Below are 266,251 nucleotides of genomic sequence, written 5' to 3' on the forward strand. Positions count from 1 at the left end.
CTCGTCCCGACACGCTTCGCTTTCCGCGATCTTTGCGAGCTTAAACATTTCTTTAACCTGTCTTCTTAGAAGACTCAGCTCATTGCTCCACCATGGCGGCTTCGCTTTTCCTCTGAATCTTCTTAGAGGGCAAGCTTTGTTATACGCAGTCATAAGAGTCCTTGTTAGGAATTCATTCGACTCCTCCAGTTCCTCTACATTAGCAACCTCTTTGGGTTGTCCCAGTTTTGTTTCTACATGTTTCTGGAATTTAGTCCAGTTCGTTGACCTAGGGTTTCTAAAGGTTCCTCACTTCTCTACCCTCTTTAGGGGGATGTTGAAGCTGATATACGCATGGTCGGAGAAGGATGGTCTATCAAGAACCATCCAATCATACCTTGATATATCACGCTCGGAGCTCAATGTAATATCCAGAACATTGCTGGATGTTGGACCAATGTATGTAGGGACATTTCTCCTGTTGGCTATCTGCAAATTGGTTTGCAGGATGTAACAAAACAGAGATTCGCCTTTCTCGTTCGTATCTGCTCTTCCCCACGTATTGTGGTGCGCATCTGCGCTTATGACCAACCGGCCTTTGCGCCCTTCCTCCTGTACTAGCTTTTTGCACTCGATCGGTGGGACCTCCGCAGCATGGGCCATGTAGCAGGACGCCAGGATAAATGCCTGCTTATTCTTTTGCTCAACGGCCACCGCTACGAGATCCTCAGTGGTGTAATTAGGCAGCATATATGAATGCAGATGTTTCCTTACCATTACTACAGCTCGCACCCGTCCTTCCGTTTGCGCGTAGTAAACGCCAAACCCGCGCGCGCTAAGTCCAGAAAACTTTCCTCCCGATGAGAGCCACGGCTCCTGGATCAGCGCCACGTCGAACGAACCCTCCTCAAGGGTTAGGAGGAGTTCGCTCGACGCCACTTTACTGTGTTGGAGGTTTATCTGTAGGACTCGCAGCACCATTGGGCTGTTTGTCCCCCTCCAGCACCTTCGTCTTGACGTCGTCGTCCTCCCCTTGCCCTTTTGGTTTAGAGTATTCGAGGCCCCCTTCAGCCTCTCGTGACTGTTGTGCAGGGTGTTCCTCTGTGCGAGTCACAGCACAATTTAGCGGTTGGTCCTCTTCTAGCACGTTCATGGTGACGTCGGGGACCTCCACCTGTCTTTTTTCCCTTAGGCTTTTGAGGTCCTTTTCGACTTCGCCCACCTCTAGCGTGTTAGGGTTTTTATCCTCGGGACTTCTTTTCTTGAGTCGCATGTAAATTTTGCCAGTGCCAAAGGACATTTTACCAAGCTGCGTGTACAAAACATCCTCCGCCTGATTGTTTATTTGGACAATGTAGAACTGGCCATCCTCGGCAGGCCGAGATACAGTAAGTACCTTCCAATCCTGTGTCGGTATGTTCGGATTCTGATTCTGCAGAAGTCGCAGTGTATCCTCCGACTTCATCACGCATGGTATCCATACCTTAACTTTTGGTACCGTGGGGATTTGCGCTTTATCCACCACCTCAAACCGCGCGTTCGTGCCTTGCCTTTGGAGGTTTGGAACCACTTCCTCCAGCCACTGCAAGCTCGCGATGTTGTCGCACGCTATCATCTTCACACCGTTATACCATCCCCCCGAATCAAAGGTTGGAAGGGGCTTACTTGGTTGTTCCCGCATCATCTTAAGCATTAAGCTAATAAGCTCCCTTTCCACAGATCTCCACTTTTCAGTAGTCATTTGTCCGAAAGGACTGCTACGATCAACCAGCGCCCCAGTCAGTGAATGCTTTGCCACATCACTCATCTTCTCGGGAAAAGCAGGAGTCTTAGGGTTATCTCCCTTTGGCACCTCCGAGAAAGCCGGAGTCTTAGCGTTAACTCCCTTTAGCGCCTCTGAGAAAGCCGGAGTCTTATCGCTATCTCCCTTTGGCTTATCTCCTACTTCCTTAATTGGAACATCCCTCTGACTCGCAGCTTTCGAGGTAGTTGCTACCTCGCTATTGGAGCCCATATGTCTTACAGCTTTGAGCCTACTTGTCTTGTCTATGCGACTGCCCTGCCTCGCGGCTCTAGGACTGGGTCCTTTCTGCCTCTTGAAAGCAGGCTTGTCGCCTTCCGCCGAACGTTGCCTCTTCATTCTGCCATTCGACGCTTCTTCCTCCTCGTACCGGTTGCAGAACCGAGGGTTTCTCGCAGCAAACCTTTTGAACTGCCTTCGACCTACTTCTACCGCTTCATGGGCCCATTCCAAGCGCTCGATCTCCACTTCTGTTGGGTCGACCACTGCTCCCAAGCGTTGAACAATTCTTAGTGCTGCACGGTACTGCGAGAGAGCTCTTTTACTTCCTCTGCTCCGTACCCTTCGTATGAGGCGAAACGGCGTAGATGTCAGTCCTAACCAGCTCCGTCTCATAGTCGGGCGCTATGGAGTTCGGCTAAGCCCTCACACCAACGACAAGGTGCCTACTCTAGTGAGGGATCTTGGCCTGTAACTATGTAATGGAATTTTTGAGCTTAATTTTCACCGGTTTCTAGAAGTCTGATTAATGTGAAACTTTGTATACGTATCAAGGACCGATGATAATGCGTTAATGTGTTGGTGTGGTGACATAAGGTCAACGGCCATAAGGTAAATTGGCCTTATTACCACTTTAAATGGCCATAAGTTTGATTGAAACTTTGCACACGTATCAAGGCTCGATGACAATGCATTAATGTGATGGTGTGGTGACATAAGGTCAGCGGCCATAAGGTCAATTGACCTTATTACCACTTTGAATGGCCACAATTTTGATTGAAACTTTGCACACGTATCAAGGCTCGATGACAATGCAATAATGTGATGGTGGGGTCACATAAGGTTAACGGACATAAGGTCAATTGAACTTGTGACCACCCCAAATGGCCATAGATTTGAAACCTTGCACATAATGCGAAAAACGCATTCCTTTATTAATGATACAAGTGGATGCATGGCACATCTACGAAAGAGCATACTGGAGCCCTTTTTAACACGTTTTTATTAGCTTGGCCTGTATCTATCTATGTATCTATGTATCCATGTATGTATGAAACGGACTCTATAGTGGAGGCGAGAGCCCCGGTAATGCAGAGCTCCAAACTCCGTTGCGACTTTTGAAGCATTTTAAGATAAGTACTTTTAGCTAGTGCAGGCCACCAGACCAAGGCACCATAAGGAAGAATCGGGCACACAATGGCTGTGTAAATCCACCTTAGGGGAGAAACCCCAGGAGGTGCCAATTGCCATCGTGCAGGTGAACAGCTCTGCTGCTGCCTTCTTGTATCGCTCCACTATATGGTCACTCCATTATAGCTTCCTATCCAGAATGACTCCCAAATAATTGACTTGATCGCTAAACGCTAAGAACGTTTCCCCAATTGTTGGCGGTATAAGATTTGGTACTTTGTACCTCCTCGTGAAGATGACAAGCTCGGTTTTATCCGGGTTGACTTCCAAACCTGTGGCGGGTTGTACTCCTGCAGCAGCTCCAGGATGTAAGCTGGGACCGTTGGCGTCAGTGGAACCCAGGCTCTAGCCCTTGGTCGTGAGGGGATATCACGCGCCTTCACTACCTTGAGGCGCGCGCCTGGATATACCATCCCTATCAGCGTGACGGCGGCCCTATAGAGGTTTACCGACCTGGCGTCGTCACAGGTAATTAGCTTGACATTGCCCTGGAACCACCCTGCATCGGTGTAAGATGGCGGTGGAACAGGGATGTCTTTCTTAACCTTAACGTCCACCGTAGCGATCGCGGCCTCGATCCACGTCCACTGGTGTTTCGGAATCCTGCCATCTTCGCTGCTCTCGTCTATAATGCCAATGATCTTCCGACCCTTGGCAATTTCGGCGAAAGACCGCGTCCAGTCTCCCTGCGTCTTGGCCCTTTTCAGTGCCGTGGGCTTGGATTCATCCATGGACCGCTGGCGTTTCGAGGTTTCATCACTCTCGACTAAAACTTTTAAAATTACTTCAACTAAAAAATTAACAAGTAAGGAAGGCTAAGTTCGGGTGTAACCGAACATTATATACTCAGTTGAGAGCTATGGAGACAAAATAAGGAAAATCACCATGTAGGAAAATGAACCTAGGGTAACCCTGGAATGTGGTTGTATGACATGTGTATCAAATGGAAGGTATTAAAGAGTATTTTAAGAGAGAGTAGGCCATAGTTCTATGGATGGACGCCATTTAGGGATATCGCCATAAAGGTGGACCAGGGCTGACTCTAGAATGTGTTTGTACGATATGGGTATCAAATGAAAGGTGTTACTGAGCATTTTAAGAGGGAGTGGGCATTAGGTCTATAGGTGGACGCCTTTTCGAGATATCGCCATTAGGGTGGGCCAGGGGTGACTCTAGAATGTTTGTACGATATGGGTATCAAACGAAAGGTGTTACTGAGCATTTTAAGAGAAAGTGGGCATTAGGTCTATAGGTGGGCGCCTTTTCGAGATATCGCCATTAGGGTGGGCCAGGGTGACTCTAGAATGTGTTTGTACGATATGGGTATCAAATGAAAGGTGGTAATGAGTATTTTAAAAGGGAGTAATCCTCAGTTATATAGGTGGACGCCTTTTCGAGATATCGCCATAAAGGTTGACCAAGGGTGACTCTAGAATGTTTGTACGATATGGGTATCAAACGAAAGGTGTTACTGAGCATTTTAAGAGGGAGTGGGCATTAGGTCTATAGGTGCACGCCTTTTCGAGATATCGCCATTAGGGTGGACCAGGGTTGACTCTAGAATGTGTTTGTACGATATGGATATCAAATTAAAGGTATTGATGAGGGTTTTAAAAGCGAGTGGCCCTTAGATGTATATGTGAAGGCGTTCTCGCGATATCGACCAAATGTGGATCAGGTGATCCAGAAAATCATCTGTCGGGTACTGCTAATTTATTTATATATTCAATAACACTAACAGTATTCCTGCCAAGATTCCAAGGGCTGTTGATTTCGCCTTGTAGAACTTTTTCAGTTTCTTCTACTTAATATGGTAGGTGTCACACCCATTTTACAAAGTTTTTTCCAAAGTTATATTTTGCGTCAATAAACCAATCCAGTTACCATGTTTCATCCCTTTTTTCGTATTTGGTATAGAATTATGGCATTTTTTTAATTTTTCGTAATTTTCGATATCGATAAAGTGGGTGTGGTTATGGTCGGATTTCGGCCATTTTTTATACCAAGATAAAGTGATTTCAGATAAGTACGTGGGCTAAGTTTAGTAAAGATATATCGGTTTTTGCTCAAGTTATTGTGTTAACGGCCGATCGGAAGGACAGACGGTGGACTGTGTATAAAAACTGGGCGTGGCTTCCACCGATTTCGCCATTTTCACAGAGAACAGTTAACGTCATAGAATCTATGCTCCTACCAAATTTCAAAAGGATTGGTAAATTTTTGTTCGACTTATGGCATTAAAAGTATTCTAGACACACTAAATGAAAATGGGCGGAGCCACGCCCATTTTGAAATTTTCTTTTATTTTTGTATTTTGTTGCATCATATCATTACTGGAGTTGAATTTTGACTTAATTTACTTATATACAGTAAAGATATTAAATTTTTTGTTAAAATTTGAATTTAAAAAAAATTTTTTTTAAAAAGTGGGCGTGTTCTTCATCCAATTTTGCTAGTTTTTATTTAACACATATATAGTAATAGTAGTAACGTTCCTGCCAAATTTCATCATGATATCTTCAACGACTGCCAAATTACAGCTTGCAAAACTTTTAAATTACCTTCTTGTAAAAGTGGGCGGTGCCACGCCCATTGTCCAAAATCTTACTAATTTTCTATTCTGCGTCATAACGTCAACCCATCTACCAAGTTTCATCGCTTTAACCGCCTTTGGCAATGAATTATCGCATTTTTTCGGTTTTTCGAAATTTTCGATATCGAAAAAGTGGGCGTGGTTATAGTCCAATATCGTTCATTTTAAATAGCGATCTGAGATGAGTGCTCAGGAACCTACATACCAAATTTCATCAAGATACCTCAAAATTTACTCAAGTTATCGTGTTAACGGACGGACGGACGGACGGACGGACGGACATGGCTCAATCAAATTTTTTCTGGATCCTGATTATTTTGATATATGGAAGTCTATATCTATCTCGATTCCTTTATATATGTACAACCAACCGTTATCCAATCAAACTTAATATACTCTGTGAGCTCTGCTCAACTGAGTATAAAAATAAATAATAGTTTAAAAAAACTAAAAAACACGCTTTTATAGCTAACCGAACTAAAAAATAGAAAATAATTTTCAATTAAAAAGAGTTTATATAACAGTAGTAGAAGGTCAAACAACCATTTATAGTTAATCACCTCAAAAAAATATAATCAAATTTAAGTTATTAACCGAATAATTTAATTCACAGTAAAAAGCGTGGGGTGCTTGATATTGAATGTTACAATCATTCGATTGGCAACTATCTGAGAGGAAAGATATGAAATGTAGTCAAATGCACCCCACGCTTTTTAATCTTGTGTTGCTGTAGAAGGTCCTGCTACTGTTATATAAACTCTTTTTAATTGAAAGTTATTTTCTATTTTTTAGTTCGGTTAGCTATAAAAGCGTGTTTTTTAGTTTTTTTTAAACTATTATTTAGTTTTTACACTGTGTTTGAGGGCCACGCCCACTTCACAGTTTTTTTCAAGCTTGCTGGTAACAAAGAATTCAACCACGATATACAGTCAAATGAAATTGATATAATGGAGCAAAGTTCGAAAGTTAGAAAATTTTTGAAAATGGGTGTGGCACCTCCACTTTTTTAGTAAATCTCTCTTATTCATATACATTGAAAATCAATGAGGTAAATCCTCGCCTAATTAATAACAATAAACAATTTTGGTAAATTCTATGTCTTCTGTGGGCTCACAGAGGCACATACTAGGAAAGCCATAAGTAACTGGGAAGCAAAACACTTCAGACAACACTGGATTGAATGCCCAGGGCAAAGACAGACCAATTCGCTTATGCCCCCAGCAACGAGAGTATTAGCCCACTCATTAATCTAAGCGGAGGTAAATTATGAACTCTGCGTACTTTACGGCACACTGTAGTCTACGATATCACCTAAGTAATTTAAATCTATCCGACAATCTCTCACTTCTGTGAGCTGGAGGATGAAACGCCGGTTCTGCGTATACATAGCTCTGTTAAGGCAGAGAAACTCCCGCCTAGGTAGCGCGTCTCTTATTTCCTTCGCGATATGAACCAAAAAGCTTGAAGGAGTGCCTAAATGCATTAAAAGTAGAGTTGTCACGAATATTCGGCAACTATTCGGTATTCGGCCTATTCGGCCACTTTTTTTGCTATTCGGTATTCGGCCGATTACCATATCATGTAAAAAAGACACGTTATATTACTCAAAATTATGTACTTATTTCGAAATTACAACACTTTAGTATTTAAAATTGATCAGTGGTAAGTTATGTTAGACATTTTTGGGGAGTAAACGATTATGCTTTTCATCGTAAATTTTACTAGCATCAGAAAATAAGGTCTCACTATACACGCTACTTCCAGGAGAAGAAAGATAAACTTTAGCAAACTTTTAAACTTTGCCACAGCATTCTTCTCCACGTCCTCCTCATCATTAGCATTTTGCATATTATCTGTAGCGACTTCCTCAAAGCAGTTCCAGAAACTGTCGTGTATTTCAGTAGTCCTATCATTTTCATTCAGGCTTCTTTTCTTACGAATTGGAGAAGAATCGTCATCGGTACTATTTTCAGAGCTTCTAGAAGAATTTTTTGTTTTGCTCTTTTTGCTTGAACCAATCTTAGGAAACACGGTTTGAAGCGAGGATCCAGAAAAGCAGCAACCAGATATTTGTTTTTTTCATCGAAGCTGAATCGCCTTTCAAACTCGCCTTGCAGTGAAGATCTCATTGTTACTAAATTTGGTACTTTCTCAGCTGTCTCTGCTTTCCCCAGATATTTTAATAAATTTACTGCATGTGGAATCACTTCAGAGATGCAACAGATACCTGAGCTCGTTATTTTTGTAATCTCTTCGAATGGTTTGAGGAGTTCGATACATTGTTCCAATAGTTCCCATTGTCAGATTTATTAAAGTTTCATGATCTGTTAGGTACAAGCAGGAAAACAGGTGTCCACTTGTCTTAATCCAGCTAACGCGCCCCGACAAGCATGTATTTCGTGCCGAATATTCGGCGCTTCGGCCGACAGCGTTGCCGAATATTCGGTATTTGGTATTCGGCCAATTCACTATTCGTGGCATCTCTAATTAAAAGCCTCCACATACAGTAGAAGGTTGAGATGACAAGCACAAATAATAGATCTAAATAAAGGTTGCAGTTCATCGATGCTAATAATAATAAAATAATAAAAAAAAGCTCATTGTATTCCTATAAATATAACAAAGAAACCAATCCTTTTAACCACCAACAAAAAAAAAAGCCTTGAGCCAAAGCTAACATACAAACTGTGTACTGTGCAAACAATAAACTATGCAAGGAAGTCAATTGGGACACGTTGCATAATAAAAAAGACATAGCCTTTACTGAATGTGCTTGTTACGGTTCAGACTTCGGAGGAGTGCGGGTTCGAATCACTCTCCTGTGAGAAAAGGCTCTGAAGATATTTACAAAGTAGAACAGCGAAACCTGTCACCTTGTCCGTCCTGATGCGACGTTTTTTAAATCTTTCCCAAATTATTAATAAATTATCCACGAATTCTCACAATATTTGATTAGAGTATTGTTTTTACAACAATAACTGTTTATGAAAAAAAAGAGGCGGAAACATTTTGAAATCACGCTTACTTCTTATACCCAGTCTTCCATCTGTCTTTCCATATCGAAAGTTTCGAGATATGAAAAAACTGGGACAATACATTAACAAGTAATGATAAAGTGTGTGGGTGAAGCCGTGTGTAAAAGTCTACGAAAGTGGGGAAAGCTTCTGATCGCCATTCACCTGAGAAAGGCCAGAGCGATTCTTTTGCATGCGGTTCAAGCAGCTCACTACTTCCGGTCGCCTGCGGCCAAGTATCCTCTGGGTAGCCATTTAGTGGTGAGCTAATGTGAGAAAGCGACAACCTGGCTAGGCCACTCTGATATAATCTTTTTAAGGGATATCCAGGGGATCTTTCATCAGCAGCGTCTGTCCACAACGAGGTGCGGCTGCAAGCGGGCGTCTGTCTTGGATCAAGCGGCTAGCTATATAAACGTGCCATTAATATTTTCACCTCCGCTCAGCGGGTTGTGCGCTGGGCTTGGAACTCGCCACGTCAAACCACACTCCAATGTAAAGAACCATCAAGCCTCGGATAAAAAGAAACGCTCCTATTGATGACGACCATGGTAAACGTTTGAAGGACAATGAATTGAGGGCATGCAACTGGAACGTCCGCTCCCTGAATGGGATTGGCGCAGGTGCCCGGCTAGTTGATGTCCTCATCAAAGCAAAATCTGACATCACCGCCGTCACGAAATGCGTTGGACGAAGGAAGGTAGAAGGAAGATAAAGAAGTGTGACATCTATTAGAGTGGCCATACAAATAAGCGCAGTTTCGGCGTTGGATTCGTGGTGGGAGAGAGACTTTGTCGCCAAGTACTGGCGTTGACGCCTGTGAAGGAACGTCTCGCCGCTATCCCAATAAAATCAAAATTTTTTAATATATCATTCATCTGCGCCCATGCACCAACAGAGTTGAAAGACGATGAGGAGGTGAAAGACGTTTTTTATGAACAATTAGAAGGGACATACGAGCGCTTCCCACGCCATAATATAAAAGTCGTGCTTGGCGACTTTAACGCCAGGGTGGGCAAAGAAGGTGTAAAACATAAATGTCCCATCTGCCAATTTGTAAGGAAAATCAAAAGTGAGCAAGACGCAAATTTGAAGAGACGTTCGGCCTAAATATTCATGGAGATAAATCGCGCCAAGCATTAATTATTATTATTTTTCTATTTTATTTTTTATGGTTAATGCGTCAAGCACTATCAGTTAAACAAATAAATAGCTTTTATTCTACCGAAATAACAAATACAAGGTTTTTGTGTTTATTCTAGCAAAATGAAATTAGTGCGTATATTCTATTATTTTTCAAAGGAAAATTTAATTGTGCTTCATTGTTCGTTTCTATATTTGTACAGCTGAATTGTGGTATTAACTTCACATAGGTTAAGTGATACGTGTACAATATGACCGTATTTTTTCCCCAGCAGGTCAGGGGGTCAGAATATATCCGCGGTAGGTATGTCAGGGGGGCTGTGTAGCGCAACCCTTCAGGTTGCCAGCGCAATATATAGCTTCTCCAAATCCAATAGTCAGACCCACATAACCGCGGCGAATCCTGTTTCACTAACATACGAGGCTCGGGCGACCCCAAGCTCCTCATGGAACTTGGGGGTGGGGAGGGAGGGATGGCTGGAAAGTTTAATGTGGCCACATAAATCGTTCCCGAGATGGTCGGGATAGCACCTTAATGGTGCAGTGTTACCGTAGCGTACCGGATATATATCCGGCAAAGGACCATCACATCGATAACCCTCCCCAAAGCCTTCGGGGATAACAACAACATGACCGTATTTTTAACCATTTCAGGCATATGCGACACAGGTGTCCCAAAAATATTTCCTTGTACAGCAAGCAGGCCGTCAATATTTTACTAGTTTTTTCGTTATAAGTTACTTAATCTTATCAGAATGTATACATCCGAACCGATTTTCATTAAATTTAAATAATGTTTATTTCTGTGTATTTCTACTACGAAAAGCTTTTCGGTTAAAATTCCCTACAGTCGGAAAGTTCAGCCTACACAATGAAACTTCTCCTAATGGACTGAGGCTGATTGACTTTGCCGGTGCTCGAAAAATTGTCATACCCAGCACGAGGTTCATGCATAAGAAGATACATCAAGCTACATGGCTGTCCCCCGAACGAAATACTCGCAATCAGATCAATCACGTTGTGATAGACGGACGGCATGCCTCCAGTATTTTAGATGTGCGCACGATCCGAGCACCTAACATCGACTCGGACCATTATCTCGTCGCAGCCAAAATGCCCATCAGCCTCTGCGGGGCTAAAACCAAGGAACAAAAAACACAAGGAAATCTAGACGTTGAAAGGCTGCACTCGCAACAGACTGCCAATGATTTCGCAACTCGACTCCCACACCTGCTCTCTGAGAGCTCAACTCAACCTGAAGGAGCAGTTGGAGCATATCTCCAAAGCACTTCGTACTGCCGCCGAGGAAAATATTGGTTACCGGCGGCCACGGAAAAACAACTCGTATGATGAAGAATATCGCGTTGCAGCCGAAAGAAAAGACGATGCCTACAGGGCTACGTTAAAAGCGAGTGCAACAAGAGGTGTGTGTGAATGCTATCTCGAGTTAAAAAGGGAAGCGTGACGCCTTTTCAGGAAGAAAAAAGCAAAGACAGAAAGGCGTGAGTGCGAGGATATTGAGCTGCTAGCCACCAATAACGCCCGAAAATTTTACAAAAAAATTCGGCGACAGACGGAAGGTTTTAAGACCGGGGCAAACTCCTGTAAGAACGAAAACGGCGACCTTGTAACTGATGTCCAGAAAATACTTAGATTATGGATGGACCACTTCTCTGCTCTCCTAAATGGAGGCATCGATTTACCGCACAGGGATGACGCACCCGATCCCGCAATCGATGATGATGGAATGAATGTCCCCCACCCGATTATGACGAAGTTAGAATAGCAATAACCAGATTGAAAAACAACAAGTCCGCGGGCGCTGATGGATTGCCTGCGGAGCTATTCAAATACGGCGGCGAGGAGTTGGTAAGGCGCATGCATCACCTTCTTCGAAAAATATGGGCGGACGAGTGCATGCCCCACCATTGGAATCTAAGTGCTCATTGCCCAGTCCACAAGAAGGGGATACTACAAACTCCAACATCTATCGCGGAATCAGCCTTCTTAATATAGCATATAAGGTCCTGTTAAGTGTATTGTGCAAAAGAGTGAAGCACACCGTGAATCGGCTGATTGGACCTTATCAGTGCGGCTTCAGGCCTGGTAAATCTACGATCGACCAGATTTTCACAATGCGTCAAATCTTGGAAAAAACCCGCGAAAAAAGAATCGACACACATCACCTCTTCGTCGATTTTAAAGCCGCATTCGACAGCACGAAAAGGAGCTGCCTATATGCCGCTATGTCTGAATTTGGTTTACCCGCAAAACGTATACGGCTGTGCAAAATGACATTTTGACTACGAATTGAGCAACACCATCAAGCTGTTCGAAACTAAAAGAAGATTCAGGCAGGGTGACCCCCTATCGTGCGATTTCTTTAACTTGATGCTGGAGAAAATTATACTAGCTGCAGAACTTAACCGCTCTGGAACAATATTCTATAAAAGCGTGCAATTACTGGCATATGCGTATGACATTGATGTCATCGGCCTAAACACTCTTGCCAATATATGCTACTTTGGACTAGGTAGGCAACTGAAAAGTAAAGTCCTCTCCCGGCAAACGAAAATCATACTCTACAAGTCACTTATCGTTCCCGTCCTGCTGTATGTTCATGGACCATGACAACATCAGATGAAGCGGCTCTGGGAGTGTTCGAGAGAAAAGTTCTTCGAAAGATTTATGGACCTCTATGCGTTGGCGATGGCGAGTACCGAAGAAGATTTAACATTGCCATGGTTTGCGAATGAAAGATGACGCTCCGGCCAAGAAATTGTTTCTATCGGAACCCGCCTATGGAATCAGAGGTAGAGCGCGGCCCCCACTACGTTGGAAGGACCAGTTGGAAAACGATTTGAACTCCCAATTTGTGCCGGTTGGCAGAGAGAAGGAGTGACTGGCGCGCCTTGTTGGACGGCCATAACCGTTTAAACCGTTAAGCGCCAATTAAGTAAGTAAAAGCTCTCAGTGAAAACCCATCTGCCTTGCAGATGCCTTTCGGTGTCGACATAAAACATGTAGGTCCCGTCCGGCCAATTTGTAGGGAAAATCAAGAGGAGCACGACGCAAATTGGAAAAGAAGCTCGGCCTTATATATCTTCGGAGATTATCGCGCCTTACATTTATTTTTTTTTATAAGCAAGTAAGATTAAGTGCGTGAAACATTTTGGGTGGATTAAATTCTTTGCGTAAAGTTCAAAAGAAACATTTTTAAAATGGATTTACAAGCTTTGCGAGTGTGTTATTACTGTGGCTTGAAGCTTATGTTGTGAAGGTTTTCGAACAATCCCATATTTTTTTGTATCTTTCGTTTAATCCCTTCTACGTTAGGGTATATCGCTTTATCTTGGTTTTCATCAGGTCAAAATGAATGCAATCAAAATCTGTCTGAAGCTGACACGCTGTTCAATTGGAGTCAAAAGGGTTTCTCATGCCACATTACTGACTCAAAGTCGATAAAGCAGTACGGGTCAAACACCACGCTAAAAATTTGTGTTCATGTATTTCCCTTTGTTTGGCAAACGAAAACAATTCCAATAAACTACCAACACGTTGACAAATGAAGCTTGAATGCCAAATTTGCAACACCGTTGGGCCATTGCCGTTTTCACTTAGTCGCTCTTAAGACGCAATAATTTTTGTTGCTGAAACTCCTTACTTGACTAATAGGGGCTGACGACGAAAGCGGACAGGCACCAAGTTGCTTATGCTGGGCGACTTGCTTTGTGCTGTCTTTCTTCTGTTGTCAAATTCTGGTTTTTTTATACCCAGCTGTACTTGTACACAGGGTATTATAACTTTGATTGGATAACGGCTGGTTGTACAGGTATAAAGGAACCGAGATAGATATAGACTTCCATATATCAAAATCATCAGAATTGAAAAAAATTTTATTGAGCCATGTCCGTCCGTCCGTCCGTTCGCCTGTCCGTTAACACGATAAATTGAGTAAATATTGAGATATCTTCACCAAATTTGGTACACGAGCATATCTAGCCCCAGAATAGATTGGTATTGAAAATGAGCGAAATCGGAAGATAACCTGCCCAATTTTTATATATATAACATTTTGGAAAACACAAAAAACCTGATTATTTAGTAAATAATACACCTGGCACCGCCCACTTGCGATATAATCAATTTAACAAATATTATTAATCATATATCAAAAATTGTTAAACCTATCGTAACAAAATTCGGCAAAGAGGCTGGCTTTACTATAAGGAGTGCTTTTAAGAAAAATTAACGAAATCGATTAAGGACCACGCCCACTTTTATGTAAGAGATTTTTAAAAGGTTCGTGGACGAATAAAATAAGCTATATATTTGCAAAAAAGAGCTTTATAGCAATGGTATTTCATTTCCCAAGTGGATTTATAACAATAAATAGGAAAAACTTCAAATTTAAAAAAATTAGCGAGGCACCGCCCCTGTTATGATTAAGCAACTTTCTATGTTTCGGGAGCCATAACTCGAAGAAAAATTACTTCAGAATAGAACCATATGTAAATGTATTATTGCGCAGCCTTGTAACACTATTAAGCACACAAAACAAACAACAACAGCATTTTAAGTGTACAGCTAGGTATGTAATGTTCGGTTTCACACGAACTTAGACTTCCTTACTTGTTTACACTGTTTTTGTACACAGCTGAGCAGAGCTCACAGAGTATATTAACTTTGTTCGCATAACGGTAATCCGTAACGGCATAAACTAATCGAGATAGAGATAGAGTTCTATATATCAAAATGATCTGGGTGAAAAAAGAAATTCATTTAGCCATGTCCGTCCGTCCGTAAACACGATAACTTGAGTAAACTTTGAGGTATCTTGATAAAATTTGGTACGTAGGTTCCTGGGTGCTCATCTCAGATCGCTATTTAAAACGAACGAAATCGGACTATAACCACGCCCACTTTTTCGATATCGAAAATTTCGAAAAACCGAAAAAGTGCGATAATTCATTATCAAAGACGGATAGAGCGATGGAACTTGGTGGGTGGATTGACCTTATGACAGCAAAATAGAAAATTAGTAAAATTTTGGACATTGGGTGTGGCACCGGCCACTTTTAAAAGAAGGTTATTTAAATATTTTGCGAGCTGTAATTTGGCAGTCGTTGAAGATATCATGATGAAATTTGGCAGGAACGTTACTCCTATCACTATATGTATGCTTAATAAAAATTAGCAAAATCGGAGAACGGCCACGCCCACTTTAAAAAAAAATTTTTTTTAAGTCAAATTTTAACAAAAAATTTTATATCTTTACAGTATATACATAAGTAAATTATGTCAACATTCAACTCCAGTAATGATATGGTGCAACAAAATACAAAAATAAAACAAAATTTGAAAATGGTCGTAGCTCCGCCCTTTTCCCTTTAATTAGTCTAGAACACTTTTAAGGCCATAAGTCGAACAAAAAATTTCCAATCCTTGTGAAATTTGGTAGGTGCATAGATTCTATGACGGTAACTATTTTCTGTGACAATGAACCAAATCGGTTGAAGCCACGCTCAGTTTTATACACAGTCGACCGTCTGTCCTTCCGCTCGGTCGTTAACACGATAACTTGAGCAAAAATCGATATATCTTAACTAAACTTAGTTCACGTACTTATCTGAACTCACTTTCTCTTGATATAAAAAATGGCCGAAATCCGACTGTGACCACGCCCACTTTTTCGATATCGAAAATTACGAAAAATGAAACAAATGCCATAATTCTGTACCAAATATGAAAAAAGAGATGAAACATGGTAATTGGATTGGTTTACTGACGCAAAATATAACTTTAGAAAAAACTTTGTAAAATGAGTGTGGCACCTACCATATGAAGTAGAAGAAAATGAAAAAGTTCTGCAGGGCGAAATCAAAAGCCCTTGGAATCATGGCAGGAATACTGTTTGTGGTATCGAATATATAAATAAATTAGCGGTACCCGACTGATGACGTTCTGGGTCACCCTGGTCCACATTTTGGTCGATATCTCGAAAATGCCTTCACATGTACAACTAAGGGCCACTCCCTTTTAAAACCCTCATTAATACCTTTAATTTGATACACATATCGTACAACACACATTCCTGAAATTGCGTCCACCTATAGAACTATGGCGCACTCCCCTTTAAAAAAAACTCTTTAACAATTTCCATTTGAAACCCATGTCATACAAACACATTCCAGGGTTACCCCAGGTTCATTTTGCTAAATGGTCATTTTCCCTTATTTTGTCTCCAAAGCTCACAGCTGAGTATGTAATGTTCGGTTACACCCGAACTTAACCTTCCTTACTTGTTATTGAAGAAAGTTATTTTGATTTGAAACACATATTTTTAAAGTTTTAATCAAGGAGATTCCATACAAGGTGATGGCAAAGCGAATTCAAACAATTAGCCGTGCAGAAGAACGTCAAGTCAAAACAAAATTTTCATTGATTTCGATTAACTGACATATTGTTGTACAAGGCGTTGCATGGAAAATAATCATGAAGAAACAACCAGCTGTTGGGATAACAACATCTGGTACTGAATTCGCCTTGGTTTTAATTGATAGGTATTTCCAATGATTCACAACAATTTTCCAAATTTTAAATAAATAAAACAACTTTTTAGAATGAGATGAAATGAAATGTCAGACTGTTGCTTAAAAAGAGTCGCCGTGCGTAAATATGATAAGCATCTGTAAATGAGAATGTGCCGATAATCAGCAAGCAATGTAATTATCGCTTTTGACGTTGTATGACAAGTCGTTTTTATTGATTTGACCAAAATTGTCCAAGCGAAAACCAAGCTATAGGTTGTTATAACGTGGATTTAGTCATTTGCAAAGGATTTGATGTTGGGAATAGATGAGAATTTCTGCAGGTTAAATGCCACTTTATTTATTTTTCAAGAAATACTTCTTTGTTTACTTTTGAACAGGTGAAAAATATTTTAAAAACAATTTTTTTTTTGTTCAAATAAATAGGTGATTAATTGTCAAACCTCATAAGTGAAACCTTAATTAATGTGCTTTGTTTGCTTTGTATAAACAAATGGCAAAAACTAGAAAAATAATACCTTAAAAATAACAAAATATTTCCCAATGAACCCATGGCAAAAGAACGTTTTAAGGTCAGTGAGTAAAGTTGAAAGGGTTTTGGAATATTCTTTAATTTTTTTGTATCCTTGCACTGATCCCTTTCATGTGTATAACTAAATCCTTTACTGTACGAATGAATTAGGTACATTAACTAAACAAACGTAAGCCCTAGATACTAAGGCATTGAGAACCGGGAATTCCCATGCCTTCACAGCCTTCTTTAGATGTTACACAACTCAATAATAGATACCCAAATAGATCTTTAAACTTCACTTCACTCATAAGGAACTGCATTATCGTTTTTTTTATTGCACCTTCGCTGACAACGCACATTCGCATGTGTAACCCGGAAACTTTCATTATTTCGTCGCTGATCCACAAATGGGATTTGCGTCTTGTCATTGCAATAGTGCCTATGCATTAGACTGGGTCGATTTATTAACCAATATCGCGCCATCGATTTTTCGATAGGACTTGGGCTAAGGAAAGCAAGTTCCACTACGCCTGAGAAATTATATTTTTGGGCCGGAAAGGTTATACATATGAAATTTTTTTTAGTAAGTTTAGTTAGAAAAAACCCTTAAAAATCAAAGTCGAAAAAAAGTCAAAAAATGAAATTTCGCAGGGTCGAAAATTATTTTTTTGGGTATGTGTAGTGGAACTTTTTCCTGAGAACAAATCCTATCGAAAGATCGATGGCGCGATATCGGTTAACTTTCGTCCATACAAATCGACCCAACCTAATTAAATAAAATAAGAAAAGTATTATTTTTTATCAAATAAAAATGTTTTCCGTGTTAAATTCGCTGAAAATTTCCTGAAAATTGAAATGAAAACAAAACAAAAACAATAAAAAGCATTGAAAAACAAATCAAAACAAACATATCTAATGCTTGTTTTTATTAGGTCAAAATGACTGACATCAAAACTGCAGCTTGACTGAAGCCCCCATTACTGATACTTAGCATAGACTTGACTTGACTTGGCGTAAACTTGGCAACTTAGCCACGATTATACTCCACTTGGCGCATAAAATCTTGCATCACAATCAGCGTTGAAATTTTTTTTTAAATAAATGTCAATTTGTATGACAAAATGTCAAAATGAAATGGAAACAAACAAATGGCATCTCAAAATGTAAACGTCACTTAGAACTTACATAGAAAATCAAAATTCAACAGACTTCTAAGTCAAGTTAAGTTTTGTGTAATCAGTAACATGCAATGTTCATTTAACAGAACTGTAAGTGACAGTTCGCAAGCCAAGTCAAATCTATGCTAAGTATCAGTAATGGAGCCTTAACCCTGTGATCAGTTGGGGTCAAAGCCGTTTCATTCTGACACATTACTAACTCAAAGTCGATAAAGAAGTTCATGGTCAAAATCCATGCTAAAATTTTGTGTTCATTTATTTCACAATATATTTCATTATTTTCCGTTGTTTTACACGCTGTGTCATTATATGATGATGGGACGCCAGTCGGCAAACGAAAACAAAATGCCAACATGTTAGCAAATGAAATTTTAATGGTAAATGGGCAATTGTCGTTTTCATTTATTGTTAAACTTAGTCGTCACTTTGTAGTCAAAATCGACGGCACACCATTTGACGTTGTATAAAAAACAGTTTTTTTATATGAGTTAATCGGGGATTGCCCGTATTGCTTTAAATGTATGAACATTTATTTCAAGCAATTTTTAATTTTATAATTTATTTAATAATTTGGGAAAAATTTAAACAACGTGACATCAGGACGGACAAGGCGACAGCTGTTTCGATTATACCTTGTAAATCTCTTCAAAGCCTTTTCTCCCGGGGGTGGGAGTCGAACCCGCACTCCTACGGTAGTTGAAATGGTTAGAAACGCATTCAGCTACGTCATGCCTTAGTTGTTGTAAAGTTTTTCCCAATTGCCTATTTTTCGCATATATTATCATCCACACATTCCATACGTCGTATGTAGTTATGTGTTGAAGTTATGCATGTTTGTAAGGCGGTTTCATAGAAACATGGTTTTATTGCTGTTTTTGTTCTGTTTATAGAACTACAACGAACTAACAAATGTTGTCTCTTTTATATGAATTAATCGGGGATTGCCCGTATTGCTTTAAATGTATGAACATTTATTTCAAGCAATTTTTAATTTTATAATTTCTAACCATTTCAACTATCGTAGGAGTGCGGATTCGACTCCCCCTCCCGGGAGAAAAGGCTTTGAAGAGATTTACAAGGTATAATCGAAACAACTGTCGCCTTGTCCGTCCTGATGTCACGTTGTTTAAATTTTTCCCAAATTATTAAATAAATTATAAAACTAAAAATTGCTTGAAATAAATGTTCATACATTTAAAGCAATACGGACAATCCCCGATTAATTCATATAAAAGAGACAACATTTGGTTAGTTCGTTGTAGTTCTATAAACAGAACAAAAACAGCAATAAAACCAAGTTTCTATGAAACCGCCTTACAAACATGCCTAACTTAAACACATAACTTCATACGACGTATGGAATGTGTGGAAGATAATATATGCGAAAAAAAGGCAATTGGGAAAAACTTTACAACAACTAAGGCATGACGTAGCTGAATGCGTTTCTAACCATTTCAACTATCGTAGGACTGCGGGTTCGACTCCCACTCCCGGGAGAAAAGGCTTTGAAGAGATTTACAAGGTATAATCGAAACAGCTGTCGCCTTGTACGTCCTGATGTCACGTTGTTTAAATTTTTCCCAAATTATTAAATAAATTATAAAATTAAAAATTGCTTGAAATAAATGTTCATACATTTAAAGCAATACGGGCAATCCCCGATTAATTCATATAAAAGAGACAACATTTGGTTAGTTCGTTGTTGTTCTATAAACAGAACAAAAACAGCAATAAAACCAAGTTTCTATGAAACCGCCTTACAAACATGCATAACTTAAACACATAACTTCATACGACGTATGGAATGTGTGGAAGATAATATATGCGAAAAAAAGGCAATTGGGAAAAACTTTACAACAACTAAGGCATGACGTAGCTGAATGCATTTCTAATCATTTCAACTATCGTAGGAGTGCGGGTTCGACTCCCACTCCCGGGAGAAAAGGCTTTGAAGAGATTTACAAGGTATAATCGAAACAGCTGTCGCCTTGTCCGTCCTGATGTCACGTTGTTTAAATTTTTCCCAAATTATTAAATAAATTATAAAATGAAGAATTGCTTGAAATAAATGTTCATATATTTAAAGCAATACGGGCAATCCCCGATTAATTCATATAAAAGAGACAACATTTGGTTAGTTCGTTGTAGTTCTATAAACAGAACAAAACAGCAATAAAACCAAGTTTCTATGAAACCACCTTACAAACATGCATAACTTCAACACATAACTACATACGACGTATGGAATGTGTGGAAGATAATATATGCGAAAAAAGGCAATTGGGAAACACTTTACAACAACTAAGGCATGACGTAGCTGAATGCGTTTCTAACCATTTCAACTATCGTAGGAGTGCGGGTTCGACTCCCACTCCCGGGAGAAAAGGCTTTGAAGATATTTACAAGGTATAATCGAAACAGCTGTCGCCTTGTCCGTCCTGATGTCACGTTGTTTAAATTTTTCCCAAATTATTAAATAAATTATAAAATTAAAAATTGCTTGAAATAAATGTTCATACATTTAAAGCAATACGGGCAATCCCCAATTAATTCATATAAAAGAGACAACATTTGGTTAGTTCGTTGTAGTTCTATAAACAGAACAAAAACAGCAATAAAACCAAGTTTCTATGAAACCGCCTTACAAACATGCATAACTTCAACACATAACTACATACAACGTATGGAATGTGTGGAAGATAATATATGCGAAAAAAAGGCAATTGGGAAAAATTTTACAACAACTAAGGCATGACGTAGCTGAATGCGTTTCTAACCATTTCAGCTATCAAAGGAGTGCGGGTTCGACTCCCTCTCTCGGGAGAAAAGGCTTTGAAGAGATTTACAAGGTATAATCGAAACAGCTGTCGCCTTGTCCGTACTGATGTCACGTTGTTTAAATTTTTCCCAAATTATTAAATAAAAACAGTTTTTGCTTGACATTACAGTATTTGCCAAATTCAGTTGCATGTGGGAAAAGCGAACTCACTTAAACTTGTCACTGCCTTCACTTCATTGATTTCATCATGGCTTGCCTTTTAAAAAAATCACTTTACATATGGGATATCCCAAATCCGTATTTTCTTTTTCATTTTATTAGTTAGCGTGCACTTACTTTAACAGAACATAGGGTTGTTGATTTACGAATCACACAATCATACTTCTTGTTACTACAGCACTTATTTAGCGTCGCTATCAAATCGCTTCTAGAAAGGGGACCCGGGAAAGATTTATTCGAACAAATTCTAGTCACGGTTTGATTTGCCTGAAATTGGGTATTTAGGTATCTCTTACCCTAGATTACTATTTACAAGAATATTTTCTGGAAAACGGACCAGGGACTGACTGAGAGTAGAAGAAGTACTCCGACTGGGACTTGGGCTTTGACTTGGGCTGGGACTTTTGGGCTGGGATTGTAACTGGAACGAGGACTAGGAATAAGGGATGGAGAAAGAAAGGGACTAGATAGAGAAAAGAGTGACGAAGAAAGACACTGGGAAAGAGATGAAGCTGGACGCATATAGAGCAAAAATTACGGAGAAGAAACAGAAGGGCAGGGTGACTCCTCCAATAAAAGGTCAAGAAAAAGGGGGAGGGAGAGTTAGAGATAAAAACTTCTTAAAACTTAAGTAGATAGATCAAAGTTAGGGCTGAACAAGGTCTGCCGGGTCTGCTTATATTTATAGATAAAAGAGATGTAAATAAATTTTTTCACTTTTTGGAACTTTTTATATTCTGCTTACTGGGCTCACTTTCAATATATGCAAAAAAGATTAAGAATGTGATAAATTAAACAACACGTGTCTCTTAAAGGCAAATAATTTATTTTTGAAGCTTATAATTGCCTTTTCATAGCACTTTAAGAAAACCAACCTAAAAATTGTGTGCTATTGAATCATAAAAATCAATAAGTTTTAGAACAAAAATGAATACCCAGCAGAAAATGAAGAGCGGGACACTTAGTATTCACACTTGTACCAATAGCGCTTAGGTTCGAGCTAGGTATATATATTTTAATAAATTAATCAAAGTCTGCGACTATTTCAAAACCACCTGCCACTGAATTAGTTAAAGACGCGTTCAAAAGGCAAGATCATTGTATACCTTTTTAAAGCGTTCCTAATTGGTGTCTTAGGTGGTTCTGAAATAATCGTAAACTTTTATTAATTAATTTAAATCCGTATTGGTCAGACTTCAGCATTGTTGATACAAGTGTGGCTACCTACTCTCCCGATATGCATCCGATTAGCACCAGTTTGAAGGTAGTCATTAAGGGCCGTTTTAGCATCTCCAGCTAAGGTAGATCTTATCTGGAGGATACCTACTTACCAGATAGATTAATTTGACACTTATGTTTTCACGTACACAGGGTGACCAACCAAGGGTTGAATCTATGATAGGGAAATTTTTTATTTATGGTAAAACTATTAAGGTGGATGATAAACAGTCCATTTCTGCTTGGCGAGGTGATGTTTAATGTCCCTTTTAGGTCCTCTCGGTATTTCCAACCGCTATATTTAAATACATGTAGATCGAATTTTCAAATGCATTAACCTCTTCGTTGTCTGTGTCAAGATTTCAATAATCACTGCAATAATATTGATACTTGCGACACACTTTACAGTATAAAAAAATATATAATCACTGCCTTGAACTCATAACTGTTTCAAAATCACATGTTAAACTAAATATGTTACCTGCTCCAGTTACTTTGGGCGGGTGGCTTGGAATCACGTCCTTTCCAACCTCCCACACATCGCAGCCCTACTCATTGTGTGTTAAATATACATCAGCTGCTCGAAATCACGTCCATTCTGACAGCACTAATAATCAATAGTTACTTTGGGCGGGTGGCTTGGAATCACGTCCTTTCCAACCTCCCACACATCGCAGCCCTACTATTGTGTGTTAAATATACATCAGCTGCTCGAAATCGCGTCCATTCCGACAGCACTGATAATCAATTCCGTTGCTCGCATTACAGTCCATCCCGACAACTGATTCAATAATATATGTATATACATATTTTATAATATAATTTTGCTCACTATGTATGCTTGTTAATTTTACACTGTAATCCGCATTTATATTCATTCATTCATTCATATTTAGTCTGATTAATTGTAAAATTTGTAGACTAACAAATAAATAAATAAATAAAAACATCTTTTGTGAATACACTAAAATTGGCCAAACAGCTTACTTTTTAACACGCTTTAGCTTGGCTTGTAACTATGTAACGGAATCTTTGAGCTTAATTTTCACCGGTTTCTGGAACTCTGATTGATGTGAAACTTTGCATACGTATCAAGGACGGATGACAATGCATTAATGTGATGGTGTGGTGACATAAGGTCAACGGCCATAAGGCCAATTGGTCTTATTACCACTTTAAATGGCCATAAGTTTGATTGAAACTTTGCACACGTATCAAGGCTCGATCACAATGCATTAATATGATGGTGTGGTGACATAAGGCCAACGGCCATAAGGTCAATTGGCCTTATTACCACTTTGAATGGCCATAAGTTTGATTAAAATTTTGCACACGTATCAAGGCTCGATAACAATGCATTAATGTGATGGTGTGGTGACATAAGGTCCACGGCCATAAGGTCAATTGACCTTATTACCACTTTGAATGGCCATAAGTTTGATTGAAACTTTGCACACGTATCAAGGCTCGATGACAATGCAATAATGTGATGGTGGGGTCACATAAGGTTAACGGACATAAGGTCAATTGAACTTATGACCACCCCAAATGGCCATAGATTTGAAACCTTGCACATAATGCTAAAAACGCATTCCTTTATTAATGATAGAAGTGGATGCATGGCACATCTAAGAAAGAGCATACTGGAACCCTTTTTAACACGGTTTTATTAGCTTGGCCTGTATCTATGTATCCATGTATGCATGTAACGGAATCTGGAGTGGAGCCAAGAGCCCCGGTAATGCAGAGCTCCAAACTCCGTTGCACCTTTTGAAGCATTTTAAGGTAGGTACTTTTAGCTAGTGCAGACCACCAGACCAAGCCACCACAAAGAAGAATCGGGCACACAATGGCTGTGTAAATCCAGTAGGTCACCTTAGGGGAGAATCCCCAGGAGGTGCCAATTGCCCTCTTGCAGGTGAACAGCTCTGCTGCTGCCTTCTTGGATCGCTCCACTATATGGTCACTCCATAATAGCTTCCTATCCAGAATGACTCCCAAATACTTGACTTGATCGCTAAACGCTAAGAACGTACCCCCAATTCTTGGCGGTGTAAGATTTGGTACTTTGTACCTCCTCGTGAAGAGGACAAGCTCGGTTTTATCCAGGTTGAATTCCAAACCTGTGGTGGGTTGTACTCCTGGAGCAGCTCCAGGACGTCAGCTGGGTCCGTTGGCGTCACCGGAACCCAGGCTCTAGCCCTTGGCGCCTTCACTACCATGAGGTGTGCGCCTGGATATACCACCCCTACCAGCGTGACGGCGGCCCTATAGAGGCTTACCGACCTGGCGTCGTCACAGGAAATTAGCTTGACATTGCCCTGGAACCACCCTGCATCGGTGTAAGATGGCGGTGGACCAGGGTTGCCTTTCTTAACCATAGCGGCCACCATAGCGATCGCGGCCTCGATCCACTTCCACTGTTGTTTCGGGATCCTGCCATCTTCGCTGCTCTCGTATATAATGCCAATGATCTGCCGACCCTTGGCAATTTCGGCGAAAGACCGCGTCCAGCCTCCCTGCGTCTTGGACCTTTTCGGTGCCGTGGGCTTAGATTCATCCATGGACCGCTGGCGTTTCGAGGTTTCATCACTTTCGACTTAAACTTTTAAAATTACTTGAACTAAAAAATTAAAAATAAATAATAGTTTGAAAAACACGCTTTTATAGCTAACCGAACAAAAAAATAGAAAATAATTTTCAATTAAAAAGAGTTTATATAACAGTAGTAGAAGGTCAAACAATCATTTATAGTTAATCACCTCAAAATAAAGTTATAATAAAATTTAAAATATTAACAGAATAATTTAGTTCACAGTAAAAAGCGTGGGATGCTTGATATTGAATGTTACAATCATTCTATTGGCAACTATCTGAGAGGAAAGATATGAAATGTAGTCAAATGCACCCCACTCTTTTTATACTCAGTTGAGCAGAGCTCGCAGAGTATATTAACTTTGATTGGATAACGGTTGGTTGTACAGGTATAAAGGAATCAAGATAGATATAGACTTCCATATATCAAAATCATCAGGATCGAAAAAAAAATTTGAGCCATGTCCGTCCATCCGTCTGTCCGTTAACGCGATAACTTAAGTAAATTTTGAGGTATCTTGATGAAATTTGGTATGTAGGTTCCTGAGCACTCATCTCAGATCACTGTTTAAAATGAACAATATCGGACTATAACCACGCCCACTTTTTCGATATCGAAAATTTCGAAAAACCCAAAAAGTGCGATAATTCATTACCAAAGACGGATAAAGCGATGAAACATAGTAGGTGAGTTGAACTGATGACGCTGAATAGAAAATTAGTAAAATTTTGGACAAGGGGCGTTGCACCGCCCACTTTTAAAAGAAGGTAATTTAAAAGTTTTGCAAGCTGTAATTTGGCAGTCGTTGAAGGTATCATGATGATATTGCAGGAACGTTTCTCCTATTACTATATGTATGCTTAAAAAAAATTTGCAAAATCGGAGAACGACCACGCCCACTTAAAAAAAAATTTTTTTTTTAAGTCTAATTTTAACAAAAAATTTAATATCTTTACAGTATATAAGTAAATTATGTCAATATTCAACTCCATTAATGATATGGTGCAACAAAATGCAAAAATAAAAGAAAATTGCAAAATGGGTGTGGCTCCGCCCTGGGACAATAACTTATGTCTGTGAAAAAGGGCGACATCGGCTGATGCCACGCCCAGTTTTTATACACAGTCGACCGTCTGTCCTTCCGCTCGGCCGTTAACACGATAACTTGAGCAAAAATCGATATATATTTACTAAACTCAGTTCACGTACTTATCTGAACTCACTTTGTATTGGTATAAAAAATGGCCGAAATCCGACTATGACCACGCCCACTTTTTCGGTATCGAAAATGGGTGTGACACCTACCATATTAAGTAGAATTAATGAAAAAGTTCTGCAGGGCGAAATAAAAAACCCTTGAAATCTTGGCAGGAATACTGTTCGTGCTATTATATATATAAATAAATTAGCGGTATCCAACAGATGATGTTCTGGGTCACCCTAGTCCACATTTTGGTCGATATCTGGAAAATACCTTCACATATACAACTACCACCACTCCCTTTTAAAAGCCTCATTAATACCTTTAATTTGATACCCATATCGTACAAACCCATTCTAGAGTCACCCCTGGTCCACCTTAATGGCGATATATCGAAAAGGCGTCTACCTATAGAACTAAACCCCACGCCCTTTTAAAATACTCATTAACACCTTTCATTTGATACCCGTATCGTACAAACAAAGTCTAGAGTCACCCCTGGTCCACCTTTATGGCGATATATCGAAAAGGCGACCACCTATACAACTACCACCACTCCCTTTTAAAACCTCATTAATACCTTTAATTTGATACCCATTTCGTACAAACACATTCTAGAGTCACCCCTGGTCCACCTTTATGGCGATATCTCGAAAAGGCGTCCACCTATAGAACTAAGACCCACGCCCTTTTAAAATACTCATTAACACCTTTAATTTGATACCCATATCGTACAAACGCATTCTAGGATCAACCCTGGTCCACCTTTATGCCGATATCCCGAAAAGGCGACCACCTATACAACTACCACCACTCCCTTTTAAAACCCTCATTAATACCTTTAACTTGATACCCATATCGTACAAACACATTCTAGTCACCCCTGGTCCACCTTTATGGCGAATTCTCGAAAAGACGTCCACCTATAGAACTAAGCCACACGCCCTTTTAAAATACTCATTAACAACTTTCGTTTGATACCCATATTGTACAAACGCATTCTAGAGTCACCCCTGGTCCACCTTTATGCCGATATCTCGAAAAGGGTGCCCCCATAAATTCAGAAAACAAAAATTCAGAAACACACTTTTTCAGAAAACATTAGTCAGAACCCTTTTTTCAGAAAGACAAAATTCTGAAGTCAAAACTCAGAAGTCAATTTTCAGAAATCATTATTCAGAAGTCAAGTTTCAGAAGTCAAATTTCAGAAGTCAAATTTAAGAAGTCAAATTTCAGAAGTCAAAATTCAGAAGTCAAAATTCAGAAAGTAATCAGAATACAGAAAAAACATTAAATATTTATCAAAATTCAGAAACGTTTATTTATTTGGAAGGTATTATGTATAAAGAAAAAGTAGTACAATCTAAAATTTTAAATTGTGTGCAATGGCAAGCATGTAATTAATTAAATCATTTTCGCGTTCATCTTTTTCAAATGAATTTACAATATTAAACAAACGCTGGTCGAAGTCTTTATATTTTTTCTTGCGTTTTCGATATGGCTCACCTCCAGCTGGAAATTGCTGTGGTTTTGTTTCTGTTATTGTTTATTTTATTTATGAAATTAAATATATTAGGGTGTGTCCCAAATGCATTTCGAATGGCGTTGTGCCACCCTTCGATAGTATTATTTGTTCGGGCTTCACCCAATTTGGTGATATTATACATATTCCATAATTCGATGGGATATAACGACTTCTTCCGACGTTGCTGTGTTCCAGGAAGTGGCAATCCAATATAAGTTACCTCGAAATAATTTAATAAGTTTTGTATTTCGGAATTGTATTCCTTATCGTCGTTATCCACATAAAATTCCAGTTCAGATATCAATCCGAATGCATCGATCACCATTTCCTCTAGAACAAATGCAAATGCTAGTAAATATTTTAAGTTCATCGCAAAAATTGAACAATTTGTATAACTCGTTTGCAGCCCTATTGATTGGATATGTCTCCAAATATTTTTGAAAAAGTGGAAAAAACATCCATGAACCAATGCTTCGGGAAACGAGTTTTTTACTGAATTAATTGCCGCCTTCTCGAAATCCAACATCACATATTTAGGTTTAAATAAGTTTCCTTGTTCTAATAAAGTCTTCATTATGATATTATATGTTTCTTGTTTTTTGTTACATGCTAGTACATATACCAAGGGGACTATTAAACCATTTAAACATCCTGCAAATAATAGAGATTTTCAATAGAATCGAGAACTTTATTCAAATATATACATATAAATGAAACACTTGCCATGCAATGTGTATAATTGGGAAAAAGTGGAGGAACAACAGAAAATGTGCCGTCCATATGAATCGAGGAGCAACTTGCTAAAAATTTAAAATTTTCTTCTGTGGAAAAAATGATTAGCCTTTGATCATTTGGCCAACTATCATATAGCAAAAATTGTTTTCCATCTATTATTTTGATAAACTCATTTTCAAGAACGAGTTCTTTGAGATTATTAGGATTTTTCGGAACGAAATTTAAAGCACGTGTTCGCCTGACGGTGCGCATCATTTGATCGACTGAAGGGAGAATCGGTCTAACAGCTGTATTTGCATTTGATATAATCTGTTCTACAATATCTCTCGAGGTACTACACTCTTCCGCAGCCTTCCGTTTTAAGTCTTTTGCCAATCGATAACATTCCACTTTCCTAGCATCTGGTGCATGTAAATGTATGCCTGTTATCTTCATGTTGTCATTATTTTCACCTGGTTCCACGTTGTTATATCGAATTAATCTCGCACCACAATTCGATTCACGTTTTTTACTAAAACATATTCACGAAAGTGAAAAAACTTCAAATTTTGTGAATTAGAATTAAGTTCTTACTTGCTACAGAAAAAATAATCTGTTTCATTATATGACCTATCGAATGTATATTCAAATCCATCTAAGAAAATTTTAGGATGTTTGTTCTTATGACTTATAATGCTGTCCATTCTGATAATACGTGTTAACTAATTTTAAATCACATTGATATGAATTCGAGCTCGTAGTAAAGAAATATCGTAATGGTTCGATTATGAGAAATATACACAACAATAATTGTTCTCGAAAACTGTAAAACAGAGTAGGTGAGAGTTATTCGAAGACGAATTAAAAAAAAATCTATTAAGCTTTGCCCTCGTCTTCTCCACGCCCAATAGCTTGTGTATCAAAGCGCATATATTTACAAAGTCACCTGTTTTAGTAGTGACAATAGCCGCTTTTTTTTTGCTAGAGGAAATAAAACGCTAGGTATATTAGCGAATTGCATAGAAAGCAACAAAACAAAGTAAGCTAGTTCAGTTGGCTAAGCGGTTTGGTTGAGTGTCTAAAACGTACTGTTCCAGAAGTAGAAATGTCAAAGCAGCTAAAAAAACGTACCAATTAGTTGATAAACTTCCACCTTTAGGGTTCCGCTATGATGAGACTGTTTACCTAGTTGAAGCGTTTTTTCAAGCTCGTTTGCAAAAAAAAGCAATTCATGTTTTATGCCAGCGTACATTTGTATTCACATACGTACAATAACGAATGGAAAGCAATGGTAAACAAAATTTATGCACTGATCAAATTAAGCACTGGGGGGAGTGCAGACTAAAATCAAGTAAATGCTTACATACATTCTTACGTATGAATGGAAGAATGTATATCCATATGGGTATGAAAAATTACAATAACACGAAAAAGTGATGATAAAAAATAAAAATGGATTAGTAGTTTATACTGAAATTCATATAAGATGAATTTCGTATCAAAGGCTGAAAAAAACGTACATTTTGAACCCGACACCCTCAGAATTTGATGAAATTTTGCATGGGGTTACATCTTACCCACCCAAACACAACCTCATTTTTAGAAATTGCATTTTCGAAAAATTGTGGGCGTGGCAAGGTATCGAAATACCGAAAATATTAGAAAAATGACGATAATAGGTACTTTTAAAGTGTGATTACTACGGAATGGCTTTACCGATTTCAAAGATCTTCATACCATTAGAAAGGTATTGAAATAAGCTTTCAAAAAAATACACTGTAAAAACTTTTTAGTACACTGGAAAAAAAATTTTTTTTAATAAAATTTAAAACTGAAAAAACACTTCAAAGATCAAGCGATTTTGAAAAATTAAATTTTATTTTAGAAAGGTCTATTTAATATATATAACATATCTGAAAACTAAAATGGGGTTTTTTTTTTTTTTTAAATTTATTTAAGTAAATGCATCTCTTGGTTACTTTCTCATATTTGGATATCACGCGTAAATTAATCAACCAATTTGAAAAATTTTTATACCGTTAGAAAGGTATTAAAATCACCTTTGAAAACATATACTGTAAAGATTTTATATTACACTGAAAGAAAAAAAATTTTTTAATTTTTTTCTACATTTTTTTTTTTCAAACTGGGAAAACACTTCAAAGACCAAGCGATTTAAAAAAATTTTTTTTAGAAAGGTCGATTTAATATAAAATCTAGAATGGTGTTTTTTTTCTTTTAAAAAAATTTATAAGTAAAACCATCTCTTGTTAACTTTATTTTATTTTGCTATTATTGTGTGACAAAAAAGGTACCTAGATATACTTTGGAAGTTATACAGATACAGATACTATGACTAAGTATTCTAATAGATTCGAACAAGAATCGTATTATCAAATTTTTCAGACACGCACAATAAATAGACATACACTTAATAAAGTAATTTTTTTTTTTTATTTATTTAGATTTAATATACAACTTTGCGCAGCTCATACTGCTGACTTTCGGAATATTTGCTTACTTTTAGTGATGTCTCATCTAAAGGTACAAAATAATGGAAGCTTTGAGTTCCCGTAATAGTTTTGGCATTTTTGTATCTTGAAATTAGCTCTTCTTTTGTTTTGTTGTATTCATCAGCGTCTGCGTAAGCAACTTCTATGGAGGTGTTATACGTTTGTGAAGCCCAATGATAAAGGTCCTTCGCTGAATTTGATTTTTATTTGCCATGCTATAATTCCGAGCGCCTCTTTTTAATGTCCCACCTATACCATCACATGCAGATTTTCCATGGCTAGTTGCGTAAAAGTGCCACTCAGCGAATATTTCGAAATCAATTTTATGATGACATAAATTAATTAAGTTGTATTTGTTTTTGTACTGTGCTCCTGCACCATCTGACACGTAGATAATTTTCGTAATTGAATTGCTTATATTAGTCTTAACAAAATTAATCATTTTTGAAATATATAGATGAGCATAGCAGTTCATGGATATTACAATCGGATATTATGGCAAAGGTTCTATGAATTAAATTATCGTTATCTTTGTAATAAATAATATATATAATAATATAGTAATATTATAATAATATATATATATAATATAGTAAGCTGGGTCGATTTATTAACCTATATCGCGCCATCCATTTTTCGATAGGTTTTGAGCTCAGGAAAAAAAGTTCTACTACGCATACCCAAAAAAACATATATATAATAATCATATGTTGCTAATAGAAAATGCCCGCAATGTGTTTTGAATTCGAAATCAAAACAAGACAGCCTATAAAATTTTTGTGATTGTAGTAGCGTAAGTGTGACAAGACAAAATTCAAATTTAGGTACATTCGATTATTGAATACAAAAACAAAAACGTTTAAACAGCAATATATCGGCACTCTGATGTTTGGGAATGTACCTATCCTGTTGTAGCAATATAGGAGTATTACATATATGCTGAAAATGTATCAAAAATGAAAAACCAAACATTTGAGTAATCAGAAGGCAGAAAGACTTAAACTTAAAATTTGGAAAATAACCAGACGGCTGAAAAAAAAAATTCAGAAGTTAAACTTCAGAAGTCAAAATTCAGGAAGTAATCAGACAGCAAAAAAACATAAAATTTTGCGCAAAATTTAATGTTTTTTTGCTGTCTGATTAGTTTCTGAATTTTGACTTCTGAAATTTGACTTCTGAAATTTGACTTCTGAAAATTGACTTCTGCAATTATGATTTCTGAATTTTTGTTTCTGAGTTTTGACTTCTGAATTTTATTGTACAAACGCATTCTAGAGTCACCCCTGGTCCACCTTTATGGCGGTATCTCGAAAAGGCGTCCACTTATAGAACTAAGGCCTACTCCCTTTTAAAATGTTCATTAACCCCTTTCACTTGATACCCATATCGTACAAACAAATTCTAGGGTCACCCCTGGTCCACCTTTATGGTGATATCTCGAAACGGCGTCCACCTATGGAACTAAGGATCACTCCCTTTTAAAATACTCATTAACACCTTTCATTTGATACATATGTCATACAAACACATTCCAGGATTACCCTTGGTTCATTTTCCTACATGGTTATTTTCCCTTATGTTGTCACCATAGCTCTCAACTGAGTATGTAATGTTCGGTTACACCCGAACTCAACCTTCCTTACTTGTTAATCTTGTGTTGTTGTAGAAGGTCCTGCTACTGTTATATAAACTCTTTTTAATTGAAAATTATTTTCTATTTTTTAGTTCGGTTAGCTATAAAAGCGTGCTTTTTAGTTTTTTAAACTATTATTTAGTTTTTACACTGTGTTTGAGGGCCACGCCCATTTCACAGTTTTTTTCAAGCTTGCTGGTAACAAAGAATTCAACTAAGATATACAGTCAAATGAAATTGATATAATGGAGCGAAGTTAGAAAATGTTTGAAAATGGGTGTGGCACCGCCACTTTTTTAGTAAATCTCCCTTATTCATATACCTTGAAAATCAATGAGGTAAATCCTCGCCTAATTAATATCAATAAACAATTTTGGTAAATTCTATGTCTATGGTCTAGAGCCCTTTTGTGGGCTCACAGAGGCACATACTAGGAAAGCCATAAGTAACTGGGAATCAAAACAATTCAGACAACACTGGATTGAATGCCCAGGGCAAAGACAGACCAATTCGTTTATGCCCCCAGCAATGAAAGTATCAGCCCACTCATTAATCTAAGGTGAGAGAACTCTCACTGGGTACTTTACGAGACACTGTAGTCTACGATATCACCTAAGTAAGTTAAATCTATCCGACACACAAATACGTCACTTTTGTGAGCTGGAGGATGAAACGCTGTTAAGGCAGAGAAACTCCCGCCTAGGTAGCGCGTCTCTTATTTCCTTCGCGATTTGAACAAAAAACCTGAAGAAGTACTTAAATACATTAAAAGCCTCCACATACAGTGAAGGTTGAGAGGCCAAGCACAAATAATAGATCTAAATAAAGGTTGCAGTTCATCGAGGCCTAATAATAATAAAATAATAAAAAAAAAAGCTCTTTGTATTCCCATAACTATAACAAAGAAACCTGTCCTTTGAACCACCAACAAAAAAATGCCTTGAGCCAAAGCTAACATACAAAGTGTGTACAGAATAAACTATGCAAGGAAGGCAATTGGGACACGTTGCATAACAAAAAAGACATAGCCCTTACTGAATGTGCTTCTAACGATTCAGACTTCGGAGGAGTGTTGGTTCGAATCACTCTCCCGTGAGAAAAGGCTCTGAAGATATTTACAAAGTATAATAGAAAAACCTGTCACATTGTCCGTCCTGATGCGACGTTTTTTAATTCTTTCCCAAATTATTAATATATTATCCACGAATTCTCACAATATTTCAGGGATGCACCTTAACGTTAAGCTAATCGTTTATCAAAAAATTTCCACCGTTTCCGTTGAAACACTTCGAAATATTATCGATAAAGAAATTATCAAGATAAATTGTATCTCGTTTTTAACCGAAACGAAAAGCTTTCGTTAACGTTAAAAACGTTAACAAAAACGTGATACTTTATGTTTGAATTGTGCTGGCAATGCTATAGCCATGGTGAAGCCGTAAGGTGGCAACAACGAGCGCACATACACACACAAACTCTATGTAATTTGTTTGTGTAATTCGTTGGTGGTAATGTCAAAAATACTCTGAGAAATGTTTGTACTGTCAAAATTCATGAGAAAAGTTGCAATCAGCTTGGATAATGCTTTCACCTTTAATGACTCCGCCATCAATCAGCTTTGCCAGCATAGTTTGAAATTAATAATCAACATAAACGATTTGATTTCGTTTTGATATGGCAGAAAACGAAACGAAATCATTTCGTTAATTTGACGATCTTAACGTTAATAAACGAAACGAAATGACTTCGTTTCGTTTATTAACGTTGATTATCGTAACGAAATGATATCGTTTCGTTGGTTAAGCATGCCTGCAATATTTGATGAGAGCATTGTTTTTAAAACAATAACTGTTTATGGAAAAAATAGGCGGAAACAATTTGAAATCACGCTTACTTCTTATACCCAGCCTTCCATCTGTCTTTCCATATCGAAAGTTTCGAGATATAAAAAACTGGGACAATACATTAACAAGGACTGATAAAGTGCGTGGATGGAGCCGTGTGTAAAAGGCCACGAAAGTGGGCAAAACAAAACTTCTGATCGCCATTCACCTGGAAATAGCCAGAGCGATTCTTTTGCATGCTGTGCAAGCAGCTTACTACTTCCGGTCGCCTGCGGCTAAATATCCCCTGGGTAGCCACTAATGTGAGAATGTGAAAACCTGGCTAGGCCACTCAGACATAACCGGTTTAAGGGCTAGCAGGGTGCAGATGCCCGGTTGGTTGATGCCCTTGCCAAAGCAAAATCTGGCATCACCGCCATCCAATAAATGCCTTGGACGAAGCAAGGAAGAAGGAATCTAAAAAATTGTGACATCTAAAATTTTCTCTTAATTGAAAAACCTTATTTCTAAAAATTTGATGTGCTTTGCCCGGGGTGTGAAGCCAGGGCATACGGTGGGGTAGGCGCAGCATGCTCCCATCACGCCACGGTGGCCGCCTTTGGACTAGGTAGGCAATTGAAAAGTAAAGTACTCTCTCGGCAAAAGAAAATCATACTCTACAAGTCATCTATCGTTCCCGTCCTGCTATATGGTGCAGAAACATGGACCATGACAACATCAGATGAAGCGGCTCTGGGAGTGTTCGAGAGAAAAGTTCTTCGAAAGATTTATGGACCTGTACGCATTGGCGATGGCGAGTGCCGAAGAATATTTAACGATAAGTTGTACGAGCTATACGCAGACATTAACTTAGTCCAGCGAATTGAAACGCAGCGGCTGCGCTGGCTAGGCCATGCTATGCGAATGAAAGATGACCTTCCAGCCAAGAAAGTGTTTCTATCGGCATATTTTGATGGGGGATTTGACATTTGTCGGAATCGACCGGATCGGACCACTATAGCATATACCACCCATACAACCGATTGTTCAATAAGAGGGTTTTCGCCATTTCTGCCCCATTTCTGCCTCATTTTAACAGCTAGCAACATCATATATATACATATATACACGCATATGCCTATGCGAGAGTCTATAAACTACAAATAGGTATACATATATGTAGCTCAATTACTAGGGTAAAAAAGTAGAACATTCTACAAGGAGAAACATCTGGAATATCCCAACGATGCAGAAAAGAACATAAAAGCGGCAAAAGCGGAGTAGTCTGACTTGAGTTTGATTTAAAACACGATAACAGTTGTGAAGTATAAGTGTTATTCAAAGTAGTCTAATAAAGACCGTTTTGCATAATTAAATATTTGATTTATTTATTCGACAATTTAGCGATACGAACGTAAGAAGCAAGTTGAAAATAATCGGCGTAATAGTAAAATCGTTACAATTGGTGTTACAATTCCTGTTGAATAAATTCCGAAGATTGCGAATACATCTTGGACATGGCAAGGTTAAGTGAATTAAGGATCCATCAACTGAAAAAGGAGTTGGAGAACCGTGGATTGAATACAACCGGCAATAAGGTCGAACTTCAAGTACGGCTACGAGAGGTAATGGAGTCGGAGGGAATTAATGTGGACGATGATGTCTTTCATCCTGATGGCGAGGAGACAACAACAAAAATTGAGGAGAAAACCGAAACATCGCAGACAGTTACGAGCACAGACTTGAACATGATTTTGGCGGCAATATCTGCTCAAACATCGACAGTGTCATCTCAACTGGCAGAACAGAAGACATATATGTCATCTCAACTGCAGGAACAGAAGACATATATGACATCACAAATGTCATCTCAACTAGAATCACAGGAGACACGCATAACATCACAGATTGAAGCTCAAGCAACGCGTATTTCAGAAATGTCGACACAGATTACATCGAAGATTGAAGCACAAGAAACACGTATAACAGAAATTTCATCACAAATATCCACAAATATGGCATCTCAACTGGAAGAACAGAAGACATATATGATATCTCAGTTGGCTCAGCAGTTGAAAGCGCAAGAGGATCGCATATCATCGCAGTTGGAGGGTTTTAGTGAACGACAAGATAAAATGGAGGCTGAGATGGATGCTTTGAAAGATCGGATTCAGGAGTTACAATTGAACCGTCCAATCACTTCAGCATCTACTCTGAAGGTAAAATCACCAACGCTTGATGGTTCTGTTCCTTTCCAGGTATTTAAGCTTCAATTTGAGAAGACGTCAGCAGCGAACAACTGGAATACCGAAGATAAAGTTGCAACATTGTTCGTGGCTTTAAAAGGACCAGCTGCTGAAATCCTACAGACCATCCCAGAGTACGAACGTAACAGTTACGAATCATTGATGGCTGCTGTAGAACGAAGATACGGAAGCGAACACAGGAAACAGATCTACCAAATAGAATTGCAAAACCGCTACCAAAAAGCTAACGAGACTTTGCAGGAGTTTGCTTCGGACATTGAAAGATTGGCTCATCTTGCAAATGCGGATGCACCCGTGGAATAAACGGAAAGAATGAAGATTCAGAGCTTTATAAATGGCATACGGGACGTCGAAACGAAGCGAGCCACATACGCGGACCCAAAGCAAACATTTTTCTGAAACGGTATCCCATGCATTGACTCAGGAAACGGCGTCACTATTGAGTAAACCAGCATACAAAGCTCATCGTGTGGAAGTAGAAAGGCCAGAGTGGGTAGATACAATTTTGGAAGTTTTGAAGGGATCACAACAGAAAAATGCCGGAGTTATGAAATGTTTCAAGTGCGGTAACCCAGGTCACATTGCACGTCATTGCAGTAGCAATTCCAATAGTTCCAACAATGTGGGTGGCCGTAAACGCAGAGCTGAAGGAGATAAGCAAATCTCCAAGTATACTCAATCGTTAAACTAAAGCCAGTCATCCGCAAGGGGCGACAGCTGGCTTCACCAATTGAATGCCCCATAATCTCTATCTCGCAAATCGGAAGAAGGTCAAACAATCTTACTGTAGGAGGACATGTGGATGGCAAGGAACATTTACTGGCTGTAGATGCCGGTGCATCTCATTCCATTATTCGAGCGGATTTAGTCAACAGGAAGATAAGACCATTGCATGGAGCAAGATTGCGTACTGGAGAAGACACCACTGTCCTAGGAGAAGTAGTATGTGAAGTCGCAATTGGGAACATCACGGCAGTATACAATTTTATAGTGGTGGAGATTGTTGATGAAATCATAATCGGAGTGGACTTCTTAATCGACCAAGGCATTAAGATCGATATGCAAAGAAAGATGATGCGATATAAGAACATGGATGTGCCACTTAATTTCGGCTACGAGAGAGGCTACAGCAGGAAACGAGTGATGGTGGAAGAGAATCAGCAAATACCACCAAAATCAGAAGCAGTCATCTGGGCAAAGTTTGATGGAGATTGTGGGACAAACAAATTGTGGGTTGTCGAAGCAGCAAACAAATCAACACCGAATGTTCTTGTAGGAAAAACCCTGGCTATGACATAACAAGGTGGACGTATTCCGATAAGAGTACTCAACGAGTTCAATTCACCAATCAAACTTACCAAACGAGCTACATTGGGAAGATGTCAAGAGGCTGATGTAATTATTAACTGTGAGCAGCTCCAGGAGCACGTTCCAACCAGCAACAATGATCTTTCAAATGACATCATGGCATGGACGGAGGGGCTAGAGGAAGATTATCAGAGTAAAGCAAAACAACTGCTCCTAAACTGCGTGAATATATTTGACCAGGATGGCTCCAAACCAGGCCGCACCAAAGTTGTGAAACATCAAATTGACACTGGAGATGCGAGGCTGATCCGTCAAGCTCCTCGTAGTGTTCCACTTGCGAAGCGGGAAGTTTTAAGTCAAATCGTGCAAGAAATGAGGGACAGCGGCGTCATCGAACCATCAGCTCGACCATGGAGCTCACCCGTGGTATTTGTGAAGAAGAAGGCTGGAAAAATGAGGTTTTGCGTGGACTATCGCAAGTTGAACGACGTTACGAAGAAGGACAGCTACCCATTGCCAAGAATTGACGATACTCTGGACTCTCTATCTGGTACGAAATGGTTTTCCACACTGGACTTGAAAAGCGGCTACTGGCAAGTGGAGGTGAAGGAGGAAGACAAAGAGAAAACAGCCTTCAGTGTTGGTGATGGTCTTTGGCAATTTACATTGATGCCTTTTGGACTTTGTAATGCACCAGCTACTTTCGAGAGACTCATGGATCAGGTATTGAAAGACTACATTGGAAAACTGCTTGGTGTACCTGGACGACATCATCGTGTTGGGCAAGAACTTTTATGAACATCTTAAAAACTTAGAGGAAGTTTTCCAGAGAATAGCTGGCGCTGGTCTGAAACTAAGTCCCAAAAAGTGTTCGCTGTTTAAAAAGGAAGTAAATTATTTGGGTCACAAGGTAACGACAGAGGGCATCTGTACTGCTAATGAAAAAATAGAAGCTGTAAACGATTGGCCAAGACCACAGAACTTGCATGAATTAAGAAGTTTCCTTGGGCTGTGCACATATTACCGCCGAATTGTACCAAACTTTTCCAGCGTAGCCCATAGCCTTCACGAGCTTACAAGAAAAAATAAAGCTTTTCAGTGGAAAAATGAGCAAGAAGTGGCTTTCCAAACATTGAAAGAGCGATTGTGCACTGCCCTATGTTGGCATATCCGATTCCAGGAGCAACGTTTATTCTAGATACCGATGCGAGTGGATATGCTATAGGAGGCGTTTTATCACAACTGGTCGATGGACAGGAGAAGGTAGTTGCATATTACAGCCGATCAATTGGGAAACCAGAGGAACTATTGCGTTACACGGAGAGAACTATTAGCATTGGTAGAGTGCATTAAACATTTTCATAAATACCTCTACGGGCAGCGATTCCGCGCCAGGACAGATCACGCAGCGTTGTAATGGCTCCTGCAGTTCCGTAACCCAGAAGGTCAATTAGCACGGTGGATCGAACGACTACAAAGCTATGACTTTTCCATTGAGCATCGAAAAGGTAGTACCCATGGAAATGCTGATGCAATGTCACGAAGACCATGTAGTTTGGAATGTAAACACTGTTCAAAAGCTGAGGCTAAGGAAGACATTATAGATGTTCGGCTTATGACTATGACGTGTTCGGATGACTGGGACATGGAACAGCTAAGGAAGTGTCAGCTAGAAGATTCAGATCTGTCCCATGTTATGCACGGGCTCGAACGAAATGAGAGACCGAATAAAGAGGAGATGTCAGCAGAAAGGTCCTATTGTGAAGTCATATTGGGCCCAGTGGAATAGTTTACAATTGATATCCGGTTGCCTGTATCGAATATGGGAGAGTGAGGACGGCCAGTGCAAGAAGAAACTGATAGTTGTTCCCAGGAAAACGATTCCTGACGTTCTCAACGAGCTACATAATGGTCCAAGTGGAGGTCATCTGGGAATCACGAAAACGCTCGAGAAGATTAAACAGAGATTCTATAAGGGTTGGTTGCCGTCAGTCGGTCACTGAGTGGATTGCCAACTGCGAGGTTTGCAGCAGAGCCAAAGGGCCCAGAACACGAAGTCATGGCCAGATGAAGCAATATAACTCAGGTGCACCGTTTGAAAGGATTTCTTTAGATGTCGCGGGTCCATTTCCTACTAGCAACAGCGGAAACAAATACGTATTGGTGGTTATGGATTATTTTAGCAAATGGCCAGAGGTATACCCAATCCCAAATCAAGAAGCGGAAACAATTGCAGTCTTGGTTGTAAATAATTGGGTTGCAAGGTATGGTGTACCAATGGAATTACATTTTGACCAAGGCAGGAATTTTGAATCAGCTGTGTTCCAAGAAATGTGTAAAATACTGGGCATTCGAAAAACACGGACAGCTGCATTGCATCCTTAGTCCGATGGTATGGTGGAACGATTCAATAGAACCTTGGAGGAGCACTTAAGGAAAGTAGTCGACAAGTACCATAAAGAGTGGGATACGCACATACAATTATTTTTGATGGCTTACCGATCGGCAGTGCATGAGACAACGGGCCAAACCCCCGCAAAAGTAATTTTTGGTAATGTCCTTCGACTGCCAGCCGATTTGGAGTTGGGATTAATGCCGATGCGGAGAGAAATGCCAAGAAATCCACTGGTGTCTTGGAAGAAGAGATGAGAGAAATACACGATCTTGTAAGACAACGGACAAAGATTATGAGTGACAAGATGAAAGCCAGATACGATAAAGCACTTAATTCGGAAGGTTTTCAGGAAGGCGATTTGGTGCTGTTATATAACCCACAACGGAAGAAAGGTTTGTCCTCGAAATAGCAGTGTAATTGGGAAGGCCCATACAAAATTTTAAAGCGATGTAGTTTACCGCATACAAACCATCGGCAAACCACGAACCGAAATGAAAGTGGTTCATTTGGAGAGGCTAGCAACGTTTAGATCAGGAGATTTGTCTGATCGGGACGATCCGACTTAGGTGGAGGGCAGTGTCACGAATATTAGAATCACTAAGTGATACTCACATCACATCGCTAGGATGATTCTAAGCAGTATGTGCGTAAATAAATAAATCATTATGTACACATTACGACAAGCAACACTTACATACAAATTAAAGTTTATGTTGGGTTAATTGAGTTTTTAAAAAACTCTTGCATTTTATTTCAATGCTGCTCAAAAACTGACTAAGCTTTACATTTTACTCTTATTTATAACTTACAAATAGTTTACAATAGGAATATTGAATAGGATGTTTATCTTAATACGATACCTTAGTAATTTTACTCCTGGCATTGCATCAGCTGGCTAACGCAATGTCAGTATGTGGGAATGGAATGTTACAACAGATTCCGTAAATAAATCAAATAGCAATGTTTAAACAATTTGTTTATATTTGCCACCTGATTTGAGTGGAGTCATGTTCCTTAACTTACACGCAGCGGGGAAATACACATAAACACATTAATCGTCGTTTACCCACATGCATCATACATCAACAGTCAAAGTATTACTCACATATATACACGCATATGCCTATGTGAGAGTCTATAAACTACAAATAGGTATACATATATGTAGCTCAATTACTAGGGTAAACAAGTAGAACATTCTACAAGGAGAAACATCTGGAATATCCCAACCATGCAGAAAAGAGTATAAAAGCGGCAAAAGCGGAGTAGTCTGACTTGAGTTTGATTTAAAACACGATAACAGTTGTGAAGTATAAGTGTTATTCAAAGTAGTCTAATAAGGCCGTTTTGCATAATTAAATATTTGATTTATTTATTCCACAATTTAGCGATACGAACGTAAGAAGCAAGTTGAAAATAATCGGCGTTACAGTAAAATCGTTACAATATACATATATCCCATACAACCGACTGTTCCGGTAAGAGGATTTTCATCATTTTTGTCGAAATCGATTTTCAGTCCGATTAAGACGATTTTTTCAGACAACCGTCTATGCCGAATACGTAAGCTTGTGGTAGCTGTTAAAATTTGCTAGCTGTTAAAATGAGGCAGAAATAGCGCAGAAATGGCAAAAGCCCTCTTATTGAACAATCGGTTGTATGGGAGGTATATGCTATAGTGGTCCGATCCGGCCAATTCCGACAAATGTCAAATTCCCCATCAAAATATGCCTGCTTACCAAATTTCATCAAGATATCTCAAAAATTGAGGGACTTGTTTGCGTTCAAACAAACAGACAGACGGACAGACGGACATGGCTAAATCAACTCAGCTCGCTCCCTGATCATTTTGGTATACTTATTGGTGGGTCTAACGGAAACATATATATAAACAAGTAAGGAAGGTTAAGTTCGGGTGTAACCGAACATTACATACTCAGTTGAGAGCTATGGTGACAACATAAGGGAAAATAACCATGTAGGAAAATGAACCGAGGGAAACCCTGGAATGTGTTTGTATGACATGTGTATCAAATGAAAGGCATTAAATAGTATTTTATGAGGGAGTGGGCCATAGTTCTATAGGTGGACGCCATTTAGGGATATAGCCATAAAGGTGGATCAGGGTTGACCCTAGAATGCGTTTGTACGATATGGGTATCAAATGAAAGGTATTAATGAGTATTTTAAAAGGGCGTGGACCTAAGTTCTATAGATGGACGCCTTTTCGAGATATCGCCGTAAAGATGGACCAGGGGTGACTATAGAATGCGTTTGCACAATATGGGCATCAAACGAAAGGTGTTAATGAGTATTTTAAAAGGGAGTGGGCCTTAGTTCTATAGGTGGACGCCGTTTCGAGATATCGTCATAAAGGTGGACCAGGGGTGACTCTAGAATGCGTTTGTACGATATGGGTATCAAATGAAAGGTGTTAATGAGTATTTTAAAAGGGAGTAATCCTTAGTTCCATAGGTGGACGCCGTTTCGAGATATCGCCATAAAGGTGGACCAGGGGTGACCCTAGAATTTGTTTGTACAATATGGGCATCAAACGAATGGTGTTAATGAGTATTTTAAAAGGGAGTGGGCCTTAGTTCTATAGGTGGTCGCCTCTTCGAAATATCGCCATAAATGTGGACCAGGGGTGACTCTAGAATGCGTTTGTACGATATGGATATCAAATTAAAGGTATTAATGAGTATTTTAAAAGGGAGTAATCCTTAGTTCCATAGGTGGACGCCGTTTCGAGATATCGCCATAAAGGTGGACCAGGGGTGACCCTAGAATTTGTTTGTACGATATGGGTATCAAAAGAAAGGTGTTAATGAGTATTTTAAAAGGGAGTAATCCTTAGTTCCATAGGTGGACGCCGTTTCGAGATATCGCCATAAAGGTGGACCAGGGGTGACCCTAGAATTTGTTTGTACAATATGGGTATCAAAAGAAAGGTGTTAATGAGTATTTTAAAAGGGTGTGGGGCTTAGTTCTATAGGTGGACACCTTTTCGGAATATCGCCACAAAGGTGGACCAGGGGTGACTCTAGAATGTGTTTGTACGATATGGGTATCAAATTAAAGGTATTAATGAGGGTTTTAAAAGGGAGTGGTGGTTGTTGTATAGGTGGTCGCATTTTCGAGATATCGCCATAAAGGTGGACCAGGGGTGACCCTAGAATTGGTTGTACAATATGGGCATCAAAAGAAAGGTGATAATGAGTATTTTAAAAGGGAGTATTCCTTAGTTCCATAGGTGGACGCCGTTTCGAGATATCGCCATAAAGGTGGACCAGGGGTGACCCTAGAATTTGTTTGTACAATATGGGTATCAAAAGAAAGGTGTTAATGAGTATTTTAAAAGGGTGTAGGGCTTAGTTCTATAGGTGGACGCCTTTTCGAGATCGAGGACCAGGGGTGACTCTAGAATGAGTTTGTACGATTTGGGTATCAAATTAAAGGTATTAATGAGAGTTTTAAAAGGGAGTGGTGGTAGTTGTATATGTGAAGGCGTTTTCCAGATATCGACCAAAATGTGGACTAGGGTGACCCAGAACATTATCGGTTGGATACCGCTAATTTATTTATATATGTAATACCTGGCAAGATTTTAAGGGTGTTGTATTTCGCCCTGCAGAACTTTTTCATTTTCTTCTACTTAATATGGTAGGTGTCACAACCATTTTATAAAGTTTTTCTAAAGTTATATTTCGCGTCAATAAAACAATCCAATTACCTTACCATGTTTCATCCCTTTTTTCGTATTTGGTATAGAATTATGGCATTTTTTTCATTTTTCGCAATTTTCGATATCGAAAAAGTGGGCGTGGTCATAGTCGGATTTCGTTCATTTTTCATACCAAGGTAAAGTGGGTTCAGATAAGTACGTGAACTGAGTTTAGTAAAGATATATCGATTTTTGCTCAAGTTATCGTGTTAACGGCCATGCGGAAGGACAGACGGACGACTGTGTATAAAAGCTGGGCGTGGCATCAACCGATTTCGCCCATTTTCACAGAAAACAGTTAGCGCCATAAAATCTATGCCCCTACCAAATTTCAAAAGGATTGGTTAATTTTTGTTCGATTTATGGCATTAAAAGTATCCTAGACAAATTAAAAGAAAAAGGGCGGAGCCACGCCCATTTTTAAATTTTCTTTTATTTTTGTATTTTGTTGCACCATATCATTACTGGAGTCGAATCTTGACATAATTTACTTATATACTGTAAAGATATTAAATTTTTTGTTAAAATTTTTCTTTAAAAAAATTTTTTTTTTAAAAGTGGGCGTGGTCCTTCTCCTATTTTGCTAATTTTTATTAAGCGTACATGCAGTAATAAGAGTAACGTTCCTGCCAAATTTCATCATGATATCTTCAACGACTGCCAAATTACAGCTTGCAAAATTTTTAAATTACCTTCTTTAAAAAGTGGGCGGTGCCACGCCCATTGTCCAAAATTTTACTAATTTTATATTTTGCGTCATAAGTTCAACTCATCTTCCAAGTTTCGTCGCTTTATCGGTCTTTTGTAATGAATTATCGCACTTTTTCGGTTTTTCGAAATTTTCGATATCGAAAAAGTGGGCGTGGTTATAGTCCGATATCGTTCATTTTAAATAGCGATCTGAGATGAGTGCTCAGGAACCTACATACCAAATTTCATCAAGATACCTCAAAATTTACTCAAGTTATCGTGTTAACGGACGGACGGACGGACGGACGGACGGACGGACGGACGGATGGACGGACATGGCTCAATCAAATTTTTTTTTCGATCCTGATTATTTTGATATATGGAAGTCTATATCTATCTCGATTCCTTTATATATGTACAACCAACCGTTATCCAATCAAACTTAATATACTCTGTGAGCTCTGCTCAACTGAGTATAAAAATGATATGGAGCAATGAAAATGAAAAAAATCGATTTCGACCAAAACAAGTCCCAAAAACCAAAAAAACAAAAAATATATATATTTTTTAAAACTGTTAATGCCAACGTTTTTATCGCATAATTTTAAGTGGGATAGGAACTATGAGACAAATTCGTTTTCATCAGCAACACTTTTGCACGTTTCTGAAGAAACTCTTAAAAAAAAAAAAACAGGCAAAAAAAATAAATTTTTTCACCAAAACACTCCTCAAAATCAAAAAAAATATATTTTTTTTTTTCAAAAATCTGTTATCGCCAAAGTTTTTATCGGACAATTTTGAGTCGGACAGGGTATACATGAAAATTTTTTAGTAGGTCATGAAAAAAACCTTAAAAATCAAAGAAAAAAAAGTCAAATAAATAATAGTTTAAAAAAAGTAAAAAACACGCTTTTATAGTAAACCGAACTAAAAAATAGAAAATAGTTTTCAATTAAAAAGAATTTATATAACAGTAGTAGAAGGTCAAACAATCGTTTATAATTAATCACCTCAAAATAAAATTATAATAAAATTTAAGTTATTAACAGAATAATTTAATTCAGAGTAAAAAGCGTGGGGTGCATTTGACTACATTTCATATCTTTCCTCTCAGATAGTTGCCAATAGAATGATTGTAACATTCAATATCAAGCACCCCACGCTTTTTACTGTGAATTTAATTATTCTGTTAATAAATTAAATTTTATTATAATTTTATTTTGAGGAGGTTAAGTATAAACGATTGTTTGACCTTTTACTACTGTTATATAAACTCTTTTTAATTGAAAACTATTTTCTATTTTTTAGTTCGGTTTACTATAAAAGCGTGTTTTTTAGTTTTTTTAAACTATTATTTATTTTTAATTTTTTAGTTCAAGTAATTTTAAAAGTTTTAGTCGAGAGTGATGAAACCTCGAAACGCCAGCGGTCCATGGATAAATCCAACCCCACGGCACCGAAAAGGGCCAAGACGCAGGGAGGCTGGACGCGGTATTTCGCCGAAATTGCCAAGGGTCGGCAGATCATTGGCATTATAGACGAGAGCAGCGACGATGGCAGGATCCCGAAACAACAGTGGAAGTGGATCGAGGCCGCGCTCGCTACGGTGGCCGTTAAGGTTAAGAAAGACAACCCTGGCCCACCGCCATCTTACACTGATGCAGGGTGGTTCCAGGGCAATGTCAAGTTAATTGCCTGTGACGACGCCAGGTCGGTAAACCTCTATAGGGCCGCCGTCACACTGATAGGGGTGGTATATCCGGGCGCGCGCCTGGGTTCCAGTGACGCCAGCAGATCCAGCTGACAACCTGGAGCTGCTCCAGGAGTAAAACCCTCCACAGTTTTGGAAGTCAACCGGGATAAAACCGAGCTTGTTTTCTTCACGAAGAGGTACAAAGTACCAAATCTTACACCGCCAAGAATTGGGGGTACGTTCTTAGCGTTTAGCGATCAAGTCAAGTATTTGGGAGTCATTCTGGATAGGAAGCTATTATGGAGTGACCATAGAGTGGAGCGATCCAAGAAGGCAGCAGCAGAGCTGTTCACCTGCAAAATGGCAATTGGCACGTCCTGGGTATTCTCTCCTAAGGCGACCTACTGGATTTACACAGCCATTGTGGCCCGATTCTTCCTTATGGTGCCTTGGTCTAGTGGCCTGCACTAGCTAAAAGTACCTATCTTAAAATGCTTCAAAAGTTGCAACGGAGTTTGGAGCTCTGCATTACCAGGGCTCTCGGCTCCACTACAGAGTCCGTTACATACATACATGGATACATAGATACATAGATAGATACAGGCCAAGCTAATAAAAGCGTGTTAAAAAGGGCTCCAGTATGCTCTTTCGTAGATGTGCCATGCATCCACTTCTATCATTAATAAAGGAATGCGTTTTTCGCATTATGTACAAGGTTTCAAATCTATGGCCATTTGGGGTGGTCATAAGTTCAATTGACCTTATGTCCGTTAACCTTATGTGACCCCACCATCACATTATTGCATTGTCATCGAGCCTTGATACGTGTGCAAAGTTTCAATCAAACTTATGGCCATTCAAAGTGGTAATAAGGCCAATTGATCTTATGGCCGTTGACTTTATGTCACCACACCATCACATTAATGCATTGTCATCGAGCCTTGATACGTGTGCAAAGTTTCAATCAAATTCATGCCCATTCAAAGTGGTAATAAGGCCAATTGACTTTCTGGCCGTTGACCTTATGTCACCACACCATCACATTAATGCATTGTCATCGGTCCTTGTTACGTACGCAAAGTTTCAAATTAATCAGACTTCTATAAACCGGTGAAAATTAAGCTCAAAGATTCCGTTACATAGATACAGGCCAAGCTAATAAAAGCGTGTTAAAAACGCAAATTTTGCGACTCGAAAATTATTTGTTTGCATATATGTAATACTCCTATATTGCTACAAAAGGCTAGGTACATTCCCAAACATCAGAGTGCCGATATAATATTATGTATTGCTTTTTAAAGGTTTTTGTTTTTATATTGAATAATCGAATGTACCTAAATTAAAATTTTTTCTTGTCACACTTATGCTGCTAAAACACAAAAATTTTATAGGCTGTCTTGTTTTGATTTCGAATTCAAAACACATTGCGAGCATTTTCTATTAGCAACATAGGAGTATTACATATATGTTTTTTTGGGTATGCGTAGTAGAACTTTTTTTCATGAGCTCAAAACCTATCGAAAAATCGATGGCGCGATATAGGTTAACAAATCGACCCAGCTTACTATATAACATTTCGGAAAACACAAAAACCTGATTATTTAGTAAATAATACACTTAAGCCCCCATTACTGATACTTAGTATAGACTTGACTTGACTTGGCGTAAACTTGGCAACTTAGCCACGATTATACTGCACTTGGCGCATAAAATCTGGCATCATAATCAGCGTTGAAATTTATTTTTAAATAAATGTCAATTTGTATGACAAAATGTCAAAATGAAATGGAATCAAACAAATGGCATCTCAAAATGTAAACGTCGCTTAGAACTTACATAGAAAATCAAAATTCAACAGACTTCTAAGTAAAGTTAAGTTTTGAGTAATCAGTAACATGCAATGTTCATTTAACAGAACTGTAAGTGACAGTTCGCAAGCCAAGTCAAGTCTATGCTAAGTATCAGTAATGGAGCCTTAAGAATGTTGAAATTTGACGTGTGGACTGATATTGAGACTCGATAAAAATTTGAAAAAATTTTTTAAAATATGATAGAATCAATTTTACAAATATTATTAATCATAAATCAAAAATCGTTAAACCTATCGTAACAAAATTCGGCAAAGAGGCTGGCGTTACTATAAGGAATGCTTTAAAGAAAAATTTACGAAATCGTTTAAGGACCACGCCCACTTTTATGTAAGAGATCGTGGACGAATAATATAAGCTATATCTTTGCAAAGAAGAGCTTTATATCAATGGTATTTCATTTCCGAAGAGGTTTTATAACAATAAATAGGAAAAACTTCAAATTTAAAGAATGGGCGTGGCACCGCGCCTTTTATGACTAAGCAATTTGCTATGTTTCGGGAGCCATAACTCGAAGAAAAATTAGTTTAGAATAGAACTATAGTATATGTATTATTGCGCAGCCTTGTAACACTATTAAGCACACAAAACAAACAACAACAGCATTTCAAGTGTACAGCTGGGTATGTAATGTTCGGTTTCACCCGAACTTAGACTTTCTTACTTGTTTAAACTGTTTTTATTGAAGAATTTTATTTTGATTTGAAACACAAATTTTTAAAGTTTTAATCAAGGCGATTCCATAAAAGGTGATGGCAAAGCGAATTCAAACAATCAGAACGTCAAAACAAAATTTTCATTGATTTCGATTAATTAACATATTGTTGTACAAGGCGTTGCATGGCAAATAATCATGAAGAAGCAACCAGCTGTTGAGATAACAACATCTGGTACTGAATTCGCCTTGGTTTTAATTGATAGGTATTTCCAATGATTCACAACAATTTTTCAAATTTTAAATAAATAAAACAACTTTTTAGAATGAGATGAAATGAAATGTCAGACTGTTGCTTAAAAAGAGTCGCCGTGCGTAAATATGATAAGCATCTCTAAAAGACAATTTGCCGATAATCAGCAAGCAATGTAATTATCGCTTTTGACGTTGTATGACAAGTCGTTTTTATTGATTTGACCAAAATTGTCCAAGCGAAAACCAAGCTATAGATTGTTATAACGTGGATTTAGTCATTTGCAAAGGATTTGATGTTGGGAATAGATGAGAATTTCTGCTGGTTAAATGCCACTTTATTTATTTTTCATGAAATACTTCTTTGTTTACTTTTGAACAGGTGAAAAATATCTTAAAAACAATTTTTTTTTTGTTCGAATAAATAGGTGATTAATTGTCAAACATCATAATTGAAACCTTAATTAATGTGCTTTGTTTGTTTGTATAAACAAATGGCAAAAACTAGAAAAATAATAACTTAAAAATAACAAAATGTTTCCCAATGAACCCATAGCAAAAAATCGTTCTGCGGTCAGTGACTAAAGTTGAAAGGATTTTGGAACATTCTTTAATTTGTTTGTATCCTTGCACTGATCCCTTTCATGTTTATAACTAAATCCTTTACTGTACGAATGCATTAGGTATAATAAGTACACAAATGTAAGCCCTAGATACTTAGGCATTGAGAACCAAGAATTCCCATGCCTTCACAGCCTTCTTTAGATGTTACACAACTCAATGATAGATACCCAAATAGATCTTTAAACTTCACTTCACTCATAAGGAACTGCATTATATTTTTTTTTATTGCACCTTCGCTGACAACGCACATTCGTATGTGTAACCCGCAAACTTTCATTATTTCGTCGCTGATCCACAAATGGGATTTGCGTCTTGTCATTGCAATAGTGCCTATGCATGAGACTGGGTCGATTTATTAACCGATATCGCGCCATCGATTTTTCGATAGGACTTGGGCTAAGGAAAAAAAGTTCCACCACGCCTGCGAAATTTCATTTTTGGGTCGGAAAGGTTATACATATGAAATTTTTTTTAGTAGGTCATGAAAAAAACCTTAAAAATCAAAGTCGAAAAAAGTCAAAAAATGAAATTTCGCAGGGTATGTGTAGTGGAACTTTTTTTCCTGAGCACAAATCCTATCGAAAGATCGATGGCGCGATATGGGTTAACTTTCTTCCATACAAATCGACCCAACCTAATTAAATAAAATAAGAAAAGTATTATTTTTTATCAAATAAAAATATTTTCCGTGTTAAATTCGCTGAAAATTTCCTGAAAATTTAAATGAAAACATAACAAAAACAAGTAAGAATGGGACTGTCTTCGGCTGTGCCGAAGACTTCATACCTTTCATGAATGGGGCTGAACAATAATCTTATCCCGTTCTTAATCTCCGAATAATCGGATGTATAAGATAAGAAATATATAGTGAACAGATCTACATACCTTAAGGATTTTTAAGATAAATATAAAATAAAAAACAGGTAGGTACTTTGTGTGAGGATGCAAAGTTTCAGGTTTTTTGTGGTCTGCGTGTAAAAACTATGACTACGAATCACGTATTTCAACAATATATGACGTAAACGTAACTATTTGATGAAATTTGATGAATTTTGAAGCTTCTAGCCGTAAAAAGGGGGTAAAAATTAGAGTTTATATGGGGTATATAATATATATACCACCGATCTCTATGATTTTTTCAGACAACAATATATGCTATACACGTTAGCATTTGGTGAAATTTGAAGCTCCTAGCTGTTAAAATGAGGCCGAAATCGCAAAAAAAATATATATATACTATATATATATATACTATATATACCATCATATATATATTATATATATCACCGATCTCTATGATTTTTTGACACAACAATACATACTATATACGTAAGCAATCGGTGAAATTTGAAGCTTCTAGCTGTTAAAATGGGGAAGAAATTGCGCAAAGTTTCTTATCTGAACAATCGGTTGTATGGGATATATACTATATATACCACCGATCTCAATGATTTTTTCAGACAAAAATATATGCTATACACGTAAGAATTTGGTGAAATTTGAAGCTTCTAGCTGTTAAAATGGGGAGGAAATTGCGCAAAGTTTCTTATCTGAACAATCGGTTGTATGGGATATATACTATATATACCACCGCTATCTATGATTTTCTCAGACAACAATATATGCTATACACGTAAGCATTTGGTGAAATTTGAACATATCTAAACGATTTTTAAGATAAATATAAAATAAAAAATAGGTAGGTAATCTGTGTGAGGATGCAAAGCTTCACGGTTTTTGTGGTCTGCATGTAAAAACTGTGACTACGAATCACGTATTTCAAAAATATATGACGTAAACGTAACTATTTGATGAAATTTGATGAATTTTGAAGCTTCTAGCCGTAAAAAAGGGGTCAAAATGACAGTTTATATGAAGTATATAATATATATACCACCGATCTCAATGATTTTTTCAGACATCAATATATGCTATTCACGTAAGAATTTGGTGAAATTTGAAGCTTCTAGCTGTTAAAATGGGGCCGAAATCGTAAAAAAATATATATATACTATACATATATACTATATATACCATCATATATATATTATATATATCACCGATTGCTATGATTTTTTGACACAACAATACATACTATATACGTAAGCAATCGGTGAAATTTGAAGCTTATAACTGTTAAAATGGGGTAGAAATTGCGAAAAGTTTCTTATCTGAACAATCGGTTGTATGAGATATATACTATATATACAACCGATCTCTGTGATTTTTTCAGACAACAATATATGCTATATGCGTAAGCAATCAGTGAAATTTGAAGCTTATAGCTGTTAAAATGGGGTAGAAATTGCGAAAAGTTTCTTATCTGAACAATCGGTTGTATGAGATATATACTATATATACAACCGATCTCTATGATTTTTTCGGACAACAATATATGCTATATACGTAAGCAATCGGTGAAATTTGAAGCTTATAGCTGTTAAAATGGGGTAGAAATTGCGAAAAGTTTCTTATCTGAACAATCGGTTGTATGAGATATATACTATATATACAACCGATCTCTATGATTTTTTCAGACAACAATATATGCTATATACGTAAATATTCGGTGAAATTTGAAGCTTCTAGCTGTTAAAATGGGACTTAAATTTGCGAAAAAATATATATATATATACTATATATACCACCATATATATACTATATATAAAACCGATCTTTATGATTTTTTCAGACAACAATATATGCTATATACGTAAGCATTCGTTGAAATTTGAAGCCTCTAGCTCTTAAAATAGGGCAGTAATTACGAAAATTTCCTTATCTGAACAATCGGTTGTGGGGGATATATACTATATATACGACCGATCTCATAAATTTTTTCAGGCAACAATATGTGCAATATACGAAAGTATATGGTGAAGTTTGAATCTTCAATCTGTTAAATTGGGTAAGATATTACAAAAATTCTCTTTTTCTGAAAAATCGGTTGTATGGAGGATATATGCTATAGTGGTCCGATCCGGTCGGTTCCGACAAATGTCTAATCGGACACCCAAATACACCCGCTCACCAAATTTTATCAAGATATCTCAAAAATTGAAGGACTAGTTTGCATACAAACAGACAGACGAACAGACGGACATGGCTAAATCAACTCAGCTCTTCAACCTGATTATTTCGGTATACTTAACGGTGGGTCTATCTATTTTCCTTTAAGGACTTACAATTTTCGGTTTCGTGACGAAATTAATATACCATTTCATTTTCATGAAAGGTATAACAATAAAAAGCATTGAAAAACAAATCAAAACAAACATATCTAATGCTTGTTTTTATTAGGTCAAAATGACTGACATCAAAACTGCAGCTTGACTGACCCTGACTGACCCTGTGGTCAGTTGGGGTCAAAGCCGTTTAATTCTGAACATTACTAACTCAAAGTCGATAAAGAATTTCATGGTCAAAATCCATGCTAAAATTTTGTGTTCATTTATTTCACAATCTATTTCGTTATTTTCCGTTGTTTTACACGCTGTGTCATTATATGATGATGGGACACCAGTCGGCAAACGAAAATAAAATGCCAACATGTTAGCAAATGAAATTTTAATGGCAAATGGGCAATTGTTGTTTTCATTTATTGGTCAACTTAGTTGTCACTTTGTAGTCAAAATCGACGGCACACCATTTGACATTGTATATAAACCGTTTTTGTTGACTTGGTCAAGCATTACAGTATTTGCCAAATTCAGTTGCATAGTGGAAAAGCGAACTGACTTAAACTTGACACTGCCTTCACTTCATTGATTTCGTCATGGCTTGACTTTCAGAAAATTCACTTTACATATGGGATAGCCCAAATACGTAGTTTCTTTTTCATTTTATTAGTTAGCGTGCACTTACTTTAACAGAACGTAGGGTTGTTGATTTACGAATCACACAATCATACTTCTAGTCACTAAGTGCTGTAGTGCGTTCGTTTGCAGCAATGTTGTACGTAGGGTAAAAAATTGTAAGGCTCATTTTTCTTTTATGTAGCTATTTCATAGAGCTACATTTAAGATTTTTTTAAAGCAAGTTACAATCCAATACGTTTAGTATTGTATCAGATTACATCTCTCCGACTTTAATTATTTATGATATATCTATATCCATATATAAATCTTTTAAAATAAAGTCGCTAATGTCATTGTAGGCCCATCACTTCACACAGAGTGCTCCGATTTTAAAACGGTTTTCTGCATTTCAAAGCTAAGCTAGATGAGATTGGCATTTTCGATATAATTTGAAGGTATATATTATAGTGGTGGGGAAATTTGCAAAATGTTCGGTTCCCGCAACATAAATGGTTAGAGGTTAAATATACTTATAAAGAAGGATGTATGTTTGCATACAACTTATGTACTCCGAAATCATTCCCCGATTTTGATGAAATTTGCAGGGTCGCTTCATCGCAAACTCAAGAGGATTCCTATCAAATCCCTTCCTGGAAAGGGGACCCGGGAACGATCCATTCCAACTAATTCTATTCACGGTTCGATTTGCCTGAAATTAGGTATTTAAGCAGCCCTTTGTCTGGATTAGTATTTACGAGACTTTTTCCGGGGAGCGGACCAGGGACTGACTGGGACTAAAACAGGGACTCCGGCGGGGACTTGGGCTTTGACTGGGGCTGGGAGTGTAACTGGAACTGGGGCTGGGAATAAGGGATGGTGAAGAATAAGAACTATAGAGAGAAAAGAATGACGGAGAAAGAAACTGAGAAAGATATGGAGTTCGAAGAAGATAGAGAAGAAAATACGGAGAAGGAGAAAGGGACGTATAGAAAGAGAAAAACAGAGGGACGAGTGAATAAAAGGACAAGGAAAATGGGGAGGAAAATTTTGAGACAAAAGCTTATGTAGATAGATCAAAGTTAAGACAGAACAACGTATGCCAGGCCTGCTTATATTTATAGATAAATGATATGAAAATTGATTTTTTTTACTTTTTAGAACTTTTTATGTTCTGCTTGCTTGGCTCATTATCAATATATGCAAAAACGTGTACGAATGGGATAAATTAAACAACACGTGTCTCTTAAAGGTAAATAATTATATTTTGTAGCTTATAATTGCGTTTTCAAAGCACTTTACGGAAACTAAAGTAGTATTGTGTGTTACTGAATTATAAAAATCAATAAGTTTTAGAACAAAAATGAATACCCAGCAGAAAAAACGAACGGTGCTGAACGGGTACAAATCGGATGAAGAGCGTGACATTTAGTACTCACACTTGTACCAGTAGCGCTTAGGGTCGAGCTAGGTTTATATATTTAAATAAATTAATTAAAGGCTGCGCCTATTTCAAAACCACCTGCGACTGAGTTAGTTAACGACGCGCTCAAAAGGCAAGTTCAGTGTAGACACTTTTAAGGCATTCATAATTGGTTCAGTCTCCCGATATTCATCCGATTAGCACCAGTTCGGAGGTAGTCATTAAGGGCCTTTTTACTATCTCCAGCTAAGGTAGATCTTATCTGGAGGATAGCTACCTATCAGATAGATTCATTTGACACTTATGTTTTCACCAACACAGGGTGACCTACCAAGGGTTAAATCGATAAGTAGAACAAAACATCTTTTGTGAATACACGAAAATTGGCCAAACAGTTAACTTTTTTTACACTATGTTAGGAAATGCACATAACAGAGACGCGAGTATGTAGAAAATAGAAATTTGTATATGTAAACAAAATAATTGTAAGGCGCGATAACCTCCGAAGAGATCTAAGGCCGAGCTTCTCTACTAATATGCGTCGTGCTCCTCTTGATTTTCTCTACAAATTGGCCGGACGGGACCTACTTGTTTTATGCCGACTCTGAACGGCATCTGCAGGCAGATGAGTTTTCACTGAGAGCTTTTCATGGCAGAAATATACTCGGAGCGCTTCCCAAACACTGCCGAGGGGCGACCCCGCTTAGAAAAATTGTCTTCTAATTGAAAAACCTTATTTCTAAAATTTTGATGTTGCTTTGCCAGGGATGGGAACCCAGGGCATAAGGTGTGGTAGGCGGAGCACGCTACCATCACGCCACGATGGCCGCCAATTTGTATATGTATCTTAGAAAAAAGGGACGGACCTAAATCTATTGCGAAACTGTCGCTTTGCGTGATTGTCTCTAATTTTTTCTGTAGGGTATATACAATGTTACCCGAACTTAGGCTACTTTCTGTTTTTGTTTTGTTATTTGGAATGGTATAATGTGTTTTGTGTGTGTGTGAAATTTCGCTGAAAAAATCGGCATAGATTGCAAGTATAAAAGGTGTGAAAAATTTTAATATCACATTGTCAGTTTCAGTGTTGAAGACGTAAGTGATATTTTGTTGTAATTTCTTCAAGCTAATACTTTACAAAATGCTGAAACATCTGATTGCTAAGTAAGTAACTAAATTATATTATCCTTTCAGAAAAAAATAGTATCGTAAATTAAAAGATATTTTAAGAGTCAAATCGATATATTAGTACAGCACATACTGCTATATGTCCTTTGGTTTAAATTTAGAGGAATATATATGTACATCCTGTTTTTTGAATTTTTCCTTTATTTAAATCAGATATAGTACAGTTAGTGGCATAGGTCCTAGAAAGCTTTATCAAAAGGACGAACTTATTTTATAAGATAGGTCCTGCTTTTAAATATTATTTCTCAGTTTGGTCGTTAAACAAACACAATGGACGCATATAGTATATTTGGGGTCCTCACAGACCAGCTAGTTAACACAACCAGCTAACATAACTTTATTGAGCGCGCTGAATCTGATTTCTGATAGGCTATTGGCTACATTCAATGCGTTCACACGCAAACTAAATTTTAAAATACCGAGGGGATCGATTCGGCCACGTTATCAAATTGGTGATTTATTTCTGCAGTCGGTTGAAAAACATATCTATGTATGCCTTTGCAAAGTTTTCCTTCCAGATATTTTTAGATAATTTTATCGTCTATCACCAGAAAGTAACTAATTCGATACGTTTTGCAGTTACTACGGCGATATAAACTCATTTCATAAATAATTTGACAGAATTTTGGCCTCTAAGCAGATATTTAGGCGATCGTTAACTGTAGCGTTTTGAATTTTTCTTTGTTTCGATAATTTATATGGCGAATGGTCCAAACAGAGATTTTTTGCAAATAATTGCAAAACTTAAAATTTTTCTCTAGTCTATGCTTTCGCAGGAACACACTTTTGCACTTTCATTTGTATAAAAAACATAGAAAACATATAGTTTTTCTAATTATTGTGAAAAACTTTTTAAACACAACAGCAAAGTAAGTCGGTAAAACATTTTCTAGAATTTCTGAATTTCTGTACCCAAGTTCTTTATATTTGTGTTCGGGTGCAAGCGAACATTACATACTCAGATGAGAGCTATGGAGACAAAATAAGGGAAAATCACCATGTAGGAAAATGAACCTAGAGTAACCCTGGAATGTGTTTGTATGAAATGTGTATCAAATGGAAGGTATTAATGAGTATTTTAAAAGGGAGTGGGCCTTAGTTCTCTAGGTGGACGCCTTTTCGAGATATATCCATAAAGGTGGACCAGGCCTGACTCGAGAATTTGTTTGTACGATATGGGTATCAAATGAAATGTGTTAATGTGTATTTTAAAAGGGCGTGGGCCTTAGTTCTATAGGTGGACGCCTTTTCAAGATATCGCCATAAAGGTGGACCTGGGGTGACTCTAGAATTTGTTTGTACGATATGGGTATCAAATGAAATGTGTTAATGTGTATTTTAAAAGGGCGTGGACCTTAGTTGTATAGGTGGACGCCTTTTCAAAATATCGCCTAACGGTGGATCAGGGGTGACTCTAGAATTTGTTTGTATGATATGGGTAGTAGCAAATGAAAGGTGTTAATGAGTATTTTAAAAAGGAGTGGGCCTTTGTTCTATAGGTGGACGCCTTTTCAAGATATCGCCTTAAAGGTGGACCAGGGGTGAGTCTAGAATTTGTTTGTACGATATGGGTATCAAATGAAATGTGTTAATGTGTATTTTAAAAGGGCGTGGGCCTTAGTTCTATAGGTGGACGCCTTTTCAAGATATCGCCATAAAGGTGGACCAGGGGTGACTCTAGAATTTGTTTGTACGATATGGGTATCAAATGAAATGTGTTAATGTGTATTTTAAAAGGGCGTGGGCCTTAGTTCTATAGGTGGACGCCTTTTTAAGATATCGCCATAAAGGTGGACCTGGGGTGACTCTAGAATTTGTTTGTACGATATGGGTATCAAATGAAATGTGTTAATGTGTATTTTAAAAGGGCGTGGGCCTTAGTTGTATAGGTGGACGCCTTTTCAAAATATCGCCTAACGGTGGATCAGGGGTGACTCTAGAATTTGTTTGTATGATATGGGTAGTAGCAAATGAAAGGTGTTAATGAGTATTTTAAAAAGGAGTGGGCCTTTGTTCTATAGGTGGACGCCTTTTCAAGATATCGCCATAAAGGTGGACCAGGGCTGACTCTAGAATTTGTTTGTACGATATGGGTATCAAATGAAATGTGTTAATGTGTATTTTAAAAGGGCGTGGGCCTTAGTTCTATAGGTGGACGCCTTTTCAAAATATCGCCATAACGGTGGACCAGGGGTGACTCTAGAATTTGTTTGTATGATATGGGTAGTAGCAAATAAAAGGTGTTAATGAGTATTTTAAAAGGGAGTGGTGGTAGTTGTATATGTGAAGGTGTTTTCGAGATATTGACCAAAATGTGGACCAGGGTGACCCAGAACATTATCTGTCGGGTACCGCTAATTTATTTATATATGTAATACCACGAACAGTATTCCTGCCAAGATTCTAAGGGCTTTTGATTTCGCCCTGCAGAACTTTTTCATTTTCTTCTACATTAAGTAGATGTCACACCCATTTACAAAGCTTTTTTCTAAAGTTATATTTTGCGCCAATAAACCAATCCAATTACCATGTTTCATCCCTTTTTTCGTATTTGGTATAGAATTATGGAATTTTTTCATTTTTCGTAACTTTCGATATCGAAAAAGTGGGCGTGTCATAACCGGATTTCGGCCATATTTTACACCAATACAAAGTGAGTTCAGATAATTTTTTTTAAGTGGGCGTGGCCGTTCTTCGTTCTTCAACGACTGCCAAATTACAGCTTACAAAATATTAAAATTACCTTCTTTTAAAAGTGGGCGGTGCCACGCCTATTGTCCAAAATTTTACTAATTTTCTAATCTGCGTCATAAGTTCAACTCACCTACCAAGTTTCATCCCTTTTTTCGTATTTGGTATAGAATTATGGAATTTTTTCATTTTTCATAACTTTCGATATCGAAAAAGTGGGCGTGTCATAACCGGATTTCGGCCATATTTTACACCAATACAAAGTGAGTTCAGATAATTTTTTTTAAGTGGGCGTGGCCGTTCTTCGTTCTTCAACGACTGCCAAATTACAGCTTACAAAATATTAAAATTACCTTCTTTTAAAAGTGGGCGGTGCCACGCCTATTGTCCAAAATTTTACTAATTTTCTAATCTGCGTCATAAGTTCAACTCACCTACCAAGTTTCATCGCTTTATCCGTCTTTGGTAATGAATTATCGCACTTTTTCGGGCTTTCGAAATTTTCGATATCGAAAAAGTGGGCGTGGTTATAGTTCGATATCGTTCATTTTAAATATCGATCTGAGATGAGTGCCCAGGAACCTACATATCAGATGAGATACCTCAAAACGGACAGACGGACGTATGGCTCAATCAAATTTTTTTCGATACTGATGATTTTGATATATGGAAGTCTATATCTATCTCGATTCCTTTATACCTGTAAAACCAACCGTTATCCAATCAAAGTTAATATACTCTGTGAGCTCTGCACAACTGAGTATAAAAACAACAATGTTACACGTGTGGCACTTTATATTTTGTTAAGTTTCTCTAAACTTTTTGACTCTAATTTAAATATATTTTTCTTTCCGTATGTTTCCGCATTCTTGGAGGCTGCAAGTCTTCTATTATTTATATTTCCGTAGGAATATATGCAACTGTTTCATCTACTACAAAGTTTTATTTAACTATCAAATGCAACTCAGCTTAAAGTACTCTTACGTACCAAAAAAATGCAACTCTAGACCTGAGATTTACGAGCGAAGCTGTTTGTATTTTGACATTTATCCCTTAGTTGACACACTTTGTATTGTACACAATGATTGTGAAAGTACTATATTTTCTCTGTTTTAAATATGAGTCCACACATATCAAAAGTGCCTAACTCCACAAATGGAATTCTTACTAGTGTTTCGTGTATTATACATTAGACGATCAAATCAAAAGTTTTTAATAAAACAAGCAAGGTTAAGACAAAATAAGGGAAAATCAACATTTAGCAAAATGAACCTAGGGTAACCCTGGAATGTGTTTGTATGGCATGGGTATCAAATGAGAGGTGGTAATGATTATTTTAAAAGGGAGAGGGCCTTATTTCGCAATAAGGTGAACCAGGGGTGACTCAAGAATGTGTTTGTACGTTATGGGTATCAAATTAAAGGTATAAATGGGGGTTTTCAAAGGAAGTGGCCTTTAGTTTTATATGTTAAGGCGTTTTCAAGATATCGACCAAAATGTGGACCAGGGAGACCAAGAACATCATTTGTCGGGTACCGCTAATTTATTTATATATGTACGAACAGTATTCTTGCCATGACAACAGAGCACACAGACCTTGCTGCCAACGACCCAAGGCTCGTGGGCTAGAACGACGTCCTCATATGTTGTGCTGTGGCGTAATATTAGCGCAGCCGAAGCTGCCTTAGAGTGGTGCAGGTTTATTTGCAGTACCTGCGCGCTCGTTAACGGTCGGTTTCAGCATCGACGTCCATCCTCCGCTGATCCGCATCGTCGTATCCTCCTCCACGATAGTATCGTCGAATTCAGCATCCGACGGATCTAATTTCAACAGAAGTTGCTCGTCCATGCTAGTAAAGAACTGGCCCGCAATCTCAGATACCGAGAATGTATCGCTCTCGCTGAGTGCTAGTTTTATATCGGCCCCATGCCCACTCAAAGTGTTGCACGGGTCCTCGCGATTTGTTGTGGCGGTTGCGGGTTCGCTCGAGGCGGTGCCCCCAATCACCAGATTTTCAGTCGGCTAAGAAGTTCTTAAAAAACAATAAAGAACTATTAGTCCTGAACGCTGACAAGGGCAACGTAACAGTTCTGATGGAAAAATCTGATTACGATAAAAAATTACAGGAAATGGTAAACGATATTTCCTCATATCGGGGTTTGAAACGCGACCCACAAACAAGTTACAGGACAAGAATAATGAAATTGTAGAAAAACTTTTTAAAAAAATGTGATAAATATAAAAGAAAAATATAGTCTCCTCAGTACACTGCCAATACGCCTAGGTTGTATGGTTTGACGAAAATCCATAAAGAGGGAGTTCCACTTAGACCCATATGCTCGTCCGTTAATTCTCCGTCGTATAATTTATGTAAATATTGTAACGAATTTAGTGAAACTCCGTTTGTTTTACACCTTCTGCTAAAGTTCGAACCGCTAAATTGTCGAAAAAATAACTCCAATATTTGGCAATGCAAAATGGTCTTTATTAGATTACTTTGGGAGTAGTACAATTATACTTCACAATTATACTTCACTTCGCAACTGATAGCGTGTTTAAATCAAACTGCTTACTGACTAATCAGCTTTCGCTGCTTTTATACTCTCTGTTGCTCGTTCACCCATTTCTACTGAGGCCTAGTAACTTCGAGAACTTCACGCCTGGTTATCAAACATATATGTAAATGTATATTTGTAGTTTATAGTCTCTCGCATAGCCACATGCATGTGTATATGTGAGTACTACTTCAGCTGATGGTGAGTATCCCTCTGCTGCCTTTTGTCCATGATGATTGATTTGTTTACGTACATACTGCTTATTATCGGCTTAGTGATGGTAGTATCGGTTAGGAATACTAATATTCGTCACACTGCCCTCCACCTAAGTCTAATCGTCCCGATCAGATAAATCTCTCGATCTAACCGCTGCAAGCCTCTCCAAGTGAATCACCATTCTATTTCGTGGTTTCCCAATTGTTTGTATGCGGTAGACGACATCACTGATCCTCTTCACAACTCTGTACGGGCCTCCTAAATTGCACCAAAATTTGGACGGAACACCTTTCCGCCGGTGAGGGTTGTATAGCAGTACCAAATCTCCCTCCAGGAAACCTTCCGGATTATTGTTCTTGTCGTACCTGTGTTTCATCCTACTACTCATTATCCTGAACCGTTCCGTCACACTGTGTTGTTTGGCGAATGAACTACTTCGCAGAGCTTTATCTTGACGAAATGACTTTGCAACCTCAGTATAGTCTTGACAGTTCACAACAGTAGTGCGTCCTGGCTTGAAATTACCCTTGTGTTCTTTCTGGGAAATTCTTTCCTTCGTTTTAGTGCGTCCATTTGGTTTTGTCAATGCCAGTGTTTCTCTCGCAGATACCTTTGATTTTGCTTTATTTGGCCCATTCGTTCCACCAACCTTTACCTTTGACTTTCGTGGTCTTTGTCGAGTCTCCTCCACCAGCACTCGCTTACTGCTGCACCCTTTCTCCAAACTGAAGTTAAGTGGCACATCCTGGTTCGCATAGCGCATAATCCTTCTCTGCATATCGATCCTGATGTCATGGTCAACTAAGAAGTCCACTTCCACTCCTACTGAAACACGTATTTTCCTTATAGCAGAAAATATTCCTAGTAAAAAATGGACGGGATCGGTTAAATACCATGGCAAATTAGATATAAAACAAGTTTAAAAGGGTCGTAGACAAGAATAATAAGCTATAACTTAGCAAAAAATAGTTTTGAATCAATGATATTTCACTTATCATGTTTTATTGTAAGAGGAAACAGGGAGTAATTTTTTTTAAACGGGCGGTGCCACGTGTTATGTCGACAAGTAATTTATCTGAAATGAAATGTACACTTAAAGTACACGCTGCGGGCTATGCGAGAGACTATAAACTACAAATATACATTTACATTATATAATGTTCGGTTACACCCGAACTTAGACACCTTTACTTGTTATATTTTATATTTACCTTAAAAATCGCTTAGGTATGTACATCTGTTCACTATATATTTCTTATCTTATAAAGCCGATTATTTGGAGATTACGAATGGGATAAGATTATTGTTCAACCCCATTCATGAAAGGTATGAAGTCTTCGGCACAGCCGAAGACAGTCCCGTCCTTACTTGTTTTTTTGCGATTTTGCGAAGTGGAATTCCGGTTACAGTTAAGATAATTATTGTGCTTTTGTAGGGACCTCTCCTTCATTGCCAGGAGGGAGGCGTATCAGTTTGACGAGGGCTCTCGTCACTTGGCCTCGAGCGGTCATGATTGCGACCACTTGAATTCGGTCGTCGTAGCCAAGGTAGACTTTGACCACCCTGTCCAGTCTCCATTCATTCGGGGGGAGGTTGTCTTCCTTTATGCTCATCAAATCCCCTATTGTCATATTTGTTTTTTGGTGCCACCATTTGTTAAGTTTTTGGAGTTCGATTAGGTTGATGACCGATGGTTGGTTTTCGCTGGCATCGGGTTGTAGAGGAGCAAGTAGTACCCTTCAATTAGGAAATGCCCAGGCGTTAGTCGTTCCATATCGACTTTATCATTTGAGGATGGGGTTAAGGATCGAAAATTGAGACAATACTTCATTCTGCGCAATAGCGTGGCAAAGTCCTCGAATTTTTATTTGGAGTTTTGAGACATTTTCGTGAAATGTTTTGTGAAAATTTTGACTCCTGCTTCCCACAGCCCCCCCCCCCCCCCCCCCCCCATGTGAGCAGCCGCAGAAGGGATAAAAAACCACGCTATTTCTTGGTGGGTGTAAAGAGCTAGGATCTTGAGGCGGGCATCCGTTAATAATGCCTTAAATTCTGCTCTTAGCGCCCGAGCTGCCCCGACGAAGTTAGTTCCGTTCCACATGGATGGCCTTCGTAGAGAAGCAGATCCAGCCAAATACGTCTAAAATAAGGTCGACTGATTCGTTAATAAAGAACCGTTTGTCCGCTAATATGATTTTAGGGAAAGCTTGTAATGCGGCTGGATTTGCCTGACAGGTTGGGAGGTTTCACTTTCGCGGATACCTGATTAGTGATACCAGTGACAGCCTAGTAGGCGGCAAGTTGATACGGCCTTTGAGCCTTTCTGTAATAAAGGTGCATTCGGGCCCAGAATCATTTAAGGCACGCGCCGAAAAATTTGTATTATTGTAAAATACGTTTTCGTGTGCTGTACCTAGTAAGGCTTCCGTATTTTATATTGGAAGCTGAGAAACATGATGTGACATTATTGACATTGTTGTTGTGCTTATTTGCCGCATCACGCCTCTGCATTGCTTCGGCCGAAGTGCTTGGGATGTTGTCATTGGGGTATGATCCTTTTGACCTACCCGTAGGTGTTGATGCAATTGCCTGAATATGTAGGAGCATGTGATGTCGTAGGTGGCAAGTGCTGTAGTTATATGAGCTAGTACACTTAGACACAGTATGTCCCGACGAGAGGCACTTGATACAAGTGTTGTTACTTTTAATAAAGTGTAATCTGATATCGGACAGCTTATGAGTTTGGGCTCGTTGGACTTGCACATACTGCACGCGCGCTTGGCCACGCTTCTTTGAAAGGCGCCAAGCTTTCGGCGCGAGCGAAGAATCGGTAGGCTGTCTACCGTTCTGCTGTTTAGGGGCTTTACTAGTATCGCTACCGGTAATTCCTGAAACAGTTTCCAGTGCCTGGAATCTATGGGAAGAATTTGTCCATTTCTTTCCACTTGGAGACTTTTGTCTTATTGGCGACTGTCTGTTCCCAGAGAGCTAAGGTACTTTCTGGCAGCTTGGTCGAGCATAGGTAAGTAATGATGGCATCCCAGTTTGAGATGTCGATCTGAGCGTTTTAAGGTACGCGATACAATTATTGATCTCGCGTTGCGTCGAGTTACCACACTCACTCAAAATTTTTTTAAACTAAATAAAATCTTTAGTTGGGTGTTGATCAGGATACTTTAGTCAGGATACCTGTCAGTTAAATTCTTCCATGCTGTGGTGAAAACGTCGTTTGTGAGTTGGTACTCTAGAACAATTTCCTTTGCTTCCCCCTCAGTCTTTTGAATGAGGTAATACAACCTCTCGGCATTAAGCGGACTCTCGTTGATATATATGGCCGTGAACATGTCCTGGAAAGTTGGACAAGATAGGCAATCGCCCTTAAATACTTCGGTGTCGCAAGGAGGCAAGCTGATATTGCGTTCACGCTCGCGCTCTCCTTTGGGTCGAACCTCACTATCTTTTTAGACCTTTCATGAAAATGAAATAGTATATTAATTTCGGCACGAATACTAAAATTGTAAGTTCTTAAAAGAAAATAGATAGACCCACCACTAGGTATACCGAAACAATTAAGATGAAGAGCTGAGTTGTTTTAGCCATGTCCGTCTGTCCGTCTGTTCGCTTGTCCGTCTGTCTGTTTGTGTGCAAACTAGTCCCTCAATTTTTGAGATATCTTAATAAAATTTGGTGAGCGGGTGTATTTAGGTGTCCGATTAGACATTTGTTGGAACCGGCCTGATCGGACCACAATAGCATATATCCTCCATACAACCAATTTTTCAGAAAAAGAGGATTTTTGTCATATCTTCCTCAATTTATCAGATTGAAGCTTCAAACTTCACCATATGCTTTCGTATATTACACATATTGTTATCTGAAAAAATTAAAGAAAAAAAACTTTTTTAAAAATAAGCTTTTATTATGGTTAACAAAATTAACTAAAAAGTAAACAATAAATTGACTCTAAAGAAATATAACACTTTATAAGTTCATTGTAAGCTTAAACGATAATTAGGCTTTTTCGTCTGCGACAAAAAAATTCTATATTGTACATAATTATATTTTTTTAACATTAAAACTTTACACCTAAATTATTAAAGCTTACAGTTTATAACACAGTCCAAATTGTTCTAATAAAAAACGTGTTAAATTTTGATGGTATAATTAAGAACATTTAGGATCTCATTTTCTGGCTATCGCAATGTAACACGCTTTTATTAGAACAATTAGGACTGTGATATAAACTGTAAGCTTTAATAATTTAGGTGTAAAGTTTTAATGTTAAAAAAATATAATTATGTACAATATAGAATTTTTCACGAAAAAGCCTAATTATCGTTTAAGCTTACAATGAACTTATAAAGTGTTATATTTCTTTAGAGTCAATTTATTGTTTACTTTTTAGTTAATTTTATTAACCATAATAAAAGCTTATTTTTAAAAAAGTTTTTTTTTCTTTAATTTTATTTTTTACTTTTTAGTTCGTTTTATTAACAAGTAATAGAAGCTTGTTCTTAGAAAAGCCTTTTTCTTAAATTTAATTTAAATATGAATTTTTTTTTTAATTTTTAGTAGGGTAAAATATTGTTTAAATAAGTTATGTAAACTTTACTTAGTTACTTGTAACGTTTCTCATTCTATCCATTTCTTTTAATGCATCAACATTACAGGGTTTCTTCGAAGTCAACTTTGAACAGTCGAGTTCTTCGATTCGAATACCTGATAAAGACCTAGCTCGGCTTAAAGCCACATAAGCTTGACCAGCAGCAAATAATTTGCAGCCTAGATAAATAACAGCATGATCTACAGTAGTTCCCTGCATTTTGTGCACAGTTGAAGCCCACGACAAGACAATCGGGAGCATTCTTCTTTCAGCTGTGCCGTGATTAAATTTAGAAGGAAATTGAACTGATTTAGGCTGTATTATATGAACGCCATCGTTACCAAAGTCTACGCGAACCGATGGTATATCGTTATGGTACAGTTGAGCACGTCTGTAATATGGCCACATAATTTCAGTAATGTGACCTATTGCTCCATTTACAAGTCCCTTAGCAACGTCAACGTTACACCTCAACATAACTTTAGCACCAACAAATATTTCTAGTTCTTTTGGAAGACCTCCTGTTTTGTTAATGTCTGAGTGTATTATATTATTAACATCAATCTGATCATTGTTTTTTGTTCCATCAATTAATTGATCTTGGGCTGTTATTTTAAATATTTCTATATTTTTCTTCCTAAAATGTTCGAGAACGGCTGCATTGTGTTTATTGACTTGCTGATTCGTTGGGTAAATTCGTAGAGCGTTTTCAATGGAGAACTCTCCAGAGCTATTTACAAGTAATTTCTGCATAAGATCAGAAAAGTGTTCAGTAGTCATCTCACCTAATCTCAAAGAGTTCAATATATTCACAAACTTATCGCAACCCTTTTGTCTCATGTTCTCTTTTAGCTCTATTAAAGAGAACAGGCGCCATAAATGTGTCGCTGGAACCATTCTTCCTGGTTGATCGAATACTTGGTTTCCTCGTACCGGAGGTAGTTGCATTAGATCGCCGAACAAGAGCACATTAAGACCACCGAACATTTCTTCACTATTCTTAAGCTGTTTTAATCTGGATTCGATCATGCAAAGCATCTCATACGGCACCATTGATATTTCGTCAATAAATATAAATTGTATATCTTTCCACTGCAACCGCATTAATCTGAGAAAGTTTCCCGTCAGCATAGGCATTTGGGATATTTTTCCATCTTTTTGCACAGGTAACTTTAGTGCAGTATGAAGTGTAGAGCCTCCAATCAAACGCGCTGCGACTCCTGTTAGAGCGCACACTTTAACGACAGTCTTGGCATGGCAACGGTTGGCTTGATTTTTCAGCAATTTAAACAAAAATGTTTTACCAGTTCCCGCGTTCCCTGTAATGAAGAGCCTTAGTCTGTTGTCGTCTCCATGAATCTGCTCTTGAATATTTCGTGTCACAAACCGAAATACTTCTGCCTGATCACCATTCATAGCTCTGCAACACGTACTGAACTCATCATCAGCCATACATTTTTCAGGGGCTTCGATTTCATCAATGGGTTCGTCATTAGGTTGTAGATTTTCTTCACCGAGAATGTGAAATGCGTGAACTTGGTTAAACGCGTTTTCTAGCTGTCGGTCTCGTTCTCTAAAAAGTTGCATACGCTCGTTGGTTTGGCGGAGGAATTCTTCTTTTGCCAGGAATGCTTCCTGAGCGGAGTCGTATTCTTCCAGTAGCTCACATTCATTACGATACGGCATGTATTGTAGCAAAAGACTATAATAATAGCTCTCGGGGTCTGTCGCTGCTACAAAGTATGGAACTCGTACTATGGCTGGAATATTTCGAACTACAAGTTTACTATTATCGGGCAATGTGATAAGTCGTCTTCTGGTGGTCTTTTCTTGAGATTGGTGATCATCTACGGATTCATCGTTGTTCACGTTGTAGGTTTTTTTTATGTAATAAGGCTCAAATAACATTGCGAATTCTAGCAAACTCATCTTAATAAAGTCGAATTCTGGGTGTTCGTGTGGACGTATTTCGTACCTGTCAAAGATATTATTGCAATATCCCGTTGCTTGTCCGTCGTCATCAAATTTTAATACTCGGTATCTGACTTCCGGCTTACGAGTGTTTAAGAAAATACATTTCCTTGAGCTATCGCGTAGATTTAGATGACACAGTCTAAATGCGGACTCACAAGCAGAGATTTGTCGCTCTTGCATAATTCGCATACAAACCTTAAAGAGTTTTCGGGATATGTCACTTTCTTCACGTTGTATGTTTCGCACTGCCTGGGCCAGACTTGAATCTAATGCATTTGGTTCAGATTTAGAGATATATTTCGCAACATAATATGCTATTGCTTCATTTGAGCCACATGGTTGCAAATCTATATTCCCATTCCAAACCTTTAGGAAAGTTGGATTATAATTATTAACCCATCTATCCTCCAGGCGTCGCCTTAGAATACAAATTCTACCACCATTCCGGAGGTATTCATCAGAAGTTTGATCAATTATCCGAGTTTCATCGGATTCTTGTCGGGGAAATCCGAACCGGCAAGTATTGGTGTTGTTCTTTTGACAGGTATGGGTATGACGGTGAATTTGATTTTTTTTAACCAATTCATAAAGATCAGTATTTTCTGGTGGCAATTGGCAGGATACAACTTGGTCAAGGAGACGAATGCCTTCTTCAGTTTCAAAAGATGGGTAATTTTCGATCCATATTACCATATGTAAATGTGGGCTCCCGCGATTCTGATATTCAATGCGCCACCAGAAATCTTTCATTTGGCCGCCGAATACCTCGTGAGAATATGTTAAAAACGTTAAAAGTGCATGAACTCTTACCATAAAATGCCGGCTTACAATAACTGGATATGATTCAATCAATTTTTGTACTTCCAATATGTTAAGGCCGGTAGGATCTTCATTTGGTCTCCCGTCAGCAATCAAAAGTGTCTTTCTCATGTCAATCCAATTCAAATCGTTGCAGCTGAAAGTTAGAAAATACGTCGGTGGTCCAAGACACCTGATTTGTGCTACGAGATCATTCAGTGCTGCTCGCCAGTAAGAAGCAGAGCCTCTCAATTTTTTTAAATATAAATGTACATCCTCAACCATACCATTATGTCCTTGAATTTTTTTTCCACAAGCAGCAATCGTAGATTTGATTCTATAAAATTTAAACATTGATAAGGCGTAGAACAAATAATCATACCTCTGAAATCGAGTATCATCGCTAAGAATGCGGTACTGATAGTAATCAAGAGGAGATATTAGAACTTGCCTCGTCTCTTCATTTAATCCATTGACACCGTAGGGGAATAGGTAAAACCAAGATAATTCTTCTGCTTTCCGTTCGTGGTTTACGTTAACAATGTTGTCTTTCGTTTTGCGTACGATTTTATTGATATTACCAGATACTTCGAGCTCATCTTCAACTTCCGGTTCATGACAATCAATCGGACCCATGAAAGAAATTTGTACAGGTAGATACGCATCGTTGATTGCGGTGCTATTGGATATATTTTCATTAGTTGTTAATTTTGGTAAATGCGGCGTGCTTATCGGTGCGTGATTTGGACTGATGATGGGTATAGTTGTCACTGCAACATATGTCAAAGTGTATGGGACATTCTTCGATGTAGTAGCTCGTTTACATAAACGAACTAACTCATCGACTGTTGTGCATTCAATCACGCATGCTTTCCCATCATTAGCTCTAGCCCCTTTTGAGCCACACGAATGAGAATCAGTTAAATAGAACTTTCGATCATAACAAATAATCCCAAATGATTTTCCGGCAGCTATAAATATACCTGTTTTATGTGTCAATAATAGCCTGCACATAGCATCTTTTAAAGGCAGACCAATATTGTTGCGATTAATCGAATCTCGTAAACTGCCGAACAAAGAACTGTCACTCTCATATTCTAAAGCAAAGGCACGGCCAAATATTTCCAATTTAGCTTTAACTAAATTGAAATGCCTTATTTCTAAATAACCGTCTTCTTGGATTTGGATACCTGCAGGATTTTCAACATTTAATAATCGCAGTTTGACATACAGTGAATCTCCTTCTACCATGTTTTGATCAAGAGTATTTTTGCTCCACTGCTGAGGTGGAGTAATGGATACTCTTATAATATTACTCATTGCCATAGCACAGCATTGCAGGCCAGCATATCCCGATGTAAAAACTTCAACTTTTCCTTGATGCCATGATGCCTGTAATATACGAGAAACGTCATTAATTTGTACAAAGTCCTTATTGCTAGGGACCGCGCTTTGAAAAACAGTTTGCGATGTAGAACAAGCGTTTTCGAAAACTAAAATCAGATCGTCGGTCGATAGGTTTGCGTTGTTGTCTATAAGGACATCTTTGTACAAGGGATTATTAGCCACCAACCATGTCAGAGCCTCGAACACATTATCGCGAGAAACTGAGAACTCACGAGTAATATTAAAATTCTCCAAATGCTCTGTAACAATAACAATTCCACATTTATTCACAGATCTAGGCAACATATGTGGAAGTTTTTCGGTAACCTCGAAAAGATCTTGAGCAAAAAGAACTGCCTGGCCACGAAATCCATATTGTCCAAATAAGCCGTCAAGCTTTATAATTTTTAAAAACGGTATTATTCGAGAAATAAGGCACTTTTCAGTTTGCGACAATCGTAGTATAACTTCTGGAATATGCTCAGGTTCCATGCTGTTCCAGTATGCCCTAGAAGGAGATACGGACGTGTTGCTTTTACTTACGTGATTTTTACATCGGCAACACAGTAACAATTCCTTCTTCTCGCGCAATTCTCGTGGAAGATAAGAAGGAGATGTGGCACTAATTTTATATTTGGTCACTTGTTGGGGATAACATCTCTTCGTGCAAATATTACACACTGTATCGCAAAATGTATTTATCGAGTTATTAAAGCATTCAACGCTACCACGTTGAAAATTTTTTACCATGCGTTCCTCTCCCGTTTGCGTTAACTGACGTACTTGCCTGTTAATTGTGTTCCTTTCGAGTCTGACCAAGTGTTCTTCTTGTAATTCATTTTTCCTTCCCTCTTGATGACGTATTCTATCCGTATCTTGCCTATTTGTGCGTTGTTCTGGTGACTCATTTTCTCTATGCTTTCCGACTGCTAAACTTATCTTTTCTAAGCGTTGCCGCTTGTGGGCATCGCTTTCATTAGCAATCTTCTCCTGCCGCTTAAATTTCCGCTTCTCTAAACGTCGTTTTCTTTGTGTAATAGTTTCTTTCTTTTTGTTCATTTTGTTCCCACGAGTGTAGGACAAAAACGGCCCATCCCCCCAGAGGTCCATTGTAGAGGGATAAGGGCTTCAGTACAACAGGGTTCGCCCTGGTACCCTGAGGCGCAACGTTAGCGATATGAAATTTTTATACACCCTCATATCATTAAGCCCTCGGCACGTGCTCACCTTGGCATTGGGTCATAAATACTAATAATAAATCAGAAAAAATCCACATTCATAACCAACAAATTTTCTCTGTGGCAGAGATCGGCATCAGGTAACTTTTTTGATACTCTAATATATCCGCAGCAATTTGAGTATGAGTACGTATAAAACAACCAAGCGCAGCTAGCCTGATCTATTCGTTGACATACAAAAATTATTGTGTAAGTATAAGCTATGATGCATATGGATACAAGCTAAAACGGTCTCTCACGAACTATTCTCGTGTTTGGTTTGTTTTCGTGTGAAATTTGTCATTGAAATACGAAGCAAAATTGCTGCGCATAAAATGTGTACTAATAAATTTCAATACGCATTATACGCAGATGTAACTGAAATATGTGTTTTTGTTTCACCCCCTACACTAATTCTATGTATTCTATGTGTGTCCACAATTCATCGCAACTGATTTAGATATATGTTATACACAGGCATACAACAGAGGGTCGTGTCTTCGCTTTTCGGTACACGCTGTAGCTAGTTGTTTAACCACTGCCGCTAGATGGGTCTCGTAAGCATTATTTAAGCGAGGACAGGCGTTTTTTTTCACGCGCAAACGTAAACCTATACGCGTGTATAAAAAACGGCTAATATTCCAACTTTCGCTTAGCTAAAATTCCATCGCCAAAAATCTGTAAAACAAAATCAAGTGCGCAGAAAAGTATGCAACGCTTACCGATAAGAGCCTAACCGCGTTAGCGTTCGTTGTATCACAGAATTTTTACACTTTGTAAATAACGGCTGTTGTTTGCAAGGTTGCATTCCTTTGAGTGTTTGTTTTCACCATCTGGATTAACAAAGTCATGAGCCTGGGCATTCGCACAATTTTAGTGATGTAAATTGCATGGCGCCAGCGGCAATGCGGTGCCAGCTCAATGGTAGCTCATTGACGAAATTACTCCAAGCGAATTTTTGACGCTTCTTAGTAGTGAGTGCGTAGTACATTTTACTTGCGCTATTGAGTGAAACGACTTTTGTGTGTCAGGCACGAGTTTGGTGTTATTGGCGCTACTGGCAATGATGACACTGAGCTGTTGACGGTAGCGCTGGTAGTTCAGATTTTGAATCAGAGAAAGAATTGATGACCCGTGTGAATTATTATGGCTTTGGCCGTGTAAATTATTATGGTGTATTTGTATATTTTAGATTTAATGCACAATTAATATTTGTGTGTTTGAGCGGCCAAATAATAACAGTAGTATTGCTAAAGTGCTGCTTAGTTGATGGAATGTCGCTAATTTCTTAGCGATGATCAGCAGATTGTCAATATTTCGTTCAACGGACGTGCGAAATTGCCACATCTGCTAAAATTTTCCAAAGATTTTCCATTCTTGATTTAACTTAAGCTGTTATGCCAATATTTTTCAGCCAGCTTTTTTCAAATAGGTAATTTTTCCAAAAGCAAAATAAATTACCGAAAAGATTACAGGGTTAAACAGCCTTAAAAATTCAGCTATGTTGGTTATACACAGAAATACAACAGGGGGTTGTGTCACCGCTTTTCGCAAGCGTTGAGATTCACCACGCGTGACACGCGTGATTCACCACGTCCAAATATCACAATGCACGGATAGGTACCGGCGGGTTTGTATGGGCCTTAGGCTGTTATGCCAAAGTAAATACAAATCTTTACCGATAACTGTGTTATCGATTAATTTATCGAATTCTAACAAAGTAAAATTGCATTGTCATCGGAGTTATACATGTGTGCAAAATTTCAGCTCAATCGGACACCGGGAAGTGTATCAAATTTAACTTGCAAGATTCCATTACAGACAACAAAAGTGAAAGTAAATAAAAGCTTATAAAAATGGATGAGATCGGTCGTATATATAGCAAATATCTCCCACAACCGATTGTTCAGATAGGAAACTTTTCGTAATTACTGCCCCATTTTAAGAGCTAGAGGCTTCAAATTTCAACAAATGCTGCTGTGTGAATAAATGATAGTGATCGGTTGTATATATAGTATATATCTCATACAACCGATTTTTCAGATAAGAAACTATTCGCAATTTCAGCCCCATTTTACCAGTTAGAAGCTTCAAATTTCACCAAATGCTCACATATATAGCATATATTGTTATCTGAAAAAATCGTGGAGATCGGTGCTATATATCTAATATCTAATCTAATCTAGTCTAATCTAATGTATATTATAAATATGAAAGTTTGGATGTTTGTATGTTTGGATGTTTGTCCAGACTTTTGTTTTTGTGGACTCAATAACGCACGAACAGACAGATTTGGATGAAATTTCCACACATGTAGCCAATAGTCTAGAAGGATCTACTAGCTATATTTTTTTGAAAAGGGGGGGGGGGGCGGGAAGTCCCCGCCCCCCAGGAACAGTTATGATTTAATTATTGTATTTTTTCGTCTTTGTAACTGAATCACACCAGAATGGCTACACGGATTTAGGACAGAGACAATAGTCTACTGGCGAAATCTTTTTCGACCCCTTCGAATAATTACTTTTTAACAATTTTTACACGTTATAACTTTACGTATACTGACCTTCACCAATATTACAAACTCAATGGGTCAAATAAGTCGAGAGCTTACAAAGTGCGCAGTGACACCCCCCCCTCGTGATCCCCTCTGGTGCACAATCTGTAAATTGGTATAACTCCATGTAAATTTTCTCCTAAATCAATAATTTTTGGTATCTGGCCCATACAGTTCGTGATCTAAACAATTTTGGAAAAACGATCAGAGGTGCTCTCCTTCTCCTCCCGGCATCCCCCCTCCTTCAATTGTTTTTGTTAGCTTTACCTGTATGTTTGTTTGTAACTCTTCAACGCGCCTGCTGCCTTATTAACGTGCTTTTATAATTAATTACCTTCACCATATTTGTAGTCCCGTCAGGGTCATATCGAGACCCTTCCGGGATAATTTCTGAATGGTTTTCGGTATCCGGGCGGGATCCCGTCGTGGTCTTTTCGGGACTATTTCCGGATTGTTCCGGGATAATTTCTGTACAGTTTTCGGGGTACGCCCGGCATCCCGTCGGTGTTATTTTGGGAGTTTTTCGGGATTATTCCGTGATCATTTGGGGATCATTTCGGGACTATTTCGGTATCATTTGGGGACTCTTCCGACATCATTTCTGGATGGGGTTCGGAATCCCTCCTGAATCCCGTCGGGGTAATTTGTGAATATTTATGGACTATTTCGGGATCAGTTGCGTACCCTTCAGAGATCAATTCTGAATGGTTTTCGGGAGCCCTCCGGGATCCCGTCGGGGTCATATCGGAACTTTTTCGGTATCTTTTTGGGACCCTTCCGAGATCATTTCTGGGTAGTTTAGGGGATCCGCCCGGCATCCAGTCGGGGTAATTTCGGGACTTTTTCTGGACTATGTCAGGGTCATTTCGGAACTTTTACAGGATTATTTCTGGATGGTTTTCAGGATCCGTCCGGCGTCCCGTCGGCATTATTTCGGGACCTTTACGGGACTATTTCGGGATAATTTTGGAACCCCTTCGGTATAATTTCTGAAATATTTTCGGGATGCGTCCGGGAACCCGTCGGAGTTATTTCGGGACTTTTTCGGGATCCTCTGGGGATCCTTCCGGTATCATTTCCGGAAAACTTTCGAGATCTCGCCAGGGTCATTGCGGTATTTTTTCGGGACTATTTCGGGATCATTTCGGGATCCTACCCAGATCATTTCCGGATGGTTTTCGGGATTCCGATAGGGTAGTTTCGGGGCTTTTTTGGAACTATTTTTGGACCCGTCCGGCATCATTTCTGGATGATTTTCGCGATCCGTCCGGGATCCCGTCAGGGGCATTTCGGGACTTTTTCGCGATCATTTCTGGATAGTTTTAGGGATACATCTGAGATCCCGTCGGGGTTATTTCGGGTCATTTTCGGTATCCCTCCGAGAGCATTTCTGGACCACGTGAGAGTTATTTCGGGATCATCTGGGATCATTGGGGACTCTTCCGCTATAATTTCTGGACGACTTTCGGGATGTGTCCGGAATCCCGTCGGAGTTATTTCGGGTCTTTTTCGGGATCATCTGGGGATACTTCTGGTATCATTTCTGGACGATTTTTGGGATCCCGTCAGGGTCATTTCGGGACTTTTTCGGGACTATTTCGGGATCATTTGGGGATCCTTCCGGGATAATTTCTGGTTGATTTTCGCGATCCGTCCGTGATCCCGTAGGGTCATTTTGGGACTTCTTCGCTATCATTTCTGGATAGTTTTTGGGATACATGTGGGATCATTTCGGGACTATTCCGGGATCTTTTGGGGACTCTTCCGGTATAATTTCTGGATGATTTACGTGATCCGTCCAGGTACTAGTCAGGGTCTTTTCGGGATCATTTTGGACTCTTACGGAATCATTTCTGGATAGTTTTCGGGATCCGTCCGGGTCTTTTCGGGACTTTTTCGGGTTCATTTAGGGACCCTTTGGTAATACTTTCTTGACGGTTTACGGAATCCCGTCGGGGTCATTTCGTGATGGCTCAATCAAATTTTTTTTCGATACAGATGATTTTGATATATGGAAGTCTATATCTTTCTCGATGTGCAAAGCACGATGAGTATAAAAATAGGTAGGTACTTGTGTGAAGATGCCAAATGATCCCGGAATAGTGAAATGATCCCGAAAGGATCCGCAAATTATCCCGAAATAATCCCGAACGAATCCCTGAAACCATCCAGATATGATCCTTAAAGAGTCCCTAATTGATCCCGAAATGACCTTGACGGGATCACAGATTGATCCCGAAAGCTATGCAGAACTGGTGCCGGCAAACTCTCCGTCCGTCCGTCCGTCCGATAGCACGATAACTTGAGTAAATATTGAGATACCTTCACCAAATTTGACACACTAGTTTATCTGGACTCAGAATATGTATTGAAAATGAGCGAAATCGAATGATTACCACGCCCACTTTTTATATACATATATAAAATTTTGGAAAACACAAAAAACCTGATAATTTAGTAAATAATACACCTAGAATGTTGAAATTTGAAATGGGACTGATATTAAGACTCTTGATAAAAATTTGGAAAAATTTTTTCAATTGGGCGTGGCAGCGTCCACTTGTGATAAAATCAATTTTACAAATATTATTAATCATAAATCAAAAATCATTAAACCTATCATAACAAAATTCGGCAGAGAGGTTGCCTTTACTATAAGGAATTATTTGAAAAAAAATTAACGAAATCTTTTAAAGACCACGCCCACTTTCATATAAAATATTTTTAAAAGGATCGTGGACGAATAAAATAAGTTATATATTTTGGAAAAGAACTTTATATAATGGTATTTCATTTCCCAAGTGTATTTATAACAATCAATAGGAAAAACTTCAAATTTAAAAAAATGGGCGTAGTAGCGCCCCTTTTATGACTAAGCCATTTTCTGTTTCGGGAGCCATAACTCGAAGAAAAATTAACATATCGTAACAAAATTGTGTACACGTATTTTCCTTATAGCAGAAAATATGTCTAGTAAAAATGGACGGGATCGGTTAAAGATTACGGCAACTTAGATATAAAATAAGCTTAAAAGAGTCGTAGACTAGAATAATAAGCTATAACTTAGCAAAAAATAGTTTTGAATCAATGATATTTCACTTATCAAGTTTTATTATACGAGGAAATGGGGAGATATTTTTTTAAACGGGCGGAGCCACGTGTTATGTAGAAAAGTTATTTATCTGAAATGAAATGTACAATTGAAGCTCACGCTGATTATATAATGTTCGGTTACACCCGAACTTAGACACCTTTACTTGTTATACTCAACTGAGCAGAGCTCACAGAGTATATTAATTTTGTTCGCATAACGGTACCCCGTACCGGCATAAACTAATCTAGATAGATATAGACTTCTATATATCAAAATGACCTGGGCGAAAAAAGAAATCCATTTAGCCATGTCCGTCCGCCCGTCCGTCCGTCCGTCTGTCTCTCCGTGAACACGATAACTTGAGTAAATTTTGAGGTATCTTGATGAAATTTGGTATGTAGGTTCCTGGGCACTCATCTCAGATCGCTGTTTAAAATGAATGAAATCGGACTATAACCACGCCCACTTTTTCGATATCGAAAATTTCGAAAAACCGAAAAAGTGCGATAATTCGTTATCAAAGATGGATAGAGCGATGAAACTTGGTGGGTGGATTGACCTTATGACAGCAGAATAGAAAATTAGTAAAATTTTGGACATTGGGCGTAGCACCGGCCACTTTTTAAAGAAGGTTATTTAAATATTTTGCAAGCTGTAATTTGGCAGTCGTTAAAGGTATAATGATGAAATTTAGCAGGAACGCTACCCCTATTACTATATGTTTGCCAAATAAAAATCAACAAAATCGGATTTCGAACACGCCCACTATAAAAAAAAATTTTTAAAAGTCAAATTATAATAAAAAATTTAATATCTTTAGAGTATATAAGTAAATTATGTCAACATTCAACTCCAGTAATGATATGGTGCAACAAAATACAAAACTAAAAGAAAATTTCAAAACGGGCGTGGCTCCGCCCTTTTTCATTTAATTTGTCTAGAATACTTTTATGCCATAAGTCGAACAAAAATTTACCAATCATTTTGAAATTTGGTATTGGCATGGATTCCATGACGATAACTGTTTTCTATGAAAATGGGGGAAATCGGTTGAAGACACGCCCAGTTTTTATACATAGTCGACCGCCCTTCCCTTCCGCTCGGCCGTTAACACGATAACTTGACCAAAAATCGATATATCTTTACTAAACTTAGTCCACGCACTTATCTGAACTCACTTTATTTTGGTATAGAAATGGCCGAAATACGACTATGGCCACGCCCACTTTTTCGATATCGAAAATTACGAAAAATTCCATAATTCCATACCAAATATGAATAAAAAGATGAAACATGGTAATTGGATTGGTTTATTGACGAAAAATATAACACCTACAATATTAAGTAGAAGAAAATAAAAAAGTTCTGCAGGACGAAATCAAAAGCCTTTGGAGTCAGGGCAGGAATACTGTTCGTGGTATTACATATATAAATAAATTAGCGGTACCCAACAAATGATGTTCTGGGTTACCCTGGTCCACCTTTATGGCGATATCTCGAAAAGGCGTCCACCTATAGAACTAAGGCCCACTCCCTTTTAAACAATCATTAACACCTTTCGTTTGATACCCATGTCATACATACACATTCCAGGGTTACCCTAGGTTCATTTTCCTACATGGTAATTTTACTTTATTTTGTCTCCAAAGCTCTCAGCTGAGTATGTAATATTCGGTTACACCCGAACTTAGCCTTCCTTACTTGTTTTTTAATTAATTTCATTTTTTTTTTTCAGTTCCCCTTTGTTAGTTTTAATTTTTTTGACATCATCATATTTGGTGGCCGGACAAGGCCGAAAGCCAGGTTCGTGTCGAACAGATATACAATATTTGCAAAGAGTCGACAGAGCACGTGTGAGTATGAAGTTTTATATACTTAAATAAATTAAGTGTCAGCTCTATGTATATAGCTGGGCCAATTTTATAGTACTATGCATAGATTTTAAAACCATTTTAAAAGCTTATCGTCGCTGCGCTAACGAAAACAGTTATGTGTTTTTCTTAAAATTTTTTTTATTGCATATTTTATTATCACTATATAGAGCCCACATTTCTGCATATGCAGTTTTTTTATATCTCTTTTGGTTTAGAAGTGAATGAAAACAACTATGTGCTCACAGTACTAGAAGTACTCTGAAAAACGGTTATGTACTTACTCACTAGCTTATAATTTTTTTGAATCGCTGGCGAAAGTGCTTTGATTTCAATGTAAAAAATAATTACAAACCATCTCGCTTCCCAAGGCAGCAGGTTCTACGAACCGGAGCCACTCCGGATTTTTCCCGACCAATTCAGTGTAACCCCATTTAATTTGTTGCGTCCCTCCCTCAAATTGTCATCCTCCCAGCAGATCCTTGCAGCGTGACTGCGCAATATTCTCCTGCTCCGGGAGGGTATCGAACGCAATCCAGGACCTCTACCTGACCCCGGTGCAGAGAAATGGTTTTGCTGCGTTTGCCGGAAAATAATCTTTTTAGGACGGGCACACTCTTGTCAATGTGTCACGTGCAAGAGATGGTTGCATCGGACAGGATGTTCTGGGCTAGAGCCCAAAACCCGAATCCGTCATAACTTTTATAAATTTGGCTCCTTGCTGATTACGCCCAAGGGAGTCCCGTAGTCAGCGTTCACTTCCTTCTACCTGCCCCGCTTCTCAGCAAGCCATAACAAGTAACCACTGCTGCTCCGGCCCCATGGCGCCACCAGCTCATATGATCGCTCCTCCCCCGATGGGTAAGGGGGTCAGAATATACCCGCGGTAGGTATGCCTGTCGTAAGAGGCGACTAAAATACCAGATTCAAGGGGTGTGTAGCGCAACCCTTCAGGTTCCCATCGCAATATATAGCTTCTCCAAACCCAATTGTTAACCTCGCCTATCCGCGGCGAATCCTGTTTCACTAACAGGCGAGGCTCTGGCGACCCCAAGCTCCTCATGGAACTTGGGGGTGGGGAGGGAGGAGATGGCCTGAATGTTTAATGTGGGCACATAAATCATTCCCGAGATGATCGGGCTAGCACCTTAATGGTGCTGTGGTACCGGAGCGTACCGGACCTGTATCCGGCAAAGGACCATCACATCGATAACACTCCCCAAAGCCTTCGGGGAGCAACCCTATCGCTACAACAACAACAACATCGCTCCTCCTCATAACTACAATCTCCGTAGTAGAGTCGGTAGCAACGCCGATCATCAGCCCCCGCCCCCGTCTTCTTCTCCCCCTCTTTCCGGCACTAGCACTCGAGTAGGTCATAGAAACAAATTCTTTGGGCTCTACCACCTTTTGCACCGTTTGCCAGCACAGAATATATATGGTTGCAACATTTGTCCAATGCAGCTCCTGCCTTGGACGATGCCACTTTCTTAGATGTTCTGGTCTCAGCGACGGCAATCCCCCGACGGGTTTTATCGCGCCATACTGCTAGGCCGCAAACCCAACTACATCGGGTACCCAAATGCTTACCCAGGGAAGTCTAGTCCCAAGGCCACAACAGCAATTGCGCCCTGGCCTCCCTCAACTCAGACGTACCCCCAGAGTGACGACGTTAACCCCGTTGCACTTCAAAATTCAGCAGTTAAACTGTTATGGGTTAACTGGAAAGATCACGGAGATATGTAGTTGATTTCATGAAGCACATTGCAGCGATCCAAAAGACCAAACATACAGCAAGATCTGCTGAGGACCTGCTCTGGACATAACGTCCACAGAAGAGATCGCGAGAGCGGAAATGCAGGCCGTCTCGCGTTTATCACCCACCACACAGTGCAATATAATCTATTTAATCCCGACATCGGCAATACGCTACCGACTGTCTTACACCCTAAAATCTTGGGTGTGACGTTCGATCAGGATCTACATTTTGGATTGTACCGAAAATCCAGAGCCGTAATAAAATCGCCAAACCTCTTTCCGGCAGCACTTGGGGTAAAGACAAAGAAACACTCATTACTACTTACAAAGCAATTAGCCGGCCGGTTGCATGCTTCGCGCCCCGATATGGTCGCCAAGCCTAAAGGTTACTCACTGGAAGAAAATACAGGCCTGCCAAAATACTACTCTCAGAACCGCTACGGCCTGTTTTCTTACGTCCCCAGAACACCACGTACACAATGAGGCGAGAGTACTCCCAAACAGTTCTGTTTCTGTTGAATACCCAGAAACCTGGGCAGCCCAACAGACATCTGATTGATGAAGCTACACCTCCCATGGGCTTAAGGGGTAATCTCCGTAATCATAATGAGGAATAACGGCAAAAATTGCATGCATTTCCCTGCCGCCGAAAGCAAATTTGAATCATGTTTGAAAGCAGCTATGTGCTATAAAACGGCGCAAATATTTATCACGTCGTAATTGGTTAAAAATAATGATTTTTTCCTTCACACATCAATAACGTACTTTCCATAAAATATTTCAAAATACGACATTTGCAAAATTTTGCAAATGGACACCAGAAATAAGTGTTTTTGATCTCCTGAAAAGTTACTGAAAAACACATAACTGTTTTTGGGAGCGCAGCGACGTTATGCTTTAATTATTTACAGTTCGAAGGTATCTGGTATATGCACCATGGAATGACCCTCGACAATCCTAGGGCTTTCCGCTGCCGAAGAATGAATTTCACGTATTTATATATAAGCCCAGACGAAACGGGGTATAGAGCAGAAGCATTCAGAATACGTAATAGAGGGTAAGTATTTTTAATTGCAGGCAAAGCTTTTGGTTTTAATTGAAAGTTATGTTGTCTTTTATGTTGTTGATTTTTCGATAGGGTGCAAAAGTGAAGACTTGTGTCAAAAGAAACTTTTCTCAAATACCAAGTGCATAGGTAAAATATTAGTTTCCCTTTTCGTTCTCAAAAAATAGCACTGAAGATGGCACAACACCGAACCCGGTTCGTTTTCAAATCAAATTTGACAAGGAATGATGGAAAATTGTTCCAATATACAGCAATTACTTGAATTGGAACCATTTCCCGCCATTCCGCGTCAAGTTTGGTACGGAGACAAACCGGTTTCGGCGTTGCGCCATCTTTAGTGCAATTTATCGAGAACGAAACAAGAAAAACAATTTGACTATAAAATTTGATTTTGAAAAAAATTTCTTTCAACCCAAATAACTACACTTTTCTTTATATTGGAACGAATTTCGGGGAAATTCCGCTTATTTCAAACTTTCTGCTAACGTTCGAATCGCTAAACTGTCGAAAAATTCACTGCAATTTTCACTATTTCAAGCTGGTCTTTCTTTAGATTTTGGGAGTAGTACAATTATACTTCAATATCAAGTACTTAACAAAAGCGTGTTTAACTCAAACTGATTACTCGTTCGTCAGCTCGCGCTGCTTTTATTCTATCTATTGTCTCTTCCGCATATTTCTCCAAAGGTCTAGACGTTTCACCTTCTGCAACTGTTGTATCTCCTGCTTGGTTACCAGCTATATATGTACATGTATATTTGTAGTCAATGCTTTTCTACTGGTCATATGCGTGTGTATGTATGAGTAACTACTTCGGCGATGACTACATCTGTGTGTGTGGAATATCTCTTCGTCGCCTTTATGTACGCGTGTAAATGGATTAAATTGATGTGTTCGTGTACACAAGAGTGGCAGCTTGCTTTATTGTTGTTGTGCCTTTATTTACTAACAGTCTAGTTATGCTAACATTCGCCACACTGCCCTCCACCTAAGTCGGCTCGTCCCGATCTAAACACTGCCATCCTGTCCAAATGAACCACTTTCATTTTCTTTCGTGGTTAGTATGTTGCAAACTACATCGTTGATTCGTTTTACAATTTTTATGGGCCTTCCTACTTACACTGTAATTTCGGAGACAAACCATTTTTTCGTTGTGGGTTGTATAACAGCACCAAATCTCCTTCCCGAAAGCCTTCTGACTTAATTGCTTTATCATATCTGGCTTTCATCTTGTCACTCATAATCTTGGTTCGTTGTCTTACAAGATCGTGTATTTCCTTCATCTCTTCCTCCAAGACGCCAGTGGATTTCTTGGTATTTCTCTCCGAATCGGCATTTATCCCAGACATCAAATCAGTTGACAGTCGAAGGTCATTGCCAGAAATTACCTTTGCGGGAGTTTGGCCCGTTGTTTCATGCACTGCCGATAGGTAAGCCATCAAGAATAATAATATGTATGTATCCCACTCTTTATGGAACTTGTCCACTACTTTCCTCAAGCGCTCCTCCAAGGTTCTATTGTATCGTTCCACCATACCAACGGGTTGAGGATGCAATACAACTGTATCCGTGTTTTTCGAATGCCCAATGTCTTACACATTTCTTGGAACACAGCTGCTTCAAAATTCCTGCCTTGGTCACAATATAACTCCATTGGTACACCTCCACCCCAATTATTTGCAAACACTTCTGATATTGTTTCAGCTTCTTGATTTGGGATTGAGTATACCTCTGGCCATTTGCTAAAGTAATCCATAACCACCAGTACATATTTGTTTCCGCTATTGCTAGTAGGAAATGGAACTGCGATATCCATAGCGATCCTTTCAAATGGTGCACCTGAGTTATATTGCTTCATCTGGCCACGACTTGGGGATTCGGGCCCCTTCGCTCTGCTGCAAACCTCGCAGTTGGCAATCCACTCCATGACCGACTGACGGCAAAGAACCCAATAGAATCTCTGCTTAATTTTCTCAAGCGTCTTCGTGATCCCCAGATGACCTCCACTTGGACCATTATGTAGCTCGTTGAGAACGTCAGGAATCCTTTTCCTGGGAACAACTACTAGTTTCCTCTTACATTGACCATCCTGTATCCAAACTGTTCCAATATGACTTCGCAATAGGACTCTCTGCTGACATCTCTTTATTTGGTTTTCGTTTCTTTCGAGCCCTCGCATAACATGTGACAGATCTGTATCTTCTTGCTGACACTTCCTTAGTTGTTCCATGGTCCATTCATCCGAACACATTATAGTCATAAGCCGGACATCTATGATGTTTTCCTTAGCCTCAGCTTTCGAACAGTGTTTGCATTCCAAATTACATGGTCTTCGTGACATTGCATCGCCATTCCCCGGGTACTACCTTTCCGATGCTCAATGTAAAAGTCATAGCTTTGTAGTCGCCCGATCCACCGTGCCAATTGACCTTGTGAATTACGGAACTGCAGGAGCCATTTCAACGCCATCTGTCCTGATTCGGAATCGCTGCCCGTAGAGGTACTTGTGAAAATGTTTAATGCACTCTACCAATGCCAGCAACTCTCTGCGTGTAACGCAATAGTTCTTCTCTGGTTTTCCAGTTCGTAGGCTGAAATCTCCTGTCCGTCGACTAGTTGTGATAAAACGCCTGCTATAGCATATTCACTGGCATCTGTATCTAGAATAAATGTTGCTCCTGCAATCGGATATGCCAACATTGGGGCAGTGCACAAACGCTCTTTCAATGTTTGGAGGGCCACATCTTGCTCCTTCTTCCATTCAGAAACTTTATTTTTATACTCAGTTGAGCAGAGCTCACAAAGTATATTAAGTTTGATTGGATAACGGTTGGTTGTACAGGTATAAAGGAATCGAGATAGATATAGACTTCCATATATCAAAATAATCAGGATCGAAAAAAAAATTTGATTGAGCCATGTCCGTCCGTCCGTCCGTCCGTCCGTCCGTTAGCACGATAACTTGAGTAAATTTTCAGGTAAATTGATGAAATTTGGTATGTAGGTTCCTGAGCACTCATCTCAGATCGCTATTTAAAATGAACGAAATCGCACTATAACCACGCCCACTTTTTCGATATCGAAAATTTCGAAAAACCGGAAAAGTGCGATAATGCATTACCACAGAAAGCTAAAACGATGAAACTTATGACACAGAATAGAAAACTAGTAAAATTTTGGACAATGGGCGTGGCACCGCCCACTTTTAAAAGAAGGTAATTTAAAACTTTTGCAAGCTGTAATTTGGCAGTCGTTGAAGATATCATGATGAAATTTGGCAGGAACGTTACTCCTATTACTATATATACGCTTAATAAAAATTAGCAAAATCGGAGAAGGACCACGCCCACTTTTAAAAAAAAAATTTTTTTAAAGTAAAATTTTAACAAAAAATTTAATATCTTTACAGTATATAAGTAAATTATGTCAACATTCAACTCCAGTAATGATATGGTGCAACAAAATACAAAAATAAAAGAAAATTTCAAAATGGGCGTGGCTCCGCCCTTTTTCATTTAATTTGTCTATTTACCAATCCTTTTGAAATTTGGTAGGGGCATAGATAGTATGACGTTAACTATTTTCTGTGAAAATCGGCGAAATCGGTTGAAGCCACGCCCAGTTTTTATACACAGTCGTCCGTATGTCCCTCCGCGTGGCCGTTAACATGATAACTTGATCAAAAATCGACATATCTTTACTGAACTTAGTTCACGAACTTATCTGAACTCACTTTATCTTGGGAAAAAAAATGAACGAAATCCGACTATGACCACGGCCACTTTTTCGATATCGAAAATTACGAAAAATGAAAAAAATGCCATAATTCTATACCAAATACGAAAAGAGGGATGAAACATGGTAATTGGATTGGTTTATTGACGCGAAATATAACTTTAGAAAAAACTTTGTAAAATGGTTGTGACACCTACCATATTAAGTAGAAGAAAATGAAAAAGTTCTGCAGGGCGAAATAAAGAACCCTTGAAATCTTGGCAGGTATTACATATATAAATAAATTAGCGGTATCCAACAGATGATGTTCTGGGTCACCCTGGTCCACATTTTGGTCGATATCTGGAAAACGCCTTCACATATACAACTACCACCACTCCCTTTTAAAGCTCTCATTAATACCTTTCATTTGATACCCATATCTTTCAAACATATTCTAGCGTCACCCCTGGTCCACCTTTATGGCGATATTTCGAGACGGCGTCCACCTATAGAACTAAGGCCCACTCCCTTTTAAAATACTCATTAACACCTTTCGTTTGATACCCATATTGTACAAACAAATTCTAGGGTCACCCCTGGTCCACCTTTATGGAGATATCTCGAAACGGCGTCCACCTATGGAACTAAGGATTACTCCCTTTTAAAATACTCTTTAATGCTTTTCATTTGATACACATGTCATACAAACACATCCCAGGGTTTCCCTCGGTTCATTTTCCTACATGGTTATTTTCCCTTATGTTGTCACCATAGCTCTCAGCTGAGTATGTAATGTTCGGGTACACCCGAACTTAACCTTCCTTACTTGTTTCTTGTAAGCTCATGGAGGCTATGGGCTACGCTGGCAAATTTTGGTACAAATTGGCGGTAATATGTGCACAGCCAAAGGAAACTTCTTAATTCATGCAGGTTCTGTTGTCTTGGCCAATCCTTTACAGCCTCTATCTTTTCATTCGCAGTGTAGATGCCCTATGTCGTTACCACGTGACCCAAATAACTTACTTCCTTTTTAAACAGCGAACACTTTTTGGCACTTAGTTTCAGACCACCGCCAGGTATTGTCTGGAAAACTTCCTCTAAGTTCTTAAGATGTTCTTTAAAGTTCTTTCCCAATTCGATATTGTCGTCTAAGTACACTAAACATGTTTTCCAATGGAGTCCTTTCAGTACCTGTGTAAAATATATTAAATTATTTATTTGAGTGGAGACACCATACATACCCCTAAATATTTAAACAAGATTATTTAAGGAGGTGGCACCCTTGAGTGCCGAATACCGAATCTTCTTTATTAATAAAAACTTCAGCGTATTTATACATAATTCTTATGCGCTACTTAGTTACTACATAAACATATACATATTTACTCTTAATTCTTACATTCTTACTAAGTCTAACAAAATAACAAAAGTCATGTAGCCAAGCGTATGCATACACATTCGTACACACATTCATAAGTTGCTTCAATGTACTTGCTGAAAGCGTGTGAAAATGTTGGAGTAGAGGAATACGCGGTGTCAGCAAATTCTTAGTTACAGACTAAACAACTTAGACACCGTGTGTGTTATGTGTGTAGATATGTATGCAGTCACTTTGGATACATTACACCTGATCCATAAATCCAAAAGACTATAAATTTCCAAAGACCAGCACCGACACTGAAGGCTGTTTTCTCCTTGTCTTCCTCCTTCACTTCCACTTGCCAGTAGCCGCTTTTAAGGTCCAGTGTGGAAAACCGTTTCGTACCAGAGAGCGACACCAGAGTGTCGTCAATTCTTGGCAATGGGTAGCTATACTTTTTCGTAACGTCATTCAACTTCCGGTAGTCCACGCAAAACCTCATTTTTCCATCCTTCTTCTTCACAAGTACCACCGATGAGCTCAATCGACTAGCTGTCGCTTATTTCTTGTATGATTTGACTCACAACTTTCCCCTTCGCCAGTGAAAGACTACGAGGAGCTTGACGGATCGTCCTCGCATCTCCAGTGCTAATTTGATGTTTCACAACATTGGTGCGGCCTGGATTGGAGCCATCTTGGCCAAATAGATTTGCGTACTTTAGGAGCAGTTGATTTGCCTTATTCTGATAGTCTTCCTCTATACCCTCCGTCCATGCCGTGATGTCATTTGAAAGATCAATGTTGCTTGTTGAAACGTTTTGCTGGGTCTATTCACAGTTAATAATTACATCAGCCTCTTGGCATCTTCCCAATATAGTATCAGTTTGAATGGTGACTTGAACTTATTGAGTACTCGTACCGGAATACGTCCATCTTGTTTAGTTGTACCCAGGGTTTTTCCTACAAGTATTTTCGTTGTTGATTTGTTTGCTGCCTCGACAGCCCACAATTTGTTTTTTCCACAATCTCCATCAATCTTTGCCCAAATGACCGCCTCCGATTTTGGTGGTATTTGCTGATTCTCCTCCACCAGCACTTGTTTACTGCTGTGGCCTTTTTCGTAGCCAAAATTAAGTGGCACATCTATGTTCTTATATCGCATCTTCTTGCTTTGCATGTCGATCTTGATGCCTTGGTCGATTAAGAATTCCACTCCAATTATGATTGCATCAACAATCTCTGCCACTAAAAAATTCTGTAGTACCGTGACGTTCCCAATTGCGACTTCACATGCTACTTCTCCTAGAACCTGGGTGTCTACTCCAGTGGTTGTAACCAATATTGCTCCATTCAATGGTCTTATCTTCTCGTTGACTAAATCCGATCGAAAGATGGAATGAGATGCACTCGTTTCTACAGTCAGTAAACGTTCCTTTCCAACCACACGTCTCCCGATGGTGAGATTGCTGGACCTTCTTCCAATTTGCGAGATAGAGATTATGGGGCGTTCAATTGCCGCTGACTCGCTTTAGTTTAACGACTGAGTAAACTTGGAGATTTGCTCATCTCCTTCAGCTCTGCGTTTGCGGCCACCCACATTGTTGGAACTATTAGGACCGGTGCTGCGATGACGTAGAATGTGAGCTGGGTTGCCGCACTTGAAACATTTCATAACTCCGGCATTTTTTTGTTGTGATCTCTTCAGTGCTTCCAAAATTATGTCTATCCAATCTGGCTTTTCTACTTCCACGCGATGAGCTTTGTATGCGGGCTTACTCAAAAGTGACGCTGTTTCCTGAGTCAGTGCATGGGATACAGTTTCAGCAAATGTTGGCTTTGGATTTGCGTATGTAGCTCGCTTCGTTTCCACGTCCCGTATGCCATTTATAAAGCTTTGGATTTTTACCCTCTCGATGTATTCCACGGTTGCGTCCACATTTGCTAAATGGGCCAGCCTTTCGACATCCGACGCAACTCCTGCAAAGTCTCATTCGTTTTTGGTAGCGGTTTTGCAACTCAATTTGGTATATCTGTTTCCTGTGCTCGCCTTCGTAACGTCTCTCAATAGCGGCCATTAATGCTTCATAAGTCTGGTGTGAGATGTCAGCGTGCGACAACATCGCGAGCCTGCGATGGCTGGAAGAAGTGGTTCCAAACCTCCAAAGGCAAGGCACGATCGCGCGGTTGGAGGTGGTGGATAAAGCTCAAATCACAACGGTACCAAAAGTTAAGGTGTGGATACCATGCGTGGTGACGTCGGAGGATACACTTCGACTTCTGCAGAATCAGAATCCGAACATACCGACAAAGGATGGGGAGGTACTTTGTTACGTGGCTGACTGTTTGGGTGGTGAGGAGCGGCGGCAAGCAGGTATGCTTGCGGGCCCAGGCTAGCTCGTCGTCTTGGGCGTGGTATTGCACCACCGACCTCACCCGCAGCCACATGAACAAAAAAGGTTCATACCTGCATGTGATTACAAAGGAAAGCTGAAATAGATAGAAATAGACGTGAGGGGCAAAGTTATAGAGGGGAAAGCATGAGGGGCAGAAAAAGGTGAAGGCCTGTCCTGTCAGGTGGAGTCTACCCTCCCTCTGCAGTGCAACTTGCACTGCACCGTGGGCACTGTGCTGACTCCTGTTTACCTTACAGTGCCCCCAAACCTGACCTGAGTCTGTCCATCCGTCAAGTCATTTCCCTATTACTCACCTTCACCTTACCTTACCGCGCGCAAGCGCAGCACCAACACCAAAATTCGACTTAGCCCTGCATTATGAATGTCTTAAAATTTCATTCAAACATAATTCTTATAATTTATTTACAAAATTTTTGGTTTACAAATTACCGACTAATACCCTACTACCAGTTCAATAATTTCAATAAAACTTTAAACTCAAAGTTTACTACAAAATAATTTTCCAAGGGCTTCAAAAGTTTACTCAAAGTAACAATAAAAAAAATTGCTCAAACTTAATGCTAACTTTTATTACTGGCGAACATTAAAAATTCATAAGAGTGCAAGAACCAGTGGATACATTCCAAATTCAATTCTATAAAAAAAAAAATACCTACGGCTAATAGACCAAGTGCCTGGCCGCAAACAAAAAAATTTAAACTTTTAGGGCCACCCTAATGCGATATTATTAATAGGAGCTAATTCTATATTCTATAGATACAAATTCAAATAAAATAAAATAAGAGGGTGAATAAAAAAATTCAAGTACCCTAATCCCTGACCTACCGCAACCACTTAAGTAAACATAAGATCAATTATGTACCAGCAAAAGTAGGTCATCAAAGGAATGGGATTTATGTGCATATGAAAACAAATGGTATGTATGTAAGTGCAAATGTACGTTTGTGACGTTTTTCATGCATGCACATATGTTCGTCGCAATCTGTTTTTATTTTTTGGATTTGCTAATTCCTGTTCTATTTTTGCAAGAGCAGGAATCTATGCTAACACATGTACATACAACTAAACAGGTGTATTTTGATAAATTTTAATAAGTCACTCAAAACACTCACCAAGTTACTCTTCTTATCCAACGGCGCCGCTGCAGTTGAGTAGCTGAAACAAAAAAAAACTCAAACATGCATTTGTACCTATGACCACACTCAGACAAGATCACTCGCTAGTGATCTTTGATAATGAGTGCTCTGGTAGTATCAAAGCTGCCCGCGTGATGGTAAACCGCGAAAATTAAAAATCAAAAATGTGTAATCAAAAAAAATGTTCTTGGTGCTGAAGGCACACTGTGCATATACACCCTCGGGGTGTGATGTTGCAATTGATTTTGCCAATAATAATAGAAGTAAGTACAAAAAAAATGAAAAGATGGCAAAAAAGATCGAATGATTGAAAATCCTAATTTGGTGCATATGCAAAAGAAAAATGTGTATATGGTAGAAAGTGGAGATATAAAAATACAAAGAAAAATTAAATGTCAAACTGACGTAGAAAAATTAAAACAAAGAAAGGAAGAAAATGAAGAAACGAAGAGAAAAAAAATGTGATGGAGGCAGAAGTGCCACCATTAACTCCTGAAATATGGAGTTAAAGTAAAACTCAGACCTTATATGCGCGAAACGGAAATGCTTGGCCCCGGAGATATAATGCCCCCTTTTTGCCCGTTCCCTGTAAAAATTATGACCCTTATACCAATATTTAAATAAACTTAATAATATATCCCAAACATACAAATTTCAACATATAACCTAATGTGTTGTTTGAAAAGCTCCTCCTTTGTTGTGTATGGTGTAGTGGCTGTTGTTGTTGCGGCTCAACTCCGCCAGTGAACGATGTTATGTGTAAATTCCAAGTCCTTGTAGGTGATTCTGTTGTTGGGCGGTATGTCGCCAATATGAATAATTTGTTGTTTTTGTTGATGGTGTGGTGCACGCCGGTAAAAATGACAATGTGATGTTATGCTTTTGGATGCGTGATAATTGTTGTTGGCCGGAATGCCGCCAATATGCAATATGGTGTAGTTGCTGTTGAGCGTTATGCCGCCAATATAAAAACGTTGTTGTAGTATTGTTGGGCGGTATGTCGCCAAGAAAAAAAATAACTACCGGTTGTGGTTGGTGTTGCGCCGCCAATATAGCAAAAATGGTGTAGTTGTTGCTGAACGTTATGCCGCCACAAAAAAAATGCTGTTGTGGTTGTTGCGGCCCTATATCGCCAATATGAAAATGCTATAGTGGTTGTTGTTGTGGAGTGCGCTAACAGATTAAAATTTTAGTGTAGTGCGTGGTAGTTGTTGTTGTTGTGTTGACCGCCAAGTATAATGTATTTGCTTTTTGGCGGTACGCCGCCCATATACGTGCCCAGTGGGTCTTTCCCAAAGGAAAATCAATTGTGCGCTGAAATTAAATACAAAAGAAAATCTATTTAGAAATTCAAAAGCAAATGTGTATCTATGTGCATATACATAATTGCCTACGGATTTCTTGTCTGCATGGTCATATATTCATCTACATACATATATTTGTATGCAGAGATGTATATGTCGATGCAAGTTTTCTTTTGGCTTGCTCTGGAGATAGGCAAGGTTGAAGCCCCAGCTCCCGTCAAGCATGCCTAAAAAAGAGTATAATATCTTACCTCTTGTAACTTGTAATTTTTTGACAACTGATTCCAGCTCTTTGCACGTGCCGCGGAAACTTTTCGACGCGCACAATTTTATTTACAAAGCGGTTTAATTCGCGCACTACTAAGGACTATGCACTTTGTAATTTACGGTTGTAAACGCGCACTTCACTTGTGATTTTTCACTACTCACTTGCACTGGACACTGTTGAAACAAGACTTTGGCCCGTTGACTCAGTTTTCCCCTTCTTATAGCCACCGCCGTGGTAAGGAACGTTACCCAAAAACGGAAAATTTTTACCATTACATGCCAAACTTTCTTTTCGGCTTTCCCGTATTTTCCATCTATACAATCATGCACTCATACATTCATACGCTTACCGCTCCACAAAACGAACACCTACACAGATACATTTGGTTCGTGCCTTGACCGCTTACACTGATGCATTCACACGTTCATAGCCTTTCACAAATACACATCCACATACATAATACCGAACAGAACAAACACATAGTTACATATCATTCGTCAAGGCTGCTAGGTTGTTAGCAACATGGTGAAATTTTTCTTATTATAACAACATGATGCCAAGCGCAACATCTTATTTCCGTTGCAACATTGTGTTCACTACAGGTACAATGTTGTCAATGTTAATGTTATCATGTTAATATCATTTTAATGGCAACATTGCGGCTAAGGCAGGGACCTGGACACAAAACACATACACATAGACGCATATACACTCTGCCACTCAGTTAGGCCAGTATGGAGACAGGCTGTCGTTACAGGCTCGCAACCGCCGATGGTGCCTGCACTATGGAGCGTGTGCGTAAAGAATCCAAACGCAGCCTGCTAAGTATTATTTCCCGCGTCCAACGTGTGGCCTCGACCCACGACTCAATGCCGGGCCTATTTTTTTTCACGCCTTTAAACTTTTCACACTACTTAACTACGAACTACATCACTGGGCTAATGCTACTACTTAAACCTATATCACAGATACTACTATACATCTCAACTAGTAAATAAGATATCACAGATAAAATAAATAACAAAAACCATAAATAAAACTAAAATAAAATAAAATAGAATAAAATAAAATATCACAGTTAGCAGAACAAAAAAAAATTTATAAAATAAAATATCACAGATGGCAAAAAAAAATGTAAAAAAAAAAAAAAAAAAAATATCACAGATCAAATAGTCAGGTAGGTAAAATAAGTAAAAGAAATAAATAAATGCAAAAATAATCAAATAAAACAAAAGGTCAAAAAAAAATATAATTCAATAATATAATCACATACGTCGATAAATAAATAAATAACATAGAACAAGAGTACTAGCACTACAAAAAAAAACATTAAACTATTTTGCAAAAATGTCTTTAGCGTGGTATACGCCGATCTTTTTCCCATTGCTGTCGCCAAGTTCATACATAGAGTTCCCTATAACGTTTAAAACAATACATCTTACTTGTTTTGGAGCTAATTTAGCGTTGTAATTTTCGGCTTGGGAACTTTGTTTAAAGTTTCGGCGATATACCACTTGTCCAATCTGAAACTTTACATCTCTACTTCTAGTGTCATATATCTTTTTACTCCTATCATGGGCCAACTTCAGCTCTTTCATAATCTTGTTCCTAATCATTTGCATTCTATCGCTTGTTGCCTCTATCTCACAATCAACATCCTTTACCGCCGCCAGCTTTCGGTATAGCTCGTATGATGCAGCATGCTGTATCATAGGCATACCGAAAGTGGCATAATATGGAGACATGTTGATGGCTGAGTGTACAACGCTGCGGAGGGCAAATGCGGCATCGCTGACGCATTTGTCCCAGTTTTTCTGGTTATCCCTTATAAAGGATCTAATGATCTGCAGAACAGATCTATTTACCCTCTCCGCAGCGTTACCCTGTGGCGAATAAAATGCAGTTTTTATATGTTTGGTACCATATTTTTCTAAAAAGTTGTTGAAGATCTCAGACACAAACTGTTTTCCGTTGTCCGAATGGACATATTCGGGCACGCCGAATATGTGGAAAACATCTTTCTCTAAATATTTTATGACTTCAGCTGAAGTTGCCCTTCTCATTGGTTTTAAAAACACAAACTTCGAGAAGTGATCTAAACATACAAAGACATACACATGACCCTCACTAGTACGCGGATAAGGACCCATAAAATCAATGAACAGACGTTGGAAAGGTCGATCTGTTAGCTTCTGTTTACCCATCATCGGTTGTTTAAACACGTTTTGAGTTTTGTTAGTTTTGCAGGTTTCGCAGTCTTTTACATGGGCGCATACGTCGGTGACCATTCCTGGCCAGTAATATTTCTGACGTAGTCGTGACAGTGTCTTGTGGATGCCACCATGACCAGCGGACGGTGAGCTATGAGACGACTCTACCAGCCCCGGTCGCAGTTCCGACGGAACCCAGAGCTTCCAGGTCTGGTCCGCTAGAAGATCGTCCCCTCTGTCGAATTGCGTCCGTTTGTAAACGTAACCGTCCGATAAACACAGATCCGGTAACTTGTCTTTGTTCTCGGTGACCGTCTTTTTCAACTCCGTATACTCCTCCGACTCGAAGCACGGTGACTCGAGACACACGTCTATGGCTCGGTAATTCGTCTGTATTTCGTCCATGTGCATTCGTGAGAGTGTGTCGGGAACCACGTTTTGCGCACCTTTTCGATGTTGGATATCGAAATCATAACCCTGGAGTTTCAAACTCCACCTTGCCAACCTCCCAGAAAGATCTTTCTGATTCATGAGCCATTTGAGGCTGGCATGATCAGTTATGATAGTGAACGGGGTTCCTTCCACATAAGGTCGGAATCTTTTAACACTCACGATCGCAGCATAGCATTCTAGTTCTGTTATGCTGTAGTTCTTCTGCGCTTTATTTAGTTTTGCCGAAACGTAGGCAATCGGTCTTTCGTTCTGGTCATCGTCCAACTGAAACAAAACCCCTCCCACTCCGTCCGTTGATGCATCACATTGAATATAAAAACGACGCTTAAAGTCAGGATGTGTGAGCACCGGTGCCGAAACCAAACTCTGCTTTAAAATTTCAAATGATTTTATTGCTTCTTCCGTCATTGCAAACTTTTTGATTTTGTCTTTCTTGAGGCAGTCGTGCAGCGGGGCTGCAATAGTCGCATAGTCCTGTATAAAACGTCGGTACCAGCCCGACATACCCAGGAACCGTCGTAGTTGCTTCGGGGTTTTCGGAACTGGAAAGTCCCTCACAGCTACCACTTTGTTGGCGTCTGTCCTAATACATCCATCCCCGACTACGTATCCTAGATAGCGAACTTCTTTAAAACAAAACTTGCTTTTTTCTACGTTAATTGTTAACTTAGCCTCGCGAAGACACCGAGCGACCTTTTCCAATAAACACATATGGGACTCGAAATCTACAGAACAAACTAACAAATCGTCAAGATAAACAAAAACACATTCACGTAAAGCGGCCGGAATGACCTTGTCCATGAGACGACACATTCGTTGCGCTGCATTGCACAACCCGAAAGGCATGACGGTGAAATGGTATAGGGGTCGGCCAGGGACAGTAAAATCAGTCTTTTCTCTTGACTTCTTCTCCAGAGGAATCTGCCAGAAAGCGTCCTTCAAATCTATCGCGGAAATAAATCGTGTATTTTGTAGTCGGCTGAGGATTCCATCAATGTGGGGTAAGGGGTAGGCATCCTTAATTGTTCGTTCGTTGACTTTGCGAGCGTCAAGGCATAAGCGGTTTTTCGTCCCTTTTATCACCAGCGATACCGGCGAATTCCAGCTGCTGTTGGACTCCTCGATGACTCCCATGTCCAACATTCGATCTAACTCTGCGTATATGAGTTTTTGAATAGCTGGTTAAATCGGGTAATGGCGCTGCTTTACTGGCAGATTCTCGTCAACCACCTCGATGACGTGTTCCTCCTTATCTGTTTGACCTAACCCTAATACCGCGAAGGACGGGAATTGGGCTTTCACACGCTCCAACCTATTATTTTGCTCCGGCGTTTAAACATGCTGCACAGCATCGAAAGACAAGTCACCCTCGGCGGGCACGAGCTCCGCCACACTGGCAACACTTGGACACACATTCCCATTCATACCTTTGCTCACCACACTCATACCAAAGGCCTGCCAAAAATCTATCCCAAAATATACTTCCTGTTGCAGATCCGGAACTATCAAAAATTCTAATTCCCTGGTCGTATTATCCCACACGACTGGTAACTTTATGACCCCTACCACGGCGGTTTCCTCCCCGTTCGCGGTCCGGATATGTTGGCCCCTGATTGGCACAATCAAGGCCTCTTTACCGCACAGGAGTGCCGCTGAGCCTTTCCCTAAACAGCTGACACTCGCCCCTGAGTCCAAGAGAGCTAAAACTTCCCTACCTCCTATCGCGGTTTTGGCGAAAAACCTGTTATCGCCTTTAACAGTCACAATTGTTGAAATTATTTTATTTCTTAAGCGTTTGAAATATTTCCCCTTCTCCCTCATCTTTTCTATCTTTTTAAAATTTCTATTTCTCCTATTGTTTAGTATTGCTTCACAAAAAATCCTACGTCTTGCCTCCTCGTAATCTAACTTCCTCTGGTGCAAACTTTTGACCTCCCGTTTTTCTGTTATCTTTTCCTCTACCTTAACTTTATTCTCTTTCATTTCCTTCTTCAAAATCTTTACTGCTGGGTTGCCGGGTTGTCTGTCCTCTGGCTGGAGTCCCCGGTCAACTCCGCCAGTCTCGGGTTTCCCTGCTGAGGCTTAAATACACAAAAGGACGAATCACTACCACAAGCAAAACAGACCATATTGTGGAACGAGGACGAACATTTATTTGGTTTTTGTGCTGCTGCCGGGTTTTTCACAAAGTGATCCACCGGCATACCGCACGAAAAACACAACATAAAGTGGAAGGGTGATGCACAAAAGGAATTGACGGTACAGTTGGACACGGAAGGACTAACAGAAGGACGAACACTATTGGGATTGGCTGTGGTTTGGTGTTGGGGTAAGGATTGGGATTGGTGTTGGGGTGGGCGCTGAGGCTTCCTATCAAAAGCTTCTAACAGTCAGCCACGTAACCCAATCCTTACCCCAACACCAAACCACAGCCAATCCCAATAGTGTTCGTCCTTCTGTTAGTCCTTCCGTGTCCAACTGTACCGTCAATTCCTTTTGCGCATCACCCTTCCACTTGATGTTGTGTTTTTCGTGCGGTATGCCGGTGGATCACTTTGTGAAAAACCCGGCAGCAGCACAAAAACCAAATAAATGTTCGTCCTCGTTCCACAATATGGTCTGTTTTGCTTGTGGTAGTGATTCGTCCTTTTGTGTATTTAAGCCTCAGCAGGGAAACCCGAGACTGGCGGAGTTGACCGGGGACTCCAGCCAGAGGACAGACAACCCGGCAACCCAGCAGTAAAGATTTTGAAGAAGGAAATGAAAGAGAATAAAGTTAAGGTAGAGGAAAGGATAACAGAAAAACGGGAGGTCAAAAGTTTGCACCAGAGGAAGTTAGGTTACGAGGAGGCAAGACGTAGGATTTTTTGTGAAGCAATACTAAACAATAGGAGAAATAGAAATTTTAAAAAGATAGAAAAGATGAGGGAGAAGGGGAAATATTTCAAACGCTTAAGAAATAAAATAATTTCAACAATTGTGACTGTTAAAGGCGATAACAGGTTTTTCGCCAAAACCGCGATAGGAGGTAGGGAAGTTTTAGCTCTCTTGGACTCAGGGGCGAGTGTCAGCTGTTTAGGGAAAGGCTCAGCGGCACTCCTGTGCGGTAAAGAGGCCTTGATTGTGCCAATCAGGGGCCAACATATCCGGACCGCGAACGGGGAGGAAACCGCCGTGGTAGGGGTCATAAAGTTACCAGTCGTGTGGGATAATACGACCAGGGAATTAGAATTTTTGATAGTTCCTGATCTGCAACAGGAAGTATATTTTGGGATAGATTTTTGGCAGGCCTTTGGTATGAGTGTTGTGAGTAAGGGTATGAATGGGAATGTGTGTCCAAATATAGCCAGTGTGGCGGAGCTCGTGCCCGCCGAGGGTGACTTGTCTTTCGATGCTGTGCAGCACGTTTTAACGCCGGAGCAAAATAATAGGTTGGAGCGTGTGAAAGCCCAATTCCCGTCCTTCGCGGTATTAGGGTTAGGTCAAACAGATAAGGAGGAACACGTCATCGAGGTGGTTGACGAGAATCTGCCAGTAAAGCAGCGCCATTACCCGATGTCACCAGCTATTCAAAAACTCATATACGCAGAGTTAGATCGAATGTTGGACATGGGAGTCATCGAGGAGTCCAACAGCAGCTGGAATTCGCCGGTATCGCTGGTAATAAAAGGGACGAAAAACCGCTTATGCCTTGACGCTCGCAAAGTCAACGAACGAACAATTAAGGATGCCTACCCCTTACCCCACATTGATGGAATCCTCAGCCGACTACAAAATACACGATTTATTTCCGCGATAGATTTGAAGGACGCTTTCTGGCAGATTCCTCTGGAGAAGAAATCAAGAGAAAAGACTGATTTTACTGTCCCTGGCCGACCCCTATACCATTTCACCGTCATGCCTTTCGGGTTGTGCAATGCAGCGCAACGAATGTGTCGTCTCATGGACAAGGTCATTCCGGCCGCTTTACGTGAATGTGTTTTTGTTTATCTTGACGATTTGTTAGTTTGTTCTGTAGATTTCGAGTCCCATATGTGTTTATTGGAAAAGGTCGCTCGGTGTCTTCGCGAGGCTAAGTTAACAATTAACGTAGAAAAAAGCAAGTTTTGTTTTAAAGAAGTTCACTATCTAGGATACGTAGTCGGGGATGGATGTATTAGGACAGACGCCAACAAAGTGGTAGCTGTGAGGGACTTTCCAGTTCCGAAAACCCCGAAGCAACTACGACGGTTCCTGGGTATGTCGGGATGGTACCGACGTTTTATACAGGACTATGCGACTATTGCAGCCTCGCTGCACGACTGCCTCAAGAAAGACAAAATCAAAAAGTTTGCAATGACGGAAGAAGCAATAAAATCATTTGAAATTTTAAAGCAGAGTTTGGTTTCGGCACCGGTGCTCACACATCCTGACTTTAAGCGTCGTTTTTATATTCAATGTGATGCATCAACGGACGGAGTGGGAGGGGTTTTGTTTCAGTTGGACGATGACCAGAACGAAAGACCGATTGCCTACGTTTCGGCAAAACTAAATAAAGCGCAGAATAACTACAGCATAACAGAACTAGAATGCTATGCTGCGATCGTGAGTGTTAAAAGATTCCGACCTTATGTGGAAGGAACCCCGTTCACTATCATAACTGATCATGCCAGCCTCAAATGGCTCATGAATCAGAAAGATCTTTCTGGGAGGTTGGCAAGGTGGAGTTTGAAACTCCAGGGTTATGATTTCGATATCCAACATCGAAAAGGTGCGCAAAACGTGGTTCCCGACACACTCTCACGAATGCACATGGACGAAATACAGACGAATTACCGAGCCATAGACGTGTGTCTCGAGTCACCGTGCTTCGAGTCGGAGGAGTATACGGAGTTGAAAAAGACGGTCACCGAGAACAAAGACAAGTTACCGGATCTGTGTTTATCGGACGGTTACGTTTACAAACGGACGCAATTCGACAGAGGGGACGATCTTCTAGCGGACCAGACCTGGAAGCTCTGGGTTCCGTCGGAACTGCGACCGGGGCTGGTAGAGTCGTCTCATAGCTCACCGTCCGCTGGTCATGGTGGCATCCACAAGACACTGTCACGACTACGTCAGAAATATTACTGGCCAGGAATGGTCACCGACGTATGCGCCCATGTAAAAGACTGCGAAACCTGCAAAACTAACAAAACTCAAAACGTGTTTAAACAACCGATGATGGGTAAACAGAAGCTAACAGAACGACCTTTCCAACGTCTGTTCATTGATTTTATGGGTCCTTATCCGCGTACTAGTGAGGGTCATGTGTATGTCTTTGTATGTTTAGATCACTTCTCGAAGTTTGTGTTTTTAAAACCAATGAGAAGGGCAACTTCAGCTGAAGTCATAAAATATTTAGAGAAAGATGTTTTCCACATATTCGGCGTGCCCGAATATGTCCATTCGGACAACGGAAAACAGTTTGTGTCTGAGATCTTCAACAACTTTTTAGAAAAATATGGTACCAAACATATAAAAACTGCATTTTATTCGCCACAGGGTAACGCTGCGGAGAGGGTAAATAGATCTGTTCTGCAGATCATTAGATCCTTTATAAGGGATAACCAGAAAAACTGGGACAAATGCGTCAGCGATGCCGCATTTGCCCTCCGCAGCGTTGTACACTCAGCCATCAACATGTCTCCATATTATGCCACTTTCGGTATGCCTATGATACAGCATGCTGCATCATACGAGCTATACCGAAAGCTGGCGGCGGTAAAGGATGTTGATTGTGAGATAGAGGCAACAAGCGATAGAATGCAAATGATTAGGAACAAGATTATGAAAGAGCTGAAGTTGGCCCATGATAGGAGTAAAAAGATATATGACACTAGAAGTAGAGATGTAAAGTTTCAGATTGGACAAGTGGTATATCGCCGAAACTTTAAACAAAGTTCCCAAGCCGAAAATTACAACGCTAAATTAGCTCCAAAACAAGTAAGATGTATTGTTTTAAACGTTATAGGGAACTCTATGTATGAACTTGGCGACAGCAATGGGAAAAAGATCGGCGTATACCACGCTAAAGACATTTTTGCAAAATAGTTTAATGTTTTTTTTTGTAGTGCTAGTACTCTTGTTCTATGTTATTTATTTATTTATCGACGTATGTGATTATATTATTGAATTATATTTTTTTTTGACCTTTTGCTTTATTTGATTATTTTTGCATTTATTTATTTTTTTACTTATTTTACCTACTTGACTATTTGATCTGTGATATTTTTTTTTTTTACATTTTTTTTTGCCATCTGTGATATTTTATTTTATAAATTTTTTTTTGTTCTGCTAACTGATATTTTATTTTATTCTATTTTATTTTATTTTAGTTTTATTTATGGTTTTTGTTATTTATTTTATCTGTGATATCTTATTTACTAGTTGAGATGTATAGTAGTATCTGTGATATAGGTTTAAGTAGTAGCATTAGCCCAGTGATGTAGTTCGTAGTTAAGCAGTGTGAAAATTTAAAGGCTTGAAAAAAAAATAGGCCCGGCATTGAGTCGTGGGTCGAGGCCACACGTTGGACGCAGGAAATAATACTTAGCAGGCTGCGTTTGGATTCTTTACGCACACGCTCCATAGTGCAGACACCATCGGCGGTTGCGAGCCTGTAACGACAGCCTGTCGCCATACTGGCTTGAATGAGTGGCAGAGTGTATATGCGTCTATGTGTTTATGTGTTTTGTGTCCAGGTCCGTGCCTTAGCCGCAATGTTGCCATTAAAATAATATTAACATGATAACATTAACATTGACAACATTGTACCTGTAGTGAACCCAATGTTGCAACGGAAATTAGATGTTGCGCTTGGCATCATGTTGTTATAATAAGAAAAATTTCACCATGTTGCTAACAACCTAGCATCCTTGACGAATGATATGTAACTATGTGTTTGTTCTGTTCGGTATTATGTAGGTGGATGTGTATTTGTGAAAGGCTATGAACGTGTGAATGCATCAGTGTAAGCGGTCAAGGCACGAACCAAATGTATCTGTGTAGGTGTTCGTTTTGTGGAGCGGTAAGCGTATGAATGTATGAGTGCATGATTGTATAGATGGAAAATACGGGAAAGCCGAAAAGAAAGTTTGGCATGTAATGGTAAAAATTTTCCGTTTTTGGGTAACGTTCCTTACCACGGCGGTGGCTATAAGAAGGGGAAAACTGAGTCAACGGGCCAAAGTCTTGTTTCAACAGTGCCCAGTGCAAGTGAGTAGTGAAAAATCACAAGTGAAGTGCGCGTTTACAACCGTAAATTACAAAGTGCATAGTCCTTAGTAGTGCGCGAATTAAACCGCTTTGTAAATAAAATTGTGCGCGTCGAAAAGTTTCCGCGGTACGTGCAAAGAGCTGGAATCAGTTGTCAAAAAATTACAAGTTACAAGAGGTAAGATATTATACTCTTTTATAGGCATGCTTGACGGGAGCTGGGGCTTCAACCTTGCCTATCTCCAGAGCAAGCCAAAAGAAAACTTGCATCGACATATACATCTCTGCATACAAATATATGTATGTAGATGAATATATGACCATGCAGACAAGAAATCCGTAGGCAATTATGTATAGGCACATAGATACACATTTGCTTTTGAATTTCTAAATAGATTTTCTTTTGTATTTAATTTCAGCGCACAATTGATTTTCCTTTGGGAAAGACCCACTGGGCACGTATATGGGCGGCGTACCGCCAAAAAGCAAATACATTATACTTGGCGGTCAACACAACAACAACAACTACCACGCACTACACTAAAATTTTAATTTGTTAGCGCACTCCACAACAACAACCACTATAGCATTTTCATATTGGCGATATAGGGCCGCAACAACCACAACAGCATTTTTTTTTAGTGGCGGCATAACGTTCAGCAACAACTACACCATTTTTGCTATATTGGCGGCGCAACACCAACCACAACCGGTATTTATTTTTTTTCTTGGCGACATACCGCCCAACAATACTACAACAACGTTTTTATATTGGCGGCATAACGCTCAACAGCAACTACACCATATTGCATATTGGCGGCATTCCGGCCAACAACAATTATCACGCATCCAAAAGCATAACATCACATTGTCATTTTTACGGGCGTGCACCACACCATCAACAAAAACAACAAATTATTCATATTGGCGACATACCGCCCAACAACAGAATCACCTACAAGGACTTGGAATTTACACATAACATCTTTCACTGGCGGAGTTGAGCCGCAACAACAACAGCCACTACACCATACACAACAAAGGAGGAGCTTTTCAAACAACACATTAGGTTATATGTTGAAATTTGTATGTTTGGGATATATTATTAAGTTTATTTAAATATTGGTATAAGGGTCATAATTTTTACAGAGAACGGGCAAAAAGGGGGCATTATATCTCCGGGGCCAAGCATTTCCGTTTCGCGCATATAAAGTCTGAGTTTTACTTTAACTCCATATTTCAGGAGTTAATGGTGGCACTTCTGCCTCCATCACATTTTTTTCTCTTCGTTTCTTCATTTTCTTCCTTTTTTTGTTTTAATTTTTCTACGTCAGTTTGACATTTAATTTTTCTTTGTATTTTTATATCTCCACTTTCTACCATATACACATTTTTCTTTTGCATATGCACCAAATTAGGATTTTCAATCATTCGATTTTTTTGCCATCTTTTCATTTTTTTTGTACTTACTTCTATTATTATTGGCAAAATCAATTGCAACATCACACCCCGAGGGTGTATATGCACAGTGTACCTTCAGCACCAAGAACATTTTTTTTTGATTACACATTTTTAATTTTTAATTTTCGCGGTTTACCATCACGCGGGCAGCTTTGATACTACCAGAGCACTCATTATCAAAGATCACTAGCGAGTGATCTTGTCTGAGTGTTTGAGGGTGGCTACCTTGAGTGTGGTCATATGTACATATGTATGTTTGAGTTTTCTTTTTTCAGCTACTCAACTGCAGCGGCGCCGTTGGATAAGGAGAGTAACTTGGTGAGTGTTTTGAGTGAAATATAAAAAAATTTATCAAAATACACCTGTTTAGTTGTATGTACATGTGTTAGCACAGATTCCTGCTCTTGCAAAAATAGAACAGGAATTAGCAAATCAGAAACATAAAAACAGATTGCAACGAACATATGTACATGCATGAAAAACGTCACAAACTTACATTTGTACTTACATACATACCTTTTGTTTTCATAACCATATAAATTCTTTTGCTTTGAAGACCTACTTTTGCGTTGTACATATTTGATCTTATGTTTACTTGAGCGGTTGCGGTAGGTCAGAGATTAGGGTACTTGGATTTTTTTTTTTTTATTCGCCCTCTTATTTTATCTTATTTGAATTTGTATCTTTAGGATTTAGAATTAGCTCCTATTAATAATACCGCATTAGGGTGGCCCTAAAAGTTTAAATTTTTTTGTTTGAGGCCAGACACTTGGTCTATTAGTCGTAGGTATTTTTTTTTATAGAATTGAATTTGGAATGTATCTACTGGTTCTTGCACTCTTATGAATTTTTAATGTTCGCCAGTAATAAAAGTTAGCATTAAGTTTGAGCAATTTTTTTATTGTTACTTTGAGTAAACTTTTGAAGCCCTTGGAAAATTATTTTGTAGTAAACTTTGAGTTTAAAGTTTTATTGAAATTATTGAACTGGTAGTAGGGTATTAGTCGGTAATTTGTAAACCAAAAATTTTGTAAATAAATTATAAGAATTATGTTTGGATGAAATTTTAAGACATTCATAATGCAGGGCTAAGTCGAATTTTGGAGTTGGTGCTGCGCTTGCGCGCGGTAAGGTAAGGTGAAGGTGAGTAATAGGGAAATGACTTATTGACGGATGGACAGACTCAGGTCAGGTTTGGGGGCACTGTAAGGTAAATAGGAGTCAGCACAGTGCCCACGGTGCAGTGCAAGTTGCACTGCAGAGGGAGGGTAGACTCCACCTGACAGGACAGGCCTTCACCTTTTTCTGCCCCTCATGCTTTCCCCTCTATAACTTTGCCCCGAACGTCTATTTATATCTTTTTCAGCTTTTCTTTCATCCTTTTTTTTTCATCATGCAGGTATGAACCCCAATTTTGTTCATGTGGCTGCGGGTGAGGTCGGTGGTGCAATACCCCGCCCAAGACGACGAGCTAGCCTGGGCCCGCAAGCATACCTGCTTGCCGCCGCTCCTCACCACCCAAACAGTCAGCCACGTATCTCGGCCTACGGGGGAAGATCAGTTCTACATCTTCCAAATAAACAAGCAGGCGGAGGATCACAAAATTTTATTTTAATTAAAAAATGCCTGCAGATATGGTTTTTGGATGCGCAGACGCAAGAAGACGTGCTATTGTGCGTGCGAATCGTAAAAATGCGATGGATCGGAGTTCAGAACAGGTCGACTTCATTTCGATCAGAATCGATTTGTTTGCCTAATAGATTTCTTGATAGAAGTTTTTAAAGAAAGATTTATTATGCCAATTTAACTCAAATTTAAACAAAACAAGTAAGGAAGGCTAAGTTCGGGTGTAACCGAACATTACATACTCAGTTGAGAGCTATGGAGACAAAATAAGGAAAATCACCATGTAGGAAAATGAACCTAGGGTAACCCTGGAATGTGGTTGTATGACATGTGTATCAAATGGAAGGTATTAAAGAGTATTTTAAGAGAGAGTAGGCCATAGTTCTATGGATGGACGCCATTTAAGGATATCGCCATAAAGGTGGACCAAGGCTGACTCTAGAATTTGTTTGTACGATATGGGTATCAAATGAAAGGTGTTACTGAGCATTTTAAGAGGGAGCGGGCCTTAGGTCTATCGGTGGACCCTTTTCGAGATATCGCCATTAAGGTGGGCCAGGGGTGACTCTAGAATGTGTTTGTACAATATGGGTATCAAATGAAAGGTGGTAATGAGTATTTTAAAAGGGAATGGGCTTTAGTTCTATAGGTGAACGCCTTTTCGAGAAATCGCCATAAAGGTGGACCAGGGGTGAGTCTAGAATATGTTTGTACGATATGGGTATCAAATGAAAGGTGTTAATAAGTATTTTCAAAGGGAGTAATCCTTAGTTCTATAGGTTGAAGCCTTTTCGAGATATCGCCATAAAGGTGGACCAGGGGTGACACTAGAATGTTTGTACGATATGGGTATCAAATGAAAGGTGTTACTGAGCATTTTAAGAGGGAGCGGGCCTTAGGTCTATCGGTGGACCCTTTTCGAGATATCGCCATTAAGGTGGGCCAGGGGTGACTCCAGAATGTGTTTGTACAATATGGGTATCAAATGAAAGGTGGTAATGAGTATTTTAAAAGGGAATGGGCTTTAGTTATATAGGTGAACGCCTTTTCGAGATATCGCCATTAAGGTGGGCCAGGGGTGACTCTAGAATGTGTTTGTACAATATGGGTATCAAATGAAAGGTGTTACTGAGCATTTTAAAAGGGAGTGGGCATTAGGTCTATAGGTGGACGCCTTTTCGAAATATCGCCATTAGGGTGGGCCAGGGGTGACTCTAGAATGTGTTTTTACGATATGGGTGTCAAATGAAAGGTGGTAATGAGTATTTTAAAAGGGAGTAATCCTTAGTTCTATAGGTTGAAGCCTTTTCGAGATATCGCCATAAAGGTGGACCAGGGGTGACACTAGAATGTTTGTACGATATGGGTATCAAACGAAAGGTGCTACTGAGCATTTTAAGAGGGAGTGGGCATTAGGTCTATGGGTGGACGCCTTTTCGAGATATCGCCATTAGGGTGGGCCAGGGGTGACTCTAGAATGTGTTTGTACGATATGGGTATCAAACGAAAGGTGTTACTGAGCATTTTAAGAGGGAGTGGGCATTAGGTCTATAGGTTGACGCCTTTTCGAGATATCGCCATTAGGGTGGGCCAGGGGTGACTCTAGAATGTTTGTACGATATGGGTATCAAACGAAAGGTGTTACTGAGCATTTTAAAAGGGAGTGGGCATTAGGTCTATAGGTGGACGCCTTTTCGAGATATCGCCATTAGGGTGGGCCAGGGGTGACTCTAGAATGTTTGTACGATATGGGTATCAAACGAAAGGTGTTACTGAGCATTTAAGGTGGGAGTAGGCATTAGGCCCATAGGTGGACACCTTTTCGAGATATCGCCATTAGGGTGGGCCAGGGGTGACTCTAGAATGTTTGTACGATATGGGTATCAAACGAAAGGTGTTACTGAGCATTTTAGGAGGGAGTGGGCATTAGGTCTATAGGTGGACGCCTTTTCGAGATATCGCAATTAGGGTGGACCAGGGGTGACTCTAGAATGTTTGTACGATATGGGTATCAAACGAAAGGTGTTACTGAGCATTTTAAGAGGGAGTGGGCATTAGGTCTATAGGTGGACGCCTTTTTGAGATATCGCCATTAGGGTGGGCCAAGGGTGACTCTAGAATGTTTGTACGATATGGGTAAATAACGAAAGGTGTTACTGAGCATTTTAAGAGGGAGTGGGCATTAGGTCAATAGGTGGACGCCTTTTCGAGATATCGCCATTAGCGTGGGCCAGGGGTGACTCTAGAATGTGTTTGTACGATATGGATATCAAATTAAAGGTATTAATGAGGGTTTTAAAAGCGAGTGGCCCTTAGATGTATATGTGAAGGCGTTTTCGCGATATCGACCAAAATGTGGACCAGGTGATCCAGAAAATCATCTGTCGGGTACTGCTAATTTATTTATATATGCAATACCACTAACAGTATTCCTGCCAAGATTCCAAACGCTTTTGATTTCGCCTTGTAGAACTTTTTCATTTTCTTCTACTTAATATGGTAGGTGTCACACCCATTTTACAAAGTTTTTTCCAAAGTTATATTTTGCGTCAATAAACCAATCCAATTACCATGTTGCATCACATTTTTCGTATTTGGTATAGAATTATGGCATTTTTTTCATTTTTCGAAATTTTCGATATCGATAAAGTGGGCGTGGTTATGGTCGGATTTCGGCCATTTTTTATACCAAGATAAAGTGAGTTCAGATAAGTACGTGGACTGAGTTTAGTAAATATATATCGGTTTTTGCTCAAGTTATTGTGTTAACGGCCGAGGGGAAGGCCAGACGGTGGACTGTGTATAAAAACTGGGCGTGGCTTCCACCGATTTCGCCCATTTTCACAGAAAACAGTTACCGCCATAGAATCTATAAAAAAAAAATAAAAAATCTATGCCCCTACAAAATTTAAGAAGGATTGGTAAATTTTTGTTCGACTTATGGCATTAAAAGTATTCTAGACAACCTAAATGAAAATGGGCGGAGCCACGCCCATTTTGAAATTTTCTTTTATTTTTGTATTTTGTTGCATCATATCATTACTGGAGTTGAATTTTGACTTAATTTACTTATATACAGTAAAGAAATTAAATTTTTTGTTAAAATTTGAATTTAAAATATTTTTTTTTAAAAAGTGGACGTGTTCTTCATCCAATTTTGCTAATTTTTATTTAGCACATATATAGTAACAGTAGTAACGTTCCTGCCAAATTTCATCATGATATCTTCAACGACTGCCAAATTACAGCTTGCAAAACTTTTAAATTACCTTCTTGTAAAAGTGGGCGGTGCCACGCCCATTGTCCAAAATCTTACTAATTTTCTATTTTGCGTCATAACGTCAACCCATCTACCAAGTTTCATCACTTTATCTGGTTTGGCAATGAATTATCGCATTTTTTCGGTTTTTCGAAATTTTCGATATCGAAAAAATGGGCGTGGTTATAGTCCGATATCGTTCATTTTAAATAGCGATCTGAGATGGATGCCCAGGAATCCACATACCAAATTTCATCAAGATACCTCAAAATTTACTCAAGTTATCGTGTTAACGGACAGACGGACGGACGGACATGGCTCAATCGAATTTTTTTTCGACACTGATGATTTTGATATATGGAAGTCTATATCTATGGCGATTCCTTTATACCTGTACAACCAACCGTTATCCAATCAAAGTTAATATACTCTGTGAGCTCTGCTCAACTGAGTATAAAAATACACACAACTCTTCCAAATAAAATGAAGAATTAAAAAAAATTTATTTGAAAGACAAATATCGCAACATTTGTGTATAATCTGTTAATTAATTTTCATTCCGACTGCTCAGAGGCAATACTTTTCAAACCGATAATTTTTGGTCGGAATCGAAATTGAGAACACCAATCCATTTCGATTCCGAAAAAATTGATCGGAATCGGAATTCAGAACGCCCGATAAACAAAAACAGCTGATTAAACTGGTTACCGAATCGGAATGAAAACGATTCGAAATCGACTTCGAATCGATTTTTTACAATCGGAATTGAGAACACCAAATAGAAACCGAGTCGAAATCAATGTCGTTTTACTATTCAGAACAGGCCTGAATGTAATAATAGCAATGTAAATAAATGATATGTTTAAAGACACAGCCAATATCGTCGGTCCAGTGCCAAATTCACGAATGTGGATATTTGATGTTTTGTGAAAAAAGCGTTTCAAACCTTGAAGACATTGTTAAAAATAGAGATTTAATTAATACAGATTTAATTTTGTATACTTCAACCACCTTTGGGAGGTTTACTTTTGTAAACTACTAAGCAATTCTAATTGAAAAATGTTTATATTTTATTTTTTCAAAAAATGCACATTCGTTTTGGCTTTGCAAAATTTGACATACATACATATATAATATTTCGTTTGAACAAAAATGGCACATTCGTGACTTTGGCATTGTAACGACGATATATGATGACGCACTTATTTTTAGCACTGCTTCGTGTTCGACATCAATTTCAACTTCGTCATCGAATTTGGCATCAACCAGAGAGGATAGATAGAATAAGTGACGTCATTTCATACTTTTTGCGAAATTTATTTGTAATGTCCCATTTGAGGGGTAATTTCATGAGGTATTTTTGATTGTTTTAAAGAATTGTATTAATTAAGCAATTCATCCTTTCCAACAATCACAATATATATTAATATACACTTCTTAAAAATGTGGAGAAGCCAATTTTCTAATACCCGCCAATCAGTTACATCTACTATATATTTGTGAAAGTATGTCTGTATGTATGTTTGGACTTGCAGCCTAAACCGCAGAATGGAATCGAACGAAATTTTGCCATGACATACCCTGAGTGCCTCAATCTATGGTAGGCTATATAAAAATAGTTTTCGACAAGGGGGCGTGACACCTCCCATACAACTGGAATTTTTCGTAGTCAATATATCTGAAAGTATTAAGGCTAGACGACTGAAATTAGGTGAGTGGTTATATGAGACCAATCCCTACCCCTCCAGAAAAGCTGGGTATAACGAAAAATAAAAATGTGTAGAAGCCAATTTTCTAATACCCGCCAATCAGGCACATTACAAATAAAAATTGAAATGACGTCTCTTATTCTATCTATCCTCTCTGACGATATCTTTGTCATTGTTGAAACTTGGCTGACTCCAGTTTTTTTTGATGGCTAATTCTTCGATCCCAATTTGTAAGTCGTTTTCCGTAAAGACAGGGATGCAGGAAAAACTGGGCGTCCGCGAGGTGGAGGTGTACTTATTGCAGTTCAACGCAAGTATAATACTTCCCTAATTCAGCTGGATAATAACGATTCGCTACTTGACCAGCTCTGTGTTAATGTTAGTGGCTCTACGTACTGCGGCTCTCTATTCGTAATGGCATCTTATATTCCGCCGAAAAGTTCTGAAGATCTTTATAAAGCTCATGCTGACAATATTTCGTCTGTAGTTCTTAATAAGCCTTTGAGGCTTATTTTTTAGATAACATGCTAAGCTTAAACTTACTGCAAATCAATAACTCCACTAAAAGGCTTGACAGAATATTAGATCTTATATTCCTCAGTGATAATATTAATTTTAACATATCCGAATGCCATGCACCATTTGCTCCGTCGGATATGCATCATACTACTATTGTTCTTAAACTTGAGTTTTATGAGTTTTGTGTACCCTCTATAAATGATGATATCGCTTTTAATTTTGCACGGTGCGATATGTCTATCATTAACCATGTTTTCTCGGAAATTAACTGGGCTGATCTTTTTTCCTCCTCAGATGTTAGCATTTCCTATGAAATATTTATATCATAGCTTTTTGACCTATGTTTAAGGCATGTTCCAGTCTTTAACAAAGGGTTTAAAAAAATTGAGGAATTTGCGAAACAAATACTAAAAAAGTTTAGTCAGGCCAAGAGTCTGTCCTTTTACGAGAAGTATCAGCAGTATCTAAAGGAGTTTAACTGTATAAGTTTCTTTACAAAAACTATATTCTTAGCTTTCAGATAAACATTAAGTCCCATTCTAAAACATTTTGGAATTTTATTAAATCTAAAAGGACATGCTCCTCGGTTCCTGCTTTTGTCTTTTAAAAAGATAATGTAGCTAAAAATCCTAGTGTGGTATTGAACATGTTTGCGGACTCTTTTAGTGCTAATTTTGCATGCTATAATGATGCCCTTTCTTTCTGATTTAAATTCTTCTCTGGATTTCGGTTCAATGTCCATCTCATGTGACGATATCTCAAGTGTTATTACTAAATTAAAGCAATCGGTCAAGACAGATTCTGATGGTCTCTTAAGTGCCTTGATTAAAGGTTGTCCGGCCTTAGTTTTGCCTCTTGAGATCCTGTTGACATATTAACTTTAGTGCGGGGAGTTTGTTGATGCTTGGAAACTTGCATCGAAAACTCCTATCTACAAATCTGGAAATAAGAGTGATGTCTGTAACTACAGACCTATATCAAAGCTCACTACTGTTTCGAAGTTATTTGAATGTGTTTTAAAAGACAAGTTATTCTTTTCAGTGAAGAGCCTAATTTGTGCCAAGTAGCATGGTTTAGTTGCGGGACGTTCGACGGTCACCAATCTAGTGGAGTTTAGTGAGTATTGTATATCTGCTTTTGCATCTGGATACCAGGTAGATTGTGCTTATTCTGACTTCTCCAAAGCTTTAGATAAGGTATCACTTATTCATAAACTTTCCTGTCTTGGTTTTCACTCAATTTTTCTGTAGTGGCTATAATCATATTTAATTAACAGATGGTGTATTGACTGTACTGATGGTGTATCATTCGATCCTTACGTTGCGACTTCCGGCGTTCCGCAAGTCAGTATTCTTGGACCCTTGGTCTTTGTCCTGTTCGTCAAGGACATCAGCGCTTGCTTTTCGTATGCTAGGTTTCTCTTGTATGGTGATGATCTTAAAGTTTTCTCCTATATAAAGTCTTCGCGTGATATTTTCGAACTTCAGTATGAAATTAATAGTCTCCATTCCTGGTGCGTTAGATCGCACCTCTATTTAAATATTAGTAAATGCTTTCACGTAACCTACTCTAAATTGAGCTTTAAGTTTAATAGTTCATATACCATTGATAACAATCCAGTGCAGACTGTTGATAAAATCAAGGACCATGGTGTGGTTTATAATACCAAACTTTCTTTCAACAGCCATGTAAACTTTATCATAGCCAAATCGTATGCAATGCTTGGTTTTATTCGGCGCAATAGTTCCGAGTTCTCTGACCCGTATACACTTAAATTGCTCTACAATTCATTTGTACGATCTCATCTCGAGTACGCCACTATCATTTGGCGACCGTTCCAACAGTTTGCAATTAACAGGATTGAGCGAGTTCAAAAAGTTTTTCTTAAATACTGTCTGCGGTCGCTTAGATATACTAGCCCGCTTCCCGCATATAATGCTCGTTTACTTCTTTTAAATCTTAAACCTTTAGAAGCGAGAAGGTCTATTCTTTCTTTGACCTTTTATATTGCATCATCCTTGGGGATACAGATTGTGCTGCTCTTCTTAAGAAAATTTATTTTAATGTTCCCAGAAGAGAACTTAGAAGCTTTTACCCTTTTTATGGCATTAATCGTAAACGAATTATGAGTGAAATGCCCCAATTAATTACCCGCGCTGTGAGTGAAATTAATAAGATCGCATATTTTATCAAGCTTGATTTCTCTTTGTCGAAGAATGTTTTTATTAATTTATTAAAGTGTGTTTTTTAGTTATCAATACTTTTATATTAGCCTGTAAGTGCTAGTTTTTCATTGACTTGTTAAATTTTTGTATTTCTTAATTGTAGTCTGTTTTTTAATTGTATGAAAATTGTTAGTAGCCAGTAAGAATTTTGCTAATAGTATGCTGTATAATTTTTGAATTGGTAGTCTGCAAGAACTTGTGTTCGTTAACTTAATAAACAAATAAATCAATTCCACTTCTGACACCAATTTTATCGAATTTCGGTGAAATTCTGCTTATTCCAAGCCTTCTGCTAACGTTCGAATGGGTAAACTGTTTAATAGTTCACTCCAATTTTTAGTATTGCAAACTGGTCTTTATTTTGATTACTTTGGGTGTAGTAGAATTGTACTTCAATATGACTTACTTAACAAAAGCGTGTTTAAATCAAACTGAGTAAACATTCCTCAGCTTGCGCTGCTTTTATACTCTCTGTTGGCTCGTCCGCATATTTCTCCAAAGGTCTTGACGTTTCACCTTCTAGAAATGTTGGATCTCCTGGTTAGGTACCACATATATAGACGTATATTTGTAGTTAATGCCTTTCTACTGGCCATATGCGTGTGTATGTGCGAGTAACTACTTCGGCGATGACTACATTTGTGTGTGTGAGATATCTCTTCGTCGCCTTTTATGTACGTGTGTAAATGGATTAAATAGATGTGTTCGGGTACATAAGAGTGGCAGCTTGCTTTACTGTTGTTGAGCCTTTATTTACTAACAGCTTAGTGATGATATATTATGATGTGATTATGATATAGATATGGCCCGATTTTCATTGCGTAGCGGAGAGGGATGAGAGCTGAGTTCAGTATGCTCTACACTGCAACTTTAAAAACAATTGCTGCCAAGTGTTTGCCTGCATAGATGATCTAGACATGCTGGTTAGGGGTAAATTGCGTGTAAAATAAAAAATTGAGCCAAAAATCAGCCAAACAAACATTGGACTGAAGAACTGGTCTACCTAAATGATTGCTCTCAACAAGGCTCAAGCAGCCCTGGTGATTAGGTTTCCGATAATATTCATTAGGGATCTGACGAACACTCAAAACCTCTTCGTGTTGAGGCTGCATTGAGGACGATGATATTAAATCATGTTGTCGATACATTCTTTAAGGGTTCGCCGCTAGGTTATGGTATTTTGTTCTAAGTTAGTCAGATCTCCGGAGGATATATCGATGATCTAATTTCGTGGTATTTGAAAACACATCCTCGCCACGAATAAGTTCTACAAGTGGAAAGTGGGGGGCAGGCAAGGGGAGCATTTGCACCGGGCGCTACACACAGTGGCGCCAAATGGTTCGCAAAGCAGAACTTCCTGGATAATTTGTATTTTTATTATAACTGATTTCTGGAAAATATTGATTTCTGGAAAAAATTTTCTATACAAAAAAATGCATGCATATATCCGGAATACTTGCGACAGGTTCTGGAATAATTGAAAGCATATATGTTTTTTCTCACGTTCAACGTTACGATGTCAAACGTGAATATGATACACGATGCAGCGCCAGAATACAAGCGCTTAGCGTTATCCTCGATGGGCTAGAGAATGTAGTAGAACACATAGAACAGTTTGCAGATTAGCACATAACAAGTGACACCAGATGCGAAGCTACAATCCTTTCCAAAATATACTAAATTTTAGTTTCATAACATTAGTTTGTTTCTGGTATGAAATCTTAAGGAGGATTGATCGTGTGCAGCTCAGATTACAAGATCCGGGGATGAATTTTAGAGAAGGAAGCATATCATTATCTTAATCATTAGCGACTGAACTATCCGAAATTCGAGACACTTTCTGTGAAGAAGTAATAGAAAAAGCGAAGTCTCTTTTTGAAAAATGCGATATTGATATAGTAAAACGTGTAAGAAGGCGCCGCAAAATGCCTGGAGAATCGGCTAGAGATGTTGGTCTTTCCGCAGAATGTGAAATTTCTCGCATAATTAAAAGTGTTCTCGATCGTCTCCAAAAAGAAATACGTACAAGATTTACACGGCTAATTTTGCTTAATTAATTGGCGCTTAACCGTTAAAACGTTTATGGCCGTCCAACAAGGTGCGCCAGTCGCTTCTCCTCTCTGCCAACCGTCACAAATTGGTCACACCAAGGAAGTATAATTGTTTTCCACCCGATCCTTAAAGCGGAATGGGGCCACCCTCTACCTCTGCTTCCATAGGCTGGTTCCGATAGAAACACTTTCTTGGCCGGAGCGTAATCTTTCATTCGCATAACGTGGCCTAACCAGCGCAGCCGCTGCCTTTTATTTCGCTGGACTATGTTGATGTCTGCGCAGAGCTCGTACAGCTCATCGTTAAATCTTCTTCGGTACTCGCCATCGCAAAGGCGTAGAGGTCCATAAATCTTTCGCAGAACTTTTCTCTCGAACACTCCCAGAGCCGCTTCATCTCCATATAGCAGGACGGGTACGATAAGTGACTTCTATAGTTTGATTTTCCTTTGCCGAGAGAGGACTTTACTTTTCAATTGCCTATCTAGTTAAAAGTAGCATTTATTTGCAAGAGTGATTCTTCGCCTGATTTCAGAGCTGATGTTGTTGCTAGTGTTGATTCTGGTTCCCAAATAAACGAAGTCTTTTACTCTTTCGAAATTATGACTGGCAACAGAAGCGTGGTTGCCAAGGTGCATATGCGCTGACTGTTTGCTCGATGACAGAAGGTACTTCGTTTTGTTCTCTTCACCATCAAACCCGTCTTTACCGCTTCTTTTTCAAGTTTGGAGTCAGCAGAACTAACGGCGCGGGTATTTAGGCCGATGATATCAGTGTCATCAGCATATGCCAATAATTGCACGTTTTTATAGAATATAGCCTTTACCCGCGGCCCCGTCCGCAAGGAAAATTTTAAATATATGGGCTATCGCGTTAGCCTGCTTATTATCTGTTTAAAATTTTGTTTTCTGTCTAATGCATTTTATTTTTGTAATTGAGTAAAAAAAAGAACTAAATGAGCTGATAACCTGATAGGATCCCAAATGATCCCGAAATTATCCAGAAAAAGCTACGAAATGACGCCAACGCTATCGCGGACGGATCCCGAAAACCATCCAGAAATGCCCGGAAAGGGTCTCCAAAAGTTCCCCGAATAGTCCCAAAAAAACCCGAAATGAGAGCGACACGATTCTAGACGTATGTAGAGAACCACACAGAAATGATCCCTGAAGGTATTCCAAAATGATCCCGAAAAGGTTCCGAAATGACCCTGACGGGCTCCCGGGCGGATCTCAAAAACCATCCAGAAAATGTCCAGGAAGGGTCCCTAAATTATCCCGACTAACTCCAGAAAAAGTTCCGAAATGGCTCCGAGGGGATCCACGATGGATCGGTAAAACCATACAGAAATGATTCCGGAAGGATTCCAAAATGATCCCGAAATAGTACGGAATTGACCCAGATGGGATCCCGCACAGATCCTGAAATGATCCCGGAAGGGTGCAAAAACTATCCCGGAAAAGTAACAAAAAATCCCGAAATGGCTCCTACGGCATCCCGGACGGATCCAGAAATGATCTCGGAAGGGTCCCCAAATGATCCCAAAATGGTCCCGAAATGACCCTGATGGATCCGGCAAACCATCAAGAAATTATGCGGAAAGGGTCCCAAAATGATCCCGAAATAATACAGAAAAAGTCACGAAACGACCCCTAGAGGATCCCCAAATGATCCCGTATTAGCCCCGAAAAGGTCCCGAAATAACCCCGACGGAATGCCGGACAAATCCCGAAAACCATCCAGAAATGATGCCGCAAGGAATCCCAAATGATTCCGTAAAAGTCCCGCATTGATTCCGACGGGATCCCGAACGGATACCGAAAATCATCCAGAAGTGATGCCGGAAAGATCCCCAAATGATCACCTAATAGTCCCGAAATGACCCTTAAGGGATCATGGACGGATCCCATAAACGATCCAGAAATGATCCCGATATAGTCCCGAAGAAGTCCCGAAATGACCCTGGCGGGATCTCGAACGCACCCCTAAATGGCCCTGACGGGATCCCGGACAGATCCCGAAATCCATCCAGAAATGATCTTGGGAGGGACCCCAAATGATCCCGAAAAAGTCCCGCAATGATTCCGAGGGGATCCTGATCGGATACCGAAAACCATCCAGAAGTGATGCCGGAAAGGTCCTCAAATGATCACATAATACCAAAATGACCCTGACGGCATCTCGGACTGATCCCAAAATCCATCCAGAAATGATCTTGGGAAGGTCCCAAAATTATCCCGAAATAGTCTCGGAAAAGTTCAGAAATTACCCTGACGGGTTCCCGGACGAATCCTGAAAGCCATCTCTAAATGATCCCGAAAAAGTCCCGAAATGACCCTGACTGGACCCCGAAAGGATCCCGAAAACTATCCAGAAATGATGCCGGAAATGTCCTCAAATGATCACCTAATAGTTCCGAAAAGACCCTGACGGGATCCCGAACGGATCCCGACAACTATCTAGAAATGATGCCGAAAGGGCCCGCAAATGATCACGTATTAGTCGAGAAAAAGTCCCGAAATTAACCCGACGGGATGCCGGACGAATCCCAAAAACCATCCAGAAATGATGCCGGAAGGGACACCAAATGATCCCGAAAAAGTCCCGCAATAATTCCGACGGGATCCTGAGCGGATACCGAAAACCATCCAGAAGTGATGCCGAAAAGGTCCTCAAATGATCACCTAATAGTCCCAAAATGACCCTGACGGCATCCCGGACAGATCCCGAAATCCATCCAGAAATGATCTTGGGGGGGGGGTCCCAAAATTATCCCGAAATAGTCTGGGAAAAGTCCAGAAATTACCCTGACGGATCCCGGACGAATCCTGAAAACCAATCTTAAATGATGCCGAAAAAGTCCCGAAATGACCCTGATGGGACCCGGAAAGGATCCCGAAAACTAACCAGAAATGATGCCGGAAAGGTCCTCAAATGATCTCCCAATAGTTTCGAAAAGACCCTGACGGGATCCCGAACGGATCCCGACAACTATCCAGAAATGATACCGAAAGGGCCCGCAAATGATCCCGTATTAGTAGAGAAAAAGTCCCGAAATGACCCCAACGGGATGCCGGACGAATCCCAAAAACCATCCAGAAAGGATGTCGGAAGGGACCCCAATGATCCCGAAAAAGTCCCGCAATTATTCCGACGGGAATCTGAACGGATACCGAAAACCATCCAGAAGTGATGCCGGAACGGTCCTCAAATGCTCACCTAATAGTCTCAAAATGACCCTGAGGGCATCCCGGACAAATCCCGAAATCCATCCAGAAATGATCTTGGGAAGGTCCCAAAATGATCCCGAAATAGTCTCGGAAAAGTTCAGAAATTACCCTGACGGGTTCCCGGACGAATCCTGAAAGCCATCCTTAAATGATCCCGAAAAAGCCCCGAAATGACCCTGACGGGATCCCGAAAGGATTCCGCAAACTATCCAGAAATGATGCCGGAAAGGTCCTCAAATGATCCCCTAATAGTTCCGAAATTACCGTGACGGGATCCCAAACGGATCCCGACAACTATCCAGAAATTATGCCGAAAGGGTCCGCAAATGATCCCGTATTAGTCGAGAAAAAGTCCCGAAATGACCCCGACGGGATCCCGGACGAATCCCACAAACCATCCACAAATGATGCCGGTAGGTATCCTAAATGATCCCGAAATAATCCCGAAATGACCTCGTCGGCATCCCGGGCGGATACCGAAAATTATCCAGAAATGATGCCGGAAAGGTCCACAAATGATCCCCTAATAGTCCCGAAATTACCCTGATGGGATCCCGGACGGATCCCGAAAACCATCCAGAAATGATGCCGGAAGAGCCCCCAAATGATCCCGAAAAAGTCCCCAAATGACCCCGACGATATCCCGGACGGATCCCGAAAACCATCCAGAAATGATGCCGGAAGAGCCCCCAAATGATCCCGAAAAAGTCCCCAAATGACCCCGACGAGATCCCGCACGGATCCCGAAAACCATCCAGAAATGATGCCGGAAGAGCCCCAAATGATCCCGAAAAAGTCCCCAAATGACCCCGAAATACTCCAAAAAAGGTTCCGAAATGGCTCCGAGGGAATCAACGACGGATCGCGAAAACCATACAGAAATGATTCCGGAAGGATCCCAAAATGATCCCGAAATAGTCCGGAAATGACCCAGATGGGATCCCGCACAGATCCAGAAATGATCCCGGAAGGGTCCAAAAACTATCCCGGAAAAGTAACAAAAAATCCCGAAATGGCTCCTACGGCATCCCGGACGGATCCAGAAATGATCTCGGAAGGGTCCCCAAATGATCCCAAAATGGTCCCGAAATGACCCTGATGGATCCGGCAAACCATCAAGAAATTATGCCGGAAGGGTCCCCAAATGATCCCGAAATAAAACAGAAAAAGTCACGAAACGACCCCTAGAGGATCCCCAAATGATCCCGTATTAGCCCCGAAATGACCCTGACGAGATCCCGAAAGGATTCCGAAAACAATACAGAAATGATGCCGGAAAGGTCCTCAAATGATCCCCCAATAGTCCCGAAATGACCGTGACGGGATCCCGACAACTATCCAAAAATGATGCCGAAAGGGTCCGCAAATGATCCCGTATTAGTCGAAAAATAGTCCCGAAAGGACCACGACGGGATCCCGGACGAATCCCAAAAACCATCCAGAAATGATGCCGGTAGGTATCCCAAATGATCCCGAAATAGTCCCGAAATGATTCCGGAATAGTCCCGAAAATGTTCCAAAATAACCCCGACGGGATCCCGGACGGATCCCGTAAACTATACAGAAATGATCCCGGAAGGGTCCCAAAATTATCCCGAAATAGTCCCGAAAAAGTCCCGAAATTACCCCGGCGTAATCCCGGACCGATCCCGAAAACCATCCAGAAATGATCCCGGAAGGGTCTCGATATGACCCTTACGGGATTACAAATAAGGTGAAGCTAATTATAAAACCATGTTAATAAGGCAGCAGGCGCATTGGAGCGAATAAAAAGTTAGATAGAAACATACAGGTAAAGCTAATAAAAGCGTGCTAATAAAAACAATTGATGGAGGGCGGATGGCGGGAGTAGAGGAGAGGACCACTGATCGTTCCTCCAAAATTGTCTAGATCTCGTTCTGTATGTACCAGATACCAAAAACTATTGATTTAGGAGAAAATTTAGATTGAGTTATAACAATTTATGGATTTTACACCAGAGGGGGTGATAAAGGGGGCGGGCGGAGGGTGTCACTGCTTACTTTGTAAGCCCTCGACTTATTTGACCCTTTGAGTCTGTGATATTAGTGAAGGCCAGTATACGTAAAGTTATAATGTCTAAAAATTATGAAAAATAATTTCTCGAAGGGGTCGTGGGACCACCACCCCTCTTTCCATGTTCGAAAAAAATTTCGCTAGTAGACTACTGTCTGTGTCCCAAATTTCATCAAAATCCGTGTAGCCATTCTGGCGTGATTCAGTCGCAAAGACGAAAAAATATAATAATTAAATTATAACTGTTCCTAGGGGGCGGGGACCACGCCCCTTTTGAAAAATATATAGCTAGTAGATCCTTCTAGACTATTGGCTATATGTGTGCAAAATTTCATACAAATCGGTCCAGCCGTTCTTGCGTTATTGAGTCACAAAGACAAACGTCTGGACAAACATCCAAACATCCAAACATCCAAACATCTTAACATCCAAACTTTGCCATTTATAATATACTAGCCTTTACCCGCGGCCCCGTCCGCAAGGAGAAAATGAAATATGTGGGCTATTCACGTTAGCCTGCTTATAAAGTTATCTGTTTAAAATTTTTTTTCTGTCTAATGCATTTTATTTTTGTAATTGAGTAAAAAAAATATCTTTATGAGCTGATAACCTGATAGGATCCCAAAATGATAACGAAATTATCCAGAAAAAGCCACGAAATGACCCCGACGCTATCGCGGACGGATCCCGAAAACCATCCAGAAACGCCCCGGAAGTGTTTCCAAAAGTTCCCGAAGTAGTCCCAAAAAAACCCGAAATGACAACGACACGATTCTAGACTTATCAAGATAACCACACAGAAATGATGCCTGAATGGTACCAAATTGATCCCGAAATAGTCCCGAAAAAGTTCCGAAATTACCCTGACGGGCTCCCGGACGGATCTCAGAAACCATCCAGAAAATATCCAGGAAGGGTCCTTAATTATCCCGACTAACTCCAGAAAAAGTTCCGAAATGGCTCCGAGGGGATCCACGATGGATCGCGAAAACCATACAGAAATGATTCCGGAAGGATTCCAAAATGATCCCGAAATAGTCCGGAATTGACCCAGATGGGATCACGCACAGATCCAGAAATGATCCCGGAAGGGTGCAAAAACTATCCCGGAAAAGTAACAAAAAATCCCGAAATGGCTCCTACGGCATCCCGGACGGATCCAGAAATGATCTCGGAAGGGTCGCCAAATGATCCCAAAATGGTCCCGAAATGACCCTGATGGATCCGGCAAACCATCAAGAAATTATGCCTAAAGGGTCCCAAAATGATCCCGAAATAATACAGAAAAAGTCACGAAACGACCCCTAGAGGATCCCCAAATGATCTCGTATTAGCCCCGAAAAGGTCCCGAAATAACCCCGACGGGATGCCGGACGAATCCCAAAAACCAGCCAGAAATGATGCCGGAAGGGACACCAAATGATCCCGAAAAAGTCCCGAAATGACCCCGACGGGATCCCGGACGGATACCGAAAACCATCCAGAAATGATGCCGCTAGGTACCCCAAATGATCCCGAAATGACCCCGTCGCGGTCTCAGACGGATCCCGAAAACCATCCAGAAATGATGCCGGAAGGAATCCCAAATGATTCCGTAAAAGTCCCGCATTGATTCCGACGGGATCCCGAACGGATACCGAAAATCATCCAGAAGTGACGCCGGAAAGGTCCTCAAATGATCACCTAATAGTCCCGAAATGACCCTTAAGGGGTCATGGACGGATCCCATAAACCATCCAGAAATGATCCCGATATATTCCCGAAATGACCCTGACGGGATCTCGAACGCACCCCTAAATGACCCTGACGGGATCCCGGACAGATCCCGAAATCCATCCAGAAATGATCTTGGGAGGGACTCCAAATGATCCCGAAAAAGTCCCGCAATGATTCCGAGGGGATCCTGATCGGATACCGATAACCTTCCAGAAGTGATGCCGGAAAGGTCCTCAAATGATCACCTAATACCAAAATGACCCTGATGGCATCCCGGACTGATCCCAAAATCCTTCCAGAAATGATCTTGGGAAGATCCCAAAATTATCCCGAAATAAAAAAAATAAAAAATAAATGTAAGGCGCGATAACCTCCGAAGAGATCTAAGGCCGAGCTTCTCTTCCAATTTGCGTCGTGCTCCTCCTGATTTTTCCCTACAAATTGGCCGGACGGGACCTACATGTTTTATGCCGACTCCGAACGGCATCTGCAAGGCAGATGAGTTTTCACTGAGAGCTTTTCATGGCAGAAATACAATCGGAGCGCTTGCCAGACACTGCCGAGGGGCGACCCCGCTTAGAAAAATTTTCTTCTAATTGAAAAATCTTATTTCTAAAATTTTGATGTTGCTTTGCCCGGGAGTTGAACCCAGGGCATACGGTGTGATAGGCGGAGCACGCTACCATCACACCACGGTGGCCGAAATAGTCTCGGAAAAGTTCAGAAATTACCCTGACGGGTTCCCGGACGAATCCTGAAAGCCATCTCTAAATGATCCCGAAAAAGTCCCGAAATGACCCTGACTGGACCCCGAAAGGATCCCGAAAACTATCCAGAAATGATGCCGGAAATGTCCTCAAATGATCACCTAATAGTTCCGAAAAGACCTTGACGGGATCCCGAACGGATCCCGACAACTATCTAGAAATGATGCCGAAAGGGCCCGCAAATGATCCCGTATTAGTCGAGAAAAAGTCCCGAAATGAACCCGACGGGATGCCGGACGAATCCCAAAAACCAGCCAGAAATGATGCCGGAAGGGACACCAAATGATCCCGAAAAAGTTCCGCAATAATTCCGACGGGATCCTGAGCGGATACCGAAAACCATCCAGAAGTGATGCCGAAAAGGTCCTCAAATGATCACCTAATAGTCCCAAAATGACCCTGACGGCATCCCGGACAGATCCCGAAATCCATCCAGAAATGATCTTGGGAGGGTCCCAAAATTATCCCGAAATAGTCTGGGAAAAGTCCAGAAATTACCCTGACGGATACCGGACGAATCCTGAAAACCAATCTTAAATGATGCCGAAAAAGTCCCGAAATGACCCTGATGGGACCCGGAAAGGATCCCGAAAACTAACCAGAAATGATGCCGGAAAGGTCCTCAAATGATCTCCCAATAGTTCCGAAAAGACCCTGACGGGATCCCGAACGGATCCCGACAACTATCCAGAAATGATACCGAAAGGGCCCGCAAATGATCCCGTATTAGTAGAGAAAAAGTCCCGAAATGACCCCGACGGGATGCCGGAGGAATCCCAAAAACCATCCAGAAATGATTTTGGAAGGGACCCCAATGATCCCGAAAAAGTCCCGCAATTATTCCGACGGGAATCTGAACGGATACCGAAAACCATCCAGAAGTGATGCCGGAACGGTCCTCAAATGCTCACCTAATAGTCCGAAAATGACCCTGAGGGCATCCCGGACAAATCCCGAAATCCATCCAGAAATGATCTTGGGAAGGTCCCAAAATGATCCCGAAATAGTCTCGGAAAAGTCCAGAAATTACCCTGACGGGCTCCCGGACGAATCCTGAAAGCCATCCTTAAATGATCCCGAAAAAGCCCCGAAATGACCCTGACGGGATCCCGAAAGGATTCCAAAAACTATCCAGAAATGATGCCGGAAAGGTCCTCAAATGATCCCCTAATAGTTCCGAAATGACCGTGACGGGATCCCGAACGGATCCCGACAACTATCCAGAAATTATGCCGAAAGGGTCCGCAAATGATCCCGTATTAGTCGAGAAAAAGTCCCGAAATGACCCCGACGGGATCCCGGCCGAATCCCAAAAACCATCCAGAAATGATGCCGGTAGGTATCCCAAATGATCCCGAAATAATCCCGAAATGACCTCGTCGGCATCCCGGACGGATACCGAAAATTATCCAGAAATGATGCCGGAAAGGTCCACAAATGATCCCCTAATAGTCCCGAAATTACCCTGATGGGATCCCGGACGGATCCCGAAAACCATCCAGAAATGATGCCGGAAGAGCCACCAAATGATCCCGAAAAAGTCCCCAAATGACCGATATCCCGGACGGATCCCGAAAACCATCCAGAAATGATGCCGGAAGGGTCCCCAAATGATCCCAAAATGGTCCCGAAATGACCCTGATTGATCCGGCAAACCATCAAGAAATTATGCCGAAAGGATCCCAAAATGATCCCGAAATAATACAGAAAAAGTCGCGAAACGACCCCTAGAGGATCCCCAAATGATCCCCTATTAGCCCCGAAAAGGTCCCGAAATAACCCCGACGGGATCCCGGAAAAATGCCGAAAACCATCCAGAAATGATGCCGGAAGGAATCCCAAATGATTCCGACGGGATCCCGAACGGATACCGAAAATCATCCAGAAGTGATGCCGGAAAGGTCCTCAAATAATCACCTAATAGTCCCGAAATGACCCTTAAGGGGTCATGGACGGATCCCATAAACCATCCAGAAATGATCCCGATATAGTCCCGAAGAAGTCCCGAAATGACCCTGACGGGATCTCGAACGCACCCCTAAATGACCCTGACGGGATCCCGGACAGATCCCGAAATCCATCCAGAAATGATCTTGGGAATGACCCCGAAAAATTCCCGCAATTATTCCGACGGGATCCTGAACGGATACCGAAAACCATCCAGAAGTGATGCCGGAAAGATCCTCAAATGCTCACCTAATAGTCCCAAAATGACCCTGAAGGCATCCCGGACAAATCCCGAAATCCATCCAGAAATGATCTTGGGAAGGTCCCAAAATGATCCCGAAATAGTCTCGGAAAAGTCCAAAAATTACCCTGACGGGTTCCCGGACGAATCCTGAAAGCCATCCTTAAATGATCCCGAAAAAGTCCCCAAATGTCCCGACGAGATCCCGGACGGATCCCGAAAACCATCCAGAAATGATGCCGGAAGAGCCCCCAAATGATCCCGAAAAAGTCCCCAAATGACCCCGACGAAATCCCGGGCGGATCCCGCAAACCATCCAGAAATGATGCCGGAAGAGCCCCCAAATGATCCCGAAAAAGTCCCCAAATTACCGCGACGAGATCCCGGACGGAACCCGAAAACCATCCAGAAATGATGCCGAATGATCCCGTATTAGTCGCGAAAAAGTCCCGAAATGACCCCGACGGGATGCCGGACGAATCCCGAGGACCATCCAGAAATGATGCCTAAAGGGACCCAAAATAACCCCGAAAAAGTCCCGTAATGATCCCGGAAACCATCAAGAATTTATCTCTCGAAGGTACGCAAATGATCCCGAAAGTAACCCGACGGGATCCCGGACGGATCCCGAAAACCATCCAGAAATGATGCCGGAAGGGTCCCCAAATGATCGCGAAATAGTCCCGAAATGATTCCGGAATAGTCCCGAAAATGTCCCAAAATAACCCCGACGGGATCCCGGACGGATCCCGAAAACAATACAGAAATGATCCCGGAAGGGTCCCAAAATGATCCCGAAATAGTCCTGAAAAAGTCCCTAAATTACCCCGGCGTAATCCCGGACCGATCCCGAAAACCATCCAGAAATGATCCCGGAAGGGTACATATAAGGTGAAGCTAATTATAAAACCATGTTAATAAGGCAGCAGGCGCATTGGAGCGAATAAAAAGTTACATAGAAACATACAGGTAAAGCTAATAAAAGCGTGCTAATAAAAACAATTGATGGAGGGCGGATGGCGGGAGTAGAGGAGAGGACCACTGATCGTTCCTCCAAAATTGTCTAGATCTCGTTCTGTATGTACCAGATACCAAAAACTATTGATTTAGGAGAAAATTTATATTGAGTTATAACAATTTATAGATTTTACACCAGAGTGGGAGATAAAGGGGGGAAGGGGGCGGAGGGTGTCACTACTTACTTTGTAAGCCCTCGTCTTATTTGACCCCTTGAGTCTGTGATCCACTGTCTGTGTCCCAAATTTCATCAAAATCCGTGTAGCCATTCTGGCGTGATTCAGTCGCAAAGACGAAAAAATATAATAATTAAATTATAACCGTTCCTAGGGGGCGGAGACCACGCTCCTTTTGAAAATTATATAGCTAGTAGATCCTTCTAGACTATTGGCTATATGTGTGCAAAATTTCATCCAAATCGGTCCAGCCGTTCTTGCGTGATTGAGTCCAAACATCCAAACTTTCCCATTTATAATATACTAGCCTTTACCCGCGGCCTCGTCCGCAAGGAGAAATTTAAATATATGTGCTATTCGCGTTAGCCTGCTTATCAAGTTATCTGTTTAAAATTTTGTTTTCTGTCTAATGCATTTTATTTTTGTAATTGAGTAAAAAAAAAGAACTAAATGAGCTGATAACCTGATAGGATCCCAAATGATCCCGAAATTATCCAGAGAAAGCTACGAAATGACCCCCGCGTTATCGCGGACGGATCCCGGAAACCATCAAGAAATGCCCCGAAAGGGTCTCCAAAAGTTCCCGGAATAGTCCCAAAAAAACCAGAAATGACAACGACACGATTTTAGACGTATCCAGAGAACCACACAGAAATGATCCCTGAAGGTGTTCCAAAATGATCCCGAAAAGGTTCCGAAATGACCATGACTGGCTCCCGGGCGGATCTCAAAAACCATCCAGAAAATATCCAGGAAGGGTCCCTAAATTATCCCGACTTACTCCAGAAAAAGTTCCGAAATGGCTCCGAGGGGATCCACGACGGATCGCGAAAACCATACAGAAATGAACCCGGAAGGGTCCCAAAATGATCCCGAAATAGTCCGGAAATGACCCAAATGGGATCCCGCACAGATCCAGAAATGATCCCGGAAGGGTCCAAAAACTATCCCGGAAAAGTAACAAAAAATCCCGAAATGGCTCCTACGGCATCCCGGACGGATCCAGAAATGATCTCGGAAGGGTCCCCAAATGATCCCAAAATGATCCCGAAATGACCCTGATGGATCCGGCAAACCATCAAGAAATTATGCCGGAAGGGTCCGCAAATGATCCCGAAATAATACAGAAAAAGTCACGAAACGACCCCTAGAGGATCCCCAAATGATCCCGTATTAGCCCCGAAAAGGTCCCGAAATAACCCCGACGGGATCCCGGACAAATCCCGAAAACCATCCAGAAATATTGCCGGAAGGGATCCCAAATGATTCCGACAAAGTCCCGCATTGATTCCGACGGGATCCCGAACGGATACCGAAAATCATCCAGAAGTGATGCCGGAAAGGTCCTCAAATGATCACTTAATAGTCCCGAAATTACTCTTAAGGGGCCCTGGACGGATCCCGTAAACAATCCAGAAACGATCCCGATATAGTCCCGAAGAAGTCCCGAAATGACCCTGACGGGATCTCGAACGCGTCCCTAAATGACCCTGACGAGATCCCGGACAGATCCCGAAATCCATCCAGAAATGAATTTGGGAGGGACCCCAAATGATCCCGAAAAAGTCCCGCAAGGAAAACCATCCAGAAGTGATGAAGGAAAGGTCCTCAAATGATCACCGAATAGTCCCAAAATGACCCTGACGGCATCCCGAACAGATCCCGAAATCCATCCAGAAATGATCTTGGGAAGGTTCTAAAATGATCCCGAAATAGTCTCGAAAATTCCAGAAATTACCCTGATGGGATCCCGGACGAATCCTGAAAACCAATCGTAAATGATGCCGAAAAAGTCCCGAAATGACCCTGATGGGACCCCGAAAGGATCCCGACAACTATCCAGAAATGATGCCGAAAGGGTCCCCAAATGATCCCGTATTAGTCGAGAAAAATTCCCGAAATGACCCCGACGGGATGCCGGACAAATCCCAAATACCATCCAGAAATGATGCCGGAAGGGACCCCATATGATCCCGAAAAAGTCCCGCAATTATTCCGACGGGATCCTGAACGGATACCGAAAAACATACAGAAGTGATGCCGGCAAGGTCCTAAAAATGATCACCTAATAGTCCCAAAATGACCCTGACGGCATCCCGGACAAATCCCGAAATCCTTCCAGAAATTATCTTGGGAAGGTTCTAAAATGATCCCGAAATAGTCTCGAAAAGTCCAGAAATTACCATGACGGGTTCCCGGACGAATCCTGAAAGCCATCCTTAAATGATCCCGAAAAAGTCCCGAAATGACCTTGACGGGATCCCGAAAGGATTCCGAAAACTATCCAGAATTGATGCCGAAAGGGTCCGCAAATGATCCCGTATTAGTCGAGAAAAAGTCCCGAAATGACCCCGACGGGATCCCGGACGAATCCCAAAAACCATCCAGAAATGATGCCGGTAGGTATCCCAAATGATCCCGAAATAGTCCCGAAATGAACTCGTCGGCATCCCGGACGGCTCCCGAAAATTATCCATAAATGATGCCGGAAAGGTCCCCAAATGATGCCCTAATAGTCCCGAAATTACCCTGATGGGATCCCGGCCGGATCCCGAAAACCATCCAGAAATGATGCCGGAAGGGTGCCCAAATGATCGCGAAATAGTTCCGAAATGATTCCGGAATAGTCCCGAAAATGTCCCAAAATAACCCCGACGGGATCCCGGACGGATCCCGAAAACTATACAGAAATAATCCCGGAAGGGTCCCAAAATGATCCCGAAATAGTCCTGAAAAAGTCCCTAAATTACCCCGGCGTAATCCCGGACCGATCCCGAAAACCATCCAGAAATGATCCCGGAAGGGTACAAATAAGGTGAAGCTAATTATAAAACCAAGTTAATAAGGCAGCAGGCGCATTGGAGCGAATAAAAAGTTACATAGAAACATACAGGTAAAGCTAATAAAAGCGTGCTAATAAAAACAATTGATGGAGGGCGGATGGCGGGAGTAGAGGAGAGGACCAATCATCGTTCCTCCAAAATTGTCTAGATCTCGTTCTGTATGTACCAGATACCAAAAACTATTGATTTAGGAGAAAATTTATATTGAGTTATAACAATTTATAGATTTTACACCAGAGGGGAGATAAAGGGGGGCGGGCGGAGGGTGTCACTGCTTACTTTGTAAGCCCTCGACTTATTTGACCCCTTGAGTCTGTGATATTGGTGAAGGCCAGTATGCGTAAAGTTATAATGTGTAAAAATTATTGAAAAATTATTTCTCGAAGGGGTCGTGAGACCCCCATCCCTCTTTCCATGTTCGAAAAAAATTTCGCTAGTAGACCACTGTCTGTGTCCCAAATTTCATCAAAATCCGTGTAGCATTCTGGCGTGATTCAGTCGCAAAGACGAAAAAATATAATAATTAAATTATAACTGTTCCTAGGGGGCGGAGACCACGCTCCTTTTGAAAAATATATAGCTAGTAGATACTTCTAGACTATTGGCTATATGTGTGCAAAATTTCATCCAAATCGGTCCAGCCGTTCTTGCGTGATTGAGTCACAAAGACAAACGTCTGGACAAACATCCAAACATCTAAACATCCAAACATCCAAACATCTTCACATCCAAACTTTGCCATTTATAATATACTAGCCTTTACCCGCGGCCCCGTCCGCAAGGAAAATTTTAAATATATGGGCCATCGCGCTAGCCTGCTTATTATCTGTTTAAAATTTTGTTTTCTGTCTAATGCATTTTATTTTTGTAATTGAGTAAAAAAAAGAACTAAATGAGCTGATAACCTGATAGGATCCCAAATGATCCCGAAATTATCCAGAAAAAGCTACGAAATGATGCCAACGCTATCGCGGACGGATCCCGAAAACCATCCAGAAATGCCCGGAAAGGGTCTCCAAAAGTTCCCCGAATAGTCCCAAAAAAACCCGAAATGAGAGCGACACGATTCTAGACGTATCCAGAGAACCACACAGAAATGATCCCTGAAGTTGTTCCAAAATGATCCCGAAAAGGTTCCGAAATGACCCTGACGGGCTCCCGGGCGGATCTCAAAAACCATCCAAAAAATATCCAGGAAGGGTTCCTAAATTATACCGACTAACTCCAGAAAAAGTTCCGAAATGGCTCCGAGGGGATCCACGATGGATCGCGAAAACCATACAGAAATGATTCCGGAAGGATTCCAAAATGATCCCGAAATAGTCCGGAATTGACCCAGATGGGATCCCGCACAGATCCAGAAATGATCCCGGAAGGGTGCAAAAACTATCCAGGAAAAGTAACAAAAAATCCCGAAATGGCTCCTACGGCATCCCGGACGGATCCAGAAATGATCTCGGAAGGGTCCCCAAATGATCCCAAAATGGTCCCGAAATGACCCTGATGGATCCGGCAAACCATCAAGAAATTATGCCGAAAGGGTCCCAAAATGATCCCGAAATAATACAGAAAAAGTCACGAAACGACCCCTAGAGGATCCCCAAATGATCCCGTATTAGCCCCGAAAAGGTCCCGAAATAACCCCGACGGGATCCCGGACAAATCCCGAAAACCATCCAGAAATGATGCCGGAAGGAATCCCAAATGATTCCGTAAAAGTCCCGCATTGATTGCGACGGGATCCCGAACGGATACCGAAAATCATCCAGAAGTGATGCCGGAAAGGTCCTCAAATGATCACCTAATAGTCCCGAAATGACCCTTAAGGGGTCATGGACGGATCCCATAAACCATCCAGAAATGATCCCGATATAGTCCCGAAGAAGTCCCGAAATGACCCTGACGGGATCTCGAACGCACCCCTAAATGACCCTGACGGGATCCCGGACAGATCCCGAAATCCATCCAGAAATGATCTTGGGAGGGACCCCAAATGATCCCGAAAAAGTCCCGCAATGATTCCGAGGGGATCCTGATCGGATACCGAAAACCATCCAGAATTGATGCCGGAAAGGTCCTCAAATGATCACCTAATAGCAAAATGACCATTACGGCATCCCGGACTGATCCCAAAATCCATCCAGAAATGATCTTGGGAAGGTCCCAAAATTATCCCGAAATAGTCTCGGAAAAGTTCAGAAATTACCCTGACGGGTTCCCGGACGAATCCTGAAAGCCATCTCTAAATGATCCCGAAAAAGTCCCGAAATGACCTTGACTGGACCCCGAAAGGATCCCGAAAACTATCCAGAAATGATGCCGGAAATGTCCTCAAATGATCACCTAATAGTTCCGAAAAGACCCTGACGGAATCCCGAACGGATCCCGACAACTATCTAGAAATGATGCCGAAAGGGCCCGCAAATGATCCCGTATTAGTCGAGAAAAAGTCCCGAAATGAACCCGACGGGATGCCGGACGAATCCCAAAAACCATCAAGAAATGATGCCGGAAGGGACACCAAATGACCCCGAAAAAGTCTCGCAATAATTCCGACGGGATCCTGAGCGGATAATGAAAACCATCCAGAAGTGATGCCGAAAAGGTCCTCAAATTATCACCTAATAGTCCCAAAATGACCCTGACGGCATCCCGGACAGATCCCGAAATCCATCCAGAAATGATCTTGGGAGGGTCCCAAAATTATCCCGAAATAGTCTGGGAAAAGTCCAGAAATTACCCTGAAGGATCCCGGACGAATCCTGAAAACCAATCTTAAATGATGCCGAAAAAGTCCCGAAATGACTCTGATGGGACCCGGAAAGGATCCCGAAAACTAACCAGAAATGATGCCGGAAAGGTCCTCAAATGATCTCCCAATAGTTTCGAAAAGACCCTGACGGGATCCTGAACGAATCCCGACAACTATCCAGAAATGATACCGAAAGGTCCCGCAAATGGTCCCGCAAATGATCCCGTATTAGTCGAGAAAAAGTCCCGAAATGACCCCGACGGGATGCCGGACGAATCCCGAAAACCATCCAGAAATGATGCCGGAAGAGCCCCCAAATGATCCCGAAAAAGTCCCCAAATGACCCCGACATACTCCAGAAAAGGTTCCGAAATGGCTCCGAGGGAATCAACGACGGATCGCGAAAACCATACAGAAATGATTCCGGAAGGATCCCAAAATGATCCCGAAATAGTCCGGAAATGACCCAGATGGGATCCCGCACAGATCCAGAAATGATCCCGGAAGGGTCCAAAAACTATCCCGGAAAAGTAACAAAAAATCCCGAAATGGCTCCTACGGCATCCCGGACGGATCCAGAAATGATCTCGGAAGGGTCCCCAAATGATCCCAAAATGGTCCCGAAATGACCCTGATGGATCCGGCAAACCATCAAGAAATTATGCCGGAAGGGTTCCCAAATGATCCCGAAATAAAACAGAAAAAGTCACGAAACGACCCCTAGAGGATCCCCAAATGATCCCGTATTAGCCCCGAAAAAGTCCCAAAATGACCCTGACGGGATCCCTAAAGGATTCCGAAAACAATACAGAAATGATGCCGGAAAGGTCCTCAAATGATCCCCTAATAGTCCCGAAATGACTGTGACGGGATCCCGACAACTATCCAGAAATGATGCCGAAAGGGTCCGCAAATGATCCCGTATTAGTCGAAAAAAAGTCCCGAAAGGACCACGACGGGATCCCGGACGAATCCCAAAAACCATCCAGAAATGATGCCGGTAGGTATCCCAAATGATCCCGAAATATTCCCAAAATGACCTCGTCGGCATCCCGGACGGATCACGAAAATTATCCAGAAATGATGGCGGAAAGGTTCCCAAATGATCCCCTAATAGTCCCGAAATTACCCTAATGGGATCCCGGACGGATCCCGAAAACCATCCAGAAATGATGCCGAAAGGGTTCCCAAATGATCCCGTATTAGTCGCGAAAAAGTCCCGAAATGACCCCGACGGGATCCCGGACGGATCCCGAAAACCATCCAGAAATGATGCCGAAAGGGTTCCCAAATGATCCCGTATTAGTCGCGAAAAAGTCCCGAAATGACCCCGACGGGATCCCGGACGGATCCCGAAAACCATCCAGAAATGATCCCGGATGAGCCCCAAAATGATCCCGAAAAAGTCCCCAAATGACCCCGACGAGATCCCGGACGGATCCCGAAAACCATCCAGAAATGATGCCGGAAGAGCCCCCAAATGATCCCGAAAAAGTCCCCAAATGACCCCGACGATATCCCGGACGGATCCCGAAAACCATCCAGAAATGATGCCGGAAGATCCCCCAAATGATCCCGAAAAAGTCCCCAAATGACCCCGACGATATCCCGGACGGATCCCGAAAACCATCCAGAAATGATGCCGGAAGAGCTCCCAAATGATCCCGACAAAGTCCCCATATGACCCCGACAAGATCCCGCACGGATCCCGAAAACCATCCAGAAATGATGCCGGAAGGGTCCCCAAATGATCGCGAAATAGTCCCGAAATGATTCCGGAGTAGTCCCGAAAATGTTCCAAAATAACCCCGACGGGATCCCGGACGGATCCCGTAAACTATACAGCAATGATCCCGGAAGGGTCCCAAAATGATCCCGAAATAGTCCCGAAATTACCCCGGCGTAATCCCGGACCGATCTCGAAAACCATCCAGAAATGATCCCGGAAGGGTCTCGATATGACCCTTACGGGATTACAAATAAGGTGAAGCTAATTATAAAACCATGTTAATAAGGCAGCAGGCGCATTGGAGCGAATAAAAAGTTAGATAGAAATATACAGGTAAAGCTAATAAAAGCGTGCTAATAAAAACAATTGATGGAGGGCGGATGGCGGGAGTAGAGGAGAGGACCACTGATCGTTCCTCCAAAATTGTCTAGATCTCGTTCTGTATGTACCAGATACCAAAAACTATTGATTTAGGAGAAAATTTAGATTGAGTTATAACAATTTATGGATTTTACACCAGAGGGGGAGATAAAGGGGGGCGGGCGGAGGGTGTCACTGCTTGCTTTGTAAGCCCTCGACTTATTTGACCCCTTGAGTCTGTGATATTGGTGAAGGCCAGTATACGTAAAGTTATAATGTGTAAAAATTATGAAAAATAATTTCTCGAAGGGGTCATGGGACCCCCACCCCTCTTTCCATGTTCGAAAAAAATTTCGCTAGTAGACTACTGTCTGTGTCCCAAATTTCATCAAAATCCGTGTAGCCATTCTGGCGTGATTCAGTCGCAAAGACGAAAAAATATAATAATTAAATTATAACTGTTCCTAGGGGGCGGGGACCACGCCCCTTTTGAAAAATATATAGCTAGTAGATACTTCTAGACTATTGGCTATATGTGTGCAAAATTTCATCCAAATCGGTCCAGCCGTTCTTGCGTTATTGAGTCACAAAGACAAACGTCTGGACAAACATCCAAACATCCAAACATCTTAACATCCAAACTTTCCCATTTATAATATATATATTAGATTAGATTAGATATTAGATATTAGATTAGATATTAGATTAGATAGATTAGAATTAGATTTTTCCAGAGCAATTAAATTCTGCAGCTAGTATAATTTTCTCCAGCAACGAATTAAAGAAATCGCACGATAGAGGGTCACCCTCTCTGAAACCTCGTTTAGTTTCGAACTACTCGAAGAGGGTTTTCCCAATTCTGACTGAGCTGATGGTGTTGCTCAACGTCAGTTTTGCGAGCAAACCAAAAAAATATTTTTCCCGGGCGCAAGAAAATCTCACTACGTCACTGATCGTCCGAGGTCTTGTTGTTTTTTAATCTGGTTATTGATATTCTGATTTCGTCATAGTCGGGTGGAGGAACATAAGTTCATCGATTGCGGGCTCAAAGTTGGGCGATAGGTACATCGCTGTCTACATTTGGAAGGTCAGAGAAGTGTTCCCTGCACAATCTAAGTGCTCTCTGAACATCGGTTAAAAGGTAATCGTTTTAATTCTGACAGTATTTTACCCCGGACTAAGAATTTTTCGTCTGTCGTCGAATTTGTTTGCTAAAATTTGCAGGCGTCATTCTGGTGACTAACAGCTCATGCTCCTCACACTCATGCCTTTCTGCCTATGCTTTTTTCCTCCTGCAAACGCGTCTCACTTCCTCTTTAAACTCGCAGTAGCGTTCACATACTCTTCTTGTTGTTTACTTTGAAAATATACACAGCAGCTTAACACATTTTTTTCACAATTACTAGGGAGACCCCAATTGTTAGCGTCGGATCACTTAAATTCCCTTCGAATTGTGGAGCACAATTTCGAATTACATATTGGCCAAGAGGTATGTTATTATAATCATATCTTTCTAAGAAATGTAAACTATAAATTTTATTTATATTTTGCAGCTAATCCCGGAACTGGAGAGATTGATTGGAATAATCTTAGGTACAAAGTTCTATTTAGTGATTCAGAGTTACTTATCATCTATGCCTGCCAGAATTTTGAATCGTCTTCAGAGCACGCTGGTTAGTAAGTTTTGATTTGACTAAGCATTTCGATTTTTGTGTGTGTCCGAACGCCGCCAGACCAGGTCCCTATTAAGCATGTTCGTCACCGAAAGCGAATGGTCTGCAAGATCATTTGAGCGATATAAATATAAATGGAAGCGGTTTTCTTATTGGTGGAAAATCAGTTGTACAATTCTTATTTTATACTTATATTTAAGAATTCATGAGCTTAACACCGGCTTATAATAATTGAATTTCAATTATTATGTTTTTTTCTAAGAGAAACTGAAAAGAAAGAAACATTTACTGGCATATTGCGATGGACCATTTCGAAAACCGCCAACGTAATCATCATCAGGCAATTTTGTAATGTTATCAAAGGTTTCACCGAGATTCGAACCGTGAATCACATGGTGAAACTGCAGTAGCCTTTCTCTTAGAAAAAAACATAATAATTGAAATTCAATTATTATAAGCCGGTGTTAAGCTCATGAATTCTTAAATATAAATATAAACTGAACACACCATTAAACAAACATACATAAATTCTTATTTTACTAAAAATTATTTCCGCCAACTTATTCTCATTCCCTATGCCATAAAGGCAGTAAAGAAGATATAGGAGCACACGCTAATACGACTCTCTCACATACAGGATATGTATTTTAAAATGTATTGCAATGTATAGTTGATCTGACCGATCCGTGAGGACGTCAAATAGGATGAATGAGCCCGCCGTTTTTTACTAATTATTTTTATTTTTATAAGTTTTTTTTCTAAATTTACATATTTCTTTCTTCTTTTAAATACATTTTTTTTACCAATATTCTTTACTAATTTTAATGAAATCATTAATGAAGTCATTAAAATTAATAATAATTTCTTTCTACTTTGTTACATTTTCACAAATTTTATGAATTTTTTGTTCTTGTTACTAAATACTTGTTTATATTTTTTATACTTATTTCAAAAAATTACTTAGTTTTTATACTCAGCTTGTACGCAGAGTATTATAACTTTGATTGGATAACGGCTGGTTGTACAGGTATAAAGGAACCGAGATAGATATAGACTTCCGTATACTCGTATCAAGATCATCAGTGTCGAAAAAAATGTGATTGAGCCATGTCCGTCCGTCCGTCCGTCGATGCGTTAACACGATAACTTGAGTAAATATTGAGATATCTTCACCAAATTTGGTACACGAGCATATCTGGACCCAGAATAGATTGGTATTGAAAATGTGCGAAATCGGATGATAACCATGCCCACTTTTTATATATATAACATTTTGGAAAACACAAAAATCCTGATTATTTCGTAAATAATACACCTAGAATGTTGGAACTTGACGTGTGAAAATTTTAAAAACTTTTTTAAAATGGGCGTGGTACCGCCCACTTGTGATAAAATCAATTTTACAAATATTATTAATCATAAATCAAAAATCGTGAAACCTATCGTAACAAAATTCGGCAGAGAGTTTGCCTTTACTATAAGGAATGCTTTGAAGAATAATTAACGAAATCGGTAAAGGACCACGCCCACTTTTATATAAAAGATTTTTAAAAGGGTCGTGAACGAATAAAATAAGCAATATCGTTGCAAAAAATAGCTTTATATGAATAGCATTTCATTTCCCAAATTTCGGGACCATAACTCGAAGAAGAATTAGTTCAGAATAGAACCATATGTACATATATATTATTGTGCAACCCTGTAACAATTTTAAGAACACAAAACAAACAACAACAGCATTTCAAGTGTACAGCTGGGCATGTAATGTTTGGTTTCACCCGGACTTAGACTTCCTTACTTGTGTTTACTAATTATTTCCAAAAAAATTCTTTGTTTATTTATTTTACTACTTCTAAATAAAAAAGTTATTTTTCGAATTTTTTTTATCAAATATCTGTACTCGTTTTAATTAAATCAAGTTTTTATCAAAACCTTTTCTATTTTTCTTTTTATTAACAAGTATTATAAGTTCTTAAATTTTTTTACTCCTTTATGGCTACTTATTTTTATCAAATACATTTTTAATAATTTATCAAAGTACTTGTGCTTTTCATCATATTGTGGTGAACTAAATAAAGTAAACAGAAATCAGCTGTTTAGTGCAAGAATCGTGAAATGCAAAAAACGTAAGAAAAAAACATAAGTAAATATTGTTCATTATTTTTTGTAACAAATATTTTAAAATCATAGTTTTTTCAAGGAAATCAAAAGTGGAACGTGCTACGCATGAACAATTGGAGCGATATATCTCATTTTGTGCTGCTGACCCCGAAATGGGAATAGGAAAAAATAATCCGCTGGATTTTTGGTGGTCATTTCGGCATGACTTTGGGGACTCCCTCGGGTCATTTGGGGGTTATTTCTGTATCATTTTGGGGACTCCCTCGGGGTCATTTAGGGGTCGTTCCGGGATGTTTATGGGGACTCCCTCGGTATCTTTCCGGGGAGGTTTTGGCGACTCCGTCGGGTTCATTTGCAGGTCGTTCCGGGATCTTTTTGGGGACTCTCTCGGGGTCATTTGGGGCACATTCTGGGATGGTTTTGGGGACTTCTTCGATGGTAATTTGGGGTACCTTCCGGGATGGTTATGAAGACTCCCTTGGGGTGATTTGGGAGACATTCCGGGATGGTTTTGGGACTCCCTCGGGGTCTTTTAGGGGTCGTTCCGGGATTTTTTGGGGACTTCCTCGGGGTCATTTGGGGGATATTCTGAGATGATTTTGGGGATTCCATCGGGGTCCCTTGGGGTAATTTGGAGGACCTTCCGGAATGGTTATGGGGACTCCCTCGGGTTAATTTGGTGGGCATTGGGGACTCCCCAAAACCATCCCGGAAGAACCCGAATTACCCCGAGAGAGTCTCCGAAAAGATCCCGGAACGACCCCCAAATGACCCAGGGAGGACCCCGAGGGAGTTTCAAAAACCACCCAGAAATTACCCCAAAAATCCAATCAAGGAGGGTCCTCGCACAATAATAGCAAAAGTAATAAATCTTCTTCCATTTTCTCTCGATCGCACAATAACAGAATTCTAGTTTAAATTTATCCCTATAAATTAAATTAACAAGAGCGTTTGACTTATTGACAATTTGTCAGCGAAAAAACTTTTTATTTTTTACATAAAGTAGCAATTATCTACTTGATAAATTGTCAAACTTGACAAATAACAAATAAGCAAGATGGTGAATTTGTCCAAGTGCACAGAATAGCGCTTTTAATTTATTTTGTGGAAGCCTTCGGCAGCATAGCAGAGAAGAGAAAAGTAGCGCCAATACTATTACAATAAGTTTCAATTGGCAATTTTTCCGAGAAAGGAACAGAACAAAAATTCTCAAAAGTTGTAGAAAAATTTGGATCCCAATTTGATTCTCTGCATTGTTCATTCATCATGTTTGTGATGGGTTTGGGAATTCTAATTAAAAATCCCAAATTAACGTTAGCCTTGTTCTCAAATCTGACACGTTAGCTCTAAAAAGAAACTCAAACAACAATTGGTAGGCAAGTTTTTAATATGAGATTTTCACCAACTCTCAAATTAACATTAAGCAAAAGACAGCTGTATTGTTGGGCTTCGTGTATTATGTATTTGCAATATGTTTTAGCTATTTGTTCTACAAAATATTGGAATGCAGAAAAAACAATGACACTGAACATCGTAATAATTTCGTTAACAAACCAAATTCCAAAAGGGATGTGGGTAAATCATTCCCACACTTATCTTCAAAATAGTCTTTGAACCAAAAGTCTACATAATGGATTAGATTTCAACAATCCATTTATACCTTTAATAAAATTTGAAGAATGCTGCACAAATGGACGAACGTAGTCATAATTTTACATGCCATTCAAAAATCACATATAAACATATTTATAACATTATTTTCTCTTCCAAAATTTAGAACTCGTTTGGGTTTATACACGATCTGACATTCAATCGGGTTGGCTTGAAACCCTGTACATGCATAGGTTAAGGCAGAAAGGGATTGACGTAAATCAACTCTACCGTATCGATCACAGGCAATGCGGAAATTATGGAATCCCACCACGGCCTGCAGGAACTTTGCTTGTTATAGGCATTTAGTTTTCATTTGTAATTGTCAGAAACTTTATTATAAAACTGAAAATTTTTGAAACTGATTACAAAATAGAGAATTATGAAATATTTTACATTTGTAATTTGTTTGTTCGGTAATTCTATTGACACTGTACGATATGGCTAGACACCGCATTGCATAGGGTGGTAATAAGCATAGAGAAATCCCTGGAATATAAAGAGTGTGCTCTAGGAGTCTTCTTGTACATTGCCGGGGCTTTCAATAATGTTGCAAAATTGGCGATTATGGATGGTCTTAATTACATTAAAGTACATCCTGCCTTAATCAGATGGATCGGCTGCATGTTAAATTGCAGAAAGATTACATCACAATGGGGATTGTACGAGGCCACGAAATCAGCGGACAGGGGCACGCCGCACGGAGGGGTGCTATCACCTCTGCTGTGGACGCTGGTCATCAACCAACTGCTCAGACGATTCGATGAGGGGCCCGTAGTACTTACGGCTTACACAGATGACGTTGCAATTGTCATAAGTGGAAAGTGCCTTCCAACGATTAGTTCTTTGATTGATCTGGCGCTTCGGGATATTCATACCTGGGCATGTAATGTCGGGTTGAAAGTCAATGCGTAGAAGACGGATATTTGACCAGGCCTAAGTTGGGAGGGGTGACCTTACAGGGGAAACCTTGCACAAAATATCTAGGAATCATCCTAGACAATAAGCTGTCATGTAAGCTCAACGTGGAGGAGATGGTCAAGAAGACTTCAACGCCACTCTATGCATGTAAAATAATGCTGGGGTGTACGAGGGGCCTATCGCCCTCTCTTTCTCATTGTGTTTTTGGAGCGATTGTAAGCCCTATTCTATACTATGGAGTTATTGTTTGGTGGAAAGCCACACAAAAAACAACATACCTCAAAAAATTAGAGGGGTATGCAGACTACCAATGCTTAGCATTACGGGAGCCCTGAAAACAACCCCCACAGCTGCACTGTATGCCATTATGTACATTCCACCTATAGACCTGGTAGCACAGAACAATGCATTAACGACCGCAACCAGGCTCGGTGCCTCGGGACAGCTAAAGCGCCGACCATATGGCCATAGTAGTATAGCGTCATCAATCTCAAGACGAACAGACTACCTGATTCCCTATCTGCGCTTCGAGGGAGATCTTAAGGCCACAATAGAGGTGGACGGTTGGCGCAAGGGTGTGCAAATGGCGGACGAGGCGATACATGTGTACACCGATGGTTCCAAAGTAGAGGAAGGAGTAGGGTCTGCGGTATACTGTGCTGATCCGGAAATAAAAAGATCCTACAGGCTGCCGGATTACTGTAGCGTTTTCCATGCGGAAATATTAGCCGTAAACAAAGCAGTAGAAACCCTGGAAGAGAATAGCTTAAGCTGCAACCGTGTTAACTTTTATATTGACAGTCAAGCAGCAATTAAGGCAATAATCTCGCATAGCACAGCATCTAAGTGCATGTTAGAGCGTAAGTAGTCTCTAGAGTGAAGGGGGACAGAGAGAAGCATACATCTAAATTGGGTCCCAGGGCATATGGGAATAGATGGGAATGAAAAAGCAGAAGAGCTAGCTAAAAATGTCCCATTTCTTGAAGCTTGCTCCGTAGACGTCCCAATTGGACTGGGCGAGATTAAGCAAAAGCCAGAGGTGCACATGATCGACCAAGCGGGAAAGGCGTGGGTTCATGCGCGGGGCTGTAGGTCTTACAACCTTAGACTAAGGAAGTTGCTTCTATCAGGTATTCTGACTGGACACTACCTTCTGGCGTCACATGCCTTTAAATTAGGCTTGGTCAGTGATAGCAGAATTAGGAAGTGCGGGTTGGAGGAGGAAACCATCGAGCTTGTTCTGTGCTCGTGCCCTGCACTTGCCAGGCTAAGACTCCAGCTGTTAGGAGTGACAGAGCTGTCAGATCTAGAAGCAGCAAGTGGCTTAAATCCTAGGAAGCTTCTAGTATTTGCCAAGAGGACGGAGTTATTTTATAACATAGGTCCTCGTTTTTGATAGGGTTTTTCAGTTTGGTCGTTAAAACAAACTTCTGGTAACACTACGGACTCAATCAGTCTACGTGAGGTCCTCATGGACCGGCCAGTTAAATCTAACCCAACCTTACGATATGGCTGATCTAAGTTTGGCGATTACGACATTATATCGCGATAAACACGAGCTGTGAAAATATAGAATTCAGCTTATTATGAAGATGGAAAAGGTTTGGGAATTCATTGAAAGTCCTGTTCGTGAATCTCGAGATGCCTCATGGTAGCAAAGAGACACGAATGCTTCAATTATTATTGGATTGACGGTTGAAGATACGGAAACCTTTCGGATAAGGTTAGGTTAGGTTGAACTGGCCGGTCCATGAGGAAATAAAAAAAAGATTCAATGAGTCCGTAGTTTTACCAGAAGTTTGTTTTAACGAACAACTGACAAACCCTATCAAAAACCAGGACGTATGTTATAAAATGACTCCCTCCTCTTGGCGTATACTAGAAGCTTCCTAGGACTTAAGCTACTTTCTGCTTCTAGATCTGACTGCTGTATCACTCCTGGAGTCTCAGCCTGGCAAGCGCAGGGCAAGAGCACAGAACGTGCTCGATCGTTTCCTCCTCCAGTCCGTACTTCCTACATCTGCTATCACTGACCAAGCCTAATTTAAAAGCATGTGACGCCAGAGGGCAGTGTCCAGTGAGAATACCCGTCATGAGTCTACAGTCCTCTCTTTTTAATGATAGAAGCAACTTTATTTAAGGTGGTAAGACCTACAAATAATCTTCGACACTTTACAGCCCCGCGCGTGAAACTACGCCTTTCCTCTCGCCCGGTCTAATTGGGAGCTTCAAGGGATGCGCCCTCTTTAGCTTCTTCATCCGCTTTTTCATTCCAATCTATTCCCTTATGCCCTGGGACCCAATATAAATGTATGCTTGTCCCTGTCCCAATTCTCTCCAGAGACTGCTTACACTCTAACATGCATTTAGATGCTGTGCTATGCGAGATTATTGTCTTAATTGCTGTTCCACTGTCAATATAAAAGTTAACACATACAGTTGTCTGTTTAAAAATTTGTTCCTAACTAATGCATTTTATTTTTGTGATTGAGTAAAAACAAGAAACTAAATCAGCTGATAATCTGATAGGAAGGGTCTCCAAAATCTCCCGGAATAGTCCCAAAAAAACCGGAAATGACAACGACACGATTATCCAGATAACGACACAGAAATGATACCTGAAGGGTACCAAAATGATCCCGAAATAGTCCCGAAAAAGTTCCGAAATGACCCTCACGGGCTCCCGGTCGGATCTCAAACAACATCCAGAAAATATACAGGAAGGGTCCCTAAATTATTCCGACATATGTAGTTCAGAATAAGTTCCGAAATGACCCCGAGGCGATCCACGACAGCTCGCGAAAACTATGTAGAAATGATCCTGGAAGGTTCCGAAAATGATCCAGAAATAGTCCAGAAAGGACCTCGATGGGATCCCGCATGGATCCAGAAATGATCCCGGAAGGGTCCCAAAACTATCCCAAAAAATTAACAAAAAAATCCTGAAAGGACTCCCAAAAAAGGACTCCCCAGAAAGGGTCCCCAAATGATCCCATAATGGTCCCAAAATGACCCTGACGGATCCGGCAAACCATCACGAAATGATGCCGGAAGGGTCTCCAAATGATCCCGAAATAATACAGAAAAAGTGACGAAATGATCCCTAAAGAGTCCCCAACATATCCCGAAAGTGTCCCGAAATGACCTTGACGGATCCCGAAAACCATCGAGAAATGATCCTGAAATAGTCCCGAATAAGTCCCGAAATGACACAGACGGGATCTCGAACGGATCCCTAAATGACCCTGACTTGATCCCGGACAGATGCGGAAATCCGAATGATCTTGGAAGGGTCCCAAAATAGTCTCGGAAAAGTCCAGAAATTACACTGACGGGATCCCGGACGAATCATGAAAACCATCCTTAAATGATCCCGAAATGATCCTGACGAGATTCCGTACGAATACCGAAAACCTTCCAGAAATGCTGCCGAAAGACTACTCACATTATCCCGTATAAGTCCCGAAAAAGTCCCGAAATGACCCCGACGGGATTCCTGACGGATCCAGAAAACCATACAGAAATTATGCCGGAAGGGACCCCAAATGATCACGAAATAGTCCCGAAGAAGTCCAGAAATGACCCCGACGGTATCCCGAAAACAATCCAGAAATGATGGCGGAAAGGTCCTCTAATGATCCCACAATAGTCCCGAAATGACCCTGACGGGATCCCGGACGGATCCCGAAAACTATCCAAAAATGATGCCGGAAAGGACCCCAAATGATCCCGCATTAGTCGCGAAAAAGTCCCGAAATGACCCCGACGGGATCCCGGACGGATTCCGAAAACCAATATAAATGATGCCGGAAGGGACCCCAAATGATCCCGAAAAATTCCTGAAATGACCCCGATTGGATCCCGGACGAATCCCGAGAACCATCCAGAAATTATGCCGGAAAGGTCCTCAAATGATCCCCTAATAGTCGCGAAATGACCCTGAGAGGATCCCGGACGGATACCGAAAACCATGATGCCGGAAGATCACCAAATGATCCCGAAATAGCCCCGAAATGACCCGACGGGATCCCGGACTGATCCCGAAAACCATCCAGAAATGATGCCGAAAGGGGTCCCAAATGATCCCGTATTACTCGCGAAAAAGTCCTGAAATTACCCCAACGGCATCCCGAAAACCATACAGAAATGATGCCGGAAAATACCCCATAATGCCAAAATGCAGATTAGCAGCTAAAACAAGTCTAAATGCCGCCCCCGTGGTTGGTATGAACGATAATTTGGAGCTTGATGTGGTTGCTAAGAAAAGATGGATTCACCTCTCTTATTTTAAAAATACCGTCAAAGGAGAGTATATTATCTCTTACGTTACAAAGCACACTGGGATTACTCGCGACCATCTATCGTGTTTTCCGCTTGTGAAGAAAGATGCAAATATCAATGAATTAAGGCGCATAAGCTTCAAACTCGGTGTATCTCCATGTCACTATGATGCTATATTTGATGCAAAGCTATGGACTGCTAATGTTAAAATCCGTCCATTTCAGTCTTTTCAAGAGGGAGCGGAGTATGTCAACGGGCTAACTGGCTCAATATCACTTGAATCATTTTCAATATACTATCAAAATGCAAGTGGTATACGAACAAAATCAAATGAATTTAGGATTGCTTCATCATTACGTGAATATGATATTGTTGCTATCTCCGAAACCTGGCTTTGTGCACAAATTTCCAGCTCCGAGTTTTTTGACAACCATTACACTGTTTATCGCCATGATAGATGCCCTATTGCTAGTGGCTGCGCTCGAGGTGGAGGAGTGTTATTAGCAGCTAAAACAAGCCTAAATAGCAGTTTGTTAGTGTTGCCCTTTGCTGATATGTTAGTCGAACAAGTCTGCATAGATGTATCAATTTCAAATGACAAACATATTTACATCTTGATATCATATATACCGCCTAACTCTAGTTTTAATGTTTATGAACAACATATTAATAACATAAACTTTGTCAGTGAATCTGTTGCACTAAATGGGCAGATAATAGTTATGGGTGATTTTAACTTACCTGACATTATTTGGTCATATGACAATGGCTGGCTACTACCTTTTAATATTAAATCCGATATTGAATCTTCTGTCACTAGTTTTTTCTTATCTAACAATTTTCAACAATTAAATTAGTTTGCAAATTCTAATGATAAAATATTGGATTTAGTATTCGCAACAGAAGATCTCAAATTGGCATGTGAATTGAATTTGTCACCTGCATCACGTAACACAATTCATCATAAAGCTTTAACTATTAAATTCGAATTTCTAAGTTTTCAGCGACTTAATGTGAACCACGAACCTTTATTATCTTTTAGAAAAGCCAACTTCGATGCATTGAATAACTCTCTTTATTGCACGAACTGGGATTTCTTAGCTTTCATAGAAGATCCAGACTTAATATATACAAATATTTGTGACATTCTTTCTGATGCCGTCACCAAGTTTGTTCCTTCGAAATCCTCTAAGCCCAAAAATAAACCGCCTTGGTTCAACGCGGAATTAAGCCATTTAAAGAACATTAAAAATAAGGCTCTAAAAAAATACAGAATCTCAAAGTCTCCCGTGGACCTTCATAATTTCAACAATTATAAAAGCGAATTTGACAGAATTCATAAATATCTCTTTAATCAATATATAACCAAAATTGAAGACAGCCTGAAACTCAATCCGTCTTCGTTCTGGAATTACGTGAACTCTAGGCGTAAATCATGCGGCATACCTGATAGAATGGAATACAAAGGCTGTGTATCCAATACTACGCTAGAGACTTGCAATCTGTTTGCCTCATTTTTTCAAGAAGTTTATGAAAGCTACCAGTCCGAAGACACTCCTTCTACAATTTCAAGACCAATTGATTTTAATTTTATTGACGCATTTATTATCACTGAGGGTGATGTTGCAGATGCAATCTTAGACCTTAAACCAAGCTTCAACTGCACTAATGGTCTTCCCCCAATATTTTTCATTTGGTGCGTGGATTCTCTAGTAAAACCAATCACCAAACTCTTTAAGACATGTTTACGCCAAGGAATAATCTTAGATTATTGGAAGTCATGCTCAATTGAACACATCTTCAAATCTGAAAACAAAAGCCTCATCTCCAACTATCGAGCTATAGTAAAGCAGGGGGTCTTTCCAAAAATTTTCGATCACATACTAAACAAAAAACTTCTGGAACATGTTCAGCATGCCCTAACTAGCTGCCAAAATGGGTTGTTGCCAGGTAAATCAATAGTCACTAATCTATCTCTTATTTCAAACAACATTATCACTGCAATGGAACAATATTCGTAACTAGATGTCATATATACCGACTTCACAAAAGCTTTTGATAAAGTAGACCATAACATTCTTTTACTGAAGATCAATAAATTTGGTGTTTCCGGCACTTTATTGAGCTTTTTCAGAAGTTTTCTTTTTGGTAGGAAATTGTCGGTGATAATAAACTCAATACGCTCGAACATTGAAGTCTATGCCACATCGGGTATTCCTCAAGGAACTCACATTGGCCCTCTGTTATTCTTACTCTTCATAAACGACTTACCGTCCTATATCATATCGTCAAAGTGCTTAATGTTCGCAGATGATGCCAAAATATTCCTCAATATTAACAGCCTTCTCGATTGCCAAAAACTTCAGCAAGACTTCTTCTTAAATTGGTGTACCATCAATAACCTAAGCCTAAACATTAGCAAGTGCTGCGTTGTCTCTTATTGCCGCCGCGCATATGTCTATACTTTCAACTATTCTCTGGATGGCGTTGATTTGTTGCGTAAATCCGAAATTAAGGATTTATGAATTATCTTTGACACAACATTAACTCTTTCTAAACATATTGATCTAGTCTCTTCTAAAGCGTACTCGATGGTGGGTTTCATAATCAGGAACACCAAAGATTTTAAGGAATATATGACTCTGAAAACACTCTATATTGCTTTGGTACGGAGTATTTTATACGATCTTTTGGAACCCATACTATACAAAGTACTCTGATAAAATAGAGATGATCCAGAGGAAATTTACCAGATTTGCTATGAAAAGAGTGTTTATCGAAAATGACATTCCAAGTTACGCCTCAAGGAGGAAACTCCTTGGCTTACAATCTCTTGCGGACAGAAGGTCATATCTGTCGCTGTTATTTGCCTACAATATTTTATCTGGCAATATTGACTGCCCAGATATATTTATTCTGTTTCGAGTACAGGAATCTAATATTAATCTCAGAAATCCCAGAAAGTTTACTGAGGGTTCACATAGGTCGCTTTATTCTTATAATGAACCGATATCCAGAATCATTCGCCTGTGTAACACATTCGCTCCGCAAATAAACTTTAACGACAGCCTTTATTGTTTTAAGTTAAGCATATTTGCACTATTTAATTAAATATGTAAACATGATCATAGTCTGTAAGAAATCTTGTTTCGATGACTGAAATAAATAAATAAATGATCCCGAAATAGGCCCGTAATGATCCTGGAAACCATCAATAATTTTTCCTGAAAATACCCCGACGGAATGCCGGACGGATCCCGAAACCCATCCAGAAATGATGCCGGAAGGGTCCCCAAATAATCCCGGAATAGTCCCGAAAATGTCCCAAAATTACCCCGACGGGATGCCGGACGGATCCCGAAAACCATCCAGAAATAATCCCGGAAGGGTCTCGATATTACCCTGACGTTGTAATTCCGTGAATAAAGTGAAGCTAATTACATTGGTTTACAGCCAAAATGCATCAGAGACGGTACTTCGAAATTCCCATGTAAAATCACCCTGATTCCGAAAATAAAGGTTATTCTTAAACGTTTTTCTTTAGGTTGATTTGACTGGCATGAATTTAGTAATTGAAATTTAAGTAACTTCCCGATAAGCTACAGGCTTGAAACTTGGAGTATAGTTCAGAACCCGATGACAATGCAATAATATGAAAAAAAATCGCCGCTAGGTGCCGCAAGGATCGAGATATTCACAAAAATCGCATTTGTGTTCCGATTTGGCTCATATTTGGAACCAGACCTGTTAAATAATGATTACTAATGGTAATGATTAGCCGTTCCATTGATTATTTTCTTGAAACGCCATTTAATGATTTCTTGCCATTATTTTCTATTTTTAATGATTACTTTTCAATTGATTAAAAACAAAAATAAAAAAAAAATCATGATTTTTTCCGATTATTGAAAATAATAAAAACAAGTAAGGAAGGCTAAGTTCGGGTGTAACCGAACATTACATACTCAGTTGAGAGCTATGGAGACAAAATAAGGAAAATCGCCATGTAGGAAAATGAACCTAGGGTAACCCTGGAATGTGGTTGTATGACATGTGTATCAAATGGAAGGTATTAAAGAGTATTTTAAGAGAGAGTAGGCCATAGTTCTATGGATGGACGCCATTTAGGGATATCGCCATAAAGGTGGACCAGGGCTGACTCTAGAATTTGTTTGTACGATATGGGTATCAAATGAAAGGTGTTACTGAGCATTTTAAGAGGGAGTGGGCCTTAGGTCTATCGGTGGACGCCTTTTCGAGATATCGCCATTAAGGCTGACCAGAGGTGACTCTAGAATGTGTTTGTACGATATGGGTATCAAATGAAAGGTGGTAATGAGTATTTTAAAAGGGAATGGGATTTAGTTCTATAGGTGAACGCCTTTTCGAGAAATCGCCATAAAGGTGGACCAGGGGTGACTCTAGAATGTTTGTACGATATGGGTATCAAACGAAAGGTGTTACTGAGCATTTTAAGAGGGAGTGGACATTAGGTCTCTAGGTGTACGCCTTTTCGAGATATCGCCATTAGGGTGGGCCAGGGGTGACTCTAGAATGTTTGTACGATATGGGTATCAAACGAAAGGTGTTACTGAGCATTTTAAGAGGGAGTGGGCATTAGGTCTATAGGTGGACGCCTTTTCGAGATATCGCCGTTAGGGTGGGCCAGGGGTGACTCTAGAATATGTTTGTACGATATGGATATCAAATTAAAGGTATTAATGAGGGTTTTAAAAGCGAGTGGCCCTTAGATGTATATGTGAAGGTGTTCTCGTGATATCGACCAAAATGTGGACCAGGTGATCCAGAAAATCATCTGTCGGGTACTGCTAATTTATTTATATATGCAATACCACTAACAGTATTCCTGCCAAGATTCCAAGGGCTGTTGATTTCGCCTTGTAGAACTTTTTTATTTTCTTCTATTTAATATGGTAGGTGTCACACGCATTTTACAAAGTTTTTTCCAAAGTTATATTTTGCGTCAATAAACCAATCCAGTTACCATGTTTCATCCCTTTTTTCGTATTTGGTATAGAATTATGGCATTTTTTTCATTTTTCGTAATTTTCGATATCGATAAAGTGGGCGTGGTTATGGTCGGATTTCGGCCATTTTTTATACCAAGATAAAGTGAGTTCAGATAAGTACGTGGGCTAAGTTTAGTAAGGATATATCGGTTTTTGCTCAAATTATTGTGTTAACGGCCGAGCGGAAGGACAGACGGTGGACTGTGTATAAAAACTGGGCGTGGCTTACACCGATTTCGCCCATTTTCACAGAGAACAGTTACCGTCATAGAATCTATACCCCTACCAAATTTGAGATGGATTGGTAAATTTTTGTTCGACTTATGGCATTAAAAGTATTCTAGACAAACTAAATGAAAATGGGCGAAGCCGAGTCCGTTTTGAAATTTTCTTTTATTTTTGTATTTTGTTGCATCATATCATTACTGGAGTTGAATTTTGACTTAATTTACTTATTTACAGTAAAGATATTAAATTTTTTGTTAAAATTTGAATTAAAAAAAATTTTTTTTTAAAAGTGGGCGTGTTCTTCATCCAATTTTGCTAATTTTTATTTAGCACATATATAGTAATAGTAGTAACGCTCCTGCCAAATTTCATCATGATATCTTCAACGACTGCCAAATTACAGTTTGCAAAACTTTTAAATTACCTCCTTGTAAAAGTGGGCGGTGCCACGCCCATTGTCCAAAATCTTACTAATTTTCTATTCTGCGTCATAACGTCAACCCATCTACCAAGTTTCATCATTTTATCTGCCTTTGGCAATGAATTATCGCATTTTTTCGGTTTTTCGAAATTTTCGATATCGAAAAAATGGGCGTGGTTATAGTCCGATATAGTTAATTTTAAATAGCGATCTGAGATGAGTGCCCGGGAATCTACATACCAAATTTCATCAAGATACCTCAAAATTTACTCAAGTTATCGTGTTAACGGACAGACGGACGGACGGACATGGCTCAATCAAATTTTTTTTCGATACTGATGATTTTGATATATGGAAGTCTATATCTATCTCGATTCCTTTATACCTGTACAACCAACCGTTATCCAATCAAAGTTAATATCCTCTGTGAGCTCTGCTCAACTGAGTATAAAAAATCAAAAATCATAAAAAAATCAAAAATAATCAAAAGTACATACAAGTACATTTTAGGATGCAATGGTAAATCGTAAGCACTTATCGAGGCGAATATATACATGCAACATATAGGGCGAATAGTATATGAGCGTTGATTCAAACATATTCTCATTATATAAAATAATAATGGTTTCGTCCTTAAGTCAAGCTGTTTTGTATCAAAAATTAATATATCTGCTATTTTGGATTAAGTTATGGCTATGCACTTGTTTTGTAATCAAAGTTTATCATATTTTTCGCTTTATTTTAATAATATTGGTTTCATATCATCGCCACTATGTGAGTGTTCTTCGTCCCATTTAGAGAGCTTTATCATATATCGGCATTTTTCTTCGGTAATACTCAATTAAAAACTCAAAATTTTTGTTTTCCGCCTTCGGATTATTAATACTGAGGTCAATCTAAGTCTTTTAGGGTGCGTGTTAGTAACCGACCTCTGTTATAGACTTTTAAAATGTATATATTGTAACGAATTTACTGCAAATCCTCTTATTTGCAACCTTCTGCTATGTTCGAATCACTAAACTGTTGAATAAATAACTCCAATATTTAATAATGCAAAATGACTTTTATTAAAGTACTTCACAATAAATAACTCTACTATTGCTCGACAGATAGCGGGCTTAATCAAAACTGACTCTCGCGCCTCTACTGTTGGTGCTTTTATACTCTGTGATTTCCTCGTTGCATCTTCTAGGCGCTTCCAGAATTTACTTAATTACTGCCATATAATTATAACTACAGATGCACGTGTATAGCTTCTCATATGCGCGTGTATTTGTGAGCGACACTTCCACAATTACAATTGCATACTTTTGGGAGCATCTCAGACGATTCCTGAAGGAGAGCGGAACAACTATGAAGCATTGATGGCCGCTGTAGAGAGACGTTATGGAAGCGAGCATAGAAAACAGATATACCAAATTGAGTTGCAAAACCGTTACCAAAAAGCAAATGAGACATTGCAGGATTTTGCTTCGGATGTTGAAAGATTGGCTCATCTTGCAAATGCGGACTGTGGAATACACTGAAAGGGTAAAGATTCAGAGCTTTATAAACGGCATACGGGACGTCGAAACGAAGCGAGCCACATACGCGAACACAAAGCAAACATTTGCTGAAAAGGTATCCCATGCATTGACTCAGGAAACTGCCTCACTTTTGAGTAAGCCAGCGTACAAAGCCCATCGTGTGGAAGTAGAAAGGCCAGATTGGGTGGACACAATTTTGGAAGCACTGAAGGGATCACAACAGAAAACTCTGGAGTTATGAAACGTTTCAAGTGCGGCAACCCAGGCCACATTGCACGTCATTGCATCACCGGTCCTAATAGTTCCAACAATCTGGGTGGCCGTAGCAGAGCTGACGGAGATGAGCAAATCTCCAAGTCCACTCAATCGTTAAACTCAAGAGAGTCAGCCACAAGGGGCGACAGCTGGCTCCCTCAATTTAATGCACCATAATCTCTATCTCGCAAATTGGAAGAAGGTCAAGCAATCTTACTGTCGGAGGACATGTGGATGGAAAGGAACGTTTACTGACTGTAGATACGGGTGCATCCCATTCCATCATTCGATCAGATTTAGTCAACAAGAAGATAAGACCATTGCTTGGAGCAAGATTACGTACAGCCACGGGAGAGGACACCCAGGTAATTGGAGAAGTAGCATGTGAAGTAGCAATTGGGAACGCCACGGTACTACACAATTTTATAGTGGCAGAAATTGTTGATGAAATCATAATTGGAGTGGACTTCTTAATCGACCAAGGCATCAAGATCGATATGCAAAGCAAGACGATGCGATATAAGAACATGGATGTGCCACTTAATTTCGGCTATGAGAAGGGCTACAGCAATAAACGAGTGCTGGTGGAAGAGAGCCCGCAAATACCACCAAAATCCAAAGCAGTCATCTGGGCAAAGGTTAATGGAGATTATGGGACAAACAAATTGTGGGGTGTCGAAGCAGCAAACAAATCAGCACTCAACATACTTGTAGGAAAAACCCTGGCTATGACAAAAGATGGACGTATTCCGGTAATAGTACTCCATGAGTTCAAGTCACCACTCAAACTGACCAAAGGAGCTATTTTGGGAAGATGCCAAGAGGCTGAATTTGTTATTAACTGCGAACAGCTCCAGGAACACGTTTCATCTAGTAATACTGATCTTTCAAATGACATCACGGCATGGATGCAGGGGCTAGGGGAAGCCTATCAGAGTAAGGCAAAACAACTGCTCCTAAAGTATGCGAACATATTTGACCAGGATGGTTCCAAACCAGGCCGCACCAACGTTGTGAAACATCATATTGACACTGGAGATGCGAGGCCGATCCGTCAAGCTCCACGTAGTGTTCCACTGGCGAAGCGGGAACTTGTGAGTCAACTCATATAAGAAATGGCGACAGCGGCGTCACCGACCATCAGCTAGTCCATGGAGCTCACCGGTAGTACTTGTAAAGAGGTTGCGAGGTTGAGGTTTTGCGTGGACTACCGGAAGTTGAATGACGTTACGAAAAAGGATAGCTACCCATTGCCAAGAATTGACAACACTCTGGACTCGCTATCTGGTACGAAATGGTTTTCCACACTCGACGTGAAAAGCGGCTACTGGCAAGTTGAGGTGAAGGAGGAAGATAAAGAGAAAACAGCTTTCAGTGTCGGTGATGGGCTTTGGCAAATTACAGTGATGCCTTTTGGACTTTGTAATGCACCAGTTACTTTTGAGAGACTTTAGGATCACGTACTGAAAGGACTACATTGGAAAACATGCTTGGTGTACCTGGGCGACATCACCGTATTGGGCAAGAACTTTGATGAACATCTTAAGAACTTGGAGGAAGTTTTCCAGAGAATAGCTGGCGCTGGTCTGCAGTTAAGTCCCAAAAAGTGTGCGCTGTTTAAAAAGGAAGTAAATTATTTGGGTCACAAGGTAACGACAGAGGGCATCTGCACTGCGAACGAAAAGATAGAGGCTGTAAAGGATTTGCCAAGACCACAGGACCTACATGAATTGAGAAGTTTCCTTGGGCTGTGCACATATTACCACCGATTTGTAACAAATTTTTCCAGCGTAGCCCATAGCCTCCATGAGCTTACAAGAAAAAATAAAGCTTTTGAATGGAAGAAGGAGCAAGAAGTGGCTTTCCAAACACTGAAGGAGCGTTTGTGCACTGCCCCAATGTTAGCATATCCGATTCCAGGAGCAACATTTATTCTAGATACAAATGCGAGTGGATATGCTATAGGAGCCGTTTTGTCACAACTGGTCGATGGACAGCATATTACAGCCGTTCGATTGGAAAACCAGAGAGGAACTACTGCGTTACGCGGAGAGAGCTGTTGGCATTGGTAGAGTGCATTAAACATTTTCACAAATACCTCTACGGCCAGCGATTCCGTGTCAGGACAGATCACGCAGCGTTGAAATGGATTCTGCAGTTCCGTAACACGGAAGGACAATTGGCACGGTGGATCGAGCGACTACAAAGCTATGACTTTTCCATTGAGCATCGAAAAGTGGTACCCATGGAAATACTGATGCAATGTCACGAAGACCATGTAGTTTGGAATGCAAGCACTGTTCAAAGGCCGAGGCTAAAGAAGACATTATATATGTCCGGCTAATGACTATAACGTGTACGGATGATTGAGACAAGGAACAACTAAGAAAGCGTCAGCTAGAAGATACAGATCTATCACATGTTATGCAATGGCTCGAACGAAACGAAAGACCAAACAGAGAAGAGACGTCAGCAGAGAGTCCCATTGCGAAGTCATATTGGGCAAAGTGGAACAGTTTAGAATTGATATCCGGTTGCCTTCATCGAGTATGGGAGAGTGAGGGTGGTCAATGCAAAAAGAAACTGATAGTTGTTCCCAGAAAGAGGAATCCTGACGTGCTCAGCGAGCTGCATAATGGTCCAAGTGGAGGCCATCTTGGAATCACGAAGACGCTCAAGAAAATTAAGCAGATATTCTATTGGGTTGGTTGCCGTCAGTCGGTAACCGAGTGGGTTGCCAACTGCGAAGTTTGCAACAGAGCGAAAGGGCCCAAAACACGAAGTCATGGCCAGATGAAGCAGTATATTTCAGGTGCACCATTAGAAAGGATCGCCATGAATGTCGCAGGTCCATTTCCTACTAGCAACCGCGGAAACAAATACGTACTGGAGGTAATGGATTATTTCAGCAAATGGCCAGAGGTATACCCAATCCCAAATCAAGAAGCGGAAACAGTAGTCGAAGTGGTTACAAACGATTGGGTTGCAAGGTATGGTGTACCAATGGAGTTACATTCTGACCAAGGCAGGAATATTGAATCAGCTGTGTTCCAAGAAATGTGCAAGAAGTTGAGCATTCGAAAAACACGGACAACTGCATTGCATCCTCAGTCCGATGGTATGGTGGAACTTTTCAATAGAACATTGGAGGAGCATTTAAGGAAAGTAGTAGACAAGTACCATAAGGGCATGAGACATTGGGCCAAACTCCCGCAAAGGTAATTTTTGGCAATGACCTTCGACTGCCAGCTGATTTGAAGTATGGGATAGATGCCGATGCGGAGAGAAATGCCAAGAAATCTCCTGGTGTCTTGGAAGAAGAGCTGAGAGAGATACACGATCTGGTAAGGCAACGAGCAAAGATTATTAGTGACAAGATGAAAGCGAGGTACGATAAAGCAATTAATTCGGAAGGGTTTCAGAAAGGAGATTTGGTGCTGTTATACAACCCACAACGAAAAAAAGGTTTGTCCCCGAAATTGCAGTGTAATTGGGAAGGCCCATACAAAGTTATAAAACGGATCAACGATGTAGTGTACCGCATACAAACCATTGGCAAACCACGAACCAAAATGAAAGTGGTTCATTTGGAGAGGCTAGCAGCGTTTAGATCGAGAGATTTGTTTTATCGGAACGATCAGACTTAGATGGAGGGCAGTGTAACGAATATTAGCAGCACTAAGGGATACTATCATCTCTAAGCCGATGCTAAGCAGTGACTTGATGCACATCAATAATTCAATCATTATGTCTACACATATGTACGTACACGCAGCGGAGAAGAAACGCACAAACACATCCATATATCTTATCTGAGATGATCCCAAAAGAATGCAATTATAATTGTGGAAGTTTCGCTCACAAATACACGCGCATATGAGAAGCTATACACGTGCATTTGTAGTTATAATTTTATAGCTGTAACTAAGTAAATTCTGGAAGCGCCTAGAAGATGCAACGAGGAAATCAAAGAGTATAAAAGGCAGCAACAGTAGAGGCGCTACAATCAGTTTTGAATTAAGTACGCTATCTGTCGAGCAATAGTAGTGTTATTTTACTTTAATAAAGGCCATTTTGCATTATTGAGAAGTGGAGTTATTTATTCAACAGTTTAGTGATTCGAACCTTAGTATAATATTTGAAATAAGCGGAATTGCAGTAAATTCGTTACAATATATTACTTACTTACTTAATTGGCGCTTAACCGCCTAAACGGTTATGGCCGTCCAACAAGGCGCGCCAGTCGCTCCTTCGCTCCGCCAACCCGCGCCAATTGGTGACACCAAAGGAGTTTAAATCGTTTTCCACCTGGTCCTTCCAACGGAGTGGGTGCCGCCCTCTACCTTTTCTTCCATAGGCGGGTTCCGATAGAAACACTTTCTTGGCCGGAGCATCATCATTCATTCGCATAACATGGCCTTGCCAGCGTAGCGGCTGCGTTTTAATTCGCTGGACTATGTTGATGTCTGCGTATAGCTCGTACATCTCATCATTAAATCTTCTTCGGTACTCGCCATCGCCAACGCGTAGAGGTCCATAAATCTTTCGAAGAACTTTTCTCTCGAACACTCCCAAAGCCGCTTCATCTGCTGTTGTCATGATCCATGCTTCTGCCCCATATAGCAGGACGGGTACGATAAGTGACTTGTAGAGTATGATTTTCGTTCGCCGAGAGAGAACTTTACTTTTCAATTCCCTACCTAGTCCAAAGTAGCATTCATTGGCAAGATTGATTCTTCGCTCGATTTCAGCGCTGATGTTGTTGCTAGTGTTGATGCTAGTTCCCAAATAAACGAAGTCTTTTACTATTTCGAAATTATGGCTGCCAACAGTAGCGTGGTTGCCAAGGCGCGTATGCGCTGACCCTTTGCTCGATGACAGCAGGTACTTCGTTTTGTCCTCATGCACCATTAAACCCATCTTTACCGCTTCTTTTTCCAGTTTGGAGTAAGCCGAACTAACAGCGTGGGTGTTTAGGCCGATGATATCAATGTCATCTGCATATGCCAGTAATTGCACGCTTTTATAGTATATTGTTCCAGTGCGGTTAAGTTCTGCAGCTAGTATAATTTTCTCCAGCATCAAATTAAAGAAATCGCACGATAGGGGGTCACCCTGTCTGAAACCTCGTTTAGTTTCGAACGGCTCGGAGAGGTCCTTCCCAATTCTGACTGAGCTGATGGTGTTGCTCAACGTCATTTTGCACAGCCGTATAAGTTTTGCGGGGAAACCAAATTCAGACATAGCGGCATATAGGCAGCTCCTTTTCGTGCTGTCGAAGGCAGCTTTAAAGTCGACGAAGAGGTGATGTGTGTCGATTCTCTTTTCACGGGTTTTTTCCAAGATTTGACGTATTGTGAAAATCTGGTCGATGGTAGATTTACCAGGTCTGAAGCCGCACTGATAAGGTCCAATCAGCCGGTTCACGGTGGGCTTCAATCTTTCGAACAATACACTTGAAAGGACCTTATATGCGATATTAAGAAGGCTGATTCCACGATAGTTGGTGCATTTTGCAGTATCGCCATTCTTGTGGACTGGGCAAAGAACACCTAGATTCCAACCGTCGGGCATGTACTCGTCCGCCCATATTTTGCTAAGAAGCTGCTGCATGCGCCTTACCAACTCCACGCCTCCGTACTTGAATAGCTCCGCAGGCAATCCATCAGCGCCCACGGCCTTGTTGTTTTTCAATCTGGTTATTGCTATTCTAACTTCGTCATAATCGGGCGGGGGGACATATGTTCCATCATCATCGATTGCGGGATCGGGTTCTTCATCTCTGCGCGGTGAATTGCTGCTTCCATTTAGGAGAGCAGAGAAGTATTCCCTCCATAATCTAAGCACTCTCTGGACATCAGTTACAAGGTCGCCGTTTTCATTCCTACAGGAGTTTGCCCCGGTCTTAAAACCTTCCTTCTGTCGCCGTATTTTATGGTAGAATTTTCGGGCGTTATTCCTGGTGGCTAGCAGCTCAAGCTCCTCGCACTCACGCCTTTCTGCTTCTGCTTTTTTCTTCCTGAAAAGGCGTCTCGCTTCCCTTTTAAACTCACGATAGCGTTCACACACTCCTCTTGTCGCGCTCGCTTTTAACGTAGCCCTGTAGGCAGCGTCTTTTCTTTCGGTTGCAACGCGACATTCTTCATCGTACCAGTTGTTTTTTCGTGGCCGCCGGTAGCCAATTTTTTCCTCGGCGGCAGTACGAAGTGCTTTAGAGATATGCGCCTACTGCTCCTGTATTCCTTCAGGATGAGTTGCGCTCTCAGAGAGCAGGTGTGAGAGTCGAGTTGCGAAATCATTGGCAGTCTGTTGTGATTGAAGCTTTTCGACGTCTAGCTTTCCTTGTGTTTTTTGTTCCTTGGTTTTAGCCGCGTTGAGGCGGGTGCGTATTTTGGCTGCAACGAGATAATGGTCCGAGTCGATGTTAGGTCCTCGGATCGTGCATACATCTAAAACACTGGAGGCATGCCGTCTGTCTATCACAACGTGATCGATCTGATTTCGAGTATTTCGATCAGGAAACAGCCATGTAGCTTGATGTATCTTTTTATGCATGAACCTCGTGCTGGATATGACCATGTTTCGAGCACCGGCAAAGTCAATCAGCCTCAGTCCGTTAGGAGAAGTTTCATTGTGTTGGCTGAACTTTCCGACTGTAGGGCCAAAAACACCTTCTTAGCCCACCATGGCGTTAAAGTCGCCAAGCACGACTTTTATATCATGACGGGGGCAGCGATCGCATGTGCGTTCTAATTGTACATAAAAAGTGTCTTTCACCTCATCGCCTTTCTCCTCTGTCGGCGCATGGGCGCAGATGAATGATATATTAAAAAATTTTGCTTTTATTCGGATAGCGGCGAGACGCTCGTCCACAGGCGTGAACGCCAGCACTTGGCGACAAAGTGTCTCTCCCAACACGAATCCAACACCGAAACTGCGCTTATTCGTATGGCCACTCCAATAGATGTCACAATTTTTGATCTTCTTTCTTCCTTGCTTCGTCCAACGCATTTCTTGGATGGCGGTGATGTCAGATTTTGCTTTGACGAGGACATCAACCAGCCGGGCATCTGCACCAATCCCATTCAAGGAGCGGACGTTCCAGGTGCATGCCCTTAATTCATTGTCCTTCAAGCGTGTGCCATGGTCGTCATCAATAGAGAGTGTATTTATCCGAGGCTTGTTGTTATATTTCATTGGAGTATGGTTTTACGTGGCGAGTCCCAAGCCCAGCGCACAACCCGCTCAGCGGGGGTGAAAATACTACTTGCACGTTTATATAGCGAGCCGCTTGCTCCAAAATAGACGCCCGCTTGCAGCCGCACCTAGAGGTGTACAGACGCTGCCGGTGAGATCTCCCCCGGCTAGCCCTTAAACCGATTATGTCAGAGTGACCTAGCCAGGTTGTCGCCTTGTCACATTAGCTCACCGCTGAACGGATGTTTAGCGGCTACCCAGGGGATACTTGGCCGCAAGCGACCGGCAGTAGTGAGCTGCTTTAACCACATGCAAAAGAATCGCTCTGGCCATTCCCAGGTGAATGGCGGTCAGAAGCTTTCCCCACTTTCGTGGACTTCTACACACGGCTCCACCCTCCCAATGGAAAATATCCAACCATGTCGAAAAAATAATGTATGATTGGCAAACAAATGTGTTTGGAATTTCTATTGTTAGTAATACAAATATCGCTCTTTATGCAAAACATAAAATTTTATAGGAAATATCCACGTAATCATAAGGAAATAAAAACAAGTTTCAATCTAATGTACATGGACATATGTTAATAAATTTATTTTGGATATAACAAAATTGGCTAGACTTAAGGATGAAACCATAAAGAATCGTTGCTAAATGAAAGCTTTTGGATGCCAACCTACGAATCCAACATTTTTTTACATATTGTCTGGGCAATTAGAAAAACCGCCGTTTTCGATCATACATCTTCTCTATATATATAAAAAGAAGTGTACATTTTGATTGTCACTCCATAACTCGAGAACGGATAGAAAGATTGCCGTGAAATTTTTAGGAAAGATACAGGAAGGAGAGATGATGGTTAGTTGATTTTGAAATCCCAAATCGGTTTAGCCATTCTTGAGTTATTATTTTTTTTTTATCTAATATATAAAATTCTTCTGTCACGGTGTTAGAGGCTTAACTCCTCCGAAACGGCTGAACCGATTCTCATGAAATTTTGTGATCATGTTGGGTAGGTCTGAAAATCGGCCAACGTCTACCTTTTTTTTCGCTACGTGCCTAGGGTCTTGAGATCAAAACGTGGACCCGGGTACCCCTAGAATGTGTTTATACAATATGGACATCAAATGAAAGCTGTTGATGAGTGCTCTAGTACAGGATAATTTTCATACAACTGGGAGGCTAGGGTCTCGAGATATAGCCCAAAACGTGGACCCGGGTACCCCTAGAATGTGTTTATACAATATGGATATCAAATGAAAGCTGTTGATGAGTGCTATAGTAGAGGATAGTTTTCATACAACTGGGAGGCTAGGGTCTCGATATAGAGCCCAAAACGTGGACCCGGGTACCCCTAGAATGTGTTTATACAATATGGATATCAAATGAAAGCTGTTGATGAGTGATATAGTACAGGATAGTTTTCATACAACTGGGACGCTAGGGTCTCGAGATATAGCCCAAAACATGGACCCGGATACACCTAGAATGTGTTTTTATATTATGGGTATCAAATTGAAGTTGTTGATGTGTGCTATAGTACAGGATAATTTTCATACAACTGCGACGCTAGGGTCTCGAGATATAGCCCAAGACATGGACCCGGATACACCTAGAATGTGTTTTTATATTATGGGTATCAAATTGAAGTTGTTGATGTGTGCTATAATACAGAGTAAGTTTTACACCGCTGAGTGACTAGGGTCTCGAGATATAGGCCAAAACATGGACCCGGATGCCCCTAGAATGTGTGTGTATTATGGATATCAAATGAAAGCTGTTGCTAAGAGCTCTAAAGTTCATTGTGATATTCGATTTAGTCGCATCAACCTGGCAAAACTGAAAAATATGCATGCGAAGCGGAAATAAAGACAAGAATTAATAATACCCACATACCTATTTACATACGTCCTATTCGATTTGCATGAAATTTTGTATATAAATTTGCCTATATTAGTATTTACGATGCTTTTTATAGTATACCAGAGACGGACTGGGACTGGTATTAGGACTAGGACTGGGACTGAAACTGAGACTCCGAGTGGGACTGGGACTGAGACTCCGAATGGGACTGGAACAAAATACATACCACCCTCCGGGGCTGGCAATAAGAGATGAAGAAGAAGGAAAAAAACTTGAGGGAAGATAAAAGAGGGAAGGAGACTGAGAAAGAGATGGAATGAGACGAAGATGGAGATAAAGCAAAAAAGACGGAAGGAGGAGTGAATAAAAAGATTAGGAAAAAGTGTAGAGGGGTAGGGCAGAGTTAGACGGAAAAAGCTTATTAAAATGTATGCAGGTAGGCAAGAACAACGTCTGCCGGATCTGCTAGTTATTTTATATAATGAGTGTAGTAAAATATGCACATGCGTGTAAACTTACCGGAGAATATGTTTAGATCAACGCTCATATACCATTCGCCCTATATGATGTATGTATATATTCGCCTCGATAAGCCCTTACGATTTACTATTGCATCTTAAATTATCCCGTGCATGCAACAAAGGAGAATTTTTCTTTCAACAAAGCGGAAAAACAATCAAAAATAATTTTAAAAAAAAAAATTAAAAACAATCAAAAATAATTAAAAACAAGTAAGGAAGGCTAAGTTCGGGTGTAACCGAACATAACATACTCAGTTGAGAGCTATGGAGACAAAATAAGGAAAATCAATCTGGGGTAACCCTGGAATGTGGTTGTATAACATGTGTATCAAATGAAAGGTATTAAAGAGTATTTTAAGAGAGAGTAGGCTATAGTTCTATGGATGAACGCCATTTAGGGATATCGCCATAAAGGTAGACCAGGGCTGACTCTAGAATTTGTTTGTAAGATATGGGTATCAAATGAAAGGTGTTACTGAGCATTTTAAGAGGGAGTGGGCCTTAGGTCTATCGGTGGACGCCTTTTCGAGATGTCCCCATTAAGGTGGACCAGGGGTGATTCTATAATGTGTTTGTACGATATGGGTATCAAATGAAAGCTGTTAATGAGTATTTTGAAAAGGAGTGATCCTTAGTTCCATAGGTGGACGCCGTTTCGAGATATCGCCATAAAGGTGGACCAGGGGTGTCTCTAGAATGTGTTTGTACGATATGGGAATCAAATGAAAGGTGTTACTGAGCATTTTAAGAGGGAGTGGGCTTTAGGTCTATAGGTGGACGCCTTTTCGAGATATCGCCATTAGGGTGGGCCAGGGGTGACTCTAGAATGTTTGTACGGTATGGGTATCAAACGAAAGGTGTTACTGAGCATTTTAAGAGGGAGTGGGCATGAGGTCTATAGGTGGACGCCTTTTCGAGATATCGTCATTAGGGTGGGCCAGGGGTGACTCTAGAATGTGCATCAAACGAAAGGTGTTACTGAGCATTTTAAGAGGGAGTGGGCATTAGGTCTATAGGTGGACGCCCTTTCGAGATATCGCCATTAGGGTGGGCCAGGGGTGACTCTAGAATGTTTGTACGATATGGGTATCAAACGAAAGGTGTTACTGAGCATTTTAAGAGGGAGTGGGCATTAGGTCTATAGGTGGACGCCTTTTCGAGATATCGCCGTTAGGGTGGGCCAGGGGTGACTCTAGAATGTGTTTGTACGATATGGGTATCAAATGAAAGGTGGTAAGGAGTATTTTAAAAGGGAGTAATCCTTAGTTCTATAGGTGGACGCCTTTTCGAGATATCGCCATAAAGGTGGACCAAGGGTGACTCTAGAATGTTTGTACGATATGGGTATCAAACGAAAGGTGTTACTGAGCATTTTAAGAGGGAGTGGGCATTAGGTCTATAGGTGGACGCCTTTTCGAGATATCGCCATTAGGGTGGGCCAGGGTGACTCTAGAATGTGTTTGTACGATATGGGTATCAAATGAAAGGTGGTAATGAGTATTTTAAAAGGAAGTAATCCTTAGTTCTATAGGTGGACGCCTTTTCGAGATATCGCCATAAAGCTGGACCAAGGGTGACTCTAGAATGTTTGTACGGTATGGGTATCAAACGAAAGGTGTTACTGAGCATTTTAAGAGGGAGTGGGCATTAGGTCTATAGGTGGACGCCTTTTCGAGATATCGCCATTAGGGTGGGCCAGGGTGACTCTAGAATGTGTTTGTACGATATGGGTATCAAATGAAAGGTGGTAATGAGTATTTTAAAAGGGAGTAATCCTTAGTTCTATAGGTGGACGCCTTTTCGAGATATCGCCATTAGGGTGGGCCAGGTGTGACTCTAGAATGTTTGTACGATATGGGTATCAAACGAAAGGTGTTACTGAGCATTTTAAGAGGGAGTGGGCATTAGGTCTATAGGTGGACGCCTTTTCGAGATATCGCCATTAGGGTGGGACAGGGGTGACTCTAGAATGTTTGTACGATATGGGTATCAAACGAAAGGTGTTACTGAGCATTTTAAGAGGGAGTGGACATTAGGTCTATAGGTGGACGCCTTTTCGAGATATCGCCATTAGGGTGGGCCAGGGGTGACTCTAGAATGTTTGTACGATATGGGTATCAAACGAAAGGTGTTACTGAGCATTTTAAGAGGGAGTGGACATTAGGTCTATAGGTGGACACCTTTTCGAGATATCGCCATTAGGGTGGGCCAGGGTGACTCTAGAATGTGTTTGTACGATATGGTTATCAAATGAAAGGTGGTAATGAGTATTTTAAAAGGGAGTAATCCTTAGTTCTATAGGTGAACGCCTTTTCGAAATATCGCCATTAGGGTGGGCCAGGTGTGACTCTAGAATGTTTGTACGATATGGGTATCAAACGAAAGCTGTTACTGAGCATTTTAAGAGGGAGTGGGCATTAGGTCTATAGGTGGACGCCTTTTCGAGATATCGCCATTAGGGTGGGCCAGGGGTGACTCTAGAATGTTTGTACGATATGGGTATCAAACGAAAGGTGTTACTGAGCATTTTAAGAGGGAGTGGACACTAGGTCTATAGGTGGACGCCTTTTCGAGATATCGCCATTAGGGTGGGCCAGGGGTGACTCTAGAATGTTTGTACGATATGGGTATCAAACGAAAGGTGTTACTGAGCATTTTAAGAGGGAGGGGGCATTAGGTCTATAGGTGGACGCCTTTTCGAGATATCGCCATTAGGGTGGGACAGGGGTGACTCTGGTATGTTTTTGTACGATATGGATATCAAATTAAAGGTATTAATGAGGGTTTTAAAAGCGAGTGGGCCTTAGATGTATATGTGAAGGCGTTCTCGCGATATCGACCAAAATGTGGATCAGGTGATCCAGAAAATCATCTGTCGGGTACTGCTAATTTATTTATATATGCAATACCACTAACAGTATTCCTGCCAAGATTCCAAGGGCTGTTGATTTCGCCTTGTAGAACTTTTTCATTTTCTTCTACTTAATATGGTAGGTGTCACACCCATTTTACAAAGTTTTTTCCAAAGTTATATTTTGCGTCAATAAACCAATCCAGTTACCATGTTTCATCCCTTTTTTCGTATTTGGTATAGAATTATGGCATTTTTTTCATTTTTCGTAATTTTCGATATCGATAAAGTGGGCGTGGTTATGGTCATATTTCGCCCATTTTTTATACCAAGAAAAAGTGAGCTCAGGTAAGTACGTGGGCTAAGTTTAGTAAAGATATATCGGATTTTGCTCAAGTTATTGTGTTAATGGCCGAGCGGAAGGACAGACGGTGGACTGTGTATAAAAACTGGGCGTGGCTTCCACCGATTTCGCCCATTTTCACAGAGAACAGTTACCGTCATAGAATCTATGCTCCTACCAAATTTGAGAAGGATTGGTAAATTTTTGTTCGACTTATGGCAATAAAAGTATTCTAGACAAACTAAATGAAAATGGGCGGAGCAACGCCCATTTTGAAATTTTCTTTTATTTTTGTATTTTGTTGCATCATATCATTATTGGAGTTGAATTTTGACTTAATTTCTTATATACAGTAAAGATATTAAATTTTTTGTTAAAATATGAATTTAAAAAATTTTTTTTTTAAAAAGTGGGCGTGTTCTTCATCCAATTTTGCTAATTTTTATTTAGCACATATAGAGTAATAGTAGCAACGTTCCTGCCAAATTTCATCATGATATCTTCAACGACTGCCAAATTACAGCTTGCAAAACTTTTAAATTACCTTCTTGTAAAAGTGGGCGGCGCCACGCCCATTGTCCAAGATCTTACTAATTTTCTATTCTGCGTCATAACGTCAACCCACCTACCAAGTTTCGTCGCTTTATCTGTCTTTTGTAATGAGTTATCGCACTTTTTCGGTTTTTCGAAATTTTCGATATCGAAAAAGTGGGCGTGGTTATAGTCCGATATCGTTCATTTTAAATAGCGATCTGAGATGAGTGCTCAGGAACCTACACACCAAATTTCATCAAGATACCTCAAAATTTACTCAAGTTATCGTGTTAACGGACGGACGGACGGACGGACGGACGGACGGACGGACGGACGGACATGGCTCAATCAAATTTTTTTTCGATCCTGATTATTTTGATATATGGAAGTCTATATCTATCTCGATTCCTTTATATATGTACAACCAACCGTTATCCAATCAAACTTAATATACTCTGTGAGCTCTGCTCAACTGAGTATAACAAGTAAGGAAGGTTAAGTTCGGGTGTAACCGAAAATTACATACTCAGTTGAGAGCTATGGTGACAACATAAGGGAAAATAACCATGTAGGAAAATGAACCGAGGGAAACCCTGGAATGTGTTTGTATGACATGTGTATCAAATGAAAGGCATTAAAGAGTATTTTATGAGGGAGTGGGCCATAGTTCTATAGGTGGGAGACATTTAGGGATACAGCCATAAAGGTGGATCAGGGTTGACTCTAGAATGCGTTTGTACGATATGGATATCAAATGAAAGGTATTAATGAGTATTTTAAAAGGGAGTGGGCCTTCGTTTTATAGATGTTCGCCTTTTCGAGATATCGCCATAAAGGTGGACCAGGGGTGACTTTAGAATTTGTTTGTATGATATGGGTATCAAATGAAAGGTGTTAATGATTATTTTAAAAGGGCGTGGGGCTTAGTTCTATAGGTGGACTCCTTTTCGAGATATCGCCATAAAGGTGGACCAGGGGTGACTCTAGAATTCGTTTGTGCAATATGGGTATCAAACGAAAGGGTTAATGAGTATTTTAAGAGGGAGTGGGCCTTAGTTCTATAGGTGGACGCATTTTCGAGGTATCGCAATAAAGGTGGACCAGGGGTGACTCTAGACTTTGTTTGTACGATATGGGTATCAAATGAAAGGTGTTAATGAGTATTTTTAAAAGGGACTGGGCCTTCGTTTTATAGGTGTTCGCCTTTTCGAGATATCGCCATAAAGGTGGACCAGGGGTGACTTTAGAATTTGTTTGTATGATATGGGTATCAAATGAAAGGTGTTCATGATTATTTTAAAAGGGCGTGGGGCTTAGTTCTATAGGTGGACCCCTTTTCGAGATATCGCCATAAAGGTGGACCAGGGGTGACTCTAGAATTCGTTTGTGCAATATGGGTATCAAACGAAAGGAGTTAATGAGTATTTTAAGAGGGAGTGGGCCTTTCTGGACCAGGGGTGACTCTAGAATTTGTTTGTACGATATGGGTATCAAATGAAAGGTGTTAATGAGTATTTTTAAAAGGGAGTGGGCCTTCGTTCTATAGGTGTTCGCCTTTTCGAAATATCGCCATAAAGGTGGACCAGGGGTGACTCTAGAATGAGTTTGTACGATATGGGTATCAAATTAAAGGTATTAATGAGAGTTTTAAAAGGGAGTTGTGGTATTTGTATATGTGAAGGCGTTTTCCAGATATCGACCAAAATGTGGACCAGGGTGACCCAGAACATCATCTGTTGGATACCGCTAATTTATTTATATATGTAATACCTGCCAAGATTTTAAGGGTTTTTTATTTCGCCCTGCAGAACTTTTTCATTTTCTTCTACTTAATATGGTAGGTGTTACAACCATTTTATAAATTTTTTTCTAAAGTTATATTTCGCGTCAATAAAGCAATCCAATTACCTTACCATATTTCATCCCTTTTTTCGTATTTGGTATAGAATTATGGCATTTTTTTCATTTTTCGTAATTTTTGATATCGAAAAAGTGCGCGTGGTCATAGTCGGATTTCGTTCATTTTTTATACCAAGATAAAGTGCGTTCAGATAAGTACGTGAACTAAGTTCAGTAAAGATATGTTGATTTTTGCTCTAGTTATCGTGTTGACGGCCATGCGGAAGGACAGACGGACGACTGTGTATAAAAACTGGGCGTGACATCAACCGATTTCGCCCATTTTCACAGAAAACAGTTAACGCCATAAAATCTATGCCCCTACCAAATTTCAAAAGGTTTGGTTAATTTTTGTTCGACTTATGGCGTTAAAAGTATCCTAGACAAATTAAATGAAAAAGGGCGGAGCCACGCCCATTTTTAAATTTTCTTTTATTTTTGTATTTTGTTGCACCATATCATTACTGGAGTTGAATTTTGACATAATTTACTTATATACTGTAAAGATATAAAATTTTTTGTTAAAATTTTACTTTAAAAAAAAATTTTTTTTTAAAGTGGGCGTGGTCCTTCTCCGATTTTGCTAATTTTTATTAAGCGTACATATAGTAATAGGAGTAACGTTCCTGCCAAATTTCATCATGATATCTTCAACGACTGCCAAATTACAGCTTGCAAAACTTTTAAATTACCTTCTTTTAAAAGTGGGCGGTGCCACGCCCATTGTCCAAGATTTTACTAATTTTCTATTTTGCGTCATAAGTTCAACTCATCTACCAAGTTTCGTCGTTTTATCGGTCTTTTGTAATGAATTATCGCACTTTTTCGGTTTTTCGAAATTTTCGATATCGAAAAAGTGGGCGTGGTTATAGTCCGATATCGTTCATTTTAAATAGGGATCTGAGATGAGTGCTCAGGAACCTACGTACCAAATTTCATCAAGATACCTCAAAATTTACTCAAGTTATCGTGTTAACGGACGGACGGACGGACGGACGGACGGACATGGCTCAATCAAATTTTTTTTCGATCCTGATTATTTTGATATATGGAAGTCTATATCTATCTCGATTCCTTTATATATGTACAACCAACCGTTATCCAATCAAACTTAATATACTCTGTGAGCTCTGCTCAACCGAGTATAAAAAACCAAAGGTAATCGAAAAAATCAAAAGTAATCAAAAGTAATCACTTTGGTTACTTTTGATTATTTTTGATTTTATTGATTTTTTTCAATAATCGGAAAAAAGATGATTTATTTTTTATTTCTTTCTAATGGTAATTAATTAGTAATTGCTTTTTTCGGAAAACAATTGAAATAATCATTGGCCATTACAAAAGGCATCTAATTAACTGATTACTAATGCTAATTCAAATTTAACAGGTCTGTTTGGAACACATAATACATACAAGAATAGAAAGCGACCTATGAAAAAAAATCTCCGCTAGGTGGCGCAAGAATTGAGATATTCACAAAAATCGTATTTGTGGTCCGATTTGGATCATATTTGGAACATATAATACATACAAGAATAGAAAGCGACCTATGACAAAAAATTGCCGCTTGGTGGCGCAAAGATCGAGATATTCAAAAAAACGTATTTGTGGTCCAATTTGGTCCATATTTGGAACACCATAATACATACATGAATAGAAAGCGACCTATGATGTCCGATTTGGCTCATATGTGGAACAAATATTACATACAGTCCGGTAGAACTGACATCAAAATATTTTGGAGTTGGAGGTGGGACAAGCATACGTGGCGCAGAGTAGAGTAAAGCCTTTCGAAGGATTATGTATTCAGGACTTAGATTGTAACAAATTGTCAGGAAAAAATCCTTGTAATATTGAGTCACTAAATGAACTAAATAGAAAGAGAAATAATAGGCAATTAAATAAAGACTAAAAACTTGAAACTAAAATAATAAAACAAATTTTTTAAGTTAAACGGTTTTATTGAAAACAATACTTACATGAAGTAATAATAATACTAAAAGCTAGAAAATAAGTAGGTATCATCAATCTACGGCGTTGATCAGACAATTAAATAAAAGCGTTGGACGCGTCAAATTTCTATTGATAGTCATATATAAGACCAACTGTACCTTATTCAGGTTATGCTACGCCTCACACTTTTAGAAATTTCACGTGCTCAACGCTTTTATTTAATTATCTGATCAACGTCCTATATTGATGAGGAGTGTGATGACTAGTACCTAGAACCTACCTAATTATTTTCTAGCTTTTAGTATTATTATTACTTCATGTAAGTATTGTTTTCAATAAAACCGTTGAACTTAAAAATTGTTTTTAAATTTTTTTATTATTATTATACCTTTATATTAAGTCCCTTTCATGTTTGTAACCTCATTTCCATACGAATTTTTGACCCACGGAAAAGTCTTTTCGGTAACTTCCCGTTGAGCTAGACACTTGATACTTAGAAGATAGTTCAGATCTGGGAGACATTACAATGCAAGTGAAAAAAATCCGCTAGGTGGCGCACGGATCGAGATATACAGAAAATTAATTTTAAAATGGCAATTTTGCCATCGACTTTTAACTAACTTCTCGGTGATCCAGGGACTTGAAACTTAACACATAGTTTGCGAGCCGATGGCACTACAATTCGTGGAAAACAAGATACCGCCAAGTGACAGACGAATCGAGATAAACGAAAATCCCTGAAAATCTCTGAAAAAACGCAGGGAAATGAACTGGAGATATGAAAGTTGAGCCGTTAGTCAGAACCCGATGACAATGCAATATTTTATCAAAAAAATTTCGCTAGGTGGCGCATGGATCGAGATATGAAGAAAATTAGTTTTGATTTGGGAATCTTTCAATCCATTTTTAACTAACTTCCCGGTTACCTAGAGACTTGAAACTTGGCACAAAGTTCGAGGCTTGGTGACAATACAGTTTACAAAAAAAAACAAAATTCCGCTAGGTGGCGCGCTAATTGAGATAACTACAAATCCTTTAAAACCGAGGGGAATCTTGCAATCGATTCTTCCCGGTGAGCTGGAGATATGAAACTTGAGCCGTAAGTCGGAGCCCGGTGACAATGCAATATTTGGTCAAAAAAATTCGCTAGGTGGCGCATGGATCGAGATATTAAGAAAATTAATTTTGATTTGGGTATCTTTCAATCCATTTTAACTAACTTCCCTGTGTCCTAGAGACCTGAAACTTGGCGCACAGTTCGAGGCTTGGTGACAATACAGTTTACAAAAAAACAAAATTCCGCTAAGGTGGGGGGCTAAGTGAGATAACTACAAATCCCTGAGAAACGAGGGGAATCTTGCGATCGATTTTCGAGTAACTTCCCGATGAGCTAGAGACATGAAACTTGGGCAGTAAGTCAGAACCCGGTAACAATGCAATATTTTATCAAAAAAAATCCGCTAGGTGGCGCATGGATCGAAATATTGAGAAAAATAGTTTTAGATTGGGAATCTTGCAATCGATTTTTAACCAACTTCCTGGATATCTAGAGACTTGAAACCTGAAATATAGTTTAAAACTCAGTGAAAGTGCAATGTTTGATCAAAAAATTTGAGCTACGTAACGCACAAGTTGAACTATTTAGAAGATTAGGCCATACCTTCATGGCTAGCCTCCTGAGTGTTGCAGGCATTGTAGAATCCCACCTCGTTGAAGGCCCAACTCAATGCACGTCCGTGCATAGTTTTAGGCATACGCGACTTTCACCACGATTCTTTTAGACTTTCAGGCGTATGTGAGTATCACCACGATTTTCAGCTGTGCAAATTAAGTAGCTGACAAACGAGGTGGAATTCTCTTCACCACATCATCAATTGTGTTGAACTTACTCCCTCAACAATTGTGATCATATTCACCAACATCGGGTGCTTTGCACTATCCGGCTTCGGCTGGAGTCGAATAATCGCCAACAAGAACCATTCACCACATTCATCCTCTTTGTCCAACTCACCCGCTCCATCAATATCAAGAACATCGAACAGCTGTAATAATTTTCCGATTTATATGTAGCACACATACATCTTTCTACAGTCACCTAAGCCGAATATAGATGTAGACGTAGTACGGCCGAGCAACGCCAAAGAACTGGTATCTATTTTGAACAAATAAATAAAGATAAGAATTTTCACTTAGGAATTACTGAAATTACTCATCAAAATTGCAATTGTCTTTTTGTAGGCAGTACTAAAAAATTGAAAATAAAAAGATGATAAAAATATTTTATGGACTACCTTTATATAAATGGACAAAAAAATAGAAGGCAATTTTTCCTTTAATACAGACATAGTCTTCTTGAATTTTGACTAAAAAATTATAACAAAAGCTCTTGTAAAAGAATTTTGGGATTTAAACTTATAAAGGTGGAGCGCAATCTTTCAATTTAAGGTAAACCATGTACTTGGGATTAACTAATTGATTATTTAAAATTTAAACACGCGCTATACCTTTATAATTTTAAATCCCAAAATTCTTTTACAAGAACTATTGTTAAAGTTTTTCAGTCAAAATTCAACAAGACTATGTCTGTATTAAACGAAAAATTGCCTTCCATTTTTTGGTCCATTTATATAAAGGTAGTCCTTAAAATATTTTTATCATCTTTTTATTTCGAATTAAAGAAAATACATTTTGTTTTTAAGTTAAATTAATTGATATGACAGGGGTGATAGGATTACTACTCATAGAACAAAGGGGTGAAACTACAATTAGCTAAAACCAAAGGGAATTTTTAGATGAAAATAATGTTGCTTTTTCGGGTATTTAGTTGGTTACAAAGAGTGTAATCATAGCTATAACATTTAGCTATAACATTTCCGAAATGGTCGCAAAATGATCCTGATAACTCCAACGGGATCCTGGACAGATCCCGAAAATCATCCAGAAATTATCCCGGAGGGGACCCAAAATGATTCCGAAATAGTCACAATAACCCTGACGGGATCCCGGATGGATCCTGAAAACTTCCCAGAAATGATCCCGAAATACTCCCGACGAAGTCCCAAAATGATCTTGACGGGATCCAAGACGGATCCGAAAACCATGCAGAAATATTTCTTGAAGGGTTCCTAAATGATCCCGAAAAAGTCCCGAAATTACCCTGACGGGATCCCGCAAGTCGTCCAGAAATGATTTCGGAAGGCTCCCCAAATGGTCCCGTATTAGTCCGGAAATTACACTGAAGGGATCCCTAAGACCATCCAGAAATAATCCGGGAAGGATCCCCTAGTGATCCCGGAATAGTTCCGAAATGGTCCCAAAATAACCCCGACGGGATTCCGGACGGATCCAGTAAACTATACGGAAATGAGATCGAAAGGGTCCCAAAATGATCCCGAAATAGACCAGAATAAGTCCCGAAATTGCCCTGACGGGATCCCGAAAACAATACACAAATTATCCCGAATGGATCCCCAAATGATCCACATATTCGTAAAATAAATATATGTGACCCGGCCTATGAAAAGGTAGCTTATGACCCAAATTGTGAGAAACAGCTGTTAAAGATAAACAATGTATTTTCTTAGGAGTTTTCTTTTTTTTTGAGTCATAAGCTACCTTTTCATAGGTCGGATCACATATTTCTAAAAATTTTAAATGGTTAAAAAAATGTAGATTGTTTTTGTTCTTATTTAATCAATGAAGAATTTTCATTCGGAATACGTAAAAATTTCGCGACAATTTCTTTGTTAATTAGTCATTTTTTTAATGCGTTTGTCAATTAACTCATTTTTATTAAATCGGAAAAGATATACGAAGTAAAAAATGTTTTATCAATATAAAGTTTTTTTATTTTTTATTTTGACAATGAACAATTTTCTTTTCCCAGCAAGGAAAAAATTCAGTCATGTTGTTTTTTAAATAGAAATATTTTTTTTGTGTTTGTTTTGTCAATTAAAAATGCTTACATATAACAATAAAAAAATTATTTGTTTTCATTTTGACAATGAACAATTTTTGTCCTCAAATCTGAGAAAACTTCAGAATTCATAATATAAGTATATATTTTTCTTTCTTTTTTTTTTCAATGAACAAACAAACAAAAAATCAAAAACTCAAAATATGTAACAAATATGTTTTTTTATATTTTGGCAATATATAATTATAATTTTTTGTAAAATAGAAAAAATTTAAGAAGTAAAAAACTGATTTTAAATGAAAAAATGTCTTTTTTGTTAATGAACACATTTTTTTCGAAGCGCGGAAAAAACTTTAGAGTTAAAAAATCATTTAAAAATTAACAAATTAAAAAAAAAAAAAACAACACGATATATGTATTGTTAAGAATATTAGCAACACTAAGGGGTACTGCCATCTCTAAGCCGATGCTAAGCAGTGATTGTATGCACATCCATAAATCAATCATTATGTATCTACATAAACGAATTAATCATTATGTCTACACATATGTACGTACACGCAGCGGAGAAGCAACGCACAAATACATGCAGATATATTATCTGAGATATGCAATTATAATTGTGGAAGTGTCGCTCACAAACACACGCGCATATGAGAGCTATACACGTACATCTATAGTTATAATTACAGCAGATAACCAACTAGTAGATTCTAGAACAGAAGCGCCTAGAAGGTGCAACGAGGAAATCAAAGAGTATATAAGGCAGCAACCGTAGAGGCGCTACAATCAGTTTCGATTAAGCACGCTATCTGTCGAGCAATAGTAGAGTTATTTATTGTGAAGTACTTGAATAAAGGCCATTTTGCATTATTAAATATTTGAGTTATTTATTCAACAGTTTAGTGATGCGAACTTAGCAGAAGGTTGCAAATAAGAGGATTTGCAGTAAATTCGTCACAATTCGTGTCAGAAGTGGGATTGTTGAATAAATTCCGAAGATTGGGAATACAACTTGGACATGGCAAAGTTGAGGGAATTGACGATCCAGCAACTGAAGGAGGAGTTGGAAGTCCGTGGATTGGCTACTTTTGGCGATAAATCCCGGCTACAAAAACGACTAAGTGTATCTAGCTATGGTATTTGAAAGAATCATCAATGCTGAGGAGTATGTCTTTCATTATGATAGCGACAAAACAACAACAAAAATGGAAGAAAAAAACGAAACACCGCAGAAAGTGACGAGCACAATATCTGTACAAACACGCATTTCAGAAATGGCGTCGCAAATGTGATCTCAATTGGAAGAACAGAAGACATATATGTCATCTCAACTACAAGCGCAAGACGCACGTATATCTGGAATGTCGACAAAAATTTCGGAACAGGTATCATCGCAGCTCTTTGCGAAACTGGAAGAGCAGGATGCAAAAATTTTACAACTCGAGGACAAAATTGATGCCGAGATAGAAGCGTTGAAAGGTCTTAGGCAACAGTTACAACTAAATCGCCCAGCTGTTCCAGCGAGCAATCCGAAGGTAAAAACTCCATCTTTTGACGGCTCTGTTCCTTTCGGGGTATTCAAGCTTCAATTTGAGAAGCCGTCAGCAGTGAACAACTGGAATGTTGAAGATAAAGTTGATGCTCTATTCGTAGCATTGAAGGAGCCAGCAGCCGAAATCCCACAGACGATTCCCGAAGGAGGGCGGAACAACTATGAAGCATTGATGGCCGCTGTTGAGAGACGTTATGGAAGCGAGCATAGAAAACAGATATACCAAATTGAGTTGCAAAACCGTTACCAAAAAGCAAATGAGACATTACAGGAGTTTGCTTCGGATGTTGAAACATTGGCTCATCTTGCAAATGCGGACGCACCCGTGGAATACACTGAAAGGGTAAGGATTCAGAGCTTTATTAACGGCATACGGGACGTCGAAACGAAGCGAGCCACATACGCGAACCCAAAGCCAACATTTGCTGAAACGGTATTCCATGCACTGACCCAGGAAACAGCGTCACTTTTGAGTAAGCCCGCATACAAAGCTATTCGCGTGGAAGTTAAAAGGCCAGATTGGGTATACACAATTTTGGAAGCACTGAAGGGATTACAACAAAACAATGCCAGAGTTATGAAGTGTTTCAAGTGCGGTAACCCAAGTCACATTGCACGTCATTGCAGCACCGGTCATGGTAGTTCCAACTTGGCTGGTCGTAAACGAAAAGCTGGAGGAGATAAACAAGAGCGAGTCAAATGTAAAGATCGAGAATTTGCCCCAGTTATTGAATGTCGTGTGATACCTATCTCGCAAACTGGAAGGAAATCGAGCAGTCTTACCGTCAAAGGAAATGTGGATGGCAAGGGGCGTGTACTGACTGTAGATACGGGCGCATCTCATTCCTTGATCCGATCTGATTTGGTCAACAGGAAAGTAAAGCCATTCCCTGGAGCAAGATTGCGTACGATTACTGGCGAGTATAACCAAGTCCAGGGAGAAGTGGTATGTGAAGTTTTAATTGGGGAGGTCATGGTTGTACACAAATTCGTTGTGGCAGAGATCGTTGATGAAGTCATATTGGGAGTGGATTTCTTAGTTGACTATGACATCAGGATCGATATGCATAGAAGGATTATACAATATAAAAACCAGGATGTGCCACTTAACTTCAGTTTGGAAAAAGGGGTCAGCAGTAAGCGAGTGCTGGTGGAGGAGATTCGACAGAGACCACGAAAGTCAAGGAAAGTAGATCGAGCAAAGGTTGATGGAACAAATGGGCCAAACAAATCAAAACCGAAGGTACCTGTGAGTGAAACTCTGGTATTGAAAAGCCCCAACGGACGTACTAAAACGAAGGAAAGGATTTCGCAGAAAGAATGCAAGGGTGGTTTCAAGCAGGGCACACTACTGTTGTGAAGCGTCGGAACGATATTGATTATGCAAAGCAAATCCGTCAAGCGCAAGCTCTACAAAGTAGTTCATTGGCCAAACAACAGAGTGTGAGGGAACGAACCAGGGTAATGAGTAATAAGATGAAACACAGGTACGATGAGAACAATAATTCGGAAGGTTTCTTGGCGGGAGATTTGGTACTGTTATACAACCCTCATCGGCGGAAAGGTGTTCCATCCAAACTTCGGTGCAGTTGGGAAGGCCCATACAGAGTTGTGAAGAAGATCAGTAATTCCATCTACCGCAATTAAACCATTGGGAAACCACGAAATAGAAGGGTGGTTCATTTAGAGATGTTAGCACCATTTAGATCGAGAGATTTGTCTGATCGGGACGATCAGACTTAGGTGGAGGGCAGTGTTACGAATATTAGCAACACTAAGGTGTACTGCCATCTCTAAGCCGATGCTAAGCAGTGATTGTATGTATGCACATCCATAAATCAATCATTATGTATCTACATAAACGAATCAATCATTATGTCTACACATATGTACGTACACGCAGCGGAGAAGCAACGCACAAACACGTGCAGATATCTTATCTGCGATATGCAATTATAATTGTGGAAGTGTCGCTCACAAACACACGCACATATGAGAGCTATACACGTACATCTGTAGTTATAATTACAGCAGATAACCAACTAGTAGATTCTAGAACAGAAGCGCCTAGAAGATGCAATGAGGAAATCAAAGAGTATATAAGGCAGCAACAGTAAAGTTATTTATTGTGAAGTACTTGAATAAAGGCCATTCTGCGTTATTAAATATTGGAGTTATTTATTCAACAGAGGAAGGATTTGCAGTAAATTCGTTACAGTATAATGTACACAAGCTGCTGAATTATATTTTTTTTATTTTATATCCGAAACATCAATAAAGAACACATGACAAATCACGATGGATAGCAGACTTTGCGAATTGCCTAAAAATTTTTACAAATACATTTTTTCCATTAGCTTTTCAGTTTTTGACAAAGTTTACTACTAAAATTGGGCATTATCATCAATAGGAAATGAAAAATGCTCGCTTGATTACACCTAAAATTTTTACTTTTAACCGCTAGTGAAGGCCATATGGGCCAGTGTGCCACTGCTTGACTAACAGGAAATTTTCATCTTTGACTTATTAAATCGGAATTCCCTTGCCTCTTTGACGTTCTATTTGTATTGTCAAAGATAAGTGATCATTTTGGCCAAAAAATTGACTCTGAAATATAAAAGTTCATACGCATTTTGTGTGCAGTTCAGTTTTAAATTTTTGGTGAATAAGCTTTGTTGCCGGATTCGTGTTTTATGATGGGAAGCTTCGTAAGTTGACGGCGAAATGTTGTACGTGAATAAATGTTGGGTTTTATCTGCTTTGGACATTTAATACTAAAAATATAATTCTTTCATCTACCGGTGGCAAATCGGAAGTAGTTATCGAAATGAAAAGGTGTTTGAGAAAATTATCGAAATATTTAGAACAATTGTAGTCCAAAAACTGCAGAATCAGCCTCACAAGAACACTATGATGAAAAAATTCAAAACAGTTTTTTTTAATACACGTTGTCATACAGCTCGGGTGAAGAAGCTTCGAGCTTATAATCTCATTTAGCGATTACATTTAACGGTTAACCAGAAAAGGCAATTCGGGTGATTGCGGATAACAACTTTTATACAAGAAGAATAAAAGGCTTTCTCAGTGAGATATGTTTTGTTTTTAATTATTTCGGTCTTTGTCAGTGATTAATTTTTATTTTCAAACGTTTTCTCACTATCACTGAGATCGTGTATAGTGATTTATTGCGTAAAGGGCCCATTATTGATACTTAGCATAGACTTGACTTGGCTTGAGAACTGTCACAGTTCTGTTAAATGAACATTACATATTACTGATCACTCAAAACTTAGCAACACTTAACTCGATTTAGAAGTCTGGTGAATTTTGATGTAAGTTCTAAGTGACGTTTACATTTTAAATGCTATTTGTTTCTTTCCATTTCATTTTGGCATTTTGTCAAACAAATTGGCATTTATTGATTATGATGCCAGATTGTATGCGTCGAGTCAAGTCTATGCTAAGTATCAGTAATGGGCCCTTTAGGCTTTTTAAAACTGTTAAGTTGCGACCGTAATAGGTTTCGGTAATGGTGAATCTCTCTTCTGTTATGATAAAATTAACATTATAAGGGTATGCAAATAATTGTTATTTTTCAAGGTGAACAGCATATCGTCTTTGTCCGGATCGCGGCCACTATTTCTTAACAATTTCTTAATTGTTCGGGATAATTTTGAGATCATTGAAGGGTTCTTATTATTTTTATTTAACTTTATATTTTAGTTACTTTGAACTTTGTAATTTTCAAATGTATTATAAATATTTTAATTTTCAATATTGATTTTTCAATTTTCAAAAATTTTCATTATTGTGAAAAATAAAAAATAAAATAGACGCATACATTTAGGCGTTTTAAAAAATATAATTTAAAGTTTTGTTAAAATAATAATACGTGGTTTCAATTACTACATTGGCGATCTCTGCCTATTTTAAAAAAGTGTGTGTGTGATCATACAAATATTTAAAACGATTTTAAATATATAAATTATACGGGATTCCTAAACGCAACTGTAGTTATTATGGAACATTCTTAAATTAAAATTTTGCAAAGTAGACGATTTTTCTTGTTCATTGCAGTAACTTGGTGTGGTGGAATTATCAAAAACGTTTTTATTTTGAGGTCAATTTGACCAAGATAATTCAGACGGCTGTTCAATTCGATAAAAATCGCAATATAGTGCACACCGCCACAAATTATACAATAAGTATTAAAAAAAAAAAAACTAAATAAACAATATAACTCTATGAAAAGTATATATATAGTCAATTTAAGTCGTATCATAATCGACATTTGCTTCTAACACCTGCTATGTATTTTTGATTTGGAACCTATGATTTTTTTGAGCAAAAGTCATTTATGCGTTTGTGCGAATGAAACGTTCTATTGAAATATTTAACTTAATTAAATCACATAAAATTAACGAAAGTTATTAAAAAGGAGGTCCACATTTGTCAAATACAAATGCTTCAAAATAGTGAAACCAGCATCAATCAATCTGTCAGAGGCTCAATCCTTTCTAAAGCCATTGCATAATTTAATCAATCAATTTTAAAACCATTGCACAATACATTTTCCAATTTCATCAATCAATTTTAAAGCCATTGCACAATATTAAAACCATCGTCAAATTTCATCAATCAATTTTAAAGCAACTACACAATTAAAAGGGAACAAAATTTTGGAAGAAGAATTTTGAGGTTGGTTTGTTCTAAGTTAAATATATATATATTGTTTATGTAATTGATATTAGAGAAAAATTGTAAGTTTACAAACGGCGATGGTTACTAGGACATGTTTCTGAATTTCACTTCTTCAAAAGGAATATAAACAAAAAGGCAACTCTTAGAGACCAATTGTACAGCGAACAACGGAACATTCATGTGGCGTAGCAGCTAAAGGCTTGCACTGATATGAATGTTGGAGATTCGAGTTCAACGCTCAGCTCCCGAAAAGCTAGCTGATGAAGAAGTGAAATTCAGAAACATGTCCTAGTAACCATCGCCGTTTGTAAACTTACAATTTTTCTCTAATATCAATTACAAAAACCATTGTATAAAGCAATATGAGCAAAGCTCGCTAAATAAATACATATGATCATATTGATATAATAGTAACAGCGGAAGTATTATAATCAAATACTGTAAAAATCCGAACAAATGTTACTAAGCTTTCAAAAGCGCGCCTAAAAATCATATCCACACCATTAGGAATAAACTACATACAGAGTGTATGTGCCTACATGGTGATCAAAAGGCATATAAACAAAAAGGCAACTCTTAGAGACCAATTATACAGCGAACAACGGAACATTCATGTGGCGTAGCAGCTAAAGGCTTGCACTGATATGAATGTTGGAGATTCGAGTTCAACGCTCAGCTCCCGAAAAGCTAGCTGATGAAGAAGTGAAATTCAGAAACATGTCCTAGTAACCATCGCCGTTTGTAAACTTACAATTTTTCTCTAATATCAATTACAAAAACCATTGTATAAAGCAATATGAGCAAAGCTCGCTAATTAAATACATATATATTGTTTATTTAAACAGTTATTATAAAATATAAATATTTTTTATAATATTGATATTTAATATTTTACTAAATTTGTAAACTCCTTCTTCAATTTAGTTAAAATGTTTCATTCTCCACGAGACAATACACACACTTCTACACTCACACAAAATTTAAATGATTCGCTTATTGATCAAAATAATTGCGAAATTTGTGCTACATCTGTCAAACTTCCACAATTTTGGACTAGTTGTCCAGAAGCGTGATTTATACACGCTGAAACACAATTTAGCACCAAAAATATAACTCAAGAGAATACCAAATACGAACACATTATAACAGCACTTCCACAAGACGTAATAGTAACAATTTTAGATTTTATCCAAAATCCTCCCCTCACTAACAAGTTTAGTGAACTCAAAAAAGTTTTAATAGAAAGACATTCTCTTAGTGAAAATTCAAAGCTTGACAAAATCTTATATGATTCTGAAATGGGTGATCGCAAGCCCTCTGAATTTTATCGGTCATTAATTTTGTTAGCCGGTTCAAATTTTAGTGAAAATATTTTAAAGAGAATTTGGTTGAGAAAACTTCCCAAAAATTTAAATGCAATTTTGGCTAGCTCAAGTTCTAATAATATTAATAAATTAGTAAAATTAGCGGATAACATTTTTGAAGTTATGAATAAAAAAGAAGTTTTCTCAGTAAATACAATATCAGATACAAAAGCTCAAAATTCAGTTATTGAAAATCTAGTTAGAACCACTTCTTTAATGTGTGAAAGTTTTCAGAAACTTTCTTTGGAGTTAGCAGAAATTAAAACAGAAGTGTATAGGAATAAATCTAGGTCGCGTTCTAATTCTAGGAATAATTTTAGAAATTCTTTTAGGCATCGTTCTAACTCGCGTAATAATCCAAATTGGTTGTATAGATTTCACTACAAGTTGGAAATAATGCTAGAAGTTGTGAACAACCTTGTTCTTATAACAAAAACAAAGATTCAACAAACTAAATTCTTCCGTTTTGCAGCGACGAACAACGGAAATTTAGAATTTTCGACGCGTCGCTTATTTATTTTTGATAGAAAAAACACACAAAATTTTTTAATTGATAGTGGAGCAGAAATTTCGGTATTACCCGCGTCTAAATTTCCTCGTACGAAACGTTCAGACATAATTCTCACTGCAGCTAATGGCTCAACAATTGCCACTTACGGGAAAGGCTTTTAAACGCAAATTTGGGTTTAAGACGTGAATTTCCCTTTACATTTTTGATTGCGGATATAGCCAAGCCAATAATCGGCGCTGATTTTCTTTGTAAATATGGTCTTCTTATAGACATTAAACATAAACGTTTAGTAGATCCATTAACCAATCTCTCAGTTAATACAGTATCCTACTTTTGTGATATGCCATTACCTAAATTATTTGTGGTTGACAATAAATTTACAAAATTATTAAAAGAGTTTCCGTCACTTATTTCAGAGCCAGATTATACTAAACCTGTTAAACATACAACAGTACATCGACTTGTAACAGAAGGTAGTCTTCCATTTTCTAAGCCCAGGCGCTTAGATCCGGTAAAACACAAAGTCGCAAAGACGGAGTTTGATTTCTTAGTTAAAACAGGCATTTGTCGGCCTTCAAATTCTTCAGTAGCATCACCACTTCACCTTGTACCTAAAAAAGAGATGAATGATTGGCGTCCATGTGGTGATTTTAGAAGATTGAATATTGTAACTGTTCCTGATCGTTATCGCTTACCTCACATTCAGGATTTTAAATACCTTCATAATAAAAATATATTTTCAAAATTAGATTTAGTTAGGGCATATCACCAAATTCCTATGACTGAAGAAGATATTTATAAAACTGCTATTACAACTCCTTTCGGTATGTTTGAATTCATGAGAATGCCTTTCGGATTTAGAAATTCTGCACAAACCTTTCAAAGATTTATAAATGAGGTAGTAGGTGACTTAGATTTTGTATATGCTTACATTGACGACTTACTTATTGCAAGTAAAGAGGAAGAACAACATTTAAAAGATTTACGTATCCTTTTTCAACGCCTTACAGAGTACGGTTTAAACATTAAACCAAGTAAATGTACTTTTGGTGTAACAAATATAGATTTTTTAGGACATAACATTTCTGGAACAGGTATTCGACCTTCCGATGAAAAGGTATCAGCTATTCGCAATTTCGAACGTCCAAAATCAGTTAAGCAAACAGAAATTTATTGGTATGGTAAATTATTATCATAGATACATTCCAAAACTAGCAGAATTTACAAACAAAATTTATGAGCTAATTAACAAAGTAAGTGAGAAACGTGACAAAACTTTGGTATGGGACGAGAATTCGAATGAAGCTTTTGAATGCATTAAAGATAAGTTTGCATCTACGATATTGTTAAATCATTTTAACAAAAATGCTAAATTATCTTTAATAGTAGATGCATCTAACACAGCGATTGGGGGCGTTATACAACAAAATTACAATAATAAAATTGAGCCCATTGCATTCTTTTCTAAAATACTTTCTCCAACTGAAATAAAATATAGTGCTTTTGATAGGGAGTTATTGGCGATTTACTTAAATATAAAACATTTTAGATATCTGTTGGAAGGAAGACAATTTACAGTTTATACAGACCATAAACCTTTGACTACTGCTTTAAATTCAAAAACAGAACGAAGTCCCAGACAAACGAGACACTTGAAATTTATAGCACAATTTACTGATGACATACAATACATTAAAGGAGAATCCAATGTTGTAGCAGATACGCTATCTAGAGCTTTTGAGGTTAATGCAATATATAATACAGAACTGAATTTTAAAATTTTACAAACTGAACAACAAAAAGATGATGACTTAAATCAACTTGTATCTGAATCTCAATATCTAAATTTAAAACTAATTAATATTCCCATTTTAAATTTTTATATTTGGTGTGAAATTTCAGGAGACACTCCTAGGCCATTTGTACCGAGTAATTTGCGAAAGACAGTATTTGATATTTTACATGGAATAGCACATCCGGGTACAAGAGCTACACGACGGCTCATAGTTAAAAAATATTATTGGCCTAATATGAATAAGGATATTAATATTTGGTCAAAAGAGTGTCTTAATTGTCAAAAGTCTAAAGTTTATCGTCATACAAAATCCCCTGTTGTCAAAATTCAAATTCCCAAGAATATATTTGAACACATCCATTTAGATATAGTTGGACCATTACCTATTTCAAAAGGACATCGCTATATTTTAACGATTATTGAAATATGTACCCGCTGGCCTGAGGCATATGCATTAAAAGATATTTCAGCAATTACAATTGCAAATAAGTTTTTTAGAGAATATATTTCTCGATTTGGAGTTCCGTTAAAGATAACAACTGATCAAGGTAGCCAATTTACATCGAAATTGTTTTCAGAGTTAACTAAATTACTTGGTAGTCACCAAAATACAACATCCGCATATCACCCTCAAGGAAATGGTATCGTTGAAAGGTTTCATAGACAATTAAAGACTACTATAATAGCTAGAGAGGACACAAATAATTGGTATGACGAGTTACCTGTCATATTACTTGGTTTGCGATCTATTTACAAAGAAGATATTTCGGCTACACCAGCGGAAATGGTTTTCGGTCAGAATTTACGTTTGGCAGGGGAACCTGTTGTGCCATCAGCTAAAAATTTCTCATCAACTGAGGTTTTAAGTAATTTACGTGAACATTTTCGAAATGTTAGATAAAATTTAAGTCATCATAAAGATGCTGATACTGGAATTTATGTTCCAAAAGATCTTCAAACTTGTAAATTTGATTTTGTTCGAGTCATTAATAAACATTCATTACAACAACCATATGAAGGACCTTACAAAATTGTGGAAAAAGACCAAAAATGTTTTAAACTTCAAATAGATAATAATATTAAAACTATTCCTATTGATAGATTAAAACCTGCAATAATTGAAACAACGGACACAAACAACACCAAGAATTTACATAAAAAGAGAGTTACATTTGTTTAATGATAAATTTTCTTGAAGGGGGAGTAATGTAGGGTTCTTATTATTATACTCAGTTGAGCAGAGCTCACAGAGTATATTAAGTTTGATTGGATAACGGTTGGTTGTACATATATAAAGGAATCGAGATAGATATAGACTTCCATATATCAAAATAATCAGGATCGAAAAAAAATTTGATTGAGCCATGTCCGTCCGTCCGTCCGTCCGTCCGTCCGTCCGTCCGTCCGTCCGTCCGTCCGTTAACACGATAACTTGAGTAAATTTTGAGGTATCTTGATGAAATTTGGTATGTAGGTTCCTGAGCACTCATCTCAGATCGCTATTTAAAATGAACGATATCGGACTATAACCACGCCCACTTTTTCGATATCGAAAATTTCGAAAAACCGAAAAAGTTCGATAACTCATTACAAAAGACAGATAAAGCGACGAAACTTGGCAGATGGGTTGATGTTATGACGCAGAATAGAAAATTAGTAAGATTTTGGACAATGGGCGTGGCACCGCCCACTTTTACAAGAAGGTAATTTAAAAGTTTTGCAAGCTGTAATTTGGCAGTTGTTGAAGGAATCATGATGAAATTTGGCAGGAACGTTACTACTACTACTCTATATGTGCTAAATAAAAATTAGCAAAATTGGATGAAGAACACGCCCACTTTTTAAAAAAAAATTTTTTTAAATTCAAATTTTAACATAAAATTTAATATCTTTACTGTATATAAGTAAATTAAGTCAAAATTCAACTCCAGTAATGATATGATGCAACAAAATACAAAAATAAAAGAAAATTTCAAAATGGGCGTGGCTCCGCCCATTTTCATTTAGTTTGTCTAGAATACTTTTATTGCCATAAGTCGAACAAAAATTTACCAATCCTTCTCAAATTTGGTAGGAGCATAGATTCTATGACGGTAACTGTTCTCTGTAAAAATGGGCGAAATCGGTGGAAGCCACGCCCAGTTTTTATACACAGTCCACCGTCTGTCCTTCCGCTCGGCCATTAACACAATAACTTGAGCAAAATCCGATATATCTTTACTAAACTTAGCCCACGTACTTACCTGAGCTCAGTTTTTCTAGGTATAAAAAATGGGCGAAATCTGACCATAACCACGCCCACTTTATCGATATCGAAAATTACGAAAAATGAAAAAAATGCCATAATTCTATACCAAATACGAAAAAAGTGATGAAACATGGTAACTGGATTGGTTTATTGACGCAAAATATAACTTTGGAAAAAACTTTGTAAAATGGGTGTGACACCTACCATATTAAGTAGAAGAAAATGAAAAAGTTCTACAAGGCGAAATCAACAGCCCTTGGAATCTTGGCAGGAATACTGTTAGTGGTATTGCATATATAAATAAATTAGCAGTACCCGACAGATGATTTTCTGGATCACCTGGTCCACATTTTGGTCGATATCGCGAGAACGCCTTCACATATACATCTAAGGGCCACTCGCTTTTAAAACCCTCATTAATACCTTTAATTTGATATCCATATCGTACAAAAACATACCAGAGTCACCCCTGTCCCACCCTAATGGCGATATCTCGAAAAGGCGTCCACCTATAGACCTAATGCCCCCTCCCTCTTAAAATGCTCAGTAACACCTTTCGTTTGATACCCATATCGTACAAACATTCTAGAGTCACCTCTGGCCCACCCTAATGGCGATATCTCGAAAAGGCGTCCACCTATAGACCTAGTGTCCACTCCCTCTTAAAATGCTCAGTAACACCTTTCGTTTGATACCCATATCGTACAAACATTCTATAGTCACCCCTGGCCCACCCTAATGGCGATATCTCGAAAAGGCGTCCACCTATAGACCTAATGCCCACTCCCTCTTAAAATGCTCAGTAACAGCTTTCGTTTGATACCCATATCGTACAAACGTTCTAGAGTCACACCTGGCCCACCCTAATGGCGATATTTCGAAAAGGCGTCCACCTATAGAACTAAGGATTACTCCCTTTTAAAATACTCATTACCACCTATCATTTGATACCCATATCGTACAAACACATTCTAGAGTCACCCTGGCCCACCCTAATGGCGATATCTCGAAAAGGCGTCCACCTATAGACCTAATGTCCACTCCCTCTTAAAATGCTCAGTAACACCTTTCGTTTGATACCCATATCGTACAAACATTCTAGAGTCACCCCTGGCCCACCCTAATGGCGATATCTCGAAAAGGCGTCCACCTATAGACCTAATGTCCACTCCCTCTTAAAATGCTCAGTAACACCTTTCGTTTGATACCCATATCGTACAAACATTCTAGAGTCACCCCTGTCCCACCCTAATGGCGATATCTCGAAAAGGCGTCCACCTATAGACCTAATGCCCACTCCCTCTTAAAATGCTCAGTAACACCTTTCGTTTGATACCCATATCGTACAAACATTCTAGAGTCACACCTGGCCCACCCTAATGGCGATATCTCGAAAAGGCGTCCACCTATAGAACTAAGGATTACTCCCTTTTAAAATACTCATTACCACCTTTCATTTGATATCCATATCGTACAAACACATTCTAGAGTCACCCTGGCCCACTCTAATGGCGATATCTCGAAAAGGCGTCCACCTATAGACCTAATGCCCACTCCCTCTTAAAATGCTCAGTAACACCTTTCGTTTGATACCCATATCGTACAAACATTCTAGAGTCACCCTTGGTCCACCTTTATGGCGATATCTCGAAAAGGCGTCCACCTATAGAACTAAGGATTACTCCCTTTTAAAATACTCCTTACCACCTTTCATTTGATACCCATATCGTACAAACACATTCTAGAGTCACCCCTGGCCCACCCTAATGGCGATATCTCGAAAAGGCGTCCACCTATAGACCTAAATGCACATATCGTACAAACACATTCTAGAGTCACCCCTGGCCCACCCTAATGACGATATCTCGAAAAGGCGTCCACCTATAGACCTCATGCCTACTCCCTCTTAAAATGCTCAGTAACACCTTTCGTTTGATACCCATACCGTACAAACATTCTAGAGTCACCCCTGGCCCACCCTAATGGCGATATCTCGAAAAGGAGTCCACCTATAGACCTAATGCCCACTCCCTCTTAAAATGCTCAGTAACACCTTTCATTTGATTCCCATATCGTTCAAACACATTCTAGAGACACCCCTGGTCCACCTTTATGGCGATATCTCGAAACGGCGTCCACCTATGGAACTAAGGATCACTCCTTTTCAAAATACTCATTAACAGCTTTCATTTGATACCCATATCGTACAAACACATTATAGAATCACCCCTGGTCCACCTTAATGGGGACATCTCGAAAAGGCGTCCACCGATAGACCTAAGGCCCACTCCCTCTTAAAATGCTCAGTAACACCTTTCATTTGATTCCCATATCGTACAAACAAATTCTAGAGTCAGCCCTGGTCTACCTTTATGGCGATATCCCTAAATGGCGTTCATCCATAGAACTATGGCCTACTCTCTCTTAAAATACTCTTTAATACCTTTCATTTGATACACATGTTATACAACCACATTCCAGGGTTACCCCAGATTGATTTTCCTTTTCTTGTCTCCATAGCTCTCAACTGAGTATGTTATGTTCGGTTACACCCGAACTTAGCCTTCCTTACTTGTTTTTATTTAACTTTATATTTTAGTTACTTTGAACTTTGTAATTTTCAAATATTGATTTTTCAATTTTCAAAAATTTTCATTATTGTGAAAAATAAAAAATAAAATAGACGCATACATTTAGGCGTTTTAAAAAATATAATTTAAAGTTTTGTTAAAATAATAATACGTGGTTTCAATTACTACAATCATTACGAGACTTTTTGTAGTAATGCTTTCAGGAAGTCGTTCGGGAACATTTCGTCGTCTATTTTTGGACTAATTTAAGATCGCTTCGGGATATTTTTTGGATCAATAGTGACTAATAATAAAAAATTTTGCATAATTTTGAAAAAAATCATTTACAAATACGAAAAGTCTTACTATTATCGGATAATCTAGATTTGTTATCAAAAGTATATCGATTTTTTATTGATTAGTTATCGATAAATTACCGGTTTGCCATCGGAAAAATTTTAATTTTTCTTCGAGGATTTATCTGTAAAATATCGAATTGTTATCGCAACTTTTCGACAACAAATGAATATATTTTCTATAAAAAACTAATATTTTTCCGATGATAAATCAATATTTATTCTTGTTATCGATTGGTTCCAAAAAAAGTATATTTGCTGTGTGAGAAATATTCAAAATATCGAATTGTTATAGCAAAAATATCGACTTGTTTTCGAAACCGATGTTTTGTCGGTAACTTTTCGATAGAAATATTTTCGATATATAATCGATATATTTTGACAAAAAATGGAAATTTTTCCGAAATAAAATCGAAATCTTTCGATATTTTTACGATATCAATTCGATATATTTTCGATAAAAGTTCAATACCTTTCCGACAACAAATCGACACTTTTCTATAAAGGAACCATATTTTTTCATTAACAAATCGATCAACGTTTAAATCTACTCAATAAACACACTTTACAAGGTTGCATTTGCAGTTTGAAATAATTTATTACGCAATTTTTTTTAAATTTGCATTTTATTATATGATAAATTGCGTAATAAATTTGCCAAATGGTATAAATTGCCAATTTGGTGTGTTTTTGTACACAGTATAACAGGGCGTATTTTATCGGTAATCGGTTGTTCTCGTTCACTGACCATTTCTTTTATTTTGCTTCTCTGTCAGAAACTCATGGTTCAACTATATGATTGGCTCATTCTACAGCAACAACATACCTTTGTTCAGGTTGTCAAAATCTGTGTGTTGGTGTTAGGCGAATGGAATGGAGGGAATATAAGACGCTAAATTAGATGCATTTACTAAAAATAAACTTAAAATGTTGTGAAATATTTGTTAATAAAAAATTTAGCCCGACGGCAAAAACGAATTGACAATTTGTTTTGGTACATTTTGCGTTTGCCATTTGCTTTTGACAATCCCTATGCCAGTGAAAAGAAAAAAATAAAATCAGCTGATGATATGAGCCAACCATATAATTGAGCCATGCAGAAACCGAAACGATAAGTACAGGCATTTAACCGACATTCAAAGAGTGCTCGTTAAATAATTGTTTTAATTGAAAATATCGGTTTCCGGAGCTGTTATTTGCGAACTCTGATCTTGATCATATCTTGTTTCGTTTTTTTTTTATGAATAAATGATGGTAATGTATGATTTTTTTCACCCTCAGAAAATCACCAGCTTGCTGCAAAACTGCTCGTCGGAATATTTGCTTCACCTATAAGAGCGCATTTCAAAAAATTCGGTGGTGGCGGCTTTGAAGGTGGTTATGCAGGTGCCTTTGCCACAAGCAATGTTATAAACAATTCTCAACTGGCACCAGTGCAGGTACCGGTACCGGTTCCAGTTCCAGTGCATGTGACGAAATTTTTGCCTGTACCAATTCATATAGCGCGTCCTCTGAAGTATGGCCTAACAGTGGTTGGGCTGGTGGTTTTGGTGGTGCAAGCGCTTCGGCGTCGGCATCTAGTTTCGGTGGAGGATTTGGTGGTTTCGGCGGTCAAGGGTTAGGATATTTCGGCGGAGAAAGCTTTAGAGGTTTTGGTGGCTTAAGACGTCGTTAAAATTTTTTATTTATTTTTATATAATTTTTCTTGTTATCAATATTTATTTATATACTATTTTATTAAATTATTAAAATGGAGTTATGACAAAAGTTGACCCGTATTTTATTTCAAATATCTTGCTATCTTTGCGATAATAATTTTTAATTGACACCAAGGCATTTTTCCAGTGCATTCTCTTTCCAAATAACTCTGGCTGTCCAAGGAAAAAGAAGGTAAATAGTGGAGATGGGATATAGTCTCAATATGATTTTTATAAAGATAGTGAAATAGTCCAAAAAAAAACAATCCTGAAAGCGTCGACACCATCGCAATATGATAATTCAAACAATTTTAAAATAATGTGAAGATATTTCCCAAATGATCCACAGATGGGGCCAGAATTATCCCAGATAGGAATCAGCTAAAATTGCGTAGGTGGTTAAGCGCCAATTAATGATGATAAAGATGCTCCGAAGATAGTCCTGAAACCATACCGAGAATAATCGTGAAAATATCCCGAAATATATTCGAAATAAACCCCATATTAATCCGCAGATAATTCACAAACGGTTCCGGAATGATTTCGAAACTTTCCAGTGTTTCCGAAAACAATGCCCATAAGATCTGGGATAGTCACACCATGATGCCAAAATGGCTCCGAAATAGTACAGTATTTTTGAAATCAACCCCATGAAGAGAGTCCCGCAATGATGCCAAAATGGTTTGAAAATAGTCCGGATATAATCCCAAAATCACTAATGTTAATAATACCGAAGTGATCCCGAGAAAATTCAAAAATAATCCCAAAACAGATTAGAAGTGATGCCGACATTATTTATAAATCAATTCGAAATAGTTCGGATGACTAAGGCGTGGGACCTCCTCTTTTTCGAGAAAGAATATAGCCAGGAGATCTTTTGCAGGCTATTCGCTATCTGAATTCAAAATATCAGCAAAATCTGTTAAGCCGTTTTGGATTGATTGTGTCACAAAGAAAAACATCTCAATTCATAAAGATGGTAAAATATTTTAAATAGAGTATCGGAGTATCGTTAAAAAACAAAAGCTTCAAACAGACAAAAAGTGGGAAAAATATTACCAACAGCTATAGGAACGAACAATTAAAACAACAAGCTAAGAAGAAAAACAACAATAGCAAAAACATCTACAGAAATAGCAATAAACAAACACAAACATTATCAAAATAACAAGCACCATCACTTTAAAAATAGCATTAAAATCAACAACAAGGCAAGTGTAAAAAGAGAAATACCAAAAAACATAACAATAAAACACAAAAACCCAAACAAGAAAGATACAATAAACAAAACAAAATTTCACAATAAACGAGAAACAAGCAGACTGCGGATTTTGATCTGTCACAACTGTTGTGTGTGTTGCTTTAACATTTTTAAAAACCCTTTTTTCCTCACTTCGGCCCCTAACACTATCTTATGCTGCTCTTAAGTTCCATATCCATCCTTCTACAGCTCTCCTTTTATCTCTACCCTACCTTCTATAATTCCCACCCCACCCTCACCAAACACTGAAAGTATATCAAAATGGCGCCTAGAGCGCTATTTGGGTCCGGTATCTCCCAATGCTGCCCGACTAACCAACCCACCCCCAACCCGTTTTCTTTATACCTAGGTTCACTATGCCAAATATTGTATACGTATATGAAGGATGTCTATTCGAAATATTGGATATCTCTTTCGGCCATATTAGGATATATAGAAAACTGGCAAGCCTTTAAGCCCCCGGGCCTGTCGTTTCTGAGGGGCCGCGATTTAGAGGTACTAAGACATTTTTTTTTTAATTCCGGAGTCTTTAGTTCTTCCATGTGCAATTTTTAAGCCGAATTTCAAAAGCATTTCGTTTTAATATTATAGTGAAGTGTGAAAAATAATTAGAAAAGTTCTTTTCCTTAAAATTTAAGAATAAATATTTCATTTGGCAGCTGGCACAAAACCATTCAGGTTCTGCATCCCGTTCGACTATTGTTAATGATTTTTTGCCTGGGCCTTCGAACAGTGAGGAGACAATAAAAACATCAAACAAAAATATATGTTTACATGAATCCGAAATCGTAAAGTTTCGTGCGGACACTTACATAAGCATACTTTCGGGAGTTAAACTATAAAAATATTTTATAATAAAATTTCAAATCAAAAATAAATAGTGGTGTTCTCATTTTAAGTGGTCTAAAACCCACAACACTAATGAAGGTTCATCTTGAAAAAGTATTCCAACAATACCACCAACTCTGTATCAAAGTGCAGATTATTTAAACGACTTCGACATCGGTACCGTGAATAATGAGTTTTTGCGATCTGAAGAAGTGAACGAAATATTTCATCGACGAAAAAGTGTCCTGTATTTTCCACGTGATCGTCAGGACGAGGCATTTCCTACCTCGTTGTTAAACAGAATCTTGCCAAATGGAGAGAAAGTGGAGCGTGACTGGTTGATGCGGAATAATAGCAATGCTTTTTATTGCCTACCATATCGTCTGTTAAGCACTAATACTTTAAATCGACCTAAAATTTGTTGTCCTGGCAGATATTCGAAATTGCAGGTGGGAAGAAGCTATACGATAAACTGCCAGCACACGAAAATACTCAAGATCACATTAAATGTTATATTCAATGGCGATCTTTACAAAATCTAATTCAACAAGTAAGGAAGGCTAAGTTCGGGTGTAACCGAACATAACATACTCAGTTGAGAGCTATGGAGACAAGAAAAGGAAAATCAATCTGGGGTAACCCTGGAATGTGGTTGTATAACATGTGTATCAAATGAAAGGTATTAAAGAGTATTTTAAGAGAGAGTAGGCCATAGTTCTATGGATGAACGCCATTTAGGGATATCGCCATAAAGGTAGACCAGGGCTGACTCTAGAATTTGTTTGTACGATATGGGAATCAAATGAAAGGTGTTACTGAGCATTTTAAGAGGGAGTGGGCCTTAGGTCTATCGGTGGACGCCTTTTCGAGATGTCCCCATTAAGGTGGACCAGGGGTGATTCTATAATGTGTTTGTACGATATGGGTATCAAATGAAAGCTGTTAATGAGTATTTTGAAAAGGAGTGATCCTTAGTTCCATAGGTGGACGCCGTTTCGAGATATCGCCATAAAGGTGGACCAGGGGTGTCTCTAGAATGTGTTTGTACGATATGGGAATCAAATGAAAGGTGTTACTGAGCATTTTAAGAGGGAGTGGGCATTAGGTCTATAGGTGGACTCGTTTTCGAGATATCGCCATTAGGGTGGGCCAGGGGTGACTCTAGAATGTTTGTACGGTATGGGTATCAAACGAAAGGTGTTACTGAGCATTTTAAGAGGGAGTAGGCATGAGGTCTATAGGTGGACGCCTTTTCGAGATATCGTCATTAGGGTGGGCCAGGGGTGACTCTAGAATGTGTTTGTACGATATGTGCATCAAACGAAAGGTGTTACTGAGCATTTTAAGAGGGAGTGGGCATTAGGTCTATAGGTGGACGCCCTTTCGAGATAACGCCATTAGGGTGGGCCAGGGGTGACTCTAGAATGTTTGTACGATATGGGTATCAAACGAAAGGTGTTACTGAGCATTTTAAGAGGGAGTGGGCATTAGGTCTATAGGTGGACGCCTTTTCGAGATATCGCCATTAGGGTGGGCCAGGGGTGACTCTAGAATGTGTTTGTACGATATGGGTATCAAATGAAAGGTGGTAAGGAGTATTTTAAAAGGGAGTAATCCTTAGTTCTATAGGTGGACGCCTTTTCGAGATATCGCCATAAAGGTGGACCAAGGGTGACTCTAGAATGTTTGTACGATATGGGTATCAAACGAAAGGTGTTACTGAGCATTTTAAGAGGGAGTGGGCATTAGGTCTATAGGTGGACGCCTTTTCGAGATATCGCCATTAGGGTGGGCCAGGGTGACTCTAGAATGTGTTTGTACGATATGGATATCAAATGAAAGGTGGTAATGAGTATTTTAAAAGGGAGTAATCCTTAGTTCTATATGTGGACGCCTTTTCGAGATATCGCCATTAGGGTGGGCCAGGTGTGACTCTAGAATGTTTGTACGATATGGGTATCAAACGAAAGGTGTTACTGAGCATTTTAAGAGGGAGTGGGCATTAGGTCTATAGGTGGACGCCTTTTCGAGATATCGCCATTAGGGTGGGACAGGGGTGACTCTAGAATGTTTGTACGATATGGGTATCAAACGAAAGGTGTTACTGAGCATTTTAAGAGGGAGTGGACATTAGGTCTATAGGTGGACGCCTTTTCGAGATATCGCCATTAGGGTGGGCCAGGGGTGACTCTAGAATGTTTGTACGATATGGGTATCAAACGAAAGGTGTTACTGAGCATTTTAAGAGGGAGTGGACATTAGGTCTATAGGTGGACGCCTTTTCGAGATATCGCCATTAGGGTGGGCCAGGGTGACTCTAGAATGTGTTTGTACGATATGGGTATCAAATGATAGGTGGTAATGAGTATTTTAAAAGGGAGTAATCCTTAGTTCCATAGGTGGACGCCTTTTCGAAATATCGCCATTAGGGTGGGCCAGGTGTGACTCTAGAACGTTTGTACTATATGGGTATCAAACGAAAGCTGTTACTGAGCATTTTAAGAGGGAGTGGGCATTAGGTCTATAGGTGGACGCCTTTTCGAGATATCGCCATTAGGGTGGGCCAGGGGTGACTATAGAATGTTTGTACGATATGGGTATCAAACGAAAGGTGTTACTGAGCATTTTAAGAGGGAGTGGACACTAGGTCTATAGGTGGACGCCTTTTCGAGATATCGCCATTAGGGTGGGCCAGAGGTGACTCTAGAATGTTTGTACGATATGGGTATCAAACGAAAGGTGTTACTGAGCATTTTAAGAGGGATGGGGCACTAGGTCTATAGGTGGACGCCTTTTCGAGATATCGCCATTAGGGTGGGACAGGGGTGACTCTGGTATGTTTTTGTACGATATGGATATCAAATTAAAGGTATTAATGAGGGTTTTAAAAGCGAGTGGCCCTTAGATGTATATGTGAAGGCGTTCTCGCGATATCGACCAAAATGTGGACCAGGTGATCCAGAAAATCATCTGTCGGGTACTGCTAATTTATTTATATATGCAATACCACTAACAGTATTCCTGCCAAGATTCCAAGGGCTGTTGATTTCGCCTTGTAGAACTTTTTCATTTTCTTCTACTTAATATGGTAGGTGTCACACCCATTTTACAAAGTTTTTTCCAAAGTTATATTTATTTATGTTTCATCACTTTTTTCGTATTTGGTATAAAATTATGGCATTTTTTTCATTTTTCGTAATTTTCGATATCGATAAAGTGGGCGTGGTTATGGTCAGATTTCGCCCATTTTTTATACCTAGAAAAAGTGAGCTCAGGTAAGTACGTGGGCTAAGTTTAGTAAAGATATATCGGATTTTGCTCAAGTTATTGTGTTAATGGCCGAGCGGAAGGACAGACGGTGGACTGTGTATAAAAACTGGGCGTGGCTTCCACCGATTTCGCCCATTTTCACAGAGAACAGTTACCGTCATAGAATCTATGCTCCTACCAAATTTGAGAAGGATTGGTAAATTTTTGTTCGACTTATGGCAATAAAAGTATTCTAGACAAACTAAATGAAAATGGGCGGAGCCACGCCCATTTTGAAATTTTCTTTTATTTTTGTATTTTGTTGCATCATATCATTACTGGAGTTGAATTTTGACTTAATTTACTTATATACAGTAAAGATATTAAATTTTATGTTAAAATTTGAATTTAAAAAATTTTTTTTTTAAAAAGTGGGCGTGTTCTTCATCCAATTTTGCTAATTTTTATTTAGCGCATATAGAGTAATAGTAGTAACGTTCCTGCCAAATTTCATCATGATATCTTCAACAACTGCCAAATTACAGCTTGCAAAACTTTTAAATTACCTTCTTGTAAAAGTGGGCGGTGCCACTCCCATTGTCCAAAATCTTACTAATTTTCTATTCCGCGTCATAACATCAACCCATCTGCCAAGTTTCGTCGCTTTATCTGTCTTTTGTAATGAGTTATCGCACTTTTTCGGTTTTTCGAAATTTTCGATATCGAAAAAGTGGGCGTGGTTATAGTCCGATATCGTTCATTTTAAATAGCGATCTGAGATGAGTGCTCAGGAACCTACATACCAAATTTCATCAAGATACCTCAAAATTTACTCAAGTTATCGTGTTAACGGACGGACGGACGGACGGACGGACGGACATGGCTCAATCAAATTTTTTTTCGATCCTGATTATTTTGATATATGGAAGTCTATATCTATCTCGATTCCTTTATATATGTACAACCAACCGTTATCCAATCAAACTTAATATACTCTGTGAGCTCTGCTCAACTGAGTATAAAAAGAGGCTACAATTGATATACTTATTAATGAACAGCTAATCACTGAAACTCAAAAGTGGAAAGAAATTTTATATAGAACACGTGAGGGAAACTACATATCGTTAGCTTAATGTGAAAATGTGCTAAGCAACTTTTACGAATTTTACAGGAGACGAAAAAAACTTAATAACTTTTGAAATAACCTTCTTTTTTCCAAAACTGTGAATGAAAATACCTTAATTGCAATGCTTTTGAGTGTAGAAGCTTTAAAAAAGTTAAATAAAAGTCATGTCTGCCAACCCAGCAGCTATTTTATGACTTAGCACAATTTCCGCACTCATAACGAATTTTTTCTCCAGACCTAACACTTTTTACTCAATATGTTTTCTCATCACTCCTCACATTTAATGATTGAAATAAAACACTAAAACTGTATATTGCACAAAAAATACTATTTAGAGCCAAGCACAGATGGTCTCTGCCTCAACGCAGGTATATCGTTATTGGTAATATTGGTAATCTACCTATCATACATATTGATAACAACGTGACTAATATTGTTAACAAGGTTAAAAACCTGGGATTTGTTGTTAACTCCAGTCTTACTTGCGTTGATCATGTTAATTTCATGGTAGGGGGGGTATACTGCACACTCTGAAATCTAAGACAGTCGTCAATATTTACGCCAGTTGCCATACGTAAAAAACTTGCAGCTCAACTATTGTTGCCGATAATAACCTATTCAGAGTTGGTATGCAATAAAATAGATTCCTGTTCCGCTCATACAATTGATGTTGCGTTCAACCACATAACGTGATATGTGTATGGCCTATGTAAGTATGACCATATTTCTGCTTGGAGAACTAAGCTTCTTGGTTGTGAAATCCATGCTTATTTGAAAATGGGAAGTTGTATTTTTCTTGTTCAGCTGATTGCCACAAAAACGCCCCCTTATCTATATGAAAAGCTTGTTTTTCCTAGGTCTAGTCGTTTGAATGATTTAATCGTGCCGAATTTCGACTTTGTGGCTTCAACAAGACTCTTTTTTGTAAATACTATACGCACTTGGAATTCCATACCGGCTGCCACAAAGAACCGTATAAACCAAAGGAACTATAGACAAATTATTTATCAATATTTTTCAACATAATTTGCTTAAATTGGCCACCTATAAAACTATTAATTACTTACTTATCTTAGATTGTATTATCTTTTATTAATTTACTTTTCTGTATATGTTTTATGTATAATGATTTCCATGAATAGTATAATATTATACACTCCTAACTGGATGTTTAGTTTTGATATAATTTTTAAATAAAAACTGAAATTTTTGGTTGAGCTCAAGGCCGGGTTTTGTTAAATAAAACACTTGGATGTGTATTTTATTTTGTTTTTATTTTTCAATTCTTCGACTTCAGTCTGAAGTCATCCTCAGGAATCTTAAGCTACGCTTTGAAGACTTCAAAATCTCCAAAGTCTTCAAAGCGTAGCTTAAGATTCCTGAGGATGACTTCAGACTGAAGTCGAAATATTGAAAAATAAAAACAAAATAAAATACACATCCAAGTGTTTTATATAACAAAACCCGGCCTTGAGCTCAACCAAAAATTTCAGTTTTTCTAAACACTAACGGCCAATAACGAGACAAATTATAATTTTTAAATTTAAATTAAATTGATTTTGTTAACATAAATATTATTGAGTAAGAGTTATGTGATAAAAGTTGTACTAAAAAAGACTGCAGTCAGGTCTTATTGTCCTAATGTTTCCTAAATATATAATAACTAGCAGACCCGGCAGACGTTGTTCTGCTCTAAATTTGGCCTATCTGCATACTCTTTAATAAGCTTTTTCCGCCTAACTCTGCCCTACCCCTCTACACTTTTTCCTAATCTTTTTATTCACTCCTCCCTCCGTCTTTTTCGCTTCATCTCCATCTTCGCCTCATTCTATCTCTTTATCAGCCTCTTTCTCTCTTTTCTTTTCTCCTTCTTTTTCATCTCTTATTGCCAGTCCCAGAAGGTGGTATATATTTTGTTCCATCCCCATTCCGAGCCTCAGTCCCAGTCCCACTCCGAGTCTCAGTCTCAGTCTCAGTCCCAGTCCTAGTCCTAATCCCAGTCCCAGTCAGTCTCTGGTATACTTCCCGGAAAAAAGCATCGTAAATACTAATATAATTTATTTATTTATTTCATAATTTATTTATTTATTCATATTATAGTCTAGGACAATCAGAACCTCCTTACAGACAATTTACTAATATATCTTAACTAATAAATATATAATATTCAAATTATTTCATTCAATAGCAGTTTAAACCTAAATTTATTTAATACAAAATAAATATCTATAGAATACAGCAAATTAAACTCCCTCATTGCCCTAGCAATTGGAGAATTGGAAGCATAAGTCGTTCTAAATCTATCTAACCAGAAAAAATCGTGACATCGAAGGGTTCGCGATGGTACATTGAACCGTATACGTTCTAAAAGATAAGGCGAGTCAACCGTCCCATTGATGATATCATATAAAAATGTCAATAAAAGCATTGATCTTCTACTCACTAAAGATTCAAGGTTAATTAAAAGACACCTAGAACTGTATGTTGGAACAGGGTCGTGAAAACGCAAAGACCGGAGGGCAAATCGCAAAAATATTTTTTGAATACGCTCAAGTCGATCTATATGGCAGGCATGGTACGGCCTCCAAATGAAAACAGCATATTCTAGTTTAGACCGCACTAGGGTTGTAAATAAAAGTTTTAAAGTATAAGGATCACTAAAATCCATACTGAAACGGCGAATGAACGCGAGTGTGGAATAAGACTTCGCAATGACATAATTAATCTGACTGTGAAATAGAAACTTCGCATCAAAGCCTACACCAAGATCTGATATTTCATCAACAACCCTCAGCGTAGAGTCCCCAATATGATAAGAAACAGGAAGAACATTTCGAGTTTTAGCAAAGGTAATACTAAAACATTTACTTATATTTAAAAGCAGACGATTCCGTCTACACCAGTCCATTACGTTATCAAGATCAGCTTGGAGCGTAGTGGACTCAGATTGAGTCGTGATTGATGCAAAAATTTTCAAGTCATCAGCAAACGAAAGGAATACAGCATAACTGAAACAATGACGTATGTCATTAATAAAGATAACAAATAATAAGGGACCCAACACACGCCCTTGGGGTACACCAGAAGTGGCAGTAACCGACCGCGAACAAATACCATCTACCACAACAACACAGCTACGATCTGCCAAGTAAGATCTCACCCAAGATAGCATACTAGAATGGAAGCCCAAGCCAGCAAGTTTAGATATTAGTAATGAATGGTTGACTTTTTCAAAAGCCTTCGAAAAATCGATATAGATAGTATCAACTTGTGCCCTCCTTTAAATGAAGGAACACAGTATTCAGAAAATACTGCTAGATTAGTTACAGTTGATCTGCCAGGCATGAATCCATGCTGATTAGGTGAAATCAAGGTCTTTACTGCGAATAATATTTTATCCTTAACTACAATTTCAAACAATTTCGAGACAGTGGAAAGTTTAAAAATATGACGGTAGTTGGCAACATTGCTTTTATTACCACTCTTGAATATCGGGGTAATAGACGTTACCTTCCAAGCGTTTATGAAGTCTCCATTCCTGAGAGATTTATTAAAAATTAATAAGATTGGATACGCAACTGCTGCAATATTTTTAAACAAAAAAGAACAGAAACCATCTACATCCATTTGCACTGACGACTTGATCACCGAGATGCCACAAATGACATCTTCAAGAGTCAGGGACAATTGACCAAAATTAATAGGGTTGTCATTTTCCGTATCTAGTTCCTCGGTGAGAAACGTCCCAGTCTCAAAATTCGCCCCGAAAAAATAAGCAAAGAGGTTGACAGCTTCGCCGAGGGAAAACGCAGAGTTTCCATTATAAGAAACTTGAGATGGGATACTTGCACACGACTTTTTAGCCTTAACGTAACGCCAAAAAGATTTAGGGTTTAACTTAATATCCCTTTCAAATTTAGCAACATACTCTTTATGAAGTTTCTTACTCAAAGATTTGAACTTACTTGAGTATAATAAATATTTATCCTTATGAAGACGCATTTTAGATAATTTATACCTTTTAAAAAATGTATTCCTTAAATTTTTAAGGCTTTTCAACTTTCTTGTATACCAAGGTATTTTGTAACATTTCCTTTTCACTCGAGAAATTAAAGTGGATCAAATTTCATTGACTTTAACTTTGAAAAGATCAAAGCATTCATTTACACTTTTCCCAGAAAATATAGTATCCCTATCATGCAAATTGATTCTATCGCTAATGGCATTAAAGTTGCAATTTTTGAAACAGTAATTATCCGGTAGCAAATCTAAGTCGACATTTCTAAATTCGTAAAACTCCAGTTGCAGGACAAGAGGAACATGATGCAAGCCGGGGCCTAAGCAAATTTATATACCAAATTTCAGTCAAATCGAATAGGACGTGTAAATAGGTATGTGGATATTATTAGTTCATGTCTTTATTTTGGCTTCCCATGCATATTTATCAGTTATGCCAGGTTGATGCGACTAAATCGAATATCACAATGAAAATTACTTTAAAGCTCTCTGCAACAGCTTTCATTTGATATCCATAATACACACACATTCTAGGGGTATCCGGGTCCATGTTTTGGCCTATATCTCGAGACCCTAATCACCCAGGAGTACGAAAATTATCCTGTACTATAGCACTCATCAACAGCTTTCATTTGCTATCCATATTGTATAAACACATTCTAGGGGTACCCGGGTCCCCGTTTTGGCCTATATCTCGAGACCCTAATCACCCAGGAGTACGAAAATTATCCTGTACTATAGCACTCATCAACAGCTTTCATTTGCTATCCATATTGTATAAACACATTCTAGGGGTACCCGGGTCCCCGTTTTGGCCTATATCTCGAGACCCTAATCACCCAGGAGTACGAAAATTATCCTGTACTATAGCACTCATCAACAGCTTTCATTTGATATCCATATTGTATAAACACATTCTAGGGGTACCCGGGTCCACGTTTTGGGCTCTATCTCGAGACCCTAGCCTCCCAGTTGTATGAAAACTATCCTGTACTATAGCACTCATCAACAGCTTTCATTTTATATCCATATTGTATAAACACATTCTAGGGGTACCCGGGTCCACGTTTTGGGCTATATCTCGAAACCCTAGCCGCCCAGTTGTATGAAAATTATCATGTACTATAGCACTCACCAACAGCTTTCAATTGATATCCATATTGTATAAACACATTCTAGGGGTACCCGGGTCCCCGTTTTGGCCTATATCTCGAGACCCTAATCACCCAGGAGTACGAAAATTATCCTGTACTATAGCACTCATCAACAGCTTTCATTTGCTATCCATATTGTATAAACACATTCTAGGGGTACCCGGGTCCACGGTTTGATCTCAAGACCCTAGGCACGTAGCGAAAAATGAGGTAGACGTTGGCCGATTCTCAGACCTACCCAATATGCTCACAAAATTTCATGAGAATCGGTTCGGCCGTTTCGGAGGAGTTAAGCCTCTAACACCGTGACAGAAGAATTTTATATATTAGATTGCATTTTTTCTAAAAAAAAATCATAACTCAAGAATGGCTAAACCGATTTGGGATTTCAAAATCAACTAACCATCATCTCTCCTTCCTGTATCTTTCCTAAAAATTTCATGGCAATCTTTCTATCCGTTCTCGACTTATGGAGTGACAATCAAAATGTACACTTCTTTTTATATACATATATAGATAATAATAATAATTTGTCAAACTATTTCTAACGGTTCTGATCTGGACTCTTTTGCCGGATGGTGCGCAGACAATAATTTATATTTAAATTCAAACAAATGCTGTGTTGTGTCTTATTCCCAAAAAACAACTGCCACATACTTTACCTACAAACTAAATACTAAATCTCTTAATCGTTGTCAAGAGAGTAAAGACTTGAGTCTAATTTTTAACTCCAAACTCTCTTTTGTTGCAATGTTTGGGTTCAATAGACGTAACACCAGTGACTAGACCAGAAGGTACTTCATATATCCTTGGTCAGAAGTCTTCTTGAATATTGCTCAATAATATGGAATCCTTCCTATGAATATAACTCCTATAAAATTGAGAGAGTTCAACAATTTTTTACAGTTACGTATGGTTCACTGGCCAGACGGCCTCCCATCCTATAATGTAATAAACGTTAGCATGAATTGCTCTGATTTATCTAATTTTCTCATTCCATATGATCTTCGGCATAATATATTATTTATCTAAATAACTAATAAAACAAATTATGCTATGAATGAACCTATAACTAGGACTATACATCTAGCAAATCGATTCAGTACTGTTCTTAATTTTAATAACAGCTTATATAAGTTTAAGCTTGAATTGTTTTCTATTTTTAACTAGTCTGTTACAAAGCATGTAGTTATCGACATGTAAGAATTGAAGTAGATTATGGTCAGTGCAAAGCATTTATCAAACACCAAAGGCATGTCTCAATTGGGTAAATCCAATTTCAAGGGGCTGTGTAGGCAACCCTCTCAAGGGGTTCCCAGCGCAATATATAGCTTCTCCAACCCAATTGCCAACCTCGCCTACCCGTGGCGAATTCTGTTTCATTGACAGACGAGGCTCTGGCGACCCCAAGTTCCTCATGGAACTAGGGGGTGGGGAGGACGGGATAGCCTAGAAGGTTTAATGTCATATAAATCGTTCACGAGATGGTCGGACTAGTACCTTAATAATGGTTTGTTACCGGAACGTACCGGATCTATATGCGGCAAAGGACCATCAACATCGGCCCAAAGCCTTCGGGGAGTGTCTTTATCGTTAATACAGCAAGAACAACAAAGCATGTACTTTTAGACTGAATGAATTAAATAAATAAATAAAATGCGCCCACAAAGAAATGACTAGTAATTCAGATTGATGTTACTGACAGGTTGACTTAGCATATTTTTTTTTTGAACAGTTGACGACTTAGCACATTTACACATCATTGCAAACAGCACGTAAAAATTAAAAATAAAAAAATTTTTGTCTTGTGATCGATGTATTTTGAATTCAGTTTGAAAACTGCATTAAAATACAATTTTTCAAAAAAAGTGACTTAGCACATTTTCACATTTAGCTAATGATATATGAGATCAACGCAAGGAAGCCAAGTATTTTGCTATTATCGTTGATGCTACGCCTGATGCTAGTCACGTTGAACAGACTACGTTCATTTTGCGCTACCTCCATTTCATTTCGAAAGCAACAAATTTTACAATTCAAGAACGGTTTTTGGCTTTCGTGGATTGTAACCAACAAACTGGTCAGGAAATCGCAGATTTAATTTGCTATACTCTAGGTAAACATGAAATCCCATTAAAAGATCGTTGTGCACAAGGGTATGATAACGGCGCCAACATGAAATGAGCTTACAACGGAGCAGAACGTCATATTCTCAACAAAAGCTCGAATGCTGATTATTCGCCTTGTGCAACCCACAGTTTCAATTTATGTGGTATTGATGCTGCAGAGTGTTGTACGACTGCAATTACTTTCGTCGGAGTTGTACAAAAATGTTTTACTATTTTCAGCAGTAGTCCACAACGACATCCTCAAAAAAAAAAAAAAAAAGTGTACCGAGCTCTCTTCACAGTCTTTCAGACACTAGGTGGTCGGCTAGAATTAAGGCAATCAGACCATTCGCAAACTATGTTCCAAGATTAACACAAGCACTAAACGCATTATTATTATTATATTCCTTGATAAAATTGAACATCTAGTTGACAATCGCAAAAGTTAAAACTAATACCATAGCCATCCAGTAGCACAACTTATCGCTCCTAGCCGGAGCATAGGGCGGAGACAAACGCTCTCAAACGATTTCTATCAGTCGCTTAACGTCTTATTTCATTCCAGGTGGCGGTGGAAGAGCTCTCATTGAAAATCGTACGCACTCAAGTTCGTCGAGGACGTCCCCTGCGCCGGCTTACTTGTGGGTTCCATTGGAAGGCCATTTTGGCAACGTTGTCATCTTCTCTGCTGAGAGTGTGACCGATCCAACCCCACTTACGTTTTTTACTTTCAGTGTTGATTGAGGGGTTGTTTGTGAGTGACAGTATCGGCGTTACTGATTGTTCTTGGCCAAAAGATACGGCAGACTATTTGCAGGTACTTGTTTATAAACGATTGCAGTCGTCGGCTAATACGGTCAGAGACAAGCCAGGTTTCGGATCTATATAACTGATTTCACGCTGGTGTTAAAAATCCTCAATTTTGTTTTCATCGACAGTATGCGAGAGCGCCATACTCGGCTTAACTTATGGAATGCAGTTGTGCCCTACAGATCACTGCAGATACATTCGATTTTGCACCGCCATCTTTAGTAATTTGGCTACCAAGGTAGCAGAACTCTTTTACATCCTCAATGACGGTAGTGCTGCCTTTTGATACAAGTTTGAGAGGAGATGTGTTCGTTGTTTGCAGTCTCATTAGCTTAGTTTTTGCGTAGTTAATTTTCAAACCGACTGCGCGAACGTTGATTTCTAGCTTTTCGGCAACAGCAGCTAGTGTGTGAGTAGTAAAAACTATATCATCAGCGTAGTCCAAATCGCTTAGTTTCTGATTCAGCCTCCATTGTAACTCATCCGCGGCTTCTGCGTTTGTGCACTTCAAGATATCATGCAGCACTACTATGAAAAGCAGCGGTGATAAGACGCACCCTTGTCGTACGCCTTTGTTTATGCTAAATTTGTTGCTGTTTTTTCCTTTGAAGCGTACGCTGATCATTGCATATTTGTAAAGGGCCTTAATCATGTCGATGACTTTCTCTGGGACGCCACAGTGTTGCAGCGCACTCCATATCGCGTCACGGAAGATTGTGTCAAACGCACGTTGAAAGTCAGCGAAGAGAAGTTATAGTGACGATCTCCATTCATTAGACTATTCTATGATTATTCGTAAGGTAGTGATGTGGTCCAGGCAATATCGATTTGGTCTAAAGCCGTTCTGTTCTTTACGCAATTGTGCGTTGAGCGTGGGCGTTATTCTTGCAAGTATGATGAATGCTAGAATGTTATGGATTGTGTTAAGCAATGTAATGCTGCGCCAGTTTTTGCATTGGCTAAGATCGCGTTTTTTGGGATAGTGATTATAACCCCTTCTTTCCATTCACCAGGAATTGTGGAGCCTGTCCACGCTGATTGTATAATAGGATGTAGGGCGCGGGCAGTGACGTTCGCATTACCTAAGCTAGATTTGACTGCACAAGCACATTAAGATGTTACCGACATTCTCAAGTACATCAACAAGTTCGAATGTATTTTGCTGTACTCAATTTGGTTCAAAATACTGACTACCATTAATGAAAGAAACGTTGTACTCGAAGCTAGAGACGCCACCATAGATGAAAAGGTCCGACATCTAGATGCCTTATCTGCTGATTTGAAGTTGATCAGGAACCAATGGGAAACAATTTGAAACGAATGCAAAACCGTTGCTATTCAATTAAACATCTCGCCAAAGTTTCCAGACATTCGGAGGAGAACACCCAAAAGACGTTTTGAAGATAATGGAAATGAGATGATTACGGATGATCCAATACATTCTTGGTGATCGTTGATTCGGTAACCACGGCATTACTGAAAAATTTGAACGAGACGTTTTCCTTTTGGTGGCAATTTGACGACATAGATGAAACTACGGTTCGGGCGAGCGCAGCAAAATTTGTCGAAAAATACAAGTCGGACGTTTCTTAAAGCTCAGAATGCGAAATAATTCACTTGAAATACATTTACGAAGCAAATTTTGATAAAGGTCTGTCGCCATTGGAAGTGCTAAATGCCATCTATGTTCAAAATCTGTATACAATTTTCCCCAACATTTGTGTTGCTTTATGTATCTTTAGCACTATATCTACCATTGTTGCTAGTGCGGAACGTTCTTTCAGCGTCCTTGCAAGAACGAAAAACTTTCATAGATCGTGTTCATCTCAAGAGCGAGTTTCAGGACTTGCCACCGGGGCTGGATTAACAAGTAGGCAGAATAGCGAGTTGCCTAAATCGGGGGCCCTAGAAAAATGTAAAAAGTCTTCAAAAATTTTCTTACCAACATAAAATTCTAGAGAGTGAAAGAAAAATATAATCAGGGCCCGTATTACGTATTACGATCAGTGACTGAAAACCATTTTCACTCAAGCAAAATTGTATGCAACTGTCAAACTTTTTTTAAAAATTATAATAAGGAATGGATCTAACAAGTACTATTTGTCGCTAGTTCAAATATGCCATTAATCCGATCCACATTTCAAGAGCTATTGTGATTTAAAAAATGAGTTTCGATCACGAATCGTAACACGTAATACAGGCCCAGAACTGAAAATAAATTTTACTCAAATAAATAAAACTCAATTTACCGCATTCAAAATGCGACGACCGACGAACTAGGCAAGGTTCTTAAAAAGGACATTTCCGACTCATTTGACAAATTGTATGAGCGTATAAAGAAGTGTATCGAAGTGAAGGGGGAGTATATTGAATAATAAAAAAGAATTATCTAAAAATGTACACTGGTTGTTTTATTTTGAAAAATTTCGGTTAGTTTTGGAACAGAGAGCAGAAGCCTTCAAGCGGAAATTTCAACTACAATGATGAATGAGTGAAGGATTAATGATGGATGACATATAAATGAATAACGAATTTTAAATTTTTAACTCAAACAGATTGCTGATTCCTCAGGTTGCGCTGCTTTTATACTCTCGGTTTTCTCGTTCACACATCTCTCCTAAGGTCTAGTAATATCGCGAACTGTTGTAAGTCAGGCTTGGTTACCAGCTATATACATATATATTTGTAGTTTATACATGTGTATGTGTGAGTAACTACTTCGGCTGATGACTACATGTGTGTGCGTGAGATATCTCTTCACTTCGAGCTGCTGGTTATATTTGTGGAATGTGTTTCGTTGACTTGTACATAAGTGTAGCTGCTTGCTGTGTTTTGTTGTTGCGAATCCAGCCCTGTTTGCCACGCTTTGTGTTGAATCTGTTTTGGCAACACAGTTAAATTTGGATATTATTATAAAAAATTTTGAAGCGAAAAAAGGCAAGAAAAGCCACTCTTTGATATCCGAACGTTCTATATTGAATAATTAAAATTTATTATCATCATTATATTTATCAGAAATGTACTAAAATGTTACCAAATAACTAGAAAAGATTATTTAAAACAATATGTGGCTGTTAAAAGAGAATTTTATTTCTACGTTACAATAAAACAGTATAAATAGTAAATATTCTGTGTTGATTTTATTTTCAGATCTTAGGCCAAAAATCAATTAGTTGATGTGGCAAAGACTTTTTTGATGTAATCTATCAATAATTATTCATGCATGAGATGTCCTTAATTCAAATTAATCAAATGTATTATTGAATTTGTTATAGGGGGCCTGTAAATTGTTTAGTCCCGGGCCCGGATTTCCTCTCTACGGCCCTAGGTGGCGCATGGATCGCAATATTTCACAAAAAATCGTATTTGTGGTCCGATTTGGCTTTAAATGCGATTTGTGAAAAACCTAAGAAAGATAAAAAATTTCGGTTTGCTCCATTGAAAAGAGCGTTAAATTTCCTATAAGAATCACTCAAAAAGTGAACAACGGTATTTTCGCACAATAGGGTCGTTTCATGATTCCAGGTCACATATGCAAAAAAGATTACGAATGAGATAAATTAAACAAAACGTGTCTCTTAAAGGTAAATAATTTATTTTTGAAGCTTATAATTGCCTTTTCATAGCACTTTAAGAAAACCAAACTAAAAATTGTGTGCTATTGAATCAAAAAAAAGCAATAAGCTTTAGAATAAAAATGAGTACCCAGCAGAAAATTAAGAGCGGAACATTTAGTATTCACACTTGTACCAATAGCGCTTAGGTCCGAGCTAGGTATATATATTTAAATAAATTAATCAAAGTCTGCGACTATTTCAAAACCACCTGCCACTGAATTAGTTAAAGACGCATTCAAAAGGCAAGTTCATTGTATACATTTTTAAAGCGTTCCTAATTGGTTCAGTCTTAGGTGGTTCTGAAATAGTCGCAAACTTTTATTAATTAAACTTTTAAAATTAATCAGCATTGTTGATACAAGTGTGGCTACCTACTCTCCCAATATGCATCCGATTAGCACTAGTTTGGAGGTAGTCACTAAGGGCCTTTTTACCATCTCCAGCTAAGTTAGATCTTATCTGGAGGATAGCTACTTACCAGACAGATTCATTTGACAGTTATGTTTTCACCTACACAGGGTGACCAACGAAGGGTTTAATCTATAATTGGACAATTTTTTAAAACAAAACATCTTTTGTGAATACACTAAAATTGGCCAAACAGCTTACTTACTTACTTACTTTTTACACTGTGTTTGGGGGGCACGCGCACTTCACAGTAGGGGGACTCATGAAAGCATATAAACTTATAAGGTGTAAAATTATATCCATTTACACACGCGGTTATATGAACGCACCTAGTAATACTCTTGATAAACTTGATTGTTTATCAGCTGTATTATTGCCAAACAAAATTTTTTTGATTCTTATACAAATTAAAAAATGCCAAGATTAAGTGAAAAATCAAAACTAAAACTCCTTTACTTGCTGATGTTGGAGATTTCTGATGAAAATGCCTGCTGTAATGTCTGCAAGGTTGCATTCCTTTGAGTTTATCGCGTTTACACAATGAAATGTGCGCGTAAATTTATACAAATTAGGGGGACTCATGTAACCGTATAAATGCCTTAAAAAGTGTGTAAACGTATAAATTTATCTAGTTTACGCACGAGCTGTCAAATTTTGTATGAAAAATCATTTACACAATAGGGGGACTCATGATAGCATATAAACTTATAAGGTGTAAAATTATATCCATTTACACACGCGGTTATATGAACGCACCTAGTAATACTCTTGATAAACTTGATTGTTTATCAGCTGTATTATTGCCAAACAAAATTTTTTTGATTGTTATACAAATTAAAAAATGCCAAGATTAAGTGAAAAATCAAAACTAAAACTCCTTTACTTGCTGATGTTGGAGATTTCTGATGAAAATGCCTGCTGTAATGTCTGCAAGGTTGCATTCCTTTGAGTTTATCGCGTTTACACAATGAAATGTGCGCGTAAATTTATACAAATTAGGGGGACTCATGTAACCGTATAAATGCCTTATAAAGTGTGTAAACGTATAAATTTATCCAGTTTACGCACGAGCTGTCAAATTTTGTATGAAAAATCATTTACACAATAGGGGGACTCATTATAGCATATAAACTTATAAGGTGTAAAATTATATCCATTTACACACGCGGTTATATGAACGCACCTAGTAATACTCTTGATAAACTTGATTGTTTTTCAGCTGTATTATTTCCAAAAAAATTTTTTTGATTATTATACAAATTAAAAAATACCAAGATTAAGGGAAAAATCAAAACTAAAACGCCTTTACTTGCTGATGTTGGAGATTTTTGATGAAAATGCCGTCTGTAATGTCTGCAAGGTTGCATTCCTTTGAGTTTACCGCGTTTACACAATGAAATGTGCGAGTAAATTTATACAAATTGTGTAAATGATTTTTCATACAAAATTTGACAGCTCGTACGTAAACTAGATAAATTTATACGTTTACACACTTTATAAGGCATTTATACGGTTACATGAGTCCCCCTAGTTTTTTCTAGCTTGCTGGTAACAAAGAATTCAGCTACGATATACAGTCAAATGAAATTGATATAATGGAGCAAAGTTCGAAAGTTAGAAAATGTTTGAAAATGGGTGTGGCACCTCCACTTTTTTAGTAAATCTCTCTTATTCATATACATTGAAAATCAATGAGGTAAATCCTCGCCTAAATAATATCAATAAACAATTTTGGTAAATTCTATGTCTTTTGTGGGCTCACAGAGACACATACTAGGAAAGCCATAAGTAACTGGGAAGCCAAACAGTTCAGACAACACTGGATTGAATGACCAGGGCAAAGACAGACCAATTCGTTTATGCCCCCAGCAACGAGAGTATTAGCCCACTCATTAATCTAAGCGGAGATTACTTATGAACTCTGCGTACTTTACGACACACTGTAGTCTACGATATCACCTAAGTAAGTTAAATTTATCCGACAAAAACATCTGTCACTTCTGTGAGCTGGAGGATGAAACGCCGGTTCTGCGTATACATAGCTCTGTTAAGGCAGAGACACTCCCGCCTAGGTAGCGTGTCTCTTATTTCCTTCGCGATATGAACCTAAGAGATTGATGGAGTGCCTAAATGCATTAAAAGCCTCCACATACAGTAGAAGGTTGAGAGGTCAAGCACAAATAATAGATCTAAATAAAGGTTGCAGTACATCGAGGCCTAATAATAATAAAATAATAAAAAAAAGCTCATTGTATTCCTATAAATATAACAAAGAAACTAGTCCTTTTAACCACCAACAACAAAAAAAGCCTTGAGCCAAAGCTAACATACAAAGTGTGTACTGTGCAAAGAATAAACTATGCAAGGAAGTCAATTGGGACACGTTGCATAATAAAAAAGACATAGCCTTTACTGAATGTGCTTGTTACGGTTCAGACTTCGGAGGAGTGCGGGTTCGAATCACTCTTCCGTGAGAAAAGGCTCTGAAGATATTTACAAAGGAGAATAGCGAAACCTGTCACCTTGTCCGTCCTGATGCGACGTTTTTTAAATCTTTCCCAAATTATTAATAAATTATCCACGAATTCTCACAATATTTGATTAGAGTATTGTTTTTACAACAATAACTGTTTATGAAAAAAAAGAGGCGGAAACAGTTTGAAATCACGCTTACTTCTTATACCCAGTCTTCCATCTGTCTTTCCATATCGAAATTTTCGAGATATGAAAAAACTGGGACAATACATTAACAAGTAATGATAAAGTGCGTGGGTGGAGCCGTGTGTAAAAGTCTACGAAAGTGGGGAAAGCTTCTGATCGCCATTCACCTGAGAAAGGCCAGAGCGATTCTTTTGCATGCGGTTCAAGCAGCTCACTTCTTCCGGTCGCCTGCGGCCAAGTATCCTCTGGGTAGCCGTTTAGTGGTGAGCTAATGTGAGAAGGCGACAACCTGGCTTGACCACTCTGATATAATCGGTTTAAGGATACCCAGGGGATCTTTCATCAGCAGCATCTGTCCACAACGAGGTGCGGCTGCAAGCGGGCGTCTGTCTTGGATCAAGCGGCTAGCTATATAAACGTGCCATTAATATTTTCACCTCCGCTGAGCGGGTTGTGCGCTGGGCTTGGAACCCGCCACGTCAAACCACACTCCAATGTAAAGAACCAACAAGCCTCGGATAAAAAGAAACGCTCCTATTGATGACGACCATGGCAAACGTTTGAAGGACAATGAATTGGGGGCATGCAACTGGAACGTCCGCTCCCTGAATGGGATTGGCGCAGGTGCCCGGCTGGTTGATGTTCTCATCAAAGCAAAATCTGACATCACCGCAATCACGAAATGCGTTGGACGAAGGAAGGTAGAAGGAAGATAAAGAAGTGTGACATCTATTAGAGTGGCCATACAAATAAGCGCAGTTTCGGTGTTGGATTCGCGGTGGGAGACTTTGTCGCCAAGTACTGGCGTTGACGCCTGTGGAGGAACGTCTCGCCGCTATCCGAATTAAAGCAAAGTTTTTTAATATATCATTCATCTGCGCCCATGCACCGACAGAGTAGAAAGACGATGAGGAGGTGAAAGACGGTTTTTATGAACAATTAGAAGGGACATACGAGCGCTGCCCACGCCATAATATAAAAGTCGTGCTTGGCGACTTTAACGCCAGGGTGGGCAAAGAAGGTGTAAAACATAAATGTCCCATCTGCCAATTTGTAGGGAAAATCAAAATGGAGCAAGACGCAAATTTGAAGAGACGTTCGGCCTAAATATTCATGGAGATAAATCGCACCAAGCACTAATTATCATTATTTTCTTTTTTATTTTTTATGGTTAATGCGTCAAGCGTAATACAAATTCTGAATCAGTTAAACAAATAAATAGCTTTTATTCTACCGAAATAGCAAATTCAAGGTTTCTATGTTTATTCTAGCAAAATGAAATTAGTTCGTATATTCTATTATTTTTCAAAGGAAAATTTAATTGTGCTTCATTGTTCGTTTCTATATTTGTACAGCTGAATCGTGGTATTAACTTCACATAGGTTAAGTGATACGTGTACAATATGACCGTATTTTTTCCTCAGCGGGTCGGGGGGTCAGAATATATCCGCGGTAGGTATTTCTGTTGTAAGAGGCGACTAAAATACCAGATTCAAGGGGCTGTGTAGCGCAACCCTTCAGGTTGCCAGCGCAATATATATCTTCTCCAAACCCAATAGTCAACCTCACTTAACCGCGGCGAATCCTGTTTCATTAACAGACGAGCCTCGGGTGACCCCAAGCTCCTCATGGAACTTGGGGGTGGGGAGGGAGGGATGGCTTGAAGGTTTAATGTGGTCACATAAATCGTTCCCGAGATGGTCGGGATAGCACCTTAATGGTGCTGTGTTACCGGAGCGTACCGGATCTATATCCGGCAAAGGACCATCACATCGACAACCCTCCCCAAAGCCTTCGAGGAGCAACCTTATCGCTACAACAACAACATGACCGTAGATCTTAGCACACTCGAATATCAAATGACCTGCTTAATACAAGGTCGGAAATCTATGCAAGAATTTTATGGTGAGGTTTATTCACACCTCTCACTAATATTAAATAAAATATCCTGCATGGAAATCAGCGAAGAGTGCATGCGTGTCCTCACACACACATACCGTGACAAGGCGCTAGACACCTTTGTCAGAGGACTATCAGGCGATCTATCGAGACTTCTCGGCATGAAAGAGCCGGCTGATCTGCCTGAAGCATTGCATTTGTGCATCAAGTTATAGAATCACAATTTCAGGGCAGCACATGCCAACAGCCAACAATACGGCTTGCCTAAACGGCCCACATTACCATCACCGATTTTCGAGACACCATATCAGCAACGGCCCGCACTTCCACCAAGAAAGAACCCTAATCAGCCATTCTACCCGCACCTTGCCCATCTACCTCAAGCAATTCCTACCTTTACCCGAGCTCCCCAACAATTTCCCCAATACCAACAATTTCCTCAATACCAACAATTCCCCCAATACCAACAATACCCAAAGAATCCGAACATTCAAACTCCCAACTACGCTCTGCAACAATCCCCTAGACCCAACCAGTTTAACAATCCTCCACCAAGACCCACCCAACCAAAACCCCCAGTCCCAATGGACATAGACGAATCTCTCAGGACAAAGAACGTGAACTACATGAATAGACCGAACAATAACTTCCTTGCCGGAAAACGGCCCACACCTCCTTCCAATCAAATGCGGCAACCTTTCAAACAAAATAGGGTAAATAACATAGAAACAACAGAAACGGACTTAGGACAGCAACCTGACGAACCAGATGAACAGACATTCCAGGATTACTACAACCAATACACTGCACACGATAACAACACCATTGACAGCCTCCCTCAAGAAAACTCATACGAATTCTCCGACATTCATTTTTTAGGCTAACGAATTCCACGCTACCATATTTCCAATGCAAGGACAGTAGCGGGAAAGTTCTAAATTTCTTAATTGACACGGGTTCAAATAAAAACTACATTCAACCCGTATTCCCAACGAGGAAATTTTTTATGCAACCTCAGTAGGAGGAAACGTTAAGATAACCCACCATACCTTTATTAACCTTTTCGGTTTAAAAGACGAGAACCTTTAATTTTTTATATTACCCACACTTAAATCATTTCACGGTATTCTCGGTAACGACAGCCTAAAACAATTAGAAGCCGTAATTTTTACTTCAAAAAATCACATGCTAATAAAAAACAATAGGAAAATAGCCATTAAATAACAAAAATCAAAATCAGTAAACAATATCGAAATAAGAACAGACCATCTTACGGATGAACAAACGGGAAAACTCCGAAATTTATGCTACTCATACCCACAACTTTTTTCTGACCCGGATGAAAAATTAACGTACACCACCGCGGTAAAAGCCGAAATAAGAACTACTAACCAAGATCCGGTATATTCCAGATACTACCCATACCCAATGTCCCTTAAGGACGAGGTAGAAAAGCAAATATCAAAATTGCTTGAGGACGGAATAATTAGACCCTCTGATCCCCATACGATTCTCCCATCTGGATAGTGCCAAAGAAAGCTGACGCATCTGGCATAAAGAAATACAGGATGGTAATAGACTACCGCAAATTAAATTCAATCACAATACCCGACCGCTACCCAATCCCAGACACCAATGTAGTTCTTTCACAACTCGGAAAGAACAAATTCTTTACAGTTCTCGACTTGAAAAGTGGCTTTCATTAGATCCCTTTAGTTGAATCCGATATCGCAAAAACAGCTTTTTCAGTCAATAATGGTAAATACGAATTTACCAGACTACCTTTCGGCCTTAAAAATGCGCCTTCCATATTCCAACGAGCATTAGATGATATTCTTAGAGACGACATCGGAAAAATATGCTTTGTCTACATAGACGATATCATAATTTTCGGAAAAGACGAAGACTCTCATTTGAAAAACGTGGAAACAATTTTCAGGACCCTACAAGATGCTAATATGAAAATCCAACTTGATAAATGTGAATTTCTCAAAGAAGAGGTTGAGTTTTTGGGATTTGTTGTCTCCAAAAATGGCATAAAAACAAACCCAGCAAAAGTGAAAGCAATTCTAGACTTTCCACCGCCTCAAACTATAAAAGAATTTCGATCCTTTCTAGGACTTTCCGGTTATTACCGAAGTTTCATTAAAGACTACGCAAAACTCGCCAAGCCCCTAACGGTACTTTTGAGAGGCGAGGAGGGACGTATGTCCAAAAATCTTTCAGCTAAAATAAAAATTTCTCTCGACAATAACGCAATGGAAGCGTTTAATAAATTAAAAAATTCACTAGCATCCTCTGACGTTATGTTACAATACCCCGACTTCGAAAAAGAATTTCACTTGACAACCGACGCATCAAACCACGCCAAAGGAGCAGTCCTAGAGCAAGGTGGTAAACCCATAATGTTCATCTCCAGAACATTGACGAGGACCGAGGAAAATTATGCAACTAACGAAAAGGAACTTTTAGCCATAATATGGGCTTTAAAAACCTTTAGAAATTACTTGTATAGTTCAAACACAATAAACATTTTTACAGACCATCAACCTTTGACATACTCACTCAGTAACAGAAATACTAACAGTATACTAAAAAGATGGAAATCAATATTGGAAGAATACAACTATGAGATAAAATACAAACCTGGCAGTACCAATATTGTCGCAGACGCACTTTCTCGACCACCACAACAAATAAATTCTTTGTCTGCAACCCAACACAGTGACGAAAGTTCAGCCCAAAATTTAATACCGTATACAGACGCACCTATCAATGCATTTAAAAATCAAATTTTTTTTCTACTCGCGAAACCTCTTCATACCAATTTAAATTACCTTTTCCCACTTACCATAGACATATTATTATTGAAAGAGACCCTACAGAAGAAACTCTTAACACATTGTTGAAAAGATATCTCAACCCTACAGTAACAAATTGCATAAAAACCGAAGACAACATTTTAGGGAAAATACAAACAATTTACCAAATTCATTTTAGCAAGTACAAAGTACGTTATACCCGAAAATTCATTAGAGATGTTACAAATGAATCAGAACAGGAAACGGAAATCATCAACGAGCATAATAGAGCTCATCGCAATCCCACCGAAAATAAAGCCCAACTCTTAGAAAGATGTTACTTCCCACAAATGAACGCCAAAATAAAAAGAATTATAAAACAGTGCAAAATTTGCTAAGAAAATAAGTATGAGAGACATCCAGTAAATCCTATCCTGAAACCAACTCCCATTCCTAATTACCCAGGTCATATAGTTCATATAGACCTATACCATACTAACAAAAAAGTAGCCATTGATAAATTTTCCAAATACGCACAAGCAAAAATCGTGCGCTCCAGAGCAACGGAAGACATAAAGGCCCCCTTAAGAAGTCTCTTGACAACATTCGGAATCCCAGAAAATATCGTTATGGACAACGAAAAATCCCTAAACGCAGCCCCTATAACTTTTATGTTAGAAAACGAATACGGTATCGAAATATTTAAAACTGCTCCATACAAAAGTTCTATAAACGGGCAAATAGAACGATTCCATTCCACACTTACCGAAGTGATGACGCACCCGATCCCGCAATCCCGATTATGACGAAGTTAGAATAGCAATAACCAGATTGAAAAACAACAAGTCCGCGGGCGCTGATGGATTGCCTGCGGAGCTATTCAAATACGGCGGCGAGGAGTTGGTAAGGCGCATGCATCAGCTTCTTTGAAAAATATGTGCGGACGAGTGCATGCCCCACGATTGGAATCTAAGTGCTCATTGCCCAGTCCACAAGAAGGGGGATAATACAAACTGCAACAACTATCGCGGAATCAGCCTTCTTAATATAGCATATAAGGTCCTGTTAAGTGTATTGTGCAAAAGAGTAAAGCTCACCGTGAATCGGCTGATTGGACCTTATCAGTGCGGCTTCAGGCCTGGTAAATCTACCATCGACCAGATTTTCACAATGCGTCAAATCTTGGAAAAACCCGTGAAAAGAGAATCGACACACATCACCTCTTCGTCGATTTTAAAGCCGCATTCGACAGCACGAAAAGGAGCTGCCTATATGCCGCTATGTCTGAATTTGGTTTACCCGCAAAACGTATACGGCTGTGCAAAATGACATTTTGACGACGAATTGAGCAACACCATCAAGCCGTTCGAAACTAAACGAGGTTTCAGGCAGGGTGACCCCCTATCGTGCGATTTCTTTAACTTGATGCTGGAGAAAATTATACTAGCTGCAGAGCTTAACCGCTCTGGAACAATATTCTATAAAAGCGTGAAATTACTGGCATATGCGTATGACATTGATATCATCGGCCTAAACACTCTTGCCAATATATGCTACTTTGGACTAGGTAGGCAACTGAAAAGTAAAGTCCTCTCCCGGCAAACGAAAATCATACTCTACAAGTCACTGCTGTATGGTTCAGAAGCATGGACCATGACAACATCAGATGAAGCGGCTCTGGGAGTGTTCAAGAGAAAAGTTCTTAGAAAGATTTATGGACCTCTATGCGTTGGCGATGGAGAGTACCGAAGAAGATTTAACGATGAGTTGTACGAGCTATACGCAGACATTAACATAGTCCAGCGAATTGAAACGCAACGGCTGCGCTGGCTAGGCCATGGTTTGCGAATGGAAGATGACGCTCCGGCCAAGAAAGTGTTTCTATCGGAACCCGCCTATGGAAGCAGAGGTAGAGGGCGGCCCCACTCCGTTGGAAGGACCAGATGGAAAACGATTTGAACTCCCAATTTGTGCCGGTTGGCAGAGAGAAGGAGCGACTGGCGCGCCTTGTTGGACGGCCATAATCATTTAAACGGTTAAGCGCCAATTAAGTAAGTAAAAGCTCTCAGTGAAAACCCATCTGCCTTGCAGATGCCGTTCGGTGTCGACATAAAACATGTAGGTCCCGTCCGATCAATTTTTAGGGAAAATCAAGAGGAGCACGACGCAAATTCGAAGAGAAGCTCGGCCTTATATCTCTTCGGAGATTATCGCGCCTTATATTTATTTTTCTTATAAGCAAGTAAGATTAAGTGCGTGAAACATTTTGGGTGGATTAAATTCTTTGCGTAAAGTTCAAAAGGAACATTTTTTAAATTTATCTTACAAGCTTTACGCGTGTGTTATTACTGTGGCTTGAAGCTTATGTTGTGAAGGTTTCCGAACAATCCCATATTTTTTTTGTATCCTTCGTTTAATCCCTTCCACGTTAGGGTGTATCGCTTTATCTTGGGTTTCATCAGGTCAAAATGAATACATCCAAAATCTGTCTGAAGCTGACACGCTGTTCAGTTGGAGTCAAAAGGGTTTCTCGTGTCACATTACTGACTCAAAGTCGATAAAGCAGTACGGGTCAAAGCCCACGCTAAAAATTTGTGTTCATGTATTTCCCTTTGTTTGGAAAACGAAAACAATTCCAATAAACTACCAACACGTTGACAAATGAAGCTTGAATGCCAAATTTGCAACACCGTTGCGCCATTGCCGTTTTCACTTAGTCGCTGTTTAGACACAATAATTTTTGTTGCTGAAACTCCTTACTTGAATAATAGGGGCTGACGACGAAAGCGGACAGGCACCGAGTTGCTTATGCTGGGCAACTTGCTTTGTGCTGTCTTTCTTCTGTTGTCAAATTCTGGTTTTTTTATACCCAGCTGTACTTGTACATAGGGTATTATAACTTTGATTGGATAACGGTTGGTTGTACAGGTTTAAAGGATCCGAGATAGATATAGACTTCCATATATCAAAATAATCAGTATTGAAAAAAATTTTTATTGAGCCATGTCCGTCCGTCCGTCCGTTCACCTGTCCGTTAACACGATAAATTGAGTAAATATTGAGATATCTTCACCAAATTTGGTACACGAGCATATTTGGCCCCAGAATAGATTGGTATTGAAAATGAGCGAAATCGGAAGATAACCTGCCCAATTTTTATATATATAACGTTTTGGAAAACACAAAAAACCTGATTATTTAGTAAATAATACACCTGGCACCGCCCACTTGTGATAGAATCAATTTAACAAATATTATTAATCATAAATCAAAAATTGTTAAACCTATCGTAACAAAATTCGGCAAAGAGGCTGGCTTTACTATAAGGAGTGCTTTTAAGAAAAATTAACAAAATCGATTAAGGACCACGCCCACTTTTATGTAAGAGATTTTTAAAAGGTTCGCGGATGAATAAAATAAGCTATATATTTGCAAAAAAGAACTTTATAGCAATGGTATTTTATTTCCCAAGTGGATTTATAACAATAAATAGGAAAAACTTCAAATTTAAAAAAATTAGCGAGGCACCCCCCTTTTATGATTAAGCAATTTTCTATGTTTCGGGAGCCATAACTCGAAGAAAAATTAGTTCAGAATAGAACCATATGTATATGTATTATTACGCAGCCTTGTACCACTATTAAGCACACAAAACAAACAACAACAGCATTTTAAGTGTACAGCTGGGTATGTAATGTTCGGTTTCACACGAACTTAGACTTCCTTACTTGTTTACACTGTTTTTGTACACAGCTGAGCAGAGCTCACAGAGTATATTAACTTTGTTCGCATAACGGTAATCCGTAACGGCATAAACTAATCGAGATAGATATAGACTTCTATATATCAAAATGATCTGGGTGAAAAAAGAAATTCATTTAGCCATGTCCGTCCGCCTGTCCGCCCGTCCGTAAACACGATAACTAGAGTAAACTTTGAGGTATCTTGATAAAATTTGGTACGTAGGTTCCTGGGTGCTCATCTCAGATCGCTATTTAAAATGAACGAAATCGGACTATAGCCACGCCCACTTTTTCGATATCGAAATTTTCGAAAAACCGAAAAAGTGCGATAATTCATTAGCAAAGGCGGATAGAACGATGAAACTTGGTTGGTGGATTGACCTTATGACAGCAGAATAGAAAATTAGTAAAATTTTGGACATTGGGTGTGGCACCGGCCACTTTTAAAAGAAGGTTATTTAAATATTTTGCAAGCTGTAATTTGGCAGTCGTTGAAGATATCATGATGAAATTTGGCAGGAACGTTACTCCTGTCACTTTATGTATGCTTAATAAAAATTAGCAAAATCGGAGAACGACCACGCCCACTTTTAAAAAAAATTTTTTTTAAGTCAAATTTTAACAAAAAATTTTATATCTTTACAGTATATAAGTAAATTATGTCAACATTCAACTCCAGTAATGATATGGTGCAACAAAATACAAAAATAAAATAAAATTTGAAAATGGTCGTAGCTCCGCCCTTTTCCCTTTAATTAGTCTAGAATACTTTTAAGGCCATAAGTCGAACAAAAGTTTACCAATCCTTGTGAAATTTGGTAGGTGCATAGATTCTATGACGGTAACTATTTTTTGTGACAATGGGCCAAATCGGTTGAAGCCACGCTCAGTTTTATACACAGTCGACCGCCTGTCCTTCCGCTCGGTCGTTAACACGATAACTTGAGCAAAAATCGATATATCTTAACTAAACTTAGTTCACGTACTTATCTGAGCTCACTTTCTCTTGATATAAAACATGGCCGAAATCCGACTATGACCACGCCCACTTTTTCGATATCGAAAATTACGAAAAATGAAACAAATGCCATAATTCTGAACCAAATATGAAAAAAGAGATGAAACATGGTAATTGGATTGGTTTACTGACGCAAAATATAACATTAGAAAAAACTTGGTAAAATGAGTGTGACACCTACCATATGAAGTAGAAGAAAATGGAAAAGTTCTGCAGGGCGAAATCAAAAGCCCTTGGAATCATGGCAGGAATACTGTTTGTGGCATCGAATATATAAATAATTTAGCGGTACCCGACTGATGACGTTCTGGGTCACCCTGGTCCACATTTTGGTCGATATCTCGAAAATGCCTTCACATGTACAACTAAGGGCCACTCCCTTTTAAAACCTTCATTAATACCTTTAATTTGATACCCATATCGTATAACACACATTCCTGAAATTGCATCCACATATAGAACTATGGCGCACTCCCTTTTAAAATATTCTTTAATACTTTCTATTTGAAACCCATGTCATACAAACACATTCCAGGGTTACCCCAGGTTCATTTTGCTAAATGGTGATTTTCCCTTATTTTGTCTCCAAAGCTCACTGCTGAGTATGTAATGTTCGGTTACACCCGAACTTAACCTTCCTTACTTGTTTTGAAGAAATTTATTTTGATTTGAAACACATATTTTTAAAGTTTTAATCAAGGAGATTCCATACAAGGTGATGGCAAAGCGAATTCAAACAATTAGCCGTGCAGAAGAACGTCAAGTCAAAACAAAATTTTCATTGATTTCGATTAACTGACATATTGTTGTACAATGCGTTGCATGGAAAATAATCATGAAGAAGCAACCAGCTGTTGGGATAACAACATCTGGTACTGAATTCGCCTTGGTTTTAGTTGATAGGTATTTCCAATGATTCACAACAATTTTTCAAATTTTAAATAACTAAAACAAAAATATCTTAAAAACTTTTTAGAATGAGATGAAATGAAATGTCAGATTGTTGCTTAAATAGAGTCGCCGTGCGTAAATATGATAAGCATCTCTAAAAGAGAATTTGCCGATAATCAGCAAGCAATATAATTATCGCTTTTGACGTTGTATGACAAGTCGTTTTTATTGATTTGACCAAAATTGTCCAAGCGAAAACCAAGCTATAGGTTGTTATAACGTGGATTTAGTCATTTGCAAAGGATTTGATGTTGGGAGTAAATGAGAATTTCTGCAGGTTAAATGCCACTTTATTTATTTTTTAAGAAATACTTCTTTGTTTACTTTTGAACAGGTGAAAAATATCTTAAAAACAATTTTTTTTGTTCAAATAAATAGGTGATTAATTGTCAAACCTCATTATTGAAACCTTAATTAATGTGCTTTGTTTGCTTTGTGTAAACAAATGGCAAAAACTAGAAAAATAATACCTTAAAAATAACAAAATATTTCCCAATGAGCCCATGGCAAAAGAACATTTTAAGGTCAGTGACTAAAGTTGGAAGGGCTTTGGAACATTCTTTAATTTTTTTGTATCCTTGCACTGATCCCTTTCATATTTATAACTAAATCCTTTACTGTACGAATGCATTAGGTATAATAAGTACACAATTGTAAGCCCTAGATACTTAGGCATTGAGAACCAAGAATTCCCATGCCTTCACAGCCTTCTTTAGATGTTACACAACTCAATAATAGATACCCAAATAGATCTTTAAATTTCACTTCACTCATAAGGGACTGCATTATCGTTTTTTTATTGCACCTTCGCTGCCAACGCACATTCGTATGTGTAACCCGCAAACTTTTGAATATTGATTTCGTCATGGCTTGACTTCAGAAAATTCACTTTACATATGGGATAGCCCAAATACGTAGTTTCTATTTCACTTTATTAGTTAGCGTGCACTTACTTTAACAGAACGTAGGGTTGTTGATTTACGAATCACACAATCATACTTCTTGTTACTACAGCACTTATTTAGCGTTCGTTTGCAACAATGTTGTACGTAGTGTAAAAAGTTGTAAGGTAAATTTTCGTTTTAAGTAGCTATTTAATAGAGTTTTTTCAAGAAAGGGCAATCCAGTATGGTAAGTAGTGTAAGAGAATACCTCTTTTCAAAATTCAAGGCTTTAATTTATGATATATCTATATCTATCTATAAATCTTATAAAATAAAGTCGCTAAATGTTATTGTACGCCCATCACTTCACACAGCATGCTCCGATTTTAAAACGGCGTTTTCCATTTGAAAGCTTAGCAATGTGATATAGACATTTTCGATGTAATTTGAAGGTATATATTATAAGGGCGTGGAAAATTGTCAAAATACAGGTTAACGCAACAAAAATGGTTAAAAGTTCATCGTCATTTGAAAATCTAATTTTTAAGCAAAAGTTCTATTTTTTTGTAATGTTTGTGCTTTAAGAAGATTTAATCTATCTATCAATATACATATACAGAAGGATGTATGTTTGCATGCGGCTTATGGGCTAGGAAATCATTCTCCGATTTTGATCAAATTTGCAGGGTCGCTCAAGAGAATTCCTATCAAATCGCTTCTAGAAATGGGACCCGGGAAAGATTTATTCGAACAAATTCTAGTCACGGTTTGATTTGCCTGAAATTGGGTATTAGGTATCTCTTACCCTAGATTACTATTTACAAGAATATTTTCCGGAAAACGGACGAGGGACTGACTGAGAGTAGAAGAAGCACTCCGACTGCGACTTGGGCTTTGACTGGGTCTGTGACTTTTGGGCTGGGATTGTAACTGGAACTAGGACTAGGAATAAGGGATGGAGAAAGAAAGGGACTAGATAGAGAAAAGAGTGACGAAGAAAGACACTGAGAAAGAGATGAAGCTGGACGCAGATAGAGCAAAAATTACGGAGAAGAAACAGAAGGGCAGAGGGAGGAGTGAATAAAAGGTCACGAAAAAGGAGGAGGGAGAGTTAGAGATAAAAACTTCTTAAAACTTGAGTAGATAGATCAAAGTTAGGGCAGAACAAGGTCTGCCGGGTCTGCTTATATTTATAGATAAAAGAGATAAAAATTCATTTTTTCACTTTTTGGAACTTTTTATATTCTGCTTACGGGGCTCATTTTCAATACATGCAAAAAAGATTAAGAATGTGATAAATTAAACAACACATGTCTCTTAAAGGTAAATAATTTATTTTTGAAGCTTATAATTGCCTTTTCATAGCAGTTTAAGAAAACCAAACTAAAAATTGTGTGCTATTGAATCATAAAAATCAATAAGTTTTAGAACAGAAATGAATACCCAGCAGAAAATGAAGAGCGGGACATTTAGTATTCACACGTGTACCAATAGCGCTTAGGTCCGAGCTAGGTATATATATTTAAATAAATTAATCAAAGCCTGAGACTATTTCAAAACCACCTGCCACTGAATCAGTTAAAGACGCGTTTTTAAAGCGTTCCTAATTGGTGTCTTAGGTGGTTATGAAATACTCGTAAACTTTTATTAATTAATTTAAAGCCGTATTGGTCAGACTTCAGCATTGTTGATACAAGTGTGGCTACCTACTCTCCCGATATGCATCCGATTACCACCAGTTTGGAGGTAGTCATTAAGGGTCGTTTTACCATCTCCAGCTAAGTTAGGTCTTATCTGGAGGATAGCTAACTATCAGATAGATTAATTTGCCACTTATGTTTTCACTTATACAGCGTGACCAACCAAGGGTTGAATCTATAATTGGAAAATTTTTTAGAATAAAACATCTTTTGTGAATACACTAAAATTGGCCAAACAGCTTACTTATTAACACGCTTTTATTAGCTTGGCCTGTAGGTAGGTAGGTTGAACTGGCCGGTCCTTGAGGACCTCACATAGACTGATTGAGTCCGAAGTGTTACCAGAAGTTTGTTTTAACGACCAAACTGAAAAACCCTATCAAAAACCAGGACCTATGTTATAAAATAACTCCGTCCTCTTGGCAAATACTAGAAGCTTCCTAGGAATTAAGCCACTTGCTGCTTCTAGATCTGACAGCTTTATCACTCCTAATAACTGGAGTCTTAGTCTGGCAAGTGCAGGGCACGAGCACAGAACGTGCTCGATCGTTTCCTCCTCCAACCCGCACTTCCTACATCTGCTATCACTGACCAAGCTTAGTTTAAAGGCATGTGACGCAAGAAGGCAGTGTCCAGTCAGAATACCCGTCATGAGTCTACAGTCCTCTCTTTTTAATGATAGGAGCAACTGTGTTAGTCTAAGGTTGTAAGACCTACACATAATCTTCGACACTTTACAGCCCCGCGATTGGACCCATGCCTTTCCCGCTTGGTCGATCATGTGCACCTCTCGCCTTCGCTTAATCTCGCCCAATCTAATTGGGACATCTACGGAGCAAGCTTCAAGGGATGCGCCCTTTTTAGCTAGTTCGTCCGCTTTTTCATTCCCATCTATTCCGATATTCCCTGGGACCCAATATAGATGTATGCTTCTCCCTGTCCCGATTCTCTCCAGAGACTGCTTACTCTCTAACACGCATTTAGATGCTGTGCTAAGCGAGATTATTGCCTTAATTGCTGCTTGACTGTCAATATAAAAGTTAACACGGTTGCAGCTTAAGCTATTCTCTTCCAGGGTTTCTACTGCTTTGGTTACGGCTAATATTTCCGCTTGGAAAACGCTACAGTAATCCGGCAGCCTGTAGGATCTGCTTATTTCCGGATCAGCGCAGTATACCGCAGACCCTACTCCTTCCATTACTTTGGAACCATCGGTGCCGCGTCCGCCTTGCGCCAACCGTCCACCTCTATTGTGACCTTAAGATCTCCCTCGAAGCGCAGATAGGGAATCAGGGAAAAGAAGCTATACTACTATGGCCATATGGTCGCCGCTCAAGCTGCCCCGAAGCACCGAGCCTGGTTGCGGTCGTTAATGCTTTGTTCTTTGCTACCAGGTCTACAGGTGGGATGTGCAAAATGGCATACAGTGCAGCCGTCGGGGTTGTTTTCAGGGCTCCCGTAATGCTAAGCATCGATAGTCTGCATACCCCCTCTAATTTTTTGAGGTATGTTGTTTTTTGTGTGGCTTTCCACCAAACAAGAACTCCATAGTATAGAATAGGGCTTACAATCGCTGTAAAAACTCAATGAGAAAGAGAGGGCGATAGGCCCCACGTACACCCCAGCATTCTTTTACATGCGTAGAGTGCCGTTGAGGCCTTCTTGACCCTCTCATCCACGTTGACCTTCCATGACAGCTTACTGTCTAGGATGATTCCTAAATATTTTGTGCAAGGTTTCTCCTGTAAGGTCACCCCTCCTAACTTAGGCCTGGTCCAATTTGGGACCTTGTACCTCTTTGTAAACAAGACCATAGCCGTCTTCTCCGCATTGACTTTCAACCCGACATTAGATGCCCAGGTATGAATATCGCGAAGGGCCCGATCCATCAAAGAACTAATCGTTGGAAGGGACTTTCCACTTATGACAATTGCAACGTCATCTGCGTAAGCCGTAAGTTTTACGGGCCCCTCATCGAATTGCCTGAGCATTTGGTGGATGACCAGCGTCCACAGCAGAGGTGATAGCACCCCTCCTTGCGGCGTGCCCCTGTCCACTGATTTCGTGGCCTCGTATAATCCCCATTGTGATATAATCTTTCTGCAATTTAACATGCAGCCAATCCATCTGATTAAGGCAGGATGTACTTTAATGTAATTAAGACCATCCATAATCGCCCATTTTGCAACATTATTGAAAGTCCCGGCAATGTCCAAGAAGACTCCTAGAGCATACTCCTTATATTCAAGGGATTTCTCTATGCTTATTACCACCCTATGCAATGCGGTGTCTACCGACTTGCCTTTGGTGTACGCATGCTGTGTTGTGGAGAGCAGCTTTTCATCCACGTTGGACTTTATGTACACATCTATCCTCTCAAAGGTTTTGAGCAGAAATGATGTTAAGCTAATGGGTCTATAGTCTTTGGAATACATGTGACCGATCTTCCCCGCCTTTGGTAGAAAAGCTACACGAGCAGTTTTCCAAGAGTGCGGTACATGATTCAGTCGTATGCACCCATCGAATATTATTTTAAGCCATTCCACGACCGCCCTACTTGAGACTTGTAGCATGGCCGGGAATATACCATCTGGGCCCGGCGATTTAAACTTAGAAAACGTCTTCACTACCCACTCGATCTTGGTATAGGTCACCAAGCCTGGCACTACTAGCTCCGTGATCGAAGGGTGAGTGATGTCTGCTGGCTCCTCTAAACCGTCTCCCGATGGGAAATGGGTATCAAGAAGCACCTCAAGGTATTCCCCACTATTACGTGACCATTCCCCGTTCTCTTTCTTTATTAGTCCTTGGACTATTTTTCCCTTTGCTAGGACTTTTTTCAACCGTGCTGTTTCGCTGGAGCACTATATGCCCGTACAGAAACTTTTCCATGAGTTTCTCTTCGCCCTGGTAATTTCACGCTTGTAGATCCTCAGTAGATCCCTGTACTGGTCCCGACACGCTTCGCTTTCCGCGGTCTTTGCGAGCTTAAACATTTCTTTAACCTGTCTTCTTAGAAGACTCAGCTCATTGCTCCACCATGGCGGCTTTGCTTTTCCTCTGAATCTTCTTAGAGGGCAAGCTTTGTTATACGCAGTCATAAGCGTCCTTGTTAGGAATTCATTCGACTCCTCCAGTTCCTCTACATTAGCAACCTTTTTGGGTTGTCCCAGTTTTGTTTCTGCATGTTTCTGGAATTTAGTCCAGTTCGTTGACCTAGGGTTTCTAAAGGTTCCTCACTTCTCTACCCTCTTTAGGGGGATGTTGAAGCTGATATACGCATGGTCGGAGAAGGATGGTCTATCAAGAACCATCCAATCATACCTTGATATATCATGCTCGGAGCTCAATGTAATATCCAGAACATTGCTGGATGTTGGACCAATGTATGTAGGGACATTTCTCCTGTTGGCTATCTGCAAATTGGTTTGCAGGATGTAACAAAACAGAGATTCGCCTTTCTCGTTCGTATCTGCTCTTCCCCACGTATTGTGGTGCGCATCTGCGCTTATGACCAACCGGCCTTTGCGCCCTTCCTCCTGTACTAGCCTTTTGCACTCCATCGGTGGGACCTCCGCAGCATGGGCCATGTAGCAGGACGCCAGGATAAATGCCTGCTTATTCTTTTGCTCAACGGCCACCGCTACGAGATCCTCAGTGGTGTAATTAGGCAGCATATATGAATGCAGATGTTTCCTTACCATTACTACAGCTCGCACCCGTCCTTCCGTTTGCGCGTAGTAAACGCCAAACCCGCGCGCGCTAAGTCCAGAAAACTTTCCTCCCGATGAGAGCCACGGCTCCTGGATCAGCGCCACGTCGATCGAACCCTCCTCAAGGGTTAGGAGGAGTTCGCTCGACGCCACTTTACTGTGTTGGAGGTTTATCTGTAGGACTCGCAGCACCATTGGGCTGTTTGTCCCCCTCCAGCACCTTCGTCTTGACGTCGTCGTCCTCCCCTTGCCCTTTTGGTTTAGAGTATTCGAGGCCCCCTTCAGCCTCTCGTGACTGTTGTGCAGGGTGTTCCTCTGTGCGAGTCACAGCACCATTTAGCGGTTGGTCCTCTTCTAGCACGTTCGTGGTGACGTCGGGGACCTCCACCTGTCTTTTTTCCCTTAGGCTTTTGAGGTCCTTTTCGACTTCGCCCACCTCTAGCGTGTTAGGGTTTTTATCCTCGGGACTTCTTTTCTTGAGTCGCATGTAAATTTTGCCAGTGCCAAAGGACATTTTACCAAGCTACGTGTACAAAACATCCTCCGCCTGATTGTTTATTTGGAAGATGTAGAACTGACCATCCTCGGTAGGCCGAGATACAGTAAGTACCTTCCAATCCTGTGTCGGTATGTTCGGATTCTGATTCTGCAGAAGTCGCAGTGTATCCTCCGACTTCATCACGCATGGTATCCATACCTTAACTTTTGGTACCGTGGGGATTTGCGCTTTATCCACCACCTCAAACCGCGCGTTCGTGCCTTGCCTTTGGAGGTTTGGAACCACTTCCTCCAGCCACTGCAAGCTCGCGATGTTGTCGCACGCTATCATCTTCACACCGTTATACAATCCCCCCGAATCAAAGGTTGGAAGGGGCTTACTTGGTTGTTCCCGCATCATCTTAAGCATTAAGCTAATAAGCTCCCTTTCCACAGATCTCCACCTTTCAGTAGTCATTTGTCCGAAAGGACTGCTACGATCAATCAGCGCCCCAGTCAGTGAATGCTTTGCCACATCACTCATCTTCTCGGGAAAAGCAGGAGTCTTAGGGTTATCTCCCTTTCGCACCTCCGAGAAAGCCGGAGTCTTAGCGTTAACTCCCTTTAGCGCCTCTGAGAAAGCCGGAGTCTTATCGCTATCTCCCTTTGGCTTATCTCCTACTTCCTTAATTGGAACATCCCTCTGACTCGCAGCTTTCGAGGTAGTTGCTACCTCGCTATTGGAGCCCATCTGTCTTACAGCTTTGAGCCTACTTGTCTTGTCTATGCGACTGCCCTGCCTCGCGGCTCTAGGACTGGGTCCTTTCTGCCTATTGAAAGCAGGCTTGTCGCCTTCCGCCGAACGTTGCCTCTTCATTCTGCCATTCGACGCTTCTTCCTCCTCGTACCGGTTGCAGAACCGAGGGTTTCTCGCAGCAAACCTTTTGAACTGCCTTCGACCTACTTCTACCGCTGCATGGGCCCATTCCAAGCGCTCGATCTCCACTTCTGTTGGGTCGACCACTGCTCCCAAGCGTTGAACAATTCTTAGTGCTGCACGGTACTGCGAGAGAGCTCTTTTACTTCCTCTGCTCCGTACCCTTCTCCACTCTTCTACTCCGTATTCATTTGTGTGCTTCTCCAACACGGAATTCATTGAATCAGCACTACTCTCGCTCCCCGAGTCCAACGCATCGCTTAATTCGTATTTGTCGTCCTTGGATTGCGACTCAGTCCTCCTCTTTACATCGTCCTTATTACAGTCAGTTAATGAGTCGTTCATTTTGGTCGTACGACCACCTGCCCGACAAGGCGGGCTCAGCGGTCCAGTATTATATACGGGGAGAGAACCGTCCGCCACAGCAGCGCCCCTTCCTGTGGTAAGGCCATTAATACTTCCCGAGGTGGCCCGGTATCGGGAAGGCTCCGTTCGAATACAGCTGCAAATCGTCCAATAGGCACGGTCCGCATAACACCCTGGATTAGGGGGTTGGCAGTTCTTGGTCACCGACATCCCGCCGCCCTCGTATGAGGCGAAACGGCGTAGATGCCAGTCCTAACCAGCTCCGTATCATAGCCGGGCGCTATGGAGTTCGGCTAAGCCCTCACTCCAACGACAAGGTGCCTACCCTAGTGAGGGATCTTGGCCTGTAACTATGTAATGGAATTTTTGAGCTTAATTTTCACCGGTTTCTAGAAGTCTGATTAATGTGAAACTTTGTATACGTATCAAGGACCGATGATAATGCGTTAATGTGTTGGTGTGGTGACATAAGGTCAACGGCCATAAGGTAAATTGGCCTTATTACCACTTTAAATGGCCATAAGTTTGATTGAAACTTTGCACACGTATCAAGGCTCGATGGCAATGCATTAATATGATGGTGTGGTGACATAAGGTCAACGGCTATAAGGTCAATTGGCCCTATTACCACTTTGAATGGCCATAAGTTTGATTGAAACTTTGCACACGTATCAAGGCTCGATGACAATGCATTAATGTGATGGTGTGGTGACATAAGGTCAACGGCCATAAGGTCAATTAACCTTATTACCACTTTAAATGGCCATAAGTTTGATTGAAACTTTGCACACGTATCAAGGCTCGATGACAATGCAATAATGTGATGGTGGGGTCACATAAGGTTAACGGACATAAGGTCAATTGAACTTGTGACCACCCCAAATAGCCATAGACTTGAAACCTTGCACATAATGCGAAAAACGCATTCCTTTATTAATGATACAAGTGGATGCATGGCACATCTACGAAAGAGCATACCAGAGCCCTTTTTAACACGTTTTTATTAGCTTGGCCTGTATCTATCTATGTATCTATGTATCCATGTATGTATGAAACGGACTCTATAGTGGAGGCGAGAGCCCCGGTAATGCAGAGCTCCAAACTCCGTTGCGACTTTTGAAGCATTTTAAGATAGGAACTTTTAGCTAGTACAGGCCACCAGACCAAGGCACCATAAGGAAGAATCGGGCACACAATGGCTGTGTAAATCCACCTTAGGGGAGAAACCCCAGGAGGTGCCAATTGCCATCGTGCAGGTGAACAGCTCTGCTGCTGCCTTCTTGTATCGCTCCACTATATGGTCACTCCATTATAGCTTCCTATCCAGAATGACTCCCAAATAATTGACTTGATTGCTAAACGCTAAGAACGTACCCCCAATTGTTGGCGGTATAAGATTTGGTACTTTGTACCTCCTCGTGAAGATGACAAGCTCGGTTTTATCCGGGTTGACTTCCAAACCTGTGGCGGGTTGTACTCCTGCAGCAGCTCCAGGATGTAAGCTGGGACCGTTGGCGTCAGTGGAACCCAGGCTCTAGCCCTTGGTCGTGAGGGGATATCACGCGCCTTCACTACCTTGAGGCGCGCGCCTGGATATACCATCCCTATCAGCGTGACGGCGGCCCTATAGAGGTTTACCGACCTGGCGTCGTCACAGGCAATTAGCTTGACATTGCCCCGGAACCACCCTGCATCGGTGTAAGATGGCGGTGGACCAGGGTTGTCTTTCTTAACCTTAACGTCCACCGTAGCGATCGCGGCCTCGATCCACGTCCACTGGTGTTTCGGAATCCTGCCATCTTCGCTGCTCTCGTCTATAATGCCAATGATCTTCCGACCCTTGGCAATTTCGGCGAAAGACCGCGTCCAGTCTCCCTGCGTCTTGGCCCTTTTCAGTGCCGTGGGCTTGGATTCATCCATGGACCGCTGGCGTTTCGAGGTTTCATCACTCTCGACTAAAACTTTTAAAATTACTTCAACTAAAAAATTAAAAATAAAAAATAGTTTAAAAAAACTAAAAAACACGCTTTTATAGCTAACCGAACTAAAAAATAGAAAATAATTTTCAATTAAAAAGAGTTTATATAACAGTAGTAGAAGGTCAAACAACCATTTATAGTTAATCACCTCAAAAAAAATATAATAACATTTAAGTTATTAACCGAATAATTTAATTCACAGTAAAAAGCGTGGGGTGCTTGATATTGAATGTTACAATCATTCGATTGGCAACTATCTGAGAGGAAAGATATGAAATGTAGTCAAATGCACCCCACGCTTTTTAATCTTGTGTTGCTGTAGAAGGTCCTGCTACTGTTATATAAACTCCTTTTAATTGAAAGTTATTTTCTATTTTTTAGTTCGGTTAGCTATAAAAGCGTGTTTTTTAGTTTTTTTTAAACTATTATTTAGTTTTTACACTGTGTTTGAGGGCCACGCCCACTTCACAGTTTTTTTCAAGCTTGCTGGTAACAAAGAATTCAACCACGATATACAGTCAAATGAAATTGATATAATGGAGCAAAGTTCGAAAGTTAGAAAATTTTTGAAAATGGGTCTGGCACCTCCACTTTTTTAGTAAATCTCTCTTATTCATATACATTGAAAATCAATGAGGTAAATCCTCGCCTAATTAATAACAATAAACAATTTTGATAAATTCTATGTCTTTTATGGGCTCACAGAGGCACATACTAGGAAAGCCATAAGTAACTGGGAAGCAAAACACTTCAGACAACACTGGATTGAATGCCCAGGGCAAAGACAGACCAATTCGCTTATGCCCCCAGCAACGAGAGTATTAGCCCACTCATTAATCTAAGCGGAGATAACTTATGAACTCTGCGTACTTTACGGCACACTGTAGTCTACGATATCACCTAAGTAATTTAAATCTATCCGACAATCTCTCACTTCTGTGAGCTGGAGGATGAAACGCCGGTTCTGCGTATACATAGCTCTGTTAAGGCAGAGAAACTCCCGCCTAGGTAGCGCGTCCCTTATTTCCTTCGCGATATGAACCAAAAAGCTTGAAGGAGTGCCTAAATGCATTAAAAGTAGAGTTGTCACGAATATTCGGCAACTATTCGGTATTCGGCCACTTTTTTTGCTATTCGGTATTCGGCCGATTACCATATCATGTAAAAAAGACACGTTATATTACTCAAAATTATGTACTTATTTCGAAATTACAACACTTTAGTATTTAAAATTGATCAGTGGTAAGTTATGTTAGACATTTTTGGGGAGTAAACGATTATGCTTTTCATCGTAAATTTTACCAGCATCAGAAAATAAGGTCTCACTATACACGCTACTTCCAGGAGAAGAAAGATAAACTTTAGCAAACTTTTAAACTTTGCCACAGCATTCTTCTCCACGTCCTCCTCATCATTAGCATTTTGCATATTATCTGTAGCGACTTCCTCAAAGCAGTTCCAGAAACTGTCGTGTATTTCAGTAGTCCTATCATTTTCATTCAGGCTTCTTTTCTTACGAATTGGAGAAGAATCGTCATCGGTACTATTTTCAGAGCTTCTAGAAGAATTTTTTGTCTTGCTCTTTTTGCTTGAACCAATCTTAGGAAACACGGTTTGAAGCGAGGATCCAGAAAAGCAGCAACCAGATATTTGTTTTTTTCATCGAAGCTGAATCGCCTTTCAAACTCGCCTTGCAGTGAAGATCTCATTGTTACTAAATTTGGTACTTTCTCAGCTGTCTCTGCTTTCCCCAGATATTTTAATAAATTTACTGCATGTGGACTCACTTCAGAGATGCAACAGATACCTGAGCTCGTTATTTTTGTAATCTCTTCGAATGGTTTGAGGAGTTCGATACATTGTTCCAATAGTTCCCATTGTCAGATTTATTAAAGTTTCATGATCTGTTAGGTACAAGCAGGAAAACAGGTGTCCACTTGTCTTAATCCAGCTAACGCGCCCCGACAAGCATGTATTTCGTGCCGAATATTCGGCACTTCGGCCGACAGCGTTGCCGAATATTCGGTATTTGGTATTCGGCCAATTCACTATTCGTGGCATCTCTAATTAAAAGCCTCCACATACAGTAGAAGGTTGAGATGACAAGCACAAATAATAGATCTAAATAAAGGTTGCAGTTCATCGATGCTAATAATAATAAAATAATAAAAAAAAGCTCATTGTATTTCTATAAATATAACAAAGAAACCAATTCTTTTAACCACCAACAAAAAAAAAAGCCTTGAGCCAAAGCTAACATACAAACTGTGTACTGTGCAAACAATAAACTATGCAAGGAAGTCAATTGGGACACGTTGCATAATAAAAAAGACATAGCCTTTACTGAATGTGCTTGTTACGGTTCAGACTTCGGAGGAGTGCGGGTTCGAATCACTCTCCTGTGAGAAAAGGCTCTGAAGATATTTACAAAGTAGAACAGCGAAACCTGTCACCTTGTCCGTCCTGATGCGACGTTTTTTAAATCTTTCCCAAATTATTAATAAATTATCCACGAATTCTCACAATATTTGATTAGAGTATTGTTTTTACAACAATAACTTTTTATGAAAAAAAAGAGGCGGAAACAGTTTGAAATCACGCTTACTTCTTATACCCAGTCTTCCATCTGTCTTTCCATATCGAAAGTTTCGAGATATGAAAAAACTGGGACAATGCATTAACAAGTAATGATAAAGTGTGTGGGTGGAGCCGTGTGTAAAAGTCTACGAAAGTGGGGAAAGCTTCTGATCGCCATTCAGCTGAGAAAGGCCAGAGCGATTCTTTTGCATGCGGTTCAAGCAGCTCACTACTTCCGGTCGCCTGCGGCCAAGTATCCTCTGGGTAGCCATTTAGTGGTGAGCTAATGTGAGAAAGCGACAACCTGGCTAGGCCACTCTGATATAATCTTTTTAAGGGATATCCAGGAGATCTTTCATCAGCAGCGTCTGTCCACAACGAGGTGCGGCTGCAAGCGGGCGTCTGTCTTGGATCAAGCGGCTAGCTATATAAACGTGCCATTAATATTTTCACCTCCGCTCAGCGGGTTGTGCGCTGGGCTTGGAACTCGCCACGTCAAACCACACTCCAATGTAAAGAACCATCAAGCCTCGGATAAAAAGAAACGCTCCTATTGATGACGACCATGGCAAACGTTTGAAGGACAATGAATTGAGGGCATGCAACTGGAACGTCCGCTCCCTGAATGGGATTGGCGCAGGTGCCCGGCTAGTTGATGTCCTCATCAAAGCAAAATCTGACATCACCGCCGTCACGAAATGCATTGGACGAAGGAAGGTAGAAGGAAGATAAAGAAGTGTGACATCTATTAGAGTGGCCATACAAATAAGCGCAGTTTCGGCGTTGGATTCGTGGTGGGAGACTTTGTCGCCAAGTACTGGCGTTGACGCCTGTGAAGGAACGTCTCGCCGCTATCCCAATAAAATCAAATTTTTTTAATATATCATTCATCTGCGCCCATGCACCAACAGAGTTGAAAGACGATGAGGAGGTGAAAGACGTTTTTTATGAACAATTAGAAGGGACATACGAGCGCTGCCCACGCCATAATATAAAAGTCGTGCTTGGCGACTTTAACGCCAGGGTGGGCAAAGAAGGTGTAAAACATAAATGTCCCATCTGCCAATTTGTAAGGAAAATCAAAAGGGAGCAAGACGCAAATTTGAAGAGACGTTCGGCCTAAATATTCATGGAGATAAATCGCGCCAAGCATTAATTATTATTATTTTTCTATTTTATTTTTTATGGTTAATGCGTCAAGCACTATCAGTTAAACAAATAAATAGCTTTTATTCTACCGAAATAACAAATAGAAGGTTTTTATGTTTATTCTAGCAAAATGAAATTAGTGCGTATATTCTATTATTATTCAAAGGAAAATTTAATTGTGCTTCATTGTTCGTTTCTATATTTGTACAGCTGATTCGTGGTATTAACTTCACATAGGTTAAGTGATACGTGTACAATATGACCGTATTTTTTCCCCAGCGGGTCAGGGGGTCAGAATATATCCGCGGTAGGTATGTCAGGGGGGCTGTGTAGCGCAACCCTTCAGGTTGCCAGCGCAATATATAGCTTCTCCAAATCCAATAGTCAGACCCACATAACCGCGGCGAATCCTGTTTCACTAACATACGAGGCTCGGGCGACCCCAAGCTCCTCATGGAACTTGGGAGTGGGGTGGGAGGGATGGCTGGAAAGTTTAATGTGGCCACATAAATCGTTCCCGAGATGGTCGGGATAGCACCTTAATGGTGCAGTGTTACCGTAGCGTACCGGATATATATCCGGCAAAGGACCATCACATCGATAACCCTCCCCAAAGCCTTCGGAGATAACAACAACATGACCGTATTTTTAACCATTTCAGGCATATGCGACACAGGTGTCCCAAAAATATTTCCTTGTACAGCAAGCAGGCCGTCAATATTTTACTAGTTTTTTCGTTATAAGTTACTTAATCTTATCAGAATGTATACATCCGAACCGATTTTCATTAAATTTAAATAATGTTTATTTCTGTGTATTTCTACTACGAAAAGCTTTTCGGTTAAAATTCCCTACAGTCGGAAAGTTCAGCCTACACAATGAAACTTCTCCTAATGGACTGAGGCTGATTGACTTTGCCGGTGCTCGAAAAATTGTCATATCCAGCTCGAGGTTCATGCATAAGAAGATACATCAAGCTACATGGCTGTCCCCCGAACGAAATACTCGCAATCAGATCAATCACGTTGTGATAGACGGACGGCATGCCTCCAGTATTTTAGATGTGCGCACGATCCGAGCACCTAACATCGACTCGGACCATTATCTCTTCGCAGCCAAAATGCGCATCAGCCTCTGCGTGGCTAAAACCAAGGAACAAAAAACACAAGGAAATCTAGACGTTGAAAGGCTGCACTCGCAACAGACTGCCAATGATTTCGCAACTCGACTCCCACACCTGCTCTCTGAGAGCTCAACTCAACCTGAAGGAGCAGTTGGAGCATATCTCCAAAGCACTTTGTACTGCCGCCGAGGAAAATATTAGTTACCGGCGGCCACGGAAAAACAACTCGTATGATGAAGAATGTCGCGTTGCAGCCGAAAGAAAAGACGCTGCCTACAGGGCTACGTTAAAAGCGAGTGCAACAAGAGGTGTGTGAACGCTATCGCGAGTTAAAAAGCGAAGCGTGTTGCCTGCGGAGCTATTCAAATACGGCGGCGAGGAGTTGGTAAGGCGCATGCATCAGCTTCTTCGAAAAATATGTGCGGACGAGTGCATGCCCCACGATTGGAATCTAAGTGCTCATTGCCTAGTCCACAAGAAGGGGGATACTACAAACTGCAACAACTATCGCGGAATCAGCCTTCTTAATATAGCATATAAGGTCCTGTTAAGTGTATTGTGCAAAAGAGTGAAGCTCACCGTGAATCGGCTGATTGGACCTTATCAGTGCGGCTTCAGGCCTGGTAAATCTACCATCGACCAGATTTTCACAATGCGTCAAATCTTGGAAAAACCCGTGAAAAGAGAATCGACGCACATCACCTCTTCGTCGATTTTAAAGCCGCATTCGACAGCACAAAAAGGAGCTGCCTAAATGCCGCTATGTCTGAATTTGGTTTACCCGCAAAACGTATACGGCTGTGCAAAATGACATTTTGACGACGAATTGAGCAACACCATCAAGCCGTTCGAAACTAAACGAGGTTTCAGACAGGGTGACCCCCTATCGTGCGATTTCTTTAACTTGATGCTGGAGAAAATTATACTAGCTGCAGAGCTAAACCGCTCTGGAACAATATTCTATAAAAGCGTGCAATTACTGGCATATGCGTATGACATTGATATCATCGGCCTAAACACTCTTGCCAATATATGCTACTTTGGACTAGGTAGGCAACTGAAAAGTAAAATCCTCTCCCGGCAAACGAAAATCATACTCTACAAGTCACTGCTGTATGGTTCAGAAGCATGGACCATGACAACATCAGATGAAGCGGCTCTGGGAGTGTTCAAGAGAAAAGTTCTTCGAAAGATTTATGGACCTCTATGCGTTGGCGATGGAGAGTACCGAAGAAGATTTACCGATGAGTTGTACGAGCTATACGCAGACATTAACATAGTCCAGCGAATTGAAACGCAACGGCTGCGCTGGCTAGGCCATGGTTTGCGAATGGAAGATGACGCTCCGGCCAAGAAAGTGTTTCTATCGGAACCCGCCTATGGAAGCAGAGGTAGAGGGCGGCCCCCACTCCGTTGGAAGGACCAGGTCGAAAACTATTTGAACTCCCAATTTGTGCCGGTGGGCAGAAAGAAAACCGACTGGCGCGCCTTGCTGGACAGCCATAACCGTTTAAACGGTTAAGCGCCAATTAAGTAAGTAAAAGCTCTCAGTGAAAACACATCTGCCTTGCAGATGCCGTTCGGTGTCGACATAAAACATGTAGGTCCCGTCCGGCCAATTTTTAGGGAAAATCAAGAGGAGCACGACGCAAATTCGAAGAGAAGCTCGGCCTTATATCTCTTCGGAGATTATCGCGCCTTATATTTATTTCTTTTATAAGCAAGTAAGATTAAGTGCTTGAAACATTTTGGGTGGATTAAATTCTTTGCGTAAAGTTCAAAAGGAACATTTTTTAAATTTATCTTACAAGCTTTGCGCGTGTGTTATTACTGTGGCTTGAAGCTTATGTTGTGAAGGTTTCCGAACAATCCCATATTTTTTTTGTATCCTTCGTTTAATCCCTTCCACGTTAGGGTGTATCGCTTTATCTTCGGTTTCATCAGGTCAAAATGAATACATCCAAAATCTGACTGAAGCTGACACGCTGTTCAGTTGGAGTCAAAGTCATGTCACATTACTGACTCAAAGTCGATAAAGTAGTACTTGTACACAGGGTATTATAACTTTGATTGGATAACGGTTGGTTGTACAGGTTTAAAGGATCCGAGATAGATATAGACTTCCATATATCAAAATAATCAGTATTGAAAAAAAATTTTATTGAGCCATGTCCGTCCGTCCGTCCGTTCACCTGTCCGTTAACACGATAAATTGAGTAAATATTGAGATATCTTCACCAAATTTGGTACACGAGCATATCTAGCACCAGAATAGATTGGTATTGAAAATGAGCGAAATCGGAAGATAACCTGCCCAATTTTTATATATATAACATTTTGGAAAACACAAAAAACCTGATTATTTAGTAAATAATACACCTGGCACCGCCCACTTGCGATATAATCAATTTAACAAATATTATTAATCATATATCAAAAATTGTTAAACCTATCGTAACAAAATTCGGCAAAGAGGCTGGCTTTACTATAAGGAGTGCTTTTAAGAAAAATTAACGAAATCGATTAAGGACCACGCCCACTTTTATGTAAGAGATTTTTAAAAGGTTCGTGGACGAATAAAATAAGCTATATATTTGCAAAAAAGAGCTTTATAGCAATGGTATTTCATTTCCCAAGTGGATTTATAACAATAAATAGGAAAAACTTCAAATTTAAAAAAATTAGCGAGGCACCGCCCCTGTTATGATTAAGCAATTTTCTATGTTTCGGGAGCCATAACTCGAAGAAAAATTACTTCAGAATAGAACCATATGTAAATGTATTATTGCGCAGCCTTGTAACACTATTAAGCACACAAAACAAACAACAACAGCATTTTAAGTGTACAGCTGGGTATGTAATGTTCGGTTTCACACGAACTTAGACTTCCTTACTTGTTTACACTGTTTTTGTACACAGCTGAGCAGAGCTCACAGAGTATATTAACTTTGTTCGCATAACGGTAATCCGTAACGGCATAAACTAATCGAGATAGAGATAGAGTTCTATATATCAAAATGATCTGGGTGAAAAAAGAAATTCATTTAGCCATGTCCGTCCGTCCGTAAACACGATAACTTGAGTAAACTTTGAGGTATCTTGATAAAATTTGGTACGTAGGTTCATGGGTGCTCATCTCAGATCGCTATTTAAAACGAACGAAATCGGACTATAACCACTCCCACTTTTTCGATATCGAAAATTTCGAAAAACCGAAAAAGTGCGATAATTCATTATCAAAGACGGATAGAGCGATGGAACTTGGTGGGTGGATTGACCTTATGACAGCAAAATAGAAAATTAGTAAAATTTTGGACATTGGGTGTGGCACCGGCCACTTTTAAAAGAAGGTTATTTAAATATTTTGCGAGCTGTAATTTGGCAGTCGTTGAAGATATCATGATGAAATTTGGCAGGAACGTTACTCCTATCACTATATGTATGCTTAATAAAAATTAGCAAAATCGGAGAACGGCCACGCCCACTTTAAAAAAAAAATTTTTTTTAAGTCAAATTTTAACAAAAAATTTTATATCTTTACAGTATATACATAAGTAAATTATGTCAACATTCAACTCCAGTAATGATATGGTGCAACAAAATACAAAAAGAAAATAAAATTTGAAAATGGTCGTAGCTCCGCCCTTTTCCCTTTAATTAGTCTAGAATACTTTTAAGGCCATAAGTCGAACAAAAAATTTCCAATCCTTGTGAAATTTGGTAGGTGCATAGATTCTATGACGGTAACTATTTTCTGTGACAATGAACCAAATCGGTTGAAGCCACGCTCAGTTTTATACACAGTCGACCGTCTGTCCTTCCGCTCGGTCGTTAACACGATAACTTGAGCAAAAATCGATATATCTTAACTAAACTTAGTTCACGTACTTATCTGAACTCACTTTCTCTTGATATAAAAAATGGCCGAAATCCGACTGTGACCACGCCCACTTTTTCGATATCGAAAATTACGAAAAATGAAACAAATGCCATAATTCTGTACCAAATATGAAAAAAGAGATGAAACATGGTAATTGGATTGGTTTACTGACGCAAAATATAACTTTAGAAAAAACTTTGTAAAATGAGTGTGGCACCTACCATATGAAGTAGAAGAAAATGAAAAAGTTCTGCAGGGCGAAATCAAAAGCCCTTGGAATCATGGCAGGAATACTGTTTGTGGTATCGAATATATAAATAAATTAGCGGTACCCGACTGATGACGTTCTGGGTCACCCTGGTCCACATTTTGGTCGATATCTCGAAAATGCCTTCACATGTACAACTAAGGGCCACTCCCTTTTAAAACCCTCATTAATACCTTTAATTTGATACACATATCGTACAACACACATTCCTGAAATTGCGTCCACCTATAGAACTATGGCGCACTCCCCTTTAAAAAAAACTCTTTAATAATTTCCATTTGAAACCCATGTCATACAAACACATTCCAGGGTTACCCCAGGTTCATTTTGCTAAATGGTGATTTTCCCTTATTTTGTCTCCAAAGCTCACAGCTGAGTATGTAATGTTCGGTTACACCCGAACTTAACCTTCCTTACTTGTTATTGAAGAAAGTTATTTTGATTTGAAACACATATTTTTAAAGTTTTAATCAAGGAGATTCCATACAAGGTGATGGCAAAGCGAATTCAAACAATTAGCCGTGCAGAAGAACGTCAAGTCAAAACAAAATTTTCATTGATTTCGATTAACTGACATATTGTTGTACAAGGCGTTGCATGGAAAATAATCATGAAGAAACAACCAGCTGTTGGGATAACAACATCTGGTACTGAATTCGCCTTGGTTTTAATTGATAGGTATTTCCAATGATTCACAACAATTTTCCAAATTTTAAATAAATAAAACAACTTTTTAGAATGAGATGAAATGAAATGTCAGACTGTTGCTTAAAAAGAGTCGCCGTGCGTAAATATGATAAGCATCTGTAAATGAGAATGTGCCGATAATCAGCAAGCAATGTAATTATCGCTTTTGACGTTGTATGACAAGTCGTTTTTATTGATTTGACCAAAATTGTGCAAGCGAAAACCAAGCTATAGATTGTTATAACGTGGATTTAGTCATTTGCAAAGGATTTGATGTTGGGAATAGATGAGAATTTCTGCAGGTTAAATGCCACTTTATTTATTTTTCAAGAAATACTTCTTTGTTTACTTTTGAACAGGTGAAAAATATTTTAAAAACAATTTTTTTTTTGTTCAAATAAATAGGTGATTAATTGTCAAACCTCATAAGTGAAACCTTAATTAATGTGCTTTGTTTGCTTTGTATAAACAAATGGCAAAAACTAGAAAAATAATACCTTAAAAATAACAAAATATTTCCCAATGAACCCATGGCAAGAGAACGTTTTAAGGTCAGTGAGTAAAGTTGAAAGGGTTTTGGAATATTCTTTAATTTTTTTGTATCCTTGCACTGATCCCTTTCATGTGTATAACTAAATCCTTTACTGTACGAATGAATTAGGTACATTAACTAAACAAACGTAAGCCCTAGATACTAAGGCATTGAGAACCGGGAATTCCCATGCCTTCACAGCCTTCTTTAGATGTTACACAACTCAATAATAGATACCCAAATAGATCTTTAAACTTCACTTCACTCATAAGGAACTGCATTATCGTTTTTTTTATTGCACCTACGCTGACAACGCACATTCGCATGTGTAACCCGGAAACTTTCATTATTTCGTCGCTGATCCACAAATGGGATTTGCGTCTTGTCATTGCAATAGTGCCTATGCATTAGACTGGGTCGATTTATTAACCGATATCGCGCCATCGATTTTTCGATAGGACTTGGGCTAAGGAAAACAAGTTCCACTACGCCTGAGAAATTATATTTTTGGGCCGGAAAGGTTATACATATGAAATTTTTTTTAGTAAGTTTAGTTAGAAAAAACCCTTAAAAATCAAAGTCGAAAAAAAGTCAAAAAATGAAATTTCGCAGGGTCGAAAATTATTTTTTTGGGTATGTGTAGTGGAACTTTTTCCTGAGAACAAATCCTATCGAAAGATCGATGGCGCGATAGCGGTTAACTTTCGTCCATACAAATCGACCCAACCTAATTAAATAAAATAAGAAAAGTATTATTTTTTATCAAATAAAAATGTTTTCCGTGTTAAATTCGCTGAAAATTTCCTGAAAATTGAAATGAAAACAAAACAAAAACAATAAAAAGCATTGAAAAACAAATCAAAACAAACATATCTAATGCTTGTTTTTATTAGGTCAAAATGACTGACATCAAAACTGCAGCTTGACTGAAGCCCCCATTACTGATACTTAGCATAGACTTGACTTGACTTGGCGTAAACTTGGCAACTTAGCCACGATTATACTCCACTTGGCGCATAAAATCTGGCATCACAATCAGCGTTGAAATTTTCTTTGTAAATAAATGTCAATTTGTATGACAAAATGTCAAAATGAAATGGAAACAAACAAATGGCATCTCAAAATGTAAACGTCACTTAGAACTTACATAGAAAATCAAAATTCAACAGACTTCTAAGTCAAGTTAAGTTTTGTGTAATCAGTAACATGCAATGTTCATTTAACAGAACTGTAAGTGACAGTTCGCAAGCCAAGTCAAATCTATGCTAAGTATCAGTAATGGAGCCTTAACCCTGTGATCAGTTGGGGTCAAAGCCGTTTCATTCTGACACATTACTAACTCAAAGTCGATAAAGAAGTTCATGGTCAAAATCCATGCTAAAATTTTGTGTTCATTTATTTCACAATATATTTCATTATTTTCCGTTGTTTTACACGCTGTGTCATTATATGATGATGGGACGCCAGTCGGCAAACGAAAACAAAATGCCAACATGTTAGCAAATGAAATTTTAATGGTAAATGGGCAATTGTCGTTTTCATTTATTGTTAAACTTAGTCGTCACTTTGTAGTCAAAATCGACGGCACACCATTTGACGTTGTATAAAAAACAGTTTTTTTATATGAGTTAATCGGGGATTGCCCGTATTGCTTTAAATGTATGAACATTTATTTCAAGCAATTTTTAATTTTATAATTTATTTAATAATTTTGGAAAAATTTAAACAACGTGACATCAGGACGGACAAGGCGACAGCTGTTTCGATTATACCTTGTAAATCTCTTCAAAGCCTTTTCTCCCGGGAGTGGGAGTCGAACCCGCACTCCTACGGTAGTTGAAATGGTTAGAAACGCATTCAGCTACGTCATGCCTTAGTTGTTGTAAAGTTTTTCCCAATTGCCTATTTTTCGCATATATTATCATCCACACATTCCATACGTCGTATGTAGTTATGTGTTGAAGTTATGCATGTTTGTAAGGCGGTTTCATAGAAACATGGTTTTATTGCTGTTTTTGTTCTGTTTATAGAACTACAACGAACTAACAAATGTTGTCTCTTTTATATGAATTAATCGTGGATTGCCCGTATTGCTTTAAATGTATGAACATTTCTTTCAAGCAATTTTTAATTTTATAATTTCTAACCATTTCAACTATCGTAGGAGTGTGGATTCGACTCCCCCTCCCGGGAGAAAAGGCTTTGAAGAGATTTACAAGGTATAATCGAAACAACTGTCGCCTTGTCCGTCCTGATGTCACGTTGTTTAAATTTTGCCAAATTATTAAATAAATTATAAAACTAAAAATTGCTTGAAATAAATGTTCATACATTTAAAGCAATACGGACAATCCCCGATTAATTCATATAAAAGAGACAACATTTGGTTAGTTCGTTGTAGTTCTATAAACAGAACAAAAACAGCAATAAAACCAAGTTTCTATGAAACCGCCTTACAAACATGCCTAACTTAAACACATAACTTCATACGACGTATGGAATGTGTGGAAGATAATATATGCGAAAAAAAGGCAATTGGGAAAAACTTTACAACAACTAAGGCATGACGTAGCTGAATGCGTTTCTAACCATTTCAACTATCGTAGGAGTGCGGGTTCGACTCCCACTCCCGGGAGAAAAGGCTTTGAAGAGATTTACAAGGTATAATCGAAACAGCTGTCGCCTTGTCCGTCCTGATGTCACGTTGTTTAAATTTTTCCCAAATTATTAAATAAATTATAAAATTAAAAATTGCTTGAAATAAATGTTCATAAATTTAAAGCAATACGGGCAATCCCCGATTAATTCATATAAAAGAGACAACATTTGGTTAGTTCGTTGTAGTTCTATAAACAGAACAAAAACAGCAATAAAACCAAGTTTCTATGAAACCGCCTTACAAACATGCATAACTTAAACACATAACTTCATACGACGTATGGAATGTGTGGAAGATAATATATGCGAAAAAAAGGCAATTGGGAAAAACTTTACAACAACTAAGGCATGACGTAGCTGAATGCGTTTCTAATCATTTCAACTATCGTAGGAGTGCGGGTTCGACTTCCACTCCCGGGAGAAAAGGCTTTGAAGAGATTTACAAGGTATAATCGAAACAGCTGTCGCCTTGTCCGTCCTGATGTCACGTTGTTTAAATTTTTCCCAAATTATTAAATAAATTATAAAATGAAGAATTGCTTGAAATAAATGTTCATATATTTAAAGCAATACGGGCAATCCCCGATTAATTCATATAAAAGAGACAACATTTGGTTAGTTCGTTGTAGTTCTATAAACAGAACAAAAACAGCAATAAAACCAAGTTTCTATGAAACCACCTTACAAACATGCATAACTTCAACACATAACTACATACGACGTATGGAATGTGTGGAAGATAATATATGCGAAAAAAGGCAATTGGGAAACACTTTACAACAACTAAGGCATGACGTAGCTGAATGCGTTTCTAACCATTTCAACTATCGTAGGAGTGCGGGTTCGACTCCCACTCCCGGGAGAAAAGGCTTTGAAGATATTTACAAGGTATAATCGAAACAGCTGTCGCCTTGTCCGTCCTGATGTCACGTTCTTTAAATTTTTCCCAAATTATTAAATAAATTATAAAATTAAAAATTGCTTGAAATAAATGTTCATACATTTAAAGCAATACGGGCAATCCCCAATTAATTCATATAAAAGAGACAACATTTGGTTAGTTCGTTGTAGTTCTATAAACAGAACAAAAACAGCAATAAAACCAAGTTTCTATGAAACCGCCTTACAAACATGCATAACTTCAACACATAACTACATACGACGTATGGAATGTGTGGAAGATAATATATGCGAAAAAAAGGCAATTGGGAAAAATTTTACAACAACTAAGGCATGACGTAGCTGAATGCGTTTCTAACCATTTCAACTATCATAGGAGTGCGGGTTCGACTCCCTCTCTCGGCAGAAAAGGCTTTGAAGAGATTTACAAGGTATAATCGAAACAGCTGTCGCCTTGTCCGTACTGATGTCACGTTGTTTAAATTTTTCCCAAATTATTAAATAAAAACAGTTTTTGCTTGACATTACAGTATTTGCCAAATTCAGTTGCATGTGGGAAAAGCGAACTCACTTAAACTTGTCACTGCCTTCACTTCATTGATTTCATCATGGCTTGCCTTTTAAAAAAATCACTTTACATATGGGATATCCCAAATCCGTATTTTCTTTTTCATTTTATTAGTTAGCGTGCACTTACTTTAACAGAACATAGGGTTGTTGATTTACGAATCACACAATCATACTTCTTGTTACTACAGCACTTATTTAGCGTCGCTATCAAATCGCTTCTAGAAAGGGGACCCGGGAAAGATTTATTCGAACAAATTCTAGTCACGGTTTGATTTGCCTGAAATTGGGTATTTAGGTATCTCTTACCCTAGATTACTATTTACAAGAATATTTTCTGGAAAACGGACCAGGGACTGACTGAGAGTAGAAGAAGTACTCCGACTGGGACTTGGGCTTTGACTGGGGCTGGGACTTTTGGGCTGGGATTGTAACTGGAACGAGGACTAGGAATAAGGGATGGAGAAAGAAAGGGAATAGATAGAGAAAAGAGTGACGAAGAAAGACACTGAGAAAGAGATGAAGCTGGACGCATATAGAGCAAAAATTACGGAGAAGAAACAGAAGGGCAGGGTGACTCCTCCAATAAAAGGTCAAGAAAAAGGGGGAGGGAGAGTTAGAGATAAAAACTTCTTAAAACTTAAGTAGATAGATCAAAGTTAGGGCTGAACAAGGTCTGCCGGGTCTGCTTATATTTATAGATAAAAGAGATGTAAATAAATTTTTTCACTTTTTGGAACTTTTTATATTCTGCTTACTGGGCTCACTTTCAATATATGCAAAAAAGATTAAGAATGTGATAAATTAAACAACACGTGTCTCTTAAAGGCAAATTATTTATTTTTGAAGCTTATAATTGCCTTTTCATAGCACTTTAAGAAAACCAACCTAAAAATTGTGTGCTATTGAATCATAAAAATCAATAAGTTTTAGAACAAAAATGAATACCCAGCAGAAAATGAAGAGCGGGACATTTAGTATTCACACTTGTACCAATAGCGCTTAGGTTCGAGCTAGGTATATATATTTAAATAAATTAATCAAAGTCTGCGACTATTTCAAAACCACCTGCCACTGAATTAGTTAAAGACGCGTTCAAAAGGCAAGATCATTGTATACCTTTTTAAAGCGTTCCTAATTGGTGTCTTAGGTGGTTCTGAAATACTCGTAAACTTGTATTAATTAATTTAAATCCGTATTGGTCAGACTTCAGCATTGTTGATACAAGTGTGGCTACCTACTCTCCCGATATGCATCCGATTAGCACCAGTTTGAAGGTAGTCATTAAGGGTCGTTTTAGCATCTCCAGCTAAGGTAGATCTTATCTGGAGGATACCTACCTACCAGATAGATTAATTTGACACTTATGTTTTCACGTACACAGGGTGACCAACCAAGGGTTGAATCTATGATTGGGAAATTTTTTATTTATGGTAAAACTATTAAGGCGGGTGATAAACAGTCCATTTCTGCTTGGCGAGGTGATGTTTAATGTCCCTATTAGGTCCTCTCGGTATTTCCAACCGCTATATTTAAATACATGTAGATCGAATTTTCAAATGCATGAACCTCTTCGTTGTCTGTGTCAAGATTTCAATAATCACTGCAATAAAATTGATACTTGCGACACACTTTACAGTATAAAAAAATATATACTCACTGCCTTGAACTCACATGTTTCAAAATCACATGTTAAACTAAATCTGCTCCAGTTACTTTGGGCGGGTGGCTTGGAATCACGTCTGGTCTTTCTTCGCTGCACTTAACACTTCCAATTAAAAAGGTTTATAGTTTTTCTTTAAAAACGTTATAAATTCACTTTTATTTATAATTTAATAATTAAGCAATTAACGCGTTAACAACTTCAGCTTCTGATTTAAATATTCAAAAATTCAAAGTATTAGAAAAAATTTATATAAAGGGAGCGCGTCCGCGATTGCCGAGTAATAATTCTTGACTGGTTCGTTGCAATTATTGTGGATGACGATTGTAGTGAATGCGTGTTGGCGCCTTTCCACTCGCCGCGCACGGCTGCGCATAGGATTTTCGCCGCCGTCTGAATATTGTTGGAGGCGGCTTAAGCAACGCCCTTTCCAACCTCCCACACATCGCAGCCCTACTCATTGTGTGTTAAATATACATCAGCTGCTCGAAATCACGTCCATTCCGACATCACTAATAATCAATAGTTAGTTTGGGCGGGTGGCTTAGAATCTCGTCCTTTCCAACCTCCCACATATCGAAGCCCTACTATTGTGTGTTAAATATACATCAGCTGCTCGAAATCACGTCCATTCCGACAGCACTGATAATCAATTCCGTTACTCGGCATCACAGTCCATCCCGACAACTGATTCAATAATATATATATATATATATATATATACATATTTTATAATATAATTTTGCTCATTATGTATGCTTGTTAATTTCACACTGTAATTCGTATTTATATTCATTCATTCATTCATATTTAGTCTGATTATTTGTAAAATTTGTAGACTAACAAATAAATAAATAAATAAAAACATCTTTTGTGAATACACTAAAATTGGCCAAACAGCTTACTTTTTAACACGCTTTAGCTTGGCTTGTAACTATGTAACGGAATCTTTGAGCTCAATTTTCACCGGTTTCTAGAACTCTGATTGATGTGAAACTTTGCATACGTATCAAGGACCGATGACAATGCTTAATGTGATGTTGTGGTGACATAAGGTCAACGGCCATAAGGTCAATTGGCCTTATTACCACTTTAAATGGCCTTAAGTTTGTTTGAGACTTTGCACACGTATCAAGGCTCGATGACAATGCAATAATGTGATGGTGGGGTCATATAAGGTTAACGGACATAAGGTCAATTGAACTTATGACCACCCCAAATGGCCATAGATTTGAAACCCTGCACATAATGCTGAAAACGCATTCCTTTTTTAATGATGGAAGTCAATGCATGGCACATCTACGAAAGAGCATACTTGAGCCCTTTTTAACACGCTTTTATTAGCTTGACCTGTATCTGGCTATGTATCTATGTATCCATGTATGCATGTAACGGAATCTGGAGTGGAGCCGAGAGCCCCGGCAATGCAGAGCTCCAAACTCCGTTGCAACTTTTGAACCATTTTAAGATAGGTACTTTTAGCTATTGCACACCACCAGACCAAGACACCATAAAGAAGAATCGGGCACACAATGGCTGTGTAAATCCAGTAGGTCACCTTAGGGGAGAATCCCCAGGAGGTGCCAATTGCCCTCTTGCAGGTGAACAGCTCTGCTGCTGCCTTCTTGGATCGCTCCACTATATGGTCACTCCATAATAGCTAGAACGTACCCCCAATTATTGGCGGTGTAAGATTTGGTACTTTGTACCTCCTCGTGAAGAGGGCAAGCTCGGTTTTATCCGGGTTGACTTCCAAACCTGTGGTGGGTTGTACTCCTGGAGCAGCTCCAGGATGTCAGCTGGGTCCGTTGGCGTCACTGGAACCCAGGCTCTAGCCCTTGGTTGTTGAGGGGATATCACGCGCCTTCACTACCTTGAGGTGCGCGCCTGGATATACCACCCCTACCAGCGTGACGGCGACCCTATAGATGTTTACCGACCTGGCGTCGTCACAGGCAATTAGCTTGACATTGCCCTGGAACCACCCTGCATCAGTGTAAGATGGCGGTGGGCAAGGGTTGTCTTTCTTAACCTTAACGGTCACCGTAGCGAGCGCGGCCTCGATCCACTTCCACTGTTGTTTCGGGATCCTGCCATCTTCGCTGCTCTCGTCTATAATGCCAATGATCTGCCGACCCTTGGCAATTTCGGCGAAAGACCGCGTCCAGCCTCCCTGGGTCTTGGACCTTTTCGGTGCCGTGGGCTTGGATTCATCCATGGACCGCTGGCGTTTCGAGGTTTCATCACTCTCGACTAAAACTTTTAAAATTACTTGAACTACAAAATTAAAAATAATTAATAGTTAAAAAAAATTAAAAAACACGCTTTTATGGCTAACCGAACTAAAAAATAGAAAATAATTTTCAATTAAAAAGGGTTTATATAACATTAGTAGAAGGTCAAACAACCATTTATGTTAATCACCTCAAAATAAAATTAATCACCCTAAAATAATATTAAAAGTGCGATAATTCATTACCAAAGGCGGATAAAGCGATGAAACATGGTAGATGAGTTGAACTTATGACGCTGAATAGAAAATTAGTAAAATTTTGGACAATGGGCGTTGCACCGCCCACTTTTAAAAAAAGGTAATTTAAAAGTTTTGCAAGCTGTAATTTGGCAGTCGTTGAAGATATCATAATGATATTTGGCAGGAACGTTACTCCTATTACTATATGTATGCTTAAAAAAAATCGGAGAACTACCACGCCCGCTTTAAAAAAAATTTTTTTTTAAGTCCAATTTTAACAAAAAATTTAATATCTTTACAGTATATGAGTAAATTATGTCAATATTCAACTCCATTAATGATATGGTGCAACAAAATGCAAAAATAAAAGAAAATTTCAAAATGGGCGTGGCTCCGCCCCTTTTCATTTAATTTGCCTAGGATACTTTAATGCCATAAATCGAACAAAAATGTACCAATCATTTTGAAATTTGGTAGGGGCTTGGATTCTGGGACAGTAACTTATTTCTGTGAAAAAGGGCGAAATCGGCTGAAGCCACGCTCAGTTCTTATACACAGTCGTCCGTCTGTCCTTCCGCTCGTCCGTTAACACGATAACTTGAGCAAAAATAGATATATCTTTACTAAACTCAGTTCACGTACTTATCTGAACTCACTTTGTATTGGTAAAAATTGCCAAAATCCGACTATGACCACGCCCACTTTTTCGATATCGAAAATGGGTGTGACACCTACCATATTAAGTAGAATGAAATGAAAAAGTTCTGCAGGCCGAAATAAAAAACCCTTGAAATATTGGCAGGAATACTGTTCTTGGTATTATATATATAAATAAATTAGCGGTATTCAACAGATGATGTTCTGGGTCACCCTGGTCCACATAATGGTCGATATCTGGAAAATGCCTTCACTTATACAACTACCACCAATCCTTTTTAAAACCTCATTAATACCAGAAAGTCTAGAGTCACCCCTGGTCCACCTTTATGACGATATCTCGAAAAGGCGACCACCTATACAACTACCACCACTCCCTTTTAAAACCTCATTAATACCTTTAATTTGATACCCATATCGTACAAACACATTTTAGAGTCACCCCTGGTCCATCTTTATGGCGATATCTCGAAAAGGCGTCCACCTATAGAACTAAGACACACGCCCTTTTAAAACACTCATTAACACCTTTCGTTTGATACCCATATTGTACAAACGCATTCTAGAGTCACCCCTGGTCCACCTTTATGCCGATATCCTGAAAAGGCGACCACCTATACAACTACCACTACTCCCTTTTAAAACCCTCATCAATACCTTTAACTTGATACCCATATCGTACAAACACATTCTAGTCACCCCTGGTCCACCTTTATGGCGATATCTCGAAAAGGCGTCCAACTATAGAACTAAGCCCCACGCCCTTTTAAAATACTCATTAACACCTTTCGTTTGATACCCATATTGTACAAATGCATTTTAGAGTCACCCCTGGTCCACCTTTATGCCGATATCTCCAAAAGGGTGCCCCCCCATAAATTCAGAAAACAAAAATTCAGAAACACACTTTTTCAGAAAACATTAGTCAGAACCCTTTTTTCAGAAAGACAAAATTCTGAAGTCAAAACTCAGAAGTCAATTTTCAGAAATCATTATTCAGAAGTCAAGTTTCAGAAGTCAAAATTAAGAAGTCAAATTTCAGAAGTCAAATTTAAGAAGTCAAATTTCAGAAGTCAAACTTCAGAAGTCAAAATTCAGAAAGTAAAAAAATTAAATATTTATCAAAATTCAGAAACGTTTATTTATTTAGAAGGTATTATGTATAAAGAAAAAGTATTACAATCTAAAATTTTAAATTGTGTGCAATGGCAAGCATGTAATTAATTAAATCATTTTCGCGTTCATCTTTTTCAAATGAATTTACAATATTAAAAAAACGCTGGTCGAAGTTTTTATATTTTTTCTTGCGTTTTCGATATGGCTCACCTCCAGCTGGAAATTGCTGTGGTTTTGTTTCTGTTATTGCCTGTTCGTTTTTTATTTTATTTATGAAATTAAATATGTTAGGGTGTGTCCCAAATGCATTTCGAATGGCGTTGTGCCACCCTTCTATAGCATTATTTGTTCGGGCTTCTCCCAATTTGGTGATATTATACATATTCCATAATTCGATGGGATATAACTTCTTCCGACGTTGCTGTGTTCCAGGAAGTGGAAATCCAATATAAGTTACCTCGAAATAATTTAATAAGTTTTGTATTTCGGATTTGTATTCCTTATCGTCGTTATCCACATAAAATTCCAGTTCAGATATCAATCCGAATGCATCGATCACCATTTCCTCTGGAACAAATGCAAGTGCTAGTAAATATTTTAAGTTCATCGCGAAAATTGAACAATTTTTATAACTCGTTTGCAGCCCTATTGATTGGATATGTCTCCAAATGTTTTTGGAAAAGTGGAAAAAACATCCATGAACCAATGCTTCGGGAAACGAGTTTTTTACTGAATTAATTGCCGCCTTCTCGAAATCCAACATCACATATTTAGGTTTAAATGAGTTATAGGATTTATTATTAGGATTTTTCGGAACGAAATTTAACGGCGTTATTATGTATAGCGCAATGCGACGCGAAGAGTCACTTTCACCGAAGTGAAACCAAAATCGTATCATATAAGAGCATTCATTCACTTCGGTGACTCTCAGTGACTATCGGTGACTGCAGGTGATTGTCTTACGTTTTTTGGTATTATATAGCGACGCAAGTGTCACGAACATTCATTTTTGCTGTCAAAATATTCACTTGCTTCTGGGTCGCGTTTGTTTCATTCACTACATTTTTTTATTGTCGTTTTTTTATCATTTTTGAGTAAAAACTGAAGAATCTTCACATTTCGTGAAAAAAAGGTCGACATTTTCCATAGACAGCTGATAAAGGTTATATTTAGAGCTTCGTTCAATGTGGATGCATATTTCGTTAAACTTTACAGGAATAAAAAAACAAACATAAGCGAAACCTATAAAAATTATAGTCAGGGACCTAAACTGTTATTACTTTTGTAATAAAAGTCTTTCAAAAAAAATTATTGGTGGTATGGGCTAGAAGGTTCAATGTGGTCATTATAAATCATTCCCGAGATGGTCGAGCTTTTACGTTAATGGTGCTTGTTACAGGAACATACCGGATATATATCCGGTAAAGGACCATCAATCCTCATTTTCTTCAAACAGCAAAGTATATACAACAACAACAACATTGTCTTTACCGTTAATACAACAAAGAAGGTGCTGTGACTAAAATGCGCAGTAGGTATGGAGGTAAAAAACTTCAACGGAGTTCATACTATAACTAAAATGCTCTTTCCGGTGGAACCGGGATTTGCCCATAACCGTAAAAGCCACTTGGACCTGTGGACTGTTCTGCAATCACAATAACAACTATTGAATAATCCCGCCTTTTGGATGAACTATTATTTTACCAACAACAACAACAACAAAAGAATGAAATAAATATAAAAATTATTTTTTTCCTGAAAATACTTAGCCATGTCTCTTATAAGCGCTGCATATGATTTGGTGCTTTTGATTGTAATTCTCCAAATAGCTGCTCAGCTAACTCACCATCTTTCCAATATTTACGATTACGCTCACATGCATCTGCATTAGCTTTGAACCAGCTCTACTCTATTAATTCTCCGGGCAAAGGTTCTTCGTTATTGTAAAAGCAAATAAGTTCTAAAAGTTTTTGTTTTAATTCGTAGCTAAATTCCACGCCCTTTTGTTTCATAAAATTTTATACCACTATAGCATCCGTCATCTGTGAGTGTAGTATCAGACGTTGCAGGCTGTCAGCATCAAGCTCTGAGTCTTCAGTGTAAATAATTTTAGGAACAATAGCTTCAATAAAGGGTTCAGCTTCATGATGCTGTTAAAACAAAGTAGCTGTTAAATAGCGTCTAATGAAATATATATTCCACTTATGTACATTAAAAACTTGACGATGATGTTCTCTAATAAACTTAAGCTGGAGTCATTGGTGCCGTATGTCGTATCGTTGTATCCGTATCCCTAACGTAATCAGCTGTTTATCGTTACGACGATAAACCAAAACCCAATTGGTTGGCTACGATACGGTTACGACCTTAGCGGCACCAATAATCGATTGCATTGATTCTCATAAGGTTGGTCGAATCAGCTGTTAAAAGGTTACCGATACGGTTACCGATAAAGCACCAATGTCTCCAGCTTTATGTTCTACTCGCAGTCAGTTTAAAAACACTACTCGAAAAGGCTGCAAGCATGCCAAAACACTGCCCTCGGAATTGCCACGGAATGTACCATATTAAATAGTTATGCAAAAGAGCATATCAAAAACTGTTTACTTTTTTGCTGATTTGCCGGAAACCGACACCCTAGCAAGCTACTTGTGAATATTCGGCACTTTTAAAAACACAATCAATATTATTGAAATCGTTTAGTACTGTTTTTTATCTATTTACACTACAGGTGTTTCCCTGTAATATTGCCAGCTCGTTACAACGATGTTATTCCGAAAAAATTGCACTGCAAACTTTTCCGAAATAACAAAAGTAATAAGTGGCTTGACAGTCTCAGTGAATACTCAGTGAATACGTAGTGACTACGTAAGAGAACGAACGCCAATACGTAAGAAGTTATAAAATACGAATTCTGGGTGAATGTGAATGTGAGTGAATGCGACGCAAACATTCACGGTGACATACATAATAAGGGCCTAAAGCACGTGTTCGCCTGACGGTGCGCATCATTTGATCGACTGAAGGGAGAATCGGTCTAACAGCTGTATTTGCATTTGATATAATCTGTCCTACAATATCTCTCGTGCTACTACACTCTTCCGCAGCCTTCCGTTTTAAGTCTTTTGCCAATCGATAACATTCCACTTTCCTAGCATCTGGTGCATGTAAATGTATGCCTGTTATCTTCATGTTGTCATTATTTTCACCTGGTTCCACGTTGTTATATGGAATTAATCTCGCACCACAATTCGATTCACGTTTTTTTACTAAAACACATTCACGAAAGTGAAAAAACTTCAAATTTTGTGAATTAGAATTAAGTTCTTACTTGCTACAGAAAAAATAATCTGTTTCATTATATGACCTATCGAATGTATATTCAAATCCATCTAAGAAAATGTTAGGATGTTTGTTCTTATGACTTATAATGCAGTCCATTTTGATAATACGTGTTAACTAATTTTAAATCACATTGATATGAATTCGAGCTCGTAGTAAATAAATATCGTAGTGGTTCGATTATGAGAAAAATTGTTCTCGAAAACTGTAAAACAGAGTAGGTGAGAGTTATTCGAAGACGAATAAAAAAAAATCTATTAAGTTTTGCCCTCGTCTTCTCCTCGCCCAATAGCTTGTGTATCAAAGCGCATATATTTACAAAGTCACCTGTTTAATGGCGTTATTATGTATAACGCAAAGCGACGCGAAGAGTCACTTTCACCCAAGTGAAACCAAATTCGTATCATATAAGAGCATTCATTCACTTCGGTGACTCTCCGTGACTATCGGTGACTGTAGGTGATTGTCTTACGTTTTTTCGTATTATATAGCGACGCAAAGTGTCACGGAAACTCATTTTTGCTGTCAAAATATTCACTTGCTTCTGGGTCGCGTTTGAGGTATTCACTTGGGTGAACATTTGCTCGTTATGTTCAAAGACATGAAAAAGCAACATAAGTTTCGCTGTAAAAAGTAAAAAATTGTAGTATCGTTTGGCACAGATGAGGTATGTTCAAACTAATAGTAGTTACAGTTGAATTGCAACCCAGCCAGCTGTTGTGTATGTCAAATTAAAATAAGTGTGGGAAAACAATTACTGAAAGCTGGAGTAATTATTAAAGTTAAAATATTATTCAAAATTCATGGAAAAACACAAAATAAAAAGAAATGAGTGGCTTAAAAACCGGAAAAATGTAAGTAAATTTATAAGTTTGTATACTTATATGAAGCGAGCATGCAAGATAAAGGTCTAGAACAGCGGCTGACTACTAATACCCGTCCATAAATATGGGAAGTGAGCGGAATACGACTTAAAACTCGTCCCAAAATATCGGGAGAGCTGTCCAAAGACGCGCAATGAACCCAGGATCAATAATCGGAAAGCAGAAATTTAATTTTATTTCCTTAGAGCGGAAGAAATTTGGAAATTTTCATGTGGTTGAATTTTGATGGTTTTTACCCACAAAAAAACCGTGTGTAAAAGTGTTTTGCGCGGATTTAGTTTTGATGTCCAAACCGGTATTCGACCCACCCTGGGTAATTTTTTAATTTTGATGAGAGGTGTTCTGCTCAAAAGTACTATGGATCCCACCCCGGTTTCGGAGCGCTCCTGGGCAATGTTTAAGTTTTTTGGAAATATCTTTTGACAGAAATCAAATTTTTAATTTCCTCTTTCGAGGTCGTCGTCCTGGGTGCAAAACTCTTCATTTGACAGTCATTCCGATATTTTTAGACGAGTTTTAGGAGTTGTGAGATAAAGTAAAGAATTACCCCCGGTAAATTTAAGGGTAAGAGTCTAGAACCGGGTTGACTATTAATACGCGTCCAAAAATATGGATAGAGATTTCAAAATACGCGTATTGTCCTCGAAAAAAATAATCCGAAAGCGAAAAAGAAAAATTGTATCTCTGCCCAGAGATGTTTGCAGTTGAAGTTGGCAGGGTATTTTATAAACGCAGCGATATTTCTGGGCGCATATTAGCAGTCGACCCCTGTTCTAGACCATTATCAATTTACGACTTGCAATATTATGCTTAGACAGAAGAGTCTGAAATACACATGATATGATTTATAATTTTGCAGGTATAAAAAAACTACCAATCAACAATTCGACATTCTCTCCAAGGAAATGGAGAGAAATGTTGATATAGCAAGAGGTGCCCCTGTGTATGGCGGTAGCAAAGCCGTCTTTGATCGGAAGTGGTAGGAGATAGCGGTGAAGCTAAATTCGGCCGGACCCCCAAGTCGAAGTGTGAATGAGTGGAAGAAGGTAAGTCATGCGTTTGTTGAGATAGAGAGTTTTGGAAAGGGCAGACAATATAAGGTTATATTTAAGAATAGACCTTTGAAGTTTTTTTTAATGAAAAATTAACGTGGTCGTTAATCAATTTTTCTGTATTTTATCCTGTCTGTTAAGTAATAACAACGCCAAACTTTTTTTAACAGCTAGTTTCCATACTATCACTAAAATTTTGTGTACAACTTTAGGTCTGGACCGACATGCGCAATCGAACGAAAAGAAAAATTTCTAAGAACAGAAATGAAATTCGCGCTACTGGAGGTGGTCCATTTTGTGAAAGTCCGTTGACAGCAATGGAACAGACCATTGACCAAATTGTCAATTTGAACGCATCGCCGGATCCAAGTGGTCGTGACTTTGGTGTGGAACCGTCGCAAGCCACTACTTCGGCGCAAAGTTCATCACAAATCGCCACTAAAATTTCGACCCAGGATGCCTTTCAACATGCAACGGAAGGCGCCATTCAGTCGTCTGATTCTCCAATCGAATGTGGACAGGCGTTATCATTGCACATACCAAGCAACGACAATAGTAACTTAACTCCACCAGAAATCCAGCAAATCTATAACAAAAAGAAATCAGGACAGCGTAAACGGAGAAGAACGGAGTTATTAGAAGAAGAAATCGAAAACCATAAACTTTTATTAGATATTTTTAGGTCGCAAGTTGAAATTATGAAGAGAGTGGCTGAAGCCGTAGACCGGCAAGCTATTGCAGCTGAAAAATTATGTAGGCTCATTGAAGAAAGAAACAATATTGTTTTGCCATTTTAAAAATTGTAAAGGAAGTAATTACATTTCAGTACCTCAAAGAAAACTACCAAGGTAATTTTTTTGTATTTGAAAAAAAAACCATAAAGACATGCACAGTTTACATTTTTGTAAATTTTCTCAGCCACAAAAAAAATTGCATTTACCAATTAAACACCTACAGTTTCACATGTTCTACAAAGCACAAACATATCTGAATCAGACATGTTAAATAGTGATTACTAACTAATGGTTAGCCGTTCCATTAATTGTTTTCTTTAAACGGCATTTATTTGATTACTTTTCAATTGATAAAAAAAAGGAAAAAATCATAATTTTTTACATTATTGAAAAAAATCAAAAGTAATTAAAAATTAAAAAAAAATCAAAAATAATCTAAATTAATTGATTATTTTTGATTTTTTCGGATTTTTTTTAAATGTTTTTTATTATTTTTGAATATTTTTCCGCTTTGTTGAAAGAAAAATTCTCGTTTGTTGCATGTACGGGTTAATTTCTACATACAAGTACATTTTAGGATGCAATAGTAAATCCTAAGCGCTTATCGAGGCGAATATATACATGCAACATATAGGGGGAATGGTATATGAGCGTTGATTCAAACATATTCCATGGTAAGTATACACACATGTGCACATTTTACTACACTCATTATATAAAAGAATGTGGAATCGAAAACGGTGGTTTTCTAATTGCCCAGACAATATGTAAAAAAATGTTTGATTCATTGGTTGGCGTCCAAAAGCTTTAATTTAGCAACGATCCTTTATGGTTTCATCCTTAAGTCTAGCCAATTTTGGTATATCCAAAATAAATATAACCACAATTTTGGATTAAGTTATGGCTATGCACTGATTGTTTCGTAATCAAAGTTTATTATATTGTTCGCTTTATTTTAGTAATATTGGTTTCATATCATCGCCACTATGTGGATCCCATTTAGAGAGCTTTGTCATAAATAAGCATTTTTTTCGTTAATATCTTTTGAACGACTCAAAAGTTTTGTTGTTAATTTTCACTTGTGAAAAAATTTAAGAAAAACAAAAATTGTTTGGAAAATATTTTAAGTTGGGGTAGTTTTTAAAATCAAGGATTACAGATGTTGTTTGAAGATTTTCAAGTTCAGATTTTAGAATATCACATATGCCTTTGCTTTGTACAACATGTAAAAATGTATGTATTCAATCCGAAAAAGTAAACTTTTTTTGTGAATCTGTGCATGTGGTCTCATTATTTATTTATTTTTTTCAATACGAAAAAAATATGTCAAATAAAAGTACAGTGGAGGCAGTGCAGGTTAAAATACGACATTCAGTAAATCTTAACTGTTAAAGCTCTAAGTGGAGATATGCTCTAATACTATAATTTATTAAATATTTTTAAGAATTATTTTTATTATCGTTGAGAGCGAATGTTTATTAATTATTTATAATAAAAATATATTTAATTAATGTTGTGTACAAACATCTATAAAGAATTTTATTTTTATTTTTTTGAGTAAATAGTGCACAATAAAGAAAGACTAATTTTCAAAAATTTAACACGATATCTACTTATTTATAATTCTTAAAGGCAATTTGTTTCTATAAAGAAAAACAATACAATTTAACAAAATAAAATTTCCAGTTTATATGCGATCTTCTCAAAGGCAAAATACACCAATACCAAAACCATACATTTTTTGATAACAGTTTCTTAACTAACAAAAAGTTAATAAAGTAATTTCAAATAAACTTAAGTTTAAATTAATTTTAATAATATTTCGAGTATTTAAATGCAAGATATTATGTGCTTGTAAATATTTAAAATATGAAGAGCTCCAAATTGTTCAGGAAATTATTCAACAAACATATATTGGTGCGCACATATATTTACATACATCAAATTCATATACATACATTAAATTCATAATTACAATAGTAGCCAAGAAAAATTTTGCGTGATGCTTAGGACAAGCTTACCATTGAATTTACTAAATATATCTAGTTCTTTTCAATACAGACTGACATATATGTATCCACATGCATTCTCACAATATTTCGATCTTTTCACATTAATATTTCGACTTAACAAGGAATTATAAAATACCTGTTTAGTTCTATATATTTGAGTTAATCAAAAGCTTAACATTTTTAGCTCCATATATCAGCCGAATATTTTTTACATCACTATGAAATTAAAAAGCAAAAGATTATATATTACACAATTTTGTGTGCTAAGGTTCACTTTAACATACACGCATATATAGAAGTGGCCATTCTTTTACCCAACACGTTCCAAATTAAATCCCTACACCCTTATTTATGCGACCAGTTGGAGTTTTGTATTGCACTAAAACAGCAGGTACATGTAGGTGATTCGGATAAAACTGAAACAAAAAAATAATGATTTAGACGTACATATTTTAACAACCAATAGATATTTAAAAAAAATTCTACCTCTGAGGAAGATATCGAGTAATAGTGTGAAGATGAGGCAATAACTCACACACATGATCTAGTGTCCTCCAAAATATGAACAGTATTTCTGCAAACGTCATGAGTCCACCTTTGATATTTTTCTTTGCCTTAAGGTGTGATGGAAAACATACTACGTAAAAATTCCTTATCAGCCTCATCTTCCTCACCACCACCTTCGATGCCAAAGAAGTCGCAGACGGCAGGTCAAAAGCGACCCTTCCGTGTGATAAAATCATCTTCAATATTGGCATCGTCATCACCAAGACGCTAAGTTCGAAAACTCTTGAAGCTCCCAGCTCCTCCATCCGCTGATCTACATATGTGGCCATTTTATCATACAGTTGGACGAAAATAATAATCAAATATGACTAAGATTATGAAAAACTGAAAATAATTTTTCTATCAATTTTTGAAACCATTTTTGAATAAAATTTTTTTACTTTGCTTAGTGCGAAAATTTTGAACAATTATAAAGTACAAGGAATGTAATGGCGGATTTACACAGAACGCTCTGCCACTTCGCCAGACATACCACTTTAATGTACATGGTACATAAACTTTATGGAATATAAAGCGGGGCAAAAAGTTTATATTAAGCTTTCTGCGAGCCTCTGCCTGATGCTTCGGGCTTCAGATGAATCAATGCCATCGAACTCCTCCTCATATATAACGTCTTCTTCGACTTCCGTCCACTCATCGTTATAAAAAATACACATATTGTGCATAGCGCAACATACATTTATAATTTGTGTGGTCTTTTGTGGGGTATAATGCAGCCCTCTTTCGCCAATTATGCACCTAAACCGATTTTTCACTACGCCAAAACACCTTTCAATTATATTCCGGCCCTTTATTAATTTTGTGTTAAAACCTGTTTCTACAAAATTATCAGGGCTACGGAAGGGCGTCATTAAATAAGGAAGTAGCTGGTAGCCGGAGTCTCCTATTGTTAATGAAGGTAACAGTTTAAAACATAAAAACAGTATGCAGGACTTTTGTTCAGTATTACCTAAAAGCCAAGTGTTTCTTTTTCCAGCGTTGAACTCTGTCCTGAACAGCTCTTCCGCACTGCTTGCCGCCCAAACAAATGCGTCGTGGTTTGATCCTGGGTATTTAGCGTTGACGTACCGTATCCTCATATCATGATCACATATCTTAAATTTTTATGTAAATGTTACTTAATACTGTCGAAATCAATGTTTCCACATCAACCAAGAAACTTACTATCATTGCGTTTATACTATAATAGCCTTTCCTATTATAGTACAAATGTCGGACTTCTTCCTTTGGGCATTTAATTCGCACGTGAGTGCCATCGACGCACCCAACTACACCCGGTATTCCACATTTGATATAGAAGGCTTCTTTTGCGTCATTTTCTTCTTGCGCTGTCATCCTCAGTTTTATCCACTTAGGACAAAAATGAGCCTCGAAAATGTCCAAGCATTCAGCTATGACATTGCTTATCATTGCTTGAGACATACTGCTGACCAACTGGTTCCCTAAAGTTTCTTGGTAGCTCCCTGTCGCCAAAAAACTCAAAAAAGTAGCCACCTTGTGTATTGGCGATATTTTAGTGGATCTATGTCCACTAGACATATATATTGATATCTCATCTAAAATGATCCGGAAAACGCGCTTTGACACCCGAAACAATTTTTTAAACCTTGGATTAAAAATTATATTAATTAATTTATCAATCAGGTGAAGTTTTTTTTGGCTATTTTTTCGAAACAAAGTAGAAAGTGCTGTGCAGCACTTAACAAGATTATTATTGCAATTTTAAACAACCGGAAAGCATTTTTAGCTTTTTAGAATCGTCGTTTTATGGCAGAAGTAGAGCAATCTTCGACCTATTTCAACATCGGCTTTTATCCCTTGTATCACTTACTTTCTATCAGGTATTTGAAATAAATTCGTGTTTTCTCTCACTATTCGCTTTCTAGTGCGCATGTAACACACGTTGCTTTCCTCTGCACTACTGCTGCTCTCGGATAAAAATCCCCCGATTGAGAACATTACTTTTTATTTAAATATCGTTTATATTGCTCCTCTTAAATCTATATATATAGAAATCAAATTCTGTGTGTCTGTGTGTTACCTATGGAAACGTATTTCCCACAAATAAATAAAATAATATAATAACATATATAATATAATTCGATTAACACAGTTACAGATGAAGATCAAATTGTTAAAATGTTGTAAAATGTTTTAAACGAAAATTTCACCAAATATGCGTACAAAATGCAATTCAATTTACAGACAATACACTAAATTATCAACAAAAAAAACAGAAAAAATGACATCAGTATTAATAATCCGAAGGCGGAAAATAAAAATTTTAACGCGTTCAAAAGATATTAACGAAAAACCGAAAATTAACCCGCGGGTCCCTCCGAAACCGGGGTGGGATCCATTGTATTTTTGCGCAGAACACCACTCAGCATTGGCGGCCTTCGGCTGCGCTTATAAGAAATTACCCTGGGTGGGCCCAACACCGGTTTGGAGACCAAAACTGTATCCGCACAAAACACTTATGTTCACATTTTTTTTTGTGGGTACCACAATATGACAACAACCACATGGAAACCGCCAACTTCAATTGCAAATATCTCCGGACAGAGATACAATTTTTCTTTTCCGCCGAATTATTGTTGTCGAGATCAATACGCGTCTTTTGACACCTCTCTCGATATTTTTGGTAGCGTATTAGCAGTCGACCCCTCAACTAGGCTGTTTTGCGGGGCAGTGGACCCGGGGAAGTCGGGCGTGTGCGTTGCAAATAAAAGAAATAAAACACCGAATTAGTATCAAAACAATAACAATTTTATTCACTATATTAAAAGGGCTTTGTTTATTGCAAGGGGTTTAACAAATTCAAATTAATTCAAATCCACAGGGCATGTGCACATTTAAATTTAGGCAAGTGATTAATTGGAAATCTAGATTCAATAACAATCGCAAATATTAAATTGTAAAAATATAGAACCCCACAAAGCGGAGAATTAATTACAGCACACTTTACTATGCACTTGGCAAATTCACATGTAGGAAAATTAGTTATCTCAAATATTATTTATAATGAGAATCGCAACTGAGACAAAAAATGAAAAATGGTTGGTTTGGATAACTCACCTTGGGCTAGCTGCTGGCTCTTTGACGTTCCAAAATAGAAAGAAAGACCAAGACCGCGAACAAGTCCGCGGCACCCGCCGATAGCCAACTTTCGTTGAGTTTTTCCCCTTCGAAGTTAGCTTTCGGCTGGTGTTAGCCGTTACCGGTAATAATAATAAAAACTAATGTGCGTGTTAGGGTGGTCCGAAATATTTAGGCTGGTGGCCTAAACATGCCGGCCCCCTTGCGGCGAGCAATTTGAAATTGGGTGAGTGCGCCAGCAACCTTCCCAAGGCGGGATAAACTTAACTAAAATTAAAAAATATGGTATGTATGTATAGGCGGATCGTCAGTACGCTCTCCGGCGGACATCCATGCTTGCAGTAATGCAGCCTCGCTGAACTGTGGATGAAAAGAGAAAAAACGTTAGTGGTCATGTACGTGGGGTTGCTTGGTTTTAGTGCACTTTACTTATTGAATGGACAGATGCCTGATTATTGCTGGTGGGCTCCCGACACTACCAACCCGAATATGGTGGCTTGAGTCAGCAGCCCGCCGACGTTCGACGGTGGTGTGCCGCTAACCATTAGGCTGGCGTAGACGTCGACACTTAGTGTGAGCCGGACAGGTGTAGACCGGTGGAAAGCTGGATCCGCCAACTTCATGAATTGGAATGGCGTGGCTACCGATGGATCCAGCGTTGCTGTCGGACTAAGCCGTGAATATCGCGCCACCACTGTGGCCTGGGTTGTCACGGCTCCCGTTACCCCGTATTTCCCTCGCAGAACAAGCGTGCACTTCACATGATAGGACGTGCCGGTACGCTCTAACCCGAGGTCCTTTGCGAGATTCGCATCTATGATTGAATTCGGAGCGCACGGATCGATAAGGGCGCGTACTGCGTGGAGCTTCCCTCCTGCTGCTATCCGAACGACCGCCGTTGGAGCTATGGCTACGAATGCACGTGTGATGGTCGTTGCTAGAGGCGTCTCCCGGAGGCGTCCTGTTCTGAAGCCGGTGGGCGTTGTTGGTTGGCGCGCGAGCGTGGTTACTTGGTTACGCGCATTATACGGGGCCGCCCTACCAATTGAGCGTCGTGACGAGCGGGACGGACGCGGTTCCGCGTCACCACGGCGCCCCCCGGTAGAGCGGTGCGATGGGGGGAAAGGACGTGTCTCCCCGCCATCCCCGCGTTGTACGTTTGTAGGCTTCTCGTGTCGTAGGAGCGGTCGGAAACGTTGTGGTCCTGAACCGCCTTGTGGTGTCGTGGCTAGTGTCGCAGTAGGATCTTCCCGTCGTTCGATCTCTTTCTCGGCGACGTCCGCTTCCCACCACAGGGTTTGTTCCGTGACGTGGATGGATAGGGCTCCGTCGGAGCTCTCTTCGCCATCACTCTCGTGGGACGGAGGTGGAACGTCGTCGAGGTGTGTTGACGTGTGGTGCTGCTCGTTGCACCGATGACAGCGATCTTCGCTGGGACATGTCTTACGTTGGTGGAATGGCGATAGGCAATTTGTGCAATATCTGAAATCTATGATCGTCTTTAGTCGATCCAGGTTCGTCATGCCCCGGTAAATCGGGCAGAGCCTTATGCTGTGTGGCTTTTGACATAGCCGGCAGGGGACGCTGAATGTGGTGCCGCGTGCCTCCGTCTTTGCGCGTTTGTGGGACAATCCGGTCATTCTGGAATATCAAATTGTTAGTAGAACATTCGTAGATGTCCTTAGGTTGGGTGGCTTATGAGCGGAGACAAGGAGCTCAATTGGCTGAGCTTGTGGTTGGCGTACTCGGGATAAAGGGTTGTGTGGAACGAATAATCTTATGAAGTTATTATGTCGATGTAATGATGTGTTTGTAGTGGTTGAAACCACTGTTATATTTCATATAATTTGATCGAGATACGCCTAAAGGTATCTTTAGTGTTGGTAAATATTGTCATCATAACGAAATTCTGATGTTGAAAGCAGTCACCAATGGTGAGGGAAAAAAATAAGTAAAAATTAACAAATTGTTGAATATAGACTGAAGGCAAACTATATTCTTGTATATTCTTTAGTGTTTGCCTAATACACGCAATATGCGGTAATACACGCCACATTTGTGTCGCAGATGGTATCACGAGTTACCCGTGTATTTTCACGGCTCCTTGTAATTGCCCTACAAAAATTTGGTCACAAAACTTACCCACGCCGATACAAATGTGGCTATGAGTATGACCTATGAATGCCTGTAAAATGACTAGTCAAATGACGTCGTGCAGATAAAATGTGCGACAGATGTAAAGAGGCCTTTACTCGCTGTCTGGGAACATTATTTGTGTTGATTTGGGCCATGTTGTGTGAGAATCACAAATTGTGGTGTGTTTGTTGATTTCAACACAACTCCGCGGGAATAGCCTACACTAACGAGTGTGGTAATTTGTAGAGCTGTCAGTTGTTCATTCTTCCAATCGTTGGAAGGAGACAGCTGTGCGGTGCTGCCCATTGCAGTGTAATGATACATAATGGTCATGTCGTGATGATATTTAGAGACAGCTCGCGACTGAGCCCTGACGCGACATTAAATGTATAGGCTTTTCTAAAAGCTTAATTTCTTCCTTGTTTGTAGTATCGAAAGCATATAGGACACTCCTTTATTCTTGCTTGGATTTCAAGCTAAAAGGACTGACGAAACTTTATCGGAACTTCAATACGCGAAGACAATTTCAAGCATGAAAGCGAGACCACTATTGAGTGTGGCATGTTTTGTTTATGTGTCACATTTTAATTTTACACAGATAAACCGCGACAATTATTTCGGTCTCGAGTGGTTCACCTTGTGTCTGTATGCCCAAATTT

General features: G+C 39.2%; 1 protein-coding gene across 2 annotated transcripts; it reads left to right on the forward strand.

Annotated features, from left to right (window-relative positions):
• Nucleotides 1-56,168: 56,168 nt before the first annotated feature.
• Nucleotides 56,169-189,769, forward strand: LOC137235762 (uncharacterized). 2 transcript variants are annotated; one of them, XM_067758613.1, is made up of 6 exons: nucleotides 56,169-56,261; nucleotides 79,110-79,227; nucleotides 81,915-82,060; nucleotides 135,236-135,318; nucleotides 135,383-135,502; nucleotides 189,394-189,769. In XM_067758613.1, exons 1-6 carry the CDS (start codon nucleotides 56,239-56,241, stop codon nucleotides 189,732-189,734), a joined length of 831 nt encoding a protein of 276 aa, XP_067614714.1. In that variant the 5' UTR covers nucleotides 56,169-56,238; the 3' UTR covers nucleotides 189,735-189,769. The 2 variants fall into 2 exon arrangements, with proteins under 2 accessions (XP_067614714.1, XP_067614715.1); XM_067758614.1 differs by lacking the exon at nucleotides 189,394-189,769 and adding an exon at nucleotides 139,401-139,677.
• The last annotated feature ends 76,482 nt before the right edge of the window (nucleotides 189,770-266,251 follow it).

This window comes from Eurosta solidaginis, unplaced genomic scaffold (assembly GCF_040869045.1).
Source record: "Eurosta solidaginis isolate ZX-2024a unplaced genomic scaffold, ASM4086904v1 ctg00001065.1, whole genome shotgun sequence".
Classification (NCBI taxonomy): Eukaryota; Metazoa; Arthropoda; class Insecta; order Diptera; family Tephritidae; genus Eurosta; species Eurosta solidaginis.

Coding starts and splice junctions, on each gene's coding strand:
- LOC137235762 (XM_067758613.1), top strand. CDS start 56,239: ATGCTGAAACATCTGATTGCTAA. Junction 135,319..135,382: donor AATTACATATTGGCCAAGAG/GTATGTTATTAT, acceptor TATATTTTGCAG/CTAATCCCGGAACTGGAGAG. Junction 135,503..189,393: donor ATCGTCTTCAGAGCACGCTG/GTTAGTAAGTTT, acceptor TTTCACCCTCAG/AAAATCACCAGCTTGCTGCA.